A 288,358-nucleotide genomic window follows, 5' to 3' on the forward strand; every position below is an offset into this window, starting at 1 on the left:
CACCCACGGGAAAGCACCACGGCCAGGGAGGCCCGGTATGGAAGGCCTCAGGACTCCCTGTCACCCCCTTACAGCGCCTTACCCCCCGCCCCCATGCCTGTGGTGCCCAGAGTGACCCCGGACGACCGCAGTCAAGGCTGGCCAAACCTGTGTGACACACGCAAGGGGGCCTGCATCTCGGCTCCCTGCTCACCTGTGCCTCCCCCACACCGGCGTGCCAGACGACTGTGCCCACAAGTCGGAGAGAGGAAGCCCCTTCCCCCATCGCTGCGGCCTGGCATTTCCTGCCTTGTGAAACGAGAGGGCCAGATGCTCGTGAATTGACCCAAAATGTTTTTTTTTTTTTTCCCCTTCCTTTCTCAATCCGACCTTTATATCATCACGTTTTTCGCAGAGTACTAAAGAGCTGTGCTACCGGTGTGCAATCTGTCCCTGCAAGGGCACTGGGCCTGCGATGGAGGCCCAGTGGTGGGGGGTGAGGGGGTCCCTGGGATGAAACGCGCTGCCAGGGGAAGGGGCGCCCCGTCACGCCCTTGTAAGGCTGTAGGATGGGCGATCGGTGGCCCTGGCTGGAGAGAGTGAGGATGCCCAGTTGGTTCGGCCCGTAGCCCTGACTCCCATTTGGATGAGTGGCCGGGCGGCGGTCCTCTCCTGCGCCGTCCCCCGCAGCTGGAGGGGAAAAGCGGGCGGGGGGGAGGCCACGCTCCCTCGGTCCCCGGCGAGGCCACCGCTCCCCGGGGACGCCGGCCCGCTCGCCCCCCGGCGCGGGTGGGGGAGGCCGCGCGGCCCCTCGGCGCCCGCCGCCCCGCCCCGCGCCGCGCCGCCCCGCGCGAACTTGGCCGCACCCACTTCCCCCTCGGGAGGCGCCCCGCCGCGGCCGGGGCTGACGTCACAAGGCACCCAGCCGCCGGCGCCCCGCGGTGCGCGCCCCGCGCCGGGACCCGCCGCCCTCTCGGCGCGACACCCAGCGCGCCCGGCCGCGCGCGTGCCCGTGCCCGGTCCCCGCCCGCCAGCGCCGCGGAAGATGGCGATCCCGGCGCCCCCGGCGCCCGCCGAGCAGGGATGCCCGGCTCCCGCAGCCGCCGAGCCGCCGCCGCCCCGGGCTCCCCGCGAGGAGCAGGAAGGGGAAGCGCCGGAGGAAGGGGCGGCGGCGGGCGCGGGCCGGCAGGTGGAGGAGGCCGCGGGCGGGGCGGCCGCCGCGGTGACCTGGCTGCTGGGGGAGCCCGTGCTGTGGCTGGGCTGCCGCGCCGGCGAGCTCCTGAGCTGGAAGAGGCCGCTGCGCAGCCTGCTCGCCTTCCTCGGGGCCAACCTGCTGTTCTGGTGAGAGCTCGGGGCGGGTGGGGACGCCCGGTGACCTTGGGGCGCCCCGAGGGCGGGCGCACGGCGCGCCCGGGGCCCGGTGTGGGGGATGCGCGGCGGACCCCGCGGAGGACGGTGTCAGCCCTGGCCCACTTTCTCGGCCACCTTTCTCGAACAGGTAGATATACACTGCAACTTTCCTGCAGACGCACTTCCTTGTAAACAGTTGTCATCCTCCGTGTGTGGATCCAGCCTCGCGGCCGAGGTGGTAGGCTGACCCGCACGCACCTGGGCCGACAGGTGTACCCAGAGTGCGCTTGGCCTTTGTTTTCTGAAACTCGCGGGTCTTGACTTGCCCGCCCAAAGCCACATAGACTTGAACTTGTCTTTGTTCTTGCACCCAGAGCGGGCGTATCTGGACCAGCTTAGGTACACGCTCAAGACGGAGCCTCCTCCATCAGCCACCTGAGATGGGCACTGAATGGTTTGTTTTTCCGTCCCCTGGAGGGTTGAGTTTACTGTCTTTACTCCCTGATGAGTAAACAGGAGGCAAACAGGTGGATTACTGTAAATCACCCAGCCCCGCAGTTGTGCACAGTGTGGAAAACAGTCGTATTTTTAGCTGAAGAACGGAGAGAATAGACAGGAATGTTCTCTGAAAAGCCCCTGATCAACAGGTTTGTCTCTTCAAAAAGCATCCTTCACCCTTAAAGACAGGGGAGGTGTCTGGTTCCTTCACTGAAGGACGTGCCCTGTCATCTGTTACCAGTCTGATGGAGGGCGGAGAAAAACCTTCTTTGTTTGCAACAGTGTCCTCCTATCAGCCATAACGCTGGGCACAGTGCAGAATAAGCAGACCCTCAGCACGGATACTTGTTATAGGACATAGATTTCTTAAGCTGAAACTTAGGAAATAAATAAATGAACAAAACATACACAGCTTGCCACTCTCCAGGTTAGCTCCTTTAACCTGAAGGTTTTTCTGCATATCTGTGGTAGTCCTGGTTTTTCTCTTGAAACGAGCTGTTTCTTATCAGGGCCCCTGAACATGAATTAACTGCACTTTGAGTCTCTTGGCTAACAGGGTTTCTAGAGTTTATTCCATAGTTCTCTAACGTGTTGTGAAGTTACAGTGAGTGCAGACAAGGAGATTATAGCGTATGATGCTAGATTCGGAAATGGTCCAATAGTCTTAGGGCTGGGTCTCCCTCATTTTACCAGTGAGGGACATGTTTTTAAAATACTCCTTCTTAATTTTAAATTTTATTTATTAAAAAAAATAGCTAGTAGCCTCAAAGTTCAAAAGTTGAAAAGTACAAAAGGTTAAACTCTATAAATCTTTCCCATGTCTGTGTCTGGCTACCCACTTTCTTACCAGAAGCAGCCAATGTTACCAGTTTCCTTTGTATCTTTCCAGACAGTACATATTTCAACGAATACAAAACATTCTGTGCAAATTGTGGAATACTATCTGGACTATTTTTCTTCTTAGTGTAGTTTGGTGATCACTTCCTTGTTCTTTTCCAGCTGCATAGAATCCCATTGTATGGATGTCACAGATTAACCTGTCTCCTACTGATGGACTAAGATTGTTTCCAACTTTTGCTGTGACAGTTATAGCTTAATGGCCTGAACATGCATTATTTTGCATATAAACAAGTATTGCTGTAGGGTGAACTCCCAGAAGTGGAATTGTTGGGTCAGAGGGGATGTGCACTTGTAGTTTTGATGGCTGTCATTGTATTATTGCACTACTTTTGAGTTCTACCAATTGATACTCCAACCAGCAATGCACGTGACTGCCTGTTTCTTTATATACCCTTGCCAACAGCATTTTATCAAACTTTTTGGTGCAAATCTGATAGGTGAAAAAAGGCTATCACAATATGGTTTTAATTTGCATTTCTCTGAGGTTGAGCATTTTTTCTTATGTTCTAGAGCGATTATAATTATCTTTTCTTCGCATTATCTGCTTACAAATAACTTTTGTCCATATCTTTAATTGAGCCATTGGGGTTTTTCCTAATGATTTGTAGGAGCTCTTTTTATATTAAGAACTTTAGCATAATTTCTTTGACATGAGTTGCAAACATTTTTTTCTGTGTATTCCTAATAACACCTATTGAAAAGAATGGTTTTTGCATAAAATAATTGAAAGGCATATTTGGTATTGTTTGGGAGTGATGTCTTCCGATATATTTTTTAACGAGCCTAATGGTGAAGCAAACAATGGCCAGGCATTCAATCCAATTATAGCTTTCTGTTTATCTGTTTTATTTCTTCTCCTGTTTGGAGAATTTACATTCTATGTGTGTATTTTCTTGGATAGAAAGATGACAGTCCTGCTTCTTATCAAGCGATCTTAAATTATGTGACCCTCTAACATTCTGGGCCCCAAGAACTCTAAAACTTTTTTTATGTTTACTAATATTTTATTTTCAGTAATGAAAATTGAATACAACCTAAATGACAAAACATAAGACAATGGTTTCATAAACTGAAGTAGTATATCTAATGAGTAGATCATGCAGTTAGCAAATGGTTATTAAGTATACTGCATAATATAAAGCTTTGTATTCTGTATAAAAACAAAAAACAAAAAGATCAATGTTAGAAGCATGAGGAACCTACATCTTGGCACTTTCACTGATTTTTTTTTGTGGAAATGAACTTTTTTAATGCATATTTTTTGATTGTAGTACCTGGTACCAGCACTAGAGTTCAGGATTTTGAGCTTGAGTTCAAAAGCTCTAACATTTATTACCTGCCCGTTATCTGCAAGATTTTAGTGCTGTGCATTGAAAGGACAAAAACTGAGACATGGCCGTAATGAATGGGTATAGCTCAAGGCTGAATGGAGCAAGTGTGGTTGGAGAGTCAGAGAAGGTATCATTCGTTTTGATTCACTTTTTTTTTAAGGGGATGGCATCCTGGGTAGAAGAGACTCTGGGGTCTTCGCAAGAAGATCATGCTTGAGTCAGATTTTGATGGACAGGAATGATTTAGGTAGATCTAGTATATGATTGACAGCATTCCTGTCTTAAGGAATTGTACTTAATGTTTCAACCAATATATTCAACTGATGAAATACCACATGAGTTGATGGAGAAAAGTAGGGGAGATGAGACTGGCTAGGTGTTTTGGAGATGCACCTGGGGGCAGCGATTGCCTACTGTTATACTTTGTGTTTGGACCTGTTTTTCCTATAGGCAGTGGGAAATACCTTGTAAAAGTGCCCATGAATATTTTAATGGGCAAGTAAATTGTGGTACATTTATTCCTACCATAAAATAACATATAGAACAATGAAAATAAACTACAGCTACAGGCAACAACACGGATGAATTTTACAAATGTAATTTTGGGCAAAGAAAAGCACACAGTATGTACAGAATGATTTGGTTTTTTGAAAGTTTTAAAATATGCAAAACTAAACAGTATTGATCAGGGATGTATAGATAGAAGACATTCTTATCTGTAAAATCAAGGGAGCGGTTATTCCTGGGAGGAGGGAGAAGGTTTGGTCCCAGAGGGCACATGGAGGGTTTCGGGGTGTAGGCAGTATTCTGTTTTTTGACTTCGGTGGTGGTAGTTACCTGGTGTTCAAGTTATAATTATTTTAAAACCATGGGTGTGTGCATGCATTCTTTGATATATTTTTTTGAAAAAATACTAGAATACTAAGTAATGCTTAAAAAATGGCACTCACTCAGAGCTCAGAGGAGTTTGATAAAATATAGACCATATAGTGCCTGTCTCAAGAAGCAGGGTTTCCACAACCTGAAATAGATTGGGCAACAGTCCAATAGTCCTAGGGTTGGCGCTCTGTCATTTTACCAATGAGGGACATGTTTATGAATTCTTTTTCTTAATTTTACATTTTATTTATTTAAAAATGGCTAATACTGCCTCACAGTTCAAAAATTTTAAAGTATAAAATGGCAAACATTTGAAGATCTCTTTCCCACGCCCGTCCCTGGATGCCCGTTTCCTCCCAGAGGCAACCAGTGACACCAGTTTTGAGCACACCATCAAATAGAATGAACCCAATGAAACAGAAAATTCCCATTTGCTTTTGTTTTTAAATAATTAACTTCTTGTATACTGTCAATAAAACACACACACTCTTAAGTGAACAGTCAAATGTAAACACCCATGGAACCACAATCGCAATCAAGATCTAGAACATTCCATCACTTCTAAAGATTTCGGAGTCCCTTTCCTGTCTGTACTCACCCTGAGGATTGATCTGTCTTCCCTAAAGTTTCATGTACGTGATACCTGATAGTATGATGTCCTTTGTGCCTGGCGTTGCTTACCCAGCATAAAGCTTTGAGATTCATCCCTGCCGTGTGTATCAGCTGTTTGTTTCTCGTTGTTGTTGGCGAGCCAGCCTCTTCAGGGATATACCCCAATTTGTTTATCCATTTGCTAGTTGATGTTCTTGGGGTTGTTTTCACGGTTGGCTATTATGAGTAAAGCCCCTGACAAAATCCAGGCACAAATCTTTATGTGAAATGTCTGGTTTCGGTGAAAGGAGTGGCAAGCTCTGACTGTGCCTTGTACGGTCACATAGTGGTTGCCTTGGGTAGCAAGGGCTGGAGGAAGACATCCCTCTCCTTGGTCTCCTTGACGGTCATGATACTGAAATTGAATGCCGCACGGGGATGCCTAGAAAGCTGCTCTGATGCGATTTAGCCCCTGGAACCTGCATCTGGAGACCATGCCTGCAGAGAAGTTTAGGCTGGGCCTTTTTCCTCAGAGCACCTGGCACTGCCTGATGACATTCCCCTCCACTTGTAGAAATAGCTCAACTGAAAGAAAGTGATCAGCCCGAGGAGATGCCACGAGGGCGTGCGCGGCCAGAGACCTCGGGTCCTCTGACTTTTGCCATGTCTCAGGCTGGGCACCCGTGCAGTCTAGGATGCCCAGGACCCACTGGGAGTCCTTGGAGGCCCATCCTCTAGAGTTGGTTTGGAAGGTTGCAGGATCCAACTCCCACTTGATGTCAAGAGCCCCCTCGACGCCATCGCTGGTGGCCAGCATGTGTAGAGCAGTGCCCCTCAAAGAGCAGTCCCTTACCGGCATCATCGTGGCCATCACCTGGGCGCTTGCAGATCATGGGCTCCACGCCACACCTATGAACCGGAATCCCTGAAGGTGGGGCCAAAACCTCCGAATTTTCTCCAGCTCCCCAGGCGACTTAGGTTTTAGAATCACTGCATTTGAGCACTTTGTGCAGTCATGAAGTCTCTTCTCCGTAAGGCAGCATTTCCTTTGCTGGACAACTCTGACTAGCAAATATTTTCCTTATACTGAGTTAAGCGCACCTCTTGGTTATCTCTACAGCTTCCCAAGATCCGGGCTCTCTTCCCAGGACGGTCCTTTTTTCTGTTTCAAGGTTCGTTCTGTTCTCCATTTCTGCTGAGTCTTCTTTTCCCCAGATGAGAAGTCCTGGGCTCCTTCAACTCACCAGACTCTTCTGAACAGGCTTCAGCTTATCTGGATTCCTCCTCAGATGCAGCATTCTGAGATGGTCTGACCAGTGTGTACTTTTCCCCATCCTCCTGGACAGCATCCTTCTCTTCACATGGCCTGAGACAGAATTTCTTTATTCTCCTTGATAGTAACTTCTTTGACAGCCACTGCTTTTAATGATGGCTGTTCTCATCAGACTGTACCTGTGTCTATAACTCTACATGCAGGTATAGTTTGTCAAACTACAACTACTAAAATTATTAAGGATGCTCACATTTAGCACCTCATTTAAACCTTACAGCAACCAGAGAGGCAGGTATTATTTCCCTTTTACACAAGAGGAAACAGGCCCATAGAAGTTAATTGAATTATTAAAGATGACTTTAACCTGTACTATTCCATAGAATATTTGTAGTGATGGAAATAGTCTACATTTGTACTGTCTAGTATGGTAGCAAGTAGCCTGTTGTAGTTATTGAACTTATGACATGTGGCTAGTATGACTCGGGAACTGTATTTTTAATTTGCTTGAATTTAAACTTCAGTTTAAATAGCCATATGTGGTTAGTGGCTACCATATTCAATAGCACATTCCTAACCTGGGTGACCCTGGCCTGGGTCATGAAGCCACATCCTCTTTCTACAAATTCAGTCTTGCTTGCTTGCTTTTTTTAAAAACTCTATCACTCTAAAGAATAATAGAAGACAGATATGGGAACCAACAATTAGGGCTTACCTTTTTCAATATTACAGAATTTCACTTAGTGGTTTCAGCACGGGGTGAAAATAATTATGTTTCTTCTACATTGAGAGGGATCTTTTTTAGCCTGTTAGCAAGCCTAGTTCACGTCCCTCACCTTATCTCATCTCCATCTGGGCATGAGGAGCTTGGGAGAAGAGTGTCTGCCCCAGGTGCTGGGGCAGGGGGTATACCAGAAGTCCCAGGTCTGTGCTTGGCTCTGAGAGCTTACTCTCTGCTTTAGGAGACACGGCTGCTTCAGTGAATTGACGGAAACAATGTCACAGTCTCTAGGGCTTTACAGTTTAGGAATAGTGGATACCAGGGGGGTTGGGATAGTGGATGAAAGCTCTGTGTAATTTGTTGTATATATAGGCCTGGCAGAGAAGGTGTAACTGTAAAAGTAAGGTTAACAGTGAGGGCTTTCCACGTGGGACGAACCCAAGAATAAATGGGGGACACGCACTGGTTGCTCTCAGTCTGGGGAGCCTCACCTGCCTCAGGCTGAGGGTACATTCTGGGGAGAAGGGAATAGAAATTATTATTCTGGGATGCCTGGAACCAGCGTGGGATCTGAAACACTGTAGATGCTCAGAAAGGTTTAGTGAACTGGGCTGGACTAGAGGATATTCCCCTAGCCTGGATAGGGAGGGGCTGGTTTAGGAAAGGTCTCGCAAAATAGAAAGGCTTCAGGTCATGGAAGATACGTAGTTGTGGACATTTTTTATATTCAGCAAACGTTTCTTGAGTAGTGGCCCCATGTGCTTACTCTTAGATCCAGGAAATCTTTCTCGAGTTTCCGTGTAAGGCTGTTCTCTAGATCTTGGTCCTTAGCACCAGGAACTGCTGGTTGAGGACCTAAGAAACGGGGCTGTTTTTTTTTTTACCAGATTAATGCTCCTTCTAGAAACCCATCAGAGTTTCTTCCCTAGTGTAATAACCACAAAGCTCATCTTTATGGTTATGCTTATTTGACTAGTAACTTTCCCTCCACTTCTTTTTGCTCCTCTTTTTTTTCTTCTTATCCTGTTGTGCGTGAATGGTTTTAAGCTGCCTGACTGATCCCAGTGAGTACAAATAAATGAGGTGTATCATTTTCACCAGCTGCTGGGAGTACAGTGATGACTAAGACACATTCTCATCCTGGTGAGAAGCACAGATTAGTAAGCAAGTAATTCTGAGGTTATGCTGTGAGCACTAAATTATCACACATGGGCTGAGAAGAACCAGTAGGATTTCCTTAGGCAGCAAACAGTGGTAGGGAGATTGGGGGAAAGACAGGATGATTAGTGTATAAGAAGTGGAAGAGAAATAATACGTGTTGAGTAGCTATTATGTGCTAGGTGCTCAGTTAATTCATGGAAGCTTGAACAGGATACACAACAGCGCTATTTATATATATATATAAATATATATATAAAGAGAGAGGTAAGGGAAGAGGATGGGAAGGGAGGGGAGGGGTGGGGTGGCTGGTTTTATGTGCTAGAGGGAATATCCACAGGTGAGTTTGGAAAGAGAAACACAGGGGCCAGTTTCTGAAGAGTTTGGACTGTGCTAAGGAATTTGGACTTTATGAAATAAGCAGCCTTTCTCTATTACTTTTATATAAGTGCCATCATATAGCAATAGTCCCTTTGTTTCAAGACCTCCATTCAAAAAGTCAGCAAATATTTATTGTCTACTACGTGCTGACAGTGTTCCTGGTGCCAGAGATGTAACAGTGGACAAAAAAGCATGCGATCCCTTTTCTCATGGAGGTTGTAGTCTCGTGGTGGACGTGGTGGAAGAAAGACAATAAACAAATGCACAGAATGCCAGGAGAAGCTGGATGCTGTGGAGAAAACTAAAGCAGGGACAAGGGACAGGGAGGGACAAGGAGGTGCTACTTTCCTGGGGTGGTCAATGCAGGCTTCTCAGAGGAGTGATCTTGAGCTGACACCAAAGAGCAAGTTAGGGAAAGATCCAAGTGGCTACTTCTGCGGCAGGATGCTCCAGGCAGAGGGAACGGGGTGTGCAAAGGCCCTGGGGTGAGTGGGCTTGGGGTGTTTGCAGAACAGCATGGGGTCCAGTGTGTCTGGGGGTGGGAGACACCGTTAGTGTTAGCTCAGAACGTCACGCAGCTGGTGTGCTAAATTCTGCTTGTTGGCTTTCCGTTGCCCCCCTTGGATGAATTAGGGGGGTCAGGACGGCTTTGCAGGAGCACGTGATGGTGAGGAGAGGCACTGGGATGGGGAGACTCTGGAGCTAAAATTGGGAGGACTGAGTGATTTCTCGGGTGTGAGGAGAGGGGGTGGGGGAGTAACTCAGCCTCCGAGGGTGAATGAGGAGTGGCTGGTGGTAACCATTCTGAGGGTCACTGGGGTTGCAGCAGGTTGGGGTGGTGGGGGAGGGGGGTGATTGCCCAGTTTTGCAGGTGTGCTGTGCCCCTGGGCCATCCAGGGACGTTATCCAACCAGTCCCTGCAGGGTTAGATGTACGGGTGACGCCTAGCGGAAGGGTTGGGTTCAAGTATAGATTTGGGTGTGTGGGCGGGTATAGACTTGGGAATGGTGACGTTTCCCAGGGACCACCTGCTAGGTCATACGGGAAGAGAGCCTGGGAGAGTGTGAGGAACCGACGTCACCAACGTGGTGACAACGGAGCATCTTTGGCAGGAGAGTCAGAGCCTGGGGAGTCCCAGAGAGCGGAATTCCCCTGGAGCCAGGTGGGGTCTCAGCCGGGTCCGCTCGGATTCCACCAGCAAGTGCCCCTTCCTGGCCAGCATGAGGGCCTGGCCTTCCCAGTCCCAGCAGAAGGGGGACCCTCCCTTCCTCCCAGCCGCTCCCTGCCTCCTCCCACTGCAGCATCGCAGCTCCGTCTCAGTGGAGGACAGAACTCCCTACCCCGTCCTCCAGGGCCCCTCTGGGATTTGGTCCTCAGGCCAGCTCCTGACTTGCCAATGGGAATTCAGACAGTTTAGGAAATCCCTTCTCTCCCCAGGGCCTGGCTCTCATGCCTGCCAAGATAGCCGATTTTGAATGTCATAAGCATTCTGTTGTTTGTTGTTTCTGTTGATTCCGGCAGTGGAATAGCTGGAAGAAGGTCCTTGTCTTCTCCGAAGAAAGAATCCAGCAAAGAGCCATTGTGAAATAGAGACAGTGTTCATTAGAAGCAGAGTTCGTGTGGAAGAGCGCACAGGCAAACTCGAGCGGGTTGCGTGCAGTAGGGTCGGCTTAGGGTGCTTATATGGGGGCAATTTTCCGGGTCGTCTCTGGCCAGACATCCCACTTGTGCTTCCACCTAATCAGGGCCCAGTGCTCCTGCTGGTTTCTTCTCTCGAAGTATCAGCAGGAGACCAGTTGCAGCTGCTCAGCCTGGGGCCAATCTCCTGCCTCACTATGTCCAGTCGTTCTGTGGAGTCCTAAATCCACCGCACACCATTCTCCACCTGCTCTCTTGATGCGCGGCAGGGCCTATGAGGGGTGCTCAGGTTTGTGAAGGTGGGAGAACGGAGAGGGAAGGGTGGAGGACAGCAGGGGGCTCTGGGGAAGGCCATGGGGGCCGGGCTTAGAAGGACACCTCCTCCTCTGACACCTGAGGATCAGGCAGAAAGGGGGCACACCTGGAGGGCAGGTGGCCAGGGCTCACCTGCCAATGGTGGCTGATTTTTCTTTGGAGGAGGAGGGTGGGCTCCTGAGATTGAGGAGGTTGAGGGCAGATGAGACTGGCTGTCGCTTTCATGGGGAAGGATATCAGGAAATCACAAACGGTTGGTGGAAAAACACTCCATTAGATTGTTTTCTTGGCCTTATGTTTGGCCATTTCTTCAGTGAATACATTTTTATCAGGGTCATGTGTTTTCATCTTTGTCCTCATTGACCAGTTATTTTTCAAGGTGCATGTTTCATGGAACAGTACTAAATTGAGTATTGGGGTCAGCCCCATACTGTATGAGTTTAACAGTAAATATTTTGGGGGAAGTTTCCCATTTGCTGAAGAAGTGAGATCACATGCGTCCGTGGTTTCCACATGTCATTACACACATGCTTTTGGAAGCATGCAACTTGTAAGTATTTTCAGAGATTCTTTGTTCTCTGTGAATTTCAGTTTATTTGGGCAGGAAGTGTTTTTGTCTCGGGGATGAAGGCAGCACTCCCTGAGTGAAAACAGGTTGAGCGAGCTGTGACCATTTTTTAAAAATTAATTTTTATTGAAGGCTTCCCTGGTGACGAGGTGGTTAAGAATCTGCCTGCCAGTGCAGGGGACACAGGTTCGATCCCTGGGCCGGGAAGATCCCACATGCCTAGGAGCAACTAAGCCCATGCGCCACAACTAGTGAGCTTGTGCTCTAGAGCCTGTGAGTCACAACTGTTGAGCCCATGTGCCACAACTACTGAAGCCCTCGCACCTAGAGCCCGTGCTCAAGAGAAGCCTGTGCACCACAACGAAGAGTAGCCCCTGCTCTCTGCAACTAGAGAAAGGCCGTGTGCAGCAACAAAGACCTAACGCAGCCAGTAAATAATAAATTAACTAATCAATTAATTAAAAAATTTTATTGGCGTATAGTTGCTTTACAACGTTGTGTTAGTTCCTGCTATACAGCAAAGTGAATCAGCTATACATATACATATATCCCTTCTTTTTTGGATTTCCCTCCCATTTAGGGAGGTGTGACTATTTGTGCACTACAGATGACACCTTAGAACCGCATAAAGAGCAGGAGCCGTGTGTGGGGGCAGCCGGCCTCTGTCCCTGCCACGCACGGACCGAACCTTCCCCTGGAAAGATAAACGCAGATGACACAGAGAGCGCACCCACGTTGTGGCCATGCAGCCCACTGAGTTTCTAGATAAACTGCCTTGGCTGTTGCATAACAAGCCAGTTTTCTCTTGCCAGAATTTGGGGCACACTTTCTGTGGCCTTGCACGATTTCACGTTGAGATACCTGCAGGGACCGTTGTTTCAACCATGACCATTTATCGGGCTCCTACTTTGCTGGCCCGCGACGGAGTTATTATCTTATCAGAGTCTCACACCACCCAGCAAGGGATCGTTGCCCCGTTGCGCAGAGGGGGCTATTGAGGCTCAGGGCATTTGGGTCACTTGCCCCAAGATGGCAAGATGTGGCAGAGCTGAGATTCTGCGCCCCGTAGACGAGACTCTTGCAAAGGGAGGTTGCAGTATAAAATGAGAGCATGATTTTGTGAGGCTTATCCCCTCTGTCTTCTGGAGGACAAAGTTAATTTACTTCTCAAATAAAAACATCAGCTGCCTCCCACATAGCTGGATAGAGCTGCTTTATTTTATTATGTTTAATATGTAGTTTAATTATGTTTAATATAGAATAGATTCAAATAATAAAAATATTTATTATATTTTTATTTTATTATAAAAAAAGAATTTTATTTTTCCAAGTAAAATTTTGGCACCAACCATAGCTCCACTCTGCTACTCTGTGTTTTTTGTCATAGGCCTTCATCACCAAAACTGGATGTGCATGTCTCTGAGTTGTCAAGTGGTCCCACTTCATCATATTTCAGTTCCCTTTGTGTTGGCCCTTTGGACGTGGGATAGTTCTTTTTCTACAGTTAAAATGTCAGATAGAATAAGGCCATTTGCAGCAACGCAGATGGACCTAGAGCTTATCATACTAAGTGCAGTAAGTCAGACAGAGAAAGACAAATATCATATATTGCTTAGTTGTGAGATCTAAAATATGACACAAATGAACTTGCTTACAGAACAGAAACAGACTCACAGACGTATAAAAAACTTTTGGTTATCAAAGGGGAAAGCAGGGGGTAATTTAGGAGTCTGGGATTAGCAGATATAAACTACTATACAGAAAAAAGATAAGGTTCTATAGCACAGGGAACTATATTTGATATCTTGCAATAACCTATAATGAAAAAGAATATGAAAAAGAATATATATATGTATAACAGAATCACTTTGCTGTGCAGAGGAAACTAACACAACATTGTACATCAACTATACTTCAATTTAAAAAAAAAAGGAAAAAGAAAAAAGTCACACGGATGCGTGCATATTCTGATGGCTGCATCATTTGCTGGTGTAGAACAGTATGTATCTTCAACAGGTGTAGTTTGGAGGTGAGCCTGGGTGAATTTAGCACTTGGGGAGATGACATCTTGTCTGTAAGGAGCATGTCTGCCGTGCCCCAGGTGGGGTTGGGCTGCTGGGCTGGCATAGGAAGATGTCAGGAGAGCCCAGATTGTCCTGCCTTCTTCTGGCTCTTCTGCAAAGCCACCCACCTCTGTTTACAGCTCTTCCCGCGCCTCCCCCCCGCCACGGCCTGCTCCTGCCACCTGCAGGGTCTGCCCGGTCCCCTCTGCTGTCATTAGTGTCATAGTCACCTCCCCGGTGGCGCCATCCCCGCCTCCCTCTGTGGGCCTTGCCTGTTAATTTCAATTTCAGATCTGCTTGTATCTTTCATGGCACCTTATACAGATTGAAGGTATGTTATTTACTTTTCTGTGTGTCTGTTTTTCTAATTCTTAGAAACTAATTAAAACTTTGTTGCATACCAGTTGGGTCAAAGGAAAAAAATAAAGCAGAATATGTGGGAGATGATGTGGAGAATACTGTACATGAAAATAAAACACTTTTTCTTCTCTCTTCCTCTCAATCAGCCCAATGAATTCCAGATCTTTAATAAAAGCAAGAGCCGTCTCTTGCCCACCTCTCCCCGCTTTCAGGTCCTGTTTCTCAGGGCGACTATTGTTAATTTTCTGCTTTTAGCTCTATTTATGTTTTTCTCAATAATATCCTTCAACTGCTATTTTTTTTTTCATTTCTTTTACATTTACATTCTTAAAAATTTTTTGGAGGTATAATTGACATGTAACATTATATTAGTTTCAGGTATACAACATAATAATTTGATGTTTGTCTATACTGCGAAATGATCATTCCAATAAGTCTAATCAATGTCCATCACCACACATAGTAACAAAATTTTTTAAAATGCCATTTCTTGGTTTAGCAGTCATTGTTTCCTTTCACCCAATTCACATACACCCTTCCCTTCCTCCATCTACTATAATGACGTCACAGTTTTGGGTTCAGTCATGGGGTTAGCATTGTTCTTCGTACTTGAGCTGAGGAGGATGCCACATTTACAGTCCCTTTCTTTCTTTTTTTTTTAAAAATATTTATTTATTTATTTATTGGCTGTGTTGGGTCTTCGTTGCTGCACACAGGCTTTCTCTAGTTGTGGTGAGTGGGGGCTGCTGTTCCTTGCGGTGTGCCGGGTTCTCACTGTGGTACCTTCTCTTGTTGTGGAGCACGGGCTCTAGGCGTGCTGGCTTCAGTAGTTGTGGCGCACGGGCTTAGCTGTTCTGCGGCATGTGGGATCTTCCCGGCCCAGGGATCGAACCGGTGTCCCCTGCGTTGGCAGGCAGATTTTTAACCAGTGTGCCACCAGGGAAGTCCCTACAGTCCCTTTCTTGTACAACTCTGTGTTGCTGTTGCTCTTAGCATTTTGTTCTGTTTGCTATTTCTAACTCGCCAACATTTCTGGAAAACTCCTTTTGATAAAGGTCAAACCTATCAGGCCCATACTTCAGCTTCTCTCTTTCTTTCCCTGGGAGCCACCCCTCTTGGAGTCCTCGTCCCTCTGCTCTGATCTAGTTGGACTGTGCTCTGGACCTACTGTCCCCGCAGGACATCTGTGTCATCCCCCGTCCCCCCCTCCTGTGTGACAGCCTCTGTTACTGGACCCCTGCTGAGAACAGGGCGGCAGCAGTCAGCAGCCTCCGTGTGGAGCCCCACTTCTCCTTGAGATTTTTCATGATGATTTAAGCTTTTCTTGTGTTTGCTCTGAGTTCTTTGCGTCTGTCTGTTTTCTCTGCTACTGGACGTTTTCTTGGATTCTTTGGTATTGAGAGAGCGTATCCTCTAGCTCTGAGAGAGTACAGAGGAGACGCATGTTTTGAGAACTTGTGTGCAGGAAATATCTTTACTCACCCTTCTAGCTGATTGCTGGTTTGGCTTGGTTTAGGATTTTGGGTGGGGAATAATTTTCCCTTAGAATTTGGCGGGGAATAATTTTCCCTTAGAATTTGACGGGGAATAATTTTCCCTTAGAATTTGGAAGCCTCTCTCACTTGCTCTGGTGTTGCTTTTCGCAGATGGATACCTTTCCAGTGTCCGACCTATTGCTATTGGTTTAGGATTTCTGGTATTTAGGTAAGAAGTCAGTCTGACTGCTGTATTATTATAGCTTGGGCTTTAGATCTTCGGGGCAAGCGGAAAACATTTCCTTCTGCCTTTCTTACTTCCGGGACCCAATGTTTGCTTGCCGTGTAAAGGCTGCATCTGACTTTGATGGTCCGTTCTCTAGGTGGGTGGAACTGAACACAGGGCTTCTGTGTGCCTTCAAGGGTTACTCACACAGAAACCAGCCTGAGTGGCACCCTCTTCCCCAGAATCGTGCGGGGAGGCTGCCCTGGCTGGCTCCCGTGGGCTTGGCTGAGTCGTGCCCTGGGGGTGGGTGTCAGGCGGGGCACCTGGCCTGGCTTTGCGGGAACTGGCCATCCTCCGATAGGCTGGGCCTAACTGAACTAAAAGGCAGAGAGAATTCATACCTTGACCACATTAGCACAGTGCTCAAAACAAACAGTGTCCTAACTTGTCATAGACCAGGACGCATGGAGTCCAGAGTGTCACTGTTTACATTCGAGGTCTGGTGTGGAGCCGAATACCACAGAGGTGCCCCTTTCTGCGTGTCTGCTTCCAGAAAGCCTCACTGGCATTTCTGAGTGTGCGTTTTGCTGATCTGTGTAGCACTGAATGAAGCGGACATCCAGAGTTGCAGATTGCAGCCCAAGAGTCCTAGAATGAATCTATCCAAATCAGCTAGGACCCTGAGCTCCCCAGTTCTTTGAAGGTACTGACCTGCTTTCTGCATTTCAGACAACTGGGGGACGGGCTTGTTTCTATGACGAGGTTGCACTCTCTCTGACCTAGTAAACCGTGCTATTTATTCTGTTAGCAGCTAAAGGCTTTCCAAGGACAGCACCTGTATGATGAAATAAAAGGTAGGGAATCCTTGCTTCCGTTTACCCACCTCGTTTTATAGATGGAGAAACTGAGTTCCAAGGCCCGACAATGAGCTAGTGACAACTCAACCCCTTTGGAAAACTGCACGCCACCAAGTGTGGAAGCCGTGAGCACAAGGAAACTAGCAAGGCGGACTCATAACCTTCCCAGGGCAGAATCGCCCATCACGTGACTCTACAGGCCTGTGTGGAGACTTTGCTGAGTTGATCCAAGCATGTCTTTGGGGGTCTTGAGCATCTGGAGTGGGGGTATTGACTGATCTCCCTGAGACTCGCCAGGGCCCTCCAGAGCTCCTAGCTGTGAACTTCAGGCTTTTCCCCCCGGACTTCACCCTCCCTTCTTACCTGCTGTCACATGAGCCAGAGTTTGTAAAAGTCGAGACTTTCTCCTGCTCTCAGTAGCCATGGCTTGCGTTTGACCGCATCTGCTCAAAGCAAGATATTTACCATCCAGCTGATGGGGTACCACCTTCTTTCAAATGATGAGGGTAACTCCATCCTGGGGGACCCTTCCTAGGGAGAAGTCTTGTCACTTGAAAAGATATTTATTATTCAAAGGAATTATTTTTCTGTGTTCCTGAACTACACATGGATACTTATATTTGCTCAGACACCACCAAGACCTGCTAAAATCAGCGTCGACCCGGACTGTTCAGTAGTTATATCTGTTATCAAACCCAGCTTAAGGGCTTTTTTGTCGTGCATAAAATCTCTTGAAAAGAGCTGTTGCCCTCTTCTCTTCTAGCCCTCCTGTAGCTGGTACCCATCCCACGGGGTGATCATACACAAAAAACACGCCTGCACTCAGTGTTTAAAACAATTCAAGCTTTCATGTGAAATAACAACAAAATAGGAAAGCAAGGACTAAAGCTGTCCATGTGAACAGCAGGGTTTAGAGACCGTGGTGTACAAGACTGCAACTGCTGCTGAGTGACCCATCCCCGGACCTCCCAGGGGAATTTCACCAGGAGTCAGGAGGCGGCCTGGTGGCCTCTAGCCTGGGGCTCAGTGGCTCGTGGGGCGCATAAAATTCAAATCCATCTCTGTGTATGGAGGAAATGGCGTGTAAGCTGGAGGAAGGGACACTATGTGGAAATGCCTCTTGCAGCTGAGTTACTGTCCCATGAATGGCTATCTCTTGCAGGCATTGACTGTAGTTTGGAAACCTTACTTCATCTGTTAAGTCATCTTTTTAGGACTGAATATATATTTTCTTGGCATACCTTATGAATTTAACTTCCAAATACCTTTGGGATAAAATTCAGAACAACAGCTTGCATTGTTACATGGTGTAGAATATCAGAAAGTTTCAGTGAGGGACTTTAACCAGTTATTTTCATAGTTTATTAAAACAATGGTACATATGTTAAACTTAACCTTTTGCTTATAAATGATATCTAAATGTTGAAAGATATTTGCCACTAAAGTTTCACTTTTGGCTAAAGTTCTAAGTTGATTAGAATAGATTTTAAACTATAATCCAGTGAAAATGGAAAGTATGATCTAAAAGTTGCTTTTCCTGTTTTTTAATTCACTAGTATGAGCGAACAGTAGCTTTCATTTATCCAAGTAGAAATTGATAATTTCCATTAAAATATTTCACTTTTAATAATATCACTGAATAGTTTAGCTCTGATGTTGCCCCTGGAATCTCTGCTGTGTGTGGGTTTGCCTGGTGCAGAAAGTGGGTGTCTTAAGGCTTCTGAGCCCATGATTCATGACATGCTTGCCACGTGCCTATGGCATTCAAAAGCGTGGCTGTTAACAAAAGGACCATTGTTGGATATTGACTTCGGAATGTCAGTGATGATCTTTGGCTTCTAGCTAGAAATCCCAGATGTGTAGAAAGAAGCCCAGACATGTACTGTGTATGGGTGTGGCTTTCACGTAAGCAGGGCTGCTTAGACTTGAGAGAGGCATCTCTGCTACCAGTCCTCTGGTGATGAGGATGCCTGTGTCAGCCAGGGCACCATCCTCCTTGGCCTGACCAATTACATCGTTGCAACAGGGCTTTATTCAGTATGGGTGGCAAGTTAGGAGAGCCGGACTGAATTCCCTTTTTTAAATTAATTAATTAATTAATTAATTTGCTGCATTGGGTCTTTGTTGCTGTTGTGGGTTTTCTCTAGTTGTGGCGAAGGGGGCTACTCTTCATTGTGGTGCATGGGCTTCTCATTACGGTGGCTTCTCTTGTTGTGGAGCACGGGCTCTAGGTGCTCAGGCTTCAGTAGTTGTGGCACATGGGCTCAGTAGTTGTGGCTTGTGGGCTCTAGAGCACAAGCTCAGTAGTTGTGGTGCACAGGCTTAGTTGCTCTGAGGCATGTGGGATCTTCCCGGCCCAGGGCCCTAACCCATCCATGTCCCCTGCATTGACAGGTGGATTCTTAACCACTGGGCCACCAAAGAAGTCCCGTTCCCTTTAAAGAGATACAGATTAACCTAAGCCAGGGTGCCAGGGCCATATCATGTTATCAGTTGCTTCTGTCTTCAAAAACTGCAGAAGTTTCATGTTCCCCGTGCAATTTTTTTCCCCATTTTGGAAAGCTGTTATTGTTATGATAGTGTGCTTTAGGAAGTTCATGGTTAATGGTGACATTAATTACATGCATGATTATTTAATTACATTAATCGACTCATCCATTCAACAAACATGGAATGAGCCACAATGCAAAAACGCATTATTGAGCACCTGCTATCGGCCAGGTAGTGACCTCGTCCTGGTGACATTGGTGACATTGGTGATCTGGACAGAGTGGGTCCTTCCCTCACGGAGCTTACAGTTTGGTGTTGGCAAATGATAGACAAATGAACAAGCAAATGAATATACAGGTAGGAATCAAAGAGTGCGCGAAAGGAAAAAAGGTTTTTTTGGGGAAGCAATGGGGTGACAGATATGATCTCAGCTGGCCAAGGAGACGGGTTTTCAGGGCCGTGTTGCGGCTGAGTGTGACCACGGGGCAGTGTCGTGACCTTGTGCCTTTACCAAGCTTTTGAAAACGCCTTTTGCCAAAGAACTCCCGTCCTCCTTGATCAGAATAGCCAATCCCTTTTGGGTAAAGCTAGTTTGAAGTTCCGATGTAGCTGACTGCATGATTTGGGGTCATTTAAAAAAGGCATGTTAAGAACTGACCGAAGGCATCTCTCTGTCATTTATAAGCAGAGTTTTACCTCGCGTCCATTTCTCATCTGAGTGAGAGGCCCGCTTATGAGTGGGATGTGGGTCCTGTTCGGTGCCAGGCTCCTGGTGCCTGCTGTTTGCGGCTGCACTGAGGCGTTTTCTTTTCTTGTTCGTGTTTAACGTCAGATGTTATCAACACAGAGGCTGAGTCGCTCGGGTGGAGAGCTTAATGAGAAACTGCCGCCTTTGTTCATCACGTGCGCGTTTTCTCTGCTTCCCGGCATTGTTTTTCACAGGTGTCGTCTGTATGTTTGGGGAGCTGATTTGGCCCTGGGACTCTCAGGTGGCATCCTCAGAGGACGTGTGTTTTCCGTTGGAGGCTGGTTAGGGCCGGCTTTGTCTCCCTTGTTTAATTAAAGAGAGTTGTAGGGCTGTGCCCGCCGCCGCACAGGTGTGCACGGGAGGGCAGGCCTGTGGGTAGTGCTCGCACCTTCCAGCACAGCCATGGAACTTTTGAAACTGCGTGTGATGGAGGGGGTGGCTTTGTCCCCTCCTGTAACACCTCCAGTCACTATTTCTCTTGTCTGCCTCTTTTACTGCTCCTTTTTGGCAAATAGTGAAAAACGTGAAAAACAAAGAGATTCACTTTTTTTTAAACCATTTTTTAAAAAATGGAAGTATAGTTAATTTACAATGTTGTGTTAGTTTCTGGTGCACACCAAAGTGATTCACTTTATATATATATATATTTATATACACATACGTGTATGTATTTGTTCTTTTCCAGATTCTTTTCCATTATAGGTTATCGCAAGATACAGAATATAGTTCCCTATGCTATACAGTGAGACCTTGTTGTTTATCTGTTTTACATATAGTAGCATGTATATGTTAATCCCAGACTCCTAACTTATCTCTGCCTCATCGTCTTTGGTAACCATAAGTTTGTTTTCTTTGTGAGTCTATTTCTGTTTTGTCAATAAGTCCATTTGTATCATTTTTTAGATTCCACAGAGAAGTGATTTCATATGATGTTTGTCTTTCTCTGACTTACTCCACTTTTAACAAGTCAGGGTCACATTATTGTTCAGATCATTAAAGGAGCTTGGGGTGGTCGTCTGTGACCGTCCCTGCTTCACCGACACACTTGCTGTGTGTTATTGACTGATTCCTTTCATATTAAGAAGATAAGGAAATGTTAGTTTGCCGTCCTTTATTGGGGTGAAAAAGGGTTTTCTAGTGATGAAATATCAAGTTCTTTATACCAAAGAGGTCATCTCAGAAGCACATTTGTGGCTGTCATTTTGCATCTCAACTCATGGTTTGAATTCCTGTGGGCTAAGCTTAAAGCCGAGTAATCATCTTTATTTTCCCTTTGCCAGTTTCCTTATCTTTTTTTATTTATCCCATGTTATAGTAGACATTTAAGCTCTCTCAATTGCTTTTTGGACTGAGATGTAGTAGAAATAAATGCTCACGGAGGCAGGCTGGCGGGGGGGTGTGTGTATGTGAGAGAGAGAGGCTAAGGAGGAGGGGTGAACTGGAGGTGAACTAGCTTCTAGTAAGATGAGCCCAGTTAAGAGGCTTCATCTTTCTGAGATTCAGTTCCCCATTTCTGAAAAACAGTAAGGATTACGGAGCCAGACGCCTCACGTTGTGGCGGCACCCCGGCCGTGAACTCGCTCAGGCCAGAACCCTTGCCCTGTGGTTCGTTTTCAGAATCTCAATTTCCCACTTAAAAATGTTCTGTTAAATTTTATGTTTCTCCTTTTCTGTGCTATATACTGCAAGTTATTTTAAAAATCACAGATTGTAAAAGGCATTAAAATATTACTTTAAATAAAAATAACTTCTTAGGTACTGGAAGCCTGATATGTAAATGACCTTGCACTTCTGGGGCCAGGTTCTACGAACCCACCCGACAGGAGGGTCTCACACATGCCATCCATCTGAGCGGGTAAGAGAGCTCTGCTTGGTCTGCTTCTCAAACCCTGCTGAGGGGTCCTGGACGTCCCAGGACCAGGGTCTGGAGTTGGGGGACCCTGCAGACTTGACAGCCATCAAAAGAGATTCATTCTCATCCCAGGTCTACTCTTGGTTTGGAATGTTCCAGAAACACAGTCTGGGGAGCTTTGAAGAGGGGGGTCCGTGAGGCAGCTGCCAGTCCTCTCTCGTGCCTTGTGCAACGGATACACAGGCATCCTCCTCTCCCTCCTTATCTGTGTATCTGTCTCTGTCTTCTCTTTTGATTGGACCCATAGGAAAGAATCAGAAAGGGTTTTCCTACCTGAATGATGCAACACAGACTCGGGCCTTGAGGTGGCCCTGCCAATCAAAAGCCAACTGGACGGTGGCCATTGGCATGTGGTCCCAGAGTGGGCGTTCCTGGATCAGAATACTGGTGCCCAGATATTTGCTGCGATTTCTCCTGTGCTTCAGGTTTGGAGGTAGAGTTTCAAGGGGTCGTGGCTCCCCATTCACTGGGAGTGATGGCCTTGGTCCCCGCCTCCTGTGCCAGCAACTAGAAAGACATCCAGTGGACCTGCACACACCCTTTGTATTTTTACTCAAGGTTTGAAAACATTTCCCACCCTGTGTTGGTCAGGCAGTCACACCGGGTAGGACTGTAATCTCCAGCTTTGACTGACCTGTCCCAGTGTTGCCTTTTGTAGGGACAGACGCCCCCGTGTGTCATCACTGCTCTGCTTCTGAATATATCTGTGAAACCTGTGATGACGCGTTCACATCTAGTTCTGGGTATTACGTGGTTTTTTGAACCTTGTTTTCCTATTTTGGCTTTGAATAAGAAAAGTGGGTGATGTTTCCTGGGACAGCTACTGAGGATGGTGCTCCCAGTGGTCAGGGAGTGTTTGTGCGGGGAGGCTGCTTGCCCGTGTTCTTAGGGGGAGTGTGTCCATAAACAGGATGACCCTGGGTCAGCCCTGCTGCCCTGCGCAGCTTCAGTACACTGATGAAGGACATGTGATCTCAGCCTTCTGATAAGCGGCCCTCCCAGGATGGCGGAATTACTAGCTCAGTGCTCAGTCTGTTTGATGTTTTGGACACTTGAAACAAATTAGAGAGCTGCTTCTCTGTGTCGTGTGTTTGTTTGGCTCTTTAGTGGGTGAGTGTGTAACTCACTGTTTAGTCCTAAGTACGCGGGACGGGGCGTCAAGCAGGATACTGTGGTCTCTCTGATCTTAAGTCACCTGTGTGTTCTGATTCACACAGTTTCTCACAGTTTGTTCGGCTGTTTCAGCCTTGGTCTCTTTGGCACCCTGAGAGAATGTCTTGTTTTCTAGCAGGGAGTTTAGGAAGAGACCGGGTGGTCCTCAGCTCCACGAGGCTGACTGGGCTGGCTGCAGGGCTCGTTCACCATGACGTAGAAGTAGACCTTGCAGTGGGCAGTTCAGTCCAGACACTTGGCTCAAAGGGTGGAAAAGCCTCCGTCCTAGTCCTGGAACATCATGGGCTCAGACTGGGAGGGAGAGGGTCTGGGCTGTGTGGCTCTTGTTGCTGAGCCTAGGATCTTGATAGGCAATGGTCTTTCCAGGAGGCCCATCTCTATGTGACCGTGATCTTGGACAATGTGTATTAGGGTGTGATCAGGGTTTATTCACCTGGAAAGGGATTGACTGGAGCTGGGGAGGCAGAGCCCTGGCCGGGCTTCCCATGAGGAGGGCGAGGAGAGGGAGCAGGGTAGAGATGGGCTGGAGAACCACGCTGACCCCCAGGGCAGAACCGAGGTGGGGCGGGGCCACGTGGAAGCACTGGGGGCTGACGTCCAGTTCCTTGCATCCTTGAGTTTTCCGAGTGAAGGGGCTGGAGGCACAGGAAGGTCATTGACAGCTGTGACAATGCTGTCAGTCTTGGAACTGCAGAGTGGCCGAATGCCTTTCAGGGGACCCTGGACAGGGTCAGGTACATTGGAATGGGGTCTTGGATGGAATGTGAACATGAGCGGATGAGTGGCTGACCACCACTGAATGGGCGTTTAAAAGGCAGGAGCCCGTATGACAGTTGCTCTTTCGACTCTGTTGTCTAGAACATTCTGGTACTTTCGATGGGTTGGTTAAAGTGGGATGCCAAAGGGACTCTGTAAATGGTGTGTAAATAGGGCAGTGGACTTGGGAGAAGACCCAACTCTTTCAATTATAGGCTGCACGGTTTTAGACAAATTGCTCTAACCTAGTCTGTTTATGAATATAATTTCCATATATCTAACTACATTGGCTTGGGCGGGAGCATTAAATGAGATGAAGATGTAGAAAACAAACTTACGGTTCTCAAAGGGGGAAGGAAGTGGGAGGGATAAATTAGGAGTATGGGATTAACAGATACAAACTACTATACACGAGATAGATAAGCAACAAGGATTTACTGTATAACACAGGGAACTATATTCAGTATCTTGTAATAACCTATAATGGAAAATAATCTGAAAAACATATATACAACTGAATCATTTTGCTGTATACCTCAAACTAACACAATATTGTAAATCAACTATACTTCAACATAAAATGAGATAAAGATGTGGAAATATCCAGCAAATGGTAAATCCTCGTTACTCCTCAGCTTCTTTCTTTCTCGGGCGTGCCCATAATGGTTCATTGAATTCATTACTGTATGTCTGGTCCCCCTTCCCCCTACCCAAGAGCTAGTCTTCTTGGAAGCCTTTTCCTCCCTTGCTACTGTGTCTTGCACCCAGTGTATTCATTTATTTATTTATGAAGGAAGAGGCCCCGAGTTCAGCTTGGATTTGGATCAGTTGTGAGGTATAGCTTCTAGGTTTACGGTTCATGGACTCAGAGAATGTTTGGATGGGAAATGCCTGGTGAGATCATTGCAGTTCAGTGTTTGCAGACCTCGCTGTTAACACGTAGGTTCCTGTGCCTCCCCCCAAGGATTCTGCTCTCCCAGGTCCAGAGTGGAGCCCGGGAGTCAGTATTTTGAAAAAGTGTCCTGAGTAATTCTGATGGTCAGTCAGTTTGGGGAAGGACTTATCTAGCCAGTGTCCATTTTACAGATGAAAATACTGAGGCATAGAGAGGGGAATGGAGGTGTTTCTCACCAGTCATGTGATTTGGGGCCGAAACTCAGACTCTGCTGGTGCCACGGGGCAGACACACCATTTGCTATTTGCATACAAACCCATGTAAACCAGCCGGGCTGCCCTGACAACAGCTGCCTGACCGTGTATTTCTTCCCCGCTCTGTGCTTCTGGGTTTCGCTGTGGCTTTTCTGTCCCCTCCCCCGCTTCTCTCCCTCCCTCCTGTGCTCCACTGCTGTGCATGACTTCAGTCGCATCTCGTCTTTCTTCCTCTAGCTCCTTTCTGTGGCGGAATCTTGGAGTTCGTGTTTCACTTACTGGTCACTCAGCTGGAACGGGCTGTAGGGATGGACTCACCCACCCTGCTTGGAAGTCAGCTCCTGCTGAGCTGCAGCGCCCCCCTGGGACAGGTGTGCGGCAAGAGGGACGGGCGGATATTATACACGAGGTGGTGGTAAAGAGCCCACCGCACAGCCGGGGCTCCCGACTTGCTTTGCCTGTGGCTTTTCTCTTAATTCCATTGCAGAGCTGGGGTAACGCGGGCATGATTTCGCCCTGCCTTGACCTCAGATGGGCTTGGTTCTACTCCAGCTGTGCCCTTGGCTTCTTCCACTCTCTGGGCTCAAGAACGCAACCTCCCCGCTGCTCCTCCCCGCGGTCCTGTGGTTTGTGTGCCATGCCTTGCTGAGCCAGGCACATTCCCGGAATTCACTGGGTAATCACCACGTTTCTACGGGGGCCATCCCGACTCTCCCCTCCCCTGCAGGGGCCCTTTCCCATTGCGGCAGGCTGACTCTTCCCTGCCCATGGGCGGCTTCCCCGATTTCTTACCTGCCTGTGTAGAGAAGCTCACCTCTTCTTTATTTTGCTTCCTACTTTTCACCTTTCTTGCTTCTCATGCACTTTCTTGGTCATCACAACTAAAGTAGTATTGATACTTCTCTGGAAAAAAAAAAAATGCTTGTGAGTTTTAGTCTCTGATTTGCAGTTGATGGAGTCATTACTTTATCTCACTCCACTGCATGATTCTCCTCTTCTTTCTCAGTTATTTAAAACCATGTATTTTGTTGAGTCCTGAGAAATACATCCCCCCTCTCTTTGACATACCTTCATGTTTGAACAGGTTTGAAACTGGGACGCATTTTACAATGTAGTTTGTACCATGTAGCTTCACACAGCATCCTCAGACAGTATTTTTGTAAGATTTGAATAAAAGACCAGGAAAAATGAAAGCCAACTTTAATGAAGATTCAGAATTTTGCCATATTAAGGAAGATGGCTGCCATCTTGAGAAGATGACAAAATTATTTTCCGGAAAAATGTGATCTGGACTCTGGATAATGTTGGATCAATCATACGAGGCCCTTCTTTTGTGATTAGAGTCATTGTAATTTGAAATAAAGCCAGTGTACACAAAGGACTCTATCTAGACAAAGTCTGTGGTTCTATATATTTCAGTAAAGGAAAACTAAACCCCCTTTGTAGATCTCTCTTTTGAAAGAGCTGAGAGCGTACACTACAGAGTAATTCCTGCATGAGAACTGTGGAGGCTTCTAGTGCTTTTGTGCATAGACTCTCTGAAGACAAAAAATGTGTATTTTAGCTGTTGACAGCCTTCATTTCATAGTACAAAGTGGGTTATGCTTTACCCGGAAATGAGGGTTAGGTTTTTCCACACGGGATGAGCTACACATTGTCCTTTTCATCCATCACCAGAGAAGTGTTCTGTTTGTTTTCGTGAACTATCCCTTTCTTTGCTTTACAAGAAATGTATCCTGTTGAGCCACTTAATTTGGCCTTGCAAAACTCATCATGAAGTAATGGAAGACTTAGTTAGGTTTTCCTTATCAAATAGACACACAACTGGTTGAAAAAAAGTTTTTTAAAGATTTGTAGCTAGCCACCGAGTGGAGGTCCACAGAAGGTCATTTTTCTGCTTTCACCTCCTTTTCCATCATGTAAATTGTTCACATAGCCCATCCCGGGGCTCTCTGGCCAGCCTGGCCACAAGTGCTGTTCCTTCCTCCAGTCCCGAGCCAGAGCAAGCACCCCCAAAGCCCCATGCACAGCTGAGATGCTTGAAACCAGTAAAGGGACAGGAAGAAGCTGTGGCCCTAAGTGATTCACGCACAGAAAGCTGAGATGATGGGTGACCTGAGTGTGATGTAGTTCCCAGCCTGTCGTTTTCCTTGTTGAGTATCTTCGTGGAGTGGGTGTCCAGCTCTCCCGTCCGTGACTTAAAGGCAGTGAATGCAGACTAATTTGATATTAGTCGAAGCCCATAATTTGATAGGAAAATTTGCTACTTAAAATCACGGTACTTTCCAAAATGGACATCGTTTGGGGTTTCCCCAGTCTGTTTTTTTTTTTTTACCGTTAGTAAAGGTGGACACTTACAGTTGTTTAGGTTTTCTCTGGATCCCTACCTGTTTTCCTTATACCCTCCCTGTCTCTGAGCGTACGGGTGGGGTCTTACTTTGTAGCTGACCCAGGTTAGCAGAGCAGAGACTAATGCTATAAACCATCCCAACAATACCAGGTGGGCGGGGGCCGTTGGTGACATGAAAACTAGATTAAAACGCAAAAGGATGTAACCAAAGCAGAAAATGAGAGAAGAAAGCATAGAAGAAAGAAAGAAAGAAAGGAAAGAAAGAAAGAAAGAAAGAAAAGAAAGAAAGAAAGGAAAGAAAGAAAGAAAGAAAGAAAGAAAGAAAGAAAGAAAAAGAAAGAAAGAAAGAAAGAAAAACAGGAAGAAAAAAGCAAATAGGCAAATGTATCCAATATAAAAATGAGTCAGAAATGATGCTATACAAGCATGGCTGGAAACCATCTGCGGACTGTAATTATCACAAGCTAAACGTGAGTCAGCTGGGTAATGTGGTATTTTTTTCAGCAGTCATCACACTGCGATGTAGAAATTGGACACAACTTGCTAAAAGAAAGTGCGCAGAGCGAGTTGCAGAACTTTAGCCTTCCCAATAGCAGCTACACCATACAGTGTGTCTTTATAAGACACATGGGTATACTTACATACATATGATATGCTTTTATATATGTATAAAACGTATATATAATTTTATATACTTATATATACAGCATATAATTGTCATATGTAATGTTTACCTACTGTGATATGTATGTGTACGTTATAGTCGTCATATATAACACGTACCCTGTCTTGGTTTCCAAAATTCGGATTACCCCTTGTCAGATAAATGTTGTGTCTTATGTCAGCTAAAAGAACTACATGGAACGGTCTTAGTAAAGAGAAACAATATTTAAAGTGGTATTTTAATTTAATTGGTTATGAAAAAACCCATCCATCTGCAGAAAGATGTTTACAAAAGCTGGAGACTTAGTGGTTAGTTGTGCTTCTTAATGTTCTCACTGCTAGGATCTGTTGCTGTCGTCGCAGGTCCCTAGGCTAATTTGGAAAAAGGCAAGTGTCCGTGGCCTTTTTATTGAACTAAAAATGATTTTAAGGTGAAAAAAAGCCTTGATAGGGCTGGCTAAACGGGCGTGTGACCTGTGCAGTCACACAGAGCCTGGTGCTCAGAAGGCCCTGCACTTGGGGATTCATGCTCTAAGGCTGCTGTCTTGTAATTCTGTGTACTTCCGTTGTGGAATTTGTGTTTTGTCAGTGAAGTTCAACAGGACAGTGAAGCACATGCCGGAAGAGTGGGGCCTCCGCTCAGGTGTGGGGCCCCCTCCCCAGGATGGGGTTCTGGCTGCCTCCTCCCGGCCACTGGGTGCTACCCTGCCCAGCCTCCCCTCCCCACCTCACCCTGCATCACCACTCCGGCTCCTCTGCCCAGGGCAGCGGCCAGGTTGCATCAGTAGGGGCAGACTTGTGTTCCACTGTGACCACCTGCCCCTCTCTGGGGCCTGAGCACAGATGTGAGAAGGGTCCTCCTCAGGCACAGATTGCTGTCTTTGCCCCGGCCTGCAGGGTGACGAGTGGGCAGGGACGTCACCCCCACCCTGGATCCAGGTCCTGAACATGCCCTGGAGCAGGGGCTGTGGTGTCGTGGGGAGCTCCCGTTTGTTGTGGGTTGGGGCTGCCGTCTGGTGGGAAGGGGAGGTTGACTTCTCCACCCCCAATGAGGTCTCTGCATGTTTACCTTGCACTGGACCTGTTAAAATTACATAGCCCCCTTAGAGTGAGAAAGATTCCTGTCCACAGCCCCACTCCTCAAAGTCTGTACTTCATCACTGCTTCCCGTGACCTCCTGGGCCTTGTGTGATGTGACCACAACCCGTCTCTGGATAATCGTTCTGAAACTTTCAAGAATCCTCTGGCCGCCTGTGTGTGGCCATTTTTGCTTCAAAACTCCCCCCCCCCCGCCCCGGGTGAGGGGGTCACCACGTGTTTCTGTGAATGCTGTGAATGGGCAGGTCAGCAAGGTCACCCTGGAGCTCAAATCAGGCTGTGTCGTGGGAGATTCACTGGCAGGTCCTAATGGTGTTCGGTTCTTCTACTGAGAGCCATTCTATACCTCAGAGTAATTCTCAGCGTCAGCCGAGCAGGTCAGCACTTACAGACACTCCAAGCTTAGGAATGCAGCAGGTCTCAACAAGGTGTTGAAGAAAATCTCTTATTATGTCTTTAGGACAGGATGGAGTAACATGGATGGAATGTAGCGGCACACTGGATGGTCTGTCATATACATAAAATGCTGATTAAGAAATCAGGTCGCCGTGGGAGTCGCAGGGCTCCAGTGCTGATTGATCTCTGATCATCAGTGCGGATGAGGACAGATGACATGCTGATATCAAATGTGTGGGTGTCATGATCCTGGACAAGAGAACCGAAGCGATTGATGCCACCATTAAGGGCTGTAGGTTTGAATGATGGGCCGTGTCAAACAAGAACCAATGTAATAGGACATACTGAGATGCAGAAGTTACATCCGAAAAACAGAATCCTTGAGGGTTTTAGCTCCCTGTGAATTCAAAATAAGCCAGTATGCTGATAGAGCTGTTAAAAAAAAAAGTGCCCAAATGAGTTAATCAGTTGAAAACTTATGACCACACAAAGTCCTGCACACACATATTTTTAGAGCAGCTTTATTTATAATTGCACAAAATTGGAAGCAACCAAGATGTCCTTCGGGAGGTGAATGGATAAACAGTGATACATCATATGATGGGATGTTATTCAATAGTAAAAAGAAATGAGCTATCAAAACATGAAGGACACAGGAACTTAAGTAAATACTAAGTGAAAGGAGACAGTCTGAAAAGGCTACATACTGTATGATTCCAACTGTAGGACATTCTGGAAAAGGCAAACTAGTAGATACAGTAAAATGATGAGTGGTCGCCAGGGTTTATGGGGAGAGGGAGGTATGACCATGTGGAGCACAGGGATTTTGAGGGCAGTGAAAACTCTGTATGATACTATAATGATGGATACATGACATTCTGCATTTGTCAACACCCATAGAATATGCAACACAAAGGGTGAGCCTTACTGTGATCTAGGACTTGGTTCATAACATATCAATATTGGTTCATCAGTTATGACAAATATATCACACTGAAGCAAGAGGTTAATACTAGGGGACATTGTATGTGGGGTGGAAGGATGGGGGAGGAGATACATGGGAAGTCTCTGCACAATCTACCCAATTTTCCTGTAGACCTAAAACTGCTCTAAAAAATACAGCCTATGAATTTTTAAAAAACTGTATAAGTAGAGCTATGGAGTCTAGAACAAATGGGATTTAAGGCCCCTCTTGGTTCCCCTACTCTGTAGGGATCAGATACTCAGTGGAAGCATTTGGTCCAAAAAGAGTCACACCTGGAGCCTGGCCAGAGGAGGGATGGCACGCCTGGAGAAGATGTGAAGGGACCAGAGATGTTTGTCCTGAGGAGGTGTGAACATAATCCCCCCTTTCTGCAACCTTGGTGGTTGGTGTCTTTGAGGATTACTGCTGGGATCTCTTCAGTCAGTTCAGCACACCCTGAGCAGACATACTCTGGAAAATTGGTGACAGCCCTTCCAGCTATTTTCCTGTGATAACAGGTGAAGGAGGAGGCAGGAGCTTGTGTCTGGAGGTATTTAGCAGAGTGGTGAGAGCGCTGGCTTAGAGCCAAGCGGTCTGGACTCCTGGATCTTGTCTGGCTCCTGGTCCCACCTCCCCTGATCTTGGGGCCTTGGGCAAGTTTCTTAACCTCCTCTTGCTCATCTGCAAAATGGGGATAATCCCTTCCTCATGGGATTGTTGTAAGGTTTAAACGAGTGAATACATACATTGTTATAAGGATTAAATGAGTGAATACATTAAATGATGTCTAGAACCGTGTTTGCACTCACTAGACATCATTGGTTTTATTCACTGCAATGTGGTTCCAAAGGGCAAAATTAGTGCTGCCTGGTTGAGGGAGACCAATGTTAAGGGCACTTTCTCCTTCTCCTGTTCTAGCCTCTTGCACTTCTGCTGTTTCCTCTGTGTATCCTGTTCCAGACCTGAAATGTCTTTGGCACTTTCCACCTGACAAAGTCCGACTGCTCTAGGGAGTCAGAGCTTAAACTCCACCTTCTCTTGAGCTCTCTCTGCCTTCCTTATGCAGCTGTTGGCTCTCTTTCCTGTTCCTACAGCCTTGTGGAAAGTGCTTGGGTTAAACGTAGTTTTTTAGTTGTCTGCTTCCTGGCTTTGCTGGGATTTAGTCATCAGTGTGTCCCTGCAGCTAGCCCAGAGCCTGACAGTCACCGGTTATGGAATGAAAATGGAATTTCCCCTTCCCCCAGTAATAAAAGGATACTGTAAGAAACTGGATGCCTAAGACAGGCTGAGCTTCCCAATATGAGATGTTTTTCAGTAGAGGTGGGTGATTCTCACTGAGGAAATCATGGGTTGGATGAAAGTGTAGTCTTTCTCTGAGTGGTGTCACAGAGCTGCGGCATCAGAATCACGGCCAGCAGACAGGGATTGTTTTTTCTTTTTTTATGTCCTGTAAGACAGTTTTCATATAAAGAAAAGATTGCTTTGAAATAACTCTGCTCAATTACTCAAAAAAATTTTTTTTAAATTTATTTTTTGGCTGCATTTGGGTGTTCGTTGCTGTGCGCAGGCTTTCTCTAGTTGGGGCGAGCGGGGGCTACTCTTATTTGCAGTGCTTGGGCTCTAGGCACGCAGGCTTCAGTAGCTGCAGCACTCGGGCTCAGCAGTTGTGGCTTGTGGGCCTTAGAGCGCGTGGGCTTCCATAGTTGCAGTGCACAGACTTAGTTGCTCTGAGGCATGTGGGATCTTCCTAGACTAGGGATCGAACCCGTGTCCCCTGCATTGGCAGGTGGATTCTTAACCTCTGTGCCACCAGGGAAGTGCCTCAATTACTTTTTAAAAAATAAATTTTGATAAAGTAAGGTTGTAACCCTTGTGTTTCTTTGAGCTTTCAATTTTAGCTAACATAACATTATTTTGTTTATAAACCTAACAAATTTTAACAGCCATTTTCCAAGAGTCTTTGGTGAATGATTGATTTCATTTAAAGGTTTCATTATACTCCTTTCTTTTTGTTGTTGTTGTTTTTAGAGTTTTACCGCTAATCGCTACAGGGAAACAGGAAACAACAATAAGGAGGAAATTACAAAGTTTAAAAAACCTGTATAGTTCTTGCATAGTCCCTGATTCCTTTAATGAGGTGGCACCTGGAAGTACCCGATTTTTATTCTCTCTTGTTAGATTCTTTTTTTTCTTTCTATTTTTTAAGCTCTTTATTGGAGTATAATTGCTCTACACTGTTATGCCAGTTCCTGCTGTACAACAAAATGAATCAGCTGTATTTATACATATATTCCCATATATATCCCCTCCCTCTCGCGACTCCTTCCCACCCTCCCTATCCCACCCCTTTAAGTGATCACCCATCATCGAGTTGATCTCCCTGTGTTATGCAGCAGCTTCCCACTAGCTATCTATTTTACATTTGGTAGTGTGTATATGTACTGCATTTGTAAATTTTATATTTTACCTGTCCCTTTAAAGTGCTTTATTATCAAAGGTTACTAAGGTTAATACCAAAGTGACTCAGGAATCAACCTAAGTTCCTATCAGCTAAGATGGGCCACTTGAGGGTCAGTGGGGATGAGACTGCAGTCAGCTGGAGCACATCAGTCATAATAACACACACACGCACCCACAGGAATGAAGAAAACCAACTTCATTACCTTTAGAGGATATCAAGGAACTGTCTCATCTTGAAGGCTGGTAATTAAGGAGAAAGAATCAAGTGTTGATCCTGCCTTTCCCATGAAATCCATCTCTTCCGGTCATCAAACATTGATGAAGGGAAGTTTCTCGTTATAGATGTGACTCAGCTAATACCCAAAGCAAGAATGAAGGGCTCCTCCCCCCTGGGTAGCCTGTGAGGAATTAATAGCCAGGCAGTCATCACACACAGCTGCTAATGTCACAAAAATGGAGACACCAGACAATATGTGCCTCCTGATGGGAACACACATCTCCACCTATCATGTAGCTCTATGGGAGAGAAAGTTGAACCTGAATCTGGTCAAGACTCTACGTGCAACTGCCAAGTTTTACAGTCTGCAGAAGGGGTAAAGGAAAATGTTAAACTAAACCACAAGGATACAAGGAATGATTCTCAGACTCTGGAAAACTTTACTGGACAAAATGAGTCCGTTTCTTCCACAAAAATTTTAAGCAAAAAATTAAAATAAAATAGAAGGGGTGGCGGGGAGAGGGAGATGGGGGGCGGGCAGGAGACTTATAAATTACAGGAAACTTAAAACTCACATCTATCTGTTTCAAAGTATGACTTTTTTCAGATTCTGTTTCAGTCTTTGAGTGTGTGTGTGTGTGTGTGTGTGTGCACGTGTGCAAAAGATGACTGGGCGAATGTGAATGCTGACAAGTATCTGATGACATTAAGGAACTAAAGCAATTTTATCAGGTGTGATATTGTTGGTATTGTTAGCTTAAAAAGTCCTTTTTTGTTTTTGAAGATAAATGACAGCATTTGCAAGTTAAATTATGTGATGTTTGATATTTACTTCAAATCATTTAGGTGTGTATGTGATTGGGGGAGCTTAGTGGGTGGGAATATAGAAGAAACAAGATTGGCCATGAATGGAGAATTGTTGAGGCTGCGTTTATTATACTTTGGTCTCTCTTTTTGTATATGTTTGAAAGTTACCAAAATGGAAGTTTTAAAAAAAGGACTTTGTCTAACAACAAGATCTCCCAAACACTAGGCAGTTCCCATAAAATAAACTCATAGGTGTTCCTAAGATATTAATTTCAAAGTATACTACATATTTTAAATTGGAACCATGAAGTGAATCATCTTAGACAGTGTAAGTAATTAAAATACCAAATATGTGCAGATTTTTCTGAATACAAATTATTAGTATTAGGACTTCGTTTCTCAAACATTTCTATGCTTACTTGCTGGGCTGCAAAGACTCTCATCTGCCAAGGAGACATGAAATCCCATACAATTATGGCATTTCTATCCCAAGTAGTTGTTGGGTTTGCCTTCTCATCTGGCTGAGGATTCTTAATGACCAATGAGACCCTTGGACAAGATGCCAGCTAGACCCTGACCCAGGGAACATGGGGAGGGGGCATCCCCAGTGCTCTTGGGAGTTGGTATGGCAATGTCCTCTAAATGAGGTCTTCCGGCGCCAGGGTGGTGGGTCAGAGTCCTGTCATTCCCTAATTTTTCTATTCCTGGAAGATTATAGTTTCCACTGAAAGAATAACGAATGACCTTCCTTGCTTCCGCTGATTTTGCATTTCTTTGGTTTTTTAAAGATACAAAAATGGCTTCCTGGCTAGCTCCAAAGACCTTTAAAGTTGAGGGAACTTTCTCTCCTAGGGCTTTGCCTGACTCTGCAAAGCAGGCCCTTCTAATGAAACATACTAATCTAACCCTTCCAGATTCCCTCTGACAATGTGAGTCACACTGTGCGTTACAACTCATCTGTGGAGTCAATTTAGTGAGTCACAGCCAGCATTTAAAAACATAATGGAATCGAAGGAAAGTATCAGAAGGCATCATACATTGTAAGAATAAATATTATTTTTGAAACTTTGGTCTCATTTGTATGTATTTAGATGTAAATGAATTTCTAACGGTAGATCACTGTCAGAAAGTTTGAAAACTGCCACTTCAGTGTGAGGTGGGGAACACAGAGAGCCTGGCACACAGACAAGCGCAGTAATTAATCATAAATGAACAGTGACTCAAAAAGAAAATAAATAGCAAAAAAATAGCTCGGTTAAAACAAACAGAAGAGCTCAAAAACAGAGCAAGCGTTGGACCCATAGTGGAAGAACAGATTATTGTTACTGAAGATATGGATGTTGGCATTACGGGTTGTCTTTTTTTCTTCTAATTAAGTAATTATTTTTATTGGCTACGTTGGGTCTTTGTTGCTTTATTGGCTGCGTTGGGTCTTTGTTGCTGCACGTGGGCTTTCTCTAGTTGCATGGGTGAGCGGGGGCTACTCTTCGTGGCGGTGCGTGGGCTTCTCATTGCGGTAGCTTCTCTAGTTGAGGCGCTCCGGCTCTGGGCATGCAGGCTTCAGTAGTTGCAGCACGGGGGCTCAATAGTTGTGGCTCGTGGGCTCTGGAGCTCAGGCTCAGTGGTTGTGGCACACGGGCTGAGTTGCTCCTCAGCATGTGGGATCTTCCTGGAGCAGGGATCGAACCCGTGTCCCCTGCATTGGCAGGCAGGGTCTTAACCACTGCGCCACCGGGGAAGTCCCTACAGGTTGTCTTTTATGTCTGCTCCTTCCTCTGCATTTATTCCTTTTTGGTAGCACAGTGCCTGACCCAATGTAGGCCCCCATAAATAAATATTTATTGAATGGAAATACCAGGAATTAGATCACCTGTTTCAGAAGATCTGGGGAGAAGAGCCTGGGGTCTGGGAATCTGTCTTTTTTTTTTTTTTTCTTTGGCTGCGATGGATCTTAGTTTCCTCACATGGGATCTTCGTTGTGGCGTGCAGGCTCTTTGTTGCCACGTGCGGGCTTCTCTCTCGTTGTGGCACTCAGGCTCCAGAGTGCATGGGGTCTGTAGTTTGCAGCACGCGTCTCTAGTTGAGGCGTGTGCGGGCTCAGCAGTTGCGGCGTGCAGGCTTAGTTGCTCCATGGCATATGGGATCTTAATTCCCTAACCAGGGATCGAACCTGTGCCCCCTGCATTGGAAGGCAGATTCCTAACCCCTGGACTACCAGGGAAGTCCCTAGGAATCTGTATTTTAACAAGCTTTTCAGGCAGCCAACCTGCTGGCAGTTGCGGACCAATATTTAAGAAGCACTGACCTATTCTACCCACTCTGGCCCAGGTCACACACACAGTTAACATTAGAACCAGACCTGGAACCCTGGGAGAGGTTTTACCCACAGCTTCACCAGCATCTCACGTTGACCACTTCTCACCAAGCACATTGCATAACCTTCTAGTAGAGTCCTTCTAGTAGATGTCCTCCCTACCCCACCTCATCCTGTCTGCTGCTCCCAGCCGTTTTCTTAAATCACTCATCATTTCATTTTCCTCCTCTACACCTTTGCTTTCTCTCTGTTGTCAGTAGTGTTAGGACTAAACTCCCTCCACATACTTCAGGGCTGGCCACAGTCTGCCCCAGCCTGGCACCTCAATCTCTTCTCTCTGCCAGCCACCTAATTCTCTGGTTTATCCCTCTGCTTCTGCTGGGGCCACCCCAGACCACTTGCATGCCCCAGGTACACCTCACCCTTGCCTGACTCTTATCTTCTGCTCATGTATCCTCCAATTGGAATAGCTTCTGTTTTCCTCTGAATTGCATCCATCCTCCCAGACCAAGTTCAATGCCACTTTTAGAAATCTTCCCCAGTTTGGAGTTAATCATTTCTCCTCTTTTGCTTCTCTTTGCTCTTTACTCAGGTCTGGTTATAGCACCAAGACTCATTGCCTTGGACTTTGTTAGTGCAGCCTGTGTTCATCTGACGAGGAAGTAAGTTCCTCGAAGGCAGTATTCACGTGCTCTTTGCATCTCTGTACATCCCACACTGCCTCGCAACTAGGATTAAGTGACATCTTTGTTAAATTAATCTTTCTGAGTTGTAATGGCACCAAAGTCAATATTAATTGGCAGCTTACGCAACTAACTTTTGTGAAATGGCCTTCAACGTCTATATGAAGGCTCAAAGCTCCTTGCGACGTCTTTGCCATCCCATTCCTTTATAAATCCAATCAAAAACAAAACAAAAAAAAGTACTGTAGGGTTTGTGTGCTGTTTGATAAAGAATTCTTTGTTTCCCTCTGAAGAGGAGGTGGGCAGATAGACAAAAGGGCAGTGATCTTAAAGAGAAAGGGCTAGCAAATTGGTTCCCTAATAACTGCTATTTTTAAGAGGTTGGTGGGGCGCAGGGTAGGTGTTAAAGAAATGAATATGGTGTAAAAGAAAAACCATAAGACAGAGGACAGCCAGTAAAGGGCATCTACTCTAACTACTCTGTGTGCGTGAGAAAACCCTGCATCTCTGCCTCGTTTTATTTTAGCCCATCATGTTTCTGCTCCAGGTCAGTTCTATTCCATCTGTTAGCAGAGCGATATTTGGGCCATACCCAACATAGCAAATCCTTTTCCCAGACTGGAGGATAGAGCAGAAAGCCTGGCACAAAAGTACACATGGCTCGGGCTTCCTAGGTGGTGCAGTGGTTAAGAATCCGCCTGCCAATGCAGGGCACACGGGTTCGATCCCTGCTCCAGGAAGATTCCGCATGCCGTGGAGCAACTAAGCCCATGTGCCACAACTATTGAGCCTGCGCTTTAGAGCCCGTGAGCCACAACTATTGAGCCCATGTGCTGAAACTATTGAAGCCCACGTGCTTAGAGCCCGTGCTCCGCGACAAGAGAAGCCACGGCAATGAGGAGCCCGCGCACCACAGCAAAGAGTAGCCCCCACTGCCCGCAAGTAAAGGAAAGCCCGCGCACAGCAAAAAAGACCCAACACAGCCAATTAAATAAATACATAAATAAATTTATTAAAAAAAAAAAGTACACACGGCTCAAGCGCTTTTATTTCACTGACTTTGATGCCTGTTAGGTAACTTTCATGTGGTCACGTTTGGGGTGCTTTTGACAAGTGAAATTATTATTGAGTGTATTTGTTGTTTCTGTGGCAGAAAGTAAACCTAATATTTTAAAAAAGGTACCGTCCTCAAGTTGAAATAATGATTTGTCTGTTTTTGCTGTCACAGGTTCCTTGCACTGACTCCATGGAGAGTGTATCACCTGATTTCCCTCATGGTCCTTGGACGTGTTATTATGCAAATAATAAAGGATATGGTTTTGTCTAGAACGAGAGGTAAGTAAACTCAGGATTCATTTTTATGGTATTTAATTTTCTAGACCCTGAATGTCTGACCTTTGTGTAGGCCTATTAACCGAGTGATCTTTGAAAAGGAACAAAGTAACAGGTTATATAGGCATTGACTTTTCTATTTTGAATGTTTGTTAACTATTAATTTTAAATTTGTTAAATGTATTTAATATTTATTATGTATTTAACTGATGTTGTCCTTTGTCATAGCTACTGCTGCTGGGCAAAAGGTTTGTGTGTGCTGGTTTCTCTTTTGGCTCTAATCGCTATTATTTTAAATACTATTTTGATATTCAAGTAGGCTGCAGTGAGGATAACAGTCAAATATTTATTACATCCCACATGATGAAACTGGGCCATTGGAAGATGGACTAGTTTATATAAATGTTTTCTCTGCCTCTATGGAGAAAAATAATGAATTCAGGGCTTAAAAACAAGGAAGGGTTCAATGCATTGTTTTAAATGAGTTGAAAAAGAAATTCATTTTTAACACCAAATTAAAAAGGAAAATTCAGGTGAGAACTTGAATTATTTAAAAACTTTGCTTAAGGTTTTCTGGGTAACTTAACTATATTATAAATATGAGTCAAGCTTTTCTATACTCAGAGGGGCTTCTTTCTACCAGGGTTTTTGAGCTAGTTTTTGTAAATAGGCAAAAATCCCTGCTTGGAATGATGGAGCCCCGTGAAATTAAGTGGAATCAGGTTGATTTGATCAAAAATAGCTAAGAGGGGGTTACAGTGAGGCAGTTGATTCCACTAACTGTAACCCCAGATGGGGGGATAATTTTAGGTGGGGTCCATATGGATGGATGCATGTAAGAACTGTCCAGGGTCCTATTCCCTGGCGGGGACACCGAGGCTGTGTGTGGGAGGCACCCTTTCCTCCCTAATGCTGACCTTGAGACCAGGGATGTAGGCTGTTACGGATGTATCAACACCATCACCTGTTAAGGACTTACCATCATAGTGTTCTAAATAGCACTTTAAATCCGGTTTATCTTTTAAGTCTTTACAGTTCTGTAACTCATGTATAAACCATTTAGAAAGATTGTTTTACATAAGTGTGTTTCAAGATTTGAAGGTAATTCTGGGAAGGTGACCAGATTTGGTTTTGTCCAGTTATCACTTTTCTTGAATGTGTAGATTTAGATTATATTCTTGTACGCATCTTCCTTCTCTCCCTCTCCTCCTCCCCACCCTCCTCTTTTCTGTTTCACAGATCAGATACCTAACTCTCTACCTCTTAAACCCTAAGATGCACCTGTCCTGATACTTTCTCTTTACCTAGCCAGACGTATTAAGTCTGCCTAGAGGTGGGGCATCTCCACGCTGTAGGGCTTTGTACTGGGGTTGGTGGGATCAGTGCACGACAATACCCGTTTTTCTGCCTGATTCATAACTGATGGAGGAGAACCTGTTTCTCTCAAATAGAGGTAACATTTTCACCCTCTAGGAGCTCCCTCAGGGAAGTCTTAGAAGAAATAGCCACTGACCAGTTTTACCAGCAGTCCTTCTAGCTCAGTAGGGCAGGGGGCTCACAAAGCTAGCTGAGCATCTCACTGTTTTCACTGGTGTACGAAGCTGGTCCCAGTCTGGGCACAAGTTATAAGGAACAGACAAATGGGGGAGGCCAGGGATGAAGTGGAAAGACTTCGTAAGTATCCTTTTCTCACGCTCACAAGGACCATTCTCTGTGTTGTCTCACCAGCTTGATGTCCTTGCAAAGGTGGAACTCTGATATTCACCAGTTGCAGGAAAGCTCTCCATTGCAATGATTCAGTCCTTTAAAGAATTAATTTGCGGGTCTAAGAATTGTCTCTCCCTTGCCACCCAGGATCAAACATGATGATGGCTACAAACAACTCAAATAAAACCTAGAAAACAAACAAAAAAACCCAAACAAACAAAAATTCAGGTGCTCGGGTGGGAAGGATCCCGGCCTTCTAGAGCTAGTTGACTCCAGTCCTCAGCTGCAGAGAGGCCCCATCACACACTGTACTGGTTTCCTGTGGCTGCAGTGATACATTACCACGAGTTTGGAGCCTCATTACAGCAGAAGTGTCTTCTCTTACAGCCCGAAATCAGTACCACTGGGCCAAAATCAAGGCGCAGGCAGGGCCCTGCTGCCTCCAGCGGCTCTCAGGAAGGATCCCTCGCACATCCCAGCTTCCGCGGGTTCCCAGTGTCCTGGACTTGCAGGACATCCCTCCAGGCGCTGCCTTTGTGATCCCATCGCCTCCCTCTCAGGCTGCGTCAGACCTCCCTCTGCCTTCCTCTTACAAGGACACTTGCGATTCCGTTTGGGCCCTGCCTGGATCATCCAGGACGGTGTCCCCATCTCACGGCCCATGACGTCATCGCATTTGGTTAATCCCCATTTCCAGATGAAGTAACATGTTACAGGTTTCGGGGATTAAGACCTGATACGGGGGCCGTTATTCAGTCTCCTACATAATCCGAACCTCTTTATCCTGTGAAATGGGAAGTGCTCCTTATATTGTGTAAGGATCAGACAGGAGCATGAAACAGAAGCACCTTGGTCAGTAGCAGGCCCCTCTATTCAGCTCTGACCTGCAACCAGCACAGCATGGGTTTGTTCATTGGTCCGTGTTGAGCACCTTCCTCTTGCTGGGGCCCACTGTGGGTGCCTCTCTGCCCGAGTCCAGCTCTCACGCTCCAGGCTGTAGGGCTTGCATTTGTCACAGGCCAGTTTTTCTGTCCATGGTTTCACTGGGGAACGTTGCTCTGAATATAGTGTTTCTACTGCATGAGGGAAGAAGGAGAACAGGATTCATCCCTGCACTCTCTCAGTGCTCCCCGGTCTGTGGCTGAAGGAGCACTGGTGCCTGCGTCGTCCCCTCCAGTTGAGTCTTTTAGGACAAAGGCCCATTGAGTGCTGTGTGTGGTTGGCAGGAGCCTGGCTTTGCAGGCCCTTCAGCCCAGGGCCCTGTGGTGATGAATTGGTCTCCGGGAGGCACACAGTCGGCTTCAAGTTGAATCCAGACGTGAGGATGGTAGCTCCACGGCTTCATCCAGAACTGCCGGGCTTTCGTGAGCTACCCTGGCCCCACGGCAGGAGCGGGGAGGAAAGGACTCCCCAGTCATCTGTCCCCTCGCCTCTTCCCCAACTTCCCCGCCTCCCACAGCATTTTTGGCTAAAGATATGAAGCTTCTCTTGTTAAGAATGTAACTGTGTCCCTCCTCTCCCTCCATCCTATCTTTAATACCACCTTAGATATTTAACATAAAATAGGGGAGCCAAGTGTGGCGATACCTTCTGGGACTTAATCGCTGCAAAACCCGCGGGGCCGCATGTCTCTGGTTTCCGAGTCACCAGCGTGGACACCGTCGGCTGTGATGGGTTTCCTGCTCTCGCTCCCCAGCCCTGGCCCCTTCGTCTGGGCTCTGGGGGTGCTTCTGCGTGGGGGAAGCTCCTCCTGCAGCCTTCAGCTCTTCCTTGACCACATTCTCCTCTCTCTCTTTGAAAAGAACCAGTAATTTCCACCCCCCCTCCCCCACACACACACTGTCTTTGAGATGCTCTTCAACTACTGCCCTGGTCAGTGGAGGAGGGCTCCGCAGGTCCCCGTGTGCCACCTGTGGGGCACGGCAAGCACTGTCCCTTTATGCCTTTCCTCCTGCCAAATCTGCACCATCCGTTTGATGCCCAGTCTGGTCGCGGTTGAGCGCGGGCCCACCTGGAGCTGTGGCCTGTGAACTGTAGGCCTTTGTGCCCACTCCGCGCTCTGTCGTCCCAGCTTGTACTCTGATGGCGTGTGTGAAGCCCTGCATTCGGTCCCTTAGACCATCGATGCGTCTTTAACCTTAGCCTTTGGAAGTCCTGTCTCCAGCCCCTGCCAGGGCTGGAAGTCAGTCCTCAGCGCTTCCTTCTGTTCAGCAGCCCACCCATTGAACCAGCTCTGTGCCCCCAGTTCAAGTGTTCTCCTCCTGCTCAGCCTCTTACACCACACCGTCCTCAGCGCTGTGCAGCCGCAGCCTGGTCTGTGCCTGGTGATTGCGGGGCTGCTGTCCTCACCGTTCTAACTTCCTCGCTCCTTTAGCCAGCAACCAGTACTCATTTCTCCACTTTTATTTTTTGTTACAATTAACACACAATATGATACAAGTTTCAGGTGTACCACAGAGTGACTCAGTATTTTATACACTGTGAAATGGTCACTGGTGTAAGACCAATTACCATCTGTCACCACGCAAAGCTGTTACAATATTATTGATTATATTCTCTATGTGTACATTACATCCTCATGACTTATTTTATAGCTGGAAGTTTGTACCTCTTAATCCCCTTCGCCTATTTTACCTATGCCCACCACCACCTATTTTATCTATCCCCGCCACCACCCTTCTCCCCGCTGTCAACTGTCAGTTTGTTCTCTGTATCTATGAGTCTGTTTCTGTTTTTTTCTTCACCTGTTTTGTTTTTTTAGATTCCACTTATAAGTGAAATCATATAGTATTTGTTTTTCTCTGTCCGACTGATTTCACCTAGCATAATACCCTCAAGTCCATCCATGTTGCCACAGATAAGATTTCATTCGTTTTTAATGGCCAAGTAATGTTCCATTGTGTATAATACACACACATACACATACCACATCTTCTTTATTTGTTTGTCTAGGCAGAAAGGGAAACCAGATCAACTGCACAATTCTAATAATCTGATAAAAGGATGCAAGCAATTTTGAGAAAATTTTTCCTAGGGCTGAATTTTAAGAAGGCTTTATGACATAGATCTTTGATAGGGGATACTGAAGAACAAAAGGGACAACATCTTTATTTGATAGAAAAAGCGGAAAACACTTTATGGCCATTTCTTTTCTTGAACTTCATTAAAGCTGCTAGTTGGGACTATAGTATCAAGACACAGTCCAATGAAGAAAATCATTGGAGAATTAAGAAAGCAAGTGAGGTCTAGGTGTATGTGTGTGTATTAATATATACATATATATATATATAACTGTTGATTTCATTTGGGCCTAGATATAAGCTCAAAAGACCTAAAGAGTGACAAGATAAAAATCTCCTTTCTCAAATAACAGTTGTTTCTGTTCCCCTTTGTCAGTACCATTTCAGAGTTCACCTTAAATGCGACCTCTATTGTTGGTGCTGTCTTGACCAGCCACATTTTCTCTCCTCCCTGAACTCTCGTGGCTTGTGTTTCGTGTGGAGTTCCTACACCACCTCTCTTGGTTCATATTTGCTTGAGTGCCGGTTCTGTCTGCCCCACTGGACGGTACAGTCCCTGGCAGGACACGTGTTGTATGGTGTCCATCTCCCATGGTACCTGTCCAGGTTTTTTGTAGATAGTAGAATCTCTGTGGATATTTGTGGACAGTTTGCCTGAATGAGTTGTGGTACCAGAGGTATACACTGTATGATTTGATAGTTTCTAGAGTTTAAAGATCTAAGCATTCCATTTAAAACAGCTCAGCATATTTCTAAGTTGAGACGTGCCTCAAGAGGAAAATACCTCCGTTAACGTTTCACGTTTACGTCTATTACAGGTGCACAGCTGTGGAGAAGCCTCAGTGAAAGGTAGGGAACATTCTTTCCACGTGTGGCTAATGGAGGGCAGGTCGGGGAGGTGACCGGGCTGCCGAGATGCATCTCCAAAATCATGGTTTAGTGACAGGATTGACCATAGTAATCTACAAGAGTGGGAACATCAAGAAAAATACGGTCGAAGTGAGGAAGAGGATAAAATCGGGACTCGTTCTAGGAAATAGTTCATGTCTTGCTGCAATATTGGGCCACGTGCACGTGTGAGAGTCATGACGCGTGAGGATGGGGAGGGAAGCGCAGGGGTGTTTTCGCTGGGGATTTCCTCTCAGATCTCATTTTGGGGCCTGAGCAGCACTGCTGCCCTGGGAGAAGAACGCAGCAACCTCGAGGCCCGGAACTCTGCCGAACGTTCCCGAAGGTTAACCAGGCTGTCGGTTCAGAGAACTCTGGGGTGGGGGAGACAAAGAGGAAGGGTGAGAGGCTCGTAGGCGGGAGGTGCAGCGAATGTCCACTGGCTTCCAGGCTCCTTCCGCAGCCACAGCAAATGAGTTCCCTTTTCATTTGCCGTTCCCCATCCTGAAGTAAAGGTGCTCTTCCCACTTGGAAGAGAAAAGAGCTGGGGCAGGTGATGAGGGGATCAGAATTCACAGTACCAACCGTGCATATGAGAAGTGGAAAAATGAAGACAATGTAAGGGTCGATGTTCCAGTAAAATGAATTTTTGTAGTTATTTAAGTTCTGCCTTAAAAGTGTCCTTGTGAGACTGAAAAAGATGGTTGAGTGCTCGACTTACATCAAAGTGGACAGCATGCAGTGAAGGCTCAAAAAGGAAAACAAGCAATGCCTTTAAAAATCCATGAAAATAAAACCCATGACCTGGTATATAATGTACCCGTAAAAGCTGTGCTCTTGAAAATAATGCTTACTTCAGGTGTAAAGGCTAATTTTATGACCAGTTTTCTCCTGTGTGCTTGTTCTTTCATACTGGAGCCCAGATTTTCATGGGCAGGATGTAAACTTGCCAAGAGACTCAGCAGAGGGAGAGATTGGCTATAAGAAGAGAAACCTGGTCCTCCAGGTGCAGACCCACCCCTGGTCTGTCAGTCCTGCCCCTGCAGACACACTGGGCCTCCTTGGATAAGTGTCTTAAGCTTTCTCTGCAGGTGTCTCGCCATTTGTCAGGTGAAGAAATTGAACGTGCTCCCTCATTCTGGTTGCGGGAAGATTTGACCAAGTGAGTTAGTGTAATTTCAAAGAAATTTTAAAAGCTCTTCCATGCAATATTCTTTCAGATTTACTGATACTCAGTTTGACTGTCAAGGCATTGCTCCCTCCTTGCTGAAGCCCTTGCTGTTCACAGTCCTTCTGAAGTTCACAGCTACAAGTTGCCTGGGAGAATTTCCACTGTGCACTCTTTCTTTTTTTTTTTTTTTTTAAGATTTATTATATATTTATTTATTTTTGACTGTGTTGAGTCTTCATTGCTGCACGTAGGCTTTTTCTAGTCGCGGTGAGCGAGGGCTACTCTTCATTGCAGTGCGCGGGCTTCTCATTGTGGTGGCCTCTCTTGTGGTGGAGCACAGGCCCTAGGTGTGCAGGCTTCAGTAGTTGTGGCACGTGGGCTCAGTAGTTGTGGCACATGGGCTTAGTTGCTGCGCGCCATGTGGGATCTTCCCGGACCAGCAATTGAACCTGTGTCCCCTGCATTGGCAGGCGGATTCTTAACCACTGTGCCACCAGGGAAGCCCGCAGTTTCTCTTAACGTAGAAATTATTGGAGTGTTTGTTAAGGATTTGCAAAAAATATTAGATATTAGAGAGCATAACAGGACCAAGGATCTCACTTTGTCAATGTCGGGTGAGTAGCTCCTTATAATGCAGCTTTTATTTTAAGATTTATAACATTCCACTCCTTTGGGCAGCTGCCTGTGTGCCCCCAGAGAAGCCATGATCATGGAAGTAGCCTTTTCTCTAGGGAGGGTCTCATTTACTTCAGATTCATCCAGATGGATATTCAAATGCAACTAATTTTCCATCCTGGTCCCAACCCTGCAGCTAGTGATCTTGCCAAATTCACTGTCTCTTGGCCTCAGTTTTCTCATCTTCTGAATGAAGAGGTAAGAGAGAATCATCTTTTTTTTTGCTTTTTTTAAAAATCATTATTGGCATATAATTGCTTTACAGTATTGTGTCAGTTTCTGCTGTATAACAAAAAGTGAATCAGCCACATGTTTACATGTATCTCCATATCCCCTCCCTCTTGAGCCTCCCTCCCACCCTCCCCATCCCACCTCTTTAGATCTTCACAAAGCATCAAGCTGATCTCCCTGTGAATATCCCTTCCAGCCCTAAAAAGTCTGTGATGTGATTTGAGGGGGATCAGTGTTCCTTCCATATTGTTATCCTTTTACCTTTTTGTTCGGCCAGTGTCTCTTGCCAAGTGGTTTAATTCACACTAGAGAGGATACTTTCCAAAAATTTTTTCACTGCATTTTCTATTGTGTAGTTTCATTCTATTCTCTATTCACCACATTGGAAACGTGAAATTAAAATCTGTATTCCTCTAAATTTCTTTGACAATGATGTGGTTTGTTATTGACAGCGACACTTGGCATCTGATACTGGCTAGTGTTAACACTGAAAAAATTCAAAACCACCTCATTTGAAGAACAAAATACAGTGCTGAATAGGAGGATTGCTGCAAGCAGAAGGAGGTGCTGTTTTGCTCCTGTGAGGCAGGTGGGGTTAGGGTCTTTCCACTTCCGAGGTCTGAGGTGCCGAGCCTAAAACCTCACCCTCACTTAGAGGTAATTAGAAATCAACATTTCTCCCCCTCTTCTCTCCCCCGTTACAGCCTGCGTGGCTGGGATTCCCAGGTCGGTCAGCCAGGCTTCATTCTGCTTCCCAGCACCACGTTGGTAGTTTGCGCTCAGTCTCAGAATGAACCAGGCCTTTTCTCCATGGGGCTTGTTTAAGTGCCATGAAGTTCACTGTTCAAAAGGTGGATGAAGGAATGGACCATTCTACCTTCATAACGCCATTATAGAGTTTTTTCCATGAAAAAGGAGCTCCTTGAAAAGGGAACTCTTGTGCACTCTTAGTAGGAATGTAAATTGGTGCAGCCACTATGGAAAGCAGTATAGAGGTTGCTCAGAAAATTAAAAGCAAAATGTTCATGTGGTCTAGTAATTCCACTGCTGGGTCTAGAGCTGAAGAAAATGAAACCACTGTCTTAAAGAGATGTCTGCACCCTCCACGTTCATTGCAGCATTATTCACAATAGCCAAGACGTGGCAACAACTCAGCATCCACCAGCGGATAAACTGATAGGGAGAGTGGTATACAGACACAATGGAATATTCCTCAGCCATTGAAAAAGAGGAAAAGTCTGCTATTTGTGACAACATGAATGAACCTGGAGGGCATTATGCTAAGCGAAATAAGTCAGACAAAGACAAATACTGCATGATCTCACTTATAAGTGGAATTTAATTAATTTATTTAAATTAAAAAAATTTTTTTGGCTGTGTTGGGTCTTCGTTTGCTGCACGTGGGCTTTCTCTAGTTGTGGCGAGCAGGGGCTACTCTTCGTTGCGGTGCACGGGCTTCTCATTGCGGCGGCTTCTCTTATTGCAGAGCATGGGCTCTAGGCGCATGGGCTTCAGTAGTTGCGGCACGTGGGCTCAGTAGTTGTGGTGCACGGACTTAGATCCCACAGGCATGTGGGATCTTCCCGGCCCAGGGCTCGAACCCCTGTCCCCGCATTGGCGGTTGGATTCTTAACCACTGCGCCACTGGGGAAGTCCTAAGTGGGATTTTAAAAAGTTGGTCATAAAAAAACAGAGAGTAGAAGGGTGGCTGCCAGGGTCTGGGGAGTGGAAGTGAGGAGATGTTGGACGAAGGGCATAAAGCTCCAGTTATAAGATGAGTAAGTTCTGGGAAACTAATGTGCAGCGTGGTGACTCCCGTTAACAATACTGTGTCGTGTGCTTGAAAGTTGCTAAGACAGTAGACCTTAAATGTTCTCACCACCACAACGACAAAATGGCAGTGATGTGAGGTGAAGGGCATGTAAACTACCTGCTGTGGTTATCGCTTCACAACATGTACGTCTATCAGATCATCATATTGTACACCTTAAACTTACACAAGGTTATATTTCAGTTATGTCTTAATAAAACTGGAAAGAAAAGTAATTTTTTTCCTTCCTATAATCCTAACGACTTATTTCACAGACTGGGGAAATTTACTTTTGTCAGCTAAGCCTGAAGTATTTCCTCCAAAATTTAGCATGAAGATGGTGATGTCTGTGTATACGAAGGGTATTCACGAGGATAATGTTATACCTAACTAGTAAACAACAGTAATGCCAGCATCGAATTTCTGATGCCATCAACAATAAAAACTGGGTCATTTTAATCAGATTCACATATCTATTTTTGTACCTGGAAAGTTCATTTTGTGCAAATGTGATTCTCAGCAGATAAGTCCTGAAAAGGACTCATGCTTGACCTTCTTCTTTACTAAACAGTAAGCCCCATCTCTGCAATCTGAACAGGATTTATACAGAGCGGTTTGTCACCTGAACCAAATTAACATCTTCTGTGGCTCCTTCCTAGTATTGGGGTGAAACTTGACCCTTGGTATCGTGGCTCTTCATTCTCGTGTGGCTATGGCCACTGACCAAATAAAAGCCTCTGCTAATACCAAAGGAGACATCGTGCCCATTACCTTTAAAGACATAAAATTGGTTTCAGTTTGGCCTGGTTTTTCTAAGTGAGTATAAACTAGAAAGAAGTACTTTTACTTACATATATACCCATCACTCAAAATTTCTTTCCCTAGTTCTTTAATAGGTTTGTACATTATAACCCAGATGAAGGAGCTATTCTCATCATAAATCCTGTTTTACTGTTCAGTATCGATTTACAGAAAATACCATTTTTTCATCGACACTACAGATTTTGGAAATTACGGCTGAGAGCTCTGGGGTTTTCTAAGACATCCCCGAAATCCCAAAGCCTCGGCCAGGTGTCTTTCACAGGAAGTGGGGAGTGGCTTTCCAAGGATGTAATGAAGGCATCAGACCTACTTTGCCTTACCTTGAGCTGACTCTTGCAGGGCACGGCAGAGAATTAACAGACTCAAGTCTTTCTAGAGCCAGCAGGGGTTAGAAGAGATGTGGGCTTTTTGCCTCCAGCTTGGTCAAATCCCAGGACTCTTCCTCTGAGCGCGTGCGCTCTCTCGCTCTCTCTCTCTCTCTCTCACCTGCTCTCAAGAGAAGCAATTCTGTGGTCCCACTTCGTGGGTTGAGATGCCCTTTTGTCTTGTCAGCTTCCACATAATTGCCAGTCAGAGCGTTCTAGCTGCTTCTGTTTTTTTTCTGGAGAAGAGGAGCCAGGAATTGTTGGTTGTAGAGCCCCGTCCTGAGCTTGCCCCAGCTCGTAGGCCCAGAACCAACTGGAGCATTTAAGTAAGAGCTTGCTAATTAATGAAGTCCTTGAGCACAACATCCTGACTCCGATAAAAGTGAAAAGTCATCTAGCATTTGCTAAATTGTCTTCTCTGAGGACTAGAATTTAGTGTGAAAACTGCGTTTTCTGTATTTATGAATAGTCATCACTCATCAAAATTCCACAGACAGGATGAACTACCAAGTAAAAGGCATTAAATAGTCACATGGTAGCTTACAAGGTTTCCTTCCTTCCATCCTTCCCCCCTCCCTCCCTCCGTTCTTTCCTTGCTTCCTTGCTTTCTTTCCTGTAAGGCACAGCAGCAATTCCAACTCATGCATTGAAACTACTAGATTTTACGGTTTTACTATTTTCGAAAGTGTCTAAAATCATCTTGTAACTTGTGTTTTGTAACCTTTCTAATAAGCATACTATTTGGAAGCAATATTTTTTAACATCAGCTGGAACTGTAGTTATGGAGCCGCATCTCCATGAGTTTTAAAAGAAAGTCTTGCTCTGAAGGGTGCATTTAATTGGATTAAATGAAAAATTCTTTTCCTCAGAAAAAACAATATTCACTTAAACTCAGAATGTGGTGGATTTTAACACAAGCGTATCTGAGCTTGGGGAGTCTTTGTCTGGAGATGTTTGGGCCAGGCTGGAGGCAAAGCACCACTTTGGAAGCCTCTACCCTGCCAACATGAAAATCCGAATAGGCCTTTCATTCCGTTTTTCAAAAATAATAATTGAGCACAATTCTGTAGTCATATGTCGCACAATGGAGAGTCGAAGCCCTTTTATTCCTCTCTCTCCGAGAAGAACGGACCCATTCAGCGACTGAGAGGTGGTGAGCTCTTAGCCAGCGCGGCTACGATGTGGTCTGAAAGTTTCTCAGAGTTCCTCACCCAGATTCCAATCTGTTGTGTTCATTTTTAAAAGTTGTACTTTGACAATCAGACCAGTTGAAGACAAATGTGGAACAAAGGACTACAAGCTGTTTTGAAAGCTGTTTCAGGACAAGGGGGATAATTCTGCTTCTTATCCTTCACCATCAGTGGGGTCTCTATGTAAAGAGTGTTGACATCCTAAAAATGCCTCAGGCTAGATGTTTAAGACTGTTTTTTCCTCTCAAGAGCCCATGAAGCTAAAAGCCCTCCCTGAAATTGACATGTATCTTCACAGCAGCAGATGATCTATTTCTTAGGCATTAAAAATAAAATGAAACAGGAAGTGCAAACTATTATGTATAAAATAAGCTACAAGGATATATTGCATAACTTGGGGCATATAGTCAATATTTTATAATAACTATAAATGGAGTATAACTGTAAAAAATTGTGAATCACTATGTCGCACACCTGTAACATATAATATTGTACATCAACTAGACCGCAAGAAAATAAAGAAAATGAAACAGGCAGTACATTTCATAGCCCACTGGTTTCATTGACAAGGGAGATGAATTGTTAGACCTTTCCTGGCTGAATATTTCTTTATTGTGTAACATATTCTCCTTATATTCAAGCAGATTTATCAAGTCAAAACGTGGGCAGAAGACCAGAGATCAGGCTCTCAGTGAGTTTGGGAGCAGCAGCCCCTGACAATACTCAGGGCTCCTAAGAGAAAAGCACTCAATATTATATTTTACTATAGTTTATAATTTTCGGTTTTGATAATTTTGAACACTCCTTAAAGCTAATGTAATTCCATAATCTGATTCAGTAACATGAGTCCAATCAGCTTTTTTCCCCCATTATCTTAGCTCTATTTCATCTTTGCATAATTAAAAGTGTGTATACATTGCTGTTTTCTATGGCTTCGCCGTGGGTATCTTTAGCCACTTGATAAGAAACAAAAATTCCAGTTTAGATCATTTTAATCTGTTTTCAGATTCTCTTAGCCTCCTTGCTTATTGGCTTGATTAGGTACTGGATCCTGCGTTATTAAGAATTTGAGAATGTAGTTCGCTTATAAATATAACAAGTAATTAAGCTAGAATAATTAAGTGTTACCTAGTAGCATTCTTGCTTCAGTAAACTTAAATTACCAACAAGGAAGAATGGTTAGTAGTTAATATTTCTCTTAACTTGCCCTGGCCTATGTTGTGATTACATAAATTAAGACTTAACAGCTATTTGAAAGTTTCTGTCCTCTGTCCATCTGTCTTTCTGTCTCTCTCTTCCTCTGTCTTTCTCTTTGTCTCTCTCTCTCTCTTTATTGTTCCTAAACAATATTTATAGTCGTATTTGGCTAGTAGCAATTAAAACATAACTCTTTTCTTGATTTTAAAAGTAATACATGCTGATTTAGAAAACTGAAAATATAGGAAACATTATAAAAAAGAAAACTCAAACCTTATAAACCCATCACCCAGAAATTAAGCTCACTTTCAATTTTATTTTCTCCAGTCTTTTTGTAAAATTATATCTGTATTTGTTCATTCATCCTTTCAACAGATATTTATTGCATGCCTTTATTGCCAGTACATCCAGACATTTGTGGAATTAAACAGAAAACAACAATAGACAAACAACTCTGTCCTGCTGGAGGTCACATTCTAGTGAGTGAGCCAGAAAATAAATTACTGCCATATATAATGTTAGGTGGTGAACCATCTTTAAAGGAAACTGAAGCAGGAGAGGGGATCAGGGAGCGCGAGGGTGGGAGGTGAGGGTCAGGTTGTATTAAAGTGCTCAGGGAATTGGGAGACTGGGATTGCCATGCATACATTACTAATAAGAAAAAAATCAAATTGTACACTTTATATATATGCAGTTTATTGTATGTCAATTATATCTCAAAGTTCTTTAAAAAAATTAAAAAAAAATAAAGGGCTCAGGAAAGACCTTACAGAAGAAGATTTTTGAGCAAAGACTTGAAGGAGCTGAGGTTGTGAATCGTATCTGGATGAAGAGCGTCTAGGCAGAGGGAACAGCAAGTGCAAAGGCCCTGGGGCAGGAGTTGTGTATGAGGGTGATTTTGTTTTATACTAGTAAGTTTTTTTTAATGCAGCTATAGTAACTAAAATAAACGGAATATTATGTAGCTAATTAAGATCATGTTGTAAAAGAACATGAAAATGGGGTATGGGATATGGAAATGTATCATTTATTGCTAATTGTAAAAAAAGTGTAGATTTTAAAGTATTGCAGGGAGACGTAATGCACAGTACATTACAGTTATGTGTTGGTACATGTCTGGTAGCTCTGTGTGAGGGGAAGACAGGTAGTTTTTATTTTCTTGATTTTGTGTGTCCTAATTATAAATACATTTTATTTCTATAATGAACATGCATAGCCTTTAACATGAAGAGACGAGAGATACTCAGTGGAAGGGGAGAATGCCCCACCAGGCAGGGTGAGGCCTGAGACTGGATGTGGGTGGTGACACACCGCTTCAGGTATTCAGTTCACGTAAGGGCTCCTGCTCCTGAGCTGCTGTCCAGAAACGGGGCTCTGCTGATGAGGATGGCACAGCCCACACCTTGGAAACAGGTCAGGGCCACAGTCCAGAGAAGCAGCAGGGCTCAGAGGAGGGGCAGGAGCCTCAGGAATATGTCAGAGGCGTTACAAGGGGGCCCTGACCAGCCCAAGTGTCGCTTGATACTAAGCCTCATAGGATTGGGGCAAAGAAAAATGACTAGTGTATTATTAGGTAATACGTTAAAATGATGAATCTCCAAGGTCAGAGTGTTTGAGGGTGGGTTAAAGTTCTTAAATCTTTCTTTCTGAGGCTCAGCGACAGGTACAGGTGAAGGGCCTGGGCGCATGAGTTAGATACCCGCAGACAGCTTATTTAAGTAAAATTTGGAAACTCTTGGTATCATCCGAATAAGATTTGTATCTCTATCTTTATGCTCCAAACTATAGTCTTTGAACAATTCAAACAAGAATGAACCTGAGAAGACGTTGTGTTCTCTTCAAAACACCCCATCCCTGGGTTCTGCGGGTCAGTCAGTCTGTCTGTCAGCTATCAGTCTATCGTGGGTTCTGCAGGTCAGTCAGTCAGTCTGTCTGTCAGCTATCAGCGGTCCATCTGTCAGCTATCAATCTATCCCCTGGGTTCTGCAGGTCAGTCAGTCTGTCTGTCTGTCAGCTATCAGTGATCTATCTGTCAGCTATCAGTCTGTCCCCTGGGTTCTGCAGGTCAGTCAGTCTGTCTGTCTGTCAGCTATCAGCTGTCCATCTGTCAGCTATCAGTCTGTCCCCTGGGTTCTGCAGGTCAGTCAGTCTGTCTGTCAGCTATCAGCTGTCCATCTGTCAGCGATCAGTCTGTCCCCTGGGTTCTGCAGGTCAGTCTGTCTGTCTGTCAGCTATCAGCTGTCCATCTGTCAGCTATTAGTCTGTCCCCTGGGTTCTGCAGATTAGTCTGTCTGTCTGTCTATCAGCTATTAGCTGTGCATCTGTCAGCTATCAGTCTATCCAACCTACCTACCTGCACATGTTCCTTAATTATCTTTTAGATCGTATTTTATATATTGAAGAATATATGTAACATATGCAGAAGTTGTAGTCGTTATAATAAAATGAATACTCGTGAACTTTCCCCCAAACAGGATTGATGCTACTGCATCTCCCTTCCCCTCTCCTGCTGCCTCCCCGGGCCAAAAGCAAGCATGGTCCTGATGTTTGTGTTCTTTGTTTCTTTGCTTTAAAAAAATGTGTGTGTGTGTGTACACATATAAATATATGTATATGTGTAAATATACATATATATTTAAATTACATATACATGTATTCCTAAATTAAAATTTCGCTTTTGAGGTCTATTAAACATGGTTCCATGTTTATGTAGTCTTCTGGAATGAATATCTTAACACTAAACCTTTTTCAAAAAGATAAATCCGTGTGGCTGTGTGTCTCTGTGGTGCCTTCTTTTTTGCTGCTGTATAATATTCTATCAGTGATATACCGTAATTGATGTATATGCTCTGTTTTCATTGGACTTCGGGACATTTTTCACCAGGCTGTCCACTGCTTCTGTGAGTTTCTGAGTTTCCAGTATGACAGTGCTGAAAATCACAAAAAGGGAAAAGGCAAATGCCTAACACATAAAGTGAATGGATTTCTAAGCCAGAATGCTGTATGTTTGAAAGCTTGTGTAAAGTCTGCATCCATGCTTAGGCTCCCACAGCTATTTTAAAATGATTTCCCTGCGCGTTTGGCAGTGTTCTAGTGCTGGCCGCCACTAGAGGGCGCGGGAGAGCTGGGCCATCCGCGTGTTGGAGAAGCTAGACTACTGCGACTGCTGTGGAAACCGCGCTGCGCGGCGCCAGTGATTTTTAGTACGTGCACAGGTCAGCGGAAATCCAGTGAAAGGTTACATCTCTATCTGTATGCATCCGTGCCAGGTTGCACACGCATTTTAATGTAGGAGGGGTGAGCAAATGCACAAGGACGAAGAGTAGTGATGGGCTACATCGCAGGAGGATAAGACTGGTTGGGGAGGAAAGTCACAGACAAAGGGCCCAAAACAATGACTGGTGACTCTGCTTCTCAGGTTAGAACAAGCTGGTGTTCGAGGCCTCTGAGAACTCAGTAGTATTTTTTTTTCCAGCTCTTTACTGGAGTATCATTGCTTTACACTATTGTGCCAGTTTCCGTTGTACAACAAAGTGAATCAGCTGTATGTATACATATATCCCCATATCCCCTCCCTCTTGAGCCTGAAAAGGGAACCCTCCTGCACTGTTGGTGGGAATGTAAATCGGAACAGCCTCTGTGGAAAACAGTATGGAGCTTCCTTAAAAAACTAAACACAGAACTACCAGATGACCCAGCAACCCCATTACTGGGCATATACCCTGAGAACACCATAATTCAAAAAGATACATGATGAACCCAGTGACAGGGCAAGAATTAAGATGCAGACGCAGAGAACAGACTTGAGGACACGGGGAGGGGGGCGAAGGGGAAGCTGGGACGAAGTGAGAGAGTAGCATTGACATACATACACTGCTAAATGTAAAACAGATAGCTCGTGGGAAGCTGCTGCATAACACAGGGAGATCAAGGAGATGATGGGTGATGACTTAGAGGGATGGGACAGGCAGGGTGGGAGGGAGTCGCGGGAGGGAGGGGATATGGGGATATATGTGTACATACAGCTGATTCACTTTGTTGTACAGCAAAAACTGGCACATTAGTGTAAAGCAATTATATTCCAACAAAGAGCTTAAAAAAAAAGATAAAGTAAAAAAAATACTATGAATAAAATAAATAAACTACCAGGATACATTGTACAGTACAGGAGATATAGCCAATATTTTATAATGACTTTAAATGGAGTATAAGTTATAAAAGTTTTGAATTGCTATGTTGTGCACCCACATCTAGTATAATATTATAAATCAATTATACCGCAATGAAAAAGATAAGATAAAATAAAATAAAAATAATGAAAATTAGTAAAAAAAAAAAAAGGTACACGTACCACAATGTTCATGGCAGCGCTATTTACGTCGTCAGTAGCATTTTGAGTGCACCACCCTGTTACTGTGTATTTCTATCCAATGTCTTAGGAAATCTTCTGAATGTTCTTTATCAGGTGCTCTCCAAAGTCTCCTTCCCTCGCTGGTCCCTGCCCTAGTACTTTTTCCTCTCTTGGAAGTGAATGGAAATCCATGGATTTTTCCCACCACAGCACTCTAAATAACCTTGAATCAGGAAACCCAGAAAATTGCTTAATTTGCAGTTTCATGGAGAGAGGACTTCTTGTGAGTTGTTTGCCCTTAGGCCGGCGACTGACCTATGAAATATTGAGGGCAAAGGTCCCTGCTTGTTAGAAACATATACGAAAGAAAGGGCTGCCCAAGTATGTCCTAGACCAAATAATCCACCCCCCCCCACCCGCCTAAAGAGGTCCACCTCCTAATGCTCAGGACCTGTGATTATATTCCTAACATGGCAAAAGGGGCTTTGCAGATGTGATTAAGTTGAGCATCTTTACGACGGGAGGTGATCCTGCATTATCCAGGTGGGCCAGTGTAAGTATACGGGTCTTTATGAGAGGGAGGCAGGCAGGCAGAATGAGAGAAGATGCTGCTGGCTTTGAAGGTGGAGCATGGGGCCACAAGCCAAGGACAGGCAGCCTCTAGAAAGTGGAGGAGCCACGGAAGTCATCCTCCCCAGAGCCCCTGAAAGAATGCAGCCTGGCAGACCCATTTTAGATTCCGATCACCAGAACCCTAAGATGATAAATCTGTGTGCCGCTAATTTGATAATTAGCATAGCAGCAATAGGAAACTCATACTGTTCCTTATGATATGGAAGAACCAGCTTGGTTTGAAAATGGCAAGGGCGGGTTTACCAACTCACGTCTCCATCCGCTGGGGAAATGCAGTTTGATCCCAGTAGGTGGGAGAACCACGTCCTGCAACAAGGAGGATTAGGGTGATGCCAGGTGAGGTGACGAAGCACCAGGAAAGGACAGGGAGCCCAGGGTGGCTTGGGGGGATGTTCCCACTGGCACGTAGGCATAAGAGACCTTGAAAAGGAAACAAAAGGTTAAGATGGTCCAAAAGAGTTGTGAAGATGCTGTACTTGAAAGCCAGGGGCAAAGATTGTTTCAAGAAGGAGGCTGTTAACTGTGTTCCAAGAGCAAATGGTATTAAAACATTTGTAGAGACCTTTCTAAGGAGCCGTCCATATTTTCGTTCATGTGCGCAGAGAAATAGGAGGTGTTTGGGAGTGAAAATATGAATTGAGGTGCTTAGGGATGAGATGAGGGCTGAGAAAATGGAGGTAGGTCTTGTGAACCAAGTATTAGAAAATATTGGTGGTGAATGAATGGAGAGAGATTAGTCAGGGGCCAGGAAAAGCAGCAGCCTGTCTTTCATTGTTGTTGTTTGCGTTTGTTTTTTATTGTGGTTAAATACACATCACATAAAATTTACCGTGAGTGACATTTAGAACATTCACAGTGTAATGCAACTATCACCACTGTCTAGTTCCAGAACAGTTTCATCTGCCCCGAAAGGAAACCCCATAATTGTAATCCCCGTAATCACTTCCCATGCTCCCTTTCGCCCTAGCTTCCAGCAGCCACTAATCTGCTTCCTGCCTCTGTGGGCTTGCCCTGTTCTAGATATTTCATACAAATGGAACCATCCAATATGTGGCCTTGTTGTGCCTGGCTTCTTTCACTTAGCATGATGCTTTCAAGGTTCATCCATGTTGTAGCAAGTATCAGTACTTCACTCCTTTTCATGGCTAAATAATATTCCATTATTTAGATGTACTACATTTTACTTGTCATCAGTTGATGAACATTTAGATTCTTTCCACTTTTTGGCTGTTGTGAACAGTGAGCAACTTGGTGTTCTCTTGTGTGGTTTTGTTTTTGGGGTAGAGGGGTTTGACCGTGTGGGGGAAGGTGGGGAAGAGGCACATGGCAGGGCGGGACTGCTGTGGTCCGTGCTGCCCAATCACTGGGTTATTGGGTAGAACTTGCAAGGCGAGTCACTAGGGGGCAGGATGATGTCCGAGGGAGAGGTCCTGGACGGGTGATTGACTTTGCCTTTCATCCATAAATCTCTTCTGGAGAACTGAAGATAGCGTGAGATAATTCAGCAAATGCCGGAATGCCTGCTGGGGAAGCTGGATCCTAGGCAGCCTCCGTGCCTCTGGCGGCGAGAGCATTGCTTCTAAAGGAGCAATCCAAGAATGTGCCCTTCACTTGTCATTTTAGTCATGTGTCCTTTTTAATTTTTTTTTTTTAAAGAAAAGGGACTATGCAGGAAGGAGGGGAATGGCGGGGTTACGTTATGATTTAGGGGTATTTCATAAAAGAAGGAAAAGGTCCATGGTGTCTTACCCTTACTGGGGTAGATTGCGTTACTCATGTGCTGTTTTGGTTTTTTTGAAGGCTATTCTTACTTGTGCCTGTTTTTAATACCTGAACAACTGGGAGAGAGAACTTATAATCCTGCAGTCATTTGGCTTGTATTCTTAGAGAGTATTTTTAAACTCTAACTTTCAGAGCCCTCTAATGTCATTTAAAGCACAAGAAGTGGTTTCAGTATTCATTTCTCCTAAACTGCAAGTTTTAGATTTTGAATAGGATTTTTACTTCCACTGAAGACACATTTTTAAAAATCTTTTCCTTGGTGTTTGGGTTTTATTTTTGGGAGGTGGGATCAGTGGTGATTATCTTTATTAAAATGAGTGATCTTTTCAATCATGACTCAGGAGTCATCTGCTCTGGAAAGAAAACTGAACTCCAAAGCTTATCAAGCTAAACATCCCCAAGTCAGAAATGGATGTTTATTTTGAATAAATTACACATTTAAATACTTTTTTTTCCCCTGGGGCTAAGTTGAAATGAAATCATCTTCCTTTAAAGGGCTTTTAATGGATGCAGCATACTTGGAATATGTAATGAAAACTCAGTAATTGAGAGGATTTTTAAGTGAAAAAGAAATTTATATTTTTAAATTGAGAAATGGATCTGAAATTGATTTGGGGTCACAACAGGACTGTCCCAATCTAGATCCTTAGTAAACTGGACTGGGAAAGATTGCCCTTGTCCACACTTTGCCCATACGTGAGCTGTTCTGTGAATACACAGGTGATTGAGTTGGACCATTTTTGCTTCCCTAATGGAAGGGGAGAAGTGACACTGGTTTGAGTTTGTGCTCTTTGTGTGGGGTACTAGGAAAGTTAGAGATTGACTTATAAATTTGTCTGTGTTCCTTGTTCAAGGCACGAAAGTCCTCCAACAGTGAAAGAATACAAGGCTTAAACAATAAATGAATTTTCTCCTGCTGGTTAGAATATGGGATGGATAATTTAATCAATAGATAGCTAAAATCCTAGAGAAAGGTTTTCCTCTTGATACTGCCAGATGATTTCTAGAATAGAAAAAAAGCTTTCCTCTCCTAAGCAAGTGATTTCGAGAAGTAGAGGGAGGCCAGTGAGAAGTGGGTGAGGCTGGATTTTGCCTGAACTCACCACCTGGCCCCAGATTCTCTTCCTGCTCATTTCCCTTGTTTTGTCCTTTTAAATTTAATAATGAGGGCAAGAAAAGGGAATCAATTGGTTGATAAAATTCATAAAGAGTAGAGAATTAGGAACTTCCCTGGTTGTCCATTGGTTAAGAATCCTCCTTCCAATGCAGGGGACTCTGGTTCGATCCCTGGTTGGGAAACTAGGATCCCACATGCCTTGGGGCAACTAAGCCTGCATGCCATAACTACAGAGCCCTCAAGCCACAACTAGAGAGAAGCCTGAGCACTACAACGAAAGATCCCAATGCCACAACTAAGACCCAACACAGCCAAAAGTAAATAAGTTAATTAAAAAACAAAACAAACCTGAGCTTGAAAATAATAAAACTAATTTTTTTAAAAGGCAGAATTAAGGAGTAGGTTGAAGCTACAGGTAATCCAAGCCTCTGAGAAAGATTTTAATGAAACAAAATCATAAAGATAATGTGTCCAGCACTCAGAATCTTAGAGAAGGGATTATTTTCTAGTCCCTTTTGGTTAAATAGTTCCAGCATCTCATGACCCCCTGAGATACAAAGAAGAAACACTCCCTTTCATATTCTTTTTGGACACTCTTTCCTGCCTGTTACTGTTGAGCTCTGGGACTCCCGAATTACAGAGGTTATTTCAAGGGATGTTGTAGATACTGCGGTGTGGACCACAGAGGACTGAGCCATTTTCAATCACATACTGCCTTCGATCATTTATATTTTGACACCTTTGGAAATAACTTTTTATAGCCACTAGATTGGGTCTGATTTTGTGGTAGGGACTGCAGGGAGGAGTGAGTCAAGACAATATCAAGGGCAGAGCCAATGACTAACCCTGCTCACCCTCCCCTCCCCCAGCCCTGGAGTCTGATGGATCCTGGCTGCTCCTACAACATGTAGAATCGAGAATCGAGGCAAAATATGAAAATGGATCTTTATTAAATACTTTTGGTCAAAAAGGCTATAATACAGTTTTGGACCCTCTGAAATTTTTCTTAATCAGCAGTTCAGCCAAACAGAAAGAGGGTTGGTAATGAATGCATTATAATTCTCTGATTAGTTGTACTTTTTATTTTGTAAGGACTTATCATGGTCAGGTATTGCTGCATAACAAACAAGCACAGAAAATCTCAGTGGCATACAGTCAGCATTTATTTCTCACTCATGTCTGTAGGTCAGCTGGGGTTCATCTGGTTTGGGCTGGACATTACTCCAAGTTTTGGGTGCATCTAGCCTGCTCCTTAGTCTTTGAGCCTCGCTGGACCACAGGTATCGAAGGCATAGTGTTCTCATGGACAAAGGCTAGAGGAGCACAAAAGAGCCAGTTATTCAGGCACATTTCAAGCCTCTACCTGTTACTATCCAGTGGGCCAAAGAAAGTCACATGGCCAATTCCAAAGCCAAGAAGGAAAAATACATCTGGCCACCATGGGCCATGGAAAGGGTGTGAACACCCAATAGTACTACAGGGAGTGCAGAACTGGGACTCATAATTTAATCTGGCATTAACTTTTTTTATTAGGTTAGCATACTTTTCATACAGTTACATTGGTTTTTATTCTGTGTTCAAAATATTTTTTGATGCAGGTGTATTTTTTTTTCACTTATGGGATATAAGCTTAACAGTCCAGTCTCCCTATTTATTTTTTTCACTTATGGGATATAAGTGTGGAAGTCCAGTCTCCCTATTATAAGATAGCTACCTTAACTATTTTTTCCTAACCCTTAGTATTTTATAAGCGTTTCTTAAGTTTTGGGCCATAATAATTAGTTTTATTCAACACTAATTTTAAGGCATTTACTTACTACCTTCTTATTCTCCTGTCTTTGAAAACTAGAACAATTTTACCCAGTCATAATTTCAGGGTTTGAAATTGTTGGGAAATTTGACATGAGGATGCCATGTTTGTATGTATCCATAGAGTCAGAGCTACAGGGCTTTGCAAAACCTGCTGTTAACACAACTGAACGTATGGTATGCCTTTATTTTTATGGAAGGGTCTCAGGTACACACTGAAAGGGGAACTTGGAAGAAGCAGAGATTTCCTTTGGCAAAATCATCCATCTGTTTCTGTAGCCGAAATTAATGCTGCTGAAGGAAGAGTTTTCCTTTGGGATCAAAATTAAGTTCCCATTGTTGGTAACACACTCATGGTTATTATTCAAGGAAAGTTAACAGAGAGCCAGGCTCTGTGAGAGGGTGGTGGAAAGTGAGCGTGGGATGTATGAAAAATGATCCTTTTATTCTGACGAAACCCAGCTTTCCTGTTATCTGTTGAGGAGGTCATGACCCCTCTATGCTTTCCGTCCATAAAATCTCTTTCATCCTGGGCCTGACTCTGAATTTCTTCACTTGAACTTCTTATGATATATGTAACAGGATGAAACACTTTACAGATGTCAATCTTTGAGGTTGAGATTGGAGAAGGGGATGTGGCAGTGTCCGTGGTCACCCTCTAGGTCTCTAGAGAGCTGCTATTTTGGATGCCTGCTTAAACTCTGGGACCACTTGCCTTGTCCGTGTCATGAGTCAAGGGCTCTATTCTTCCAACATACATTTAGTAGATGCCTGCTGTGTATAAGGCACTCTGCTGGACGTCTAGCACAGCACCTCATCTTCTGTCAAGGTTTTATTGTATTTGCTTTGATGCTGGAACAAGGAGTAAAGTTCTCAGACATCAGAGAGGTGGTACAGATAATAAGGGAGCTGTGCATTGTCAGCCATGGTTGAAGTTGTGTCAGTTCACTTTTTAAATAGTTCTCAAGAGAGTCTGTTGCCGTTTGCTCCACCTAAAGGGAGAAAGCCAGTGGCACCAGAATGAAAATGGCTGTATTACATCATCAGGGAAAATTTTCATTGGTACATTATGCCTTGAAGGGAGGAAGTCTGCGATTATATTTAGATTGATTCTGTTTTGCTCACTGAAATGATAATTTTAAGACAAAGTAAGAAAAAGGAAAGGGAGAGATACTTGAAGAAGGTCACCAATTTATTTGGTACACATTAATATGGTATTAATTTATGTATATTGAATGAGCATCCTATTTTTTCCTGTTTTCCAATCACCTGTTTTAATTATATCTCATTTACACTATAAAAGCATCTTTGAAGTAACATGCTGCTCCTACCAATACATCTTTTCAAATGCTGAATGTTTCTTTATCAATAATATGAAATTTCAAGATTTCTGCCGTGGAAAAACAGAGGTTTCAAAGGAAATCTTTTTAGCGTCGTTTTTTTCCTCTTGGGATTTCAGTCATTTGACTCCCATAACTTTGCCTTTTATGACCTGTGAAGACCGGACTTGTTTAGATGCTCTCATTGAGAGAGAAGGGTTTCCAGCTCCCCGTTTACGACGCATTTCCTCATAACCCAGCAGTGTGTCTGGCCCAGCACTCCTCCCAGGCCCCCCCCTGGGGTAACAGTGCCCCCAGATGATCCAGAGAAGCGCGGTGGACAGCGAGAACCACGGGTCTGGAGCAGCTAATTCACCTGTCTCCCCAAGGATGCTTGTGTGGTAACAACACGCGGAAACCCCTCCATCCAGCGTTCGTGAAGGAGGGATTATTTATTTGGACTCAGTATCACATGGAAGCCGAGACCAAGAAATGTGAGGAACCCAGGAGCTGGGAAGTGGCCAGAGCAGAAGCAGCTAGAAGGCGCCCCGGGAATCAGAGGGGGCTGGCGGGAAGCTTGGAGTACAGCGCAGGGCAGTCGAAGAGGGAGGGCCCTGATGAGGATGGAAAACTGTGGAGAACTGTCATCTATTAGTGCCTCGTACTTGCCAGGCTTTGTGCTAAATGCTTTCAGCATCGCCTGATTTATCTGCATGACAGTTCACGAGGCAGGAAGTATTCGCCCTGAGACAAAGGACACCACAGCTTGGTTAACTAACTTGACCACGGTGATGGAGGGGAGATTTGGATTCACATCCGCCTCCCCTCCGAAGCGCTGGGTTTACCTCCACGTTCTGTTGCATCCCTTACCTGCTTATACTTCCTTCTCCAAGACATAGCTTCTTAAACAGTATATCGGCAAATAGAGGTAGAGTTAAGAGTTTAAAATGTGTCCATCACATGCCAACAGTGAAGAAGCAAACAGAATGTCGGTGTCATCAGTGTGCAGGGATCAGAAATTCTCAGAGCCCGTGGGGGACCTCAGCTGCGTGGAAAGGAGCCCTGACCCGGCAGTGAGGTGAGAGGGCTCTAAATGTTAGAGAGTTATGCTTTTTGTGACTGGGATGTATTTCTTTGCTCTTGCTAAAAACTTATTTTTCGTAGTTTTAAGCCTTGTTTTCATCACAAAAATGAGACTGTATTTTAGTAAAAACATGTTGATTTCTGACATATCAACTAATTTTTTTGGCATAGAATTTCTCCTTACATGTAAAAGAATTAAATCTTAGGAGACAGTGTGTCACCAATGGAAGACACTTTGGACTTTAAGCAAACAAGGTCGACCCTTGGGCCTCCGTTTCCTTACTGGCTAAACAAAGTGAACAGGCTTGTTTTAAAGCTACGCTAATCCAGGCAGAGTAGAGAGTCCAGAAATAGACTCACACATGTATGATAACATTTCCAACACAGGTTCAGAGGCAATTCAGTGGAGAAAGGATGGCTTTTTAACAAATAGTGCTGGAAACCTTGAATATCCACCGGCAAAAGCATAAACTTTGATCCATACCTTGTACCACACACAGAAATTAACTTTTAAAAGGCTTTCAAACATAGACCTAAGTATAAACCTAAGCCTATAAAACTTCCAGAAGAAAACATAGGAAAAGTCTTCCTAACCCCGGGTTAAGGAAAGACTTTTTGGATGTAATACTGTAAACGTGATGCGTGAAAGAAACGACAAGTAGGACTCTTCCTCGAGATTGAAAAACCTTCGTTCTTTAACAGGCACTGTTGAGGGAATGAAAAATTGAGGCACAGTTTGGGAGAGTTTTGTAAATCGTATATCTGACAGAAGATTTGTATCCAGGGTCTATAAAGAACTAAAACTTAATAAGTAAACCACCCAATGAAAAAAGGTTCAAGTGATTTGAACAGATACTTCAACGAAGATAAACACATGAAAAGATGCTCACCGGCACTAGTCACGAGAACTGCGATGTAAACCACAGTGAGATACCCCCACACCTATTTGAATGGCCAAAATTTTATTTTATTTTTGGCTGTGCCACGTGGCTCGTGAGATCTTAGTTCCGCGACCAGGGATTGAATGCGGGCCCTCGGCAGTGAGAGCTCAGAGTCCAAACCACTGGACCGCCAGGGAATTTCCTGAATGGTCAGAATTTTAAAAGACTGACCATACCGAGTCTTGTGGGGATTTGCCGCAGCTGTAGTTCTCATATTCTCACATTCATGTAGTCTGAGTGAATGTCAGACCGTACAACCGTTTGCTGAAATAGCTGGGCAGTTCTTAAAAAGATAAACATGCCCCTACCATATGATTCAGCCATTCCACGCCTAGGTATTTACCCAAGAAAAACGAAACGTGTCCACACAAAGCCTTGGACATAAATGTTCATAACAACATTATCTGTCAGAGCCCCAGACTGTCCATTGACAGGTGATGGATAAGTAAATGGCGTACAGCCATACAATGAACCCTGCTCTACAATGAAAGGAGTAAAGTAATGGAACAACATGGATGAATCTCAAAATAATTATGCCGAATAAAAGAAGCCAGACAAAACAGAGTACATGCTCTGTGATTCCACTTGGAGAAAATTTTTAAAATGCAAACTAATCTATAGTTACAGAAAGCAGATCAGTCCTTGCTTTGGAACGGAGTGGGTGGTACAGGGAAGGGTGAGAGGGAGGGAGTGACAAGGGTACCAGGAAATGTGGGAAGGGCTATGGAATTGTTTATTATATTGATTTTGGTGATGGTTTCACGGGCGTGTACTTGTGTCAAACGTTATCAAATAGTACTCTTTAAATATGCACGGTTTATTGTATGTCATGTATATATCCATAAAGCTGTTTAAAAGAAAACAAAGCAGATACAGCAGTCAGTACCAATGCATGAGTGAGAACACGAATAGAAGTAGGAGCTGCTCTGTTTAGATGCCAGCAGGAATTTTCTAAAACTCGCTGTGAATGATTCCTGAGCTGGTTCCGACACCCTTCCACGTGGCTGAGATATCCCTTCACATGTGCTGTGTGACATGTATTTCTTTCAGTCGAAACGATTAAGAGGCCCTTTGACTTTTGAGAATAATGTGTTACACATTTAGAAAAGAAAAAAAAGATGCTTTCTGGAGGCACAGTGCAAAGACGGACGGGGTAGACCTGAATTCTGAGCTGAGTTCGCTGGGCTGTGGCTTTCAGCCTTTTCGTTTTCATGTCGTAAAAACAGCAGCCTAAGAGGGCTGGGTGCTTAGAAGACAACAGGTTCTACTGACTCTGAGACCCCCCTCCACCCTCCCTGGGCCTATCTTCTGTCTTTCTAAAGCCATGTGACCTGCTACTGTTGTGTATAGTTGAGCAAAATAAAATATACACGTGCTTTAACACCCACCCCGCAAGTGAAAAGCCTTCAGGCAGGAGTCGGGTGGAGTGCCTGGTTTCCTAGAACTGTTACTAACCTGTAGTGACAGATAGCGGAGCAGTGGTTGCCCGGGGCAGGGTGGGGAGTTGCTTTGTAGGTGGGCTTTGGAAGTGTCCTGTATCTTGCCTCTGGTGGTGGTCCCATGGGTGTGGTCATTTTTCAAAACTCTCCGGATTTTATGCTTGAAATGCATGCAGTTTATTCTCTGATATCATATGTCTCCATTAAGTTGTTAGAGAACTCCACACCTTTCTGCCCTCAGCTCTCAGTCCTCAGCTTTAGAATACAGTGCCCCTGCACACACCCTGGTTGTGTTTTAAGAAAATAATTGCATCATTGCCTCCCTAGGTAGTTCTTGAAACACAAAACCATGGGCATGTACATTAGTTTTTATTGTGAAACTTGGATATTCTTCCTTTACATCTGTGTTTCTAAGGACAAAGTCAAGAGTGAAATTGAGGCAGTTTGTTCAGTTTGTTTTAGATAATGAAATATGAAAGAAAGTGATGATTAGTCATGTCTCTGCAAACATGTAAGCTCTGGGATGGGGCAGGGACAAAGGTGATGTTTGTCCTGGAATCTCTCAAGCAGCAGTGATGCTACATAATAAAAACATACTTGTTTACTTGTCACCTGACTGAATTGATGCTTTTTTCCCCTTTAGTTCTGAATCATTCCTGTTACACAACTGCTGTTCTCCTTGTTCCCCCCAAAACACACACAGGATGTATTATCCAACCATGAAAAATGTCTTCCCAATCACTTTGCATCCCCAGGTGTGTGCTCAGAACGGTCATTCTGTTTGGTTCCCTGGAGCCTGGGATGTGAGTGTCCAGCACCTGTGCTTGTGGAGCACAGGCCCCTGCTGTCCCTCTCCATCCCTTTCCTTGTTATATAATCATCAGTTCCAAATTATTCATTAACCAGCCTGAATCTTTCCCAGATTTGATTTTCCTACAGCGACCAAGTGAATCATTCACAGGTATGTGAATTTCCTAAAGGGATCCATATCAAAGGGTTTCAGATTCTCAGTGTTTAAGATCCTTTTGGTAATAATTAAATTCGTGGTAGACGTGAACTCATTCTTTAGCCCTGGCCTGTGTCCGCAGAGACGGGAGCAACTGTGTGACACAAACATTAATCCTGAGTCCCCAAGGCAAGCCTCATCAGACGCCATTGCTCCCCTCCTTAGGCTGGTACACTTTGTCCTCTCAAGTTTTATCAATGATTGACTTCACAAATGATTCTGCTCATCCACAGGCACGATGAGGTAATTGATTTGTTCTTAAGAAACTTACAAGTGCTTAAAAGGCGTCGATAGGATAGAAGCCAATGCCCTGGGAACTAAAACTTGTCATCGTGTTGGTCATTTTTAGTTGTGGGATCCAGTTTGCACCGAGAAAGCTGTTCACTTTGTTCTGCTAGATCTCAATCAAAAAGGGTCCCCAAGGAACTGATTTTCATAACTCTACTCACTGAATGCCTGTATTCTTGGTCAGCAGGCACACCCTTTGTCCTAACCAAAAAGCAGTCAGAAGTATAAAGAAGAGGCTCCTAAGTTTTATGTTAAAAAACAATTTTATTTAAATGTGCTCTTGCCTTGGGCGGAATTCTTATCTGTTCATTTAAAAGCGTCATTCACGTTTTCTACTCCGAGCAAACATTATTTGGACAAGAAAAGTTATGTTAACACATGTCACTCAATTCAGGCATATTTGATAAGTGGAGAATCAGGTACCAGTAATTGCTTGACATCTAAATGTCTGGTGAGTAAAATACTTATTAAAATTTCGACAGTTACCCAAAACATGTTCAAGGCAAGTCAAGGTAGCGGTGACATCTGCCTTCAGTGACAGCAACGTGACATGGCAGGACACGGTGCCGGGACAGTCAGCCCTGCTCACGGCTGTTGGGAAGGGACCTGGGGGCTCAGGGATGGGCAGCAGGCAGGGGCACTTGGTGGGGGGGTGCCGGGCAGGCAGGACAAGGAGCTGGTCTTGACCTTTCCTGTCTTGCTCGCTGAGTCCCGGCGCTAGGTTACGAAAGATGTCCTGGGGATTATTTCCAGCGGGCACACACCCCGTTGGTGACAGCTTATTTCTGGATTCCCAGTGCAAATGCCTGGGCTCTGATGACATTCAGGGGTGTGTTTTACGGCAGCTCATCATCTGATTAGTGACCGGATTCTGAGGACTCTCCCCTCTGGCGTCGGGACAGCGCATGTGAGTGAGCTCAGGACAAAATAACTTGTTTATTTCCTCCAGGCTCCTCCTAAGAGACCGTGAAGTGAAGTCAGGGACCCCCCTGCCGTGGTGTCCCCTGTATGGACGTCCCTGGCCATGTGGCAGTGAAGTGCTGGGGCCCTTCCGGGGGAAGTAGCCTCTAAACCTGAGATTTTCGAAGCTCCTTAGAGGGATATTTCGAACTTTATGTCTGAAGAGATGATTTCAGTCATCTCTGAAAAATTTTGGAATACGAAGTGAGCCTGGAACAGATTCTTGCAAACCATCCTCAGTTTTCCTTTGAAGAAGGGTGCTTTCATTCCTTTCATTGACCCTGGGGGCAGTGTGCAGGACATCTTCGGAGGTCAGAGGTTACGCCAAGAGGCAGGGTCCTGGTTATGACAGACTTGAGTTTAGACCTCTCCCTACCTCACTGTGCTCATCTTTAAAATGGGTATAATGATTGACACACACACACACCCCCACACCCACACACACACACACACACACACCAGAGCTCTGGGAAGGCTTGACGGAGAACCTGTATGTATAGCATCAAACACAGAACAGTGTGCATGCAGTTCATTGGAGCTATCACAGCTGCGGTTATTTGTGATCATTTCTGTGAGGAGTAGAGGAGCCCCTAATCTGAAGCTACTTCCCTGCTTAGAGCAAGCCTCCCCAGGGAGCCGGGAGGCGCACTTATCCCCCCACCCCGCTCACAGGTCCCTTCTTCCAAAGCAGTCTCTTCGTCTCCCCCCCCCAGGTGGGCAGCTGGGTCTTCAGCCTGGAGCCTGGGCTGCCTGCTCCCTGCTGCAGTGAAGGACGGCCAGGTGGGGGTTAAGTTTCCGGATCTTCTCCAGGGCCCGGGCTGTGCTGCAGCTCTGGATGTCTTGCTCTGATTTGGGCTCCGCTAGAACTCTGTATTTGTCCCCACAGATATCAGTAAAATGAGCTGATCCTAAGTCCTTCCCGTGAAGATCCTTGAGTGTATGTGAGAGCTGAATTGCCCTGTATTCTGTGAATATACTTGGGGGCTGAGAATTCCTGTGCTTGATCTGTCCACCGCTTGCTCCCAAAGCAGCGTCCTCTGCCTGCAGCCTGGGGCAGGGACCGCCGTCTCTCTTTAGTGGATAAAGGACCCTGAGACGTGACGTCCCCATGTGGCCACCCACATCCACGCCTCCCTCCGTCCTTTGCCCTTTGAAGAACTAAAGCCTTTGTTTGATCTGTGGTCACAGCCACACACCATGTAATAAGACCCACCCCCACGCCCCACAATTTAGCTGCTGCAGATGTTGGCAGCTGGCAGCCCGGCTGAGGCCTGGACGTCCAGGCAGAGCAGGGGAGGCGTTTACAGAGCCGGCTCCGAGGCTCTCCGCCTGGGGTTTCAGCCCAGCTCTCTTCACAGGCACCCAGCCCTGGGCAAGTTCCAAAACCTCAAAGCCTCGTTTCTTCACCTTTTTTTTTTTCTTTTTTGGCTGCGGCTCACGGCGTGCAGGGTCCTAGTTCCCTGACCAGGGATGGCATCCGTGCCCCCTGCAGTGGAAGCGCGCTGTCTTAACCACTGGGCCACCAGGGAAGTCCCTCATTGCTTCACTTTTGCAACATGGGAAATGCTACTTAATTCAGGGGTCACGATGAGCATGAGAGCACGTGGAACCTGCCAAGGGCGCGGCCCCTGGGTAGGGGCTCCGGGAACAAGAGCGGTTCTGGTTTGTGCAGCTGTCCAGGGCGGGGGTCCGGCCCCTCCGGGGGTAGGCTCTCGTCCTAAGGGCCACGACAGGCCCAGTGGGATGGTTGGGGGCCGTCAGAGGAAGAGCAGGCAGGAGTCCAGAAGGACAGCTGGCTGAGGTTGGATCTTTCACTGTCTTGGGGCTCTGGTGGCCTGAAGGCCTTTCTTGTTTTCCATGGATGTGCTCTCCCCACTCTGAGGGCTCGTCTTGGGGGGACCCTCAGGCAAGTCCATATTCGAAAGCATTCTTCAGGTCTGCCAAAACGCACCCCTGAGACAGGAGTCCGAGATGAACTTGGAAGCCCAACTCTGATTTTTGTTTTCCACCTTTATTGGAGTATAATTGCTTTACGATGTTGTGTTAGTTTCTGCTGTACAGCAAAGTGAACCAGCTATATGTATACATATATCCCCATGTCCCCTCCCTCTTGAGCCTCCCTCCCACCCTCCCCATCCCACCCCTCTAGGTCGTCACAAAGCATCAAGCTGATCTCCCTGTGCTGTGCAGCAGCTTCCCTGTAGCCATCTGTTTTACATTTGGTTGTGTGTATATGTCAATGCTACCCTCTCACTACGTCCCAGCTTCCCCTCCCCCCAATGTCCTCAAGTCTGATCTCTACGTCTGCACCTCTATTCCTGCCCTGCCACTAGGTTCATCAGTCCCACTTTCCTAGATTCCATATATACGCGTTAGTGTATGGTATTTGTTTTTCTCTTTCTGACTGACTTCTCCGACTCTAATTTTGATTGGTCAGAATCCCCACGATCTCAGGCATCCTTCTGCTTTGGTGCCGTCGGCACTGCGCCCGGATCTGCGGGCTTTTGGCCGACAGCTGTTCCACACCTGGGTGAGCCGTGGTTTTCCATCCAGCCGGCTCTGACACACCTGTGCCGCGAGTGTTGCCTATTGGGTGGGATGAGGGGGTAGATGTCAGAGTGCTGAGGAAACGAAATGGGAGGCCTGCATGTCTTGAGAGACCTGTGTTTGTCCTGAGACCTGTGCTTCTCGGGGGCATCGTGGGAGAGGAGTTAAAATGTGTCAAAGTGCTGGTACGTCGGGGCTCCCAGGGTGGACCGGTTTGGCGATGTCATGTTTTATGAGGTGATCCTCGTACGTCCACTTTTTTTTTTTAAATTTTATTTATTTGTTTATTATTTTTGGGGGGGTACACCAAGTTCAATCATCTGTTTTTATATACATATCCACATATTCCCTCCCTCCCTCGACTTCTCCCCTGCGTTCACTTATAATCCTTCCTGCTCTCATTGCCACCACGAGCAATCGGATTCTTGCTGTTTGAAGATGTAAAGGAGTGAATTTGGGTTTTGTCAACACTGTCCGGCTTCGGGGCACGTTGTGAGATCTTCTCTCTGGGAATGAACAGGAGGGCTCACGGATTTCAAAGCCGCCTCTGGGAAAAGGCAGACTTCTTCGTTGGTGAAAGCTGGTCAGAAAATTGTCATCAATCCCAGCATTTGGATGGTCCATTTCAAGCAAGAGACGTGAAATGGGTGGGCATGGGAGGTGGGCTGCAGAGGAGACGAAAGGACTCATAAAGCTCTTGGTGTTCCTGTGCGATTTTAGGTCAGGCGCTGACACACGGCAGTCAGCTCTTCTGACAAGCCCGGTGCAGCCTGCATCCCAAACCTACGGCTCCCACCATGCGGAGGGCACTCCCTGCACTTGGCACCGCTGAAATCAAGCAAGCACTCAGATCTCCTAAGGACTGATGCCCCCCTGAAGACATACCTGTGCACATTTGGGGAGAGGAGGAAAAGCGATATAGGTGGTCTGGTTTAAACTCTTCCTTGTTAGAACCCAGCTTCTCTTAGTTCTTAACCACACAGGCCTTTGTGTGCTGGTCTGTGTCTTCACTTGTTTCATATCCAGCTTCTGTACCACCCGGGGAGCTCCATAAAACAGCGATTATGCCTCCGGATCCGCCCCTGTGACCACAGGGCCTACCACGTGCCTGCCACTTAGTAAGTGCTCACTAAACAGGCTTGTGGCGTGAATGAGTGACCCGAGGCCACCATTTCCAGAAGAAAAATGGTAGCAGAAGACATTGCCTTTTGGGGAGTTTGGCAGGGATATTTTAGCGATGCAGCAGTCCCTGGTACATTGTCTAATTCTGACGGGGCTTCTACCTGAGCAAATTAGTACGGTGGGGGTTCCGAGTATCACGTGAAAAGCGGCCAGTCACCATGCAGCAGAGGAAAGTGAGAGCTGGCTGGAAACGAAGTGCGAATGTTGCTGTGAGTGCAGAATTCCCCGGGCCGCCCCTTCTGATTCATTCACACATTATCACATGATTGCCTTGGCCTTGGTAAGGTTGGCTGAAATCGCAGGGCAGCCTCTCCTCTCCACGCGCTCTATACGTCTGCGCTCTCCAGCAGGGATGGGCAGGCGTGGGGCGCTTGGCACCCTCCATGATGCCCTTGGGGAGCATCCCTTCACACGGCGTCCACCCAGCGGGGATCTCATATCTCGTGTCTTAGATTATGTGTAGACAATGCAGTTCTTACACATAATCAGTCTCAGCTACTCGGAACATTCATGCTTGGGTTTTTCGTTGTTTTTGATAAAGTGTTCATTATTGTAAATCAGGGGGTGTAGAGAAAACGTGTCATTCTTTTTGGCTGCCAGGACCTTTCTCCTGAAGGAGAATTTTCTGCCTTATAACTGCAGGCAAAGAATTCATGCCATTATCTTCATGTTCAGGTGATTTGTAAAAGTTTCATTGAAAATATGCAGATAATACAGGTACACTTGGTAAAAATGCTTAAAAAAGGCATCTAGGTAATTATTTTAGTCTTTCCCTTTATTGTCTGCATGGAGACCCAGCATGAGGAGACCAAAAGGAAAAAAACGAAAAAGAAAAACGTTTTGAACACTAATTGAGGTGAGACCTCTGGTGTCTTCAAAAACTGCATCACCACCCTGATACCCACTAGCTTGAATGACAGACAAGCTACTGATATTCAATGTCTCTGCGTCTCCATTGGATAACAGGATGCATTGGTTGATCTCAGTGTCTGCCTTCCTGTGTTTGTTTTTAAAGGAAGGTTCCTAAGGCCGAGGAGGACATGGTCCATTCCCTCCATCCCAGCAGTCGAGTACTTTAACAGGGCAGCAGAGCCCTGGAAGGGCCAACGGTTCCCTGATGCCATCCTAAGGATGCCACTTCCTCTGGTGTAAAGGAGCCTTGCGGTTGGAACCTTCCTAATCAGTTTGCTGGCTGCATGTGCTGTAGGAGAAGCCCGACTCAGGCTGTCCACTGCCTGATTTGTTGAAAGAAATCCTGTTTAATGCTTGGGGGACCTCATGCCCCCTGCAGTCCTCTCTAGCCATGCCCCCGTCTCGGTCCCCAGCCGAGCAATGCGTTGTCTTGCTTCCACCTGGAATCCTCCCACGTCTCAACCCCAACCCATCCTTTAGCATCACTGAAACATCACCTCCGGGTAGCCTTTTCTGCTTGCCGCAGACCCCACGCCCCTTCCTGTGCCCATCGTGTGCCTCTCTGTGTCACTCTGTGCTTTCCCTGTCATAGCAGCGCTCATCATGTGCTTTGTAATTGCTCGCTGATTTGTCTGTGTTCCCCACCAGCCTTAAACTTGGTGATAACAGAGGGAACATTTCTAATCTTTGCCCTCCCGATGTCTGACCTTCAAATGCGATCAATAAACAGTTATTAAGTGAATCAGTCATTTAGCCAAACTGTGTAATTAATAAGCACCTGTGATGAGTGTAGAACGGTGCTATGAGCAATGGGTGATTCAGAAGAAAACAGCCCTGGCTCAGCCTTTTCCAAGCCCTGTAGCCTTGGGCAAGATGCTTTGCTTCTCAGCCTGTCTCTTCATCTGTGAAAGGGGATTAGAACAACACCTCCCCCAAGATGTTTCAAGGATTACCTGAAATAATGAACATAAAGCACTTGGTACAGAGTAAGGAATCCTTGGTGCAAGTATAATTATCTTTCATCAAGAGGTGAGCTGGCCAGCAGTAATGAAGGATCAAAAGTGAAACAATGGGAAATCAAAAACATAGTTTCATTCATTCCTTACATTGATATTCTGCTGAAAGTTAGAGAAAGGAAACATCGTTGTGATTGGAGAGCGCAACATGGAAAACATGAGATTGAATCTCTGTCATGTGTGTGTGTGTGTGTGTGTGTGTGTGTGTGTGTGTATTTTAAGCCAATACATAAGTAGGACAGTCAAAATGCCTGCTCTGTCCTCAGCGTTTTGCATATGATAACATTCTCGTTTAATGTTGTATACTTAATCTAATCCACTTACAGTATTTACATACAGCTTAAGTCTTCACATCAGCTCTTTCGAAGTGCTGTCATGATCCCCATTTCACAGAGGAGGAAACAGGCAGAGAAGTTGCCACTTGCCTGGGCTCACCCGGCTGGTGCGTAGTAGAGCAGCATCAGAACCAGGCAGGCTGTCCGCAGGGGTCGCTCGGCAGAACTGCCCCTCGGAGCATGCAGTGTGCCCAGCGCAGTGAGAGGACGGGACGCCGGAGACGGCCCTTCCGCGGTTTACTGCTTAGGTGAGGACTAACGATCGCATTGAGAAGTGAATAACATTTGGCAACAGAGGGGAGGACGATGGCCAGGGTGGGTTTCCAGGAATGGGCTGGGGGATGGGGATGGGCTGCTGCACGTTTGTTTGGATCAACACCTGGGAAGGGGGAGAAGGAGGAGGGGCAGAGGGGGAGGGGAGCTGCTGTGTGGCCCAGCCTTCCGGGGCGGGGAGGATGGTGTCGGGTGATCGGAGACAGTGAACCTGACCATGTGCAGGATAGGCGAATGGGAGAGCCTGAGGACGGTGTCCCTGAACCACGGGACACTTATGGTTAAATTTCCCCCTTGACGCAGTTCCATGGCCGGTGGACTGAGGTGCACAGTGATGCCATGAAGGACATGAAAAAAATCAAAGTAGCTGAGACAGCTGGGACGTCCTTAGGATGTTCCGTGTTCTCTAAGGTTCTGCTTGCTATTGAAGAATGCCTCAAAGCAACCTTTCTGGCGTCTTCTGTGGGATGGTGATGCTCTCAAGTCAGATGTGGAGCCAGGAAGAGAGTGTTTCTGGTTTGTTCAGTTACCACATTAACAGCGACTGCTGCTGCTTTGATTTGCACCTGATATGATAAGGGGCTAATTATATGACAGGGTGACCCACATGGCAGGACGATTTCAGTCATAGCAACACAATATTTACCTGGACCGCAAACAGTCAAGCTGCTAATTCAAGATGCAGTCTTTTCCAGAGGCTCAGCCAATGCAGCGAAAAACAGCCTCCCCCCTTCCTCACACGGCCTCTCTCCAGTCCTAGGAAGCATGACAGGTTCTTCTCTTGTAAACTACCCATTTAGAATTTGTTTACTGATGGCCTTTTTCAAAGTATTTTTATATTAAAAAATATCTCCATTCGAAAGTATGATCAATGACAGGACACCAGAACACAGAATCCTGGCTTTGTTTTTCTTTGCAGATTTTTTTTTAAATTAAAAAAAATTTTCTTAAGCTCTTTATTGGAATATATTTGCTTTAGACTCTTGTACCAGTTTTTGAGGTACACTAAAGTGAATCAGCTATATTTATACATATATCCCCATATCCCCTCCCTCCCGCGACTCCCTCCCACCTCCCTGTCCTGGCCCTGTAAGGCATCTCCCATCATCAAGTTCAAGTCTTTGTCGATTTTTAAAGGTAGAATTTCACACTTTTTTGGGCTACATTTTATCTGATTACAACAGGAATGCATAAGTGGGGACATTTTTGAAAATACTTAAAACACAAAAGAAAATAAAAACCGTAGAGATAACTGCTGTAAATATTGGGGTACATAGTTCCTTCCCAGTGGTTTTCTTTAATCAGTTACAAGTAGCACACATTGTTTTATAATTGGTGGGGGGGGGGTGTATAAAATACAGAGGTTGGCCAACCACGGCCACATTCATTCCTTTACATATTGTCTGAGCTACAGTGGTGGGGTTGATTAGCTGTGAGGGAGACCATGCGGCCCGCAAATATGAAAATATTTAGTGTGGGGCCATTTGCAGAAAAGTTCTCCAACCTGTTGTAATATGTCATGTATCCCAGGCAATTAGCTGTTCTTCAAAAATGTGCTTTTAAGGACTTTGTGATGTTCAGGTGAGTAGACTGGAGCCGGGTGTGATTTCACCACGTCCCTATTCCCCACGTTTAGTCCATCAGTAAACCTGCTCGGCTCTGCCTCCAGAATGTGCCCTAAATCCCCAAGCCCCCACTCTGTCATCCCCTCGGACCTGGACCAGATCTTACCCCTAACTGACCCCCACGCCTTCTCTTGACCCGGAAGAGCTGGTCTCCAGATAGCAGCCAGCACTAGCTCTTGTGATGATTTCTCCTTCCACTCGGAATATGATTCATACCCCACATAAGGGAACCTCGAAAGTGTGATGTGGGCCCTCCGTCCCCATTGCCAGGACCCAGAACAAGCTTTTGCCCACCTTGAATATATCAGCTTCCTGGAATGTAAATGTGAAGGCTCCAATTTTCTACTCATACTAATTGTAACCACTGTAAAATCCCCGTTAGCTCACTATGTCGATAGATGTAAAATCACAACTTATTTGCATAGCATATGAGTTTTAAAATACTGCTTTTCCCGTTCTCCCTTCATGTCAGTTTTATTAAAGGTGGGGCCACTTTTTGACCCTAACACGTTTTCCAGAACGAGTTATTTTCATTCCTAAGTTGTGATAGAGGACTTTAGATAGTAAAGTCACTGGAAATTGATCCAAGCTGTAAACAACTATTTCAATCAATCATTTTTTCCACTTTTATCTGCCCCCCCAGTTTTACTGAGATATAATTGACATGTAACATTGTATAAGTTTGAGGTGTTTAAGGTAATGATTCAATACATGTTCATGTTGCAGAAAGATCACCACAATAGTTAATATCCATTACCAGGCAGTTATAATTTTTTTTCTTGTGATGAGAGTCTTTAAGATGTACTCTCTTAGCAACTTTCAAATATACAACACAGTATTATTAACTATAGTCCCATGCTGGAAGTTACCCTCCCAGGACTTATTTATCTTATAACTAGAAGTTTGTACCTTTTGACCACCTTCACCCAATTCCCCACCCACAACCCCCCACCTCTGGAAAACCACACGGCTCCATCTTTATCACATGACCGTTTAGTATAGTACTTTTTGAAGAAATTTTGGCAAAGTTGTTTTGCAATAACACAGCCCCTTGAGTTGTGAAGCTGTGAAACCACACACCCACACAGATAATTAAGAAATCTGATAAATGTCTCTCTCTAATTAGTATTGTTATTATTTTTTACCCATCCTATCGGGTGGCCTCTATGACATCCGAAAGCTTCCCAAGCTTGCATTGACTGGTGCTGATGTCATTTCAGCCACTCTTCCTCTCCTAGTACTTTTCTATCCAAAATTTAAAAATTGAGTGTACAGCCCTGGTCTGTGACAGATTTGGTAAAATCACAAACAAACACGTGACGACATCCTGTCTTGGAGGGATAATTTCAAACAAAATGAAGCAAAGCATGTTTTAAAGGAACATGCCCATTGTGGGCGGGGGGGGGGCCTTGGGCATGCATCCAGTGAAGCCTACTTCCCAGGGTGGCACCCCCAAGAGGAGCCTCAGTTTCGCCTTTAGGGTTTGTAATCCTATGTTATTGCAAAGACTCTGGGAATGGCTGTTTCTCGTTGTTCGGGAGACTCCCTGTGATCCTCTTCCATGAAAACAGTGGCACTTTGATGGGAAGAGAAGGGGCCCCGCTCACCCTGGAAGACACGTGTAAACACGGTGTCCCCTCTCACACACTCATCCTGAGCTGGTGTGGAAACACGTCGCGTCCTGGCCTCTGTTATAGCTCCTGACACAGCCCGTCCCTCGCTCTTCGCTGACTTGGGACTGAGGCGGTGTTTGAATCTTTACTGCCTGTGACGAACACAGAATATGTATCAGGAGGAGTCTCCATGGCCCTCTCCAGTTTTCAGTACAGCTTATGATTTCATTGTCGTGTTAAAAAAGTGTAAAGTCAAGTTTAATATAACAGTTCACGTTGGTTATAAATAAGCAGATTGAAAGCGGCGTCTGGGCAGTGTGAATCCGCTGTGAAAACTAATGAAGAACTCTGTGTATGACGTTGCCATGGTTTGATGCTAAAAGTAGGTGCAGGTGAAGTAGCCAAGTCTCATTTCCATTTTTAAACCGTGGACTTCCTCTAGGCTCAAAATAGGAAGGAAACATGAAGCGTCAGGACGCATGGCACACGTGGAAAGGAAATTTCAACTTGGTTTCAAACCTGGAAATTTTATCGGAGTAAGGAAAAAATGGCAGGTGGTCATGCTTTCATAAGAACACACGGGTGTGCAGACGGCTCACCTCCGAGGACACTGCTCATGGCATGTGGGACACCCAAACGGGGGGGCTCACACGGCGCCCCGTCTTGCCCATGTCCCTGGAGCTGGATGCATGCACGTGGAGCTCAGGCCTTTGCTCCCGGGTCAGCGCACCTCTGAATTCTGGATTCAGTCCTGATGTCACCCCGTGGCTGGTGCTGACACCGGGTGGGGAGGAAGCGAGAGAATCTTGGGGGGGTACCAGGTGCACGGTGGTTAACCCCGAGCTCGGCTGGAGAGTGGGTGTCGGGGTGGGGCCAGCCAAGTGGAGCAGAGAGGTGGCCTCCCCAGGTCTCTTAAGGGGCTGGAGGAGGAGTCGGGGAGAGGGCATGTCGGGCAGAGTTGGTGGCTGGAACAATTTGCGCAGCAAAAGCAATCATCTAGCACTGGATTGTAACCCAAACCCTAAGTCCTTATGAGTCCACGGAAGTCCTTATTGACGTAAATGATTGAATAGATAAGTCAGTGAGGGAGGGAGGAGAGACACGTCTTCCTTACAGAAGAATCCCAGGTAATAAACTTGCTACCCCTGCATTCAGGAGGTGAGCTGTGTCCCTGGGCATCCCCTCTCCCACCCCCAAATGTGGGTTGGACTTAAATTTGCTTTCCAAAACTAGAGTGTGGAAAGGGAAAACCCAATAACTTTGCAATGGAGAAACCTGGCAGACACTATGGAATCCAAGTGATCCAAGCACCAAGTGATGATTACGTGATTACACTATGTCATCCGTCATGGGGGGAGAAGTCATGTGGGTGTCAGGGAACCCCCGGTTTGATGAGAAGGGCTCTTCTCCTCCGTGGTTGTCTTCCCCCTAACCCATAACCTCGGTCTAATCACGAGAAAAACATCAGACAAATCCAAACCGAGGGCATGCTATGAAATACCTGATATCTAAAAAATATTCCTCAAGACTGTCAAGGTGGGAAACCAAGGGAAGATGGAGCAACTCTCACCGACCATGGAGACTCAGGAGGTACCACGACTGAATGCGCTGTGATGCCCCGGATGGCATCTGGGAAGAGAAAAAGGACGTTAGTGGAAGGAACTGCAAATAAAATCTGGAGTTTAGTTCATAGTAATCTACCAGTGCTGGCTTTTAGTTTTGATGGATGTGCCGTGGAAACGTAAGATGTTAACCCCAGGGAAACTAAGTGAGGGGTTTAGAGGAGCTCTGTGTACTATCTTCTGTAAATCTCAAATCACTGTCAAATTAAAAGGTTATTAAAATAAAGCAAGTTTGTTATGCTTATAGGAGAGAGGTGCTGGGTGCCAGGGAAGCCCCTCGGGAGGGATTATTGTGGAGGCAGGAGATCACAGATTAACCCTGTCTTAATGCCCAGTTTCTCGGCTAAGGCTCTTTAAGGGTCACATTTTAGATTTGTTTCACTCTGTGTTTAAAGCTCATTGCTTTTTGCTAGTCATCAAAAGGGTTTTACTCATACCTGCTGGAAACGAGCTCACGTATAGGCGCCTTTAAATTGCTATTTGTGCCTTATTTGGAACCTTGAGGTGGCCTGAAGGAGACACACCACGTTTCTGAGAGGCGGGGTTCGTTAGCAGTCAGACAGTGGTTGAGGTGCGAAGGAGATGCTGGCCCTCTAGGTTCCTGGAGGGAGCTGCCCTGCTACAAGAAGCAGTTACAGCTCTCTGAAGTGAAGACTTTCTTCCTTCCCACTGATCAAGGCCAGCAGATACCCAGCTTTTCTTGCAGCAATGCTTCTTCTTTTCAGAAATGCCTGGAGGCTGCCGGATATTAGCAAGCCCCGGAGCACATTCCCGGAAGCGTGGTTTCTTGGAGGGGAGGCTTTCAGTGTCTGAGATCCCTCACCCCTACCCTAGGCGGGGCCAGCAGGTGGTACTCCCCAGTCGAAGCCACAAAGGTGTCAGATGATACATGGTGAAACGGGACTTGAAACAGGCTTTCAGGTCACCCAACCCGTAACCTCAAAACTAATAATGATTAGCGATTCAGGGCTGTGGAGCTGGAAAGTCTGCATTTCAGTTTGGCTTCTCTGCAAAATCCTGGGTAAATGTATAGCCAAGAAGTATCTTACCAGGTGCTATTTAAGGAATGAAAAATACGTTTTAACGCTGACATAAGCAACCTGTGATATGGAAGATGAACAGATAACGAAAGTATTATGTAATCCATAGTTAAACATAGGTTGCATTTGCGCTCTGTTTTGCATTGTATTTTTTAAGTGCAAGAGGTCAGGTTTGGTTTGAGCTACGTACCACTCTTGTTTGAGTCACTCGGGTCTTTACCGGCCACAGAACCCTTTGTCTCTACCATTTCTGTCCTTAGAAAATTTCCATTTCCTTATGTTTACTAAGAGCTGTGGGATCTGCCAGAGTGCTTTCTCTCTTATGGCTATTTGTTCTAACGTTCTTGGAACCAAAGATTCTCTGTCAAGGACTTTCACCCCTGAAAAACACGTAGAAGAGACCTTTCAATGAACAAGCAAGATTACTCAGAAGTAGGATTATTATTCTTCAGGGTTTTTCTGTGGAGGGAAGCTTGAACCAATAGTGACGTTCGGCACCCTTGGGAATTTGATTTCTGCCAGTGTCTCTACTCCTGCTGGATTTTTATAGAAGACTTTTGGAGGGAGGGGTTTAGGAAGGATGAGAGAGAGAAGAGATATAAAGAAATTCCCTTGATACAGAAGAACATCAACAGTGTTCTGGGACTTCCTTGGTGGCACAGTGGTTAAGAATCCGCCTGCCAATGCAGGGGACACAAGTTCGATTCCCGGTCCGGGAAGATCCCATGTGCTGCAGCGCAACTAAGCCTGTGCGCCACACTACTGAGCCTGTGCTCTAGGGCCCACAAGCCACAGCTACTGGGCCCACCAGCCACAACTACTGAGCCCGTGACCCACAACTGCTGAAACCTGCATACCTAGAGCCCGTGCTCTGCAACAAGAGAAGCCACCACAATGAGAAGCCTGCGCACTGCAACAAAGAGTAGCCCTTGCTCGCTGCAACTAGAAAAAGCCTGCGCGCAGCAACAGAGACCCAACGCAGCCCAAAGAAACAAAATTTTTTTAAAAAAGTCATATAAATGGATTTTAAAAAAAGGAAACAAAATAATGTTCTAAGGAGAGAAGGTGTGAGGAAGTAAGTGGGAATGAAACTAGTCACCAGTGACCAACAGGTCCTCAGAGAGGGGGTCACAAACGAGAGTTTGTAGAGACCCTGCTTAGTGCAGTGAAATGGGTCTCGGTGAACGCAGGACACACACACACACACACACACACACACCCACCCACCCACCCACACACACACCAGGCCAGTGATGCAGGGCGATGTGACTCACAAGGTCCCAGGGCTGCTTTCCTGGAGTCCTTTCCTCCTCGCTTCCTTAAGCAGCTGCCAGATGGCCTCTTCTTCCTCCCCGCATTTGCCCCGAAGTCCCCGTCCCTTCCTCTGCATCCACCGTTACCCCACCGTGGACCCACTGAATGAGTCAGCAAATGGGTTTTTTGCGGTGCTTATGCTTTCCTTCATGGATTCAAATGCTCATTAACTCCCAAATATCACAGTTTAAAATTTAACAACATATAGTGAACTTTTATTAAGAAACAGGTAAGAAACAAGGACCTACTTACTGTATAGCACAGGGAGCGATATTCAGTATCTTATAATAGCCTATAAGGGAAAAGAATCTGAAAAAGAATATGTGTATATACACACACACACACACACATAAATATACTCAGTTACGTACATATAGCTGAATCACTTTGCTGTACACCTGAAACTAACACAACATTGTAAATCAACTATACTTCAATAAAAAAATTTATATATTTGATTTAAATGTTAGGACACCAGGTACACCGCATAGAGATCAGCATGACAGAGATGCAAAGACTCAGCTGGCACAGGACCCACCTCTTGGAGGCTGTTGAGTCTTTCATGGTGCTCCCTGCCGGCCTCCCTGCCCCCCAGCTTCTCTTCCCCCCTTCGCCCCCTTTCCGCTTCAGACACTTGCTGACTCTTCTCCCGTACTTCGATCCTTCCTCTCCTGGATGCTGGCTTCTCCAGCAGCCCTGGGGCAGCTGCACCCACAGGTGTCCACACCACACTTTCCAGACAGCTTCACTCCAACAGTATCTTTTTTAGGAAGGAATACATTTCAACTCATGATGATGGGTCAGACCATGGGTGTAGCATGGACCAGACTAGAAAGGTGTGAGAGGCACTCCCTGGCTGAACTGAATGGTCTGTGGCACAGATCTGGCTCCAGTTGGGGGTCCCTGCTGAGACCATAACAAATTATGTGATAATCAAAATAATAATCTAGCACACATTAGCAAAATGGAAGTTCTGACAAGTAGAGGGAAGAACATGGTAATATATTGGGTTATCCTACAATTGATGACCTAAACAGGTACACTGATGAGAGTGAAAGGGGTCTGTTATTAATTATACCAGGACAAGAGGTGAAACTGGGAGACTGTCCCAGGCTGGGAAGTAGGATGACTAGGGTGGTACCTCCAGCAAAAGGAAGGAGATGGTTGACCAGAAAGCTGGAGGGCAGGAGGCTCCATGTGTTGGCTGTAGAATACCAGCTATGTTTGGATGAAAAGAAATTTGAGGAAAACACTTCGTAACACTAAGCTTAAAAAAGGTAAAAGGATAAAGTGGGTAACTGGGTTGATTCTGTTGTACTTATTAGGAGAAGAGACTGAGAAAAAAAATTCCCACTTTCTCTTCCTGGCTGTCCAGATGACCCCGGTCAGTTTTCCATGTCGCTTGTGCGACTCTGGGTTTCCAAGGACCAGCTCGGGAGCTGCCTGTATGCAGGATGGAGGCCACGTCTCAGTGCCCTGCCTCCATTTAGCCCTGAGGAAGTCTTTCGTGTTGTTGTGTCTTTTATGTACTAGGGTTTGTTGTAACACAGCATTTAGGAAAAATAAGTTTCTACTGCTTGGAAAGCCACCGATCTGGGACAAGTCTCAGTATGACTCCACCAGCCAGAAAGCGAGAGAGAGGCACCATCTCTGTTAGTGTAGCACGTCACAATTACTCATCACATCCTCACTGCGCAATGGCATCATTCACATCAGGTACATAAATAATCACTTGACCCTTTTGCTTCTTTTTAATCTAAGGGAAAAAAGGTGTCCTTTTCCACTTCGTTCCAGAAACACACTGGCTTTGATACTGATTTATACCCTTATTCCACTTTTGCATAGTGCGTAGTATATACGCTGAATTTTCATGGGAAACAATTTCAGTATTGGTGACACTGGAATTCTTTGGTGGGATATGAAAAAGGTGGGGGGGGAATTCTTTTTTTTTTTTTTCCTTTAAGAATTTTTATTGAGATACAGTTGGCATACAATAAACTGCATATATTTAAAGCGTACAATTTGATATTTTTTTTCTTATTAATAATGTATATATGGCAATCCCAGTCTCCCAATTCATCCCCCCCCCAACCCCCTGAGAAGGGGAATTCTAATCCTTTCAAGTCAGTGGGTGGAGGGAGGGCTTGCTTCTATTTTCTTTCTCTCATTCTTTGAACCAACACATGTGTTTTTCTGAATGGTCAGCTCCTTGAAGGTGGGAACTCTTCCTGGTCTGGCTTGAGGGAAAAGTCCTGCAGACCCAAGTGAAAGAATCAGGATTGTTTTTTCCCTTTAGTGGAAACCACAGACAACTTTTTCCCCTTCCATTTGAAAGTAACCTTTTTTTTCTTTTTCATATTTTAAGAACATTGTCTTTTCTTATCGTAACAGCAATTTGTATTTGTTGCTGAAAAATTGGAAACACAGACAGGCAAAAAGAATAAAATAGAAAATATTGTTTTCTTAAGCTAGAATAGAAAACCGCAAGTAATACCTCAGTGTAGTCCTTTGAAACACTTTTCCTTTCACTCCCCTCTCCTCCCCCTCTTCCTCTCGTCCTCCTAGTTTCCCTTTCTTCGTCCATATCTTTGTTGAGATATCTTCATCAACGTATAAATGCATGTTTTTACATCAATAGGATATTATACATTTTGTTTTTTAGTCTCTCTCTTTTTAAAGTTGGCCTTATTATGGAAAGATTTTCATAATAATCTCATTCTTTTTAGCATACGATTTCATTGCACCGTAACTTTTTTTATCTTTATTGGAGTATAATTGCTTTACAGTATTGAGTGAGCTTCTGCTGTACAACAAAGTGAGTCAGCCACCTGTATGCATATATCCCCATATCCCTTCCTCTTGAGCCTCCCTCCCAACCTCCCTATCCCACCCCTCTAGGTCTTCACAAAGTATCAGGCTAATCTCCCTGTGCTCTGTAGTAGCTTCCCGTTAGTTATCTATTTTACATTTGGTCGTGTGTATATGTCAATGCTACTCTCTCACTACGTCCCAGCTGCCCCTCCCCACGGTGTCCTCAAGTTTGTTCTCTACGTCTGCATCTTTATTCCTACTCTGCCACTAGGTTCATCGGTACCATTTTTCTAGATTCCACATATATGTGTTAACATAATTTAAGTAATCCCTTTTGATAGGTCTCTAGGTTGTTTTGGGTTTTTTGCTATTATAAAGAATGCTTATATTTATTTTATCTCTACATGTTTTTCTTTTGCATGGTTTATGAAGAACGTAAAGTATTTACAAGTCATATTTGTACATTGAAAATATATACACGTATAAATGTATAAATGCACAATAGATTTGGACAGTGTGTCCTGTGATCACAAACATTTGGTGGCCCCTAGCCTAGGCAACAGGTGATGCTGGGCTGATGGAAGACAGTAAGCACTGTAGGCACAGTCTCCAGGGTGGGTACAAATATAGCTCAGCGTGTTAGGGTTGATGGCACTAGATGAGAATCTTCTCTGGCTGGTAAGCAAGAGGGAAGAATGAATGTAAGTCCCATGTTTTTGCCTCAGTTGACCATTTGGACCATTTCTTCACTTAGCGATGTAACTAATATTAACTAATAGTATCACCCTAAAGTAATATAGTGTGTGCTGTTCTAGGCTGGCTCTGCCGTGCTTGGTAGTATTGTTGGGAAACAATAATGAACAAGAGGATAAGGTCCCTGCATATTTCCTGGTGGGAGGGAGGGATTCAGGTCGCTGACATGTCAACACATGGTAAAGATGAGTTGAGATGCTGCTAAATTCATTGAAGAAAATGCTTCAGAAAAATGGGATTGAGAATGATATGGAGAATTATTTTTCTAAACAAGGAGGAAAAAGAAGAGAAGAAATAGAAAAGGATAAGGGAGAGCCGGTTACTGAGAGATGGGGGGGTCCTCTTTGGACCTATTTTTGGAGATGTTTGTGGGACTTCCAGGTATTAAACAATAACCTGAGGCATATTAAACATTTTATGAGTTTATTTGAGCAAAAATCGCTTTGTACCTGGCAGCACCAAGCCAGAAGCAGTTAGCATGCTCCACTGACAGGAACTGGGGACTAGACTTTTATAGAGAAGATAAGGAAGCAGCCCATCACCTGATGGCCTGTAGCCTACGCAGTTGCCCTTATTTGGGAAATCCTGGTGGGATGCTTGTAGTTGGTTGTCCATACGTTTCCGTTTCTGAACCTTACGGCATTTGTCGGCTCAGGTTTTGATTTGCTTGTGTTGGCTTCTAAGGCATTAGAACCACCTCCGCCTAATGGCTTCCCTATTTAATTAATTTAACACAGGTTAAGATGTCTAGTATTCAGTGTTGTGTGGGTACATTTTTTTTTAAGATTTATTTATTTATTTATTTTGGGCTTGTTATTTATTTATTTATTTATCTCATTGCAGTGGCTTCTCTTGTTGTGGAGCACTGGCTCTAGGCGTGTGGGCTTCAGTAGTTGTGGCACACGGGCTTAGTTGCTCCATGGCACATGGGATCTTCCTGGACCAGGGATCGAACCCATGTCTTCTGCATTGGCAGGTGGATTCTCAACCACACTGCGCCACCAGGGAAGTCCCTGGGTACATTTTTAACACCTGGCTTGGGGTGAGTGGGGGGTAGCAGCTGATTTGTAGCATTTGCCAATTTCCATCCTGTGGCTGGTTGCAGACTACCTCCTTCACAGCACTGAATGCGGCGTGGAAAGAGATGGTAAGAGTTTTCCTGAGCGAGTCAGAGGCAGCTCTGGTGCACCATAGCTAATGGGTGACGGAACGACAGAGCTGCCTCGACTTACAATGGGGTTATGTCCCCATAAACCCATCATAAGTTGGAAATGTCGTAAGTGAAAAATGCACTTAATACAGCTACCCTATAGCTTCGCCGAGCCAACCTTAAACGTGCTCAGAACACTTCCGTGAGCCTGCAATTGAGCAGCATCATCTATCACGAAGCCTGTTTTATAATAACGTGTTGACTCTCTCATGTAATGTATTGAACACTGCACTGAAAGTGAACAACAGGATGGCTGCCTGGGTACAGAGCGGTGGTAAGTGTGTGGGTTACTGACCCTTGTGACCACAGGGCTGACCAGGAGCTGAGGCTCACTGCCCCTGCCCGGCATCACGAGAGGGTATCACTCCACATCTCGCTGGCCCAGGAAGAGATCAAAATTCCAAGTGCGCTTTCCACTGAATGCGTTTCACTTTCACACCATCGTAAGTGTGAAAACATTGTAAGTCGGGGACCGTCTGTATAGGTTTGGAATTCTGGGGCGTGTGTGACCAGCCATATAGATTTGGGCACAGAGGTCAGAATTCAAATGCTGGGAACAGAGAGATTTCCTAGAGACATCGGATAGCACGAAAAGGAAGGCGGCCAGTGTTGGAAGGCCAGGACGGTGCTCTTGAATCCCCCCACCAGCAGCATCCTGGAAGCACATTCACGGCCCATCCCAGACCAGTGGAAGTAGAGGGTGGCTGAGGCGAGGACCCACGACTCTGTGTTGTTTCAGGAGTGGGAAGCCTGGCCCTAGGGATCACCCACATTTAAGAGTCAGTTAGAACAGGGACACTGAGATCAAGAAGAAATGTTGAGAGAAGTGGGGCTGAGCGTAGAAAGTGGAGTCTTGGTGCCCAGGATGGAGAGGGCGTCAAGATAAAGGGAAGTGGGCAGCCGTGCAGGGCCCCACGAGGTCAGGGCAGGCCAGATGGACAGTAAGCATTGCTGCATTCGAAGAGCATGGTCAGGGCCATGGTGGGGGCAGAAGTAGGCTGTAATTGATGAGAAGTGAGTTGAGCACAGACCCCTGCTTAGGACCTTGGGCTGTCAAGGGCAGACAGAGGTTTGGGACTGGAAGCTGTATGGTCAGTGGTGGGGTTTCTGGAAAAGGCCTGCATATGTGTGTGGGCTGAGGGGAAAGTCGAATTTGGGAGGGTCAGGAACAGGCTGGGATACCTGGTGGTACAAACCAGAGATGAGAGGACGGAGGGAATAGGGAACTTGGGATACAGCCTGGCCTTGGAGAAGTGACTTATGGGATCTTTTCTTTGGAAGCTGAAGGGAATTGGGAGAGGGTTCTAGGTGGAGAAAAGCAGACTCTTCTCAGTACTGTCCTGTTAATTGCCCTCTGTAATCTGCACCTCTTTCCCTTCTGATTAAAAGTGATTCCAGAAATGTTTTCTAAAACAATTGGTAAGATCGTGTTAGCCAGTCAGCTCTCAAAGGAACTTCTCTTGTATGTCTAATTTAGGCCGGTTTAGGCAGAAAAATAGAAATTAAAGCTCTAGAGCTGTACAGGCCAGTGGATGCAGAATGCAGACTACATATATAATCATGTATTTCTAGCAACTATGTTCAGAAAAAGTAAACAGAAACAAGCAGAATTACGTTTAATAATATATTTTATTTAATCCATATATCCAAAATATTATTTCAACATGTTATCAGCATAAAAATTGGTAATGAGCTATTTTACATTCTTTTTTTCCTATTCCATCCTAAAATTCTAAACTAGCCACATTCTAAGTGCTCAATAGCCAGGTGCTGCTAAGGGCTACCGTACTGGACAGTGTACCTCTGAAGGAGCCGTACAGTTTGTAGCACCGAGTACTAATAAAAAAATATTAAAATGTGCCTTGTTCTTAGGAGGTGACAAAGACTCTCTCTTTGACCAAACTAGCCAGGCTCCTCTGAGCTCATTTCCAGCTAGGCCCTGTCCTTGGGTATGTCCTCAGGAACCCAATTTTAGCAACCAACTTGTCAAGTCAGTTTATCAAGAATCCTCCACCCTTGCTATTTGAGTACTTGTAATATCTAACCAAATGCCTCATGTCTTGCCATCCCCCAGGTAATAGCTATCTCCCTGGCCTGCCTTCAGCAAGAATTCTCTTAGGTCAGTTTAACAAAAAGTTAACCTACCCCTCTTAGTAATTTTCTCTGCACCAACGACTACCCCCCCCCCGCCCCATTTCCTAGCCATTCATACTAATATTGCCCAAAACCTCCAAGAGAGGGAGGGTCTCTCCTCTTGTCTCTGAAAGTTCCAGAGCCTCAGTCAACCCTGCTGTAGGAGAGATGGAAAAAAACAAAACTCTTCAACCGATGATTGTGTGAAGGGAAAAAAGGGCATTAAGAAAATTGGACATTTAGCTTTGAAACGGCAGTTATTTTCTTAGGCCGTAATGCTGTATGATTGAACTGCAAGAGAAAATAAAAATGTTCGCTTAAAGTATGCTACTCAGATTAAATGCATACGAACTTTGAAAGAGTATGGATATGAGCGAACTTGAACCGTGTAAGTGTCTGGCCATATGTACGCGCTTTTGCCAGGATGAGTGAGCTCTGCTGTCTGTTCAGCTGCAGGAAAGGAAGAGAGCCCTCAGTTCCGGAGGCCGGGCCGTTCCTGGCTGTGCCCCCAGCAGGTCCCCTAACTTTGCTGGGCCCCTGTTTCAGTGTCTGAAAATCTTGGATGGCTTTTGTGGCCTTCAAGGTCTTTCCCACATCTGTATTCTGTGAGTCCTTAAATTCAGGATGCCCAGTAAATTTCTAATTGGCTATGACGAGGGAACCCTTGGCACCCTAATCCCCCGCAGGACCGAAAGTGTCACTGGGGTGAGGAAGCCACCCACTGTGTCCTACACCTTGGATGTTGTTATCTGTGACATCCTGCTTTCCCTCTGTGCCCTTGTGAATTTCAGAAATTAACACAAATGTATTTAAAGGGGAATTTATGGTTGAAGCAAGTAATTTTAAAATGCATGAAGGAGTGCTTAAAGGAAGTATTTTTAAAGGAAACATTTTATAGTAGTAATGGGTAATTCATCTCCCACACCAATCAGTTAATTATCCTTTAAAATTGAGAGGCAGGTTTCAGGGATATAATAGTCAGTTCTGTCGTCAGCAGCAGCTAAGTTCAACAACAGTAGTCCTCAGTTATTCAAGAAATGGTACAAGAGGAGCTTAAAAGAACAAAAAAGGTAAAATTAACGGGATAGAATTGTTAGAACTGAGAATTAGTCATAGAATTATCGTTGTTGATCAAGTGAAATAGAAGTGGTAAGATACTCTCATGAACTTTTCACTTCATCAGACCTGGAATTTCTAATAACACAGCATGTTTCCCCTGAGAAGCTTGGGCACACCCTGATCTTTGGAACTCTGCTTACAACTGTTTTCTTTCAAGGTCAACAGTATTTGAGTTATGTGTTTGAGTATCTGCAGCAACTTACTCTTAGACTTTGAAGTCTAAAACTTTAGCTCTTATGTGGAATATTAAAGAATTGTCTGGAATTGCAAAATGCATGTGCTGCAAAATAGCTAACGTGCCTCAGAGAAAGTAGATAATATTTGTTTCGCCTCTTCAATTTTTTAATGCTCTAGAAATCCCTTTAGCACATATAAGTGTGAAGTATGCATTGAATATAGAGCTATTGCTAAGATTAACTATTACTAATCCTGTGACAATGGAACTCATGCTTTAAAAAGAAGAGTATATTGTTTCTTTTTTGAATGTTTTTATTTTTTATTTTATTTTTTAATTAATTTTTTATTGGAGTATAGTTGATTTACAATGTTGTTTTAGTTTCAGGTGTAGAGCACAGTGAATCAGTTATACATATACATACATCCACTCTTTGTTGGATTCTTTTCCCATGTAGGTCATTACGGAGTATTGAGTTGAGTTCCCTGTGCTATACAATAGGTTCTTATATATGTCAATCCCAATCTCCCAGTTTATCCCTCCGCCTCTTGCCCTTTGGTAACCATAAGTTTGTTTTCTACATCTGTGACTCTATTTCTGTTTTGTAAATAAGTTCATTTGTATCATTTTTTTAGATTCCACATGTAAGCAATATCATATGATATTTGTTTTTCTCTGTCTGACATACTTCATTCAGTATGACAACCTCTAGGTCCATCTATGTTGGCATTAGTTCGTTCTTTTTCACAGCTGAGTAATATTCCATTGCATATATGTACCATATCTTCTTTATCCATTCATCTGTTGATGGACATTTAGGTTGCTTCAGTGCCTGCCTGTTGTAAATAGTGTTGCAATGAACATTGGGGTGTATGAATCTAAGAAAAGTATATTGTTTCTTAATAATTAGATCTTGCTCATGGCCTTACTTGACGTTCCCAATCAGGAAAAATAAATGGTTTCAAGTTTTTATGCAAAGCTTTCTGGTTATATTCCTGAAGGGATCTCAGTAGTGTTTCACCTAGCCCTTTTGAAAGCAAAAAGAAGTGAAGTGATTTTTGTCCTTCTCTTAGAAGTTGCAGTAAACGAGGGTACCTGGTAATTAATGACTCGTATGTGATGATGGGCCAAGCTATCAAAACATCTCAGGCCCACAGCTCGGCCACGTTCCAGTGTCAGGCTGCTTGCTGATGACGGAAGGAAGTCCCTTGGAAGAAACCGTGTTGCCCAAAGGAACACATGGACTCCCATTTGTGTGCTTACTTCTGAGTTGGGAAATCTAGATGATCCAAAGGCAGAGTTTCTTGCAAAACAATATCCCTGCAAACACAATTGTTTATTGGCGTTTTCCCCCTTTTTTGTGAGTAAGGGATCTTTTTGCTGAGTGGCTGTTTCCAGAACAAACAAGCCTCTGAGCCCTTGCGGCCTGCCCACTTTGCTCTCCGCCCTCCAGCTCCTCCTGTGAGCTGGAGACCTGATGGCCCAGGCTGAGGTTTCAAGCTCGCTGTGGCCACGCTGCCCTTCGGGGGGGGGGGGGGGGTGCCTTGTCATGCCAGGAAAAAACAGGAAAGAGAAAGGGTAGGCTGGCTTAGGTGAAGTCATCCCGGTAAAGGTTAATAGCTGGGTGGTGACACCTCCTCACAGGACTGGAGCAAAAATGCTGGGCGGCCGGGCAGCACGTGCTCCCAGCTGCCTGTCACGGTCCTGGGAGTAAGAGGTGACCTATTTATTTTTAGAAGGGGACAGTCATAATAACCCGGCTCCTAGCTTCATTCAAGGCAGGCCGGCGCTTCGGACGTTTGTAAACACCTACTTTCTGAGTAGGGGAGGAGTGCTTTTCTCCAAAAAGGGAAGAACTTGACTGCTGGGGGTTTTGCCCTCCTGATAGTCATCCTTCGCGTGGAGAAGAAGCTATTGTAGCACAAAAGTGCTGCAGCCTTCTCCACTTTGTCATTATTTTCAAAGGGCAGAAATGCCTGAAGGCGAGGACTTTGGACCAGGCAAAAGGTAATTATGATATACATTTACTTTTTCCTGAGTCTGTTTCATTTGCTGGTTATCTTTTTAAAAATATTGTGACTGATTTAAAAGGTAGTTGAAATTAAAATTTAAAAAGGAGTGCAATCCCTTAATTCCAGGAAATGGAATTTTCTTTAGCATGAAGAGAGAGAGAAAATTAACTGAATATACCCTTATAGAAACATATGCCAATAAATATTTTTCTTGAGTGAGGAAGTGATGGTCTGAAGTTATCAAAAAGTGTTTCTTCCTACACCCTGTAAAATCTACTTGAGTTTTTTGATGTTTGATTTTTAACTTTAGATGGTAGTTGTTAGGAATCTAAGCTAATAAACATTTTGTAAATTGCTTGCATTTTAAAGACTTGAACATTTCTAAAGGTTAACTATTAGACCAATATACCCATTTTGGTATTACAATACTTTTGGATTTTTTTTACATAGTTCTTACCTTTGAAAATGGGATCATTGGGCCCCCATGTGCAGTACATTAACTGTATCAATGTTATATTAAAATCTGGCTCTAAGAAAGAGGGATAGACACCAGAAAGGAAGCAGGCAGTTATTTCTATTAATATGAACATAACTTGTGTCCATAGTGAAAGTTTCCATTTCTAGCCCCATTGCTGTGTTAACAAAATTTGTATAAATTGCTGTCATTGGAATTCTAATGAGGGCCATGGAAATTCAGATATGAAGTAGAAAGAAAGTTATTTAAAAAAAAGGACAAGAGGTTATGGCCAATTTTATTGTCAAAGAAAGTGGAAACTGGTAACTCTCTAGGAACAGGAAGACCACAGTATTTTTTTGTCCGTATAAGCATCCCTTTTCAGCCATGATTGTATGATGGTGGGGGGGGGGGGGGGGGGGGGGTTGATTATAATCCGTTGTAATCATGCCTTAAAAGCTACTTTTCTCTTTAGTTTTCTAGTTTTCATTTTCTTCCAAAGTCCTTCCCAGTCCATCAAAGGGGACATTAAGTTCACATTTAATTGAATAATGGAAGAGCTTTCAATATAAAATCAGACATTAAATGAAGTGCTTGAAGATGACGTTCATACAAGTGCCTAGATTTAGGACAGGGACTAATTAAATAGTTGAGAAAACATTTTCAGAGAAGTTTAGATGTCAGTTTTGGTTTGAGATGATGGGTGCTCTACCAGTATTGTATGTATCTGCCTTATGATATTTTAACATTTCTGAAAGCAGGACTTTCTCTTTTTCACTTTTCATCATGGCATTTGCACCAACTCTCTGCATAGAATTTTGCACAGAATAAACACTTTTAATAAATACTTGTGAATGGAATGTATTTGTAAACCATTTTAACACCTGCAGTAAATATGTAGGGGGCCTGCTCATTTTAGAGACTGAAGGGAGACTTGGCAGAAATGTAATAAGGGTTGCCTTAATGAAATGGAACATTCCCACAATAAAATTAAATTGTAATTAATTGTGGATAATTATAAATTTTTTTAAAATTTATTTACTTATTTATTTATTTATTTTGGCTGTGTTAAGTCTTTGTTGCTGGATGCAGGCTTTCTCTAGTTGCAGTGAGCAGGAGCTACTCTTCCTTGCGGTGTTCAGGCTTCTCAGTGCGGTGGCTTCTCTTGCTGCAGCACACAGGCTCTAGGCATGTGGGCTTCAGTAGCAGTGGCACATAGGCTCAGTAGTTGTGGTGCACAGGCTTAGTTGCTCCACAGCATGTGGGCTTCAGTAGCAGTGGCACATAGGCTCAGTAGTTGTGGTGCACAGGCTTAGTTGCTCCACAGCATGTGGCATCTTCCCGGACCAGGGATCCAACCTGCGTCCCCTGCGTTGGCAGGTGAACTCTTAACCACTGCGTTGCCAGGGAAGTCCCCAATTATAAATATTTTGAACTAGCAGTTGATGATGTAAATGAAACAAATGTAAGTTTTTTTCTAAGAACGTTTTACTGGTTACAGGATAAACATGCAAGGAGAATATATGTATATACGATATACACATGTCTAATAATAATTATTATTACCAAAGACTACTAACTTGCTGAAAGTGGGAAATGCCCTCTCACTCCTTTAAAGTAGGCTACCCCTGCCTCTCCTTTTTTAGTCTGATGAGGTAACTCCCAGCTCTGAATAGTTGGTGGTTTTCTATAAAATATACTTTGCTATGTTCTATACATATATTTGTTTTTTCCCATATCTGTGCAGAAGGTGAGAAAGGGTACCCCAAACAGGGGGAACATTTAGAGCCAGGCTAGAAGTAAAATATTACACTTGAGAGGGAATTTTACTCTTGCTAAATTTGAGATTAAATGCCATTGGACATGTCCTTTGGTGCCACACCTAAAAGAGAAATAACTAGTATGAGTCTTGAGTCTGCTGACGATATGTGTTTTTCAAGCTTGATTGCAGCAGGTTCGGGGTGAGTGCCACATTCAGGCTTCTTCATGTTACTTTAGTCCCATTTTGGAATTTGATGAACCGAATTGCTCCATAATGGGCAGTGAGCTAAATCTGAATGTAGTCAGTGGAAAGCGGCAGGGAGGCAGAGGAGAGACCCTCCTCCTTGCTGTTCATCTCGTTGCCAGTAACAAACCCTCTTGGTAAGAACCTCCAAAGACTCTGAGCCAGTTTCAAGGTCAGGCGAGGAGCGCAGAGGGTGTGAGAGAATGCCATTCTGACGCCAGGTAAGGAAGGCAGGAAGCCAAGCAGGAAGTGTCAGGTGCCAGAGAAGAAGGAAGAAAGAAGGGGCAGAGACAGGATCAAGAAATACGAGGAAAACCATCCCCTGGCCAGGGGCCTGGCCCTACGTGCTTCCTTAGCCCGCCTCCCCCCTCATTTTGGGCCCCACCTTGGAGGTAGCTGGAGAGCCCTGGATGCCTTCAGTAGCCTGCGTGGGGGCTGGGGGGTGGTATGGACAGGTGAAGCATAGTCTATTTCAGCTGCCTTGAAGGGGGTGGACCCCAGGCTACCCAGACTGAGTTCTGAATGTGTCTTATCATAGAAGCCCTTCCACATGAGATAATTCCATCCATGCTGGGTCACTCGGTGTGTGTTTATCGAGCTGCACCGAAGCCAGTTGCTGTGCCGGGTGATAGGGTGATGGGTTGGTTGGGTCTCTTGCTGTCATGGAGCACATGGGGGTGATTGACACTTAACACGTTAAAAAATAAGTAAAGAATATTTCTGATAATAAGGGCTAAAAAAAAAAAATTGTAATGTGGGAGATTATCTGGTTGGTGTGGGGATGAAAGAGTGGTTAAGAAGGCCTCTCTGAGGAAGTGTCCTTGGAGCTGAGATGTGAAGGAGCCGGTCATGTGGGGGTGTAAGGAGAGTAGAGTTCTGGAAGGGGACCCAGCTTGAGTCAAGATCCTGAGAGGGGGGTAAACTGACGCCTGTTAGGAGCAGAAAGGCAGGAGGAGACAGTGGTGAATAGGCAAGAGGGTTGGCCAGGCCCACAGCACCTCATAGGCCGTGGCAGGAAGTTGGATGTTATTCAAGGGCGTGAGAGGTTCTGAGAGGGTTTGAGGCAGGGGGCTGGGGGCTGGGGGAGGGGAGGGCCACCTAAATACTTGAGAGATGTTATGAGCTGATACATGCTTTTGTGAATAGCATGGTTTCTAACTTTTCACGGAAATGTGGCTCCTGAGGTGTAAAGATGCTCATTTTAAGAACATAACTGAGTCAGTTAATTAACTAATTGACTATGGTTGTATTCTCCACTTTTATTTTTTTTTACTTTTTATTTTATCTTGGAGCATAGTTGATGAACAATGCTGTGTTAGTTTCAGGTGTACAGCAGAGTGAGTCAGTTACACATATACATGTATCTATTCTTTTTCAAATTATAACTGAGTTTATAAGTTGAGAATTTGCCAGATATATAATTCAGAAATCAGTATAAATGACACATCAAGAAAATCCAAGGATAAAGGCTGTTATCTTAGAGATTACAGAACAGTGTGGGATCACCCATCAGGTGACAGGCCCCTGGGCCCCCTGGTGGCGGTGCAGACCTGTCCTGGGTGCTTGGACTCAACGTCAGGGGCCTTACCTTCTGCAGAAAGAGGACAGCTTTAGGCAGAGGGTCTGTCCCAGTGGGGTGGGCTCTGAGTGTGTGACACACTCCAGTGTGGGTTTTTAGGAGAAGTATCTCAGAATTCCATAGTGAGGAAAGGTGACTTCGTGTTCTGCTACCCGTGGAAGAGGGGAAAGAGCCCCCTTGCAAATCTCAGAGGGCAGTTGTTGTCCAGATTGTTCAGAAGCATCTGTTCACAATGTACCCAGATCTAGTACTTAACCAGTAAGTAGACTATTACCCAAGGACAGTGGGCAGTTTTAGCATTTAAGAAGCAAAATGTTGGCTGCTGCTAATGCAGGGCTCTCTGAAGCTTGTTATTTGACATTTTGTATAACGTAGTAAAGACTTAAAAGTTTGAAAAAGGCCACTGAGCCTCTAAAGCTGTAACTCTGTAACAGCAGTCCCTGCTGGTCACAGACCTCATTGCTCTGCTCTTCTCTGGAGTGGAGAGGTTGCCAAATATTTGGGTTCTGGGTAGACGAAGTGCTGTTGTATTTAAGAAAACCAAAGCTTTTTAAAAGCACAGTGGCCTCTTTAGTATCTGGAAATGGCATTAGCAGTCACATTGAGTCATATTCTTGGAAGGTTTAAAAGAAATTGATTTAAATATATTCTTTAATCCAGATGTTTTAATGATTCAGGTTGGTCCGATTATCGGCGTAATTTCACCTTGTGGATGAAGCCTACGCTTTGATGATACTATTTCTTTAATATATAAAGCGAGGCTAAGAAAAGCCTAACAGAGAAGTCTGATCAACATGCCCCAGCTCAAGCTTTGTGTGCCTGGACCTTCCCAAGAGCAAGCATATTTCAGCTTTCATAGGCCTGCAGAAGTCCCTATGCTGCCATTGGTTTTGAAATAGGCACAGAGAGGTGAAGTGAATAAATAAAGGTCACACAGCCATTAAGTGAAGGAGTTGCTATTTGAAGGCAGGCAGCTGCCTCCTGAACTTGTGCAGACAGACAGGTATATTGCTATATGGTGGTGATGCATGAGGTGCGTTCATGACACCCGAAAAGGTCAGTGTGGTCAGCGCACAAGGAGAAAGGAGAGGCTGGCTGGAGGTGAGTGGGGGAGGTATATGGGAACCCCTCACTGGGCCTTGTAGGCAGTGGTGTGTTGGTAAATGTCTAACAACCAGCTCTCTGCTCTTTGACATTTGTTGATTCCGATGCTGTAAGTACAACCATTGTGGTCAGTTTCCAGCCACCCACGTGAGGTCAGTGAAAGTGAGGTTCAGAAGATATGGAAAAAACTGGTTCTTGCAAACCCGCAGGGGTTGGCCCCAGCTCACAATTAGCATCTAATTCTAACTGTGCTCTGTCTTCTTCATTTGTATATCCCCAAGGCATACTAGAGATTCAGGAAAGGTTTGTCAAAGGAATGAATGATTTATTTTTCTTCCACCCTCTAATATGGTCGTGGAAAATCTCTCTCAGGCATAGGCAATATTTACCGCTTTTGAAATCCTACTTTGACCCAGCTGGGCTAATATTTGAAATTGATTAAGAGCATGGAGAACAGTGCAATCTGTCCTTGTTGCTAGAGAGTGTGTTTAGCGTGAGATATCTTAATCAGTTAACAAGCAACGTGCTTCCCAAACCCTCACGGCTCCCCGGTAAGCTTCCGGTAATCAAGCCCTGTTAGCGCTCATTTCTATTTTATCAACACCGGATGACTAATTCTTTGCTATCTCTAAAATGTGAGGAAGGTGTCTTTGGTTTCCAAAGCCAAAGGAGGGCTGCAGCTGCTGTGTGGGGGACCACGGAGAGGTCTGTCCCAGGGCTGCCGAGAGACACTGTCCCTGACAGAGGGACAGCCCCCTTGTGCAGGCTGCCCTTACTCCCAGCCTTCGGTCCCTTCATGGGCAAATCCATGTCTGGTTCCACTTGGTGTCTGCTCGCTATGGAAACCTGAGTCCCACAAGAAGGTATGTGAGGGCACAGGCTTACCTGAGGGACAGATCTCATGCCGAATGGTGCTTTCCCACTAAAAGATGTTATGACTCTTCGTTGGGGGAAACAAAAATAGTGTAGGGAAAAATATAAAGAAGAAAGGATCAGTTGTAATCTTACTACCCTAAGAAAAGGATTATTATGTCTTGTCTTCTAGTACTTCTTTGGACACATTTTCTTGGCTATGTTATGATAATTATATATGATACATACAATTTTGTACGCTGCTTTTTCTTCTCATAAGCATTTCCCAATGACATTAAAGGTTTGGGGAGCATTTTTATTTTATTTCATTTTATTTTATTTTATTTTTTAATCTTATCTCATCTTATCCTCTCCTAGTCTATCCTGTTCTATTCTGGCTGTGCCGTGTGGCATGTGGGATCTTGGTTTCCCCACCAGGGATTGAACTTTTGCCTCTTGCATTGGAAGCAAGTAGTCCTAACCACTGGACCGCCAGGAAAGTATCCTGGGGAGCATTTTTAATGCCTAGAAAATATCCTATCCTTTGAATTTTTCCACGTATATTAATACTACTCTATTATTCCAGGTTGTTTTGCCACTATGATTTTTCTCACTAGGGGAATGAGTGCATCAAAGGGTATGACGTACGAGCTGGCAGTTTCCTAACGCCTGGGTCCAGAAACTGGCCAAGCATCATTTCCACCATGTCCTGTTGGTCAAGCAGCCTAAGAATCCAGGTTTGAGGGGAGAGGACATGAACCCAGTTTTCCTTTGGAGGAACATCAATGAATTTGGGGGCTTTATTTTAAAACTACTAGAGAGAGAAAAAAAGTTTACTATTTGTTTTTATAAAATGTTATCAGTTATCGTTTGAAAGGATATCGATGGTAAAACTTACCATCTGGCTCCTTCTCTTGATTTTAAAAAAATTGTAGACCAGTGACATCTCTTCCTAACAGGAATGCTCCAGTGTCTTGATGAATGTACTTATTTATATAGAATAGCTTTCTAGTTAGTTGACGCTCACGTCTTTAAGCATAAACACCTAACTAGTTTAACTGTTCTGTGGCATGATGGCAGGCATGGTCTGTGGGATGATGCAAAGCTGTTTCCAGTCCTGGCTGCAGATTCCAACCATATCATTGACCAGCTGGGTGGCCGCTCTGAATTTCATTTTGTTATCAGTAAAATGGGGATAGTAATACTTCCTTTATAGGTCTGTCTTATAGGTTAAATATGGTAATCCACATTAAATACTTAGCTTAGGGAATGGCTCATTGTAAGTCCTCAAAAAATAGTTAATAATAATAATACTTACACAAGTTATACACTTCCCTAAGCAGCACAGAATATATGATAATACAGAGGATTTTCAGTGTGTTGCAGTCCATCCACTCTCCAGATGGTGGACTCAGCCACGGGTGTGTACAGAGTTGGTGCATTCCTGGTTGGTTTGGTCTAGATGGTCTGTTTGGATAGGGCCACAAGGAGTGTGTGTTCGGTTCACATTGTTTTGATCCTTCCTGGGATTGATTTAACCCAAGTGGACGTGGATGTCATTCCAGTGACCTGTGTTGAGTCAAAGTGTTTATCCTTCTTAGGGGAACAAGGATATCTGCCCAGTGCATCCCACAGTGAGCTGAGTAGCCACAGGAAGGAGTTCAGGGCACATGCTGTCTCTTGTCTAGTTGGTTTGTTTTAATCTTATGGGCACCGTGAATCTTCTAAAGGATCTCGTTTCCATCTCTGACTTACCCATTTGAAGGTAAAATTACAGTTCACTTGTAGACAGTATATGAGACCCTCTGGATGCACTTCTGTATGCTCTTTTTTCCCTGGGCTTTCCTGTTTTCTCTCCCATCAGGCCTTTTAGTTCCTTTGTAGGGCCACCACCCGCATGGCGGCAGGGTTTGTGTACAAGGCGTCCAGCTGAGAGAGCCAGTGGGGGGCTGCCGTCCATCCCGGGTTCTACCCCCAAGCCCTGTGCGCTCGTGTGGGGCTGCGTCTCCTGGAGAAGGTGACCATTTTGTACAAATACATCCTGTGGACTAATAGGCTTTGCTCCTTGAGGTGTTTATTTTATCCCTTGTTCTCTGTGTACGTTTATAAGCAACCTCAAATCCTCTCTGCACCAGACTGAGATAAAGTAATTACCAAGAGAACAGCCTCGGCTGCACACAAATTCAATATATATATTCCTATGAAGAAGCAAAAAATGAAGCGCTCCACTCACCTAGTTCTAAACTTAAGACAAGGGGACAAAAAGCAGTTCACTTCTGGAGAAGGTCAGTTATGGGTTGGAGTTAAGGTGAAAGAAATTCAATGCCTCAGTGTTGTGTTTGAGAAAATAGGGCTTCAGCTTGCAGTATTTAAAGAAAGGTTGCTTTGAAAATCAGAAATTTTCTTCAGCAATCACACTTCCCTTTCAACTAAAATCAAGGGATTTCAGTTGGTTTCTGGTGCCGGTTGGCCACGTCGCAGCCTAGTAAGAATGTATAAGAACCAGCCCCAAGTCAGAGGAAAGACCTTCAGGCAGAAGGGAGTTAAAGCCCTGTTTATGTTTCTTCAGCTGTTCTTGTGAAACCACCAGTGAACTCTGAATAGGAAAATAGAAATGACCTCCTGGGGGAGTCCTGGCTCCTGGCTCTTCAGCCGGAGTGACCTCATCTCATCCAGTGTTTTGTTGAGTGAGCTGACCAGGCCCTGCGTTTCTACCTGAGCTGCTCCTCCATGTGTTTTTTCTAATTTCTCTCTCATCCTCTTCTGCATCCGTTCTCTCTCTAATCTCTTTCCTCTGGTACCCCCACACCAGGAGCTGCCTTCTCACCCACGGCACCCACCACCTCTGGATCCCAAATTGGCAGAGTCGAGGGGATAAACCCGGATGTAGCAACGTGTGGCAATACATCTAGGTCACAAAGTGTCCTGATGCAGACGTTGGGAAACAGTGGGGTAGGGTGTGTCCTGGCTGTTCCTGGGAGACACACATGAGCTCAGTGTTCAAGAGGACAGAGGACAGGTGTTATCCTTAGGGGGAGACTCCCGTGAGCCTTCCAGGCCAGAACACACTCCTTCCCCCCCCACCCCCAGCCTCACTTTTACAAGATCAGTCTGCCCTGGGCACGACTGTCACTCACTGGGACGGTGCCACCGAGGGCTATTAAAGATGTTGTTCTGTGACGTCAGCGCGTCTTGGGGAGAGATCAGCAGACGGCAGAGTCTTCGTCTTGGAGGGGGACTGCAATTGTGAGTGTCCGATATGGGAAGAGGTGAGGGAGAGGCTCGGACCCCTGCTCCGTCCTCTCCCCCGTAACTGTGGTTTATGACAGGTTGCTGTGTTTCCAGGGTGGAGGCTGGTCCTTGTGGTCGTGCTGAAGAGGTGTCACGTCGTAATTACCAGCGTGAAGCAGCTTCTTTGCTAGCTGTGAACAGAAGGAGCAGCTGCGCACAAGTATTATCCTGTGACTCAGGAAGTGACATCTCCTGCTGGTGGTTTAGTTGAACTCTAAGCAAGTGTTTTATTTTTGACAGGAAAACAAATCCATCTATCAGTGGAGTGTCTTCACATTATGTCTATAGAAGTTATACCTGTAAACTCTATCTTCAGATAAGATGAAGGGATTCCAAATGTGTTTCTGTATTTTTGGAAATTACTAACGTCTGCTACTGAGCATATTCTGTGCAGGGTTCACTAATTATGTGCCGTGTGTATGTTTAAACGCGGTGCCTCTCTTCTAAGAAATTAACTTGGTGTTTCTGGAGTAGCTTGTAATGTAAGTGGTGCATAACCTTCCTTCCAAAGTAATTAAACTGAACATGAATTCCAAATAGTCATATTTTCCCCATTTTGTAATACTTTGAAAACTTCCTTTTAGAAGTGTATTTGTTTGTGCGAAGAAAGACTTTGAGACGTAGATTTCGTTATAAAAGGCATACACACATCAATAGATTATAAACCTAGAATTAATTGAGTTGCTTGCTGAAACAAGAAGAGATTTGCTCAGTAAACTAAGATATGACAAACATTGGCAGCAACAGTAAAGGAGGTAACTGGTAATCCCTTTTTTGAGCACCGCAGAGAGGAAAATGGGAGGCGGTTTGTTCCATAAGGTAAGTGTTGACAATCTGATGGCAAATGACTTCATTCTTTCATGCCAACTCCTATAAACTGGAAATGGCGCCTGGAGCTCTCACAGGGTTGTGAGGCCTCGTCGGGGAAGGAAGGTTCTGGAAAGAGTGTTATGACGCATTAGCGTGGTCTGCCATACTTGGGGAGTGTGGAGTGGTTACGTGGGTGGAGCCCACTGCACCAGAGTGAGGAGCTGGGCGGAAGGTGGAGGGGGTGGGGCTATAATCGTTACGTAGGTAAACTGTGAAGGACCCTAAACGTTAGCAGTGATACTGATGACACCTTGACTTTCCCCCTCCATCAGATATCGATGTTCTGACGCTTGAGATGTTAGCAACTCTACCCAGGAAGAATCTGCCAGTTAGATGCCTTTTGCTAAAGCCTGGATAAACTTCTAGGGCAAGGACTATTTTAAGACCAGAGGAAGGCTTTCTCATTCTAATACTTGACAATCACATCTGGCATGCAACAGCCTCACCAGTAATAGGACCAGAAATTGTGTGCTTATGTTTCGTGTATTATCGGCAAAAGGACTGCTTTTTTTAAACCACAGGCTTGGGAGGCTGGCGGGTTGGAGCTGGAGAGACCTGGGTTTGGATCCGGGCTGCTGCAACTTCTTGGTTGTGTCTGCTTTCTCATCTGGAAAACAGGGGCATTTTATCCACCTTGTCAGATTGCTGTGAGGATTAGAGAGAATATTATTAAGCTCCTAATGCAGTTCCTGGCACTTGGTACATGCATAGCAAGTAGAAGGTGTCCTTAGACTAGAAACCCTGTGAATGGTTCCCGGTCGGCTTGCTGGGCTAATCAGTGGTCCCATCACCACTGTATAACCACATGGCTGAAACCCATGACACCCTGAACCCAGCAGGTCAGTGCAGTCCAGGGGGCCACATCTACCCCACAGCCTGTTTTTTTGATATAAATTTATTTTATTTTTATTTATTTTATTTATTGGCTACGTTGGGTCTTCGTTGCTGCTCATGGGCTTTCTCCAGTTGTGGAAAGAGGGGGCTACTCTTCGTTGCGGTGCATGCGCTTCTCATTGCGGTGGCTTCTCTTGTTGTGAAGCACGGGCTCTAGGCGTGCGGGCTTCAGTAGTTGCAGCAGGCAGGCTCAGTAGTTGTGGCTCTCGGGCTCTAGAGAGCAGGTCCAGTAGTTGTGGTGCACGCTCCGAAGCATGTGCGATCTTCCTGGACCAGGGATCGATCCCATGTCCCCTGCATTGGCAGGCGGATTCTTAACCACGGCGCCACCAGGGAAGTCCCCAGCCTGTTTTTATAAATCTGATTTTACTGGAACACACCATGCTTTTCCATTTGCAGGTTGTCTTGGCTGCCCTCACACTGTAATGGCAGAGTTGAGAACACAGAGTGTATGGCCAACAGAGCCTCAAATATTTGCCCTCTGGCCCTTTACGGAACACGTTTGTCTCCCCTGCTCTAGTATATAACCGCTTCCAGCATCTGAATTGTGTGCTTAGTGAGTCAGTGTGTTCACACTCAGATCTCTTAAGGCCCATTGTTGTTGCTACTGTAATTGCATAATTTTAATTCTAAATTATGTGAATGGGTGAAATAAGAGATCAAAAGCAGCATTATTGTGCGACAGTCTACTGGTGGTTCCCACATACTCGACTTGCTTTCCTTTCCTAACAGAATCTCAAGTTTCAGCCAGATGATGGCCACCTGCAAGTGAACTACATTTCCTAGGCTCCCTTGCAGCCAGACATGGCCATGTGACTACATTCCCGCCAGTGGGAGGTGGGTGGAAGCTTTGCATGCAACTTGCAGGCCATGACTTCAAAGGGAGAGGGAGTGCCCTCTGCTTCCCTTTTCCCCTCCTTGCTGGCTGCAGTGGTCCATGGGATGACTGTGTGATGCTGTGAATACAGAGCAACAAGATGGAAAGAGCCTGGGTCTTCAGAGATCCTGTGTCAGCCCTAGACCACTATGTTCTGCTGTCCATGAGGGAGAAATGAAGTCCTCTCTTCTTTAAACCCATCACTTTGACCTTTGTTTGCTACAGCAGGCAAACTTCTTTCTTAATACATACAGTTGTTTATCCCTAAGGAAACTGCTGTATGTTTTAGAAAGAATCAGGGCCAGTTGCGAATAAATAATGCTTTTTGAAAAAAAGTGGACAAACAACTAAAAAGGTTGGTGGGGCATAGGCATAAAAATTGAGAATGGTCCTTTATGTGGGTTGTTTGACTTGTCATGAAATTCTTGCTCCTCTTTAAGTAAATGAAACGAGGAATCATGGGTAATTCACGGGGATGTGTTTTATGCCAGAACATCAGTCCTCATTCCAAGCCCTAACTCAGCTGGCACTTTCATAAGTCCCACAGCGCGTATTCGTAAGTTAGTATTTACGGGATTGAGTTGACTGCCCCAAGAGTGTACTGCTTGGTTTGTTAGTCTCTACTCAGCATTCAAGTTCCACCCTGAGTCTGAGAATATTCATACCGATTTCTCACTCATATGGTTGATAATTAATCACCTATACTGGCCCAAAAAAAGGAATAGGAAAGTTACCTAGTATGGAAAAAGCAGCTTAAAAGTCACCATTGTTTGCAGCAGATAAAGATAAGCTATGATAGCTCTTTTAAACCCCATGAAGAAAATCTGAGAAAGGAAGTTTAATGACTCCCAGATAATTAGGCCCTGACAGTTAGGGGCACCCATTGTTTCTGGTAAATTTGCCTTTAACCTTCTAACCCCCATCTCTGCGGTCTTCTGCTCCATGTTTCCAATGAAATCACAGGTCCTTGCTTTGACCAAACACAACATTTCTACTTGTATGCTTTAGTGACTTTGCAAAAGAAAGGTAACAAATCAGTGAGGGTTTGAGCATCGAAGCTACCCTCGGGGTCCAGCTGACGGAGCCTGCAGAGGGCAGGCTAGCGGGGAGTCTGCTCTGGCCTTGCAGTCCCCAGGGCCTGGAAATCAGCAACCCATTGTAAAGCAAAGATGGACTTCCTTATATGGCTTTAAGTTTCTCCATTAAAGGACCACAGATATTGACATTTTACATCTTTAATATCCTCACAGTCTCAGAAAATGGAAGCTTATAAAGAGGTCCATTTGCTGGGACCCTCTTTCGGCCTGAGATCTGACACGTTGACATCAGTACTTGAAAGGTCACTGATAGCTACTGGCTGAGATTCTCTTTCCCGTCAGTACCACCAGGGATGTGTTAAGGGATATTGCCAGCTTTAAATATTCCTCTCTCAGGTTGACATCAATTTCTAAATCGACTCTTTATAGGAGAAAATAAATGGTTATTTCATAAAAGTGAAGGACGTATTTAGAGTTTTCCTAAATTCAGCCTTTCAGGTAAACACGTGAGTGGATTATAAAATCCTTGAGCAGAATGTGTCATCGATGATAGAATCCAGCAGTACTCAGCCGGGGGCCCCGGACCCTCTCAACTCCTGAGATATTTCGAAGGGGACCATTATCCAAAAACAGTTAACATCCGATCTTGTAATTTTATAGACTCGAGAAACCCGAATTCCTCCTGTGGACTAGTCAGAACGGCTTCCCAGGGACTTCTGTGTCCCTGATCTGTGTGTTATTATATCCATGCATCCTTCAGCATAATTCATTAAAAGAACATTCATTTCATCTCCTCTTATGATTCCAAAGAGTCAATGCATAACAGCATTCACAGAGTTGACTCATTCCTGGCCTCTCTGGCTGTCTGTTCAAAGTGAACTTCGTTTTTACGCGAACCTAATCATATTCCTAATGTCTGGGGTGTCTGGTGGCTACCACGTGCACGGGGATATCTCAGGCCACGTTGGTGCTGGATAGTTGTGTTCAAGATTACATAGATTAGATGGCACAGGCTTTTGTTCATGACAAGGGAAGCAGAGGCGTATATCTGTCTTTAAAAACAATTCACTTTTCTAGAACCCAACGTTTTGATGAGGCATTTCTTCCATTTCTTCAAAGTGCATGGTAGTATGAGCTAGAAAAAAAAAAAAGAATGTGTATAATAAATTCAGTTCTGTTCAAAATACAGTTTTGTTTTGTTTTGTTCTTATACTTTTTTTGGCCACACAGTATGGCACGTGGGATCTTAGTTCACCAACCAGGGGCTGAACCTGTGCCCCTGGCATTGGAAGTGCAGCGTCTTAACCACTGGACCGCCAGGGAAGTCCCCAAAATACAATTCTAGACATAGAATATCTTTCAAAACAACGATTAGAAGATCTCTCTCTGTCTTTCAGTGCATGATTGTTTAAAATACTCGTGGTGTTTCATTATGGTGATTTTCTTTGACCATCTGGCTCCCTTGGTTCCATTTTGGCTGTAATCAGTTCCCTGAAGACTTGTTGCCTTTGTGGCTCTCACCTAGGCTGATAAGCTCCCAAGGAACTCAGGATGAACTATTTAGCACCACTTAACCGATCTACTTAACTGGGTGGAGACAACCCTTGGAATGTCCAGGCCCTGTTAAATGCCATTTCACAGTAGTTTTGTCCTTCCTGTTCTGGATGGTTCTCACATGGGAAAAGTAGGTGATTAAGGTTGATCAAAGAGCTATTTCAGCTTACGATAGGCTCTTACCAAGCCTATTTCATGTAGTTAAGTTATAGTGTCAGAGAGGAAGAAATCTTCCTCTGACCTTCTAGGTTCTTCTGGCTGGTCTAAGAATTAAGTTGACACAAGACAGATTAACAGGAGAAAATCAGACAAAAGTTTAATAACATGTACACATGGGAGAGACACAGGGGAACTAAGTAACTTACCAGAATAGCCAAAACCCTCACCTTAACTAATCTTCAGCTAAAGACAAAAGAGGACGTTGAGGGTGGTGGTTTCGCACTTCAAAGGCTAGGAAGGCAGTTGACATGGAGATAGAAAAGCAAATGTTGGGTAAATAAAGGTTTGCAGGGCCTGCAGAGACAATGGGACACAGAGTGGGCGCTGCTTTCCAGACCCTGCTGAGAGTTTCTCCCAGCACACTTAGCCCATGTGCTCCGCAGATTTCTCTGGTGCTAGCTTCCTTCCTGGAACAGTCCCTTTTGTCTCCAATATTTTAGGCAATTGGGAGAAGGTCAAAGTTTCTTCCAGAGTCTTTTGGGTCTTGATTGTTTTCAGCTGGAAATAATCCGCAAGCCGAAGAGACAATTTGGGGTGGCCAGTTTTGTACCCCTGAGATAGAGTACAAGCAGAGCATGAGATAATAATACATTCTGTATGTGTATAAAAACAAGAAGGCATTTAACATTTTACCGACTAGCCAATCCAATGAACAGTGACCTAGAGGACGAGAAGTAAAGGGTATGGATGTAACCTTGTGCCTGAGAGAGCTGTGGGGGGTGTGAACACACCCATAGTTCCCTACGACATCCGATTCAGTGTCGGTGGCTTCCTAGAGATGGCTGGAATATTGGGCAAGCAGACCATCTCCAATATGCTGGCTTGGTGGTTTACCCACCCAGAGAGCACACGCGGCAGACATTAGATTCTCCTGAACACCACAGACAGGAACTTGCCGTCTTGGGGCAGACGTGAGTGTCTGCAACAGGTGAAAATGAAGGAGGACGAAGGAGACGACAGGCACCTCCCTCACCGGCATAATAAGGTTCAGCCTAGATCATTCCAATCTCACTTATTTGCACGGAACTACATTGCACAAGGGAATACAAAATTTTAAGAATGAGGTTTTCTGAGCAAATTAATAATGTGAATGGAAGTGAAATGTTGGAGGAACTCTTTAAATCAGTGTTTGCAGGAAAACCCTTCAGGTATAAAATGCACAATGACGGTTATCACGGTGGTGAGAGACACACTGAAGGCGACTTTTTTTTAGTTAATTATCAGCCAGATTCTTATTGCTGTTCTATGTGTATGAGGAAGAAGGGGAGATGCAATCCTGTAGAAATTCTCCCTCTAAAACAGACAGGCTCTATGAATTACTTTTTTGAATTTTGTTTCTTTAACGAAATTATCACTAGGAGAAATTTCTTTTGAAATTTGTACTCATTCCATAGCATCAACCACTGCATACCCTCCCCAGGCAAAAGAGGCCTCCTCAGTAACCTGAGCCCAGATCCACTTCTCCCTCCCCGCCACATACTCCTTTCTAGGTCGTGCCCTCCCCACCCCCAAATACATAGCCACCTTCCTGCCATGCTGCTGTTGAGTATTGCATCGTACTCTTTTACCATTAAACATGCAGTATGTGCACAATAGCTGATTGTTAAAAATGTGCTTTTGAGGGAGGCCGATGGCCAGTTTAGCAAGCAAGAAGACATAATGTGAGTCTCATTTTTTCTATGACTGGTAACAGTGATCCTCTTGGTAAGGATACCTTTCTTTAAGAGTCACCGACCTCATGGACCGGCTCTTAAATGAAGATAAATGGGAGATGCACTCTTTAAAGGACTAAGGTGGGACTGTAGCCTATTATTGAACAGTGTAGCATTTTGAAAAAATATCTCAGTGTCTGATAGTCACTGACTGCAGGTTTGCCATACTCCAAGGGACTCCCTTTAACACAAAGGCTGACAACAGCTTCTCCCTAAAATAAGAATTTTAATTGGCCTTCATAAAACAAAGCCCTTTGGAGGAACATGATCATTGTTCAGCCCATTGGGGTTGTATATACCTGTTCCAGCCCAGCGCAATGGGTAAGGTCTCTCAAAAAACAAAATGAGGAACTATATCGTTAATGAAAAATTTTGCACCACAGTAAATATATTCTTGGGGCTTCCCTGGTGGCGCAGTGGTTGAGAATCCTCCTGCCAATACAGGGGACACGGGTTCAATCCCTGGGCCAGGAGGATCCCACATGCCATGGAGCAGCTAAGCCTGTGCGCCACAACTACTGTGCCTGCGCTCTAGAACCCACACAGCTACTGAGCCCGCGCTCTAGAGCCCACACAGCTACTGAGCCCACGTGCCGCAACTGCTGAAGCCTGTGCACCTAGAGCCTGTGCTCCGCAACAAGAGAAGCCACCGGAATGAGAAACCCATGCACCCCAACGAAGAGTAGTCCCTGCTTGCTGCGACTAGAGAAAGTCCATGTGCAGCAACGAAGACCCGATGCAACCAAGAAATAAATAAGTAAATAAATAAATTAATTAAAAAAAAAGAAATACATTCTTTGGTATTGTCACAGAAGCTTAGGTTTCATGTAACTAGGACAAAGGTAAAAAACAAATAAAAAAAACCAAAAAAGCAAAACACAGGGAGGAGACATTTCCTTTTTTTTTCTTTTGACATTTCCTTTTGACTCCAACTATGGTAAACTCTGATGGTTCTTCACTGGAAATTGTGGCCCCCAAACAGAATGCAAAGAAAGGTTTATATCTGAATTAGCAAACTTGCTGCACAAGAACAATTTCTGTTTTCCTTGGGGAGTGTTATGGTTCTCAGATATTGTCTGTCCTTCAGGGATAAAGTAGAAACCTTTCTTACCTCAAGGGTAGTGATTAAAGCAAATCTGGGTGTTCACAAATGAAAGGGTGTTTAATCTCCTGCAGGTCTCAAGTAGGAGCTTGTTTGGAGCTAGTAATGGAATTTAAATTGGTCATGCCCTGGGCTTATGAAAGTCTACTTGTTGAAAAGTTAACAAAATTGAAAACGCTGGAAAATAACTGCTACTGGCATGTGTTCAAAGAAACTAGTCATATAAGAAGTAACATGACGGGCAGTGGAGGGCCAGGCTTCCAGATGATTTCGGTGGATTGGACAGTTGATAATCTCTGCACCCAGGGAAGAGGCAAAGCAGAGAGTGAGGTGAAAGGAAGAGAGGGGCAGTTTCACAGAGTAACTGATCTCTAATTCATTTGAAACTTAAAGAGAAAACGCTCCAAATAAAACACCAAGTTGCCCAGAGAGGGGTGAGGCTCAGCTTCTCAGGGCAGGAGGAGCCCACACCCAGGTGGCGCCTGCTGGTCCCTGTCCCGGGGAGAAGTGGTCCACGTGGTTCACTGGTCTGAGAAAGTGACAGTTTCACATGGAGTGCTATGTAATTTCTTAATCTTGTGTTTGCTTATTTAATCCTCCAGTTGACATATTCTTACTTGCTTTGTCATGGTTCTAATTCTGTGAGTGTTTCTGCGGGGAAACAGATCCCTGTTTTTATTTTGTTTCTCTGCCTACACACAATCACACGCAAACACGCCCGCACGCGGAGGAACACGCCATGGATCCAGAGGATTAAAAACCATTCTAACACATCGCACTAAGAAATGTTCACATCTGTAACGGGAGACCGACTGACCTTTCTAAGAAAAATTCGGCAGGACTTAACATCAACAGATGTTCACTACCAACAGAGAACATGAGACCATTAGTCACCAGCCGAGAATGACAGGGCAGTGAGGGCTCCGGGCCAAAGCATATTTATAGGTGCGATGGGTGAAGCGGCTGTTTGTACCAGTTGCTAGGGGACAGCTTAGGTTATAACAAATCCCCTTTTACGAAAGTTTGTCAGTATGGGATGTTGACGTTGTTAACTCTCTGTCAAATATGGTTTGGCTTTGATTTCCAATTCCTATGGATTAAAAATAAAATCGAATAGTGTAAAATAATGTATTTTCTCTGGAGGTACTTTGATGGTTCTTCTAAAGATCTTTGGAAATGGTTATTGCAATGTGAGTTCTTAAGGCTATGGAAAATCTAAAAAGGGACCAGAAAGAGGGTGTGTGTGTGTGTGTGTGTGTGTGTGTGTGTGTGTGAACGAGTGCACATGTGTTTGAGAGGAAACAGCAATAGCTGAAAATACTCTCCCGTGGATTGAGGTTGCCCAACAGAAACGAACAAGGGACTGACTTTCTCTATCCTGACAGAAGCGTGGATATTCATGGGGTTTCACGTTCTGGCCAGCTTCACAGGCCCCAGTCCTGTCTCCACGAGTCAGTCACACAGGTGCTTGTGGGTCATGTGAGAGTAACACCTGCAGAAGGTGCGCCTGGATCCAGGGTTCCCCATGGAGAAGTCAGGTGCTAGGATCCAAGTTTTGCCAGAGGGAATTCTACACAAAATACTAATTTCCAGTTCAGGAAACACTTGAAATAAATGAGCCCTATTTCCTAATTACCTGATTTCGAAGGCAGTTTAATTCTGCATTTCCAAGAAAAAAAAAATTAAAACTATTCCATGTAAGTGAAAGTTGGTTTCCACATTTTTTAGACTTTTTGCCTATGACGTAGTCTTACACGTATAAAGGCATACACACTAATTATTGCGATAGGTAGTGTACAGAACCATTCAGAGAAGTGAGTACAAATCATATGTGGTGTCACTAAACTATTTGTGATTTGTTTTTCTTTGTTTGATATTCGTTCATTGTTTATATCCATTCATTCGATATTTTATGTGTCTCATAGAAGTCAAGTTCTGTCAGCTGCTGAAGGCAGAGCCATATCTGTGAATCCCTTCTGGGCATTTAAGTCTCATGAGGTGTCAACATTACAAACGTGAAGTAACTACAGTTGATAAATTGCTACAAAAGGAAATGATGTACTGATGAGGGTGGGGGTGGGGGCTCAGGTGGAGAGATTCAGGGAGGAGATGCACATAGTGCTTATAACACAGCGCCTGGCCTGGGAGAGCCCAGCAGAGGATGATGGAGATCACGGGTTTCATTGGCACAGGACATGGACTTGCTTTTGAGGGTCCTGGCTTAGAAACAGCAGAAGCGGTGGTGAGAGAAAATAGGAATCTTAACTCTCTGGTCCCAAGCTTCACCTGGGAACCAAGGTGCTTCTTCAGTATCTCTATTTCTGTGGCTCAACCTTCAGGGAGTCCATAATCCGTTCACGTACTGTTCTAGTGTTCTTTCCCACTCATCTTTGGAGCGATGCCGAGTTCCACTCCAGGGAGCTCTTCCTGTGTCTCACCTCCCATTATAAGTATTCTCAGTTCCACTTATGAAGGCCCTGTTTTGTGTGTTTTTGTTCTGTGACCTCAGCAGGATAAGTTAATGTATCTGAGCCTCGATTTCCTCATCTGTAGGATGGAATAAATGATAGGACCGCATGCATAGGCTGGCTGACTGCACTCATAGGATTGACTATGATAGTAAGTTTACAGCACATGGGACAGTGCCTGGCCCCTGGGGAGTGTTAGCTGTTGCTCTTATCTCACATGGCCTGGAACCCCCTTTACTTGAATTTGTCATCAGCTGCCTTGCTGTGAATTTTTTGCACTATTTCCATCTTTCCAGTCTACTAAAACTATCACCTAAATAGAACTGTCATTCTAAAAAACACAAATTTGAAAAGATACATGCACCCCACTGTTCGTAGCAGCATTATTTACAATTGCCAAGATACAGAAGCAACCTAAGTGTCCATCAACGTGTGAATGGATAAAGAAGATGCGGTGTATACGTACAATGGAATGTTACTCAGCCATAAAAATGAAGGAAATTTTGTCATTTGCAGCAACACGGGTGGATTCGGAGAGTATTATGCTACATGAAATAAATCAGACAGAGAAAGACAAATACTGTGTGTTCTCACTTACATGTGGAATCTAAAAAATACAATAAACTGATGAATATGACAAAAAAGAAACAGACTCACAGATGTAGAGAACAAACTAATGGTTACCAGTGGGGAGAGAAGGGGGGAGGGGCAACATAGGGGTGTTGGGGTAAGAGGTACAAACTATTAGGTAGAACATAAGCTACAGGAATATATTGCAAAACACAGGGAATATAGCCAATATTTTATAGCTATAAACGGAGCATATCCTTTAAACACTGTGAATCATTATATTGTACACCTGTAACGTATAATGTTGTACATCAACTATACGTCAATAAAAATAAAAAAATACAATGAAAAAAAGTAACAGAGGAAACCATTCAGGTACTATAAACTAAAAAAGAAAAGTAAGTAAATAAATAAATTGTCATACTAATCTCTCTGTGGAATCGTATTCCATAACTCTTTGTAATAGTTGTTTCTACCTTATAATTTAAAATATATTCTACAGTTCCCTGTTACCCGCTCCCCGCCCTCCCGGAAAAATGTAGCAGTTTCTTTTCTTTTTTTTTTTTAAGAACTTTTATTGAGATACAGTTAACAGACAATAAACTGCATATATTTAGAGTGTACAATTTGGTATCCCAATCTCCCAATTCATTCCCCCGCAACCCTCCCTGGGTAGCACTTTATTTTCTATTGCAAATTCCAGAAGCCAAACTGAAAGCAGCTGAAGGCAAGAAAGAGAACGGGCTCCACAAAGAGGACGTCCCTGTTTGAATTTGTTTTGGACTCAACAGAACCCAGGAACTCAAACTCAACCATCAGGGCTCATTTGTGCCCTCTACCCCCACCTCACACTCCTCCTCCTTCTCTCTCTTTCTCTGCATCTACTTCACAATTCCTGTCTCAAATCTCCTCAATTATCTCCTCAAATCTAAAGCTCAAGAAATATGTGAAAAGATTTGAGCTTTGATATATTAAAAAATCTTTTTTTTTTTTGCTTTGAAAAATTACTTTCAGTTATGAAAATACCTTCTGACTTTTAGGTTCACTAGTGTAAACTAAAGAGATTTATTATCCTGTAAAATATATAATAGTGAAAAGGTAGTATCTTATATTCAACAGTCTCTCTTCATATATCCAATCCCCAGCTTAGTTTTTGAATGTTTTCCCCCCCAGTAGCCCTGGATTCAATGAAATGTCATTTTATAAACATGAGTTTCATATATAACATGAGCGAGAGAGAAATCATTTTGGGGTCACATCTAACCTTTCACTCGCTGGGTTGAGGCTGTGCCTTAGTCATCTTGAAATCCTTGAGGCGGAACTGGTGACAGACAGACAGCTGCACTCAGTGCATGGTGATTGAAATGAACCGAAGGGAAGTGATACTGAGACAGGTTATCCGTTCTCTGCCAGGATTCATTTATTTCAGCATTATTTTTGGTTGTGCTCAAAGACACTTGGGGTGAAAGAGATGAACCAGCCTGCTGGCACATGGTCTCTCCCCCAGAATTACTATCTATTTTTAAAGCGCACCCGGGTGTCACATTTCTTAGTCTCACAGAACCCCCTAACGGGGAGAACTGTGTGCTGCACCCTGGAAGCCAAGTGCATTTGAAGTTCATATATGCAGCCCTGTGCAAAGGCTAATTTGTCTTTTAATATAACATTTAAAGAATGTTTTTGTTAAAGAAAAAAGTACTCAGTCATGTAAAAGAAAAGTACTTTGCCATACACCTGAAACTAACACATTAACTGTACTTCAATGAAAAAAGAGGTTAAAACATTCTTTACCCACTGAACCATAGTGTCACCATTACCATGATTAGTTTGCTATTTTCTTGCATAAATACTGTGCAAGGAAATCACTGTCCACATGTTAAAAGAGTACATCATTTATGACCGCATCAAAACCCATCAGATTTCTAGGAACAAATGTCACAAAGGGATGCATAACCTTCTACACTAAAAGCTCTAAACGAAAGATAAAAGAAAAACAAAATTATAGTTATGTGTTCATACACGTGTGTGTATTCAATAGCTTTACAATAGATCTTGAAATATGGTAGCATATATCTGCAGCTTTGTTTATCTTCTTCAAGAATTCCTTGGCTGTTCTCGGCACTTTAAATTTTAGGATTAGGCGGCCAAGTGGCATTATAAAATCTTATGAGATTTTGAGTTTGTAGATCAAGTTGGGGAGAATTGATATATTTACAATATGCCAATATGTCTACTCCATGAAGGTATTCCTCCATTCACTGAGGTCTTCTTTAGTTTTCTTTAATGTTTTGTAGTTTTTAGTGTAGAGTTTTATGCATCTTTTGTAACATTTATTCCTAGGAATTTGGTGATGATGTAAATGACATTTTTAAAATTTTATTTTTGTAAATTCCTATGTTATAAATAAAACGACTTTTAAAAAACTGTAGCTATGAAAGAAGAATTTAAAAAAATCATTCCGATCCCAGTTTGACCATGTGGGTTATCTGATTCATAACAAAACTCACCTCTTTTTATTCCTGTGTATGACACAGTTAAATTACTTAACGTCAGCTGGATCCTTTTGGACATTGCTTGTAAGACGTGTTAGGACCACAGCAGCATTTAGTCCAGGACTCATTATTCTCTGCTGCTGAGGTAGGACCCTTCTGAGTGCTCTACCCGACGTGTGAATTTTGAGGATTTCCACTCTAGTCGGTGGGACCAGGCATCCTTCCCAGCCCTGCGAGCACAGGACTCTGTTCCCTCTCGTCCTTTCTGATGCCTTCGTCCTCACTTGTGCACCTCAGCTGGAGGGTCCAGGGGACCCTGAAAGTGACCCATGTTCGCTGTGCAGGCCCTACCCCCCACACTCTGTCCTGCCAGCATCAGCCTCTTTGGACTCTCACTTCTGTCTCCTCAACTCAGGTAGTCACCAGGACTCACCTGGGGGGCGACTCCCGGCTCCAGGGCCTGACACTCAAGGGCTGCCCCCCACCAAGTCAGGGATCAGTGACCCTGCATTATTTCCATACTCTTGAAAAATCATTGTTCAGATATTTTGTCTGTTTTTCCCTGTCTTTTTTCCTTTTTTTTGGTTGTTTCAGATAGGCGGGCATGTTGGGCCCTCGCTATACCATCTTGCCTGAAGCATACTCCCCTCTTGTCTCTATCTTTGAAATAGGAATTCTTTTTTTAAAATTTATTTATTTATTGGCTGTGTTGGGTCTTCGTTGCTGCTCAAGGGCTTTCTCTAGTTGCAGCGAGTGGGGGCTACTCTTCGTTGTGCTGCGTGGGCTTCTCAGTGCAGGGCCTTTTCTTGTTGTGGAGCATGGGCTCTAGGTGCGTGGGCTTCAGTAGTTGTGGCATGTGGGCTCAGTAGTTGTGGCTCACAGGCTCTAGAGCTCAGGCTCCATAGTTGTGGTGCACGGGCTTAGCTGCTCTGCAGCTTGCGGGATCTTCCCAGAGCAGGGATCGAACCCGTGTCCCCTGCATTGGCAGGCGGATTCTTAACCACTGCGCCACCAGGGAAGCCCTGAAACGGGAATTCTATGTAACTTTCTCACTGGGTGTTGCTTATTGTAACTCTTAGGATAAGCAACACCTGCCTCAGAATTACGTGGGACACTAACTCAAAGGCAGATTTCTGAGGTCACCCAAGCCTGCGCCCTCAGAGTTTCTGGAGTGAGGCCCCAACAGCTGCTGTTTAGACAGTGTCCTGGGGTTCACTGAACACACTTCCCAAGTGGGAAGTACCTAAAGAGATTACTTTGGCCGCGTCTACTGTCTATGCCTAATTGTATTCTAATAGGGGTATGGAGGTGGAAAGAAGGGATGTTGGCGTCAAATTCTGCTGGGAGGCCTGAGCTCCCTTCTGTGACAAAGTGAGGCTGCTTGTCTAAGGAGGCCGTCTCTCTGATTCTTATTCCGTTAGAATTTCTCAGACCAGAGGAACCATACTGGTTCTTCAGTAATCAGCTGCTTACCTTGACCACGCAGACTGTCCTTTGTCAAAAATCTGTCCTTTCGTTTCTCTTAAGAAGGAGAACACAACTACATGGAATCTGCCAGGGCCTCAGTTTGGTAGCTCTTTGGAACGCTCAGCACAGCTGCAGATCCTGGGGCGGAGCTTGTGTGAAAGATGCCACAGCTGTGGCAAGGCTGGGACGTGTGGCTTCTCACTGCGAACCACGTGAACTGGGTTTGCGGAGAGTCTGGGACGTTGGGGCTGATGGTCACGAGGGAGGGACTCTTCAGTGGTCCTTGTCTCCTGGCTGGAGGGAGGCAGGAGGGGGAGAGAAAGCTGGCTGGAAAGAGGCAAGCAAGCAAGCGGAGGGAGGAAGGAAGGAAGGAAAGAAAGGACAGACAGACCAACAAAAGAACCTTCCCTTTGAACCTGGAAAATGCATTTTCTCTCTAAAACTATGCAGGAAAAAAACTAACCCTGGGATATTCATGCCGAAGCCATTGGTAGCTAATTTTCTCCCTTGGATAAACTTCAGTCACAGAAGACTTACACTCTTTGGTGAAGAACTTGGTAAAGATTCACACTGTTTTTCAGCCTCCTTTTCTGTCGGTTGGGCCTTTCGTTGCACATTGATCAGCGCCAAGGATGGTGGGAAGACAGCCACACAGCATGTAAAAGATCTGTCTCCCGAGCATCGTCCAGTATTCACAGGAGATCCTTTCTCTGAAGGTTCTGTGTTTTCCAGGCAAGGCTCTCTAGGAACACCTAGAGTTTCATTATGGAGCAACTCAGAGCCTGCGTGTGCGTGAGTGTGTGTGTGTGTGTGTATGTGTAGATGTCACCTGTATTCATCGTTGACCAACCATCCAGCGTGAATCTTACGTTCTGATAAATGTTTGGATTCTGCACAGAAAGTGCTCTTTTTTTCCTGGAAGGAGTAGGTCCTAAATGATGTCGTGTTGATCATGGCCAATCACACCTCATTCCTTCTGACTCTAGAAAGGAGTGAGGAGGAACATTATATGTTGTTCCTTCTTGTTCTAAATTATAGTACATGGTCTCTTCCAAGATGTCATTGAATTTATTCTTCCCTTGAAGAGGGCACATGTTTTAAAGGGAAGAGAACTGTATTGGAAATCAGGAGCCTCTGGTCAGGCTTTGCCCTGAATTGAGAAAACGTGGGTTTCACTGTCCTCGTCTGTAAAAGAAGGGAATTTGAAAAGTTGACATCAATTGTCCCATCTCATTCTAAACTATATAACTGCATTATTGAAGTATATTATGTAACTGTATTATTTAAATTGAACTGTAGTGACATAAGTTAATGGTAGACTATATATAACAGAAGACAATAGAAATGTATGCTCTACTGGTCCTTGGAATTAGTCACTGGACAATTTAAAACTATGATGAAATTCCCAGAGATTTACTCTGATAGGTGCCTGTTTCTTTTAGAGTGTACATGTAAAGTGACAATCTCTCCTTTGCCACTGAATTCAGATTTTCTTGTTAAATCATACCTATTTCCATTAAATTTTATTCAGGACAATCTATACATTTATTTTATCTCAGACATTTTACTACTCTTTGCAAAACCCATTTGGTTAGGTAATATTTTCATGATTTATACAATGAATTTCTCATTCCTGTTGGTGATTGTAACTGTAATTCAGATGTCATTAGAACTGTTCAGTGTGATTTTTTTTTTAGTTTTGGCCGCGCCACATTGCTTGTGGGATTTCAGTTCCCTGACCAGGGCTTGAATCTGGGCCACAGCAGTGAAAGTGCTGAGTCCTAACCACTAGGCAACCAGGGAACTCCCTACGGTGCTTTTGTTAAAAATAAATATAAGTAACCGTGGAATTTATTGTCCCAAAGTGCTGTCACAGGAGGTAACATTTGTATTTTGACTATAGGATGTGACGTGGGATATACTCAGGTAAGAATGGTACTCATTAAATAAAAAGAATGATTATATATTTAAGTACCAAGGAATTTTACATCAAGGCCGTATGTGTGTACAGGTATAGCTTTAAGAGCAGTAATACATCGATTCTCGCATATCCAGCACCTACGTTAAGGTATAGAACATGACAGATACCTGAGAAGCTCCCATTGCCATCTTTAGTCTCATTCCCTACACACCCCCATCTTAGGTCACCCCTCTCTTGAATCTTGTTTGCTTTTTTATCATTTCCTTGCTTAAATAACCGTTAGCTTAGTGTGATTTTGAGCTTTATATAAATGAAATCGTGCTGTGTATATTCTTCTGTGATTTTTTTCTCTATATTGTGATTCTGAGGTTCATGTACAAACATGGAGTTTGAGTTTCTTCATTTCCATTCCGTCTTTCATTTTTGAACACAACTCTATTTATTATGGAAGTATATTTTAAATTTGTTTCAAAATACAAAATGTTCACTCATTCCATGGGAATTGTTAAAATAATAATAATCAAATAGTTCCATTTTAAGTTTTCATTGATTTTTGTTAGAATTGTATTTGCCAGTTTAACCACATCCTTAAATACTACTCGATATGCATAGAGGGCAGAAATTAACATGTGTATTTATGTCATATGCTGAGCAGTAGAGTAGCCTACCCTTGCCAATTTGTAACAAGTCTATGTTGTTCTAGAAAGGAAGCCACAGTTTAATAACTATTTCAGTTTTTACTCTCCTGTACAAATCTTTTCCCATTAAGCTGACATATTGACAAGATTTTGTTACAAATAGTGGCCTCCTAGACATATAAACTTAGTGTTTCTTTTAATAGGTCTTGGAATCATTCATAGGATATGCAAACCTAGTGCTAAATTTGGTCACCAGTGTAAACAGACTTGCTCACTGGTTTAAGAGTGGGTAGAGTTAATGAAGGCATCAACTAACAGCTAAACATCCCAAAAGTTCATTTCTTACAACATTTTGGGAAATCACTTGGCAGATGTCTACCTCGCGGAGTAGCATCACCTGTACACCTGGCAGCTCAGTGACTGGCAGTCACTGATTGAGGCTGACAGAGCAAAGAGGAAGGACAAGAAGTCCTTTTTTTTTTTTTTTTTTTTGCTTTTTTAATGCTTTTGCACTCATTTAAATATAACTTAAAATTTATATTGAAAAGAGCAATTGTATTATTTAATCTACAGTTTCCTTGGTGTTGGTTTGAAAGTTTATTAAGAGGAAACAGAATCTATATGTACACAATTTCTGGGTAGCTGAGCATCTCAGGGCCAAGAGTTTTGATTTGTCATCGGGCTACTGGAGTTGGGTGCAGAGATCAGCCTCACCCTGACACCCTTGCAATCATAGCTCAGATGACGCTTCACTAACAGTGTGTCCTCTACTAGACACATAAGTTTAAAATTATCTGTGAAAGAAATGAATTTGGGTGCCCTTAGTAGAGCTTGTTTGAACTGGTATACGTATGTGATGAGTTAGGATTGCAAGAGTGGGATTTGAACTTGATGGCACTGTAACTTTAGGAAATGCCCAGTATTTCCTGTCTTCTTCCTGGAGCGATTGTTACTCATTTTTAGCTCACTGCGGTTCCTGTGGGAAAGTGAGGGCGGGGACCCACAGCACGTGCCTGGGACACGCACCATGTGCCTGGGACACGCACCATACTCAGCACGTTCTGTGATGATGATGGGGAAAAGATACTCTAGAAACATACAGGGTATCGTGAGATCCTGTTGAATTTAACAGCTTTCTACTGAGTTGACCAACAGAATACACAGTTGACCCTTGAACAACCCGGGTTTGAACTGCATGGGTCCTCTTAGATGTTTTTCAACAGTAAATACTGCAGAGGAACCCCAGATACAAAGGGCCAACAATAACTTATACATACGTGGATTAACCGCAGCGTTGTACAAGGATCAACTGTGTACGGAAAATGCATTGTTGGTGTTGTTGAGGGGGAGGATGGTAAGATTAAAGCCAAGGTTTCTTTAAAGGTACTGGGCTTCCCTATCCTTAGAGTTTAAGACATTTCTAACAATGCCACAAGGCCCTGTGTGATCAGGCTCTTCCTACCATCCAGCTCCCTGCAGTGTTATTCTCTGGTTCTCTCTGCTGCAGCGGCACTGGGACCCGTGGTGCCTCAGCTCCTTGTCACTACAGGACCTCTTGCATATGCTGTACATTGTTCTGTCTGGAACCCTTCCAAGCCCTTGTGGTAAACAGTGCAAATCCAGGTTGTAGCATAAACGTGACATCTTCAGGGAAGGTGTCCCAAAGCCCCCACCCTATATGCTTCCTTCGTTGTGACCAGATAATGGTGGAGCTCGGTCCTTGCCTTGGCCTGTGAACTTCCTTGGACAGGTGCCTGGCTTGTTCATCTCCGCATTCACGTAGCTTTTCCAGAGAGCGTGGCCACTAGGAGGTGCTCAGTGAATATCTGCTGAAGCAATAAATGTTAAGTGAATCATCCAAAGTGCAGTTAAAAGTTTTTGTTTTCTTTTTCTCTCTTTAGCTGGGAAGTTGTCAATTCCAAACCAGATGAGAGACCTGGGCTCAGCCACTGTCTTGCAGAATCATGGATGAATTTCAGCATATTTCTTCAAGAAATGTCTCTGTTTAAACAGCAGAGCCCTGGCAAGGCAAGTTTTCCAGGAAAGGAGAATGATGTGTGTGCTTTAAAATGTGCAATAAACTTGAAAGCAAATGAATTAACCTACTTTATCAGCTTGTAAGGGTTCTCCAATTCTGAATATAATATACTAGGAACACATGCCAGAAGAGCTGATATTAGCATGGTTTGGAAATGTTCGTGTTGTCAGCACTAGAAAGTCCGCAACCTTGTATTTTGAAATTGATTTCTATTTGATCCGTATTTATGTAGCTTATTAACTAAAATGAATGATGATTTGTCTTCTTAGCTGGACCAAGGATAAAAATGTGTTATTAAGAGTGAAGTAAATCAGAAGGAGAAAAACAAATACCATATGCTAATGCACACATACAGAATCTAGAAAAATGGTACTGATGAACCTAGTGGCAGGGCAGGAATGGAGATGCAGATGTAGAGAGCGGACTTGAGGACACAGAGCTGGGGGGGGAAGGGGAAGCTGGGACATAGTGAGAGAGTAGCACTGACATATATACACTACCAAATGTAGAATAGATAGCTAGTGGGAAGCTGCTACAGAGCACAGGGAGATCAGCTCCATGCCTTGTGACGACCTAGAGGGGTGGGATAGGGAGGGTGGGAGGGAGGCTCAAGAGGGAGGGGATATGGGGATATACGTATACATATAGCTGATTCACTTTGTTGTACAGCAGAAACTAACACAATACTGTAAAACAATTATACTCCAATAAAGAAAAAAGTAAAAGACAACAACAAAAAATGTGTTATTAAGAATTTCAGTTTATATTATTTAGGCTGGTTCTCAAATCAGAGGAACACATAGCCCTTTGAGGCTGCTTTTGAAGGTAATTGAGTCTTACTTTCAGTCTAAAAAGTGGAGATTCTTGCATGATTTACTTAAGAAAGAAAATCTTGGCAGAAACATCCATAAGTGATTATATAAATGGAATGAGTATTTTTCCAACAAAGTTGAAAACCCATGAGGAGAAGAGTCGAGTGGTTTGAAAGGAGTTACAGGGGGGAATGCACACTGTAGTGTTCTGATGTGTAGAGGCAGCTCCCAGTGTATCCCGACAGCACGGTTGAGGTGTACAGCCGTCAATAGACCCCTTCCCTTCCGGTGCTATAGAAACTTGAATGTCCACCTGTAGTTGAAAGGAAAGACCTAGGAAGGTCCTCATGTAAAACCCCTCTCTTAATGGACTGGAGGACACAGGGTTGGAGGGGCTGGGGTGGGGGGTGAAGGGGAAGCTGGGACGAAGTGAGAGAGTGGCACAGACATATATACACTACCAAGTGTAAAACACATAGCTAGTGGGAAGTTGCTATATAACAAAGGGAGATCAACTCGATGATGGGTGATGCCTTGGAGGGCCAGGACAGGGAGAGCGGGAGGGAGTCGCAGGAGGGAGGGGTTATGGGGATATATGTATAAATACAGCTGATTCACTTTGGTGTACCTCAAAAGCTGGTACAAGAGTGTAAAGCAATTATATTCCAATGAAGACCTTAAAAAAATAAAAAAAAATAAAACCCCTCTTTGTAGCATGCTACAGGAAGTCTAACTTCAATGAATAATTGAACTATACGCAGACACATTTTGAGCATACTCAAGTTGCAACATTGTATATGGAGAAATTATTTTAATCACTGAAGGCAATTTTTCGAATAGATATCAATGTGGTGGCGGGAGGGCGGGGTGACTTGCGTTTTTGATGATTATTTTACGGAGATAATTAAACACATTTTTAGAAGATTCTGAACTTAAACTTCTGCATTGGGTTGCATTAGTATACCCCAAGTTAATTAGCCTAAGATGACGATACTATAAATTTGGTGGATAATATGCAATCCCTGTGCAAAACTGAATTCTGGATATAGTAATGCTTTTATTTGTTCTTTTAACTTTTATGGTCTTTCCTCTTCCATTTTACTATTAGAATTCCATATTTTTGAAGGACCCCCGATGTTTGAGAAATAGCTCTTAATTTTGTTCTGACAAGTTCGTATGTTTTCCTTTTGACTAGTAAATTTCTTAACCCTGTGCCAAGAATGAAAAATCAAAGTTAATCTGAATTTTAAACCCTCTTGCTGTTTCTCTTAATCAATTATTTATCAACGTTATGTATCCTTTCCTCGTGTGTCTTTTTGAAATTCCCTTAATGAATTTTCTTGGCTTTATCTGTGAAATTTAGTAGTGTAGTTTAAAGATAAGGCAAAGAAGTAAGATAGTTTACTTTTAAGAATAGAGTGTGGAAAAGAAGTGAAGATTTCTTGGGAGAATTTCTCTGTCTTGATGTTTAACTCTCTCAAAACAACCAAGATTCTTTTGGCCACAACTGACAGAGAGAAAGAAAATGATCAAATTCGACTGGAGGAATTTACTTTCATTTGCCATTGGTTTCTAGGTGACCTAGAGGTGGGGTCAATTTGAGGGATGGATATGGTTAGGAAGGAGGATAGTAATGGCCAGTAGAGTTATCCTGGCTACTTCTCAGCTGTGCAAGTTACTGTTATATTTATGTAAATGCCTCTGATTTCTATAACATGTTTTTGCCAGCTCTGTGAATTTCCACGGACTTATAGAAGTAGTTTGAGCTTATAGATTTCATTACCGAGCTGCATTATTTTCAGTGAGTGACCCTGAGTAAAAGAAGTTTCGGGGCACATACTTTTCTTCAGATCTCTTGTACCCGGTAATACAGCCGCAGGCATAATTAACGGGAGATGTTGTTCTCTGGGCGAGAGATTAGCTCTGGAACCTTCACAGTGATTATTATTAAATGTTAAAGTGGGCTAAGGCTGGTTGAACACAGCAGTCATTAGTCAGATCTAAGTGCAAAGAACACTGTTTGAAAACATATGCCATAACATGGTAGATGGCATATAGATGAATAACTGTGTGTGTATCCTGTGCTCTGAAATATCTTGATGTGATGTACAACTGTCACATGTTACTTCTGTTATTTCTAGTTTTGTCTCCTGGTCTGCAGTGTGTGCACCTTTTTTACGATCTTGGGAAGTTACATTCCTGGGGTTATACTCAGCTATCTACTGTGTAAGTATAGTAGAACATTTGGCTAATTGATGTGATGCATATGGTATCATTTAATGGTCTACAAGACCTTCCACAGTTGAGAAGAGGAGGGATGAGTTCTTGATTATAAAGCAAGTTGATTATTCTTTAATTGCCTGCTGTACAGAGTTTCTCCTTTTTTCTAGAGACACGTTGCTGTTTCAAAATTGTGAGAATAGCTGTCAAAAAGCAAGGTTATAAGTGATTTATTGTATTTTAAATTATGTCAGTAAAACTATCAACAAGCTATACTCTCCACCTCCCACAAACACAGTAATACTTTGCTGTTGTGCGTGATCTGCGGCTCAAAATGTAATTAAAAGCAGGAGATACCATTATTCCCCCACCAAGACGGCAAAAATCAGAAATACTGACTGTATCGAGTATTAGCCAGGATATGAAGTAGCTGGAGTTCTCACTCACTGTTGGTGGGTAGGTAGAATGGTACAGCCACTTTGGATAACACTTTGGTAGTTTTTTGAAAACTACTGTATGACCCAGCCAGGTGTTTTCCCAAGAGAAATGAAAGCATACACCTACACAAAGACTTGTCCACAAATGTTCACAGCGGCTTGATTTCGAGTAGCTTTGGAACAGAAGACAGTTCTCATGCCCATGAACAGATAGGTGGGTAAACAAACTGTGGTATATCCATGCAATGGATTGCTACTCACTACTAAAAAATTGATGTATGCAACAATCTGGATAAATCTCAGAATAATTAGGTTGAGTGGGAAAAGCCAGGTAAAAAAGGAGTACATACTGTATGATTCCATTTATATGTAATTCAAACTGATCTTTAGTGACAAAGCACATAAATGGTTGCCTGGAGATGGAGTGGATGAGGGCAGGGAAAGGCCGGAGGGAGGGATTAAGAGAAACAGGAGGAAACTTTGGGGAATGGCAGGTATATTCACTGTCTTTATCATGACGACAGTTTCTTAGTTGTATGCATATATCAAAACATCAGATTGTACACTTTAAATATGTGCAGTTTATCGTAGGTTAGTTATAGCTCAAAAGTGCTGTAAAAAAGTTTCAATTACCTGCTTCCCCTGAAAAATATAAAGATCTGGCCCTGCCATCTTTAGAGAGGACAGTCGCTCTCCGCTCAGCTAACCCTCATGTTTTCCCATTTTGCTTGCACCAGCCTTTAAAATTTACATACACCTCCTTGGCTTCTAGAAATACTTGAGTTTGCAACCCCTGTTTAAAAGGGCACGTGTCCTAACAACAGCAGAGAAGTAAACATTAGAGAATACACTGCATTCCCTGGGTGGATCTTCCTGTCTTTTTGTATTTGTAATGCCTAACACAAAGGGCAGATGGTCAGAGCTCAGATCTGTTCTCCCAAGTAGAACTCGCGTGGAATATCAGCCCTTGATCTGCCTTGCTTAGGAGGGAAAGGAGAAGAGAGCCGGGGATAGAGAGTCTAATACGGGCAAAGCATTATTCAGGTGGTCTGTATTCATCTCATTTATTCTTCACAGCAACCCCAAGAGGTGATGTTATTATCCCAGTATTACTGCTGAGAGACTAGTAGATAGTTAATAACTTTTCTATAGAAAAATGTCATTGAACAAATACGTAGAGTTGATATTCTAATCCGGGACTGTTGTCTGGAAAGCATGTAACTTTTATATAAATTTTGAGGGTGAAAGGATTGAAGGGATGGAGTTATTTAATTGCAAGACTTTGAAAGCAGTGACCATGGTGGTTGTGTGTGTGTGTGTGTGTGTGTGTGTGTGTGTGTGTGTGTGTAGGAGAAAATGTTATCATTACAGGGGGAAGAATAAAAACCGCGAACTTATTTTACAGAGGCATTTCCCTAAGAAAAAACCCCCAGTTTTTCACTAAGGAAACTGAAATAATTTTGTGTCATAGTGAGGTGTAGCCTTGGGAAAGTAAGGTCATTTTCCCTAAACTCTCTTCCTCTTTACCTTTCAGTACTATGTGCATTTTTGTGTCCACTGTTTAAGTGTAATGATATTGGACAAAAAATATACAGCAAAATCAAGTCATTTCTGCTGAAACTAGATTTTGGAATCAGAGAATATATTAACCAGAAGAAACGTGAGAGGTCTGGTACGTAACATTTGAATGTTAGATACCATGCGTGATGAGATATCGGTTGGCTGTTTATTATCAAATCAGCTTTAATACATTTCAGGGTGTTTTAGCCTTTTATTGCATATTATCACAGAATCAAATCCCCCCCACAAAGTAACATAGCTTTTTCCTATTCAGGCTTTTATTCTTTTCTCAAACGTACAATAAATTGACTTTTTAATCCAGATTGTCAGGGGAGAGAGAAAAGGCTTCAACAATTCTACATTTGATACTTACTGTTTATTTTCTATAAATTGTTTTCTTTGGGGATGGGGTCCTGCAAACGAGTGACACAGATAGGGCTGTGTGTGGGAGCCATGTAAGAGGGGGTCAATAGAACCAGGGAAGGAAAAGAAAATAGAGGGAAGACCCATGTGCTCCTTTTTCACTTTTTAACTTGGCCTTTGTCCTTATAGATTCTCAGACGAGTGAGCATCAGAGTTGTCTCCAGAGCTTATTAAAGCTTAGATTGGGGGCCCCACCCCAGAGCTTCTGAATCAGTTGGTCTGGGGGAGGGCCTGGGGAATTGCATTTCTAAAAGTTTCCCAGTGATGCTGACATCACTGGTCCAGGGGCCATGCTATGAGAACTACTGATGGGAACCATCTCCCTCGGAAACCAAACATTTGCAAATATGTGAAGCTTGTTATGTGCAAACATTTAATTGCACAGAGGCATTGAAGAATATGAGGAAGATGGGATAAGGCTATATAAAGGGTAAAATACACTCTGTCTAAGCTGGCCAGGAAACTGAAAGCTTCCAATTTTTTTCTCAACAGAAGCAGATAAAGAAAAAAGTCACAAAGATGACAGTGAATTAGACTTTTCCGCTCTTTGCCCTAAGGTATTCTTTGTTTAGTTTTCAATTTGTTCTTGTGTGGTTTGACTGTACATTTATCTACATGTATCAAAACTGGAATGATTTTCTTAATAGACTCCTCCTATGTCTCTAAGATGATTGAACAATATCAAAAGGAAAATTCTCATCTGGTTTTTATTATTCTGACAGTTTGGGTGTTAGTTGGATTTTTCAAAAGGTTTCCCACAGAAGTTTGAAATGTGTCACTGGTATTTATATCAACACAGATCAGCCTCACCGTTGCTGCCAAAGAGTTGTCTGTGTCTGACACAGATGTGTCCGAGGTCTCCTGGACCGACAATGGGACCTTCAACCTTTCAGAAGGATATACTCCACAGACAGACACTTCTGACGGTATGGCCACACTGCTAGATGCTCTGATTTTTATTATTATGAGTGCGTGCAAAAGTATTTAACTCTGTCACCTGCTGACTGGATAAACAAAGTGTGGTACATCTACACAATGGGACTCTCACTTGGCTGTAAAAATGAACTACTCACACTTGCTACAGTATGGATGAACCTTAAACACGTTATGCTAAATGCAAGAAGCTGGACACACAAGTACGCAGCTTGCGTAATTCCATTTCTATGAAACGTCCAGAACAGGCACATCCATATGAAAGGAAAATAGATTAGTGGCTGCCAGAGGCTGGGGGAAGAGGGAATGGTGCGTGACTGGTAACTAATGTGTTTCTTTTTGGATGATGAGAATGTTCTAGAATTAAATAGTGGTGATGGGGTACAGCTTTGTGAATATATTAAAAACCACTTAATCATATACTGTAAAAAGGGTAAATTTTATAGTGTGTGAATTATATCTCAAAAGCTTTTATTTTTTCAAGAGTATGAGGGAAAAAAATCGATGTCCAAATCTGCCTTTATTTTGAAAACAAATAATTGACAGGGGAAAAAACTTGACTTCTGGAATATCCGGTGGCATTGTTTATAGCAGTAGTGGGAGGGGGAGAGGAGAGAAATTAATCCCATGTGTCCAGGGCTAGTCCTCATTAAGAGGGACTGAAGCATGGGGGGCAGATTTCCCGAATCCAAAGCTGACTCCAGGGTTTCTCATATACTTTTTTTTTTAAACTAACTTGATTTTTTTCCAAGTTAGTTTAAAAAAAAAAAAGCTTTCCTCTTTTTTTATAATTAGGTTAAGTACAATTTAAAATGAAATTTGAGATAATCCTTGTGCAATAACTTCTGCTAGTATCATTGGATTATTTCAAGTCATTTTAAACACATACTGAAAATATAAGCAGGTTATAAAGGAGGATTATGAGAAAATTATTTTATGTATGTCTTTACAAGCAAGAAGACTCTTTTTGTAGAGGAAGGAAGAAGGCTGTGTAGTGTTGAAAAAATTCAGATTTGGAGATTGGGAGACCCAAGTGTGTAGCCTTGCTTCTGTCATTAGCTTTACTGTATGACCTTGAACAGGTGACATAATTTCTGTGGATCTCAGTTTCCTCATCTTTACGGTGCATTGAACAAGAGGGTCACGGAAGTCCTCTCAAGCTCTCCAAGCTGTAAATACCTGCAAGACCAGGATAACAAACCCTTTCTTCTTAAAAGCATCCCATCTCAGATTTATACAACAAAGGGAGCAACAATAATCAGATTCCTACAGAAGGCTCTCATTAATTAAATTGAAGATTTCAAATCTCTGTTGTAAAGAGTTACTGAAAGATTTTCCGTGAAAAGTGAAAAACAATAAAATCACTGTCTGCCTACTAACCTGATATTGCTTTCAAATGTCCCAAATCTGAAAATGTTCCTGTATATGTTTAGGACCTGAATTTGGCTAAAATGATATGGTTAATTTCAGCTATATTCGTGGAAAGCTAAATGTTTCCATAAGCTCTTAAATTGAGTATGGAATGGAAGGAGCCATAGCTTCTTTTAAGTCAGTGCTTTAAACAAACACAGTTGCAGATACTCAAACAGATCTCCATGAATGAAAAGGCAAAGGCTGGGTAATAGTCACCATCTGCTGGAACCTATGAAAACATGCAATTGAAATATTTTTTATTTTGGGTTATACATATCCATGTTGGCTTAAGCTAATTCCCTCCCCAGGAGCAGGATGAAATTTTGGTGAACATTTACACTCTCGTCAGAGCCCCAAGCTGACATTAAGATGGGCTGAATAGTAAGTCATTACACTCTTTCTGTGTTTAAGAGGAAAGCTGAGGCCATCGGGGGACACGTAGTGTTTGTGTACTTGTAGAGAGAGTGTCCCAGACTTGGGGGGCCTGATGGGAGGCTAGATGAATGCCAAGGTGATCCAGAGGATTCCAATTAAAAGCAGGGATCTTTTAGACAATTCTCTGATCTCACATTTATTATGGTTTATTACAGGGTCTTATAAACCTTTGATTTTCTACCTTTTGTATGTCTGAGATAGTCGTTTTATCAGATACTATTTCATGAATTAAAAGTTGAATCATAAAAAAAAATTATCATCGTGCTTAAGCATGAACTTCTGTTCTACATTGCACAGATCTTGACCGACCTAGTGAGGAAGTTTTCTCTCGAGACCTTTCAGATTTTCCGTCTCTAGAAAACGGCACGGGAACAAACGATGAAGATGAGTTGAGCCTTGGCTTGCCCTCTGAGCTCAAGAGAAGAAAGGAGCACTTGGCCAGCGGTCCCAGACGCAGCGCAGAGAGGCAGTCAGCGGCTGGTCTCACCCTTCCTCTGAGTAGTGACCAAACCTTCAACCTGATGAGCAACCTGGCGGGGGACGTCATCACCGCTGCGGTGACCGCTGCTGTCAAAGACCAGTTAGCGGGCGTGCAGCAAGCACTGTCTCAGGCTGCTCCCAGCCCAGGGGAGGACACAGACACAGAGGAAGGGGATGACTTTGAACTGCTGGACCAGTCAGAGCTCGATCAAATTGAGAGTGAATTGGGGCTTTCACAAGATCAAGAAGCAGAAGCGCAGCACAATAAGAAGTCTTCAGGCTTCCTTTCAAATCTCCTCGGAGGCCATTAGTCTGGGAATCAGCTTGTGTGACAGAGCACAGATAAACTACCAAAAAATTTCAAATAAGCAAAAAAAAAAGAAAAAAGACAAAAAAAAAAAAGAAAAAAATCTTTTCAAACTGTGAGCTTTACTGATTACTTTAGAGATTTTTGGTCTTTTCCGCCCCCCCTTTCTGCAGTGAATTAATTGGATATATATCAGCTGACACTGATAGATTGATACTTCTGATAGTTATTTTTATGTAATGAGCATGGAAATGAACTTTATATATGTATATGTATATACTTACTGCCCTGTCAGAGTTGAATATTAGAGGTTGTTTTTAAAAGCAAAATGAAAACACCCAATTATGGAGATCCTCCCATAAGTATTCCTTATTTTTTCTCCACAATTAATTTTTCAAGCATGCAAAAACACTTTATTGTAACTCACTGAAATATTAACAATTAATTGTGAATACATGCTATATCGGCTCCTTTGTTCCTAATACATGGAAACAGAAAATTTTGATAGATTTTGACATAAAAAGACCAAAATTATCAAGGTCACTTTGGTTGACAGACTTGGGAGATACTATTAAAATTAATTTCCTAGGAAAAATTTTGAAAACATATTTAACTACGTTGGGTAGGTTGATACATTTCCATGTTATTTCTGCAGTTATAGACTTTAGGCTTCCTTGTAAATGGCTTGCTCCATTGACGGCCAGCCCTAGTCTTGCAACAGGTGGTATTAACACATCAAAAGTGAGTAATTAGATACCACGGAGATGGTGGTTTTGATGTAAGCAGAGATTGGGCTGTGCTTTGTTGTTCGGTTGTCATATATTTGTGATGAGGATGTTGGGAGTGCAGATCTATTCTGCAGGCTCAGAACTAGGTTAAACCCTTATCTTTCATATTATGGAAAAAAGTCTCTTAAAACTGTGAAACTAGTTCCTGGTATGTTCTATGAGTGATGCAGTGGTCATCAGTCGTAGAGAAACAAGAACTGTTTTCATAGTCTGACTCTCCTACAGGAGGGAAACTTGCTTGGCTTTCAGGTGTATTTATTTGCCATAAATCTGTAATCTGGTTCTTCTTAGGAAGCTAGGATATATATTTTCCTTTACTTTAGACTTTTTAGGTCACTTTTAAATAACCAAATTTGACTTAGGTTTTTAACAAAAGACTAAAGAGCAGAAATCAAGCTAATTTTGTTTTTGTGATAGAAACTTTTAATAGTGCTGAGGGACCACGTCAGCAGCTACCCACCGTCTCTTCAATCTTCAGGTACAGCTGGCATTTCGACAGATGCACACAGACCCCTGAGCCCCTCGGAAAGGAAGGATAATCCAAGAATATAGGAAATCTGTGGTCCCCTCCCTTTACTTTATCCCTTCCCTTGTATGTCTATAGAGTAATGATAGGTCGACATTTTAGTGTAGCATCTCTTATTTATTTTTTCTTTCTGAGGTATTAAAATATCTAGACTGAATTTTGCCAAATGTCAAAAGGAGAGAAGTTACTGCAGACTCTGGACATTTGCTTTTCGTGACTGACGATGCTTCTATGTCATTAGTGCCTCATGACTGTGTTTGATGTCCTTTATTGACACAAAGTGAGCCTGTGCCCTCCTTGTCTTGCCCATTTCAGTACAAATGAAAACCTGGTGTTAGATCTATGAACTGTGTGGGTTTGCGAGGAATATACCTGAATTTTACTCAGTAAGAGTTTCTGGACATGAAGAAAAATACAGTCACATATTTATAAAATAGTTTGTTACCAGGTTTATTTTTTTTTTTACGTGTATGTTTCTTCATTGAAAAAGCATTCTCGGCCATGAAGTCAGGTTAAAGGTCTTTTCAATTTCTTCATTTACGGGAAAACAAGAAGTTAAATAACTCAAGTAATCAAAGAATGTGTTACAAATCCCTGGACAAGCTTACAAGGAGATAAACTCAAGATTTGATGGTATGAACAATAAAGCTAGAATCAAATGTTATAAAGTAAAAGGAGTTTGGGGAGGTTGTTAGGGTAGAAAAATGTGTTAGCAGCTCTATGGTGGAGACAGTACCAGCCCTCTGTGGATAGTAGGATTATAACCACACATGCACTTCAGTAGTATTTGTTCAAGAATATATGTGGCTATAAATGTACACAATATAATAACGTAATCTTCATACTCTCAAACATAGGGATGTCGGCGGGTTTCGTTTTCTCTGTGTGTGTGTGTGTGTGTGTGGTTTGGCGGGGGGTGGGGGGAATAAATATAGTCCTGTTTCTGGCTTTAAGATGTACTAACAATAAACCCTGTGATTGACTCCGTACAGTGGGAAACTACAGATTCCTCAGCAGGAGAATTTATGCAGTCATTACGGATATTTTTTAATTGTAGAGGAGCTATAGGAAGATGTTTTATTCACTTCCTATAGGAAGATCTGAGCAGAATCATACAATGGGAAAAGCATACACTGATCATGCATTTTGATCTGAAACAATAAATCAGGGCTCAAGTTCAAGATCGTTTCGGAAGGTCGATCCAGGCTTACAGCAGTATGTGTTCTCATTCTGCAACATCTTTATTCTTTTCTTACCCTAAAAATCTTCAGAAGTGATTTTTTAAAAACTGCCCCCTCTCCAGTTTAGTAGAATGTTAGGAAAAGACACTTTTATGAGGTTTGGCAATTGGCAAACATCCTCAACATATTTTGGCACCTCTCTCTGGTATTTGAAATAATTGCGACTTTATTCCCCTTCAAAAAGTGGCACGTGCCAGCATACTACTGATTTTAGGTCAGAAGCAAATCTACATTTAAGAAAAAAGCGATTTAAAAGTTTTTCCTTCTCTGTTTATACCTTAGGTTGATGTAGTTCTTTACGCTGCTCAGGCTATTTTATATAGTTATGAGATAGGAGATTATTTTGAAAACCTTTCTTAAACTACCATGTCATAGGCCATATGCATCACAATGAAGACAAAGTCTCTGAACTATATTTTTGTGTGTTATTTCTCCTTTTCCAGTGAAGCATGTAAGTTAGGATGGGATGTCAGAATTATGAGTTCTGATTCTGATGTTAATCTTATGGCCCTAAGACACAATGTCAAGTCACATAGCATCTCCAAACCACCATCTCAATTTCCCCAAATGTAAAATTAGGAAGCTAATTCTTGTCCTCTCACACAGGGAAAGGAATTTTAAGAATGATTGGGAAAGAATGTCCGAAGTACTTTCAGGGGGAAAAACCTGCATAAAACCAAGATAGTGATTTTTTCCTTTTTCAGCTAAGCCATCTTTTTGAACATTAAAGAAAAGTCAATCAACAAGAACCTGCTTACAAAAACACTCTAATGTTCTTTTAATGGGCCTAGCATGATACTGGCCTCATAATCCAATAAATCCTGTGGAATAAGAGGATGGACAGTGTTGCAAAATTGTCTATTATTTCATTTGACTCTGAACCATGTAAGGTTCCACATTAGTCATTTTAATGGTTCTAACACTTATTGGCTGTGGGACTTGAAGTCACCTACCATCTCTATACCTGTTTCTTTCATCTATAAAATTAAGATAAAGCACCTACCTCATAGTATACAGATTAAATGTCTAAGGCAGGGGTTGGCAAACTACTACCCACAGGCCAGATGTGGCCTGCCGCTTGTTTTTATGGAATATCAGTGAATAATGACTTTTTATATTTTTAAATAGTTCCAAAAAACCCAGAAAAATATTTTATATCATATGAGAAATATATGAAATTCAAAATTCAGCATCCATAAGGAATGTTTTATTAGAAGAGGGCAGAAGGCCACATTCATTTATGTACTGCCTATGCCTGCTTTTATGCTGTAACAGAAAAGTTGAATAGTTGTGATGAGACCATAGGCTTGCAAAGCCTAAAATACTATCTGGCCTTTTATAGGAAAAGTTTGCCAATCCTTGGTCTAATACGTAGAAAACACCCAATTACAGTTAGGGTCCTGAGTACTCCTCATGACTCTACAATTAAGTGGTATTAAGAGCTTTTTTCAGAAGGAGAGGGTCAAATAAATTGTCCAAAGCCACAGAACGACTAAGGGGAAAGCCACCCAAAGCCTATTCTCTAATATGTCACATTACCTAACATTTTTATTTAAATACATTAAGAATGATTATATTTACAATAGTTCAACAGAATTTCACTAAATATTAAAGACTGATTTTTATTTGACTTAGGTTAATTTTTTTCTTTTTTCAAAAAATCTACAAACCACCTGATCCAAACTGTTTTAAATGCTGCAATAAGCAGATTTTGCTATAAATTTCAATCCCTTGTTAAGAAAACTTTGCATATCTAGATATCCAGAAACTAAGAGATAGTAAAATGTTTTTAAATTGTTTATTAAAAATCGTAATACTTTACTTAACATTTTTATGAACACAGTTCATAGAAGTTGTAAATCATTTAATAAATGTATGTTTTATATTCTATATTTATTACCCCCATAAGCTAACCTCAAGTAACCCAATCACCTTCATACTTTTCCCTTTAAAAATCAAGCTGTCACTGCAGTGTAGGAATGTGGGAAGTAGTATCAATTGACTTGAAGGTGATCTTATTAGCTTTTAACTTAAATTTTATAATTATCAAAGATCACCATCCTAAATGTCATCCAAGCTGAAAAAGAACATCATCCTGGGTATTTGTACTTTTACAGGGTGTACAGTAACTTCAGTAACTTGGTAATTAAGTGAATTAGTTTTTAAGGGCTATGTCACAGTATCCAGAAGGAATTCCAATTTCCAGTATTTTCAAATCTAAAATTTTTATCATGGGCAGACTCAATTAATTCTTGGGAAGAATGCTTAATTTGGTAATAAAAATTCTTGATAGTATTGTCAGCAGAGTTTAAACACTTAATACCCTAGATATGCCATGGAGAAACTTAACTCAAAGTTCTCTTGGTCAGGGGGCTTGCATTTACCAAGGATCTATTGGCTATACCTCTGCTCCTTTCTGATATTTCTCCAGTCAGTTGCAGATACTGCTGCTGGATCTATTCAAGGTCCAGTTCTGTTCCTCATGCCCATAAAAATGGAAACACTCGGAGTCTCTACTGTTTACCAACTGAAAAATGAACAGCAAACTCTAGAATTCAACTCTTTACCCAATGATCCCTTAAAACCTCCTAGTCTTCTTTCCCCTTTACCGAATCTTTTGCCTCACACAAACTAGATTTGTACTCTTGCTAAATATGTCCTGTATTTTCCTCTGCCCACAGTATCTCTTCTACGTGCTCCAGCCCCCTTTTTTCCACCTGCAGATGAAGTCCTCACTGTCCCCCCTCCTTTAGGACCCATCCGAATTGTCAGCTCCTTAATGAAAACTCTTCTCATCTCCTTAATTGATGCCATTTTTCTGTTCTACATACCCAGGACCCCTTTCTTTGTATTCCATTGTACTTGACCCCATCTTTATTCTATTAGTCAGTTGTGTATTTCTTACCATCCTTAACAAGCCAGAAAAATCTGCTTGAACTCAGGGATGTTTTAACGTAGAACCAGTAGGATATTATATATGAGATATTGTGATTTCTAATAAAATACAGATATTTGGTCTTTGTCCCATTCCTAGCATGGAGCTCCTAAAACCCTTAGAAGGTCTTAAGTGATGAGAGTGATAAATGTGTTGACGATGTGACTTTTGGAAAGCCCCTAGGTAGCCTAGCTGAGAGAGTGTCACAACCAAAATTCCAGGGGGAGAGAATCTCTTGTTCGGGACCTTCCTGACCTCACCCTATGTATCTCTTCATTGGGCTGTTTGTTTACATCCTTTAATATCCTTTGTAATCAACTTGTAATCTAGTAAGTAAAGTTTCCAGATTTCTGGGAGCTGCTCTAGTAAATTACTCAAACCTGAGGAGGGTGTCATGGAAACCTCTGATTTATAGCCAAGTCAGTCAGAAGTACAGGTAAAAACCTGGACTTGGCACTGGCTTCTGACGTGGGGCCAATCTTGTGGGACTGAGCACTTAACCTGTGGGATCTGACTTCATCTCCAGGTAGAATGTGTTGGAATTGAGTTGAATTGGAGGACACCCAGCTGATGTCAGAGAATTGCTTGGTAGTCTGCAAAAAACATATACGTTCCTGGAGATAGGTAGCACGGGGGGAGAGGTGATAGTAGTTACTGAAAACCAGTCAAACGAATTGAAACTTCATCTATGGGCAACAGACAACCGTTCTTGAACAGGAGTGACACAAGAGGAAGCATGGCTGAAAGGAATAGTGAGATTATCTGTATGTGCTGTAGGGTAGACTAAGAGGAAAGAGAAAGCTCTCCAGGAGACTGCAGTAGAATTGCAGCCCATGGGAAAATTAACATGGTGGAGAAAACAATGTCCCTTGAAGAGGAAAAGGAAAGAAGCTGTGGGGAGTTCAAAGATGCTGAAATGGGTCATGGAAATGGATGGGAGGAGGCAGGGAGGAAATAATGACCTGAAGAAGGAAGAGGGGCTTGCAGAACCATATATGAATGATAATGGGAAAGAGAAAACAAGTTCTTAATATAACCATTCTCTGCTTTAATTTTACATACGTTTGAAAATATACATTATTTTGCTTATCCCTGTTGAACTAATTACATTTCTTAAAATGGGTACCTGTGCAGAGGAGTCAGCTATTTAAAAAGATTTCGATAATCTAAAAATCAAGTTTTCTGTAATAAATATCAGCACCGGACGTAACTTGTACTACAAAAGATTTGTTTAACAAATACTGAACATTCTATGTGCAGGACTGTTCTAGATTTGGGGGACACAGCAAGGAAAGGAGTCCCTGACCCATGGAGCTTGTAGTCTGGAGGTACATGACTAACTTAACCTATAATGGGACTGACTATCCTGGTTTGCAAAAGATGAGTGGTTTCCTGGGATACAGGACTTTCAGTGCTAAAACTTGGAAACTTGGGACAAACAACAAATGCTAGTGGTGGCCAATTCCCCAAATTTTCCCCAAAGACACCCCATTCATGCCCCTATAGAGTCCCTCCCACACTAATCAGAGCTGACTTTCCTAAGTAATAGCTCACTGTAGAAATGACCATGTGTGACTTCCAAGGTTAGGTCATAAAAGACATTGTGGCTTCCACTTTCCTCTCTTTGGGGGAAGCCAGTAACCATGTTAAGAGGACACTCATGCAGCCGTAGGTAGAGGTCCATTCAGTGAGGACCCCAAAGCTCTTGCTATCAGTGTGTAAATGAGCCTCTTCCAAGGGGATCCTCCAGCCAGAGTCAAATCTTCCAGCTGCTGTCAAACCTTCGCATGATCAGCCCTATCCCCCTGCAACGTCGGGAGACCTTGAGCCACTCCAACTCCTGAAAATGAAATAAGCAAAGTTTGTTGTATTCCTGCTAAATGTTAGGGTAATGTGATATGGAGTAGTAGATGACTAGTACAGTGCAATGGAGGACAGCTATGTTTAGGAAAGACTCAGGCGTTGGGGGTAGGCACTACTGTGACAAGAGGGTGTGGATAGGCTTCTCCTATAAAGGCATTTGAGCAGAAACCTTAAAAGGGAGCAAGACAGGATTTCTAAGACTTAGTACCAAGGAAAGATGCTTGCTTAACCTTGTTAGAGCAACATCAAAAGTGTCAGTGTGACTGACATGGAGTGAGCAAAGTGGGACAGGAGGTGTGGCAGGAGGTCAGGGGTAGGGGTAGGGCCTGCTAGAGTAGACAGGTAAGCCTTTTAAGTCGGCCCAGGCTGCTACAACAATACAAAGAACAACTTTCTCACAGTTCTGGAGGCTGCAAGTCCAAGATCAGGGTGCCATGGAGGTCTGGTGAGGGCCCTCTTCCTGGTCTCAGATGTCTTACAGTAGCCTTTCCTGGGTCTCTTTTAGAAGAGCACTAATCCCATCATGAGGAATTGGACCTCACACCCTAACACTTCCCAAAGGGTCCACCTTAAATGCCATCATCTTGGGCATTGTTTTCAATATATGAATTGTGGGGGAACACAGACACTCAGACCAGAGCAAGAAGGTGTTTGAATTTTATTCTGAGTCAGGGGAAGCCACTGGAAGGTTTTCAGCAAGAACAATGAGACTTGATGTGAATTTTTTTTTTTTTACAAATGTCTTTCCTTTGGTGCTCTGGGTCCCTTGAATTCAAAACATGCAAACTTTTAATTCTGAAACAGGCTGACTGGTTCAGCTAGGCTGCGCAGGTGAGTGTAAGAACTTCCTAAGCCCTTAACATTCATGCTTCCTATGCAGCTGGGCTGGTACACGTGAAATGATATAGATAACTGAGCACATGAAATGAGGCTAGTCCAAACTGAGGTGTGCCGTTAATTGTAAAATTCATACTGGAATCCCAAGATTTAATACCAACAAACCAATATAAAATGTCTCATTAAATTCTTTCTCTTGACTACATGTTGAAATGATAATATGCAGGATATACTGGGTTAAAAAAATTTTTTTTGGCCATCTTAACTCTTTTTGCTTTTCTAAAACGTGGCTACTATTAGATTGAAGATGACCTACATAACTGGGCATCTCTTTCCACTGGGCAGCGGTTGGGCAGGGCTCTGTGCTCCCAGGTGCCAACTTTTCATCCAGGAGCTTCCCCTGCGCCCTTCGCTGGAAGGGCCGCCCCAGAAAGGCCAAGGGTCTGGCCTGGAGTCTCCGGTTTGCCTGGACTACAGCCACTTAGGTGGTCCGACAGCGGGCTAACAAGCAGCCCTGGGCATCGTGACACGCACTCTCCGTGCTGCAGGGGCGCAGGACACGAACCGCAGAGAAGCGCCGACCGTCGCTCAAGAGCCCCGCGCTCCCTTTGGTCGCCTTCCCTGCATCGGCTCTCACCGCCCAACCAAAATAACCACGGTAACGCGGCGGGGGCGGGGCCCTTCGAGCAACAGCTCCTCAGGCCACGCCCACTTACGTTGACGCAATCAACGCCCACCTCAGGCCGACTGGGCGGGACCGGATGCCTCACGCGCTTCTCCCACATTCCCGGGGACTCTTCGCGGCGGGGGCGTGGCTACAGGTCGGGAGGCGGGACTTCCTGTCTGACTGGGAATAACGCGGTCCAGTCCGGAAGTTAGCTGGCAGTCAGGCTCTTCGTGGGCCTCGAGGTTTGAGGGTTGAGTGTCTGGTGGCGTCAGGGCCCTGGTCGCTCCTTATTTTCCGTCTGGCGATGGCGACCTACACCTGCAACACCTGCCAGGCGCTGCTGGACAACGCGGAGGCGCAGCGGGCCCACTACAAGACGGACTGGCACCGCTACAACCTGAGGCGCAAAGTGGCCGGCATGGCCCCGGTGAGCGCCGAGGGCTTCCAGGAGCGGGTGCGGGCGCAGCGGGCCCTGGCGGAGCCAGAGAGCAAGGGCGCGGCCACCTACTGCGCCGCCTGCAGTAAGAAGTTTGCCTCCTTCAAGGCCTACGAGAACCATCTGAGGTCCCGGCGGCACGCGGAGCTGGAGAAGCAGGCGGTGCGCCGGAAGGTGGCGATCATGAACGAGAAGAACCTGGAGAAGGGGCTGGGCGTGGGCGGCGTGGACAAGGATGCGGTGAACGCGGCCATCCAGCAGGTCGTCAGGGCCCAGCCGTCCACGTCTCCCAGGAGGGCGGCCCCAGCGCCCGAGGCGGAGTCCCGGAGCCCCGCGACCGGGGCCGCCGGAGGACGTGGGCCTCGGCCGCGAGAGCCGGGCGACAGACCTCCCCGGCTGCAGTGGTTTGAGCAGCAGGCGAAGAAGTTGGAGAAACAGCAGGGCGAGGAGGAGAGTGAGGAGGACCTGGATGAAGACGGTGAGGAGGCCTGTCTGGGGGGCGGGGCGGGGGAGGGGATTCCAGTGGATCTTGAAGGTTGGGGGGGGCGGGGTGTCCGTTTTAGGTGAAGATGCTGAATGAGGGTGGTTTCTGAAGTGACTGGTGTGGCCGGTGTCCCCACAGGGCATTTTGTCTGTTTAGTTCACTGCTGTCGATTCAGGGACTGAAACCTTAACGGGGGGAGGAGGGGGGATGGGGTTGAGGAAGTTGCTTGATAAATATTTGTAGAATGAATAAAGAGATTGTGAACATATGCAAAAGGAGTACGTATGACTCCCACACCATCTGTTGTAGAATGTTCAATTTCATTGGCTTTCTAGTTAAGATGGCTTTGCTCTGAATTTGAGGTTTCAGAATCCGCTAGCTAACCCGAAGTGTGAGGCTGCAGCCAGCAGCCTAGCCTCCTGACTTAATGAGCTATTTTTTCCCCTCATCCCACATCCCACTAGCACTGATTGCATGTGTTCCTATATGCATAGGAAAGCAGCCAAAGCCTCCTTCAAGGGGTTTACCGTGTGCTGAAAAAGAAAGACTGAGGCATTCCTTAGCCATGCAGACTGGTGTGTGGTAAACGACTAGCTAACATTGAAGATCTTCAGCTAACTTTGTTTTTCAAATCTCTGGCTTGAAGACTGGGAGGATATTGATTCTGATGAGGAATTGGAATGTGAGGATGCTGAAGCCATGGACGACGAGGAGGAGGAGCAGGAGGATGCGGAGGAGGAAGAGGCTGGAGGAAGCACCCCTCTTGGTGCCATCCCTATAACGGACTGCTTATTTTGTCCCCATCATTCAAGCTCCCTCACGAAGAATGTGGCTCATATGACTAAAGTCCACAGCTTCTTTATTCCTGATGTAGAGTATCTTTCAGATCTTAAGGGACTAATTAAATATTTGGGTAAGTTCAATGTTATTTTCTTTTTTAATGATGAAATACGACATTATTATGGGAACATTAGTTTTGGGCTTCTATTCAGCCGTGGATTGATTTTGTGGAATCCGAAACTTGATGCCTGTTTTTTGAATTGTGGAGATAAATGGTGAGATATAATCTGGCTGCAGAAGGCTGCTTTCACATTTTTTTCTCAACTTGTTTTTCCAGGAGAGAAAGTTGGTGTTGGGAAGATTTGCTTGTGGTGCAATGAGAGAGGGAAGTCCTTCTACTCCACCGAAGCTGTTCAGGCTCACATGAATGACAGGAGCCACTGTAAGCTCTTCACAGATGGGGATGCTCTTTTGGAATTTGCAGACTTCTATGACTTCAGGTAAGCCTGGTTTGTAATCTGGAGGGAAGCCTGCTCATGACATTTGCATTGGATTTGCATGTGCCCCTGCCTGATAACTGTCTGTGTCTGGTTCTGTCCAATATCATATTCCTAGTAACTCTTAGAACACTGTTTTAGGAGGTAGTCATCTCCTTTCATTTTGTAGATGAGAAACTGAATATCACAGAGTTAAACAGTATATCTGACCAAGAGAAGATCTCAGGCCCAAACTGTAAGTTTGTCTGGTTTGAAAACTTGTTTTCGTTTGTTGTGGTTTCAATGGTGAGAAGTTCAGTGTCGCCAGTTACCTTAGAAACAGAGGCAGGGAAGTTAGGTTTCACAGCTTGGTTTCCTTGAGAACCGTTGAATCACAAGCTGTCTCCTAAGGAACTTGAAATGGTGGCTGCACCAGGCCTGTCTCAGGCATTTGGTGAAATTATTCCACCTTTAACTAGAATGTTGAATATTTCATACATCATGCAACGAATCCATGGTAGGAATTCTGGAACAGTTCTTAGTGTCAGTGTGCCTATGACCAGCACAGGTGTGCTCTGCAAGCAGGTGTGTGTCATGACCATGCCAGGTGTGCAGAGTCCACCGGATACAGGTGTTCAGAAATGTCCTGGTCTTTCAAGTTGTCCTGTTGCATTTTCCTCCTGGTTTCTCATTTCTCACTTGTCCTGACGGAGAGTTTTTCATTGTCACCACTTTTGGTGGCTGTGTAGGGGTACCCACTGTGGATTTTAATTTGCATTTCCCTGATGAGGAGTAGCACAGTTAAGAGCCTTTTTATATATTAACTGGCCATTTGGACAGCACTCATGAGGTGTCTGATCTAGTCTTTCGTCTGCTCCTATTGGCTTATCTGCCTTACTGTTAACATTTTAGTGTGCATTTCTCCAGTTATTTTCCATGTGTATTTGTGAACAGTTCTAGAAACACAGAGATTCTTCTAGAACTACAGTGTCCAATTTGCTAATTCCTAGGTGTACTCATGTTGCTCTTTTGATTAATTTACTAAATTAAAAATGTAAAACTTCAGTTCTTCAGTTGCAGTACCCACATTTCAAGCCCTGTCCTTAAAAGCAGATGTACTTTAAAAGTAGCTACCACAGTGGACACACAGACTGAAAATTTGCAGCATCAGGGAGTTGTGTTGGACAGCACTGTTCTGTAACTTGTTTTTGTAATGATTAAATTGAGGAGAGCTGCGTCTCCAGCTGTACATTCTCCTCCTCTTCCTCTGTTTCCCAACCCTCCTAAAGAGAAATAAATATGGAGGTGAAAGAATTCTGTTACAGATTATCGCTCACTCTTTTTTAGAACAGTTTTAGATTCTCAGCAAAATGGAGCAGAAGGTACAGAGATTTCTCATATACTCCTTACCCAACACGTGCACAGCCTCCCTCATTATCAACATCCCCTAGTGGTACGTTTGTTACAATTGATGAACCAAAGTGACCCATCAGTTATCATTCAAAGTCCACAGTTTAGAGTTCACTCTCGATGTCGTCAGTTTGATGAGTTTGGACAAATGTGCATAAAATGACATGTATCCACCATTAGAGTATCATACAGAGTAGTTTCACTGACCTACAAATCCTCTGTGTTCTGCCTGTTCATCACTCTCCTCTACCTGACCCCTAGAAAATAGTGATATTTAATGTCTCCCTATTTTTGCCTTTTCCAGAATGTTGTATGGTTAGAGTGATAGAGTATGTAGCCTCTTCAAACTGCTTCTTTCATTTAGTAATATGCTTTTAAGGTTCCTCTATGTCTTTTCATGGCCTGCTAGCTCATTTCTTTTTGGTATAATCCAAACATATTCCCTTGAATGGATGTACCACAGTTTATTTATCTGTTCACCAATTGAAGTACATGTTGGTTTCTTCCAAGTTTTAGGAGTTTGGATAGATCTTCTGTAATCCATGTGCAAGTTTTTGTATGGCTAGAAGTTTTCGACGCCTTAGGGTAAATACCAAGCGGCAGGATTGCTGGGTCTTATGGTAAGAGTATGTTTGATTTTGCAAGAAACTGCCCGCTCTTCCAAAGTGGCTGTACCCTTTTGCATTTCCACTGAGTGAGAGTTCCTGTTGCCCCAGATCCTCGCCAGCATTTGGTCTTGTCAGTGTTCTGGATTTTGGCTGTTCTCATAGGTGTGTAGTGGTATCTCTGTGTTTTAATTTACAGTTTTCTGATGACATGTGCTGTGGAGCATCTGTTTTACATGCTTATTTGCCATGTGTGTATCTTCTTAGTGAGGAGTCTGTTAAGATCTGTGGCCCATTTTTTAATTGAGTTGTTTATTTTCTTATTGTTGAGTTTTAAGAGTTCTTTTTACCTTTGGCTAACAGTCCTTTATCAGATGTGTCTTCTGCAAATACTTTTTCCAAGTCTGAATCTTGTATTTTAATTCTCTTTACATTGTTTTTCACAAAGCAGATGTTTTTAATTTGAATGAAGTTCAGCTTATCAGTTATTTCTTTCATGAACTGTGCCTTTTGTGTAGTACCTAAAAAGTCATCACCAAACCCGAAGTCATCCAGGTTTTCTCCTATATTCTAGAATTTTTTTATAGTTTTGTATTTTACATTTAAGTCTGGGATCCATTTTGAATTCACTTTACTACAGAGAAAATGCTCGCAAGTTGTTTTCTCTCCAAGAGTTTTCCATGTAGTTGCTGCAACTGTTAACCTTCCACCCCAACCCCTTTAGTTATCTAGTAGGTTTGCAGTATTTTATTAAATTTGGGGTCTTGGTCTATGTATTAATGCCATTCCATGGTTCTAGGAGTAGCTACCCAGATCACAAGGAAGGCGAGGACCCTGATGAGACTGAGGAGTTACCCTCAGAAAAGACCTTGGAATATGATGATGAAACCATGGAGCTGATTCTCCCTTCTGGTGAGTGCATTTGTCCAAAATACTTAGCTTCATGACACTATTATCGGACAAGCTGTTTCCATCACTTCCCTTCCTCACTGAGGGGAGAGACCCTACGACTTCAAGAGTATGTTTGTGTTTCCTTGGATGAGGTAAATGCTGAAGTTTGCCTCGTAGCTCTGTCTTGGCTGTTATGTTTAAATTGCGTCAGTGTTTTCCTCACTTTTGTTGTGATTCATCATGCTTTAGTCAGTCATTTCCTTTCTTTTCAGTACATAGACCTTTTGTATTCTGTTATCTAGTTTTTTGGCCCCATCCAAGTTTTTCTTGTTAAACTCCACTTTGCTCTCATCCTTTGGACTGATTCCTGTTTCCATGGTTGCTCAGACTTGTGCATGGTAGTGTGGGGCTGGATCTGGTTGACAGTGCCCAGTTTTCCTGTCCGTATTCTGGTGTAGCAGGGAGGCTTGGAGTTTGAATTCTGCCTTCTCCTTTTGGGTACATGTGGGAATTTCTCCCAAATATGAAAAGATGAAGAAAAGCCATGAATATGAGACACATCTAATATTGTTTGTAGTGTCACAATTAGCTGAGTAGAATGGGGGCAGCTTCAGAAGACACATTTAAAAAGGACAGGGGATGGAATGATAAGATAGTAAGATCCTAATAATACCTTGTATTTACTGACTGATTAGCATGTTTGGGCAGATATATTATTTTATCTTTACATCAAGCCTGTGAGTTAGAGTCTATCATCCTTATTTGACATATGAACCAACTGAAGCTTAGACAGGTTGAATAATTTACCCAAGATCATGGACCTAGTCAGTGAAGCCCTTTCCCTTCTTACCCCTACTTCCTGGGAGATTGGCAGCAATGGTGGGGGCAGGAGCAGCCACACTGCCAGTGGAGACATCTGTCATGAAGAAGCCACCCTGAGGTGCTGCTCTCCAGCTGGAATATCACAGCTTAGGTACAGAGAGCCCTGCTTAACCCAGAGTAATAACCTTCTAAGGCGAAGGGCAGCTTTAGACAATGACAGTTGGAGGAAAGTGCAGGCAGAACCTGTCTTGAGGATATAATTCTTCTACAGTGATAAGAAAGCTGTAATGCAGCAGAATATTGTGGCCTGTACAATACACAGTAGCAAAACAGGCCTAAATATATCACACAGGACTTAATCTCATTTTCCCGTGGTGAAAATACTAGTGCAGAACCTTAGAAATAAGTTTAATAGCATCTTTTCTAAGACTGTTTGTTTAGCCCCTTGTTTCACTAGCTTCCCCTTCCTTACCCAGACACTGAGATCACAGTAGACCCTGAGAAAGTGAGTGAGGTGGTCCCGGCCAGCCGCATGTGGCCTGTAGTGGGATCACTAGGGGTGTGGGCTTCATTTTGCAGCAACTTTAGCACCGTTTATTACCAAATCTGCTGAACAGTGAGCAGATCCTATTTTAAAATAGAGTCTCTTTGAGAGACATTTTCATCTGGACTTAAAATGTCTGAAGCTTAGAGACTCCTTAGCTGTCTAGACAGCACGTCTGCTCAGAGTGATCAAGTTTCCTCAGGTTCGCCAAAGCCAACCTGGGCGTCTTCTTAGGATCCTCTCTTCCTCTCCCACATCCACATGGCGACTAATTGTAATTCCTAAATGGCTTTTGAAAGTTTTTCTTTTTTTTCTCCCTATCCATTTGTTTGTGTCACCATGAAAGCTTCCCGTCTGGCTATCTCCAATCTGGTTTCCACTTGGCCACCAAACGTTCTTTCTAAAACAAACACCAGTCTATCTTCTTTTCCCTCTGGAATTCCCAGGGGGCGCCCTTGCTTTCAGGGTCACTTGGTCCCCCAGGTGTCTTATGCTCTTCCTTTTCCGGATCACATGCAGTTTCCCTCCTCGGGGCCTTTGCCTGTCCTCTGTCCACTGTTCCCTGTACTCTGCCTCCTCTTCCTCTAAAATTCAAGTTGGGATCCCCGCTCTGGGAAGCCTTCTTGAGCTCAGCGCCTGCCCTGGGTGAGGAGGGTCTCCTCTGCTCCTGTGATGCGTGCATAGCTGTCGTGGCGTGGCTCTCGCTCTTTTCTGCTCGTTGGCTGGCTTGCCTTCTCCCCCGTTACTGTGAGGACGAAGCTGGTGGCTTTCATCTCAGCACTCTGCCTCAGACACACAGGAGCCACGTAAATGTCTGGTGACTGAGTGACTGGAAGATTAGAGGTGACTTTTAAAAGGAAAGCAAGGTGGCTTCCCCAGGACTGCCACAGTGCAGGGAAAGGAGAGCAGAAGGAGCCAGTCTGGGCTGCGACGTGGCCTCAGGGGCTGAGAATCGTGTTTGCCTGCGGTCCCGGGCAGCAGGTTACTCTGCCAGTTCATCATATAGTCAAAGAAAAAAGGGGCATGGGATTAACTTGAAGGTCCAATTTCTTGGATTTTTAAAGCATGAATTTCCTTGCTCACAGCTGCAGGTCCACGTAACAAGTCATACTGTTTTAAAGTACTGGATGATAACATCAGGGCAGCTCTTGAGGGAGACTGGGAAGTAGTGAGTAACTGGTCTGGTCCAGGAGTACTGGGTAATATTGTACCATTCGACAGACTCTGGAGCGATCAGAGCAACTGCCAGGTACTGCCTTACCTCGGGGTAACTAGGCTGTACACATTTTTTTCTTTTTCTTTTGTTCCTTCCTTCCTCCCTCCCTCTCTCTCTCTTTTCCTTCCTTCCTTCCTTCTTTATATTTATGTATTTACTTGGCTGCCCCGGGTCTTAGTTGTGACATGCAGGATCTTACTTGCGACATGTGGGATCTAGTTCCCTGACCAGGGATCGAACCCATGCCCCCTGCATTGGGAGTGTGGAGTCTTAACCACCAGGGAAGTCCCCCACATTTTTTTTTCTGAGTATTTTCCTGGGAAAGGCCATAACGTCGTACAGTCAGCCGTGTGGCCACACAGGTTTTTTGACTGTGTAGATAAGTGCATTTTTTCTGGGGAAAGGCTGTAGTTGCTGAGAAGCATCTGTGACCTGGAGAAGATTAAGAGCCTTGCAAGAACACAAATATCTAAATATACATCATTCGCTGCCTTCCTGGGTCTTTTTCACAGATGACCAGCTGCTGAGACCTCATAATAGAATTTGTTTAAAGAGCCACAAAACATAGTTTTCTTAGTGGATTAGAAACTACTAATATTCTGAAATTTCTTTCAGCTTTACAGTTACATATACTTTTACCCTCTCTTGTTAGAAATCAGTCATCCTTTAGTCAGCCTTGGTTATAATGAGACATGACAGTTTACCGTCCATTGGTTTGCTCCCGTGTCTCAATACTGGTTTGAGGATTTTGTAATGAACTGAGAAAATAGGAAATTTCTGAATAAACACTGTGTGCACTGTAGTGATATTACAGCAGTATATTCAGTCACCTGGTTCTGTCTTTGAACAAATTTACCTTTCAGAAACCTCTTTGATTATGCTCAGATGACTGGGTGAGTGTGGGTGTTAGCATGAAGCTGATTTGAGAAGGATTCTAATGTGGAGAGCCTAGTGATGGTTAATCAGCTATACTTAGTAGAGACTGCTTTAAACTGGTTTCAAAAGCAGCAGGTAGTTGTGGTTCCCTTGCTTCAGGTCTAGATGACCCCAGAGGCAGTGACTTGGAGCATCCGGTAGAGGGCGCTGTGAACATTTATTTTGAAGACTGTGCTCTGGCCAGTCCGTCTTCGCCCTGCAGCTCTGTGGAGCAAGTTGGTGTGAAGACACGTCCAGTTAGTTGCCGACGAGCCCAGTGAGTCTGTTGCTGGATCCACGAGGGATACGTAATCAATCTTCTTAGGAAAATTACGGAGATATTTTCTTTTTCACTGTCTAATGTCATCGAGTGTCAGGCTATTTGTTAAGTAGGAGTGGACAGCTTTTTTTTCTAATTAAAATATAGTTGATTTACAGTGTTGTGTTAGTCTCTGGTGTACAGCAAAGTCCATTTATTTTTTATATATATTTATTTTTAATTAATTCATTTATTTCTTTATTTGTATTGACTGTGTTGGGTCTCTTTTGCTGTGCACGGACTTTCTTTTAGTTGCGGTGAGTGGGGGCTACTCTTCGTTGTGGTGCGCGGGCTCCTCATTGCTGTGGCTTCTCTTGTTGCGGAGCACAGGCTCTAGGGCTTCAGTAGTTGCAGCACATGGGCTCAATAGTTGTGGCTAATGGGCTCTAAAGCGCAGGCTCAATAGTTGTGGCGCACGGACTTAGTTGCTCCGCGGCATGTGGGATCTTCCTGGAGCAGGGATCGAACCCGTGTGCCCTGCATTGGCAGGTGGATTCCTACCCACTGTGCCACCTAGGAAGCCCCATTTATTTTTATATATATATTCTTTTTCATATTCTTTTCCATTATGGTTTATTACATAATGGTTTATTACAGGATATTGAATATAGTTCCCTGTGCTATGCGGTAGGACCTTGTTTTTTATCTATTTTATGTATAGTAGTTTGTATCTGCTAATCCCAAACTCCTAATTTCTCCTACTCCACCCCCTTTCCCCTTTGGGAACCATAAATTTCTTCTCTATGTCCGTGAGTCTGTTTCTGTTTTGTAAAGAAGTTCGCTTGTATCATATCTTAGGTCAGGAGTGGACAATCTTGTAAACAGTCATTACTGTGGCGAAAGATAGGTGGACAGGTTGTGGCTTCACCCTGACTCAGACATCACCCGTCTGTTAGTTATGGACAGGCACACTGTGTTCTATAACGAGTTCTCCTTGATGAGGGTCTTCAAGTGGAGCTGTTCTCAGCATAGTGTACTTGGGGCTTAATGTCAGGTGCTCACTGTTATTGCCACAGGACAGGAGTAACTCTAAACACTGAATGTTTACAGTTCTCCTACCAGGTGTCAGAAACCTTGGCGTTGATTAATGAAACCTTTTCAAGCATGTTTTAAAAGCCAGCCTTCAATAATATGTATTTCTAAATGCTGCATATGAATGTAAATAAATCGATTTACTAAGTACTAATGACCAGCATTATCATTTAATGCTTTTGAGGAAACCATCATTGCAAACTTGGAGCATCCTGACCTACATTCTAAATAGAAAGTCATAGTCAGCAGTGCTGGGCTTTCCTGCTAGAACCTCCGGTTGAGTGCATCCTTCCCCATCCGCTGTATCGCACTTACTTCTTGTGGTCTAGGAGCTTTGTTACCTCTTCTGCGCCACAGCAATCAGGGCCAGGGAAGCATCTTTTCATCCTTATCAGTATCCTAAGGCCACATCATCTTGAATTGAAGGTTTCTTTTTGTCATCTCTTGAGTTTAATCACAAATCAGTCAACTGGAAGTAACAACTTCCCTGTTTCTGCGTAGAGAGCAAACTATTTCCCAGGTAGCTGGCCAGGTATAGGGACTTCAAACGAAATAACTTGATAGAATTTTTTCTTGTAAGTTAAGAATCTAGATTGCAAAAGCGATTGTAGCCATCTACAGTAGTTAGGGTATTCTGTTCATAGCCTTTCTACCCAAAAGCTTCTAAAAGAAATGATTTTATATATGTAAAACTTCCATAGCAGCTGTACACATGGCTCTACCTGGCCATGTTTCCTTTACGCATTCTCAGTGGAAATAGCTGCTCTGTGCCTTGTGTATATGCTGTTGGTGAATTTCCATGTGTTGATGTCTGTCTGGGAATGTGTTTGATTGCTTATATCCCAGTTAATATTCTTGTGAGAGTATAGCCTGGGTTTAGTAAGCTCTCAGGTGATCTCAAGCCGGTGCCCCAGGGCCACAGCTCTGATGGAGCCTGGACTGAGTCATCACTGACGCTCGCCCACTTCACTTTCACCTGCTGTGGAGCTGAGATCCAGGGGTCACCATACTTTTCCTATAAGAGAGCAGATAGTCCAAAGAATTCATTTCCCAAAGCGGGATTGACCAGCATGGTTGTATCAGATCCTTCTCAGTAAGTAAAAGCTGGAGAGAGAATTCAGCTTAGTCATTCGTTTAAAGTTATGGTTCACTAGGTGACTTCCATCATATAGAGAGCAGTAGGGCAGGGTTTTCCGACCTCAGCACTGTGGACACTTTGGGTCAGATAATTCTTTGCTGTGGGTGGCTGTCCTGTGCGTTGTACGTGTAGCCCTATCCCTGGCCTCGACCCACTAGGTGCCAGGAGCCTCCTTCTAGCTGTGACAACCAAAAATGTCTCCAGTCATTGTCACGTGTCCCATGGGGATAAAATCACCTCTGTTTGAGCACCACTGCAGTAGAGAATTTAAGCAAAGGAAACGTGGATTGGTTTCTCTTCTAGACCCAGACTGTGGCTCATACACGTGAGCATGGGGACCATTATCTGTGCTTAATCTTTTTTCTATTAAAAAAAGTTAAAATTCCTTACCTCCTAGGGCCCTATTATCTGTACTAGTTGGGGGCAACTGTATGAATTTCTCGGGAGGCATATTGTAAGTACAGATGCTGAATTTTTCTCCTGACAGTGACTTGCCGTTATCTCCCTTTTTCAGTGTCTGTACTCTTCGGTTTTCCTTCTTTCATTGTTTAACATGCGGCTTCATCTTTCTTCACCAGGTAGAGCACTGTTTCTTCTGGTATATCCATCTTCCAACTAGATAAAAGTGAAAAGTCTGATTTGGAAAGCCCTTAAATTATACTCTTCTTTGAAAAACAATCCAACTCTGTGTTTCAATATTATTCTTTTGAAAAACAGGTGCCAGGGTGGGTCATCGCTCCTTGATGAGATACTACAAGCAGCGGTTTGGCTTGTCAAGAGCAGTGGCAGTTGCTAAGAATCAGAAGGCTGTGGGCCGGGTCCTCCAGCAGTACAGAGCCCTGGGATGGACTGGCAGCACAGGTACGTCCGTGGGGACCACACGCACCAGCCCAGGACCTTGTGCTACACATAGGGGCTTGGGTGAGGTGGTTTTATTCACTCTTTCCTTATGGGTCCTCTCTGGGGGAAGCTTACCTTCTTGGCTCTGGGGGCGTCTGTGACCAGTTGAGACATTTATGGTGATAAGCCCAAAGCTTCATGACTTAAAAATTTTGTATTCCCCAGCACAGTAACTATTTTAATTTTAATTAAAAAAAAATTTTTTTTTAAATTCGAAAAAAAGTTTTTTTAATTGGAGTATAGTTGCTTTACAATGTTGTGTTAGTTTCTGCTGTACAACGAAGTGAATCAGCTGTGTGTATACATATGTTCCCTCCTGTAACTATTTTAAAACTGCATACAAACCATTAACTTTTTCAGGAGGTATAGTTACGAAAATAATTGTTTAGCAATTATCGAAGGTTGAAATTCTCCTGGAGGTTATACAGAGGAATTAAATATCCTGGTGGCGATAGTTTGAGCTGTGGAGTCAAACACGACTTACCTGATGTACTGTAGTTTCTTCTACAATGAGTACAAGTAATTTAAGTGATCAAAACCTCTGTATCCTCACTTATAAAGTGGAGGTGATATAAGTAGGACCTGCTGGTAGAGTTGGGCAGGTTGACTGTCGTAATGAGTATATCACATGGTACACGTGCGTGATAAAGGCCAGCTGGCAGTCCTTCCTTTTGTAATTTTTCCATCGAAAACGTAGTAAGACTCAGAGGGCTAGAGCAGGCCACTGAAATTGTTAAGCTTTGAAATATCATCAGTATGAAATTATTTAAATCTATTCTGATGTGTCTGCTGAGTGAAGCTCGTTATGCTTGGGTCTTCAAGGAGAACATCAATCCACTGAAGACAGTAGAAAGAGGGGGGAGAGCTGCCTTCTGATGCCTGGAAAGCTCTGACACTGGAACCCACTGTAAATGGCTCTGTGTTGATATGCACGTGGGTTCCTTCACTGTGGCTCCCTGTGAGCTGTGAGGCCACTTAAGTCTAGCGGACACTGACTTCATCTTAGTCTTGTCAGGAATTCTTGTCCGACTCAATTTACACTCTGCCTTTCTCTGTCCCTTTTGGTGAATGGGTGCTTCACATTTTGGGCTTATAGTCCTTACAGATGATGGAGACTAAAGAGGCTCATCCCAGAGGAAAGTATATAGAGAGAAGTTCTGGTACGCAATTCTGTGTGCACATAAAGCCCCGAGGCCCATTGGGTAAAGACTCCAGATAATAACTCTTGCTTAAATATAAGAACCTGCTTACCCAAGACTAACTTTCATTCTCTGCTAAGTTCGGTTTGCTCTGATCACAGGTCACAGACCTTTGCCTCATTTCTTATCCCCTTTCCGACCCCAGGAGCAGCTCTCGTGCGCCAGCGGGACATGCAGTACGTCCAAAGGATGAAGTCAAAATGGATGCTGAAGATGGGGGTGAAGAACAATGCCACCAGGCAGATGCACTTCAGGCCCCAAGTGCTGTTCTGAGTCGGCCAGGGGTTAAGTCACCATCTGTCTCCTGCACAAGCGGCCTCCTTTCCTGAGGACCCCGGAAGTCAGACTGGACAACAGACCCTTTTGCTGCTACTTCTCCCTGTACATCTCTCCTGACCTGATAATAAATGTCAGAATCATATTGGCTGTCCCGTGTCATTTTTGGACAGGGTTGAAAGGTCATGTTTTTACAAAGTGAGTAGTGTGTCTACTGGGCGCAGGCCCTGCCCTGCTCCTGAGAGTTGCTTTGTTGTCTTGGCTTGGAACTGCTTTAGGGCTGTTAGAATAGTGTGGGGCACTCAAGAGCGACTTGTCTGCTCCAAACCTGGTTTAACTTTCAGAAGAACTCCTTACCATGTCGTGGTGCTGGGACCTAGGTAAGGGCTTTGAAGCTTCTGAAGGAGCAGAGTTGAATGTCCCTCTTCAAATGTTGTGGCTCCAGAGATGGTGACCATCTCTGGGCACTTTCATAAGTCCAGGCAAAGTAGACTTCCCTGGGGGTGCAGTGGTTAAGAATCCACCTGCCAATGCAGGGGACACAGATTCAATCCCTGGTCCAGGAAGACCCACATGCCATGGAGCAGCTGAGCCTGCATGCTGCAACTACTGAAGCCCGTGCTCCTAGAGCCTGTGCTCCACAAGAGAAGCCACCTCAGTGAGAAGCCCGCACACCGCAATGAAGAGTAGCCTCTGCTCGCGCCAACTAGAGAAAGCCCATGCACAGCAACAAAGACCCAACGCAGCCAAAAAAATAAAAATCCAGGCAAAGTGAAAGTGCGTGGTCAATGGCTTGCTGTAAAGGGTCTTCATTTCTAAATGTGATCACAGGAAGAATGATAGTGCTTTACCGTGAGCCTCAGTTTCCAGTGCTGCCTTTAGAGTAGGGAGAAAATAAATGTAAAATGTTTAAATTTCGTTTTAGAAACAAAAGTGACCTCAGGATTCAACCTTTGAAGAGAGGCTCAGTTTAGGTGGTTTAAGGGAAAGGTTGTGATATATTGGAAATGAAAGTAAATGTGAAATTCAAATCCACTGAGCTCAGTTTCAGACTTTGGAGAAATGACTTGGTCTTTAAAATCTATAATCATTAGTGTTTATTACCTTGCAGGTTGTTGCGTGATTAATTTCATCAGCAATGGACCATCCCTCACTCAGTGCGCAGCACAAAGTAAGTGCTTTAAGTTCTCCCTGGTGGAGCAGATGCCCCTCTGAGGAGGGATATGTCTGGTCGGCACAGTGGTCTTTCTGATGAGTGTATTCAGGGATGCGTGGAGATCAAGTTTGCCCTTACAGTGCATTCACCAGCCCTCGCTTGCTAGAGACACGTCCTTTTTTAAAAAATTCTGGATGCAGAATGGAATTGATATTTCATTAGTGCAAGGGTTCACTACCCAATAGTGGAGGGATCCCTGGTTTAGTTTTGCTCCTTCATCCTGTTTTCTAACATTCTCTTCACACATGTACCCACCCTCTTATTTGACATCTTTGAATCCATAGCCTGGGAAAATGATATAGTGCTTGGCATGGGGAATGTTTTTCATCTATAGTTGACTGAATGTATGGGATATTGTGCTATACTTGTTGTCAGCTTTGTTTTTCTTTCAGTATTTTTTCACACAACTTGATAAGCCTAATTCATCATCTGACTGCTGGGAGGTGTCCACACCGTGTCCCCCACACAGAACTTCCCTCCCCTGCAGCTGACCCCCCCTCCTCTGTAACCCCCGGTCCCACACCAGCCCTGCACCATTTGTGTGCCTCGTTTATATACGTGCCCTTTTAATTTTGAGGCCTTTTTACCTGTGAGTGGCGATGAAGACAGTATATTTGCTGACCTAAAAATATTCCATCTATTTATCATCTACTTCTTCCACGCTTTAAGAGACTGGTTCTGAATTCAGTTTGTGAAGCAATCTACTACACCGCTATCCACATCATAACTCTTAAAAATTCTGTATGCCTTTCTGGAGTAAAATTCTACTTGGGAAAGAAGGCAAAGAAAAAAGATTTAAACAACTCCTCCTCTAGTTGAAGAAACAAAACAAGGAACATGAGAAATAAGCTTGTTTGTTGGGGAACTTTGTGGTTCAGGAGAGTAGGGAAATGTCTGATATTAAATTTCCTTGTAATTCTCTTCTGGGACGTGCGTCTGTTTGTGTTTCTTTGGGTGCTTGGCGTCCCACTCTCTGACTTCTGTAGCTGAGATTCCTGGGGCTACCTGGCCCATTCCCACACAGCAACTTGCTACCGGGTCTCCCCACTTTGATCCTTTCAAGGATACGTGTTCTTTACCTGGTGTCTTATGCCGATCATACTGGAGGAGGGGCAGAACCTGTCGGATAAACTACCAGCTTAGAGCCTAAGGGAAAGCTCGCATCCTTAACCTCACACTTGATCATTTTGTTGTGGTTTTTTAAAAATTAATTAATTAATTGGCTGCATTGGGTCTTCATTGCTGTGCACAGGCTTTCTCTAGTTGTGGCATCGTTGCTGGCTTATTGCAGTGGCTTCTCTTTTGTGGCTCTAGGCGCATAGGCTTCAGTAGTTGTGGAACGTGGGCTCAATAGTTGTGGTTCTCGGGCTCTAGAGCTCAGGCTCAGTAGTTGTGGCGCACGGGCTTAGCTGCTCCGAGGCATGTGGGATCTTCCCGGCCCAGGGCTTGAACCCGTGTCCCCCGCATTGGCAGGTGGATTCTTAACCACTGTGCCACCAGGGAAGCCCCCACACTTGCTCATTTTGAATTTCGCTACTTACAATATATTGTTAACATAGTACTTTTCTTTCTCCAATTATTTATTCACATTTTAAAATTAAATATTTATCCAAATTAACCCGAAAGTAAACTTTGATGAAATATAAACTTTTAATTTCATTCTTATCAATACTTCCTAACACCTGTTATCTATAAGATAGTTACCTAAACTGACAGTGGATACCAAAGTAATCCTATTAAAAGTTCTGCATCAGGACCAAGTTAGTGCTGGTTACTATAGCTGGCAGAGGGTGACTTGTGTGGACTCTTTCCTCCTGGGAGTAATCCCAGGATCAGGTGGCCCTTGTGAGTTGATTCGTCTGTCTTTGCTTGAGACATCAAGACTGGGATCAAAAGCAAGAGAACATAATCTCATTCCGTCTATTTAACCGAAGCCCCAGGCGACTCTACTGATTGGTTGCACTGCGCATGCAGAGACTAGATGATGAAGTATTCTTTCTGTTTTGTGGAACTTGTGTTTTACAGAGTATAAAGTGCTTTATTGTGCCATGTTTTGTTTCTCCACTGTGAGGTGTAGGTAGCATTCCTATTTCACACATGAGAAAATAGATTTAGGGAAGTTCAGTAACTTTTGTAAGGAACAAGGAAAAGAAGCCTGAGATTTCGGGTCCAGTGTTCGTAATGTTGCAACACATTCATACAGAATTTTCAGTAACATCTCATCCTAAGGTGCACACTCACTGGGGCTGCAAACATCTATTCAAGCCCCTTCTTTTTGCAGCAGGTGTGAAAGAATCTTGTTCTAAATCTAGAAACACATGGTATTTAATATGTACATTAATGTTACATACATGATGCTACATAGTTAACATAAATGTTACCACATAAAAGAAAATATCCTCCTTTCTTGCTTAGACCATGAACAAATTTTGCCCTCAACTAATTTTGGTCGTTTGTGGATTTGTAATTTTAAGTTGCTTTCCTCTGTCTATTTCAAAACTCTGTAGGATTCTACTGGACATGATTAGTTCAGAATTCACAGTAATTCATCTGTAGGAGACTAGGTAGTTGCTGTGTTTCCAACTCAATAGGTAGACATTTTTGCAAGGGAATTGCTTGTAGTCCTAGAGAAATGTCTAAGTGCATTGAAGAATACCTGTCATTGAATTTACACTCATTTGTAGTTGGAACGTTAATTATTTATGCCACTGAAATTGATGGGGATTAGGAAGATTTGATTAGCTTGTTAATGCTGCAAACATTTCAATGTTAGAATAATAATTTATTGATTATTCATGGGGCAGACTGTTCTTCTGTAGATCTGTTCTTTCTTCCTGGGCATAGAGCTTCCCAGCCATACTGTATTTCCCAGCCTCCCTTGCAGCAAGGTGAGGTCATGTGACTAAATTAGGGCCAAGGGATGTGAGCAGAGGTTGGATTCAATCTAAGTCCAGATCACCTCCAACTAGGAGACAAGCAGCATTTTTGGACTCTGCCTCTTTCCTCTGCCCACCTGGAGGTGAGGTGTTGCCACTCTCACCCATGCAGGTGAGGATGACACCTCAGAGGACAGCAGAGCAATTGCGTGAAAGGAACCAGGGTCTCTAAATGACATCACGGAGTGCAGCTGCCCTGCTGACTCAAGCTGGCTGGGCTGTTAATGTGAAGTAAGCTGAGGCCACTGTGTTTTGGAGTTTCTGTTACAGTAGCCTCGCTTATAATCTAATAGAGTAAAACCCCAGGATAATGCTAATGTGACCTGTCATAATGCAACAGTGTTTGAGATGCAATTGGCATCTGGTTCCTATCTTTCCTCTTGGTCCTCTTCTCAAACTGAAGTGGGCTAGATTCTTCTCTTTATGCAGGACTGGGGGGCAGCTAGGAAAAAAGTGCCTTATGATCGATCATATGGGACTTTCTCAGGTCAATATTTCAATATGTCTCTTTTTTATTCTTTGAGACAATAGAGGCTGAAAATTAATATTTGTTATTAACCTTGTATGGTGACTTTGCAGCATGCCTGCTAATTCTTTGACCCTGCTCCCATGGAGAGGTAGGGTCTACCTCCCCTCCCCTTGATGCTGGGCTGGCCTTAGCTGACTTGCTCATAACCAATAAAATGCAGCAGTAGTGAGCCTGCTGCCTCCGCAGACAGTGACACAGTGCAATTCAGCTCCACTTTGCTTCCTTGGCCCCTGACCATGTAAGAAGTCTGACTCCCCCAAGGAGGTCAGGCTGTTCAAAAGCCCAGGTTATGTGGAAAGGTCCCTGTAGGTGCTCTGGTTGACGGTCCCAGCTGAGGTTCCAGTCAGCGGCCACCACCAGCTGCCAGCATCTGAGGCCATCACCTTGCACGCCCAGCCCAGTTGGATCTTTGGGTGACTGCAGCGTCCGCTGACAGCTGACCACAACCATACGACAGATCCTAACCCGAAACTACTCAAATGAGATTTCCCCAAATCCCTGGCCCACAGAGGCCGTGAGCGTAATAAGACAACCGTTTTACACCACTGGGTTTACACAGCAACAGTGACTGGCACACTTTACCGTTATACCATCACGTTTTGCACAGTTGGCACTTTGGCTCCCACTTGCCAACTTTTGGTGTCGTTTTTCGGTCAATATGGCTTCAAGGTCAAGGACTTTACATACATTATGTAGGTTACTTAATTTTTACAACATTCTTGTCAGGTAGAAACAGTTACTATTCCCATCCTACAGCTCAGGAATGTCAGGCATAATTGCCCAGGTTCCTGCTGTTTTTCATCGCTAAGCTCTCTACCATCTGTGCTGTTTGAGTCACAGAATTTCAGGCTTTGGTGACACATTGAACTGACCCAGATCAGTTTCCACCTCCCACCGTTTCCCTCCCATCGGGGTTACATACAAGAACCTGGATGCTCGGGACCGTGTCACGTGACTCATCTGTGGTACACGTCAGTAACTGACAGCAAAGGAAACCAGTACCTCCTTGTTGGGCTTGATACTCACCACACGCTCGGCAAAGCCAAACTTTTCTCAACTCCTTCAGACTACCTTTTAGTATAAACTATTTTCTGAGTAAACATGATGCATTTCTTTGGAGGAAATGCATACGCCTATTTTTAGCATAGAATTACAAATACATTAAAAGTGTTTAACTGTACTAAAACATCAAATCAGTGTTTGTCAAAGAAATCTACAATTTTGATTTTATTGAATAAGATCTCTAAATCCAAGGTATTCATTAGTATGTTACTCCATGATATTTTATTATTAATGACCATATTTGGTATTGCATCAGCAAATACCATTTTCACCTCGGGTGATGTGTCTCAGGCATGTTGCCCTGACCAAGATCACCCATTTTCTAAACCCAGCATCTGCAAATGTGGAAAATAAGACTCTATTTATAAAAGTGAGGGATTTTAATTTTTCTGAAGAGATTTGTATTATGCTTAGTACCTGTCCATGGGAAGATGAAATTGACAGTAACGGAAACTCTTGTAACATTTATGCTTGAAGTATGACTCTCCTTCCAAGATGTCTTTCCTATTTCTAATTCAGTGAATGAAATCTATTTGGACAATTTGGTAGCATCTTCTTTTCATTCATCTTGAAGCATGGGGGGAGTTTTTCATGATATAAACACAAAAATATATAACATGTAAAAATTCATAACAGTAAAAGCTAAGACAAAGAGCTTATTATAAGACAGTGCTGTGTGCACTTTTAGATGTGTTAGAGCCTTGTGTTCTCACAACAACTATGTGAGGTAGGTAATATCCCCATTTATCCAAGTGGGGAAACTGAGGCACTGGCACCCCTTTACACTCATCCAAAGCAGCAAGGACTCTAAAGAACTTTCGGGTTTGTTGGGTGTCTCTATTAATATGAAAGGTATTAAGAATTAAGATCGAAAAAATTTAAATGTGAATTCTTTCAAAAATAAAATCATCACATTAACATTCATACACTTTAAGAAAATAATTATAATTTCTTTAAATACTGCAGTGATGAGTGGGTTTATTTTATCCTTTTTCAATCGTCTCACGTCCAGCTGAACAGAAGACAACGGGATTTTCCTCTCTGTCTGCATTCAGTCTACTGCACGACACATGTCACGTAGACGGTGCAAACTCCCTGTATCCTGATGGGAGAACAAGGGAAAATAACATCTTAACATTGTTATAACGATAGTTTTGACTTTGTAAACCCCCTGAAAATTTCTTGGTGACACCCAGGGGTCCCTGGATCACATTTGAGAGTCATTGCCCTACACAGTCCTGCCTCTCGGTGCACAGGGGAGATGTCTTTCCGCAAGAAATGGCGTCTCCTCACGTAAACCGGGCCTGGCGTGTAGTAGGAGCAGGGTCGGTATGGTCAGAGGCTGGGGTGCCATCCGGGTTCTGCACTTGGTGGTTCTTGACCTTCACTAAGTTACTTGTTTCTCTATGTCTCAGATTCCTCATCTGAAATAGGGCTGGTTACAGATCCCTCCTGGGGGCATTGCAGCCATTCCAGATGCTAGGTCACAATGTGCCTAACAGGTGCTGACACACAGAGGATGCCTACTCGAGGGTAGACTTTATTTCAGACTGGCCAGTGATGGCGAGGAAGGGAAGGAGAAGGGTCACACATTCCTATTTCTAGAGAGGAACGACCCCAACTCGCACCAAGCCTAGAAATAGCCTCATGTCTGTCAGGCCAGGTATTGATGCCACGTGACTTACAGAAAAATCATTCAGTGTTCAGAGCTCTGGGCATTTGGGGACTTAGGTGACAGATTGTGGGCTTTACCAAATGCTACTGCCAGCACCAAGCTAGGGACCGTGCCCGTGCAATTTCATTCAATTCTCCACTCCACGAGCAAGAAGCAGACATCTCAGGATCCAAAAAGACCTTTGCTACTTTTTGCCTTTCAATCAAATTTACAGGATCCCAGGGTCGGAGCCGTGGCCTCTGACTTTCTGTCCATGCTGGTTGCCTGCAATTTAAAGGCTAAACATTTGTTATAGTTGAGTGGGTGAGGAAGTCAGACATGTGGATTATGCATGTGTGTGTGTGTTTCAAAATGAACCCAACAGCAGTCACAGATGAGTTAATGAATGCAGAGAAAGTTTATATTTCATTTGTTGAAAATCCACGTCAGCCAGGAGCCCAATTTCCTGAGGAATAAAGATAAGGCGAGATGATCTGTTTTGCATACCAATCAAACTCTTTACCTATTACATTCACAGGGATAGAAATTAAACACATGGCCACATTTAAAAAGTCTGTAAACAAGAGCCCAAACTGATTATTTCAGGTTCATAATCTCTAATTTTACAGAATTTCAGGGAGAAATCAACCCTGAAGTTGTTTGAAGATAAAAGTTCTGGCTGTGAATTAATGTTGAACAATATGAAGGGATTACATGTACTTGGAAGAAAACCTCCGAGGAATTCATCAGAATTTGAAATTGTGGTAGTATATGACAGAGCTTGGGGATCTTGAGAAACCACTTCAACCACTGGTTTTTGTTGGATTTTATAATTTGCTGCTTCAAAGAAAAAATAATTTAAAATAATTTTTCAGCCTCTACCTATGTTGTTATTCCAAGTTTAGAGGGAAATACATTTCACTTATTTGGACATTTATACATGCCAAAAAATTAGGCACTTTGTTTCACTGATTCTTACTTAAATGCATCTATATATTTTAAAATTATATCAGACTTTGTTTGCCGCTGTCATGAATTCAGCATTATGGTCTTAAATGTCCCTCCCTCGACCATGTCAAAATGCGGCAAATGTTTGTTAAAAGCCAGGAAATAGAAAGACTAACTTTTTAAACTACAGATGTTTAGGTAGATACAGCTGCTGCCTTGAGTTGGGAGGACTTTATTTTTCTCCTTTTATTTTCCCTCCTTCCTCCCTTCCTTCTTGCTTCCTTCCTTCTTTCCTTCCTTCCTTCCCTCCTTGTTATTTTAGCCTTCAATAGTGGATTTTAATGTTTCTATGGACAGTAAACCACTGATACTTCATTGGCTTCATTATCTAAAATTCTTCTAGGAACAATAATTACAGTCACAACATTTAGCCGACCCCAGGGCTTCTCCCAAGATCCCTGGTAACTAGGGTATTGCAATAAACCTGGGCTTGTGGTTGCCTATCTAATTTCATTACTGTGGATACACAAATTCAACCACTCAAATGTGTGCTGTAGTGGATGCTGTGGTGTGATGCCTAATCTCCTCTCCAGGACTGAGGCACTCATTCCCCCAGATGCCAGGAGAGCTGCCTTTGATGTCTCACTGATGAGCCCCTCTCTGGTTATAGCCCTTTGTGGAAGAAAGCAGCCCTGCTCAAGGCCACACCCCCTCTGCCTCCAGTGGCTGGTCCTCTTGGCTAGATGAGGACAACTCTGACAGGCTTCCCAGCTCCAGAGCTCTCCATGGGACTGCTTAAGGCCTTTATTGCAATTGCATCATAGTTCAACTTATCTCAATGTGGATTCCTTTTTCTCTTACTTCCTTATAGGTACAGATCCCCAAAGCACTCACCAATGAAAAGTCCTGAATGTAAATCTCCATCTCAGAATTTGTTTTCAGGGAAGCATAACTAACATCAGGGAGCAGGAAAGGTCCAAGGAAGGATACTTTTATATGGGATCTGGAGCTGGGTCGCTTCACCTGCTGGCTGCAGTGAATGAGGTCACTGTCTCTGGGAGAGGACGGAGTACTGCCAGCCTCCAGCATGCTGTAGCCCTGCAGCTGTTAACCCTTTGACTGTGGTGAGACAGCTAAGAGGGAATGCTTAGGTGGGAGCAGGACCTGGGCCTCTGAGAGGTTCAGGGGAACTGGTAATTGTAGGTACTGTGGAATGGATGGCTGTTGCTGAGTGCTATAAAATGACTTAGAGGAAGGCAGTGAAAGGCTGGATGATTAATCGCCAATCTAAGGCTAAGTGTGAAAGCCATAGGGCTATGGACGTTTAAAAAGAGACTCTCATCTCCTGCAGCCAGAGGCAGGAAAACATGCCAGGATTCGACCTGGGACATAATTAGAAGGCCAGGAGAGCTCCAGAGAAGTTTGAATTTTCAGTCCCAGAAAGTCAGATATGCCAAGGTGAAGGCCCTAATTGGGAATAAATGAGATGCTAAGACTTGGGAGGCAGACAGCTGTGTGCACGCACTATTAAATATATTGAATCGCCACATGCCCTTGAACCCGCCAGGCCTACTCCTCCCTATGAGAGGCTAGTGCTGCTCCCTTGCCTGGAGATGAGGTGGAACTCCCTGCATCATCAACGTAAAACAGCATGCTCGCATCCCAGGGTCCACCCCTAGCTCCATCCCTCGCCACTGGACCAGTAACCAGAATGGAAATCAGCAACTACAGCCTATGGATCCAGTCCAGCCTACAGTCTGTTTTTTTGTACATACATTTTTATTGAAACACAGCTATGCCCATTCTGTTACATTTTGTCTGTGGCTGCTTTCACTCCACAATGAGAGACATGAATAATTGCAACAGAGCCTAAAACAAAAACTGCCTCTTTATAGGGAGAGCTTGCTGGCCTCTGAACTAGAGTCAAGTCATAACAAAACCCAACAGGAGACGTGCTGGTCCTGATAAGAGAGTAAAGGGAAAATACACTAAAGAAGATGAAGGTCCTAGCCAACGAATACCAGCAGGGGTGGAAGAGTACTTATGGGATTGAGTTCTGAAGGGCCTGGATGAGGAGGATGGCTAAAGGAGCGTTTCTCCACATGAAAGAACTCTCCTGACATACAGGGTTTAACACTCTCTTGGTTGGCTCTTGGAAGCTTAAGAAAGAAATGACCACACTAAGTGGAGGAGATGTGTGAGCAGTGCTTTGGCAGACACTGGAGAAAGAGATCAAAATTCTCTGAGAAGCAGGCATGCTAGCGTGGATATACACTGTATGATTGGAAAATCCACCAGTACCCTGTGTCCTACAGGGGTACCCAGAGGACACTCCATTTACCAAAGCTGTAAGGAATGAGCTGGTGAGAGGGGCATCCTCTTCCCTGACAGTCCCAGTGGGGCTGTCTTCTGCAGGAAGGGCTGATGCTATACAGAAGATGCTGATATAGAACTGGGCCCCCTGAGAACAATGATGACGATAAGATCCCAGATTGATAGAGGTCAAGTGGCAGAACTTAAATGTTGGAAGCAAAGAGGGTGCAATTATAACAATTGGCAAGGGGACCCTCACTCACAGAAAGCCACGGAGAGGACCAATTGACCCCGATGTTGTTAAGGGCGGGTAGAGGGGTAGCAGCTAACAAGTGTAATACTAACAAAGCCCTCACTGAAAAGTCGTGGCCAGTTTCCAGACCTGAGCCAGTCCTTGTACCCCTACAGTGTTGCCTAAAGGAAAGGCTGGTTTGAGGAAGGATCCGGCTATCCTGTGGCAAGTGCATATGGTAATAATTTCCCCAGGCTTTACCCAAAGGTCTACGGCCATTGCCTTGGGTAACTGTACTATGGTTTTCCAGATAGTTCAGGGACTCTCGGGCATGGCAATCTCCATGATATTCAGAGATTTTTGTGTTACATCATGGATCTTTACTAAAGTTGGGTCTTATGGGGAGTAGGTAGTAAGATATCCAGGCCCAGCCTTGTGCACAGTGGGTTCTTTGGCTCCATGGATCCACCTGGTGATCATCTGTTCAGTGTCCAAATGTATCAGCAAAGGGGCATCCTTAGTAGCTGACAGAATCTCTTCCTTATCTCTTTGGTTTGTGGAGTGAGCTACCTTAGTGGAGAAGGCCACATGGAGGACCCTAACACTTTCCCACGATGGTTGAGAGAATAGATGAAAAACAGTATCACGTCTGGGGGCAATGGGAGTGATGTCTGTCACCTTAACCCACTCAACACTGCAAGGGTAGTGACCCCCATCATGGCCCCATGTAATTCACCACTCTGCCCCACTTAAACCCAGGATCCTGAGAACTGAGAACAGACTTAGTGTATTTCTTACCACTGCTCAATATCCAACTTGCCGGCACAGAATCCAATACGGAGGCCCCCATACACCATCCTCCCCTGAAGATACCAACCAGTTACTTGTTAGCAACTTGATTGCAGGGGATCCTTTCAATCTGCAAGTGGCAATGATGTATCTAGACCAGAACTGACACATATTCCAAGGGCTTTGCCTTTCCTCTCTAAAGGGACTCAGGCAGCCCTGCCATCCATGAGTTAGTGGATAGGTTATTTGATAAACTGGCATGGGATCATACATAATGTGACCCTGGACCAAGAATCCCATTTTATAGCAACCAGATGCTACCTACACCAAACCATACCCCCCAGAAGCCTCCTGCCCAATAGAGACTTTGGAAAACACAGCTAAGGTGACAGCCTGGAGATGATGCCCTGTGAGGATAGAGTGCATTAAAGCAATGCCCGTTATATAGTGCTGTGCGCCCAGTAGGTGGAATCGATTGGTCCATAAAACAAGGATTGGAAGTAGCCCTGGGCACTTACCATTAGTCTCCGTGACCTGCTTAGGGAATCTGTGTTCCTTGTCACTGCACATTTAGTCTCTCGGGCCCTGGTTTTCAGAGAGAGAATGCTTCTATCAGGGGACGTGGCAAGAATTCCATTAAACTTGAAGCTACAGCTGCTGCCTGGTTACAACCACATCCAAGGGAGTTCCTTGGTACTCCCTTGCCAAATTTTGAAGGTAAATGAACAAGGAGTGTAGCTATGGCTTGAATTTGGCCACTTACTACTACAGCCATGTCCTCAAGGTGACAAGGGCTCAGAGCCCTCAGGGATGAGAATCTGGGTCACCCTGCCAGGTAAGCCACCCTGACCAACAGCAGTGCTGTCTGAGGGTGTGGGGAACTTAGAAAGGATAGTCGAAGAGGGAGACAGTGGTACCAGCTGTAGTGGCAGGGGCTGTAGTGCATTCCAATAGCCTTCCTCTTATAAGTTTCCCCAGAAAAAGAGACCATCCAGAATCACATGAAGCTATTCTCAGATGGGACGAAGTTATTATATGAAGGAGTTGGATTTGGAGGGCTCAAGGGGTGAACCGTAATGGATCTAGGGGTCTCCCTTCAGGACCAAAGCATCCATTGCCCAGGCAGTCAGAAGATTTGACTCTGACTTCTGCAAAGCCACTCATCAGTGAGTTCCACTCAGGTGCGACAAAGGTCGCTACCTCCATCAAGGTTACAGCCAATTTCCATTGGCATCCGGATATGGGCCTCTGTGAGGATACAAAGGCCTGGCACTCTTGCCTCCATTAGGGCCTTTGAAGGACCATGTCCATTTCCTGTCTCCCTGTGGTATTGGCTGAGGCTTCTTCTGCAACCGCATCCCAGCTCAGCTTTTCCCTGTGCCCCATCCTGCCTCCCTCACCCCTCACAAGGGGTATCTGAGTGCACTGCCCCCCAAAAGCCCCGCATGAGATTTTTCATCTCAGAAGCTAGTTCCCAAGAACCTAAGACTGGGCTCTGGTTTAGGCATCTTACAAACACATTTCCCCAGATGTTATAACTCTGCAGTTAAAACAGACCCGTGAGAGTAAATAATTTCCCCTTACAAATTGAAAATTAAAATATTTAGTAGTTTCATTCAGTATAAAACATTCTGCTGAACACAAAGGGCTCTGTTTCGATGGGAAGGCATCTCCACATAGCATCTCATCTTTCAATGAGCTTTTGGTGCTTCAATTATTTATTTTTTAATCAAGTTCTAATCCATTGTTTGGATAGATGTTTCTGAAGTATTTTTTAATGTAGTAAGTTAAAAAAATTAGATCTCCATCTGTTGTTGTATAGAATATATGGGCAGATGGTGAATGGAATTATTTTTAACCCCTGAATGCTATTAGCTTGCTTCACTGTCTCCCTGGAAGATAGGAGCTATTATGAGTGGACCTTTCCTCCCTCCACTCACAATTAATTTTGCTTCACTTTGGGATTGCCAGCATCAGATTTTGGGGAAAAAATCCAGTCATCACCTTAACCTCTTTAAAAAGAATCACAGACAACTGATCTGCAAATGTATCTTCTCTTTCCATCTGCAAATTATTTCTTTGCAAAGAGAAAGACATGTTCACTGAGCATATCATAAATCTTTTAATTCACTGAGTTTCCTTCTTAACTTGACTGTTTTGATGCTCTTTCTGTTGAATTGGTGGTCGTGTTAGGTGCCCAAAAGAACATAGAAGGTGATCAATCTTTTTTTTTTTATCAGTCTGAAAATGAATCAGATAATATTTGCAGTGATTCCATTTCAAATATAGATAAGAAATCAATATACAGCACATGGAGCAGATTTTTATGAGAGATTTCTTTCCTCAGATTGTTTATTCTATGACTTCCTAGTCCTTGGCATGTATGGGATTTCATTTGTATATGTTTTGATGCCCTTTTAAATAACATTTTTTAGTGTTTTTTTCTTTTTTGATTAAGGAATTTCCCAAACATACACAAAGGTAGAGAGAATAGTATAAGAACCCCCACGTACCCATTGCTCAGCTGCAACAATTATCCACATTTCGCAAATTTTGTTTCTTTACCCATCTTTACCTCTTCCTCCCTGCCCCACCCGCCATCCCACTTTTTTCCTGGAATATTTGAAGAAATACCAGACATTGCATCATTTTCCTCATAAGCTATTTTATATGCATTTAAGTAGTAAGACTTAAAAACTATAACCACCTGAATATTATTATACCACCCAAATAACAATAAAATCTTAAATATTCTAATACCCAGTTTATATTCAGATGTCCCCAGTTGTCTCAAATTTTTCTTTTACAGTTGGTCTATTCAGATAAGTATCAGTAATGTTCACAAACTGCATGATTGCCATATCTCAACTATTTTAGTCTACATGGTCCTCCCCATGCCATTGAATTTGAGAAATCAGATTATTCATCCTTTGTAGAACTGTACCCATTTCTAAAATTGTGTGATTGTTTTTCACTTGTTCCTCTGTTCTCTGTATTTCCTGTAACCTGGTAGTGAGACCTGAGATATGATTTGATTAAAGTTCAAATGTTTTTTATGTCACAATATTTTTCTTTTTGGAGAGGGGCATAAAATCTTCTTTTATTGTCCTTTGCCAGAATTTTGAATCAATTCAGAAGCAATACTTTATTTTTTTAATTTTTTAATTTTTATTTTATATTGGAGTATACTCAATTAACGATGTTGTGTGAGTTTCTGGTGTACAGCAAATTGATTCAGTTACACATATACATGTATCTATTCTTTTTCAATTTCTTTTCCCATTTAGCTCATAATATTTCCAAATCTGTGTACTTCCTGTGGAATTATATCAAGACCTTATGAAGTCTGGTTGCCCCACTTTCAGAAATGTCACCAATCTGTCCAGGTGATGTCAGAATGTCCTGCAAGTTTCTTAAGAACATTTCACCTATAATTTTAGGATTTACTGACAACCATTGCTTAGATCCAGAGTTTCACTAAGGATTGAAATGCAATTCTCTTATTGCCATTCCTCTGCATTAGTTAGCCATAGTCCGTCTATGAGGAATAATTTATTCTCATCAATTTTTTAAAAAATTTATTTATTTATTTTATTTATTTATTGGCTGCATTGGGTCTTCATTGCTGCATGCAGGCTTTCTCTAGTTGCTGTGAGCGGGGGCTACTCTTCATTGTGGTGCACAGGCTCCTCATTGTAGTGGCTTCCCTTGTTGTGGAGCACGGTCCCTAGGCGCATGGGCTTCAATAGTTGCAGCACATGGGCTCAGCAGTTGTGGCTCACAGGCCCTAGAGCACAAGCTCAATAGTTGTGGCACACGGGCTTAGTTACTCTGTGGCATGTGGAATCTTCCCAGGGCAGGGCCCGAACCAGTGTCCCCTGTATTGGCAGGCAGATTCTTTACCACTGTGCCACCTAGGAAGTCCTCTCATCAATTTTTTGGCTTCTCTGAAATAGAGACTGTATAGGAAAGGCAGGCCAATTCTTTATTCTTTCCGTATATTTATCAATTTCCAGAGCAATGAGTTAGTGCCCTCATAAAATCCAATGGCAACTAGTAAGTTTTTAAAAAAGTATCCTTTGGAACTCAAGAATTTTATATATACATAATATTTTAATTGAGTGTGATTATTATTCTTTCTACAGTCATACTGTGCCATTTTGGCCAATGGGATCTCTTTCAAGTTGGCCTCCTTTTGACAGGATCTATTTGGTCTTTGATAGTTTCTTGCTTTTCTGCATTTCAACATGTCCCAGGCTCATCTCGTACGTTTCACATTCCATATAGATTCTCAAAAGGTGATTTACTGGGTCAAAAGGAAAAACTGTCTTTAAGGTGGTTTGACATAGTGGAACGTGGCTTCAGAAGTGGGCAGATCAGGGTTAGGATCCAAGCTCTATTGCTTACTAGCTCTGGGGACCTAGAAAAGGCTTTATCTCACAACATGAGGATCAGAAGAGCGCCCATAAGGAAGAGGAAGTTGTAATAACATAAATAATTATTTTATTATAGTGTTAAGTGTGAAAAGCAGGATTCACAATTTTATTAAAAAACACATAAAGAAACTGTTGTGATCAAATATGCTAACACGTCAATAGTGGTGTCTTTTAATGGTGGGACTACAGGTCATGTATTCTCTTCCTTATGCTTTAAAGTATACTTTTTCACATAACCTAGAAAGAAATAAGATAACCTCATTAAAAGAAAAATAACTCTATACGATAAATCCTATAGTGCTGATGAAAATTCATTTGGGATATGATTCCTTGCATACACTTTCTGTATCTCTTATGGTCAGTTTAATTCACTTGTCCTTTAATAGAATTGAATGCAAATTCTATAACAAAGAAAAATACTGATGTACCCACCCTCTGCCATCTGCTTCCTTCCTCTCTGCCATGTCCTATTGATTTCAGACCAGGTCAAAGCTGAGTGTGTCCTGCTTTCAAGGATGACCTCTGAGGGCCTCACACTCTCTGCCTCCTTGCTCCCAGGGGACAGCCTGTAGATTCTGGGTTGACAGCTGATGGCAGAGCAGTAAAAACAGAAAGTAAAATAAAATCTCCATTTGACACACTTATAAATCAGTTTTCCTGTGGGACAGTATTGTTGGTGTTGGTGCACATTGAAAAAGGTCTTATTGATCAGAAAACTAAACCAACTGGTTCTTTATCCCCCAGAGGATTCAGATTGATTCAGAATGACTTGTAGAGGATGAATTCATTGGTAATCCTTTACAACTATGGCAAATGATAAAAACTTGGGTGGAAGATATCTGCAGAGGTTTCTAATCTGGGGTTCAATCTGCTTTTCAGGAATAATATTTTGCTCTTGGAGTTAAGGGTCATAATTTTTTCTTTTCAAATGGGTGATGAAATTCTACAGATTTGAGGTTTAAGGGAGGATGATAACATTAGGTAACATTTTTCTTTATAATTTTTTTCTGTTTAAATATATCTTATTTCAAAAGAGAATTCTTGATTTTATTTTGAATTAGTGTAGGCTAAGTCTGACATTGGGGAAACTTGACTAACGTGTTCAGATTGATAGATTCTGAACAGTGAAATGCCTTGGACAGGTCTTCTTGTGTCTACTTAAGAAGAAACATGTAAATGAAGTGTCCTGGCAATTGACAATAATTGGGAAGGGTTGTTTTTTCTCTTTTCCGTTCTTTTCTTCTCTTTTCTTTTTCCTTTTCTTGTCTTTTCTTCTCTTGTCTTTTCTTCTTTTCTTTTCCTTTTTGTTCCCCTCATCTATGAGCTGATTTAGATGCTGATCTGTAGATAAGCCAAACCCAAGTATTTAGCACCTGGACAGCTGTTGCTAAAAGTGTTACTTCCTTCAACAACACATCTTTAGTGAGCCCTCGTTCCTGATGCAGGTTCTCTGCTGAATGTTAGAAATACATTGATGAGGGAGATATGGTGCCTGCTGACAGAGACCCTACAGCCTGGATAGTTGGGTTGGACATACGTACACCTGTAAATAAGAGATTAGCACTGGCTATACCTGGTGTGATGTGTGATGTGTGATAATACACCGGACAGTGTATTAGTCAGGGTTCTCCAAAGAAACAGAACCCATGCACCTCTCTCTCTGTTTCTCTACCTCACTTTCTCATTATTTTAAGGTGCATGCAATTGTGGAAGGCCAGTGAGCCTGGCATCTTCAGAGCAAGCTGGTGGGCTGGATACCAAGGGGAGTTGGTGGTGCAGTCTCAAGTCAAATCTGAAGGCAGTCCTGAGACGGAACTCCTTCTTCCTCTGTAGGGGTAACCTCAACTTTTTTCTCTTCAGGCCTTCAATCTTATGGCACAAATTCAAGATACAAAACGGTACACAGTGAAAATGAGTATCCTTCTCACACCCGACCTCAAGCCACCCTCAGCCCTTCCCCAGAGACAGCATCTATTACCGATTGTTGATTTCCTTGTAGAGATATTCTGTGCACCTGTGAGCAAATGAGTATAGCTATTTTAAAACAATATGCCAATGATAAACCTTGCTATTTTTCTAGCTAACAAAATATCTTGGAGATTGTTCCACTTGAATTTAAACTTGCCTTTGTTGTTTATAGTTACACACTTTTCCCTTGTACAAATATACCATAATTTATTTAGTCGGTCCCTCAGCTAGATTGTTTCCAGTCCCATGCTAGTACAGATAACATGGCCATAAATATCCCTGTACATATATTCTCTTCCCTCCATACTTTTTTTTTTAAATAAATTTATTTATTTATTTATTGGCTGAGTTGGGTCTTCGTTGCTGCTCACGGGCTTTCTCTAGTTGTGGCAAGGGGGGGCTAGTCTTCATTGCGGTGCGAGGGTTTCTCATTGCAGTGGCTTCTCTTGTTGTGGAACATGGGCTCTAGGTACATGGGGTCAGTAGTTGTGGCTCACGGGCTTAGTTGCTCTGTGGCATGTTGGATCTTCCTGGATTAGGGCTTGAACCCGTGTGCCCTGCATTGGCAGGCTGATTCTTAACCACTGTGCTACAAGGAAAGTGCCCCCTGTCCCTGCATTCTTTAGGATAAGTTCCTGGAAGTAGAATTGCTAGGTCTAAGGGTATATGCATTTGAAATTCTGACATATTAGCAAGTTGTCCTCCAGAGAGGCCCTGCCAGTAACACAACTCAACTGATTCTTTTCAGCTCTAACTTACAGATGCACAGACATAATATCACAGGCATTACTTTCAAGGGTGGTGATGGATTTTGACTGATCCACTCTCTCCTTTTTCCTCATGCCCCTAGTCCACTCACCGGCATTTGGGAGTCAGCTGCCTGGGTGTAGCCTGAGGAAAGGGAACAAAGTGAAGAGAACTGGCCCATGGAGACAGCAAAACGGGAGGTTCACATGATGTCTATTTGGCTTAGATCAATTACGGAAATGTAGGTCTTCTCCTGGTGACTTGCCCAAGACCACTCAGCTCATAGGTGTCAGGAGTAGAATTTGAACTCTTGTTCAAGTTCTTGTTCTACTCTTAAATTTATGATTACCAAGGGGGGGGGGGTGGGGGGAGGGGGGTGGGATGAGTTGGGAGATTGGGACTGACATATATACACTATTATATATAAAATAGATAACTAGTGAGAACCTACTGTATAGCACAGGGAACTCTGCTCAGTGCTCTGTGATGACCTAAATGGGAAGGAAATCTAAAAAAGAGTGGATATTAGTGTATGTATAACTGATTCACTTTGCTGCACAGCAGAAACTAACACAACATTGTAAAGTAAATATACCCCAATAAAAATTAATAAAAAAATACATGGACTTTGAAAAAAAAAAGAAATGGGGAAAAAAGAATAATTGAAAGAAGGCCTATGTATTTAAACTAAAATCAAATTCATTAAAAGATTATTTAGTCTTTGTTTATATCACCTCAAGTTGTAGAGAATGAAAATATATTATTATGTTTTAAGGAGTGAACCTCATACTGGAGACCACCAACATATGTTAGGAGATTTGTAAGTTCTCTATGAGAATGTAAATATTTTATGTTTTTATTTCAAACACAATCTTTAAGGAAGAATATAAACACAGTCTTAAATTTAAAAAGTAAAGTTCTTGTTCAACTCTTGAATTCCTGACATCATAGATATGTGACCATACCTAAATGAGCTAATTCATCTGCATCATTTATGAGCAAATTTATGTCCATCCTTTAAGAGCTGGTCCATGTGTGTTGTTTATGATCTGGTCCATGTGTGTCATTTATGAGCTGATGCATGTGCATTGTTTAGGACAGTGCCTGGGACGTGGTAAGCACTCAACAAACATTACGTATTATTGTCCTTCTGGTTCCTTAGGATGTGGGTGTGGAGCTGGTGGCGGGGCGGGGTGGGGGCCACTGGAGGAGACTGGAGGAGTCTGGACGCTGATGGGGATGAGGCTGGAGCACCACAGATGCCTAGGATGCCCTCCCGCTCCTCCCAGCTGTGTAATTCAAGCAGCTCCAGCTTGGTAGCAGCATGTGAGTCATGGGGGCAGAGGAGCATTTTTCTTAATTGAGCGGGAGCTAATGAGAGCTGTATTTCTTTGAATCTGCCCATTGGATGAGAACAAATATTAATTATCGCTGGGCTGGAAAGGCCAGATACAATTTACTGAAGAGAGGACATCTTCTCCCATCAGTTATAAAGCGATGTGCAGAGGACCGGAGCGCTTTCAAACAGCGAGAGTCCATCACTGGCTGTGGCATTAAATACAGTGCAAAGGCCCCATAAATGGTACCCACGTGTGGAGCAATTAAATGTGGGCTGTCCTGGGAGCAATGCTCCAGCAGCCGCCTCTGTTGGAGCTTTCAAGGCTCAGCAACTTGTAGGATGACTGAGGAATAATAATGCTTCGGTTTTCTTTGTGGACACAGAAAGGGCGAGCTGATGTCTTTTAATTGAAGCGAGATTCGGATGACTCGGCACCTGGGTCCCCCGGGAGGGGCGGGGCGGCTGACTCTCCCCTGATGTCTCCAGCTAGCTCCCTCTGCCACAAGGGACCCCATGGTCTGCTGGTGGATGCAATTAGGCACATTTGACACACCTGATGGGAAATCCGGGCTCCAAGGAAGCAATAGTGATGTGGCTTCTTTTTAACAGTAAATGCAACCTACCGTTTCACGTTTCATAGCGCCCAATCCACCAAATGCCAGTTTCCCTACTTCAGTTTGGGAGCCCAGAGGGTAATTTGAAGTCTTGGAGGCTCAGTGAGATTGGTGGTTATCCTGTGTTTCTGAGATGCTGTAGCTGGCTCCGTTTATAATAACAGCTAAGTCCCTCCATGTTACGCCAGTAATTTGAGGCATTGAGGAGACTGCCTTAACCCAGGAAGGACGGGACAGGATAAGCTGGAGGCATGGAGGAGGGGTAAAGGAAGTGTTACGAGGTTTCTCTTTTTCCTCTTTGTGACCATTTGTAGAGAACCATAGAGGACACAGAGGACACTGACTTGGAGTAACAATCCTGAGAGCACATGACCGGCTGCATGGCTGCAGGCAGTTCTGAAAGCAGAACTCGTCTCAAGGAAAACCATTGAGATAAAGCATTCATATAGCCCATGGCTCCAGGCTTCAGCTTTGAGTTAAAGATAAACTATCTCCCCTAGTAATCATAAAAAACAAGTTGTTCTGCCTTTTCCCCTAATTGAAACATATACCCTGTGATGTCCATTATGGTGATTTATAATCTAGAATGCTAGAATGCTTTTTCTCAATAAATACACTATGGGAATCAGAGCTTGGGACTCTTGACTGGCTTGGTCTTGAGTCCCCTGACCCCATGCTTTCCTATGTGTGAATTTTCTTAATTCCACTGTGCCACTCACATTCAGGTTTGTTCTTGTGGATGAGATCTCTACAACCATTGCCTTCAAGAACTGGGAACCCAAGTCCCATGGATTCCAACACCAGAGCAGACCCACGGGGTCTGTGTTCGATCCCTGATCAGGGAACTAGATTCCACATGCATGCTGCAATGAAGAATTCAAATGCCACAGCTAAGAGTTTGCATGCCATAACTAAGGAGCACTTGAGACCCAACTAAGACCTGGTGCAACCAAATAAATAAATAAATAAAATATTTAAAAAAAAAAATACACACACACAAAAGAGTCTGTTTAAAAAAAAATAAAAAATAAAAAATAAAAAAAGAAGTTCATTGAAGGACTGAACTTAATTTAACTGAGTTCAATTTCTGCTTCAAGGAGGCAAGTCCTACAGTGATGAGGAAATTGAAACTTCCATACTTGTAATTGCTTACTCTCCTCTATCTTGCAAAGGCCTGCTCACCACTCTCAGTTAAACAGTAAAATGAATTACTAGAGTGATCAGATAGGGGAAGAATGTCTCGCTCTCAGGCACCACCCCAAGCCTTTCTTTGAAACCCTTTGCACATAGACTTATTAAGTGATCACTAACTTCAACCTGCAACCAATATGAGAATGCCAATTGTGACCTTAGTCCTGATAAGAATGGAATGTCCTGCTCCTACAAGTTCCTGTTAGGACCCCCTACCATGTGTGTAACCCATAGCAACTCCCGCGCTCTGTAACTGCCCGTGACCTATAGTGATTTGTAGCCAATCAGTTTGTACCAATTATAGCTGTATGTTTTAACCTATATAAGGAGAAGACTCCCCTGAAACGGGGCCCAGAGTTTTGGAGCGTTAGCTCGTCTGGGTCCGCCGGCTCAATAAACCTGAGTTCTCTAACTCTCCGAGTGTGGTGCTTGGTTTCTCGTGGGATCCGTTTTTCTGCAACAACAATTCGGAAACCAATGATTTGGGGGAAACCCTCCCCCCCTTCCACACACACATACTCTCTCTCTCTCTCTCTCAGTGTGTCTCTCTCACAAACACACACACACAGAGTAACTGGATGTTAATCTGTGATTGTTTTTTCCAGCTCAGTTGGGGTTCTAGGGTAGAGACAAACATACGGCCTATGGAGATCCCCATATTTGGACTGGCTGCACTCACTAGCACCATGCCCCTGGGGGATGCACTTGGTCACACGGGCTGTCTCTTAGCCTTTAAAATGAAGAAATTTGACTTATTCATCAGAAGAGCTCCAATTTATAGTGGCCATTTATCCACAAGCAACAAAGGCAAGGACTTATTTGCATACAAATAGAATGCTAATCAAGAGATGCAGATCAAGGCCCTCACAATCTGGGTGGGCTGTGAGGACACCATCCTTGTGGAGGTGCCCAGACAGGGCCAGTTCAGGCCGGAGAAACAAGCCAAGCTCGAGCCACAGTGTGCTGTCAGCTATCACAGGCCCCAGGTGCACTAAATGGTCTCTGACTCTCTGGGACTTATTGTGAGGGAGGCATTATTGCTCCAGCCCTGGTATTTGGGACCATTATCTCCCAGAGCAGAGGGATTATAAATAATGTCTGAGGCTGATGGACAGAGGTGAGCAGTCTGCCACGTGATGACCTTGATTGCTGCAGAAAGGCATCTTGGCAGAGCAGAAGTCAGGAGGCCAACGTAGGTAGTTCAGGACCTCTAGCAGATCACCAGGGGCACCCCAGGAAAGTTCCTTCGACTCCGCAACTGAGTTTTAGTCTTCATTTTATAAATAGTTATTATTTGACTTCTTATCTCACTGTGTTGTTACAAGGATAAAATAGAATAATGTGGCAATGGTGCTTTGGAAAATTAGAAATACAGTCTATATAAAGCATCAATTTTCAGGCAACCAGTATGTGCATGTGTTATATGCAGTATGCTGTGAACGGTAGTAACAGCCAACATCTGTAAAGCGCTTACTATGTGGCAGCACTGTTGTGGGTGTTTTAAATAAATCAATATTCTTCATTCTTATAACCTATGAGATAGGTACCACCATTACACCCATTTATGAGATTAAAACATGGAGGTAAGGCAATTTGCCCAAGGTCACAGCTAGTATGTGGCTGAGCTGAGGCTCCAACTCCCTCTAGAACCTGCTCTTTTAACCACAAGGTCATATACCCCTCAATAAAAGTCATGGTAATGAGCCTATGTAGAAATAAATCCAATTTTTTTATGTGACATACGTTTCACTTATTTGAGATAATATTATAATCTTGAGATATATTTCAGTTAATATTATAGAAGTATATTCCCATGTCTTTAAAAACTATTCCTAGACATAACTGAAGGGCACGTATTGAAAGGAATTACTATAATCTATTTGACCTGTGGTTCAACATTTAGTTTTTTTCCATTACAAATAATCTTAAAATAAACATCCTTGTCTATAACTTGTGTCATTTCTCAAAAGTGGAATTTTTGTGTTTAGAAAGTATATATGTGATTTTATTTAAAAATTATTTTATGCAAATTTTCAAAGTAGGGGGGATGACCCAATGAACCTTGGTTTCTCATCACAGCTTCAACAGTCATCCACAGCTGAAAACCTTGTTTTTCATCTATTCTTTCCCCATCCTGTTATTTTGAAACAAATCCCAGATGTTATTTCATATGTAGATATTTCAGTATGAATCTCTAAAGGATAAAGTCTGCCTTAAAAAAATACCTGCACTATCATTGTCTCATCTAAAATTTTTAACAATAATTCTTTAATATTGTCAAATATCCCATCAGTTCAAATTTCTTGATCGTTTTACGTATTTGATTCTGTACCCAAATTTGTTCCATATATTTGATTAAGTAATAAGTTTTTTAGATCTCTTTATAGCTTTCTACTCCCTCTTTCTCTCTCTCTCTGTGCTCTATTTTCTTTTTCATTTCTTTTCTTTTCTTTTTTTTTTTTTGGCTGCATTGGGTTTTCATTGCTGTGTTCGGGATTTCTCTAGTTGTGGCGAACGGGGGCTACTCTTTGTTGCGGTGCCCAGGCTTCTCATTGCACTGGCTTCTCTTTTTTTTTTTTAATTTTTTTTAAATTTTTAAAAAAATTTTAATCATTTATATATCAAGAGAAACTATTCTTTAGCCCAGATATTCATAGCTCATAGTTTCATAGTTCAGAACACGGGTAAGTGACAAACTTCCATGGAACTCAACCCAAAGAAATTCTTTATATTCCCAAATCACTTTGCACTCTGAAAGATACCAGCCTTCCTCATCTCCTCAAAATCTTTCATGGAATCATAATTTCTGTAGAAATCTTCATATACCTTCTTTCTTGGTTTAGCCACAGCAAACTTATACAAAGTTGCAACTCCCAGGGAGACAATGAATGCCCCAACAATATGAAATCGCAGACGCTTGGCCAGAAGACCACACGTCTGAGGTTTTGTCAAAGAACTGGAAGTCATGGTAGTTTTCTCCTTGACAGCTCAACAACGACTTCCTTCCAGACCTGCACTGGCTTCTCTTGTTGTAGATCACGGGCTCTAGGCATGCAGGCTTCAGTAGTTGCAGCATGTGGGTTCAGTAGTTGTGGCTCATGGGCTTAGTTGCTCCCTGGCATGTGGGATCTTCCCGGACCAGGGGTTGAACCCATGTCCCCTGCCTTGGCAGGCAGATTCTCAACCACTGTGCCACCTGGGAAGTCCCTCTATTTCCTTCTGTTGGGCAAACTAGGTCCTTTTACCTATAGAGTCCACAGAAATTAATATGTTCTTGTCTCCCTCACATCTCTTATAAGCTGGTAATTAGCTCTAGAAACTTGATCAGACTCCTGTCCTCCCGGGTGGAATAGTCTTCCTGGTCCACCTCTCAAGTTGGAAGATTCACTTTGACTGAGCAAACCTGAGTTAGGTACTCATACAGACCAATCAAACATGGTGGCCAAAATGACAGAATTATTCTGATGGGTTTGCAGGGGAAAGGGGCACTCGTCCAAACCACCTAGACTGCTAAATGTGTGTGTGGGGGCATCCACACACAAACCTGGGGCTTTCAAATAGAGATTATTGAACATGGTGTGATGGATGCTGTGGTGGTTGATTTTATGTGTCAACTTGACTCGGCTGAGGGATGCCCAGAGAGATGGACAAAGATTTTTTCCGGGTGTGTTGGTGAGGGTGTTTCCGAAAAAAAAGATGAGCCCGTGAGGCAGTAGGCCTAGTAAAGAAGATCTGCCCTCACCAGTGTGGGCGGGCATCATCCAATCCTCTGAGGACCAGAAAAGAACAAAAGGCTGAAAAACTGAATTTCCTCACTCTACTTGGGCTGGGACATGCAGTTTCCTGGTTCTCAGCCTCTGGCTTCAGAGCAAAATTTTCTGCCAGTTTTCCTGGTTCTCCAGTTGCAGACTGTGGGACTTCTTGCCTTCCATAACTGCGTGAGCCAATTCCTGTAATAAATCTTGTCTTATATGTATCTGTATATATCCGGTTGGTTCTGCTTCTCTGGAGAACCCTAATACAGATGCTAAAAGGCCAGAACCAACACATGCTCTCTACACTTATTCTGTAGCCCACACTGTAGATCTTGTGTCTGAGGGGTCAGCCCACGACACAGGAAGGTACTTCTTTGATACAGAGAAGGTGTGGGTCATCTGATCATGGCTCATTTGGACTAGAAGGGACTTTAAAAAATATGTGTCCAAATGTGTGCCATTAGATAACAAAGGCAACTAGAATCCCACAGAGGCTAAGTGCCCTGCCCAAATCACATTCCTGCTCAGTGGTAGCACTGGAATGTGGATTTTGATTCCTTGACTGGCGTCCTTCCTCTGAACCATTACCACTCTCCTCTTAAGATAAATAACACGGTCCTTCCAGGACTGACTAAGAATGAGGACAGTCTAGACCAGGAACTTAAAATGTTCCCCCAATGCCATTTTCCTACTAACAATGTAGTCTACTAAGTAACCCGCAGGGAAATTGTAGATGATAAAAAAAGAAAGCAAGCAAAGCATGTATATTTGTGTATGTACGTGAGCGTGGATTGTAGTTGATTTATTCAATAATTTTTAGACATCTATTCTAACAGCTCAAATATAATTTACCTCTGTAGCTTCTCTCTTTCACCTCTAAGTAATTGTCTATTGACCACCTTCATTTCAGTTCCATTTTCCTTCAAGGGGGCACACATATCTTCCAAATTATTTCATTACAAAGGAATTCACCCTGATGCTAATGTAGCCACTGGCTGTTCACTGCCTGATGGAAAAACAGGCAGCATTCATCCTGTCTGGCTTTTTGATGCAATGAGCCGCGTTAATGAAAAAAAATCCACGTGTCTTCGTCTCCTGTCATCCTTCTCCTCTTTTGTTCTTTGTCTATTCTTCTTTGGTATCTCCCAGAATTTCTCAGGGATGTGAACACAAAGCAGACAAATCTCAGTATCACTCGGGTGCCTCTGGGTGGGGAGGGCTGGGTGGCTAAGGAGAGGGAGGCGGAAAAGACCTTGTGGGGAGGATTTTTCACACGAGTGTTTATCCAGCTCATTCACAGAAGCATTTGATTGTACTGAGGAATTCTGAGTGGGGAGGTGCTGATTTAAGGATTTTCTCACAAAGTTAAAACAAGTCTTCTGAATTGAGATAAGAAAATAAAAAGCAGCCCCTGACATGTGGGAGCTGGGCTGACGCTCACAGCTAGACCCTGTGTTCTGCTCATGTAAAAATCTCACATTGAACACGGCAGTGTCAGACCAGGTCACTCTGAGACCATGAAGTGAGACCAATAAGGTCCCTGTGCACCCAGAAAACACCAAACCTCCTCTTTCTCAGCTAAGATGAGTGAGCACTGCTCCTTTCCCAGTTATAGTTTCTCTTTGCTCCAGTCTGCCCTCCCTATAGATAAGCCTTTGAATACACCCAATCATAGAATCTCCTCACTTTCTGACAGCGCCCAGTCCAAACCAAACCCTGCTTCCTTAGAACCTTCTTCCTTCCCCTTACCCACCTCCCGCTTCTGATAATCACCCCAGCAAAGCCCAAAGTCCAGAACTCCTTCCTCCTACTTCCCCCTTACAGCGGAGGTGCCCTGCGGTTCCTCCTGGTGCGCCCCCTCCCTCTCTGCTATGAATTATAAACCCAGGTTCTTCAAGGATGCTGTGTTTCTGTGGTCTTTGCTGGAGGGCGTTGACAGAGGGTCCATTTGAAAAACATACCACCATCTTTTTATTAAATCAATGACTATTGAAAGAAAGATTGAGAACATCAACTCTACTATGTTTTGTTTTGTTTTCTTTGTTTTATTATCAACCACAGAGTTCTTTATTCAGACAAAACCTTAGGTGGTGTCCTGGCATATAAAACAGATAAATGGGGGAGTGCTCTGGCCTCAGGGTGGCAGCTCCTGAGCCCCATTGGCTTGGGTCCCCTACGATGCTCCCAAAGACGCTTTAAGGCACCTCCACATGTCAGAGGGACCCATGTGGAAAGCCACTGTCTAGTCTAAACCCCTCATAGTATACATTAATAGCAAAGACCAGATATTGTAAGTTCCTGAAAGTCACACTCCTGGATAAGGATACATCTTCAACCAAGATTCTGTTCCCTGACTCCTAGGCCAAAGCCAGAATTCCATGGTGGTTCTTTTTTTGTTCATGGGAGGCCAGTGCCAGCTCACTTGTGCCAGTGACCTGTTCTGGGCTGTTCAAGTGGACATCACAGCCTGTTCATGTGGTCATCATGGTCTGACTCTTTCCCCATAGATGCTCACTGCATCAGCACCCTGGCCCCCGGCAAATGTCCAATTCCCCTGCTTTTTCCCTTTACTTCTTACTTGACCAACGACTACCATGATTATCATAGTGGTGCCATGATTATAATATACAGATTCCCTTTAATGCATACTTCCTGGGAAGAGTCCTACCCACTGGGAATGCAATTCCCAGTTAAAAGTGTTTGTTCCTTATTGCTAAAAATCTACCTGAACTCTAAATACGCAAATCCTTAAGGCAAGAACATCAGTGAGGAGAGAAAGATGGGCTTGGGGCATTAGCGAATCATGGCCTCGATGAATAGCTTGGAGCACTTCGTTAAGCATGGAGTAGATGACGTGTGAGCTTGCTTTACACAGGATCCTCACTTATAAAGTAGAGGAAACAAGGTCTCTTCTTGGCTGATGCTCTTCTTGGGGATGTTGTAGAGATAGATGGGTATTGGAAAGTGATTTAAATTCACTGAAAGAAAAAGGGTTCAGACATCCAGAGGGATCATGCAGAGAAGTAACTTTGGCAATGTTTGTTGCAATGCCCATCACATTCAGAAGTGACGTCTATCATGGTGGCTGGGATGTAGCATGAAGTGAGAATCTTTTCCGGAGGTCTCAGCTCAGACGGGGCAAGGGTCAGCCCTAATGAGGGGGGGTGGGACTCAAAAAAAGAGACCATAATGGTTTTGCTCTGTATTTATGATGAGGATTCAGATGGAGATTGATGATCTGGCCAAAACTTTTCGGCTGGTTCCATTACCTCAGGTCATACATCTTTCTGGGTCAGGTTATAGCACAACTTGTGCAATTTTCATGCCAGTCTGACCTGTTTGTTATTTATAATGTGAAGTAAGTGACCCAGAAACACCAGGAATAGGGATCTGTAAATGGATTTCCTCACCAGACCACTTAGAACATAAACCCCCCACACCAAATTTTTTTTTTTTAAATACCATTAATGAATATGTTGTTGCCTTTAAACTTCAGGAATTACAACCATCACTGAGCGTTTACCAGTTGTTCAGGGGATGTAACCAGGGCTGGGACCAGGTGAGATGAATAAGGCACTCAGCTTGGACACAAAATTTAAGGGGGCATCAACACATTCAGTAATCAAGATAAATAACATTTAGATATGATATTTAAAAAAAAAACAATTCGACAACCTCTATCCCTACTGTTACTGCCAATAAAGATTTAGCATCTGACTGGTGCCCATGAGTGCTTTCTATACATCAATGCCTTTCATTCTCTTCTGTTTCCATGCATTAACTCACTGTCTTCGTCAGCTCAGGTTGCCATAATGAAGTACCATAGAATAGGAGACTTACACAGCAGACACATTTCTCACAGTTCTGGAAGCAGAAGTTCCAGGATCAGGTGCCAGAGTGGTCAGGCTCTGCAAGGACTCTCTTCCAGGCTTGCAGGTAGTTGCCTTCTGGCTGTGTCGTCCTCACCTGGGAGAGGGAGAGAGAGGCAGAGACAAAGACAGAGACAACTCTGGTCTCACTTCCTCTTCCTATAATGGCACTAATCCCATCACTGGGGTCTCACCCTCATGACCTCATCCAAACCTAATCACCTCCCAAAGACCCCACCTCCAAATGCCATCACATTGGGGCTTGGGGTTTCAACACATGAACTGGGAGGAGAGGAGACACAGACATTCGGTCCATAGCACTCATTAAATTCTTATGTATTAACTTAAGAATTTAAATATTCTTATTTATTAAATTCCTCAATCCAATTTACAATAATCCTTTTTGCCTTTTCTGTGTCTATTTATCTCTTTCTCTATTTCTTTCTTGTGTGAAAGTATGGGCACAGAGATGTTAATTAACTTGCCAAAGTTCACAGTTAACTAGTGGTAGAACCAGAAATTGAACTCAGGTGCCTTGACCTTGGAGCTGTCACATTCATCTGCTCTGGCTATACTGCCTCTAAAACAAAAGAATGATATTTTCCCAAGAGAACTCTTGCCTGAGCTATAGACAGAACATATTAATGACTTCAGGGGCAGTAGAAGTCTTCCCATGTTTGAATTTCCCACAAGTAGACACAGGAAACACCTGTAAAGTGGAAGTACCAACTGGGAGATGGGAGATAGGAGAGGAAGTGTGGGGGGTACTTCTTGACTCTGAATCAATTAGCACCATCTTAGCTGGACAGCATTTAGATGAATTGTCAGTCTCAGAAGTCATGGTATGTGGGGAAGGTAAGTTTTCATGAAGCACAAAGATGAGAAGAGTTAGGACCTAAACTACAGTCCCAGAAGGTGAAGAGCTTCAGGGGTTTGGGGAAAAAACTTGGGCAGCCCTAACCCTATAAAAGCAGTAGAAACATGAGGGCTGAGGGGAAGGGAGAGAGGAAGACCAGGAGGGGTGTGTGAGGAGGGCTAATGTGGTGCAGGAGAACCCCTTCTCTTCTTCCTAGAAGTGGTACCACCATGGGGCTTCCCTGGTGGCACAGTGGTTAAGAATTTGCCTGCCAATGCAGGGAACATGGGCTCCATCCCTTGTCGGGGATGATCCCACATGCCACGGAGCAACTAAGCCCATGGGCCACAACTACAGAGCCCACATGCTGCAACTACTGAAGCCCACGCACCTAAAGCCTGAGCTGTGCAACAAGAGAAGCTGCTGCAATGAGAAGCCCACACACTGCAATGACGAGTAGCCCTCAATTCCCACAACTAGAGAAAGCCTGCATGCAGCAAAGATTCAACACAGCCAAAAATAAAATTAAACTAATAAATAAATAAATATTTTAAAAAAAAGAAGTAGCACCTCCATGGAAGTTTGTAGAGTTGCCAAGACTATCGTGTCTTGCTCAATAGTCACTGGTGTCAATGAGTGTTATAGTTCTAACCTATGTGCAGCCTGACTTTACCAGTGTCCTATTTGTGAATACCCCCTGTTTCCTCTCCCTGTCTACTCGGAACATGCCACATGTTGTTTAAATGATGTTCCAGCAGCCCCACACTGTCCAGAGTCCAGAGTGCCTTGTCCAAGGTCACACCATGATCCATGGCCAGAATTTGGACTCAAGCCCAGATTCTGACTTCTGAGCCCCTGCTTCAGCCATTACTTGCTGACATTCCTTGTTAATTCTCCTTATCTACAAATTTGCAGACTCCACAAGCACTAGGGTGAAATTAATTGTTGTAAAGGTGCCTTCACTCTCTTTTGGTTCAATGACCCTCAGGGGAATCCCGGGTGAGCCTCACAGATCCCTCAGTGTGCTTGGTGGACCCTGCCCACCAGTAACCAGAAGCTGAGCTGTGAGTCTGGGCACTGGCACTCACTTGTTTCACCTCTTTTCACTTTGGCCTCACTATGGACTGAATGTTGGTATCTCTCCAAAATTCACATTGAAATCGTAAGCCCCAATGTGATGGTTTTAGGAGATGGGGACTTTGGGAGGTGATTTGGTCATGAGGGTGGAGCCCTCACAAATGGGATTAGTGTCCTTATAATAAGAGATCTGAGAAAGCTTGCTCCTCCCTCTCTGCTCTCCACCATGTGAGGACTAGCAAGAAGACCGCCACCTGCAAACCTGGAAGAGGCCTCCATCAGAACCTGACCATACTGGCCCCTGATCTGGGACTTCCCAGCCACCAGAACTCTGAGAAATAAATTTGTTTCTTAAGCCGCCAGTCAAACTGTTGTACCAACCTGGAAATCACCCTTCCTCTGGTCTTCTTGCTTTATGAGATAAGTGTCCTTATTGTTCAAGCTACTTTCAGTTGAGTAAGCAGGAACCTGCATCTGAAAACATCCTGATACACTCTTTACCCCAATGTCCACTGCACACTCACGCTTCTTGCTGCTGTGCTCAAAGCAGTTCCCTTGTCACAAGCACAGACATAGTTTGTAGTTTTAGGAACATTCCTTTTGGCACCATAAACCTGGTGCCAAATAGGACTGCACAGACAGACAGGCAGACACACACACACACACAAACACACACAGTGCCTTGATGCACTACCTTTCACTTGAGTGTGTGTGTGTGTGTGTGATGTGTTTAAGTGCCCAGAGAATATTGCTGAAAGCACAGAACCCACAGATATGAAGTGACAGTGGCAAGGAGTGGCTCGGAGTCAGGTGGGTCTGGGTAATGAGTGAGGTGCTCTACAGCCGTGTGGGTGGTGTGTCCTCTTTTTTCACGGAGTTTTTGTGCCTTTCCAGAAACTCTTGCCAAGGAAACATTTGTATTCCATTGACTAGGCACTAGCAGGAAAATCCAAGATAGGCTGGATTTGCTTTTAAGGGCTAAAGATGCCTGAAGAGGGCTCCTGATGAGGCATGGAAGGCATTTCTAGTGGGGTCAGGAAAGAGAAACTGCTGTGCTGGGTTTGATGACTAATTGGAAAGATTCTTGATGCCCTGCAAAAGACAGAAGACTTGGGAAGGAGTAGCCTTAGGATCTTGGAGTAAGAGCTAAGCATGGGACCACTACACATAGTCAGATATGTACCCTGGACATTCTGAAATCAGATGTCTAAGTTCCAGAGGAAAGAATATGTAAGAGGCTAAGGTCATCTTGGCTTATGGAAGAGCTGGGCTTGGATGCAGAGAACGGGACAGTTTGAGAAAGGCAGGGCTGGGCGCAGGTGTGAGGCAGTAAAATGGGAGAAGGACTCAGTCAACTCCAGGGGGAGGAAAACCACCACAGAGGCTTCTAGAACATTACTGGTCACCAAAAAGCGTGGCCACACAGAAAGCAGGCATTTGGGCCAATGCTTCTCATGGGGGAATAGAACTTGAATGCAGCCCAAGCCTGATGACACATCAGAATTATTGGATGGAGAGCTTCTGTAAAAAATGCATGCAGACCCGCTGAGTCCGCCTGTAGGAGGAGGTTGCTGAGAGGACGTGACCGCTGGTTGACCCACGAGCTGGACTTGGGTCATCGGAGGCTCTTCACCTCCTTCCTTGTCCTTGGAATGTACGTCCTGCCCACTTTTCCCACAGTGGGAGCTGTCTTCAAGGATGCAGTCGTGAGAGAACCGTGTGTGGGTTAGACCACCTGGTTGTGCGTGTGACCGAGCTCAGTTAAGGCCTCTGTGTGAAGTTTAAGATTCTGGTGAGCATGTGAGGAGACCTACTTTGGTTGTGCAGCTGCCCAAGACAAGCGTCCTATGTGAGTTCCCCTTCTTATTAAACCTGCCACCAGCTTGTCTGGAGGGGCTGCATCTTTTCTTCTGACTCTCCTTGTCCTCTGCTTGGGGATCAGCTCATGAAAAAATACCACCCACCTTCTGCCCCCAGGATTCTTATTCAGTAGTTTCACAGATTCTAATTTCACTGGTCCCTGGAATTTCTCTTTTGAGGAAGATTTACAGGTGATTCTAATAGTCAGAGAGGCTGTGACCTTGAGGAATTCGCAGTAAGAATGTGGACTTGAGGATCTGGAGCAGGTGAGGGATCTACGGAGGGGAGGCAGGCACTCGGGACTGAGGATCAGGGTCAAGGATATGAACTCCTCCTCCCAAGAAATTACAGAATCACTCAGCCCTGGGCTGGACATCAACAATCCCAGGGAAAGCATTACATACACCTGTCCTATGAGGTATGTACTGGTGTCCCTATTTTACATCAGAGGAAACTGAGGTGCTGAGAGGATAGTAAATTTGCCTGAGATCACAAGTCCATGAAATGAGGAAACGGGAAGTGGACCCAGGATTTTCCTTTAACCAGTGCCTGTGGGAGGGAACTGGCCAAGTGCACGCAAAAGAAACAGAAACTCGACAGGAGAAAAGAAAGGAAAGAGGAAAACACTGGACTTGATTAGAATGAGAGCCAGGAAGGGGATGAGAGGAAGGTATTCCAAATGAGAGAAAAGCCTCTTATTTTCTGAAGTTGGCTTTGTTGATTCATGATTTCTTCATCACAGCTCACCTCCTTCACTCATGACAAAATGCTGAGTCCTCACTTCCCAACTGTGGGAAACCCTCCTTCTTCCCTCAAACCTGCCTGATTCCTTCTTCTCTCTCCCTTTCCCACCATCCTCCTGTCACTTGGCGGGATGTCATGTAATGTGTCAGCTCTTCAGCTTTCTTTTTACAAAAGCTTCTTTCCTACCCGATCCCCCAGGGCACAGAGAAAGTAAAGCAGACTCACCTTCTGGAAGGAGTTATGAATCATTTGTTGGGTCCTGGCTTCTATTTTGTAAATAATGCCTCTTCAACAGCCAAACATAGAAATCACCCACTTGCCTGAAACAAACACATCCAAAACTAATTAGTTTTTATGATAATTTTTGGATTTCCTAAAACTGTGTACTAAGAGCCACAGAAACACTATGGCTCTAAAAGAGTCGGATACAACATGTCAATATATACTTACAAGAGTCAATGCCCTTTTTGAAGCATTTGCCTTTCTGACCATGAGTAACTCAGACTCCAGGACAGCTGGACTCAGTAAACTTTCAAAGGAAGCAGGAAAATGCCATTTGTTATGGACAGTTCAAGGGTACCTCAGACTCCTCTGTCATTCAGCTAGAGCATAGGAAAAATAAACGCTGTGGCTGGTCTTCTTTCTAGAGTTTACCATCAACAATAAGGTCTACGTTCTTTAGGTTTCTGCAATAGACATTTTGGCCAGCAATGTATTAGGCCTTAAATTAAAGTAGTAATTAAAATATTATGCAAAGCATTCCCTTATTTATAACATACTAATTTACTGTAAAGCAGTTTACTTTCCTCTACAGCTGAGTGTAATGAGTTTCTTTCAAGAGAACCATAAAAAAGCTGCTCAGAGAAAGAGGACTGTGTTGTTTTTAAATAAGCAATGTAACTGTCAGCAGATGGTATGAGATGGATGACTAATGCATTTTTAATGCAGATAATTTATTAGATAATAGGGGTTTTCCCCCTCTACATTTCCAGTAGGAGGAAATCATTGAGTTTTTCCATTTTAAATGAAAGGCTTTCTACAATTGGTTTGTCATTAAACCTTACAATTCACGATCCAATCCAATCATGTAACAAACACACAGGATGAAGCCCACAGCTGAGGCTTCTCCCTCATCCTTTTAAGTCTGCTTGACTCCCCAGAAGCATCTTGAGAACAGTAACAAACTACAAGCCATACCCTAATTGACGCGCCTACTAGAGGGTTATCAGTATACAGTAAGTGCTCCATAAATGTTTTTTGGATGAATGAATGTGTATGCTGTTTTTATTGGAAATCTTAATTCATAGATTCCTTCTGCTGAAGACACACATCCTGAGCTTGCTTCTCGGTGTTGGATTGCTACCCAATTCATACTGCTTCCTGTTCTCCGTGTTGTCTCCAGCAGTCAGGAAGGGGGCAGGTGCAGAGCCACCTGTGGGCTCAGGTCTCTGTGCTCACAGGTATGGTTAAAATTTTGCCTACTTGGGTTAAGAATAAAAGAGTCCAACTGTGTCTCTCTTTTCTTTGCTGAATGGAGTTGACATTGTTCTAGCAATGCCAGGTGGTCAGCCTTCACTGAGACAGTTGATGGAAAATTTCCTACTCAAGGTGACCAAGAGTTTAAGAGGACCAAGGTGAAGCTCCCCAGCAATTCTTCTTAAACTTATAAAGCTAACAGCAACAAAAAATAAGTTTAAGCAGAATTGTCTCTGGCAGAGACTGGGGCACCTAGCCCAAAGGGGATTATGGAAAGGAAAACGTTTCTTTGAAGTCTCATTTTATGAGACTCATTTAAAAAGTGCATGCAAGTTCACATGGTAAAACACAATGTACCTGTTTGTTATAATAAAATAAAACCAGGTAGACAAAGCAGAAGTTTCCTACCCATCTTTGGTTATCACTGAATTGAGTATAATTTCTGGAAAAGTAGCCTGAGTTTCAACAGACATGATGCCACACTTTCAGCCACAGTTTGTGAAACCCTGAGTAAGTGTCTGTCACTGAGAGGTTAAGCCACTTGGGTCACGTGGTGGTCAATTTTCTGTGTTAAATGTGGCTAGGCCACAGTACTCAGGTTTTTGCCAAATATTATTTTAGGTGTTTCTGTGAATATATGTGTTAGAAGAGGTTAACATTTAAGTTCGTAGACTTTAAGTCAAGAAAATTACCCTCCATAAAGCGGATGGGTGGGCCTCATCCAATCAGGTGAAGGACTTCTCCCTGGAGGAAGAGGGGATTCTGCCAGCAGACTGCCTTCATGCTCAAACTGCAACTTTTCTCCGGGTCTCCAGCCTGCCTGCTGACTTTGAACTTGCCAGTCTCCACATTCAGGAAACCCAGTTTTTAAAAATAAATCCCTCTCTCTAGGTACGTATCTTACTGGTTTTGCTTCTCTGGAGAACCTGACTCATATAAGTTGTGATAGGTCATGTGTGGATAGAAAGGGTAATGATTTATTGGTCATCAGTCAAGGAAACAGGCATCAATTTTTTTTTTCTGAAAAGAAAAATGACTATGGTATTCTTTACTTACGCTGGAATTTTCAACACATGTATGAGAACTAAGTCACAGAAGCCTCATCTCCTGCCCGGTGATGAACTGCTTGTCAAACTTTCAAACCGCATTTTCACTGTGGCAGTTTCATCATAGGTGGCCCGACACAGCTTTGCCCTCGATTGGATGTTTGAGAGTAGTCATTCTAGATGATTTGCTAAGAAAACTGATGAATGAACAATGAATTCCTTTAGGAAATTCAGTTTTTTAGCTTTCGTAAAGATGCCCTATGTTTTCATTTCAAGAAAAAAAAGCTATCAGTTCAAGCCTGAGTTCCCAAATTCTGATCTACACCCCCCAGTAGGACAAGCATCCCAGTTTGCCTGGGACTGGGGTTTCCTGTGATACAGAATTTTTAGTGATAAAACCTGGAATGTCCCATGCAAACTGAAAGTATTACCAGTTTACTCGCTCAGTATTAAAGCATGCTCTCAAAAATCTCTTCCTTTTTTTTTTTTAAACATACAATAAACTGCATATATTTAAAGTGTACAATTTGGTAGTTTTTTTCTTATTAGTAACGTATACATGGCAATCCCAATCTCCCAGTTCATTCCCCCGCAACCCTCCCTGCTTTTCCCACTTGGTGTCCATATGTTTGTTCTTTACATCTGTGTCACTATTTCTGCCTAGCAAACCAGTTTCTTCCTTTTTTTTTTATTGCAAATGAGTCGGAAATAATGATTGTCCAAGTCAGCAATATTTGCCCTTTTTCTTGGTCACCCCACTGAGCATGGTGAGAAGCTGATGAGGCGGACAGTTCAGTGGTTTTGATGAAAGATGGAGTAGATGCTGGCTCTCGGGATGAAATGTGCTCACCAAATTTTGACTGCTCTGATTAGACACCATCTCTTGCACAGCCTCCCCACCCCCGCCCTTTTTCAGTTGACACATCGTTAACGGTGACTCACTTGTTTCTGTGACTGCATAATAAGAAATAAGAAGCATGAATTATTTATCAAGTGACACAAGCGTGAGCTCCAACACACTCTGAGAAATCAAACTCGTCAGATCCCGCTTCTAGGTGGACCAGCACCAACCCTCTGTTCCAGGCCCATTTGCAAAATCACTCCCTCTCCAGGATGGCTCCCAAACAGTAATCATCTCATTCCATTGCCTGGTAATGCAAAGGAACCAAATTACCCAGCCACTCTCAGCACATCATAATTTTTTAATTCCAGGTTCACAAAAATCATAGTGTACCTTTTGGAATTTCCCTGGTGGTTCAGCGGTTAAGACTCCGTGCTCCCAGTGCAGGCGGCCCGGGTTCGATCCCTGGTCAAGGAACTAGATCCTGGATGCATGCCACAACTAAAGATAGCTGTGAGCTGCAACGAAGATCCCGCATGCCTCAACTAAGACCTGGTGCAGCCAAATAAATAAATAACTATTTAAAAAAAAAAAAACCCAAAACATAGTGTACTTTTCAATATGGAAAAGTGGGATTCTTTTGGTATAACAATACCTTTTGAGGGCAAATATTTCAAAGGCTTTCCTTAACTAGTTGGTAATATCTGTGTCCCTGGAGACGTATGATAGACTTAAGGCGGTCAGGGGAAGCATCTAGAGTCATTCTCAAGGCCAGTGGCCTTCGCCGTCTGTTCAGTTATCCTCAGGGTTAGGGATGGGATAAAACAAAATGCCTTTGAACTAGGATTCAAAAATGGCGATCTCTGTGGATTTATGAAGTGGGTGTGTGTATACATTAGTGAGTCCAGTTAATTAAAGGGTTAAGGTCTAGAGAGACAACAGAGGATTAACAACTCTGTCTGTTAGTCCCCATAAACACAACAAGGATTTCAACTGGTCACCATTGCAACCAAAGGAATTGATTCTGTGGACGCTAGACCACGTGGTTCTTGTTTATATGTCTTTAGATGCCCCTCAGCCCTTCGCCCAGTGCCCTGTGCAAGGACATCATCGATAATCATGGTTGACATACTGCCAGCAGCTTTCATGCGTACAAATTACTGAAAAGAAATGTGAGGTCTATTGTCACAGTTCCTTTGTGTGTGCTGTTGGTACCGAGGGCTAGGGCCTACTGTGATTTCAACACCCTGGAAATGCGTTGAAGCAGACACAGAAGTTATCTCACTGCTCAGGCTGTTCTACAAAAATAAAACCGTAGTGAAGTTTCATTTAATTAGCAAAATGTGAATAGGAAAGATTTAGCTGGTGAAGACAGTGAAAACAGTAACCTAGGAGAGATGCTAGGAGTGAGAAATAGAGCCATGGAAAGTCCTTTGGAGGGAGGAGCATGTTTCCACCAACAAGACGAAATAGGGTGGCCAGTAGAATTTGGGAATGAAGGAGAGTAGGCATCTTAAATGACACCCAGGTTTTACACAATGATATTAGTTACTGCAGTGCAGGAGTGAGGACTGGGAGGCAATTTAGGAAATACATAGAGAGGGCTTCAAAGACATTCTATTTGTTGAGCTGAATCTTAATTGTTTATTGTAGCATTATTTTAAAAATAATAAACACGATAAATAAATTACAGCATTTATTATATATACACTCAAGGTGATGTATTTTGTAATTAGAAAATATTTTAAGATTGTCCATTGAAATATCCACTCACACATTAGTTAATTACTTTATTCACAGTATACTGTGACTACCTGTTATGTGAGGGGCCCTGGGCTTAGCGTATAGGAAATAGTCATTGTCTTGGAAGAGCTCAAAACCTAGTGACAGAATTTTTGCCACTAGGATTCTGGAGACTACTTGGGAAGACGGGGTTTCTTTAGGATGTGATGGCATCCAGATGGCTGAGTGTTGTGTCGTTCCTGGACTTGAACTTTGGCACAGATCAGACCTCTCTTTTATTCCCTGTGATCACCCACAGCGCCTGGCACTCCCTGGCCTACAGCAGGTGCTTAATGATATTTGCTGAAGGGAAAGAGGTGGGCAGGTGGCACACCCCCTGGAAATTACGGAAGTGCCTGGACCACAGTAAGATGTCCCTGTCGGCCAGTGTCCGCTGCAGCAGCCGGGTTTCCTCTGTGTCTTTCTTTGCCTTGTTTCTCCTCCCTAGTGACGGTCACAAGCAGCTCTGTGTCCCCTCACGGCTCTCTAGGGCGGCCACGTGGAGGACGTGACAGCTGCCTCCTGGGCAATCCAGAAGCCTGTGCCTCATTCGCCTTTTATCTGCTCTGCCCCCAGGCAATATTTTCTTTCCAAAATCCTCAGCTACTGTCCACACTCTAGCTCACCTAAGTTTGCTTCCTTGGGGTGTTGTAACCAACGAATGAATTGAATCGGCCAGAGAGTGCAAACATGTGGCAAATAACAGGTATGGTCTTCATTTGAACAGTTCCCTGAGTCCAAATATGAGCTTAAGCTACCAGGTTCATATTTGAAGTCATTTAATTCAAAGACTCATTTTTGAGGTTATGTGGCTGAATTAGGAAAGGGGTGTCTACTCCTTGTACAGTGACCATTAGTCGTTCGTAAAGATGACCCGGTGACTAAATCGGCATCAGATTACAGATTAGGTCACGTTTTCTTTTGAATCATCGGTGTGGAGGGGATGCGGTTCTGAGGTGAAAACATGGTTATATAAGCAGCTCCTTTGCCTCTTTTCTGTTTCATCATGCCTGTTTTCTTTAGACCTTAATCATAAAGATGAGATCATTAGGCAACATTTAATGTAGCTCTTGATTTCTGCTTTACTGAATATACACAACACCTTATCTAACCTGTTGATCCCTTTCCTGGATTAGGAGAAGTAAGAATGAAGAATTGAGTAGTTAAAGAATGACTGATCCTCTACCCCTAGCTTCCTAATTTGTAAATTTGCAGGTAGACCTCACGGGTGCAGACAGGCCACATGGGCAAGAGAACATCCAATTGCAGTTGGACCATGTGAGCAAGACAGCATCCCAAGGAAGATGGGGAGAAGCCAGTAAGTCTGCATGCAATGGAAAGATGACCAAGAATCTGACCTCCTGCCTTAGTGATTAACTGAGGTTGTTTTCCCTTTAAAAATTGTCATGGCTGAGCAGACTCTTCGGAGTTGGTCTCTGGACATAAGTCCACCATCTCCCCAGACTGCTGGCTTTTCTGAATAAAGTACTTTCTTCTCTACTAAAGTTCCCCCCACTGCCGATTTACTGGCCTTTGAGTGGTGAGTGGCCAAACCTGCATTTGGTAACAGTTAGAAGTATTGTGGATTTTCCAGCCATTTGGAAAACATGTTCACCCAGCAGGCTCTTGCATTCAGATTCTCATTAGCTTGTTTTTCCTTGCATCTGTAGTCAAGCAAGGAGTGACCTAAGCAAGAAATTCAGATGGCATGATTTCATCTCTGCAGGTCTGCACCCGGCCTTGGAAGGGGCAGTTGTAAATAACCTACATTCTCTTGACCTGCTCTAAGCGCATGGTTTATTTGAGAACACATTTTGACACTTAAAAATCCTTTCCTTTCCCCCTTTCTTGAATGGATGGCTGTTTCCTGCTCTTTTCTACTCTGTTCAAATAGTGATATTGGCCAAACATATTTGCATCAAATCCAGTTGCTCTACTGCAGGGATGTACCACTTGCTGCCCTCGAGAAAAGAAATTTCTATGATGTGTGTACCAAAAACATCACTGTTGTTCTTTCTTTTTATTTTATTTTATTTTTTTAAATTTATATATGTATTTATTTATTTATTGGCTGTGTTGGGTTTTCATTGTTGCTTTCTCTAGTTACAGTGAGCAGGGACTATTCTTGTTGTGGTGCGAGGGCTTCACATTGCAGTGGCTTCTCTTGTTGCGGAGCACAGGCTCTAGGTGTATGGGCTTTGTAGTTGTGGCACATAGGCTCAGTAGTTGTGGCATGTGGGCTCAGTAATTGTGGCTCATGGGCTTTAGAGGGCAGGCTCAGTAGTTGTGGCGCGCAGGCTTAGTTACTCCGTGGCATGTGGGATCTTCTCGGACCAGGGATCGAACCCATGTCCCCTGCATTGGCAGGTGGATTCTTAACCACTGCACCACCAGGGAAGTCCCTGTTCTTTCTCTTTAATCATTTTACTACCAAAGTTGTGTTTCCTTAAATTAATAATAAAAAACTTTTGAGTACTTACTGTGTGCCAGATACTGTACCAGGGGTTTTATGTATTTTAATTTCAATATTGGATTTGTACATTTCTATTTTAATCCTCAAAAGTATCCTGTAATGTATTATTTACCATGTTTTACAGAAGATGGAGCAGAGAGAGTTGGAGTAACAAAGTCACATTCAGTGCTCAAACTGGTACTCAAGTTCAGTCTGAATCCACAGACTCTCTTCATTCTTCACCACGCTGGTGCCAATCAATCGTTACCTCATTCACTTGGCCTAGTTCTGGTCCGATCTCAACACCCATCCATCAGTCCTCCGTCCTATGATTTAGCCACGTGAGGGAGACATAGGCTCTGACCATTTAAGGAGAACAGCTAGCGATATTTGAGCATCTATATTTACTGGGCACTGGGCCATGCAGTTACATATATACCATCACAACGGGGTGGTGTGTGTGCGGGAAGGCTGGGGAAAAAGAAAGAAAAAAAAGGATAAGTTTCCTGAATTGTGAAGACAAAGGTGTAACAGTTGGTAGATTGATAACACAATTTTTTAAACTTGTCAAGCCATTTCCTCCACGCTTCTGAACGTAGGCATTTCGGGGAGGGGCATCGTGCTAAGAATAAGGTGTTCGGGCCTGTTTAGTTGGAATCACAGCATCACCCTGAAAAATAATGTGACTCTGGTGGTCCGTGTCAGAGATCAGTAGAGAGCTTTAAGCAAGAACCAGCTGCCTCTCTGGAATCATCATTTTCTTCCTGACCACGTTCAATTAATAGAGTGAAAGTTAAAAGCATCAAAGTCATGGAAAAGCTTTTATGAAAATGTACGTATCAAACAAATGGATCTTTAAAAAAATCCGAGAGTTGATGCACACTAATAATATTAGCTTCAATTATATTTAGCCTTTCTCAAATAAAGCCCCCACCAATAGATAAGAGAGGGCTGCTTCTATTTCCGTTCCCCTCACCCCTCTCTCTCTACCAGGAATGACTCATGGCTTAGTCTGGGGCCCAAACGGCAAGTAAAGGGATCAACAAAAGAGCCAAAGGAAGATGGTGCCTTCCCTCTTTCCTCTCTAAGTGCTGACATAAAGGTCTCCCAGGAGAGGCTGGAATTGGTCAGAATGTAGAATTCTCTCTATCTGGCAAATTTCATTCTTTTATACTTAGTGGCTTCCTCTCCCAGTTGTCGTTCTCTGTGATTAAGTAAAAATAAATGTTAGCACCATTAGGAGGCTGAGATAATGCCGAAGCGTACACTAATTCACCCTGGTCTGTCTGCAACGTATTTTCAAATGCCAAGCCCAGCTCATTTCGTTTCTGGATCTTTAGAAAACACTATTTATAACAGGAGTTGTCACCCCGTTGGAGACACTTTCTATAAGTGATAATGAACCTTGCCATGTTTATACAAGAGGCTACGTCTCAGTAAATCACAGCCTTCCCTTTGCATACTTTTAACGTTATCCTGCCAGCCTGCAATACCTGCAGATTGGGTGAGAAAAGGAAAAAACAGTTTGCAGATGTCTGATAACTAACCACAGAGACTCCTTAGTTCGTTTGTTTTTATTCCCCTAGAATGAATCACTTGTCAGAGGAAATTATGTTGATAACTTTCATGCAGTTACTCTGACAACAAATTAACACTCCCCATCGCTGTGTGCTTTCATTTGTAGGGATGCCAGTCCACTTTCCTGCTGTTCCCTAATATCCATCTGGGTAATAACAATTTCCATTATGGAGCCGGAACGATAGGGAGGCATCTCTCACCCTCTGGAAACTGACACCTTTATTTCCCTATTTTCCATTTTTATTCCCACCCTGGATGGCAAGTTGCAGTGGTTCATAGCAGTTTATGACATAAGTACTGATTATAACATAATGATTCTTCATTGACTAAACGTGGTTTACCTGGGTTGTGGGAGGTGGCTCAGAAGGCAAACAAATAGAAATTGTATCTGCAGTCAGGGTTTGGGATTAGCAGATACAAGCTATTATATATAGGATGGATAAACAGCAAGGTCCTACTGTAGAGCACAGGCAACTATACTCAATATCCTGTGATAAAGTATATGGAAAAGAATATGAAAGACTATATATGTAAGTATAACTGAATCACTTTGCTGTACAGCAGAAATTAACACAGCCTTGTAAATCAACTATACTTCAATAAGTTTTTTTAAAAAAGGAAATTGTAACCTCTGACGAATGGTAGACCCACAGCTACCTTTCTTGGAAGGCAAAGGCAGGATTCAGAGCAGCAATTTAAGCCCTACACACACGGCTAACTTGTCGTTTTTCTAACATGAATTAGCAGTCAATTCAGTCAAACAACTGGTTTAATGAATTTGAAAAGTTCGAGACAGCTAATCTAATCAATCGAGTCTGCAAATCATCAAGCTTATTCTTTATGTAACCATAAACCCAAGAAAATTTTTTTCCAATGATGTCTTTATCATTTTGGTTTTAGGTATAAATCAGAAAGATGGCTACTTTGACAACAGTAAACTTAATTAACAGCTTGGCAAAGAAGCCCTGTCTTTTCAGGAGTTCTCCTCATGAAGCTGCAAAAAAGACTCAGCTAGTAATTGTATGCGTACAAAACCAAATTGTAAAGGTGGAAAGATGGCGGCGAAGTAGAGAGACGTGGAGTGCATCCCTCTCCACAGATGCATTGGGAATGCACGGAAGGACGCAGTCATTCCCACAGAGAACCAGCTGAACACCAGCAGACGGCCTCGGACACCAGAAAGGGCTGCGGGGAGCCCGACATAGCCGGTAGGGAGGCATCTACGAGGGCTCAAAGAGGGTGAAGCGGCGGAGCTGTGGCAGACGGGAGGGAGTGAGAAACATACGGAGGGTCCGCAGCGCAGCTCAGCGTTCCCGGACCGAGACATCGATCCGCGGCTGAACGGAGGGTCCAGGAGCGGGAGCGTGGGAACCGGAGAGCTGGTTCAGGGTGAGAAATATTGTTGCTGGTAGGGTGACGGACCGAGAGGACAGGAGGGAGGAGGTCCGCGGAGAGGAGTGCCCGTGCCTGAGAGCTGCCCGGCCATGATGGCGGCTGGAGGCTGCAGGCTCCCGGGCAGGGGGGAGGAGCCGCGCGCATAGCCTCTCCCTCTCTTTCGGCGCCTCTGCAACAGGCAGTGGAGAGACGCCCTGCGGGCCACCTAAGGCACTCAGGGATAACAAGCACCCTCAGGCACTCGGGCGGGGCTAGATTAAAACTCCTTGCAACGCCAGCAGCAGGGAGGCTGCCGAGAGAAAAAAAAAAAAAAAAAACAACTGCATAGAAAAGAAAAAAACCCCGAGAGAGGCCCAACTCTAAGACTTTCTGTTTACGCCTGAGCCACCAGCGCCCTCTGCAACAGGCGCCTCCAAGCCTGACTGAAACAACAGGGCGCCACTGCTCACTCACTCCCAGGAGAAGGAGCCACTATTGTACCCTCTCCCTCTCCACACACCAACGCTTACAGATGAACAATAAAGGAACCTCTGCTGGTCACAGAATAACGCAAAAAAAAAACCCAAGGCAAGGAGGACACTTACAGCTGAGACGCTAAGGAAACAGAAATAGTAGCATCAGTACCTATTGAACTGGTCCATTCTGGGATCAGTTTTGGATTTTTTTTTTTTTCTTTCTCTCTCTCTCTCTTTTTTTTTTTTTGATTTATTAAATACGATCTCAGCCCTAAGGGATCTACAAGTTTTATAACATAATTTTTTAATGATATTTTTTATTCCTTTTTTTTTTTTTTTTTGCCTTTTTATATACTTCTATATCTAGCTAAGTTTTTGGTAGTATGGACAAAATATCTCTCATACTTTCCTTTCATCCCTATCTTTTATACATTTCTATTCCTTTCTTTTTATTTGCATATTTCCAACCACATTACGCTCTTCTGTTCCCCTTTCTTCCAGCCTTTTTAAGTTTATTTTATCTTAACATACTTATAAGCAACACTATCGGTCTGCTCAGACTCCTTGCTCTATTCTCCAGATGACGCACTGCCTTGGTATTTAATATTAGGCTTTTGTCTTTATCTTAGTTCTTAGTACAGTTGTCTAATTACATTCTGAGAATCTCCATTCTCTCTGGTGGTACTCCAGCTCATTTCTATATTTGATCCTAGCTTACAAAATCTCCCTGGATTGATGTTTGTATGTGTAGGGTGTTATTTGTTGTTTGTTTGCTTTTGCTTTTGTCTCTGATTTGTTCTGTTTCAGTTGTCAATTTCTGTTGGGTTTCTCTTTGAATATCTGATAGCACACTGGGGTTCTGTCAGGTCTTTCTAGAGCCTTATGTCCTAACGGATTCAGTAATTGTGTGTCTTATATGTGTATGTGTTTCCTAGACTTAATATTCATTTAATCCAATACTTGGACATTAGTCTGAGGCTTGGACAGTCTTCTATAAACACCTCTATCACCAGGACAAGCAACCCCAAAAGTTTGGACAACCATGAGGAAACAAAGAAACACCATGCAGGCAAAGGAGCAGGAAAAACACCCACAAGACCAAATAAATGAAGAGGAAATAGGAAAAATGCCTGAAAAAGAATTTAGAGTAATGATAGTAAAAATGATACAAAATCTCGATAACAAAATAGAGAAAGTACAAGAAACAGTTCATAAGAAATCAGAAAAACAAACAGCAATGGATAACAAAATAACTGAAATTAAAAATACTCTGGATGCTATAACCAGCAGAATGACTGAGGCAGAAGAACGAATAAGTGAGTTGGAAGATAGAATGGGGGAAATAACTGCCACAGAGCAGGAAAAAGAAAAAAGAATAAAAAGATTAGAAGACAGTCTCAGAGACCTCAGTGATAACCTTAAACATACCAACATTCGAATTATAGGCATCCCAGAAGAAGAAGAAAACAAGAAAGGGTCTGAGAAAATATTTGAAGAGGTTATAGTGGAAAACTTCCCCAACATGGGAAAGGAAATAATGAACCAAGTCCAAGAAGCACAGAGAGTCCCATACAGAATAAACCCAAGGAGAAATACACCAAGACACATATTAATCAAACTAACAACAATTCAACACAAAGAAAAAATATTAAAAGCAGCAAGAGAAAAGCAACAAACAACATATAAGGGAAAACCCATCAGGATAACAGCTGACCTTTCTACAGAAACTCTGCAGGCCAGAAGGGAATGGCAGGATATACTGAAAGTCCTGAAAGAGAGAAACCTACAGCCAAGAATACTCTACCCAGCAAGAATGTCATTCAGATTTGAGGGAGAAATCAAAAGCTTTCCAGACAAGCAAAAGTTAAGAGAATTCAGCACCACCAAACCAGCCTTACAACAAGTGCTAAAGGAACTTCTCTAAGTAGGAAACACAAGAAAAGGAAAACACCTACAAATACAAACCCAAAACAATTCAGAAAATGGTCATTGGAACACACATGTCAATAATCACTTTAAATGTAAATGGATTCAATGCTCCAACCAAAAGACACAGACTGGCTGAATGGATACAAAACCAAGACCCTTCTATATGCTGCCTACAAGAAACCCACTTCAGACCAAGGGATACATATAGACTGAAAGTAAAGGGATGGAAAAAGATATTCCATGCAAATGGAAGTCAAAAGAAAGCTGGAGTAGCAATACTCATATCAGACAAATTAGACTTGAAAGTAAAGACTATTACAAGAGACAAGGAAGGACACTACATGATGATCAAGGGATCCATTCAAGAAGAACATATCACAATGGTAAATATCTATGCCCCCAATATAGGAGCACCTCAATACATAAGGCAAATGCTAAGAGCTATAAAAGGGGACATTGACAGGAACACAATAATAGTGGGAGACTTGAACACCCCACTTACATCAATGGACAGATCATCCAAACAGAAAATCAATAAAGACACACAAGCTTTAAATGACACATTAGACCATCTCGACTTAATTGATATTTATAGGACATTCCATCCAAAAACGACAGACTACACTTTCTTCTCAAGTGCACACGGAACATTTTCCAGGATAGATCACATCTTGGGTCACAAATCAAACCTCAGCAAATTCAAGAAAATTGAAATCATATCAAGCATCTTCTCAGACCACAACGCCATGAGACTAGATATCAATTACAGGAAAAAAACTGCAAAAAAGACAAACACATGGAGGCTAAACAATTCACTCTTAAACAACCAAGGAATCACTAAGGAAATCAAAGAGGAAATCAAAAAATATCTAGAAACAAATGACAACGAAAACACAACAACCCAAAACCTATGGGATGCAGCAAAAGCAGTTCTAAGAGGGAAGTTTATAGCAATACAGTCCTACCTTAAGAAACAAGAAAATGACAATAGCCAGGACATGGAAGCAACCTAAATGCCCATCAACAAATGAATGGATACAGAAGATGTGGCATATATATACAATGGAATATTACTCAGCTATAAAAAGGGATGAGATGGAGCTATATGTAATGAGGTGGATAGAACTACAATCTGTCATACATAGTGAAGTAAGTCAGAAAGAGAAGGACAAATATTGTATGCTAACTCACATATACGGAATCTAAAAATGGTACTGATGAACTCAGTGACAAGAACAAGGAAGCAGATACAGAGAATGGACTGGAGAACTCGAGGTATGGGAGGGGGCGGAGGGTGAAGGGGAAACTGAGAAGAAGCGAGAGAGTAGCACAGACATATATATACTACCAACTGTAAAATAGTCAGTGGGAAGTTGTTGTATAACAAAGGGAGTCCAACTCGAGGATGGAAGATGCCTTAGAGGACTGGGGCAGGGAGGGTGGGGGGGACTCGAGGGGGGGGGCGTCAAGGAAGGGAGGGAATATGGGGATATGTGTATAAAAACAGTTGATTGAACCTGGTGTACCCCCCCAAAAATAAAATAAAATAATAAAAAAAAAAAAAAAAAAGAAAATGATCGAATAAACAACCTAACCTTACACCTCAAACAACTTGAGAAAGAAGAACAAAGAAACCCCAAAGTGAGCAGAAGGAAAGAAATCATAAAGATCAGAGCAGAAATAAATGAAAAAGAAAGGAAAGAAACCATAAGAAAAATAAATGAAACTAAAAGCTGGTTCTTTGAGAAGATTAACAAAATTGATAAACCATTAGCCAGACTCATCAAGAAAAAAGGGAGAAGATGCAAATCAACAGAATTAGAAATGAAAAAGGAGAAGTAACAACGGACACCTCAGAAATACAAAACATCATGAGAGACTACTACAAGCAACTATATGCCAATCAATTGGATAACCTGGAAGAAATGGATACATTCTTAGAAAAATACAATCTTCCAAGACTGAACCAGGAAGAAATAGAAACCATGAACAGATCAATCACAAGTACAGAAATTGAGGCAGTGATTAAAAATCTCCCAACACACAAAAGCCCAGGACCAAATGGTTTCACAGGCAAATTCTATCAAGCATTTCGAGAAGAGTTAACACCTATCCTTCTCAAACTCTTCCAAAATATTGCAGAAGGCGGAGCACTCCCAAACTCATTCTACGAGGCCACCATCACCCTGATACCCAAACCAGGCAAAGATGTCACAAAAAAAGAAAACTACAGACCAATATCACTGATGAATATTGATGCAAAATCCTCAACAAAATACTAGCTAACAGACTGCAACAGCACATTAAAAAAATCATACACCATGATCCCTGGGATGCAAGGATTCTTCAATATATGCAAATCAATCAATGTGATACATCATATCAACAAATTGAAGGATAAAAACCATATGATCATTTCAATAGATGCAGAAAAAGCTTTTGACAAAGTTCAACATCCATTTATGATAAAAGCTCTCCAGAAAATGGGCATAGAAGGAAATTACCTCAACATAATAAAAGCCATATATGAAAAACCAAAAGCCAACATCGTTCTCAATGGGGAAAAACTGAAAGAATTCCCTCTAAGAACAGGAACAAGACAAGGGTGTCCACTCTCACCACTATTATTCAACATAGTTTTGGAAGTTTTAGCCACAGCAATCAGAGAAGAAAAAGAAATAAAAGGAATCCACATTGGAAAAGAAGAAGTAAAATTGTCACTCTTTGCAGATGACATGATATTATATATAGAAAACCCTAAAGACTCTACCAGAAAACTGCTAGCACTAATTGATGAGTTTAGTAAAGTAGCAGGATACAAAATTAATGCACAGAAATCTCTTGCATTCCTATGCACTAACAATGGAAGAGCAGAAAGAGAAATTAAGGAAACTCTCCCATTCACCATTGCAACAAAAAGAATAAAATACCTAGGAATAAATCTACCTAAGGAGGCAAAAGATCTGTATGCAGAAAACTTTAAGACATTGATGAAAGAAATCAAAGACGACACAAACAGATGGAGGGACATACCATATTCCTGGATTGGAAGAATCAACATCGTGAAAATGTCTGTACTACCCAAAGCAATTTACAGATTCAATGCAATCCCGATCAAATTACCAATGGCATTTTTCACAGAACTAGAGCAAGAAATCTTACGATTTGTATGGAAACGCAAAAGACCCCGAATAGCCAAAGCAATCTTGAGAAGGAAAAATGGAGTTGGTGGAATCAGGCTTCCTGACTTCAAACTATACTACAAGGCCATAGTAATGAAGACAGTATGGTACTGGCACAAAAATAGAAAGGACAATCAATGGAATAGAATAGAGAACTCAGAAGTAAGCCCAAACACATATGGGCACCTTATCTTTGACAAAGGAGGCACGAGTATACAATGGAAAAAAGACAGCCTCTTCAATAAGTGGAGCTGGGAAAATTGGACAGCAACATGTAAAAGAATGAAATTAGAACACTTCCTAACACCATACACAAAAATAAACTCCAAATGGATTAAAGACCTGCATGTAAGGCCAGACACTATAAAACTCCTAGAGGAAAACATAGGCAGAACACTCTTTGACATACATCAAAGCAAGATCCTTTTTGACCCACCTCCTAGAATCATGGAAATAAAATCAAGAATAAACGAATGGGACCTCATGAAACTTAAAAGCTTTTGCACAGCAAAAGAAACCATAAACAAGACTAAAAGGCAACCCTCAGAATGGGAAAAAATAATTGCCTATGAAACAACGGACAAAGGATTAACCTCCAAAATATACAAGCAGCTCATGCAGCTTCATACCAAAAAAGCAAATAACCCAATCCACAAATGGGCAGAAGACCTAAATAGACATTTCCCCAAAGAAGACATACAGATGGCCAACAAACACATGAAAAGATGCTCAACATCACTCATCATCAGAGAAATGCAAGTCAAAGCCACAATGAGGTATCACCTCACACCAATCAGAATGGCCATCATCACAAAGTCTGGAAACCACAAATGTTGGAGAGGGTGTGGAGAAAAGGGAACTCTCCTGCACTGTTGGTGGGACTGTAAGTTGGTACAGCCACTATGGAAAACAATTTGGAGGTTCCTTAAAAAACTACAAATAGAACTACCATATGATCCAGTCATCCCACTCCTGGGCATATACCCAAAGAAAACCATAATCCCAAAAGAAACTTGTACCATAATGTTTATTGCAGCACTATTTACAATAGCCAGGACATGGAAGCAACCTAAATGCCCATCAACAAATGAATGGATACAGAAGATGTGGCATATATATACAATGGAATATTACTCAGCTATAAAAAGGGATGAGATGGAGCTATATGTAATGAGGTGGATAGAACTACAATCTGTCATACATAGTAAAGTAAGTCAGAAAGAGAAAGACAAATATTGTATGCTAACTCACATATACGGAATCTAAAAATGGTACTGATGAACTCAGTGACAAGAACAAGGATGCAGATACAGAGAATGGACTGGAGAACTCGAGGTATGGGAGGGGGCGGGGGGTGAAGGGGAAACTGAGATGAAGCGAGAGAGTAGCACAGACATATATATACTACCAACTGTAAAATAGTCAGTGGGAAGTTGTTGTATAACAAAGGGAGTCCAACTCGAGGATGGAAGATGCCTTAGAGGACTGGGGTGGGGAGGGTGGGGGGGACTCGAGGAGGGGGAGTCAAGGAAGAGAGGGAATACGGGGATATGTGTATAAAAACAGATGATTGAACCTGGTGTACCCCCCCCTCCAAAAAAAAAAAAAACAAACCAAATTGTACTATCCAGAATATTCCTGGTTAACAGTTAAAGTCCAGCCCCACCCCCTCCCATCACGACTCCATACTGCAGGATGAAGGCAAGTCTATTTAACAATTTTTAAGAACTCTCAACATACTTGAAACACCTCATACCAGGAAATGTTACTTGGGGCAATTTCATATCACATTAGCTAACTTGGAGGGGAGAAATTACTTTTGTGTTTATTTTTGTGTTTTAATTTTGTGGCGCTTAGGCTTTTGTGGAAAAAATTGATCGAAGTTTGGTGTGTGCCTAATGAGTTAGACTAACTGTACCTTAAGAACATACAGAAAATAACCCACAGACTAAGTGAGGCGTTGGTTCACTTTCCGGCAGATATTTGTTGTAAATTTGTGGGCAGTCCTCTTGGGGGGTGGGGGGTGGGGTGGAGGAGGAGTGTGAGCAGGGACACACAATGAGACAAAGAATATCTAAGAATCCAATTGCCAGTTGCAGTAAGTATGAAATTTATGATCATTTGGTCAAGGGACAGGGCTGAAGTTTATCTTTATATATTAATCACAAAATATTTGACTCAAGATACTGAACAACCTGAAACTGTTCAAGTTGTTAAAATTAAAAAAAAAAAATGAAGTCACTCATTCTACATAAATACTTGCTATGTCCTTATTATATGTGATTCTTAGATAGTCATTAAAGCAACGTCAGTGGGACTTTCACTAGCCTATATGTGTTGGTCTCTTTCGAGTGACTGCATGTCCCTGAAATACAGAAACTGGACTTCTGAAGTCTTGTGGAATCCAAACTTGCCTTTCTCCCTACTTGTGTGTATTATTACATTTTATCTTAATCATTCTTCTCTGGTCCAGGATTGGAGTGGAGCAGAGCTTGGCACATCTGTTTTTGGTTGACCTCCATGGAATTCTGGGTTCCGTTGCATCTATTCTTTCTGTAGGACCAGAGGGAAAGCTGTAGAGAATCTCCTTCCAAGGCTACTTTGCCACGTGACCCCTTCACCATCACTGTAGGAAGTTCCTAGGTTTTTCTAGGAACATCTTAAAGACTACTTGCTTCTCACTTACTCCTATATATCGATGCTAAAATCCTTCTACTACACATGCTCGCTTATCACCACATCATAACCTGCATTAAACTTCGCAAGCCACGGCCAGGTCCTCAAGGTACCCATCTTCCTGTCTTCACTCCCTGCCTCCTCCACGCAAATTTACTAGCTCCTCTCCTGCATCTTTTCTGCCTCTTCCTAAAGCACTCTTTTATTCCAGCTGTCTCTCCCTCCCATCGAAACAGTAAGTCTCTTCTGACAGTGCTTAAGAATTTATATCCTATTCCCTATCGCTCCAAGCAAAGAGGTTAGGGCATCTAAAGGGCGAAGCATGGGTCAAAAACGAGCATCTCATTTAAGTCAGTGAATTACTGCCTGACACATCCTATAGCATCATTTCCCCTGGATTTAGGCTAGATTAATTATTTTCATTCCTCAAACTACAGTTTATCCAAGTGCTGATCAAAAACTACACTTGGCTGCCACTCACAATAGAGGATGAGGCTTTTTTTCCAAGTTTGGAAGCAAGGTGAGCGGTCCTTAATATTTAAAATCAAATTCAAAATTATTGTCAGAATAAAATCCTGTTCTCACTAGTAAAGCTTGATTTTTTAAAAATAGCAAAAATACACAGTAAGTACATTGACTGAGCAATTCCCAAGCTTTGGTCTTTTTCTTTTTTTTTTTTTTTTTTGCCCTGCCATGCGGCATGTGGGGTCTTCCCAACCAGGGATGGGACCCTTGACCCTTGCAGTGGAAGTGCAGACTCTTAACCACTTGACCACCAGGAAAGTTCCCCCAGGCTTTGGTCTTAGTGCTAGAGCATATAGTAAGTGGTCAGGAAATGACAGTCACTATGATTACTTTACATTTATTATTTAAATAATTAATAAAATAAATGGTTAATTTCTTTTATCCTCACAACTACCCTATGATGGGGATTCAATTCTACCCTCTTTAACAGATGTATTAGTTTTCTAGGGCTGCCATAACAAAATACTACAGCCTGGGGGGCTTAAACAATGGAAACATTTTCTCACAGTTCTGGAGGCTGCAAGTCCAAGATCAGTGAGTCAGATGGGTTGGTTTCTCCTGAGGCCTCCATCCTTGGTTTGTAGATGGCCGCCTCCTCTCTGTGTCCACACGTGGTCTTCCCTCTGGGCACACCTGTGTCTTAATCTCCTCTTCTTATAAGGACACCAAGCCATGTTGGATTGTGGCCCCGCTTCATGACTTCGTTTAACCGGTAACTTTTGAAAAGAACTTACCTCCAAATATAGTCACATGCTAAGGAACTGGGTGTAGGGACATCGACCTCTGAATTTTGGAGGGATGCAATTCAGCCCACAAGAGCAGATGGGGAAACTGAGGCCCTTACAGAGCCAAGCACAGGCGCCTGGGGCTGTGCTCCAAACCACGATACTGTCACGTGTTGGGTAAAATGCAATGCCAAGATAAGTGTTTTCAGATCTCAAATTGGAGATATCTCAGTATATTTTAATTTCTACGTAATTGGCATTAGTTAAAGTCATCAGGAAATGAGCCGTCTGAGTTTTCTTTCTGGTTCATTAAGTATTGAGCATAATTGTATTTGACTTTATACTTATTTTAAAATCGTCTAGGCTGCGTGGCTCCTTTCTTTATTATATAGATTTTGTGACAACTAAAATCTCACTTTGAGGACTTTGTTTTACAATTTGTGAACAAGGTGAATTTTCTGAGTATTACTTGAATTGTACCATGATGCTGTTGCAGAAGATGTGAAAGATTGAATCAACCCAAAGACATCACATTTTCTTCTCATTGTGTCTTTCTCGTAGAATGAATATGTCCATACAGATGCATGCATGGTTGAGGCTGTGGGTAGGTTAATCCTAATTTGAGAAATTTAGTCTTATCTGAAAGTTTAGATTTGAGTCTACAAATTATATATGCGATGACTTTTTTTTTTTGCCAACTGAAAAATTCTCATATGTCTAGGAAACGACTAATTATTCTATATCCATGGTAATAAGTAGTCACCAAAAATGGATTTTAAAACTGCTTATTAAAAAAAGAGAGAGAATTTTATATCATGGAGCCATCAGAATTAGTTTTAAAATTATTTAACCCACCCATGACTCATTCCAGTGAACATGCTTCTGAAAGCCAATTCGTCAGCACCAGCCTTTTGCTTTGGAAAATCAGCCAATAGGGACTATTGGATGTGCTCCAATAAACAGGCTTTTGAAAATGAACCCACTGACAAGTCGCACCTGGGTAACTCTGCTTCTCCTGTTGCGGTATCCCCACACCTGCTTACGAAAGCCCACTGACCCCTGAGGTCCTCGCATCCCAGATACCACCCTATGTCAGAACAGTAACCTGCTCTTCTCAGAGAGACTGTGCCCGTCCAGGTAACTCTCCTTACTTAATGAAGTAATAAATTCAACTTTGTTTCCTGCTGTTGTTGTTTGTTTGTATAAGACATCGAGCAGCCCTCTCATCCTGTGACAGTTTACTGCTTCCTAATAACACAACATTATGGACTGACTCTGGATCTTCTGAATGTCCTTTTGTGGTCGACCACGTGGAACAAATTACAAGTTGGCTTAACTCCTTTATTCCAACTGTCTTTTTTCTTCTTTTTTAAAAAGTTAATTAATTAATTACTTTTGTATTGAAGTGTAGTTGATTTACAATATTGTGTTAGTGTCAGGTGTACAGCAAAGTGATTCAGTTATAGATACATACATATATATAATATATTCTTTTCCATTTTAGGTTATATATATATATTCTTTTCCATTTTAGGTTATTATAATACATTGAATTTATTTCCCTTTGCTATATGGTAGGTCCTTGTTGTTTATCTATTTTATATATAGTAGTGTGTGTCTGTTACTCCCAAATTCCTAATTTATCCCTCCTGCTTCACCCCCTTTTTCCCTTTGGTAATCATAAGTTTGTTTTCTATGTCTGTGAGTCGACTTCTCATTTGTAAATAAGTGCATATGTATAATATTTTTTAGATTCCACATATAAGTGATATATCATATGATATTTGTCTTTGACTTCACTGAGTATGATAACTTCTAGGTCCATCCGTGTTGCTGCAAATGGAATTATTTCATTCTTTCTATGGCTGAGTAATATTCCATTGTATATATGTATCACATCTTCTTTATCCATTCATCTGTTACAGGTGTTTAGGTTACTTCTGTGTCTTGGCTACTGTAAACAGTGCTGCAATGAACACTGGGGTGCATGTATCTTTTCGAATTAGCAACTGTCTTCTTTCTTGATTGATCATCTCAAACATAAGGCATAAGTAAGTGATTGATCTTCCATGTGATGATACAAGGTTGCAGCTCTCGCTTCCAAGTTATGCAAAGTGGCAGTTTAGATGTTCAGGGAGACCTCTCCCAGGACAGCACAACTAAAAATGCTGTATAAAAACGCAACCTCTTACATTTTTTATAATGCATGGTGAACTTCAGAGAAAGTAAAAGAAAATTTCCAGGTTTCTCTAGAAACCTCATGAAAGTTCAAAACTAAAAAGAGCAAGGTAGAGCTGGAGCCAGAGTTTGTCCTGAGGAGACGGGGTAAAACTTGGAGCCTATTTCCTGGGTTTTAATGGGACAAAAGCATAGGGACAGGAGACAGACCCTGGGCCTCAAACAGGGAAAGGGGGTCTAGTCAGGGTTCCTGCATAAATGTAGCACCCCTACAGTGGACAAGTAGAAGAAACTTACCCTGCTGATGAAAATCTTGGCGACGTATTGGAAATACACCCTGTCTCAAGCTTGGCTTTCAGTGAATTGGAGTAAATTTCCACTTATAATTTCTAACTTAAAGCCTGCTGTCACTAGGGTTTGGGGACCAAATTGCCTCTGCCTGTTTGTTTGTAGAAAATTTAGAGTAGTCTTGGGTTGGTAGTGCCCCCACGAGGCTGACAGAGGCAAATGCAAATTCTCCTTAGAGAAACACAAAACAGTGGAATGAAAGAATTCCCACAGCTAAACTTCCAAGAACATGAGTTCATAATTTAAAAAAATAAACAAAAACAAGTCTTCATAAACAAAAGTCAGCAGTAAGAAACAAAGCACAGAATTAGACTTGCAAAGTGAGTAGACGTGAAGATGATCGGAAACAGAAAGTGAAGTGGGTGTGTTTGATATATTTTAATAAAAGGAAGTAGAGAAAACACGATAAAGAAACAAGGGATCGGTGGACTTCCCTGGCGGTCCAGTTGTTATGACTCTGTGCTTCTACTGCCGGGGGTTCAGGTTTGATCCCTGGTCAGGGAAGATCTTGTAAGCCTCATGGCCAAATAAATAAATAAATATAAACAAGAGATCAAAATTTACCAGGTATATCTGAAAAGAAACAGGTAACACCTGAACCCTTTCCACCCAGATACATAGGTTAGCAAACCAGGCATCCTGTAACGGAGGTGACCAAGCTCTGAAAGGTCCCATGTCTTGCCCTTGGAATACAGGTCACCAGAATGATTTTCCTTACCACACTACCTTACTATATTTTATATTACTACCAGGGAATATGCCTATCGTCTTTTGCTGGATGTCCCTAAAGTTTCCTGTGTTATTAACTGACAAATATGTCTTTTCATCCCTTCCTCTGTTGCTACTGTCCTACTGCTAGTCCTCCTCACCCTGTTTGTATCTTCAGCAAGTGCTTTTCTAACTAGTCTAACTCTCTCTAGTCCTGTTTGCTCAAATTTTTCCTATGGGAAACTGCTCGGGTGCTCTACCTAAAATGTGAATTTAGACCATACCACTCTTCTTGACAACAAAAGTCAAAGAATTCCTATCGTCTATGGTCTGAGAGACCCAACTCCCCAATGTGGCCTTTCATGTGGCCTTTCAAGAGGCCCTGCCTGCGTCTCTAGTTCCTTGTCCCACAAATTCCCACTTTATTTGTCAACTCTCCCAGCTTCATTTCTTACACATTCCATGCCATTTCTCATCTTTGCAACTTTTCTCAGGCTGTCTCCTCTGGCCCAAACCCCTGGCTAATTCTAAGTTATCATTTAGGTGAGATTAGTTCACTTTGTCAGGAAGCTCTTCCTGACATCTACCCTGGTCTCCACTGGTTTAACAGCTTGCTCTGGTCCTTCTATGTAGGAAGCACATGTACTCACCATATTATGAGTGAGCTCACTGATGTACATCAGTACATACCATCGGTGTACTCACCATATTACATTGGAGTGATGTGTTCACGTGTTTGATTTCCTCATTGCAGGGTGAGCTCCGCATTTACCTAAGAGTCTAGAGAACTATCCTTGTACCCAGCATTGATAGGAGCTCAATGAATTTTGTTTAATGAATAAATGATTACCCTTCTTCAGAGTGTCTATTACTGGAGAGCAAGGCCTCTTGCATTAATATTTCCTGTGGATCTAGTTGATTTCCAAAGCCGGGACACTCCCAGCATGGCCTATAATGCATCAGCCAGGTTCATAAAAGACAGACCCTGTCATCTGATACCTCACGGATTGCTGCCACATAGATTTGTTCCCTTTCATGAGCTTTGTTTTTCTTCATGATGAGACTAGAGAAAGAGATAGGGACTGTGGTAGCCAGTATCCAAATGGCTTCCCACGATGGGATGGGGATCCCCCTGTTCATTCCTGATGTAGTCCTCTCTTACATTAAATAGGATGACCTGTGTAACCAACAGGATATTGTGAAAATGACAGTGTGTGACTTAGGCTCCATCATAAAAGATGTCAGGGGGCTTCCCTGGTAGCCCAGTGGTTAAGAATCCACCTGCCAATGCAGGGGACACAGTTTTGAGCCCTGGTCTGGGAAGATTCCACATGCCGAGGAGCAACTAACCCCATGTGCCACAACTACTGAGCCCACATGCCACAACTATGGAAGCCCGTGCGCCTAGAATCTGTGTTCTGCAACAAGAGAAGCCACCGCAATAAGAAGCCTGCAATGAAGTGTAGCCCCCATTCTCCACAACTACAGAAAGCCTGCATGCAGCAATGAAGACCAAATGCAGCCAATAAAATTAAACAAACAAACAAACAAACAAACAAATAAGTGATGTTGTGGTTGCAGCCTCCTGCTCTTGGATCACTCACTCTGCGGGAACCCAGCTGGTATGTCATCAGGACACTTACACGGCCTCATGGAGAGGTCCATGTGATGAGCGCGCCATCTTGGAAACAGATCCTCCAGCCCAGTCAAACCTTCAGATGACTATAGCACTAGCTGCGCTCTTGACTGCCACCCAAGTCAGATTCCGGATTATGACACCCTCCTCTCCAAGTTAAGCTGCAAATTCCTTACCCACAGAAACTGTGTGAGATAATAAATATCTATCGTGGTTTTAAGCCGCTAAATTTTGGGGTAATCTATTATGCAACAATAGATAACTAATACATGAACCATGCATTATGCTTTTTGAATTTTCCCATATATCCTCTTGATATATCTTTGCACACAGGAAGTGGTTACAAACACGGTTTTTAATACACAAACATGCATGCAATGAGCCAATTGCCCATCAAGTATCTGGGGTGAAACCTTACTTTCCTTGAATTGTAGCCAAAGAAGAAAAGGATGCTACTGACCATCAGCAATGACATGGGATAGTCTGTGGACACCTGTGAGTTTTCCACTAGAGACGTTATTTCACATTTAAGTGAAGTTAATGAATCTGAGGTGAGGTGATATAGCTCTAATGGCTACTCTTGCCTTGCCTCAGCATATTATGTTATCATACCTCTCCTACATGTGCTCTTAATGGAAAGGAAGCCGCAGAGTTTGAACAAATTCCAGCATTTACTTTATAAACTAGTCATCACTTGAGATCAGAAAGAATAATTTACACAATGGGAAACAACGAGCTGGGAGAGTGTTTCATTCGTTCATTTGCTCTTGCATTCAGCGTTCACTCCACAAGTTCTTATTAGTGGAGGGGTGGTCTTGGTGCTGCGGGGAAACATGAAGCAGAGGCAGAGTAATGAAGTGGAAAGAGCACAGCCTTTGAGATCAAGGGGACCTGAGTTCAGTCTCTTGTGCTGCTTGAGGTGACCTAATAAATAAAGCTGCTTCCTTGCTTGGCTTTTGAATAACCCGAGATATGACCAAGGAAGAGGACATATGGAACCAGTACATCACCACTTTAAGTGATGAGATGATTTTGGAGAATGTGGCTTCTACCCATGAGCAAGTTGACTTCCTAATTCAGAACTTCAGAATGAGGCAGACTTTGACACTAATCCCTCAGTGGGGGCTGGGATAGATTGGAACACATGCTCCCTGGGCACTCCCAGGAGAGATGGAGTAGAAGAGGTGGCAGAATAGTTCTTTACTCCAAAACCACTAACAGATAAGTCACACCACCTCCCTGAGGCATAGTGAGTGTCAGGGTGAAAGGTGGGGTGTGTGCTAAGGACACTCCATCTGTGAGAAAGGAAACTCCAAGAGTGGAGGAGGACCATTCGGCTGTGGAGTCCATTAAATGTGTGGACCTTCTGTAATGTCAGGACCCTATGGCGTCTTCCCTGGGACAGACCCATACCCCATATTCTCTGCTGTAGCTCCTCTGTGAGGTACCTAGATAATAGTATATGATGCACATTGCCTGAGTTGTTTTTCAGTTGCTAAAACCCCCACCAAAAGGAAGAAATTAACTACTTGATGACCATGAGCACATAGCCCTCAAACCTACTGGTACCTAAGGTTGCTCATGTTAACCCTGTGACACCCCTCTGTTACCTCACCATCAAGCAATCAGAGAATTGTGCACGAGTTGATCCCATATCCTGGGATGCCCCTCCCTCACCTGGCCTATTAAAATGCTTTGCTGAAGACACACTGGTCAGAACGGCCATCATCAAAAAATCTAGAAACAATAAATGCTGGAGAGGGTGTGGAGAAAAGGGAACCCTCCTGCACTGTTGGTGGGAATGTAAGTTGGTACAGCCACTATGGAGAACAGTATGGAGGTTCCTTAAAAAACTAAAAACAGAACTACCATATGATCCAGCAATCCCACTCCTGGGCACATACCCTGAGAAAACCATAATTCCAAAAAATACATGTACCCCAATGTTCATTGAAGCACTATTAACAATAGCCAAGACATGGAAGCAACCTAAATGTCCATCAACAGATGAATGGATAAAGAAGATGTGGCACATATATACAATGGAATATTACTTAGCCATAAAAGGGAATGAAATTGATTTATTTGTAGTGAGGTGGATGGCCTAGAGTCTGTCATACAGAGTGAAGTAAGTCAGAAAGAGAAAAACAAATACTATATGCTAACGCATATACATGGAATCTAAAACAAAAAACAAAACAAACAAACAAAAAAACAACAAAAAAAACGGTACTGATGAACCTAGTGGCAGGGCAAGAATAAAGATGCAGACATAGAGAATGGACTTGAGGACCCACGGGGGAAGGGGAAGCTGGCACGAAGTGAGAGAGTAGTATTGACATATATACACTACCAAATGTAAAATAGATGGCTAGTGGGAAGCTGCTGCATAACACAGGGAGATCAGCTCGATGCTTGGTGATGACCTAGAAGGGTGGGACAGGAAGAATGGGAGGGAGGCTCAAGAGGGAGGGCATATGGGGATATATGTATAAATACAGCTGATTCACTTTGTTATACAGCGGAAACTGCACAACATGGTAAAGCAATTATACTCAAATAAAGATCTGCAGAAAAAAAAATAAAATGAAAGTTAAAGATATCTTACTATAAAAAAAAATAGCTTTGTTAAAACCCCTCAGGGCGTTTGGATGTTTTTTAGCGCTAGCTGTCCCAGACTCCTTGCTTGGCGCCCTGCAATAAACGCTGCACTTTCCTTCACCACAACCCGGGGTCAGTAGATTGGCTTTACTCCGTGTGGGCGAGAGGGTAACAATTCCCCATCCAGGAGGCCATCAGCAGGTTCTCAGAAGAGACCTACTCCCACCCTCCTGATGCTGCCCCCAGCACTAACCAGAGTCTTTTGGGTACCTCTGAGATCTCCCCAGCAGTGCAGATTTTGCTCCCAGAACCCTCTGGAATGAGTTAGCAATGCACATCAATGAGATCAAAGCCAAGGCCACTTGGACCCCAGCGTGACAATGTAACCCTTCTTCCATTTCCATTCCAAAGCATCACAGCCGCATTGTCCAGTTCAGCTCATTCTCATGTCTCCAGTCCAGAGAGTCTGAGTTGAAATGAAAGGACAACATTAGCAACAAAGTATAATAATATAGTCCAGCAACATAGATACTCTAAATTTGACTCCAGAGCTTCTACATTTCACAACAGGAAGTTAAAGTCCAATTATTAAATCCCCTTGCAGGTTAAAGTTCAAACATACACTGGAATTAATGTTTAAAAGTAAGCTCTGTTTTCTGTTTGAGTTAAAAATTCAAGGATATTGAATTCCTCTACGCCTCCATTTCTTATTCTGACTGTCTTAGCCAGAATTCTCACTGTCTGGGTCATTGATTTTCAAGCTTTTTGTCTCAGTTCACCTTTAACCTTTCAACAATAGTTGAGAACACCAAAGTGCTTTCCAAAGTTCTTATATTAGTAATTAAAATGGAGACATTTAAAAATACTTATTTTTTTCACTTTTTATTTATTTTTTATTTTCTTAATATTCCGAGTATGTTTCTTTCTTCTTTTTTTTCAAGGAACATCTGTTTTATTTTATTATTATTTTTTATTATTTTTGCCCGCACTGGGTCTTTCCTGCTGCATGCGGGCTTTCTCTAGTAGTGGCAAATGGGGGCCACTCTTCATTGCAGTGTGCAGGCTCTCATTGCTGTGGCTTCTCTTGTTGCAGAGCACAGGCTCTAGGCTTGCGGGCTTCAGTAGCTGTGGCACGTGCGCTCAATAGTTGTGGCTCGTGGGCTTAGTTGCCCCCAGGCATGTGCGATCTTCTCAGACCAGGGATTGAACCTGTGTCCCCTGCATTGGCAGGCAGATTCTTAACCATTGCACCACCAGGGAAGTCCCTAAAAATACTCATTAATTTATTTTAGCATAACAAAATAAGCCCATTAAAATTTAACGTAAATAACATATAGTTATTAAGAATAACAATATTTTCCAATTATTTCCAATTATTACTGAAAAAGAATAGCATTTTTCTCTACATATTTGCAGATCCTTTTCATGTTTGGTTTAATAGACAATGTCTGGATTCTCATATCCTCTTCTGCATTCGATCTGCTGCAATATGTTCTTTTTGGTTAAAGAATCTGAAGAAACGCCAGCCTCACACAGATATACTTTTGGAAAAGGCAGGTGTATTTTCATACCTGTTTCAGTTAATTGTGGATTTTCTTCTTTGATATTATGCTAATGCATGAAAAGTGCTGACTTCTTCCTTCCTTTCCTTCTTTCCTTCTTTCTTTCCTTCTTTCTTTCCTTCCTTCCTTCCTTCCTTCCTTCCTTCCTTCCTTCCTTCCTTCATCTTTCTCTCCTTCTTTCTCTCCTTCTTTCTTTCTTTCTTTCTTTCTTTCTTTCTTTCTTTCTTTCTTTCTTTCTTTCTTTCTTTCTTTCTTTCTTTCTTCCTTCCTTCCTTCCTTCCTTCCTTCCTTCATCTTTCTCTCCTTCTTTCTTTCTTTCTTTCTTTCCTTTCTTTCTTTCTTTCTTTCTTTCTTTCTTTCTTTCTTTCTTTCTTTCTTTTTCTTTTTCTTTCTTCCTTCCTTCCTTCCTTTCTTTCTTTCTTTCTTTCTTTCTTTCTTTCTTTCTTTCTTTCTTTCTTTCTTTCTTTCTTTCTTTCTCTTTCCTTCCTTCCTTCCTTCCTTCCTTCCTTCCTTCCTTCCTTCCTTCCTTCCTTCCTTCCTTTCTTTCTTTCTTTCTTTCTTTCTTTCTTTCTTTCTTTCTTTCTTTTTCTTTCTTTCTTTCTTTCAACAATTCACAAAGAAAAGTGCTAGCTTCCTAAAGGTTAACTTCAATGTGGAATCTGAAACCAGATCAGTGTACTATTCATACTTTGTTACATTGAAATCCATTGGCATATTTTCAATTTTGAAAGAATCTTTTATCCAAGCATAATTTTGTTAATATCGTACTTAAGTCATTTGGAAAATACTGGTTCACTGGGTTAGGCAGCTCTATGAATGTTGACATATTTTACTATACAAGATCAAAAAATCACATTTGCTAATATACCATCTATCTTATCAGAGAAGCAGGAAGCAGTCAGGCTCATGGTAGTGGATATGCATTTTTTAAAACTCCAATTTTCACTTGACAGCTTGAATTTTATTATTGATGACAATTATTGTCAGCTGTTTTCTTTGAACTGACAGGCTCTTTGTTCAATTTTGAGTAAATTGTGGCCAAACACTTACGTTTGAATAACTACAGTAGTTTCTTTATATAAAAAAGATGCCCATTTAAAAAAGAGAGCTAGGGAGTTCCCTGGCAGTCCAATGGTTAGGATTCGACACTTTCACTGCCATGGCCTGGGTTCAATCCCTGGTTGGGGAACTAAGGTCCCACAAGCCACAATGTGGCCACAGTCCCTCCTGCCATGGAGCTTCTAGTCCAGTGGGGAGAGCTGCAGCCTGAGGCTTCCTGAGAAGTGTGATATGTGAGTTGGGTTCTAAAGGTTGGAGGGATTAAAAAAAAAAAAAAGAGGGCTAGTTTAGCTCTGAATTCAAACAATTGTACAAGTGCTTGTTCTCAAGATAGGCTTTGGACTTTGGTTCATAGCCAAAGTCTTCTAAGTGGCCTTTCCATTTTGCCACATAGAATATTAAAAGAATGCCTACTCAAGGGATAAGATATAACAAAATTAATTTTTTTTACAGTTTTGTTAAGGATAGTCTTAAAGGAAAGTGGATTAACATTTTTTATTCGTGTGTGGTGGTGAAGAATGCAATGCCCGTGAGCACAGGTGGGCACCACACCTGCTGAGGGCCAGGAGCTCCTGCCCGCTTGCTTTTGTACCATTCATGCACATGCCAACAAATGAAAAAAGCAAACACCACCTTACTCTCATTAAGAAAATAGTTTTGACCTGGAAGACCCCTGACAGGGCTGTGGACCATCCTCGAGGTCTGTGGCTGGGGAGATGCCTGGGCTGTTTCTACCTGGAATGGGCATCATTGCTTGCAGGTTTCAGAAGGGGTATCCATTCACTGAAAAGCCCTCAAGTGCTTTTCTTTTTAAGGAGTTTAAAGAGTTATTAGGACACACGCAAGCATCACAGCCCTGACTCCACACCCACAAAACTGAGGAAAGCAGCCTTATCCCTAACTCCCAGGGCAGCTCTTCTTGGCAACACCAGATTTCTAGAACCCAGAAAAGCAGTTTGCCCCAGGAAACAGCAGAGAAGCAGACAAATCTGGGAGAAGGTAGCTGGGGAAAATCATCCAACTTCTGTCTTCCCCAGACTACGCTATTTGTCTGGAATCCATGAGCTTTGAACTTAAACTTGATGGGGAAAAAATTCTCTTAGCAAGGGCATTTACCACATCTAGGAGAAAAATCCACATATGCACATCTCCACTCTCAAAGAGTAGCGTTTGAAACATGGCTGCCTTCTTGCAAAGTTTAGAAATTTGCAATTATTATAAGCCTCGTCACCAGGAGATCATGTTTCTGTTTTTGGCATCCAATAGATCCATAACCTACCAATCTGCATTTCCCATTTGCTTCTGCCTGCTGTGCCTGGCACTAACAATTTAGATCTAGAACCTGTAGTGCAGATGGGATGCTCAAGCTGTAATTTAAAAACAGCAGACATGTTCTGCACTTAATGTCTAAGAGGCTCTTTTCTCAGTGGGTGAATCAATGAGTTAGCAGCATCTGCCCAGGAAAACCTGCATCGGTGGAGGTCAAGGACCAGCTGTAGCGCCTGTACAGAGGCTGCCCTCACCTGGTAATGGCCCACACCTTCGCTGAGACCTGCAGGGCCAGTGTTGGCTTGCAAAGGTCCCATGAGGCAGCATCCACTGAGGGCACCTGTGTGAAGCATGTTTGGCTGAGATGCCCTTGCCTCCACCATCGGAACCCTTGTGCTTTTTGGTGGCTGTGGTCCCCATGTGCCTTTGTTAATCCCTGCACTGCCTTGTTCCTTTGCTGAGGGCTGTGGATGTTATCAGCTTATGGCCCATGCAAGCAACCCTGCTGATCAACAGCCTGTGGATGCAGCTGGCATAAGCTGCAGTCACTTACTAAGGTCAAAATACGATGTAGCCGAAGGCATAAAGCTTTTGCCCAAACTGAAGGACTTAAAATCCAACCAACCATTGTGTTAACCATTGTGGATATGCCTCTATCTATTCTGAGGTCCAATACCTGCCCATACATTCAAATCCGAGGCTTAAAACCACTTCCTGGGCTCAGTCACCCTACTTGTATTTTACCCCTCGTCTTTTCCCTAAGATTGCTGACTTACGGTGCCAGATACTGCTACCTTTGAGGTAGTATCCCCTCAGCTACAACTCCTCATGCCTTTGGCCACAGGAGTTGGCGCTACTTCCAAAAGACTTAAGGTGTACAAAGCAGAGGAGATCAGTGTTCTCCCTACAGCAGGAAGGGAAGGGAAGGGGCAGAAAGAGGAAAGCATGTCCAGATTCTTCTTCCAAACTAAACCATCACACTGGGGTGCTCCAAGTCTCCTGAGGCTGAAGAAGTAAGCGGACAGAGAGGCCTGGAGGGTTTCATTGATAGGATTCCCTTTCCTTAAAAGAAAACACCAGCAGAGGGGCAGGAGTCTTATCTTGTGAACAATATCTTAGCTCAGGTGATGATTCACTCTTTATTGCTTTAATCTCTATAAGCTACAGTTTTTGGTCTTTAAAATGAATACAGTAATATCTACACGGAATGATCATTGTATGCTTTAGAGACAAGACATGTGAAGCTAGCACAGGTGTACACAGTTGGTCCAGAGGGGAGAGAAATATGCACAACGAGATATATTACAAGACAGAGTAGGTCATGTTACTACCATAAAGGAACACGTCAAGTGCTCTAAAAGCTTCAAGGAAGGAAAATTTAATTCTAACATGGCCTTAGGTAGGTGATTGATTTCATGAGAGGGGCAGCTCTGAAGCTGAGTTTTAAGGTTCATGAAAGTCTCTCCACCATTCAGTTCATTTGATGAGCACGTTGCCTTGATCTTCGGCTGTCTTAGAGGCCCTAGGCAAGCAGAGATGTAAAAGGTAAATAACACAATTCCTGAATCTGTAGACCCAGTTGGAGAAACATCACACACAAGCACACGCATTCACGTGCACACAAGACACAAGAGAAATCCAAAGTATGTACCTGTGAGCGAAGTGGTGCAAAGCATACGTGCTTGGGCAGAGGATGCAGGAGGGACAAGTCTGGATGCAGCAGAGGATGTAGGAGGGACAAGCCTGAATGCGCTCATCTGAGATGCTCTCCTAGAAGATGGAGGCTTTAATGATAAGACTATATAAAGGGATGGGAGAGTGGGAGAAATGTTTGGAAGCAAGGAGAGTACATCAGTGAGTGTCATCAGAATAACAAAGACTTATAGGAGGAGCTTCCTTTGGAGAGGTTTGTTTCTAGGAGATACCTGAGTTAGGTTGAATAATTCTCGTGAGCATCACAGGGCAGTAGGAAGCATGTGGTTTAGGAAGAAACCATTTCCTAGCTCTGAGTAACCATGTCCTTCCATCAGGATATTCCTTTTTCTATGCAAGATCTTTAAGACCTTTTGATCACAATCATTAAATCCATTTAGAAAGTCTGCCAACAATGCAGGACCCCTTCCACTTAAGAATAGAAAGAGATCTGATGTGATGTTCTGATAATACATTGTTTATGTTTGAGTATGAACACATTTTAAGTAGCTAAACTATAGTTGGAAAATCAATATTATTTCTTAATCTACACTTACGCCTGTTCTTTATTTCAATTCATGTAGAGAATTTCGGCGAAAGGAATAAATAATTTCCTGATCTACTTAATGGGTGGAAATCTATTTAATGGTCTCCAACATCTTGGCTTTAGTTAGAATTCCTGTCTGAAGGAAAGGAAATTGCACGGTCTCAGCTCAGCAAACCGTGGATGGTGGTCTGTGTCATCACCATAAAACTGGTGACCAGGGACGCGTACATGGAGTGGGAAAAGAATTCCAGCATGATGAGAGAGTCCCCCGTCCACGCCTGGCAGTGTCCCCAGCAGGGAGCTTGCATCGTTTAACAGCAGTGTCACTGTATTGACCATCGTAAACTGAAGTTTCACCGAATCATGAACACATAGATTAGTATCTTTAAAGTACATAACAGGAAAAGGAAGGAGAGAAGTGCTGCAGGATCAGAGTACCCTAACATGCAGTGGTTGGGGTGATGCAAGTGCTGAATCCAATCTTTCCTTTCCTGGCGTTACCCCTCAAAAGAATACGTGACCTGAGTGCAGAAACCGATTCCATGAAGTCACTAGCATTTGGGAAGCAGCTCATAGGGAGTTATTTCTGCCACTTTTTTTTAAAAATTCCCTTGTGCCATGAAAGTGGAAATTTACAGAGGATTGGCTGGGATGTGGATTACCCCCTGTGGCCTGAGAATAGAGCAAAGCCAAGAACCTCCCTCCCCACCTCTCCCACCCCTGAAGGCTGTTCCTGTAGCCTCTCGGATGGGATCATAAATCAGCTAAACCAGATTCATTGCAGTTTATCCCCCCAAAGTAGCATACGCCTGGCAGTGCTTCCATTACTCGGCCACAATTGTTGCACCTCCAGATTGGCACCGTGTATTTTTGTAAGGATGGCATTGAAGCTACGACGTTCTTTCCCTTCACACTGAGGGAGAGAGTAAGTTTCTATTCAGTGGTCTGAATGCTACCTGATTAGCTTGATAGGATTGTAGGGACCTCCCTGAGTCTTCTAGTGAAGTCCAAAATATCCTGAAAATGCACATTTTCTCTTTTCTATTAAATGGTGTCTAGCAACAAGCTCATCATAACCCTGATTTGATTGCAAATTGATCTGTTTAATTAGTTATCCTCTCTTTATCCCTACTGCCCCATTCTACCTCCTGCACCCCTCCCTCCATCAAATGGCAAACATTCTGTCCTAAGACAGAAACCAAGGAATACGGCTAATTGGGTATCTGGGGCAGTGCCATTTCTATACACAGATTTTTCTCTCACTTGAGAAGTTATATCATGAAGTGAATTGGAAATTAATGTAACCACACAGTCCTGTAGATGACACTGTGTCCAGTTATTTCTGTCCTGCAGACGTGCAACCAGCTCTCACAAGGAGACGGCCAAGGCAGCTGGTCCACTTCTTCCCCTGGTGAGGAATTCTTCCCCTGTTTGGAAATTCTTCCCACGTGGTTTTGGATAATGTAATAGCCGGGATGAACTAACAATTGGAGCTGAGCTTTCAGAGACCTTCCTCTCGCAAGGCATCAGGCTGAGGAAGAATGTGGGGGCTGCCGTCAGGAGGAAATTCTGTACCAACCCTATTGGTGCCAGGCATTCTCTCGTGCCACAGCCAGCACAGACTCTGCCACTAGGACAATTGTCAACAGGTGTGATCAGGAAGGTCTTCCAGAAAGAGGGGTGGAGTGTGGAAATGCAATGCCATCCATCCAGCAAATTCCATCTTCCTCTGCTGGATGCCGTAAACCACGGGAGCATTTCCCCCCGTGGGCAGCAGGCCAGGGTGGCAGATGGTGAGGCGGCCTGGCAGCTGCCCAGAGATGGTGTCTGGAATGTTGCACTGAGGAAGGGCAGGCTTCAGTGGACTAAACCGTCATTCAATCTGAGCTCTTCTGCAGAGATTGGAGGAAGCACAGCTCGAGTAGCCTGTCAACGCACCAAACAAGTTCATAAAGGGGCTTGAAGCATTCCAGTTTGTTTCGACTTTGCTTAATTCCAAGAGGTGGCAGGCATTGCCGTAAAATGAACCTGATCTTTCTCAGGATTCTTGCCTTCATCGGGGTGAGGGGTCCAGCCCGGGGGCCAGGCATGAATGAATAGGGTGCATGTGAGTAGAAGCATATTTTCAAACCGGCTGCACAACCTAGTGGATTAACTAGGATGGAGATTGGGCATCACTTTATGTCAGGTGCTGCTCTGGGCTAGAGGCCTGGGGAGCAAGGCTGAGTTGGTACCGTCATTGAGGCTCAGGGCTGCTCTTGCGTGTATTTGAGGCCGGGCACAGAGAACGAGATGAAAGCTGACATGTCTCTCAGAACCGGCTGCTGCTGTCAGGTTTGGTTTCTGGAACTGAGAAGTCTGCCTCAGACTTCGGAGTAGAACTCAGCATCTCTCTGTGATCTTCCCTTATGGGTCTGGTTTGGAAAAGAGTCCCAAACTTTCTTCGCTTGATTGCATCACTGTTTTGGAATGTGGGCACCCTTCGCACTTACTGTTATGTTCTTGGCCTTGGGGGTCTTGGCCACAAGTCAGAGAGAAAGTATTTTGTTCTGTAGGGGAGTAGGGTTAGGGAAATGTGCTTGAAGGCTTTACTTCACGTTAAAAGATATTTGTTAGGCACTTGCCACATACATGCAGGGATATACCGGCAGCTGACATGGGTATTAGAGATGGATATTAGTTAATCAACAATTAATTAATTAGACAAATATCTATTAGACACCCACTCTGGACCAGGCACTGCAACAAGCACTGGGGATACAGCAGTGGGGAAAAAAAAAGGCAGACACCTCCCTGGAGGTTCAGTGGTTGAGACTCCATGCTCCCAGTGCAGGGGGCATAGGTTCAATCCCTGTTCGGGGAACTGATCCTGCATGACACAGGGCACGGCCAAAACAAAACAAAACATCAAATTTTTGCCCTCATGGAGCTTACAATATAGTGGGAGGCTCAAAATAAACAAAATAAATAGGTTAAGTAATGAAAGTAAATAATAGTGGAAAAACTGTGGACCTTCTGCCAGACTGCATGGAACCCAAATCCTGGCTCCATCACGTAGGCACTGGGTGATGTTGGACAAGCTGCTTAATTTCTCTGTGCCTCAGTCCTCATCTGTGATTTGGGGTCCATAACAGACCCACCCTGCACTGCTGTTCTGAGGGTTCAAGACATAGCAGGTGTAATGTTCTTAGAACAGACCCAGAATATCGTGAGCCCTTAGAAGGGCTATTACAGTGTCGGTGCCAGATGGTGGCAGGTACTCTAGGGGAAATGAAACTGAAGGCGCAGGGAGGTGGGGTAGCATGAGGGCACCTGGGGAAGAGTTTGCAGGTAGAGGAAGCTGTGAGGGCCAAAGGCCTTGCTCAGAGAGAGTCCAGCATATTCAAAACCAAAACCAAAACCCAGCAAGACGTAAATGATGCTGGAGTGAGCAAAGGGGGAATGTGAAAACCAAGGGGGTGGAGGAGAGAACCACGTAGGGCGCCGTAGGTCACTGTAAAGGTAAATATGTGGAAAGATCTCCTGATCTCAATAGGGTGATTGTTTTCTTGGCAAAAGTGACTGCCTGCAGGCGATTATTGGTAACTACTGTGAGGGTTTTTTTTAACCGATGAGATATATTTTTTTCTTCAGATCTTTATTGGAGTATAATTTCTTTACAATATTGTGTTAGTTTCTGCTGAACGACAATGTGAATCAGTTGTATTTACACGTGTCCCCATATCCCCTCCCTCTTGGGCCTCCCTCCCACCCTCAACTGTGAGTTTTTATATTCAGATTCCTGGGGATATAATTAAACATTTGTCCTCTGTATGTTTCGTATCTGGTCTGCTTGTCCGTGAGTGAGTGGGGATAAGTCCTTGTGTATCTTATTGAGTCTGCTCTTTTTCTACAAACAAACAATGATTTAACATCAGTAAGGGGAAAAAAATGAAAGAAAAAAAATCCATGATTCTGCCACTTTAGCAAAATAAATGCTTTGATTTGACCACATTTCAGACCGGGAACTATTAAAGGCAATGGGGACAATGACATCTCCTAACGTGGCTGCTGCTGATGGAATAAATATAGAGTATGAATGGGGGGCAGATGCTGGAAACCAGCCCCCTTCTCTGAATCCACATCTACAGTGGCGGGGGTGCCTGTGTGGAAAGGTGAGGACACATCAGTCCATGGCTGGGATTCAGGAAGAGATGCGTGTGCCTGACAGGGGAGGAAGGTCCAGCTGCAGCCCAGTTGCTAGGAGGGAGGACAAGCCATCTGAGGGGAAAAAAGTCACCGTAAGGTAAAAGGAAATCAAGAATCCCCATTTTGGAGAAGAACAAAGGGAGACTGTGAGTGTGACCCCAAATGCTTACCCCTTACACCCTGTTTGGGGTCCCCTCTGCCCACATGTCACTGAGAGAGGGGGTGCTGGGTGCCGACAGGAGCTAATCAGAAAGGACAGAGGCCTGGGAAGTGTAGGTAGCCTCTGTGGTGTGCAGTCCACGTGGCTTTGATCCCCACAGGCCCCTAGAGGTCACCTCAGCAGACCTGAGAGAGGCCCGCTCGTACTGGTCCACCTCCTCTGGTGACCCCCAAATCCTCGGGTGCAGGGAATCGACTCTGCAAGGCACCAGAAGCCTGTGCAAACCAGGGAGGCTTGTTTGCTTGAGACTTGAGGATGCACATTGAACAATTATTAGAAACAATCCAGACATTATGTGCCTAACACACAGAAGATACTCAATAAACTAGAAGCCATTATTTCCATGTTCTGCTGCTTCTGTTTTTTTTTAAGTTTTTTTATTTTTTTGATGTGGACTGTTTTTTTAAAGTCTTTACTGAACTTGTTACAACATTGCTTCCGTTTTACTGTTTTGGCTTTTTGGCTAAGAGGCATGTGGGTTCTTAGCTCCCTGACCAGGGATCGAACCTGCACCCCCTGCGTTGGAAGGTGAAGACTCAACCACTGGACCACCAGGGAAGTCCCTGCTTCTTCTATTTTAAATTAAACAAAATCAGTGCCAGTGCCAAGGTACTTATTGGATATGAGGGACCATTCACAGCCACAAATATTTACTGTGCACTAGCTGAGCTCCCCTAGGGGGCAGGGATTAACGTTTCATTAGATTGATGTATAATTTGTGGGAACAATTAAACGTGTTCCTTTGTGAATATAATGAAAGGCTAGGTGACGTGACAAAAGGGAACTATGCACAGAGAGCTATGGTCCAGAAAAGGAAGAGATCACGTGATCATAGGATCACATGACAAAGATACACTTCACATGATGATATGATCACATGATCCGGATAGACTTCAGGCAGGAAGTCCCATTTACATCCTGGGAGGGAAATTTAAATGATGGGAAGGAAGAGAAGGGAGCACATTCCAGGTGAAGGATCAGTAGACCCAATGGAAGGTGTAGACTCAGGAGACTGCAGCGGTTCTGGCAGGGGACTGGACGGTGGGTGAGATGAAGGGGAGGAAATCCTGGGAGGTCCCACTGGAGAGAAGGGAGGGGTTTGAACTTAATCCAGTGGTTGACTGTGAAGCTATGAAATTTTTTTGTGGAGAGGAAGTTAGATAAATGCAGGTCGACTCCAGAAAAAACCCATCAGCCGAAATGGATGTCTGCATAGACTAGGGAGGCATGAAAGGCAGGAAAAGCTATTTAGAGGCTGCTCAGGAATGGGATGCCCACTAACACTTGTGGGGCGTCTATTCTGTGCCAGGTGCTTTTACCGGGAGTGCGTGACTTTATCCTTGTTGATAGATTGAGCAAGCTACTCGAGGTCACACAACTGGCAAAGGGCACTTCTGGGATCACACGTGGTGCCAGCCTCCCTTCTAGAGGCTGTGAGAACATTCTGTGCCGCTCTTGGTAGAAGAAATGGTGGTAGAATTCAGGGGCAACAGTGGAGATGGCAGGTGAGAAAGGATTGGAGAAACCGTGTGAGGTCAAAGCTTCATGACTTGGCCAACAATTGCCTCAAGGATACTGGGGGAAGTCCAAGAGAACTCCAAGGTTTTGGTTATGGGCAATTGGGAAATAGTTGAAATCAGTAATAAAAACACAGAAATCGGGAAAAAAACTGATTTGAGGGGAAAGATACTGAACGTGTAGAGTTTAAGGGATTGGCTTCTTAACTCTGGGGCACATCGAAATTCACTGAGTCGTGAAAAGATTTTAGACTGTTGGACCCCTGCCCAGACCTGCTAAGTTGGTCTCTGGGGGTGGAGCCCTAGTACTGATGGTTTGTAAAAGCTGAAGGTGATTCCAATGTGCAGTCAGAAGAAACCTCCACATAGGAAGAAAACCCAGGCGCTGATGTTTCCAAGAAATTTAAGAGCTAGAGAGAAATATCTGGGAGTCGACTGCATAGAGGTGAGAGTTGAAGTCAGGAGACTGAACAAGAACATTAGGGAGAGTAAACAAGAAACAAGAGGTGCCTGCATTGTCTCTAAGGAAACTGATGCAAACTGTTATTTGCACATATGATTGTGGGGGAATGGCTCAAAACCTGTTCACACAAGGAATAAAAGAAGAAGTGCTGGACTGAGATTTGGGAAAGCGGGATTTTACTCACAGTGGATACTAATCAGTGGTGTCATCTCAAACAGCCATTCATTCACAAACAATTACAGCAGCTGTTACATGGCAGGCGTTATCCTAGGGAGTGGGGATACAGCAGCGAACAAAACTAGACAAAGATCCTTGCCCTCCTTGACCTTACATTTTAGTTAAAGGGATTGGATTAGAGTAACTCTCAGATTCCTTCTTGCCAGTCAAGAGTGGGGAATACTCAGCGTGCCCAGAAATAGTGATAACATGCAGAATGGGGATGAGAGTAACTCTGTAGGTATCTGCACCTTGCTCTGAGCCGCAGAAGGTGATCTGACTGGGTGGCTTCCATGGATCTTTTGTCCTCTGGCTTCTGGGTGGCTTTGACCAAAGGGAGTGGGGTCATTGCTAGAAGCTCAGAGGGTGGGGGGAGAGGGAAGGTCAGGCACTTTTTCCTTTAGCTCTCTCCCTGCCAAGTCTCTACGGGGTTGCTGTGTCCCTCTACCGAAGGCCACCATGCCTATCTGGTGGCCCTTGTCACTTCCTCCCAGGGATCTCATCACTGCATTTTCCCCCTTGCCTATTTAGGTCTTAGAATGACACAACATCATCCCTTGTTGGTTTCCATAAATTCTGCCCACACTTTGCAAGCAGACCCTTTGCTAAACTCTACTATTGCATCAGTTTGAGTATGCCATTTGTTTCCTGTGGGACCCCTGAAAGATCTGTTTCAATAATTACTCCAAACCATAAGTCTAATTCTAAACATTTTTGAGTAGCGGTCACATCACTGGAATGAGTGAAAACACACTGAAATGCTCCAGTGTCAGCTGACGAATCAGCCTCTTTCCTTTGTGGTGTTTTGCTACATTCGGTATGGAGGGGACAGCTTGCAGACCTCCAAAGCATGAGTTTCGGGGATGCTGACTCTGAATATACTGCTCTTGGCTCTTGGGATCCTTCCAGAAGGGCTTAGGTTCTGACCACACTTCTGGGCGTAGATGTCTGTTTTGTGCCTCCGCAAAGTATCTGTTCATCATTTCCAGTTCCAGGCAACACAGAGAGTGAAAGGTCTTGATAGAGAGAGTGTCAAAGAAAGATGATCAAGGTTACACATTCCTAAAAGCGTAAGGAATGTGCACCAGTCACGCTGAAGTCAGTGGGGTGGGGGTGAGTGGGGGAGACTGCTTGCAGTGCCAGCCAGTGGGTGATCTAAGTCATCCTCTCTTCAGTTGCCTTGTCTTCAGAGATTTGAGAGGGTGACACTCAGACGACAGCCCACACAGGATTCATTTGCAACAATGTCTTGGAGACTTTGTACTGAAGTCTTGAAGTTAGTGTTGAATGACCACCAACACCAACATATGGTTCTCGATGCCATGATGTTGGCCACACCTCACAAACACCCCGAATGTGTTGGGAAATGCCGTGTGTCAGCAACTGTAGAAGGCAGCTGCCTCTAACATAGCTAGGGATAAAGCCGCTGAATAAACAGTGAGTGAGATTCCAGTTTTCTTCCTCTCCTTTTTCAAGTGCAGGGCAGGAGAAGCTGATGAAATTCGATCAATCCATCCTGGTTTGTGCAGGACTTTCTTGGTTTTAGCAGTGAAAGTCCTGCTTCCCAGGAATCCCCTCAGTCCCTGGGAAACTGGAATGGTTGTTTGATCATCCAGGAGACATGATGTCAACTGGAAGACTGTGTATTGATTACCCTTAAATATCCAAAGATTTGAACACTGATTTACTTTCTTTATGGTGGTGTATAACTAGGTGACCCACACTCTTTCTTAGTATATTTTCACAATGCAGTAGGACCCATATTTTCTAGGGGCAAATTTGAAATTAGATCTTTTAATCCTGGGTTCAGAGAGCTCCGTGACAAGAAAATAACTTTTCTTTCTATGCAAAATTTAATAAAACACTCTATAAGACGACTGGTAAAACTCACGGATGGCCAATACAACTTTTAAACCGCTATTATATAGAATTCTTTTCACCAATTGATGTTGCTCTCAGTTTTTTACTGGGTTTCATCTACATCAGTTAAAAACTTCTCCTAATACTCTCTCTTTGCTCCTAGGAATTCATTTCAATTCCAAACCATGAATTATTTAAAATCACTTATTTTCCTTCCTTGTTTTTGCTCACTTCTAGAGTTACGCTTTCAGGGGACTCTGGCTTGACCTTCCCTGTGGGGAAAAATCCAAGGAAGAAAATATATCCTGGAGCAAGGTGGTGGTGGTGAGTAAACCCTTAAGTGAGAAGTGAGGAAAGTCCCTCCCTCGTTGCAGAAAAGAGGCCCTTTTGGTCTCATCTCTGTGCATCTCAACTGTGGCCGTGCATCAGAAGCACTTGGTGCCTAAGCCCCATCCCAAGACTTTGGTGTAATTGGTCTGGGGGTCCCACTCAACAACTCCCCAGCGATAGTCCATGAGCAGTGTCTAATGAGAAGCCAAGGTTGGGAACCTCTGCTCTAGCAACGTTGAACGCTTGTAGATTCCCAATTATACCGTCTCGTTCCACTTCTTTCTGTCTTTGCCTGTTACTTCCGCCTGCATGTCAACTCAGCTTCTCCTTGGACGCCTTCCCTGACCCCCTTGGCAAGGGCCTCACCTTTGCCATTAAAGGACTGTACACTTTGTATTGAAAGGATCTAGATATGTGTCTATACAGTGCATATCTATCCTTTACAAATATTTCGCCTGGCAGCACCCGTCTCCCCTTTCTGCTTGGGGAGAATCCCCCACTGTGCATGTTTGAATAAGCCTCAGGGCCAGATACTCATTAGGTTGGAATTGGGACTTTTAATCTTGGGATACTAACAGAAAGTCATAGTGAGAGTTCAGAATTCACTCCCTGTCTGGTGGTGGTGGCAGTGGCAGTGACCACCACAGCAGGGTCCAGTAGTAGGCCATCACAACTAGTGGCCCCACCTGACTTTGGCAGTGGTAGCCTCTCTTAGTTTCAGTGAAAATGTCCAGCGAGTCTGGTGGATTTTTTGAGCTACTCAGTAACCTTCTTTTAAAATACATTTTTTGTTGTTGTTGTTGAAAATAGCCAGGGTTTCTGTTGCTGGCAACCGAGAAGACTGACCAATATCCTGCCCCCTAAAACCATCAGCTTCTCAAGGGTATGGACCTTGCCTTCTTCATCCTTTATTGCTCCAGGGCCTCCAGGGCCTTGTATGTGATATGTTCACAATAACTGTTAAACCCAAATGAACAGAGTTCATTCTCATCTTCATAACCCCTTAAGAAACCGTTTGTGAGAACTTACATATATTAGATGTAGTGTTTTCCAATGATGCAGAATACATCTTGATCTTAGCCAAAAGTCTGAGAAGTGATTACACCTTTCATTTTACAGTATGCTATTTGGTCCTGCAGGATAAGTTAACTAGACTGTCTGCATAATTTTTGTGTATATAGTTATCTTGTGGATAAAGTTATCTTTTAAAGAAAAAGATTTTTGAAGTTTGATGTCGCCTACCCCAGGCCAAGCCAAGAGCGGCCAAGTCACTCTTCCTGGGTAAGATGTACTGAGTTAGATGCACACTATCAGAACTGAATGTACATCCTCTTTCTTCTCCTTCACTTTCCTGTCTCGCTCTCTCCATCTCGCTTCTCCCTTTGCCTGTCCCTCCTCCTCCACCTGCTTTGACAGATCCACTGTGGAGTCCCAGACTTCTGGCTCCCTGAAGGCCCCACATTCTGCTAGACTGTACACTCATTACAGGATGTGCTGAGGCTAGACACCCACCATCAGCATCAGGTCTTATTTTATGCCCATCAGGCCCACAGTGCACATCATCTCAGTGAAAAACTCTTGGACCAGGAACCAGGGGAAGCAGGGAAAGAAAATGCATGACAATCACTCCCTGCTCTTAATTATATTTCTGTTTCCACCAGACACACATATTTCTGCCTCTCCCCCTCTCTCCCTCCACTGTCTTTTAGTTCCATTTCAGATTGAGAAAATAGCAACTGGTTGGTAGCACAAAAGAACAAGAAGAAAGGGTGGGGTGGAGGGGAGAGAGGAGTGATGAAGATGGAAAGTGGCAACAAGAAGATAAAGGCAAAGCATATCCATCGGGTTAAACTTTTTGGCATTAAGGGAAAGACCCAAAGTCTGCCAGATGCAATCAAAGAATCAGGGAGCAAAGGAGGAATCTTCTCTCAGAGAATTTCCTGATGAGTAGTCAAACCATAATTTCCTTTTCCCCCTTGTTTTTCTCCTTATCTTCTTCCAGTTTTGAACAAGTGCTACCAATGACTTGGATATATTATCATGCAAGTAACCAGTGGCAGCTTATCCTTCTATTCTAAGTATTGATTTTCACCTAACGCTGGGTAGAGATTTCCCAACCCTCATTCAAAGAAGCAGCTGGATTGCATTGAGAGAAAAAAAGAATGCTATTCCTAAATTTTGATATGAAAATGACAAGTTATTAAGAGCTGACAGGTCATAAAATGATTTAATTTAACTCTTCCCTTTGCAGACAAAGAAACGAGACACAAACCCTTTGAGTACTCAGCTCTTTGACAGAAGAGCCCAGAATAGAGACTTTTCTACTGAGTCATGGTAAGAGCAGTGAGGGGGATAAAGTCAAAGAGGATCAGAAGATGATTAGGTTGGGGAAGCTCATGTTAATAATTCATTCTGTATTTGTGTTGTTCAGAATTTGAGAATGTTTTTTAATAAATTATTCATGGCGGAAGAAGGTACAGAAAACATCCGTTGCCACCGTACATCTGATCTGACCTTTTTGAGAAGCACCATTTCCTGGGTCCAGCATAGTGTAATGAAATCAGTCCATCAAGGGGTTTTGAATAAATTTAGCGAGCATCTTCCATAGACATCCTGAAAAACCGTAGATGATCAAGACAGCATCCCCTCAAGGGATTATTACGATTCCACTTGCATTATAAGCCTGAAGAAATGTCTGCTTTTTGAAGTTAGGTGATGACCCATCACTGACAGGTCTGCTAAGTGAATGTGGAATACTAGGTTTCTGCAAATCACAAGGGCAAGAGGATGTGTCTCCCAGGGTGAGAGGGACATTAATACAAACAAAATAGGAGACTATTACCAATGGTGATATGTGGTATTCCAACACCTACTACACTTCCATATCAGTAGTAAATGTTTCCAAGGGGCTTGTTGAACAAAGAGTGAAAGACTGAGTGAATTAATGAGTGAAAGTTGGTGACCACCTTTGGGGTACAGAAGATAAATCACCCAGCATAGAAAGCAAGATTTTCTGAAATGCTCAGCTCACATTTCACGTTCTTTTTGCTCTAAGGCCCTTAATCTTGAAAGATTGTGGCCTGTAGTTGAGACTAAAAAAAGGTCAACCTCAAGTTCTATCAGAATAAAATCATGTCTGTAGCCCCACTGCTACTTGGGTAAGGTTAGGAGTTTATCACAGGGCTATGTCTTAGGAACATGGATTAACATCTTGAAAGGAAGTTATGTCTTTTAAAAAATAGAAATCTTTGGTAAAAGAGTAAAAGTGATTTAACTTGGGTAGCTGGATGGGGCATAATGTCTAAAATGGCTGTGAATATTTTTTCTTTCTGACTTTTATGAAATTTCCCTTTTAGGCTGCCCTGAAGAATTCCAGAAGAGCATTTGCAGATTTCTGCTTAAGTAGACGCCCAAGGTTCTGGAAAAAAAATGGAACAAAATCCTGGGGACAAATGAATGATAGAAAATATATATTTAGAAATGGACACGTCTATATATAATGATATCACTAAGCTCGCAGAGTTTCTTTCTTTAAAACGGAAAATAAGCAGCAGGGTGGTAATGCCATTTCTGAAACTGAGCTACAGTTGTGTTTTACTGGTAGGTCTGCACAGCAAATGAAAGTAGTAATTCAGCTAGGTGGCTCTGGCCTGTGTGTCCCCCATGCGTCCACCCCACCCTCGTCTTCCGCACTCATTTCCCCAACCAAATCAATGAATTTATGAATATGGAGTTGGAATTCAGCCAGGAATATCTGAAAACGCCGGCTCACGTTGCCTGAATCTATAAGGAGGAAACTATTCAGACGATTGACGCTCTTTAGGGCAGAACTTTAAATTGATCTTTTGGCAAGGAAGACCTTCTGTAACTTAACACAGCAATTCCCATAAATACCAATGTGATTGTCAACCAGAAGTAAGACTCATCTCTTTCTCAAAACCAGACAATGAGTTCTGTATACATTTTTGTGTAGTTCTGTTTAATATGTGTGTATCTTGACATGCTTAAGCCAACCATGACATAAATTATACTAGTGAAAGTGTGTTGTCAAGCACCCAATGTGCTTGATGAAATGCTGCCATTAGAAGACTCTGTTTTTGAGCACTTACCTTTCAAGTAAAATATCCTCTAGACTGAAATTTTTTTTTTTGCTTTTTCTTACCTAAGTGGAATTCTCTTTTCAACAGAAAGTTTTATTGTATTCCCTGCTGTAACATGACTATTTTTAATGGTTTAAACTTGAGGAAGGTATATTCTTTCTTTTAAAAACGTTTATTTTTATTTATTTGTTTATTTATTGGCTGCATTGGGTCTTCGTTGCTGCACACGGGCTTTCTCTAGTTGTGGCAAGTGGGGGCTACGCTTCATTGCAATGCACGGGCTGCTCATTGTGGTGGCTTCTTTCTTGTTGCGGAGCTTAGGCTCTAGACATGTGGGCTTCAATAGTTGCAGCACATGGGCTCAATAGTTGTGGCACACGGGCTTAGTTGCTCCGAGCCATGCAGGAACCTCCTGGACCGGGATCGAACCCGTGTCCCCTGCACTGGCAGGTGGATTCTTAACCACTGTGCCACCAGGGAAGTCCTGAGGAAGGTATATTCTGAATTAACGCTTTCTTATCATGAACCTAAAACACTCATAAAAGTTTTCTTTCCCCGAGATGGCAGTCCTGGCATTCGTCTGTTTATTTACTCAATAACTATTTATTAAGTGGCTGGTTTGTGTCAGATCCAGTGTTCTAGGCACTGGGTGTTTACTGGTAACCAGACACAGTCCCAGGTAAAGATAAAGAAAAATCAGTGAGAGTAGTTCAGTAGGTGAGCGAGGCATGGGGTAACGGTGACAATTTAGAGAGGGTGGTCAGAGCAGACATCGCCGGGGACATAACACCTGAACAGAGACCAGAATGAAGTAAGACGTGAGAAAGCAGCTGTCTGAGGGGAGAAGGCTCAAGTCAGACAGAAAGTGTGCAAAGACCTTGAAGAGAGACACGATGGGTGTTTCTATATAGAATGTGCCTGGTCTCTTCTTTGCCTCTTGAGAATATCTTCTTTTAAAAATACCTATCTAAGCAATTATATTCCAATAAAGATCTGAAAAAAATAATGAAAGAAAAAAAAACCTATCTGAGTTATTGGCCTTGTGGAATTCAATTGCTTCCTGATTTTGAATTGAATACCTGTTCCACCGACCATTAATTTTGGTAAATATGGCCATTTTAGGATGCTAGAAACAGATACTGCAGATTTGGAGGGAGAAGTGGCAGCTGAGAACATTGGCACCGGCTTGTCCTGGCAGAGCTGATGCCTGAAACAAAGAAATGAGTAATTAAAGGCTGTATGATAACATGAGGAGGTTTTTGAAAATGTGTCATATGAAAACAATTAAAAAAAAACTTTCCTCCAATCATTATCAATCATTGAAAGATCTGGCTGTGAACGTTTTCACTAGGTTTTGGGAAAGACAGTCCTTTCCCCCGACCCAGTGATGGTAAATGTGATAGTTGTTCATTTCACCCCACGGCTTTGAGTATGTGTTTGTGAACTAAATTGAAGGCAATACCATAGCCTGCTTTTAGCAGTCAGGATTTTACAAGCTTTTGACAGCGCTCTATGCAGATACGCCACAGGGAAAAAGGCTTGTCTGTGTGACCAGGTTCCTAAGGACGGGACAGCTGGCTGCTCCGTGGCCACATAGAGCGGTTGGGTCTGTCAGATCCCATCCACCCTAAGTCTGGTTACACATGCAGCGGCTGAACCAATTTGACCATGATCTTCTTGGGACAGTCCCAAGTGGGACTGTCCTCTTCACCATCACAACCCTTACTCCTTCTGCCTCCATAAAGATCTGAGCTGCTGACTCTCTTTCTCTACTACTACTCCAGTCTTAATTCTTGGGGATTTCAAAGCCCCTGTCACAGTTCCTTGACTTTCGCATGCTGATGATCTCATGTTCCTCCTCTGTCTCAGCTTTTCACTCTTTCTGTGTCATCCAACCCATACAAACTCTGCATCTCTCCCACATCCCGCCTTTGTAACTCTCCCTCTAGTACCCTGATTCCAACTACCCAGCAACCCTGCTACTCCCAAGGGTCCCGCCACATTGCCGCTGTCCCTTGCTTCTCTCCTGTTCTAACTTTGCTCCGTAACTGCCAGGCTCCATCCTTAAAATCATTCCCTTGCCTCTACTTTCAACTCCCGAGTCCCTCTCTTGCTTAGCAGCATTTCTTGGTCTCCTTGAGCATCGCTGGAGAAAAACACACAGCAATGTGGATTGGTGTTGCTCTAAATCCGCGTTGACCAACATCAAGTGGGCTGTGTATGTCTCTTGGCAATCATGGTGTTTCCCCAGGTCATCCACCTGGCTGTTCTCTAGGTGACAACTTCATCCTTTCTCCTCTTCTCAGACCGCTAAATCTTAGCTGAGGACCTTCTGCCTATTTTCCCTGAAAAGACAGAAGTAATCAGAAGAGAACTGGCATAAACTCCCACCCTTCCACTTACCATCCACCTGTGTCTGTGCCCACGTTAATCTTACGTCTTTCCCTTTAAGGATGAACCAACTCTTTTCTGAATATCCTGTCCACTGGTGTCTATTCAAGGACATTGCTCCAACAATTTTAAACTTTCTCTAATACATCAGCAGTTTCCCTCAACCTACTAGATCATAACCATCAGGATACAGACATGCTCCTATTTCCTTATTCCTAGAAAGAAAAAAAAAAAAACCCTTCTCTTGAACCCATTTCACCTTCCAGCTGTTCCCCTATTTCTTTCGTTCTCTTTGCAGTAAAACTTCTCCAAAGTGTTGTCTATGCTCGCCATCTCCAATTTTCTCCCTCCAACTGAATGAATTTCAGCCATGTTTTCATCCCTCTCAAGGCGTCAAAATTATTGCTACCAAGGTCATCACTGACATCAACATTGCCCAATCCAATGGGCCCTTTCCAGTAATTTTCTAACTTGACCTTCGGCATTTCACAGAGTTGACTTCTCTCCCGCCTTGAAACACTCTCTTCACTTGATGTCCTGGACAGCCCAGGACAGCCTAATTGCTTCCTTCTCAGGCTCCTTTTCCAGTTCTTCATCTCTCATTTTCAAATACTCACGTTCCCGTAAGTGCATCTCAATGTGTACAAGTGTTCCTTTGCTACGTGGGCGTAGTAGCTACTGTACTGAGCAGAAGAAGTCTAGGGAATCGGTATATGATTAGTGCCATGATTATGTAGGCTTCTGGTCAAATAGCCTGGATCTGGATTTAGATCACCCCCACCCACCCACATATATATACACATACTTACTACCTGTTTGTTTACCGTAAGTTGATTGGAAGTAATATTAGGAACTGCTTCATAGGGATGTTTTTAAAATTAAAATAATTTAAATAAAGAGGTTAGCACATGGAAAAAACTCAAAAAACATTAGCTATAATGGATATAGCTGAAATGGTGGGTTTTTCAATGTCTTAAAACACTGGAGCTTCGAATAAGACCTGGTAAATCCTATACTTTGCCTACATTTGTATGTTACAATAATAAAACGATTGCAACACAATTCTTTTATTTGACTTAAAATAATGAGTGTTGTTTTTGATATGAAGCAAGTAGATGTGATTAAATATTATAAGTGAATTGCCAATTATATGGAAAAGCCCAAATGCAAATGTAGATAAACATGACTGCTACAACAAACTCTTCTACTGACCCCAAAGATCCTCAGAGCCCTCCCTACTCTTCCTTGGATTGCAACCGGAGGAACTCAGGTTTCTTGCATAACCAGCTCCTCTGGGCTCTGGTGTGTACTTGTTTACGACTGAGCTAGCTAGAAGAACATATTCCAAGGAATATTTGGCCAAAGAGTAGTTCTGAAGTATGTTACTAGGACTTCTATAGCAACAGGAAATTCTAGATTAAGACTGCTTGTAAATGACAGAACTTCTCAAAGCCTCTTCCACTTTCACCTGAAAATGAATCTTCATGAAGAGGTCTAGTCTACAGGGTTTCCCAAACCTATCTGACTATGGGAGGCTTCAACTTTCTTCAAAGAAGTATCTTTGTGTTATGCTTCTCAGAACACTTTTTGGAAAAACCCTGGCATAGAGAATACCAATGTTTGTCATCCCATCTGTTTTGCTTTACCATTTTATCTCAGAGGGTTAACCTCGTACATGACACGTAACAAGCTTTTAATAAGTATTTGTTAAAGGGATGAAATGTAAGCAATGTTTTCTAGCCTTTGAAGCCATATGTCAAGCAAGAGATGACTCAAGAATATTCGTGAAGTGATCACTGCTCTTGGATAGTCACTGATATGAGCAACTTCTTAGGTGCCAAACCTAGGTTATTCACGCTAAATTGATCACTGCAGGACGATGCAATATTTAAAGGTGGGAAAAAGAGACTTTAGCAATCAATTTGTGTTTTAAAACAAACTTCCTGGAACTTATGCATGGATATTATCACTGTAAGTGGCTTTGAGAAAAATGTATACTTCATTCCTCAGAGAAGGTTTAGATTATACAGCCATGAGGCATATCATTCGTTCATTCAATCAATCATTCATTCAGCAACTTTGCACCTTCTCTGGGCCAGGCACTGTTGCAGGCATTGGTCATCCAGGAGTGAACCAAGCCGAGGAGTTCTGTGTTCTCTAGTGAAGGAAAGGGGAGCATGAATTAGAAAATACAGGGAAGTGAATTAACTGCAGTCTGAAATAAATACTGTTAAGGCAGCAACAAAAAATGAAGGGGAAGAGAGCCAGGAGTCAGGAATCCCTCCAGGTACCAGAGAAAATACAAGGACAAGGATAGAGCCCAGCCTGACATACCATCAGGGATGAAGTAAAAGTCTGAGTATCACAGCTCCTGTCTGGAGGCCCATAGGGAGCCAAGGGGTGATAGGATTAGAGTGGGACGTGCTTGGACTGCCACGTGGAGATGGCTAGAGCCTGGGAGGCAGCTGAGACAAGGTGTGGCCAAGCAGAAACAGCAGCTTCAGGCAGAGATAAAGAAGTGGTACTTCATAAATGAGCAAAAGATGGCCTCCATATATTAATACCTAGATGGTTCATTTCTTCATTACTGTGAAAACCTGTTTAACTCAAAAGTCTGTGCCAAACCCCATTTGCACATCCAATTGTTTTCAATATAGCCCAATAAGCAGATTTTTTGCCAGTTAGAGGCTGCCTTGTTTGCATACCTCGTGAAACTGACCAATGTCTTCTAGAGATACAGAAGATAAACTCTGCGGCTCTAAAGACCCCAGGTCGGTGCTGTAGCCCTTTGGGGACTCTGACCCAGAGGGTCCCTGCTGGGCTGCTGAGCGATGTCAGTTAAATGTGTAAGGCCCCTCTCCTATCCCCATACCGCGAGTTCGCTTGCCCTCCTCCTCTTCTGAATGGTGGTCCCTCTGCTGTAGCCTCTATAGTTTCATCCTCTGAAGGACTTCCCCGCGAGGAAACTTGTCAAAGGGATACCCAAACAAAGCTTGTGTGTGCTACTGCCACCTTGTGGCCATGTTTTTCTCTTTGGTGCGCTTGGACATCCTTCCATCATCCGGTATGGGTGGGAAAGCCAGTCACAGCAGATCTGGTCTAGGAGTAGAAGGTGAAGTCCTACTGGGAGCCACAAATTCAAGGCAGGCAGAGGGCCCTTGAACCAGAGAAATAAAGGGGCTTGTTCACACTCACACAGTGTATTTGCAGAGGGTCTGGAGGATCGCTATTTCCGAAAATCATTTTCCACTTCTAATTCTTTGGATAAACTTGGTAGCTATATAAAAATCTACAATTCAAGTGTATTTCAGAAATGGGTCTTAAGCTTTCCAATCTTGTGTAATAAACCTTTCCTATCTCATTGAGTGTTTTAATTGTTGCAATAGTTGGAAAAGGTAGTCCCTCTTCCTGTCACCAGGGTCAGACAAGCAAATGTGAAATGTGTGAATACGACTGCATTAAACTCATTATTTATTGTAAACTTTGGGTCATTCTTGTGTTTTGTATGATATACCCATTCACACTTCTAACCTAATGGCCTGAGAATAGTTAACTTTTCTGGGAGCAAGAGGTAAGCTGTCTACGTACAGTATTCCCAAATGCAAAGCAACTTCAACACATTTGATTTTTCTGGAGAGTGTCTTTGAGAAAGAGACTTGGCTATTAAGCCTAAATGCGGGACACACAGCTTTGCCCCAGTTATAAATGGGACCCCTCGTTTAGAGCCTCATAAATACACTTCAGCCATGTTGAGAGTTCACTTGTGTGGAATAATACAAAGACAGATGGAGGGCAGGGGCAGAGCAAAATGTTCTGTAGAATAAAGTAGAAATATGAAAGTCAAGTAATTAACTATTCAGCCAGCTGCCTGTGTATTTACCCTACATCTTATTGACTAGAGGACTGGATACTGACTTTTCTGAGTTCAGCCTTTGATTAAATACCATAATTCTGGAGAGTGGCACCACATCCTGATAAAACTTGAGGCTCTTATATAGAACCCAACAGTGACAGGAGATGAGAGCTAGAAAAGGAAGAGTTTGCAGGAATCTTCCTGAAAAAGAAGCAGTTGCTTGATTTTTCCTAGGTTGTGGACTGCTGCACAGGTGTATAATGATTCTTTTTGTAAGACTCCGTTTTATCAAGATGCCAATTAGTATCTCATCATGCCAGGTGCCACCTGAGCAGCAGAATTTAGTAAGAGCTTTCAGCTGAAGTCACTGATGCTTCTCAGTACCACCCGGGACAGAGTTCCCCTCTGTCCAGAAAGGGGCATTCAGAATCAATGTAATCTCTGCCCAATTGTTTGTCTCTTGCAGCCCTCACATTTATAACTCATTACTTAACCTTTACACATCTTACACGGGATGTGGGGACTCTTTGGATGCAGAAAGACTTGGGTTAAAATCCTGGGTTCCTTCAATTACCCAGCCGGGTGACCTGGAGAAATGTATGAATTTTTCTGAGTCTCAGTTTCCTCATCTGTAAAGTGTAGGTGGTAATGTCTGTCCGACGGGCATCTTGTAGGGATTGCAGGCATTAAGAATTGTTGCATCTTGCCTGTCCCGCTGGGGCTGCACGATTTCTTGAACAACAGTCTCACCAGACACTGCTTCTTTCCTTTCTCTTGAAATCAGCCTTCATGATGGAGTTTTCCACACTTAGGTCACTCTCTACACCTTCATTCATTCCTCAGCTTGTTCCAGAGCATCTGCTAACTTCATTCTCCCAAAACTGTTTTTGCCAAGGTTATTGCTATGGACTAAATGTTTGCATATCCCCAAATTTGAATATAGAAGACCTAAGACCCAATTGGATGATATTAGGAAGTGGGGTCATGAGATGAGGTCATGAGATGAGGTCATGAGGATAGAGCCCCTGTGATGGAATTAGTGCCCTTATAAGAAGAGACCAGAGAGCTAGCTCTCTCTCTCTCATTCTCTTTTTCTCTCTCCTTCTCCGTTTCTGCCCACCATGTAAGGATACAGCATCTGTAAACCTGGAAGAAGGTGTTCACCAGGAACTTGACCACATCAGAATCCTGATCTTGGATTTCCAGCTTTCAGTCCAGAACTATGAGAAATAAATATTTGTTGTTTAAGCCATCCAGCCTAATTTCATCATAGCAACATGGATGAAATGAGTCAGTTGTAGTTGACCTCATTTTCCAATTTGACGATCTGTTTTGGGCTTCATTCTATATGTCATTAGACCCTGTTCATCAACTCCTGAAACTCTCCCCTATGTATTATCCAGGACACTACTCTGCAGGCCTTTCATCCCTTGCTGATCATCCTTCCCAGTCTCTCACCAACTCCTTTTCCTTTACCTGCTCCTTAAACTGATGATGGGTTCCACCATCATCTACTCCTTTTCTTGTTCTATTCTGTTCATGAGGTGATATTATTTTCTGTCATAACTTTAGCTGTTACCCATGTGCTCATGGTTCCAGATCCGTATTTACCATCCTAACTTCTACCCCACACTTATATTTCCAAAGGGAGATATTTGTCATTTCTCCCCGGATACCCTTCAAGCATCTTATATCTACCAATAAGAATTGAACTCTTTATAGTCCCAAATCCACCAAAAGAATAAATTAAATAAATGGAACAAAATAAAGACATACTAATAAATCTACCTCCTGGTGGTCTCCTCTTGGTGTACCTCTTCAGGGCATGGTATCCCAGGCTAGGAATTTATGAGACATCTTTGGCTTCTGTCTCTTCCCATCTTCCAAATACAACCACCAACCACTCACCAAAGCCTGACTACTTGTCCTCAGATATGTCTCTGACTCTGCCCCTCTTGTCCACACTCATGCTGCCTTGTTCACCTCTTGCCCACCTCATTTGACGAGCCTTCCTACTTGGCTCTGGCTCCCCATTCCAGTTCATTGCATATATGTCCCATGATGTCTTCTTACAATGCAAGTCACATCAAAACATTTTCTTGCTTACACGACAAGCCCTAATGCCTCTTCATATTCAGGTGTCTGGACTTCATATTCAGCCTATCTACCAGGACTCTCTTCCCTTTGAATATAGGTTCCAGGCACACTGAATCTAGTAACTCCTTAGAACATAGATTTCCATTTCTTCATGCCCTTCGTTATGGACTGAACTGTCTCTCCCCAAAATTCACATGTTGAATCCCTACCCCCTAGTAGCTTTGAACGTGACTGTCTTTGGAGATAGAATCTTTAAAGAGGTAATGCAGTTAACATGAGGCTGTTAGGGTTGGGCTCTAATCCAGTAGGACTGATGTCCTTATAAAAAGAGGATGAGACACCAGGGAGTCAGGAACCGAGGAAAGGCCATGTGAGGACGCAGGAGAAGACAGCCGTCTGCAAGTCAAGGAGAGAGGCTTCAGGAGAACCAACACTGTGGGCACCTAGACCTTGGACTTCGAATCTCCAGAATTATGAGCCAACACATTTCTGTTGTTTAAGCCACCGAGTCTGTGGTGTTTTGTTACAGCAGCCCTAGCAAACGAATACAGTCTTTTTACCCGAGATATCTTTCACCTTAGCTTTACCTGTGGTATCTTTCCCTCATTTCTCTACACGAGAAAGTCCTATTTATTTTCCAAGACCCAGTTCAAAGGGTACCTCAATGATTATCTTCCTGATTCTCTCTGGAATAAATGATCCGTCTTCTCGCTCCTGAAGAGCTCTGCCACTGCATCTACCCTGAAATTTATCTTTTCACCATCTTCAGAATCCAGCTTCTTGAAGGCAGCATTTTTCCCTCTTTCAAACATGCTGATCCAGAGGGCATGGTGTGCCCTATTTAGGTGGTAGGTGTATTTAGTGCACCCTCCCTGGCATTATTTTCTTAAAAATCAAGGTAATATGTTAAAGCCAAGAAATTTCACATAAAAACTCTCTGGAAGATTAGGAGAATCTGACAGCTTCCCCATCTAGACGTTATGTTATGTACCTGGACCCACAGATGTGAGCTTGTGACCCTTCTCTGTCGTCTGTGTGTTCCCGTTTTCCATGCAGGTGCATCTCAAGAACTGCTGTGAGGACGACCTCCTCGTCATCAATGGTGTTCATCTGCTCACCTTCTGCCAAACATCAGGAATTCCTCACAGTGAAGATGGTTGAGTAAAACCGGTTTTTGTTTTGTTTTGCTTTTTTTAATGGATGAGGGATTGGGTAGGGTTCTGGAACTGAAGCAGCTCTGCCACTCTGGAATGTTGTTGAGAGGCTCAGGTCAGTCAGCCTTTTCTGGAGTTCATGAAGACAGGAAATCAGACAGGGCTCTCTCCTTACTTCCCCAAATATGCTAGCATGTCTCCAAGTCAGCAACTTTCTCCCCATTTTTTTAAATAATGATTTTTAAAATAAATTTATTTATTTATTTTTATTTACTGGCTGCATTGGGTCTTCGTTGCTGTGCGCGGGCTTTCTCCAGTTGTGGTGAGTGGGGCTACTCTTTGTTGTGGTGTGCAGGCCTCTCATTGCAGTGGCTTCTCTTGTTGTGGAGCATGGGCTTTAGGTGCATGGGCTTCAGTAGTTGTGGCACATGGGCTCAGTAGTTGTGGCTGGTGGACACCAGAGTGCAAGCTCAGTAGTTGTGGCACACAGGCTTAGTTGCTCCGCGGCACGTGGGATCTTCCCAGACCAGGGCTTGAACCCATGTCCCCTGCATTGGCAGGCGGATTCTAAACCACTGCACCACCAGGGAAGCCCCTCTCTCCATTTCTACAACTACCTACTACCTTTATCTAATGAAATGCCACCCCCGAAATAGCAAAAATGTCAGGTATACACACACACACACACACACACACACACACTACTGTGCATTATATATGTATGTTATATATATTTAATTAATCATATATATGTACATGATTTATAATACATTGTAATATAATTATATACAATACATTTTTATAATATATAACATATTTATTTGATGTATAATATTTTATGCACATAATATATGCTTTTTACATGAGTATATATATGTATATATATGTGAGTGTGTATATGCATTATATATATATACACATATATGACAGACAGACTTAAGTATTTGAATCTCTATTATTCAGCGGCAACAGTTTGTTGTTTCAGAATTACGAGATACTGGCTGATTCAATTTTTTCATGTTACTTTTAAAAACTACAAATTCATGTTTTTTTGCAAAAAACTTTGGAAACAAAATACGCTAAAAGAACAAAACTACTTATAATAGATAATCACTATTGACATTTTAATGAGAGTACCCTATTTTATATAATCTATAAAGTAATTGATTATGAGATATACCACTAAGAAAGATAAAAATCCAAGATGGAGAGTTTAATAAGATAATAGATACCCCTGAATATATCTGGGACCCAAAATGTACATACACACTATACAGAAAGGAACAGAAAGGAACTTTTATTCTTAACTTAGTGCTGTAGGAAGGAACAAAATTCTCCCTTGACAATTTGAAACACAAGTTGTTACTTCTATTCATGTTTGTGGTCTGAAGTCATAGCTCCCGTATGGTCCAAAACTCCTAAAGAAGAGAATTTTATTTAATTTAAAAACTGGCAGAAGCAATTCCAAATCCCCTCTGAAAGAAATGAGCCTCTTTATTCCAAACTGTCAGCAATTGCAAGACACAATCAATTTTAAAATGCAACCAGCTTGTAAAAAAAGAATGCATAATGGAATAGATGAAATAGTTTACTTTGACTATATATTTATGAATTTTTTTCTGAGGAAAATAAGATTGTATTGTGTATGCTTTTCTATACCGTGGTTTAGGGCATGAGTTTTAGAGTCAGACAAACCTGTGTTCAAACCACAGCCTTGCTACTTACTGGTTCTGTAAGTACCTCATCTAAATACTAAACTTAAGCAAGTAGCTTAACTTAAGTATTGAACTTAAGTAATAAAGTACTCACACAGAGTATCTACCCACCTCTAGGTTCAGTTTCCTTATATGAAATTAGATAAAAATAACACGTACACCCCAGAGGCTGGTTAGAGGGGTTAAAATGAGATAAGCATATCAACTAGTGCATACTCATGATATTTAAGAAAATCATCATTATTCTGGTTTCTTACTGGCCAGTGCTTCCCAAGCATCTTCCCACACCATACATACAGATGTGCAGTCTTGTATTTGAGAGCTACCTACTAAACTGAGAGGAATGATAGAATGTTCCTCTTGTTCAACATTAGATTGTTTGCAATTTTCTATGTACAATCAAAGCCAGAACAGAAAACCTTATACACCTATTTTGACATATTGTTACTTTTTAGAGAAATTTCTAGAAGAATGCTACTCACTTAAGAAAACACTATTTCTTTAGAGCAGTTTTAGGTTCACAGCAAAACTGAGAGAAAGGTACAGAGATATAACTCCTGTCCCCACACATGCATAGCTGCCCCCACTGTCAACATCCCCCACCAGAGTGGGACATTTGTGACAACTGATGAGTCTACATTGACACGTCACAATCACCCAGAGTCCATGATTTACATTAAAGCTCATTCTTGGTGTTGTACATTCTATGGGTTTGAACAAAGACAGAATGATAGGTATTATACTGTATAACATGTTATAGTATTGTGGTATTATACATGTATTATTATAGTGTAATTATGATACATTATAGAATCATACAGAGTAGTTTCATTGCCCTAAAATTCCTCCGTGAAGGAGTTCTTCCCTCCCTCCCTTTTCAGACTGGCTTCTTCACTTAGTAATATGCATTTAAGTTTCTTCCATGTGTTTTCATGGTTCGATAGCTCATTTATTTTTAGCAATGAATAATACCCCATTGTCTGGATGTACCACCGTTTAATTATCCATTCACCTACTGAAGGACATTTTGGTTGCTTCCAAGTTTAGACAATTATGAATGAAGCTGCTATAAACATCTGTTAGCAGGTTTTTGTGTGGACAAAGTTTTCAACTCCCTTGGGTAAATACTAAGGAGCATGATTGCTGGATCGTATGATAAGAGTAAGTTTAGTTTTGTAAGAAACCTCCAAACTGTCTTCCAATGTGGCTGGACCATTTTGTATTCTTACAAGCAACGTATGAGAGTTCGGTTTCTCCACCTCCTCATCAACATTTGGTGTTGTCAGTGTTCTGGATTTTGGCCATTCTAAGAGGTGTGTAGTGATGTCTCATTGTTTTAACTGCTCACTTTTAGAAAATGCTATTTGCAGTCATCTTTGAAGGCAGATATTTGCCTGCTCTGCTTTTACAACTGCTTCTTATTTCCTTCTGATATGACCATAGACTCCTCAATTTCGTCCTTTATTTGACTTCTTTAAAAAATAAATTTATTGATTGATTGGCTGCATTGGGTCTTCATTTCTGCACATGGACTTTCTCTAGCTGTGGTGAGTGGGTGCTAGTCTTCGTTGTAGTGCGTAGGTTTCTCATTGTGGTGGATTCTCTTGTTGCAGAGCATGGGCTCTAGGTGCATGGGCTTCAGTAGTTGTGGCACACGAGCTTAGTTGCTCTGCAGCATGTGGCATCTTCCTGGACCAGGGATTGAACCCATGTCCCCTGCATTGGCAGGCAGATTCTTAACCACTACACCATCAGGGAAGTCTCTTGACTTCTTACAGACATTCTCTCCAGCTTCTTCTAGACTCAGAGGCTACATTCACTATCTTCAAACTGTTTTAGCTATGGGACTTTGTGTTCAATACTTCCTTTCATTTGCAAATCTCTGTTTTTATCCCTCCTAGTTTTAATTTGCTAGTTCCTGGTATCCTTCTCTACTAGGTAGAAAATTGAATCTGGTCCCACCCAGTGACCTTATTTCTTGCAGCTGGCGATCCTTTAATAAAATAATCATAATGGAGTTTAGTAACCTTCAGAGGTTGTTTGGAAAGGAGAGTCAATTTTACTGAGTCCAGGTCATGAATCATAAGTGAAGTTTTGTAAGAGACCCTGACATTCATACTTTACCATAACTGAGAAGCAAGCTATGTGTTGTAGCAGCGACTACAGAATCCAATAATGATTTGTGAGGCCACCATTTTCCTTCAACTTGCTGAAGCTGCCAAATGTTGAAACAAAAGCTAATTTAACAATTAAAATAATAAGCTATGTGAAGAATAAAACTAATTCCACTGGCAGTCTAATTTGACATATTACACTTTTGTTAAAACGGCAGAACGCTAAATATAGGCAACGATTGCCAAAAGAGTGTTGGAATCAGGCTAACAAAATTTCAAGCATCCCAAGCTAATGCAACTAACAACGCACAGATGATACAGAGTGTAAAGTGACCCCGAGTAGATGTCTGCTGTTAATTAATGGATGCTGTACCAGTGCAAGGGAAAAAACAACACTGCCGCAGGAAAGACAAACAAGGTCAGGAGAATAAGAAGAGACAGCACTGTGTTTTAAATACTGTGACAGGCAGTTCAGTCGGGTGAACCCAATGGAAACAGTCCTAACAACAGAAACTGAAAACATTGCTTAGAGACATTTGCTGTGACGTAGGGTAAGTGGATGTATTCCTTTTTTTTATGCTGGCTTAACAAGTTACAGCAAACTTAGTGGTTTTAAAACAATACCCATCTGTTAATTCTCAGTTTGTTAATTCACGGAAGTCGGGGTGCTCTGTAGGCTCTAGGGGAAGAATCTACTTCCAAACTCATTCAGGTGTTGGCAGAATCAAGTTCCTTACAGGTATACGACTGAGGTCCCCATTTCCTTGCTGACTTTCCAACCCCGTTATGTGGCCTCCTCCATCTTCAGCCAGCAATGGCTTGTCAAGTCCTTCTCATGCTTCAAATCTCCCTGACTCCTCTTGTCTTTTTCTCCTGTCTCCCTTTAATGGCAGCAGCAGGAGAAAGTTCTCTGCTTCAAAGGGCTAATGCAGGGGTCACCAGTGCCCTGGTCACGGACCGATACCAGTCTGGCCTGTTAGGAACCGGCTGCACAGCAGGAGGTGAGTGGTGAGTGAGTGAGCAAAGCTTCATCTGCCGCTCCCCATCAGTCCCCATCACTCACATTACTGCCTGAACCATCACCCCCGCCCCATCCATGGAAAAATTGTCTTCCACAAAACCAGTCCCTGGTGCCAAAAAGGTTGGGGACTGCTGGGTTACTGTGATTAGATTAGGCCCATCCAGAGACTCTACCTATTTAAGGTCAATTGTGCCTTATCACTGGAGAGATAACACATTCATATGTTCTGAGAATTACAGTATGAAGTCTTGGAGTCTCTTCCCAGAAATTCTGCCTACTGCAGCGGGGTGCTGAACGCACACAGAAATCTCCAGCATTAGGGACACAGAAGTTAGAAAAGACTATAAGAACACATTTGTGTAGATATTTTGCTGTTGAGATATTTTGAGGAGTCATTCTGATTGTAAAATAGCTTCAGTTCAAACTTCTACATTATTTTAGCATTTTTAAGGTTTTTCTCCTCTTTCGTGAGTAATTAATCACTGGACTTTGTGAACAGTGTATTTTTTTTACATCAAGGTGACCATGAACTCAGAAAAATGGCTAGGCTCTTAATGAATACAAATTCTGTATGTAATAAAACCTTGGAGATAATATGCATACATGCAGTAAATTATTTTAATAACCGATGTCTTTTTTACTGTTTTTGTTTGGGGATAACATCTCCTTATGAGGTAACATGGTCTGCTAGAATTTTCTTCTATGTAGGCTTTTATAGAGGTCATAATTTGATCTGAGGAATATCTGAATCCGTGTAATGTTGTGACTAAGGCTACTTATGTAACTATGGGATTTTATTATTTACCTTTCCTAAGGTAATTTTGGAAAATGTCAAGCAGTGAAACGTGTCTTGCACCTGCCTTTATCTCTTAATAATAAATACTCTTTCCTTTATTTTTTCATATCTTCTCCCAACATATTATATATTTATTTCTTTACTGTACATCTCTCTCCTGCCCTTCAACGGGAATGTGAGGCCACAAGGGCAGAATCTCTATGTTATTGCTTTTATAATCTATGTGCCTGAACAGTTCCTGACATATAGTAGGTGCCCAACAACATCTGTTGGATGAGTGAATGAAAACATGAAAATTAGGCGGGACATCAGTTTTCCTAGAGATAGTTCAAGCATGTAGAGCTATTTATTTTTACTTTATTAGAAGCTATTGTAAGGAAAAGTGAAATGTTTCAGATGACTTACATGTCAAACATAGATGTGTGTGAAGTTAGACTCTTGGTAACATTTGGAATACTTCATGGAAAGAGGCAGACAGGTTTTCAGGGAATTGTGACTTGAGTTTACCTGTAGTGCAGACAGAGGTGGGTGCCACCTGGTTACCAGGACTCATTACTTGTGCCACTTTTAGTGACCCAGAGACACAGTTCAGCATCAAGATTAAGAGGACTCTAGAATCAGTCTAGATTTAAATCCTAATACCACTTAGAGAGGTGTACACTCAGGGAAATTTCATTACCATTTTGTGCCTTGACTTCCTCATTGATTAAATGGGATGCTGATAATATCGCCCACAAAGGGTTGTTGTGAGAATTAAATGAGTTGGCACATGTAAAGCTGTTAGACCAGTGCCTGGCATGGAGCAAGAAGTATCTGTTACCTATTTTTGATGTTATTAACTTCTGTTTTACTGGCTCTTGACCCTCTTGTTAGGATGGAGGACCAAGTTCCCTGTAGAATTGACCCAAAGTATTTCTTAGTGTTCTGAGAAATATTTAATTGTACCCAGAAGCAAGTCTTGCCAATATCTGATCATCTATGGTGTACTTTTCTCTTCTTTTGCTCTAATCCTCTCTCTGCTACACAAGGCACCTTATCTTAGCTCAGGCTACTATAACAAAATACCACAGACTAGGTGGCTTAAACAATAGACATTTATTTCTCACAGTTGTGTAGGCTGTGAAGTCCAAGATCAAGGTGCCAGTCGATTTCGTTCCTGGTGAGCATCTTCTTCCTGACTTGCAGACATTTGTCTTCTTACTGTGCCTCACATGGAAGAAAGAGAGCATGATTTCTCTCCTCCTCTTCTTATGATATCACTAATGTAGTTGAAGAGCCCCCCCATGAACTCATCTAAACCTAATTAACTTCCAAAGGCCGAATCTCCAAATATATTCACATCGAGGGCTAGGATTTCAACATATACATTTAAAGGAAGACATAATTCAGTCCACAGCACACCCCGATTTCAGTGGGATGTAGTGCTGCTTCCGCTGTTACCTGGGCTCCTCCTGTTAGGGCTGGTACTTGAGTACTGCTGTCATCTCTGCTGAGAACTGTCAAATCTGCCTGGCCCTGTTGTTCAGCCGAGAACCACAGTATAAAGTCTGTGTCTAGATTCATTTTTTTGCATGTGAATGTCTAGTTGTTCCAGCACCGCTTGTTGAAAAGCTCATCTTTGCTCCATTGTATTGCCTTTTCTCCTTTGTCTAAGATCAGTTGGGTTTATTTGTGTGAATATATTTATGTGAGTCATTTTCTGGACTATTTTGTTTCATTGATCTACTTGTCGATTCTTTAAGAAATATCACACGCTCTTGACTACTGTAGCTTTATAAATATGTCTTGAAGTCAGGTAGTGTCAGCCTTCCAACTTGCTTCTTCAATGTTGAGTTGGCTATTCTGGATCTTTTTCCTCCTCATATAAATTTTAGAATCAACTTTTCAATATCTACATAATAACTTGCTAGGATTTTGACTGAAATTGCAATGAGTCTATAGATCAAGTTAGGAAGAACTGGTATCAATAATATTGAGTCTTCTGATTCATGAACATAGACTATTTCTCCATTTATTTAGTCCTTTTTGGATCTTTCATCAGAGATTTGTAGTTCTCTTAGTATGTATCTTGTACCTATTTGTTAGATTTATACCTATTTCATATTGGGGGGTACTAATGTAAATGGGAAATTAAAATTTCAAACTCTACTTGTTCATTTCTGATATATACGAAAGCAATTGACTTTTGTATATTAACCTTGTATCTTGCAACCTTGTTATAATTGTTTTTCAATGCCAGGACATTTTTTTTGGGTCAATTCTTTCAGATTTTCTACATAGATGATCATGTCATTTGCAAGCAAAGCCAGTTTTTTTCCTTCCTTCCAAGTCTTCTGTATACATTTTATTTCATTTTCTTTTCTCACTGCATAGCTAGTACTTCAGTATGATGTTGAAAAGCAGTGGTAAGAGAGGACATCCTTGCCTTATTCCTAATCTTAGGAGGAAAGCTTCACATTCTCACCGTTAAGAACGAGCTTAGCTGTAGGTTTTTGTAGACGATTTTTACCAAATTGAGGAAGTTCCCTTCCATTCCTAGTTTGCTGAGAGTTTTTATCATGAATGGGTATTGGGTTTTGTCAATACGCTTTAGTTGTGTGGTGTAAGGTTGTTCTGTAGTCCTATGGCTGGGTCTGAGTCTTTTGGTGAACCTGTGTCCCTGGACTGTGAACTTCATAAGTCCTTCTAGTTTTTTTCTCCCCATTAGGTGGAAAAGGATGGCTAAAGGTAGCTGGAGCTGGGTATTTCCCTTTCTCTAGGTGGAAGGCTAGAGCTGGCTCTAATTGGGAATTTCCCTTCCCTTGGGAAGTTCTGGTTAACTAGTTTCTCCTAAGGGAAGGTCTTGTTAACAAGAACAGAATGCTCTGGAGTATTTAAAACTGGTGACTTTTCCCCTCTCCCTGCCAGAAGCACAAGGGGATTTTTCTCCAATATTCATGGTGAGGACCTGGTAGGTCTCCCAGAGGTAAAACTCACAGAAGTGTTCCCACCAGACTGTATCCCCCTGGAGGTTTTCATGCTTAGGCTTGTCTAAACTGAGCCTCCAGCAATTCATCAATTACAGTTGGGGTCTTCCTACCCTATCACAGGTCCCAGAAGTGGCTTCTGCTCATGGGTTTCTGTTCCAGTAAACTACCATTCTCTCTTTCTGCCTGTCTGTCTCTCCAGTTTGGGCTGGGGCGGGGGGTGGGGGTGGGGGGGGGAGTAGTTTGCCCTGTGACCTCACTCCCCTGACACATCTAAGAAGAGCTGTTGATTTTTCAGTTCAGCTTTTTACTTGTTAAAAGTACATAGTGACAACTTATTTCTTTATTTTTGGCTGCGTTGGGTCTTCGTCGGGGCTTTCTCTAGTTGTGGTGAGTGGGGGCTACTCTTCATTGTGGTGTGCGGGCTTCTCATTGCTGTGGCTTCTCTTTGCACAGAATGGGTTCTAGGCACGCGGGCTTCAGTAGTTGTGGCACATGGGCTCAGTAGTTTTGGCTCACAGACTCTAGAGCGCAGGCTCAGTAGTTGTGGCACACTGGCTTAGTTGCTCCACAGCATGTGGGATCTTCCCAGACCAGGGATTGAACCCCTGTCCCCTTCATTGGCAGGTGGATTCTTAACCACTGCACCAACAGGCACATCCCTGGAGTGGCAACTTCTAAGCTCCTTACATTGTGGATCAGAAACCCAATGTCCTCTAAATTTATATTTAGATATTTTGATAATGGTATTTCAATTATTACTGGTTTCCACTATAATATTATCTGTTCTATTTTATGATTTAAAAAAAAACCATTACTCTGAGTGTATAGATTTCATGAAAATGCCAAAGGGATCCAAGTCACAAAAATGTTTAAAAATCCCCAATCTAAATGAATAGGGAATGAAAAAATTTCTGCTTGGTTTCATTTGCCTGTGCAGTGGGGTCTTCAAGCTTGCTGGAGATTTTACGGAATTTTAGGACAATGGGTGATGATGACTTAAAGCAGCTTCTCAAAATAAATTGGTCCTTGGTTACAGACACTTACTAAGTCCTCTTGTGCATAGAACTCATCCTGCACCTGTGCTTGGGTCCACCTAGGAGCTGCGGTAGCCTCGCCATGGCTCCTCTCGGATAATAATTGGAACATTAGTGAGAAAGGGAAGGGAAATCAGGGGATGAATCAAAATATGCTAAAATCTATTAAAGAAAATAGTCTACTCTTGAGGCCCGATAGCTTCTAATAGAGAAGAGAACACTGGATCTTCCTGCAGAAGCCACCATGATTATAATGCAGACGCTCACTTGATATTGTCTCAGATCCAGCGTGTTGTTTCAAGCAGTTTAAAAAGACTCATTGCCAGAGAGGCTTTTGGTTATGTTTCTGGCCAGCCTTTCTTTCCCAACAGCCGCTCCCGGCTAACAAAGAAATGAGTATCTCAGTGCTGACTGGGATCTAGAGAGAGGCATGAGGTGGAGAACTCCAGACAGGCAGGCTTGTTGTCTGAAAGGCAAGGATTCTCTGTGTTTTCTGCGATGCCTCCTACTCCTCTTGGCAAACCTGGCGGTACACTACGGGGCATTACTCCATTCAGGCTGCTGGCAGATCCCAGGGACGACGATGCTTTCCAGAAAGACCAGAACAAATTAAGCATCCAACAGAGAAGAAAGTGGCCTAAGCCCATTTTTCAAAGTCAAAATTGAAGCTGTACTTTTGGAGGATATAGACACGGATCACTAGAAGATTTAGTTTAAAGGGGAAAAAAAGTAATAAAAAGGCACAGTTCGTTTTTTGTCTTGCTTCAGTTCTTATATTTCTCAAAAAACTAATACAAGAATACAACGTAAGGAAATGTCTTAGTGCTTACTCACTTCCAACTAATAAGTTATATAACAGTGAGGCTTTTATCCTTTGTCAAAAACAAGTCACTAAAGAATTGATTTCTTAATACCGGAGTAGAGTCCAGAGACCCCTCTTCCCCTGGGCTTCAGTTGTTGGTAAGGATGCAAAGAAGAATCTGAGGTCTCACCCACTGCAAGAGAGTTTATTGAAGATAAAGAGAAAACAGAGAGAACACCTCAAGAGAGAGGTGGGCCAGGCCAAGGGAGGCAATGGCCCCGTGGGCCGAGGTGTAGAGTTTTCAAAGGCGAGGTCATTGATTGACAGTCTTGATTGACAGCTGCAGGTTACATAACAAGAGGATGCTCATGTCCTTCCCATAATTCAGTCTGTTATAATCAGATGTATATATTCATAGGATATTTATGAATGTTTAATGAGCCTAATGGCTGCCAAAAGTTATCTTTGGACATGATGCAAGAGGTGTGCGCATGTGCCCGCGTGGGGACAGTCCCTCTAGTTGTCCAGTGGGGGTTTTTCAGGTCCCCTGACCATTTTGAAGCACTGATGGGGGCGTGCTTGTGGCGGGCTTGGCAAATAGCTTGACGAGATTAGGTGGCTCTTGGACGTTCAGCTGGTGGGTCCGCTTCTCATTGCTCATGGCTAAATTCATGCCTAACATTTCTTCATTCAAATTATTTTCTCGTTAAAATAGTTGGGGGAAGAAGAATTTGAGAGATTCTTTTTTTTTTTTTTAATGGACAGTGTAAATAATCCTCAATGATCTTTCAGCTCTTCCTTCCCATTTACCAAAGAGCAATTACTCATCTCAGAGTTCATGGCAAACAGAATCAAAAATTTCCAAATTGTTCTCAGATCTTCTAGTGAATTCTCACTCTATGGTAAAAAGAATGTACCCTAGAGGAACCTACATATGCCAAAGAGAGAGAAGAGGAAACCTGAGGCAGGGATGTGTGTGTCATTAAAACTCTGTGCTTGGGGTTCAGGTTCGTGTTTCAGGTGTGTGGCTGTAGCAGCTGTGTTAAGGCGGGAAAGGCCAGGCACTTGCTATAAACACAGGGAAACACTTTGGTGCATGGTTCTCCTCCCCAAGGCAAAAAGTGTGGCTGATAAAAAAGAATGAAAGAATGCCATTTGTAGCAACATAGATGGACCTAGAGATTATTATACTAAGTGAAGTAAGTCAGAGAGAGAAAAATACCATATGATATCACTCATATGTGGAATCTAAAATATGATGCAAATGAACTTATCTATGAAACAGAAATAGACTCACAGACACAGAGAGCAGACTTGTGGTTGCCAAGGGGGAGGGGGATGGAGGAGGGATGGACTGTGAGTTTGGGATTAGCAGATGTAAACAATTATATATAGAATGAATAAACTACAAGCTCCTACTGTATAGCACAGGGAACTATATTCCATATCCTGTGATAAGCCATAATGGACAAGAATATGAAAAAGAGTGTATACATACATGAAACTGAATCTCTATGCTGTACAGCAGAAATTCAGGCAACATTGTAAATCAACTATATTTCCATAAAATAAAATTTTTAAAAAGTGTGGCTGATTAGGAGACAATGAAGAGAAAGATAGGGAAGTTTGGGGGTCATTAGCTTTGCTTTCATCTCACCGGCACAGGGGTATACTAGCTGGTGATATCAGTTTAGGGAAAAGACCATTTAAGATTAGTTATTCAGGGAGGACATTTATTTTCAAAATGTTGGGAGCAGTAGGAGGGTTATATGCAATACAGAATATATACAATAAATCTGGCAGATTGTTTTTACAAATGGAGCCAGCATAAAGAGAGTATTGCCTACACTGTGGACATAACACGTATTTCACATTGATTTCATCAGGACTTTTTTACCTGGTGTCCACATGCCGTAGCATTCAGGGAGGCTGTAGTCATGAGTGGGAAAAATTACCTTTCTGATGTTTCTAAACTCTAACTGAAATTGAGCTTTTACTTTAATCACAAACATAGATGTCATTAGACAAAGGGATTCATGGCACAAAAAAAGGTGAAAACTTCTGGAATGGTAGTATCTTTACCAAAAATGGGAAAATAAGAATTTCTCATGTTTGAACCAAAATATCAGTGTGTGTGTATATATATATTTAGTAAGAAATAGTTCAGATCAAAGGATACTGATAATATTACTCACCCTAAATAGTTTTCATCTTAGTCTCTACAACTGATGTTTTCAATTTGATTCTATTTGTTTATTGAGTATCTACTATGCAGCAGATATTCTGCAAGCCTCTGGGGACTACAGTTGATTGCAAAAGCTTCCAGGATTTTGGAGGACTCTGGGAGGGAATGATGACTATGATATAAAACAATGGTGTGGTACTTTTCTAAAATGGAAAGATAAAAAGCAATGATTCAATAACTTACTTAGACTCTGTGTGTATTGGCAGGGAGGTTAGGTCCTCCTCGCATTCACGCATGCTTTCTTCCATTCCTTTGTGGACCCAGGTTTTGAGCATCCACCTTGTACAAGGCATGAGGGTGGGTAGCATTTTAATAGGCAATTGGAGACACCCAAACCCACTCACCCACACAAAACTAACACACTCTTCCTGATGATCTGGTGCAACCTTAACCAGGTAAGTTATTTCTACCTCCTTCACTTCCTCATCCAATTCTCCAGGTCACCTGAACCTATGGACCAGAAGACTGTACATAACATGTTCATTCTTTTAAACCACAAATAAAAGCTTGTTCCCTAACAATGGCGGTCAAGAAGTATCATCTGTGTTTCAGCATATGCTGCTTTAGAATAATCAAGACTTTATCAGGTTTGGGTAAAGTCGACTCATTTGATTTGTGCTTCTTATTCAAGAAGAGAGAATTAATGGCAAGATATTGGACATTTCAGTTGAAATGCTGAGTCTCCTAATTTGTTGCTGAAACAGCTACTTTAATTTTCAAAAGAGATTGTAAAAGTTGACTCTTTTAAATGCCAATTCAACTGTAACCATTTTTTAAGAATAATCAGCTTAGAGACTAGAACACTAAGATTACATACCACCTAAAGCTTATGTAAACCAAGAAAATTTCATGCTTTGCTTGTTAGTAAGAGGAATATATTAGAAAAATACTTAAGGTATTTGTCATTCAGCATCCTTTGCCTGGGTGAGGATGTACATCTCTGCCCAGTACTATGAGGAAGGTCTCCAAGACCTGGTCCTCACATTCTCTCTGACACTAAGAGATGGAACCGGTGAAACTAGGGCTCTCATTGCCATAGAGTTTCAGTGCTGTGCTGATTGTTAGGCTAGGAGCTCTGTACTAGCCACGTGATCTTGGGCAAGCTGATCTTGCCCAAACCCCGGTTTCCTCATCTGCAAAACAGACAAATAATAGTAGAATCTACTTCACAGGGTTATTAAAGGGATCAAATGAGATAATTCAGGTAAAATGCTTAGCAAAATGTCTTACACACCAAATGCTTTAAATCACTTTTATTATTGTTATCATGCCCTCCAAAAATTATTGACATGTACTTTACTATCTTTCCAGTCTCTTGCCCAGTTATAAATTTATTTTCTCCATCCTGTCTTCGCATTAGTCATTCAATCCAAGAATGAGGGGTACTTCCTCCTAACAAGGCTCTATTTTTCCACCTGGATACTTGACCTTATTCTCTTGCATCTCTCCTTCCTTGATCTTCAATCTCTTATTCCCTTTGTCTTTTCTTCCTCAGCCTATAAACATGGGCCAACCCATTTGTTGTGTGCTGGTTTCATTGATAACCAGCATTGTGGCTGGACCGTCCTTGTGATTCTTGCTATGATTGCAAAATACTCTTAGCAATAACCATCAGGGAACTTTGAAAAAGAAAAGTGTATTACTTACAGGTCCTAGAAATCACATAGCACACTTGGGACCACCCTATACTGGAGGACTAACCTTCCTGATATCTTTTCTAGGATGTTAGATCAAGTAAACAATGAAGTAAATGAATAGGTAAAAATGCTCTCTTTCCTCTCCCAGAGAAAGTAGTCACAGTTAAACATGAAAATCTTTAGCTTAGAAATATGAACACACGTACATGTCATTAGTTTACTTATCATTAATGAGCTTTAGTTATTACATTTGTCAATAGATGAGTTGATAAATGGGTGGATATAGTAGAGAGATAAGTGGTCTGGGAAGCAAGAGCCCTGAGTTCTAGTCAACTGTGTGAATCAGCTCTGCGTTCTTAGAGAATGCATTCTCTTAATTTGTTAATTAATTTTAATTAATTTCTTAATTTCTCCTTACTAATTCCTCTTTCTTAATATCACCATCTGTAAATATGAAGATAATAGCATTTGCTTTGTCTATATGATGGAGTTGTTAAGAGGTTTGTATGAGACAATATAATCAGACCTATTTAATGTCATTGTCCATAATTGTACAGTGTTGTTGTTAATACAGACACAACTGTTATTCCCAAATAATTTATACTCTAACAATTTACAGTTAATTGGGTAGTTATTTCTATCACTATGATAAAATCATACCAAGACCTGCCACTATCTCTGTGATTATATTTACCTATTAATTACTACTAATATTTCCAACATAATTTAAATCCATTCTTTGCACGACAGAGATAACTAGGGATATAGATTTATTTCTAGGCTGAAATCTTTGTTATTCTTAATTAACTATAAATAAATACCTTGAACACCCTATTAAGTTTTTCAATTAAAATTAAAATTAAATTTAAGCTTAATTTGCTGTTTTAAATGGCTATTTCTCATCTTGCTGTTCCCTCAAATTTCAGTGGAAGTTCACTTGGGGAGTGTGGTAGATGTGGCTGGTTCCTAGCCAGAAGCCAATTTCCCTACTTTCTTCTTCCTTGCTAACAGAATACCAATTTTGTTCAGGAAACTGCCAGTGATGGTTTATTGGCCCCTCCCTCTGGCGATGACTCATGATTGTTCTAAGCCTATCACAGACCCCCATTCTTCTCTGTCACTGACTGGTTTAGGGGTTGGCATGTGACCCAAATCTGATTCATGAAACCTGAGAAGTCTGTTGTTGAAGGAATGAAGGGTGTTCTGGGAAGGGTTTTCTTCCCAGATAAAGAGAAGTAGACATGTAAGAAGAAACCTCCTGTCTCCTTCCTTCTCGCTTTTGCAAAAATACTGTTATGAGAGGATGTGGCACTGTGGAAGCTGTCTTGAAACCACGGAAGAAAAGTCAAGAGACCTACAGAAAAGCCAATATTTGTAAGCTACTGAATTAACCAACTCTGGAACTACTTACCATTAAGAAAGTAAAATGGCAGGCCACATAATGGGAGAAGCCGTTTCCAACAAAATATTCTCTATAGAATTCTTAAAAGTCAATAAGCAAAAAGGTGAAAAATAGAAGACTTGAATAGGCATTTTGCAAATGACGTATGCAAATTGCCTATAAATATATGAAATGGTGAGACATTATTGTTCAGAAAAATGCAAATTAAAACTGCAAGATGCCACTGCGTAACCACAAGAATGGATACAATGAAATAGACAGACAGGACTTCCTAGGTGGCGCAGTGGGTAAGAATCCGCCTGCCAATGCAGGAGACAGGGGTTCCATCCCTGCCCCAGGAAGATACCACATGCCGTGGAGCAACTAAGCCCATGCGCCACAACTATTGAGCCTGTGCTCTAGAGTCCGTGAGCCACAACTATTGAGCCTACATGCCACAACTACTGAAGCCCACGCGCCTGGAGCCTGTGCTCTGCAACAAGAGAGGCCACCGCAATGAGAAGCCCGTGCACCACAAGGAAGAATAGCCCCCACTTGCCGCAACTAGAGAAAGCCCGTGTGCAGCAATGAAAACACAACACAGCCAATAAAATAAATAAATAAATTAATTAATTAAAAAAAAAAGAAATAGACGGACAAACCCAAGATATGGAGACACTAGAATTCTCATAGACTGCTGATGGAAGGGTAAATTGGTACAACCACTCTGGAAAACTCTTTCACAATATCTACCAAAACTGAACTTATGCATACCACTTGAACCAGCTGTCCCACTCCTGAGTATTACCCAACAGAAATGTGGACATGTGTTTACCAAATATTACCAAGAATATTTAGAGCAGCCTGTTTGTAATAACCCCAAATTGGAAACAGCCCAAATGCTCATCAGCAGTAGAATGGACACACAAATTGTGGTATATTCATGGAATAGGATGCTAAAGAACAATGCGAGTATATAAGCTACTGCTACACACAACAACATGGGTAAATTTCATAAACACAATTTTGAACAAAGGAAGCCAAAGCATGTTGTATGATTCCATTTATATAAAGTTCAAAACCCAGTAAAACTAATCTCTGTTCTTAGAAGTCACGGCAGGGACTAGAAGGGGGCACTGTAGGGTTTTTCTGCTACTGGCAGTGCTTTGTTTATGATATCTGTTTGACTCCATGTTGTATTGACTTTGGGTATGAAAACTGAGTTACAGGTTAATATCTGTACACTTTTCCCTGAGTGTAGGTTTACATCAATAAAAAGACTATTTAAAAATAATTAAAAGAGCCACTATGGAAAACAATTTGGAGGTTCCTTAAAAAACTACAAATAGAACTTCCATATGATCCAGTAATCCCACTACTGGGCATATACCCAAAGAAAACCATAATCCCAAAAGAAACTTGTACCATAATGTTTATTGCAGCACAATAGCCAGGACATGGAAGCAACCTAAATGCCCATCAACAAATGAATGGATAAAGAAGATGTGGCATATATACACAATGGAATATTACTCAGCTATAAAAGGGGATGAGATGGAGCTCTATGTAATGAGGTGGATAGAACTACAATCTGTCATACAGAGTGAAGTAAGTCAGAAAGAGAAGGACAAATATTGTATGCTAACTCACATATACGGAATCTAAAAATGGTACTGATGAACTCAGTGACAAGAACAGGGACGCAGATACAGAGAATGGACTGGAGAACCCGAGGTATGGGAGGAGGCAGGGGGTGAAGGGGAAACTGAGATGAAGCGACAGAGTAGCACAGACATATATATACTACCAACTGTAAAATAGATAGTCAGTGGGAAGTTATTGTATAACAAAGGGAGTCCAACTCGAGGATGGAAGAAGCCTTAGAGGACTGGGGCAGGGAGGGTGGGGGGGACTCGAGGCGGGGGGGAGTCAAGGAAGGGAGGGAATACAGGGATATGTGTATAAAAACAGATGATTGAACTTGGTGTACCCCAAAAAAAATAATAAAAAAAAATTAAAAAAAATAATTAAAAGAGAAGGAAAACAAGATAAGAAGAAATATTAACATTGAAAAAGGAATGGAAAATAGAGGAGGAGTATAAAGGGAAACCAGTCCACAAGGGCAGTGCTTGCCGAGGGCACCTGCAGTCCTCAGCAAGGCCGTGCGAAGGCTCTGTAGGTTAAAGGCTTCCAGGGTCTTCCATCTGCCCTTGGCTCTGTCTCTTGCTGTTGAAGGTAAAAAGTAACTTGATTTGCTCTAAAAAGTTAGAATTCACTATCTGGAGTTATTCATCTACCGAAAGTAGTCAAATCTTGCTATTTTGGTTCTTGGATGATTTCATAGTTATGAGTCCATTTGCATCTCTTGATTAGTACCTATTGATACTTTTAGATGCATAACTTTAATTTGTAATACATAGACTAATTTGCTAACAAAGTCAATATATTCTCCTGTTATAGAAGAATGCTGCTTCAGATATAGTGTATATAATCAATTTGGAATTTAGGTAAAGACTTTATTAGCTAAGTTTTTGGGGTTTTGTTTTGTTTTTTAATGTTGCAAGATCTTCGCTGATGATTTGCTCCTCCTTGGAACTTTGCCAACTCTAGCCCCTGGTCCACACTGTTGATCAGTGAGGTACAAATTCTACCTTGGATTGTTGGCAGGTTTTGGTTTTTCTTCCACGTGTGCTAGTCTTGGTTCCCTCCCTCAACCACAAGCCATGTGAAGGTAGGATCCATGTCTTATAATCTTTTAAAAATTCCTCTAACCTTGGGCTTTCTTCATAGTAAGTGCTGAGTTTTCATTGGATAATTGCTGGTCACTCTCATGCTTAGGTCATTTCAGATAAGGAAGGAGCACGCTCAGGGGCGATTGGCAGGGGATTTTTCCTTGGCAACATTGAAAGATAGAATAGGCATTCTTCTGCTTATAGTCTTACAGAAACTCAAGGAAATGAACTAGGAAAGTCACGACAGTCTCTATCAGTTCTGTGGTCTGTGTATATGGCAAAAATAACAGGCAAATTATTGTTTGGCATACCCAATACCAAACAACCCATTTGACTTCTTTTTCTTTTTAAACAGAATTACTAAATTACCCAATTGTTTTGTCTTTGTGTGGACAGAGCCTGGGATTCTATTGATGAAACCATATTTCATGCTTATGGGCTGAAACAGCTGTAGTTCACTGATTTGAAATAACTTAATGAGGTATTGATTTTTCTGCTGAACAGGCTCTAAAATAACTAGCAAAATTGTGAAGTCGACATCATAAGGGAAGGGGGAGAAAGAAAGGTGAATTTCTAATGAATGCCCCAGATGAGTTCCTGTCTATTTATTATTTGAATTGGGTGCTTTAGAATTAGAGACATGAATTATTTAATTGGAGATGGAAAATATGAGTTCATTTTGCTCATTTGGAATTTGGAACTGAATCACATGCACTTCAGGAAACATAAAAGTTAAAAAAAAAAACTAGCTCAGAGATGAATTATAGAGGTAAGTTAATTTTCAAGCCAATTTTTAGTTCAAACTAGAAGAACTAGAGAAAATCTTAGCGTGGAAATAAGACTCTAGGGAGGGGACATATAGGAACTGTTCCTTTTGCATGTTTCCTAAATACTCCCCGGTGACTCTGAATGAGCTGCCTGGTTGCGTTCTAGCTCTGGAGTTGGATGGAATTCTATCACAAGTTAGCAAGCTGGAGGGAATTTGAATGAGGGTCCTGCACAGGCAGGTATACTGGGAATCTCTTCCCTATATTCCATTTGGCTAGATTCTGATTCCAGGGATATACGGTGGGCATCCTGAGGGCTGTTTTAAAAATACCCAACTTTGCAGAGTACTTTCTAGAATCAGTGGGTCAGACTCTATGCTCATAAGGTAAATTTACCTTGACCAGGCACGTTTCCCTAAGCCACTTCCCCACCCTCTTCCCAGTTGCGCCATCTCCTTTCACTAAGAAAACCCAGCATCGATTATTTGTCTGAATGAAATAAATCTGGTGTTCCCACAAACATAGAGTGCTTCTATTACAGGACAGTTTAGAACAGGCAAGGAAGGCACAGTATATACCATGAGAGGAGAGAGTCCTGAAGCAGAGGTGGCTAGAGGGTCATAAGGAAGAACTTCCACTGAATTCCATACAGAGAAGCCTCCTGGGTGAAGAAAATTGGTGCGAAGAAAACAGGCAGCCTTCTACCACGTGGGAGGAGTCCTCTTAGGGCCCTTCAACTCTGGGCTCTTTCCCAAATTTGAATTTGACTTGCCTTCTTGATTTCAAGCGGATCCCTTTAAAGCAGTGGTTCTCAACTTGGGATGAGGGTGATTTTGCCTCTCAGGGAACATCAGGTGATATCTGGAGATATTTTGGTTATGACAGCTGCAGGAGGGGGAGGTGCTACTAGCATCTAGGGAGAAGAGGACAGGGATACTTCTGGATATGCTTGAATGCACAGGACTGCTCCCCACCCCCAACAAAGATGGATTCTGCCCCAGATGTCAAGAGTGACAAAATTGAGAAACCCTGGAAGGAAGCACTGATTTCTATGGTCATGGAAGAAGGAAGAACTAATAAAAAAATCAGAAGGACCTTAAGCTGTGCTGACTAAAGTAGGGAAAGACATGACAAGCTGATGTAATGCTCTTGCAGGTGTACGGAATTCCATGACAGAGGTGTCCGGACTGTGTGGCTTAGAATCACTTTGGCTACTTGCCCAGAGCCTAAGAGCTGTCACAGATTTTCTTTCATATAATGATATGTTTATATAAAATATGTAGTGAGCATTACATAAAACAACAGTGGGTATTGGTTTTTAATGTATCGATATCTCTTCTGTTGCCAGATAATGATCATTTATTGAGCTTCTATTGGGGCCTTGGAACTGTGTTCAATATATTTTTTCAAGCTTTTCGCATTTGGTTTCTTTTTGTTTGAAAACAGCAACCTATATCAGCTATCCTCATGAGGTTAGTTTAATTGTTCCAGAACCAGAAGAAAGTTCTTTTGGGTCCTTTTGTTTTCCACATGTAGAGTAAGTTAGTACAGAGGAAATACAGTTTGGGGATGGAAAGATTTTCAGGGATTCTGCACAAGGGAAAATAGACCTCATGCACTTGAAATATTAACAGTCCTAAGGAGCTTAAAGGGATTTGCAGGTCACAACCTAAAACAGCCTCATTCTTGGTCTGTTTCCCAGACTCTAAAATGAGAAGTTGGCTCTGATGAGCCCCAAAGTCGCTTTGTACCTGAGAGTCTAGGATGCTGTCCCCTGCCAGCCAGTTAGAAGTGAGGCAGTTGGATCAAGCGCTCGCCTGAATAGGCTGCAGGATTGGTACCCATTTATTTCAGGGGCTTCGGGAAGCTGGTGAAATTGGATGCCAAATTTTTTGAATATGCGCATTGTCCTAGGGTGACATTTCATACCTACAAGATAATAGTCTATGCTTTTAAAGAAGTTAAGATCTACTGAAGGAGGGTGTGATGCCAAAGGTTTCAGGATGACAAGCTTCTACTCTCTATGACTGTTAATAGAGGAGACTCTATCCTATAACCCTACATCTCACAACTGACCCTGGGGAATTATACGGAAATGTGTGCTGTTAGTCACAGGGGTAGAAGGCAAACAGCGTATATGGGCCAGCACCCCCATTGTCTCTACTCAACATGGTGGTCACGGATAAAAAAGAGTTGCTATGAAACCTCATCAGTCACAGGTACATATGGGATTTTGGAAGACCAATAAATGACACTTGTCTTTCTCTCCAGATTTTACAGCCAGGAGAGAGACAGGCCAGAAAACACAGACAGATGGGGAGTAAAAAGAAAGTTGGCTTTGTTATTGATTAACTTGGTGGGGAAACATGGCTTTAAATGTGGGCCAAAGAGACTTCATAATACTCCTGCTGAATTTCAACCACTTACTCCAGCTGTCTCTGGCCCAGCTCAGACAACAGGTGAACTCCTTTGCTTTAGCTGAACAGAATGTCTGATTTGAAGAAGGCCAAGTCTCTCTAAAGGGACTGAATCTGGCCCTGCTCAGCTCTGTTTCCTGAACTCACCAGTCTGGTACGTCTCTCCTGCCAACAGGAGCAATGAATGAAAGGAGGGGAAGAGTCTTCCCCAATAATTTTCACCTCTGGAGTATTGGATGCACATTATCTGCTCTCTTTAGAACATCACAAGTTAGCAATAATTATTTCCCCCCCCCAGTTTAAGGGCATCTCTCCATCAACTGCAGATTGAAATACAATATTGGTGGGGAGATATCTTGAGTGACTTATTTCCAAAAATGAAAATAAGAGTCCTTCCAGGCCATGTAAAGCAGGAAAAGAATTGATCAGAGGTTTCTGAGATCCTGCCCGTAGTAAGGTGGATCTCTTTTGCCAATACCTCTGCAGGCCAGTTCATGAGAGTTAAACACTGTTGAACGGAGCTAAAATGTGCTGGGAGGGTGTTTGGAAGTGAGAAGTATAAGAGTGGACATCAGAGAGGTGATCCCTCAGGGAAAACTCTGAACTGAAGCCGCGTTGTGTTCTGGGAGGGAGTTTCACTTCTGTTTTCCTTATCTCACTTTAGCTCTCTTGGTTCTACAAAAACTTCTCTGACTTTCTAGCAAACATTTTATAAACTTTAAACACTTTCAGATTGTCACTCTTCTCAAATAGTAGCAGTAGTTACCTTTGGGGAAAGTGGAAGATACAGCCTTTTAGGGGGAAGACCCAGCAGGAACTTCTCAAGTTGCTTTAATTAGGGTTCTTATTTGTGTGGTGACTCAATGTCCTGATTTGTCTGATGCATCTCAGTTTATACCTGATGTCCCGGTATAACAATGCAATGCACTTCCATTCCATCTCAAGAGTGTCTTAGTTCAGATAATAAATTATACGGTCACTCAAATATTTCTTTGATGTTTAGTATTTTTCTATTTTATAAAAGGACTGGATTTATTGTTACTTGTGTAATTAAAATTAGTTTTACAGAAGGCTATGATATGATTTCTGCTTCAAGGAGAACCAACTGATTATTATAATATTAAAGCAAGCATTGATATGATGCTTTGCAACTCACAGAACACTTTAACAAGTCTATTTAAAGGGTTGAATGGTCAAGTTTCTGAAGCTATGGCAAAAAAAATAAGAGTTGAATGGGAAGGGTTCAATATATTTCAAGTAGGTGAATGAATAGGTGAAGCTGGAGTGATAGGTATGGCAGGCATCGATATATTAGTTACACATAAATTGTCAGCATCATCTCATGCTTGTGTACTTTTGTTCCTACCCAACCTAATGACTTTCTTGTGTGAAATTTCTTTCTTGCCTTTTTCTAGGTGGCCAATGATACTTGAAATTGTGCTGGTCTTTCAAAAAAGTAGGCATTTCCGCACAACTCCTAATTCACACTTTCCTTAACTTCTGTTTAGATCTCTTTATTTTTTTCCAGCTGCCATCAAGATGCTCATTACCATAGGCATTGTTGTATAAAGTGAAATAAAACTCTACGTGGGTGAACGTCACTGGTCCCAAAACAAATCATGTGAGGCATTGTTTCCGGGTTTCTCCTGCCTGATGTGGAGTCATTGAAATCCTCCTTGTATTTGATTCCCCAGCCGGAACTTCCCTTGTATGCTGTGAAGCCCAGCCAGTCTCTTCCCCATTTATTAATGGCTGTGCCACACAGAAGGGAAGGAAGAGCCTAGGTAAGTCAAGATGGGTTGCCTCTCTCTTTTCCTTCCCTCGGGCTTCTCTGTCAAGGAGGAGGGTGGGTGTGGTGGGTTTGGCAGTATCTGGATGTTTGTTCCAGGACAGATAGCCAATCCGTAGGCCCCTACTATGTTGGTTCTGCTTGTTAAAATAGGAAGATATTTCTAAACCAGCTGTTAAATAGCCACTGTTTCAAAGGTCCCCTTTAAGTTGTCCTGACCCCATTTTCCCCAGCTCTTCCCTCAGGTACCCCTGGATGTCTCCAGACCCAGTAAAGAAGGGTGAACACCTGGCATAGCAAGGGGCTACTGGGACCTTGCTCCAACCTATTCTAATTACCTGGTGCCTATGCTATATAGGTTGATGGATATGACCCTTGGTTGTTTTCTTGTTTCTCCCTTTTAAGGTGTTAAAACATGAATTTGGCATAACTTCTCACAATTTAAAAAATAGAAATCAAACTAGTACTTTGGAATTAAGTTTAATTCTTTCCTGAGTGCGTGTGCGTGTGTGTGCGTGTGTGTGTGTGTGTGTGTGTGTGTGTGTGTGCATGCATGCATAGCAATCCCCTGACTCATTTTCCATCTCTCGGGGTGTCTACAATTAACACTGCTATGCAACAATTTGGCCAACTGTTCTGTTTTCATAGAAGACACACTTTAGAGGGCTTCTCTTCAGCAATATATGGGACTTTCTTCTAGTACCTGCCAGATGGTCATCAGTTTTGGGGTAACTTTGGTAATGGGGAGATTACTACCCATTTTTCCCTCTGAAGTAATTTACACGGGACCTCCTGCCCTCATTTCTCAGAAACGTCCCAATCGCAAAGAGCCGAGTCTGATGGTCAACAACGGGCTTATTCTCTCTCTGTGTAAAAGTGTTTCTCCAGATCATCTTCTCTTAGCCATTCTCTCCATGTGCATCACAGCATTTGAGAAATATCACAGACCTAAAGAGACCACATGGTCCTGAGTCCTGCCTTTTGAATAAGAATTATGCTTTGTGCATGCTTAGTTAATCAGTCATTGGTTAATTGATCATTGTTTGCAAAAGGAATGAACAAATGAAGGACCCCAGGTGGAAAAACTTTTTTTAGCCTTTATAAAAAGTTGCCCAAGGATACAAACTTCATGGCTTCTGATTGGCCTATTTCAGTATTTTATTGTAGCAAAGATCAAGAGTCTCCCCTTATACCCCACCAAAATCGCTCTACCTCTCATTTAAGCTAATTTCTTCTTCTTTCTGCTCAGGGTGGATGTCCTGCCTCTGGGTCCATTCCCAGTTCATTGTTGGTGTTGACAGGGCAGCTGCAGAAGAAAGATCAGATGTGTATCATAGGAGACTGGTGTTATAGAGAACTCTATTTATTACCAAATTTATCTCCCCACATCGTAATGGAGAGCATTTTCCTTTATCATTCTAGTTATCTGATTATATTAAAAAGTTTGAAAAGGGCTATTCATTTTGTTACAGCAAGTGAGGGCAACTCTTTTTGCAAACCAGGTCATATTTCAGCTTTGGGTATTCAGAGAGATGAAAACAACTGACCCTGTAAACAAGTACGGGAAAGTGTTTTTTTTTTTTCCTTCAAATTTTATAGAAAAACTGTTATAATCTATGCTCAAATGTAAAAGTTAGAATTATGTATTTTGTCTTTTGAGCTTGGTCTTCTAACTCTTCATTAGACCAATTAAGATACCCTCACTGACCCTCCCAGAGTCTAATCAGGAAAGCACAGAAAGAAGTTTTATTCTAGTTCTGGGGCTTTTAGTTATGGTTATGTATTAATGGATTCTCTAATGACAAAACACATGATTTTTCTTGACTTTTAGTCTCTACGATTTTTGTTTGTTTTTGGTGGGGGTGTTTTTTAGCCACGCTGTGTTGCATGTGGGATCTTTGTTCTGTGACCAGGGATCGAACCTGTGTCTCCTGCAGTGTAAGTGTGAAGTCTTAACCCCTGGACCACCAAGGAAGTCCTAGTTTCTATGATTTTGAAAGGACGCTAAGTCTGAAAGGGACTATAGAGATTCGATAGCTTAACCCCCTATTTTGCAGAAGGGGACACTCTTGGTCATGCATTGACCATAAACAAAGGACTGAGTATTGAGGAACAGTATTGATCAATATTGAATAGTGGTATTGACCTCTTCAGATATATCTGGATCAGATCTACCTCCTGTAACCCCACAGCCATGGCCTCCATCAGTTAGAAATAACGTCCTATACTGTTGGTGGGAATGTAAGTTGGTGCAACCACTGTGGAAAACAGTACGGCGATTCCTCAGAAAACTGAAAATAGAACTGCCATATGATCCAGCAATCCCAGTCCTGGGCATATATCCAGACAGAACTATAATTCAAAACGGTGTTCATAGCAGCGCTATTTACAATAGACAAGACCTGGAAACAATGTAAATGTCCATCAACAAATGAATGGTAAAGACATGTGGTACATATATACAATGGGATACTACTCAGCCATAAAAAAGAATGAAATAATGCCATTTTGCAGCAACGTGGATGCAACTAGAGATTATCATACTAAGTGAAGTAAGTCAGAAAGAGAAAGACAAATGCCATATGATATCACTTATATGTGGAATCTAAAATATGATACAAATGAACATATCTATGAAACAGAAACAGAATCAGGGACATAAAACAGACTGGTGCTTGCCAAGGGGGTGAGGGGTAGGAGAGGGTTGGATTAGGAATTTGGGATTAGCAGATGCAAACTAGAATGTCCTATTGTATAGCACAGGGAACTAAATTCAATATCCTGTGATAAACCATAATGGAAAAGATTACAAAAAAGAATGTGTATATGTGTATAACTAAGTCACTTGCCTGTACAGCAGTAATTAACACAACATTGTAATTCAACTGTACTTCAATAAAAAATAAATTAAAAAAATAAAAAATAAATTAAAAAAAAAAAAGGAATACAATGCATCTGATGTCCCTGGCTTGGTGGAGGTGTCCTCTAGGACCACTAACCCTTTTTTTTTTTTAAATGGTTACAACAATTGTTTACTTGCAAAGACCATTGAAATAGGCAATTCTAAAGTGGGTAAAAATGACAAGAAAGAAAAAACACAAATATGCAACATCTAGAATTAGAATATAGAATATAGATGAGAATGTGACAACTACAAGTGGATACCGTCTGTAACTCTTTAAAACTAAATTTGAAGATGCAGATAAAATGAATAATTTTCTAGGAAAGTGTAAATTAACAAAATCTAACTGAGGAAGAGGAAGAAAATTTGAATATATTAATAATCATGGACAAAATTGAAAATATGTTTCAAAACTTACTTAACCCAGATGGTTTTAGAGGCAGGAGTGTAATGCCTATAAAAAAATACACAAATTTTATATAATTCCAGGGCATAGCAAGAGATGGAAATTTCTCAAATGATGTTAGTAAGTTAGCAAAACCTTGATACTTAAAACACAGTTTTAAAACAGAGTTCTACAAAACTGAAGGCAAGTATCACTTGCCAATGTAGATACTAAATAAAATGTTAAAAAATATGAGTATATACGCCGTGGCCAAGAAATAATTCCTAAGCCAGAAACTTAGGAATGATTTAACATTTCGAAATTAATGTAATCTGTGGTATTAATAGACAAACAAGAAAAAGCATATAATCATCTTGGAAATGCTGAAAATATGCAATCTTATTTTAAAAAGAAAAAATAACATCAAATAAATCCATAAGTAAATGAGATAAAAGAGAACACTTTCCACACATGCCGGGATCAACTCGGCAACTCGAGGTGAGTGACGGGTGCCGCAAGCTTGAAGAAGACACAGACACAGACTGAAGAGCCACTAACCCTTTTAAAATTAATTCTCTGATCATCAAGTTAACCTCTTGATCTCTGAGCACTCTTGCTTAGTAGGAGGGAGTGCTCTGAGCAAAGAATAGATGTAGATCATTCTCCTGATATAAAATAATAAATCAATCATCACCATTCCGATCTTTAAATGTTTCCTGAGTTTGATTGTTTTAAGGTCCTTTTTTAAAGAAGCTCTCTGTGGACTTGAGTTTCCTTCATGGATTATTTTTCTTTTTCAAAAAATATATAAACAATAGAAATGTATTGCTCACAGTCTGGAAGCTGGGAAGTCCAAGATCAAGGCACCAGCATGGTTGCATCCTGGTGAAGGCCCCCTTCCTAATTTACGCTCAGCACCTTCTCACTGTGGGCTCATATGGTAGAAGGATCATGGCTTCTTTTTTAACAAACATGTATTGAGGGTCTACTGTCAAAGAACTTATTTCATGTCTGCTATTATCGGGACTGCTCTAGGTGACAGAGATATGGATGAAATAAAAGAAATTCCTGCACTCATGGAGCTTTTGTTCTCATTACAGACACAGGTAGGCAAGATACACCCTGCTCTTGCCTCCCTGAGCTTGGAGCCTAGCAGGAAAGAAAAAATTTTAATTGATTGCTACAATTAGTATGATGAATATTCATTACAAGTGTACCAAGGGGCATAAACTATTAAGGGAGCAGAAAACAAGCTGTTGGAATCAAGTCGTGGGGTCCAGGGAGTCTCTTCGAGAAAGGGAGAGAGAGACATTTACGTGGATGTCTAAAGGGTGGGTGGGAGCTGGGTGGACTGGAGGGTTGGGAGAGAGATGCTTCATCAAAGGGGAAAACATGGGAAGTTTGAGAATTGAGGGGGAAAATGGCACATTGGGATCCTGGAACAAGGTTGGTACAGAGAATGTGTGATGGGAAGAGGTTTGAAATGAGGACCCATTGTTGAGGGCTTTGCAAACCATCTTAAGGAGACTGTCTTATATTTGAAGGGCAATAGTGAGCCACTGAGGGTTTTAAGACATATTTGCATTTATTCTAAGGATCACTCTTGCAGCAATATTGCTAAGAGAATGGGAGGGAACAAAACTAGACTAGAGGAGATGAGTGACATAATCCAGGTAGGGGAGGGTGGTGATCAGAACCAGAATGGTGGCAGAGCGGATGGAGTGAAAGGGATGGATTTGAGTAACATTAGGAAGTAGAATAAGAAGAACAGTTTAAATGAATGATCACATACACATGAGAGGGACAACTCAAGGGTGACTTCTAGAATTGCGGATTCTGGATTCAGTCAGCTACAAATCTAAAGGCCAGACCCTGGACCTGTGTAATTTCCCATCCCTCTGTTTCTCTTCCTTTATTTACACCTACTGTATATTCAATTAGTCATCTAGCCAAACATCTCTTGCAGGTCTTCACGACAAGGAGATCCCCCACATCATAGGTGGGACTGCATTCCAGTGAGACCTATTGTTAATAACGCCTACATAGTTTTAAAAAAATTTTTATTGGAGTATAGTTGATTTACAACGTTGTGTTCATTTCAGGTGTACAGCAAAGTGAGTCAGTTATATAAAGCTTACATAGTTTTTAAGGTGAGCTGACTATCTTCTGAGTTCTACTCAACAGTGAATAGTGCTGAACCAAACATCTGAGAATGATTATGTCAGAAGTATCCATGGCTCTGTCTACATCACGCTACCAATTGATCATTAACTCAATCAACTGTTCTACACAAAGAGCAGGCTTGAAATGCTGTTTTCCTTTTCTGAATAGCTTGTTGTTGGAGGTTGAATTGCACATCACCCATTGCTTTCATATTGTGAAAACTCAGTATATCTGCTCCCCCACTGAGTCAGAAGGGGTCAATTGAGATTAATATTTTATTATTTTAAAATGCCTCCAAGATACTATCTGATTCATTCTCATAACAATTTTGGGAGACAGGAAGGAAGCAGGTAAATGTGCACTTCACATAGTTTTTACTTAATGGCAAATTTAGTGCTGTTTGGTCAAAGATGAAAAATGAAGAAATTATTCATGTGGAACCTAATTTAAGATCATCATTCTTGGTGACAGTTATGACTTGCTTCTGGCAGGAATTTTGTTTGTTGTATTAATATGAAGAATGTTCTACTCATTGTATTTGAAGGTGACACCTCTCTCCCTCCATTAGTTGCACATGTGCTTTGAGATGTTTTTCTAATAGAAAGGACAGATTTTCATTAAGCCATTGGCACTGTCTCTTGCCATTGTGACGATTGACACACATTTCTGATGCCTGACTTGGGACAGGTATTATAGCCATCACCACATGCAGAGAAAAACAAATTGCCTGCCTGGGGATTTGAACCATTGCCACTGGCCTCATTAGTATGGTGTGCTAACCAACGAGGGTAGACCCGGGCATACAATTATAAAACAGCATGAATCGAGCCTCATGTAGGGTCCTGCAATGTAACCTTTGAATATATCCATTAGCCTTGACACATCTCCATGGAAGAGTGTGACCTTTCCCTAGAGGCATATACCACAGAATGTTTTGCAGTTCTCTTTCACTGAAATTTAGTTTTCAGATTTAATGAAGATAGAAACATTGTTGAATCTTGAAATAAAATTTAGTGTTTCTATAACACTAGGTATTTATTTTTGAATGATGTTTATAAATATGTCATTCATCTGTGACAATTGCTTTCAATAACTTCTTTTTAATAGCAAGGACATGCTTCAACCACATCTGAATTTATGTTTATTCACATGTGGGAGGGAATAACATTTTAGAATTCGATCACAAATATCAGAAAGCTACTCAAAGCGTGAGCTTCACAGAAATGTCAGAGAGTGGAATGAGATCCATGAAGGCATTATTTTTTTAAAAAAGCAAATTATTTGCAGTCAACATATTCTTGCAAACTATTTTGAAAATGAAACACTCAATTACATTGTAATATTAATGATTTAAAGCCAGTGGAGATTGTATGGATAAAAAAGCCATTCAAGGAAGTGAAGATGCTATGGAAATGGATGTTATACTCTAAACTGTGTTAGTTTGCTTGGGCTGATATAACAAAATACTATAGAATGGTTGATTAAACAACAAACATATTTCTCACACTTTTGGAGGCTGGGGATTCCAAGATCAAGTTTGGACCTGTAGATTCAATTCCCAGAGAGAATTTCTTCCTAGCTTGCAGGTGGCTGTCTTCTTGCTGTGTCTTCACATGGTGGAGAGAGAAAGTGCTCTGGTCTCTCTCTCTTATGAGGACACTAATCCCAGCATGGGAGCCCCACCCTTATGACTTTATCTAAACCTAATTACTATCCTAAGGCCCCACACCCAAATACCATTACACTGGGGGTTAGGGCTTCAACATATGGATTTGGGGAGGACATAAACATTCAGTCCCTAACATAAGCTGAAAGTAGCTTGACTATTTTGATTGGCAAACCATTTTTCTGTCTCCCTTATGTCCCCAGTTCAGTCAAACATCAGATCCTGCTGATTCTACCATCCAAATATTTCTCTGATTCAGACCTCATGGTAGAACAACTGTGCTAGTCCAGACCACTCCCTTTTCACAGCAACAGCTCCCAATTGTCTCCTGTCTCCAATCCTGCTTGCCTTTAATCCATTTCCCAAAATTGATAACATTGCAAATGAATTGTCACTCCTCTGCTTCAATTGTTTTCAAGATTGCCATTGCTTTTATGATCAAATTCCCAGTCCCTATCATTCCTTACAAAGATGACTTCTTAAGTAGGTGTTGTGTGGGCACTGTGTGTTTGTGTGCATGTGTGTGCGTGTGCGTGTGTGTGTGCACACAAATGTTTTGGGAGAGGCAGCCTCACACTAATGTAAAGACCACAAATTTACATTTCTTGTTTTATCTCCAAATGAGATTACTTACATACTAATTGATGCTTATATATTTGTGTTGAAGCATTAAAGTGCAAAGATTTAAAGTAGCTAATTTTTATAACCCCCTTTTTGATGTTATTTTCTGATACACTGGTAAACTAAGGAAAAGCAAATTGAACTGGCCTTGATTTCTCTCCACTTAGAGGCTCTGCCCACAAAGAACTGCCTTGTTCAAATATTATTCCTCCAGGCTTACTGCTGAATGCCCTCCACACACCACTGCACACCCTAAGCTCTACCTTTATGAATGTTTTTCACTTACTTAACTGCATGATGCTCTCTTTCCTACATAGTTTAGCAGAGAATGAAGCATCCTTGTTCCATAGAAGCTCCATGGGACCAGGGACGTTGGTTCTTTTGTTTAGTTCATGGTGATATTCCCAAGCACCTGTGACAATGCCTGGCATGTAGTAAGTGCTGTATATATACTAAATGGGTTTTTTTAAAGACTATTTTTTAAAGAGCAGTTTTAGGTTCAGCAAAATTAAGAGGAAAGTATAGAGAGATTTCCCATCTAACCCCTGCCCCCGCACTTGTATATCCTGCCCCATTATCAGCACTCCCACCAGAGTGGTAGAGTTGTTACTGATGAATCTACATTGACATATCATAATGGCCCAAAGTCCATAGTTAGTATTCAGGTTCGCTTTTGGTACTGTATGTTCTGTGGGTTTAGACAAAAGTATAATAATGTATATCATTATGGTATCAGAATATTTTCACTACTCTAAAAATCTTCTGTGCTTCACCCATTCATCCTTCCCCAAATACCACCCTCACCCCACCCCACCAACCCTTGGCAACCGCTGACCTTTTTACTGTCTCCATAGTTTTGCCTTTTCCAGAACCTCATATGGTTAGAATCATACAGTATGTAGCCTTTTCAAACTGGCTTTTTCAAACACAGTAATATGCATTCAAGTTTCATCCATGTCTTTTCATGGCTTGCCAGCTGATTTCTTTTTAGCCCTGAACAATATTCCACTGTCTGGATGTACCACCACTTATGAATCCATTCACCTGTTGAAAGGCGTCTTGGTTGCTTCCAAATTTGTCAATTGTAAAGAAAGCTGCAACAAACACATGTGCAGGTTTTTGTGTGGATGAAAGTTTTCAGCTCCTTTGGGTAAATACCAATAAACATGATTACTGGATCTTACAGTTAGGGTATGTTTGTTTTGCAAGCCAAAAACTGTCTTCCAAAGTGGCTGTACCACTTTGCATTCCTGCCAGCAAGGAATGAGAGTTCTTGTTGCTCCACATTCTTGCCAGCATTGCATGTTGTCAGTGTTCTGAATTGTGGACATTCTAACAGAGCAATAAACCTAGTAGATCCTATAGGTCAATAAATATTTATGGGTGAATCTCCCCTAGGTAATAGGGCTGGTATGACAACACTGAAGGGGCTGAGAGCTTTGTTAAGTGCTGTAAGTGTGCATCATTCACATCAGGAGTCAGAATACAGATGCCATCCTGTCGTCATCCTATTGTCCACATGGACACATCAAGGAACAGCCCATCATTTCTCTGTTCTACCCCTATGGCTCATGAGTGGTTTATCCTCAGAGAGCAGGAACCCATGCTTGTATGTCATCAATTTTTTTTAACAAATTTTTTTCCCTTTGTAATGAATTCACAGTAACTCGCTTCAGTGGGAAGGAAATAACTGATGACAATTATTTTAAAAAGTGGATTGTCTTTAAATCCGCCTAATGAATACTTAGCTGTATTTTTTTTGCCGAGATAACAAAAGGCTCAAATTATCGAAAAGACTGCTGACTCTAATTAGCTAAGAATACCAGTACAGCTTCGTGCTGAAATTTTCCTACCATAACTCTGAGTTCATAAATATGAAAAGTGGAAAGGCTAACCACATGGTTTTTAATGCATCAAAAATTCAGGTAATCGTTAAACGTTTAAAATATTTTCTGAGATTCAATTTTCTAAGATCTATGGCTATGATCTATGATTAGGAGATAAATCTAAATGGTTATCTCTAAAAGAGCATAAAATAGGCTTTAAATGAAGGTCAGCCAAATTCTTAGATAAGAGCCTTCTATTATTGGGTAAATGCTTAATGGGAATAACAATTTATAATAACTACTAATAATTGCATCTCTGTTTTCAGTTTACTGTTACTTTTACATACACAAATATAGTTTAATCCTCACACTATTTCTGTAAGCCAAGTATAATTATTCCAGTTTTGTACAAAAGGGGACTAAGGATCAGAATGGTTAAGTGCTTTTCCAGAAGGCACACAGGATGAGGTAGTTGTGGAGTACAATGTCCCTTGCCTAGTTCAGCCCCTTCCTCTGAGTGTGTCTTGGACTCCAGTTAATGACTCTCCAAAGAGCTGTCTAAATTCTTGTTGTTTTAATATTATTTTGCTGCATCTGATATTCCTGGAAATACGTGGGCTGTCAGGCAAGAGTTATTAAAGAGTGGTTTATACTCAACTATTTCCATTTTCTCTTATTTCCACTACTCAGCTTCCATTCAACCTTCTCACTAGTCTTCTGATTGACCTCCACATTAGCAAATTTGATCATGTCTTTGTCTTTCCCTCAAGTATCTGAAATTACCAACTCATCTTCATTTGAAAAACTTTCCCTTCTCACTGGCACAATCCAACCACACTTCTGTGGTTAGTTTCAGAGCTTGTTCAGTGGTTCCACAGGCATTTCCAACTCCACGTGTCTGAAACCAAACACATTTTTCTGCTCTAACATTTTCCATCCTATATTAGTGAACTTAATGATCAGTGCTACCATCTCACTGGTTGCCTGTGATGGTTAGTTTTACATTAATTTTGGCTGTACTGTTGTGCCCAGCTGTTTGGTCAAACACTAGTCATGATGTTGCTGAAGGTATTTTGTAGATGTGATTAACATTTATAATCACTTGACTTTAAGTAAAGCAGATCATCCTTTATAATGCAGGTGGGTCTCATCTAATCAGTTGAAGATCTTAAGGGTTAAAAACTGGTGTTTCCCAGGGAAGAAGGAATTCTTTTAATTTAATTTAATTTTTTTTATTATTTTTTTGGGGGTACACCAGGTTCAATCATCTGTTTTTATACACATATCCCCGTATTCCCTCCCTTCCTTGACTCCCCCCACCTCGAGTCCCCCCCACCCTCCCCACCCCAGTCCTCTAAGGCATCTTCCATCCTCGAGTTGGACTCCCTTTGTTATACAACAACTTCCCACTGACTATTTTACAGTTGGTAGTATATATATGTCTGTGCTACTCTCTCGCTTCATCTCAGTTTCCCCTTCACCCCCCGCCCCCCAGGGAAGAAGGAATTCTGACAAAGACCAACAGAAGGTAAGTTTCTTACCACACCTGCCTTCCAGATCTCTACCTATGAGGTCTGGTGGAAGGGAAAGTGGAAAGAGTCCTTTTCTCTCTCTCTAAATTTAGGTTAGGAGGAGAATATATTTGTAGAGCTAGTTTCTTGCAATATAGCAACTCTGGCGTTTGTAAATGAATACTTTCCATTTTTACTGATTCTTTTCTCCCAGAGATGTTTTTGTCTATTGTGTCATTTGCCATAAGGAGGAAGACCCATTGGGCTGAATGCCAGGCATAGGCTCTGTAAGCCTGCTCTTTGAGCCAGCTGGTGAGTTAATGGTTCTCCCCAGACCAAGATCTATATAGACAAACCTTGCCATGGGTCCTATTTGCAAGAAACCAGATGTGGTTTTCATTCCATCTTATTCTATGTCTTGAGAGCTTGGCTTTGTGTCTATTGAGAATATTTTCACTGGTCTCTGCCATCTGGAAGGTGCATTTACCAGGGTGCATCTGGTGGCCAAATAGACTGGAATTCTAAGACACGAAGTCACAAACAACACTCTCTTTGCCTGGCTGTGCCAGCTTTCAGGAGAATTTGTCAAAAGGTGTTCCAGTCCATAAGAGACCTTTGTTGTCTCAATCTTTGTTTCCTTGTTAGTGCTGGAAAAGTCCCATTCCAGTAGTGCCTACCTGGTGTCACAGATTAGTGGGTCTCTGACTAAAGGCATCCCATGTTTTCACTGGAAACTGGAGACACCATTTTCACTGCACCATTCTTATTGCCTGTAGCAATGAAGGGCTTTCACTTTCATAGACTAACTCTGGGAATAAACTTTCTAGATCTCGTGAGAGCTACATATTCTCTTGTGAGATGCCTCTTGTGTCTTTGTCTAAGCCATAAAAAAGGCGTATTGGTTTGAGTCACTATTTAATTTGATTTGTTTGTTTGTTTGCCACACAGCTTGTGAGATCTTAGTTCCCCCACTAGGGATCGAACCCACACCCTCAGCAGTGAAAATGCAGAGTCCTAACCACTGGACCGCCAGGGAATTCCCTGAGTCACTATTTGAGATTAATATGAGATCTTACTTGTCAATGACCAGATGATGGATCCTTTAATTTGGCTATATTAGAAAGAAAATTTTTGAGAGCTCTCATAATTAATAAACAGCTGTCATGTTGGTACTTATGAGAGAATCAAACTGAAAGGAAAAAAAAGTGGAGCAGTTAGCCTTAGGGAATCCCCTGTTCAGATGAAAGAACAGAAATTAGACTAAAAACAAAGATCCAACATAAATTCCCCTTTTAAAAGAAATTGCCCCATTTCCTCAGCAATTCTCCAGGACCTCCTACAAATAATCAGGAAATTGTTTGGCTGGAAGCCAATATTTAAGGGATAATAGAAGCAACTGTCTTTGTTTCACTAATCTCTGCAAAATCAGAACTATACCTTTAGAAACAAGTCAATTACCATTTATCTTTACTAATCCCAAAGTGTCCCCTATTCCTCTCAAATGCTTGTAGATACTATAAAAAAATCAGGATATTGGAGCAAAAGTGTTCTGTACATAAGAAGAAAAAAAGTTAAAAGATAATCACCCTAAAACTTATGACAGTAGAAAAATACACTCCAAAACTCCTAGGAGAAAAGTTTTCTTTCTCTGTACCTTAAAGTTATGAATGTTATCATGCCTTTGAAATGTAAACACAGCCCACAATCACCTGAGACTGAGCCCGGATTAACTCAGTCACCAGAATCTGAAACTAAAAAAAGAGGGGAAAAGGGCTTTTAACATACAAACATCTAGAAGAACTTTCTTGCTTATACTCCAAATTGCAGTCTCCTTAAAAATCGCTTGTCAAGGGCAAATATAGATCTTCAATGTCTTCTCCACAAATAATAAGAGACTTTAGCCATTTGAGAGAGTAAACAATTTATTCCAACTATTATTTATAAACTGGTGAGTTTTGTGTTGAACCTGATTCATGAATAAAGTTTTAAAATGAAAACTATGAGATCTCTGGTTGTGTCTATCTATATTGTGTACATTATAGATATGGTATTTTTTACCTTTGAATGGCATTGCCAAAATTAATTCATAAAAGAGCTCTGTTTAATTGGCTTAAATGCTCATACAAAAATTCTCAAAACTATAATATTTTAGGTTCATGTGATTTAGGATAATCTTTGGTAAATAAAAGCTAATTTTAAGCTTGTTGGTTTAATTAATACAGACATGTCTTCAGAGTTATTAGCATTAAATATAATGCAGATAAACAACTTGCTCTACCTGGGCTTTCTAGTCAGATGGGCTCATGTCTCTGTTGCAAAACTTGCCAGCAAAAAACAAGCAAAACCCACAAAACTTAAGATAATAACTAACTGCTTTAATGTCTCATGAAATTTTCATGAATAACCTAAATATGATTATTAAGAACAAATGTATGGAATCGATGTAAATAAGAGTTTTTAGGTGAACTTTCAAACAATAATTGTTTTATGATATGTCTACTTAAATAGTTTCCTCTCTTTGGTAATTTACACCATAATTGTTTTATGATATGTCTACTTAAATAGTTTCCTAAATCTCTTTGGTAATTTACACCTAAATTAAATTAAATAATAGGAATTCATTGAATGTCTAGATCATTTCCAAATGACATAAAATACTGAAACATTAATTGCTAAACTAAGTTTACCTACCTTTGACCTTTTGCTACAGAGAGAACAAATATTTTGGAGTCTATTAGTAAATATGTATATCTTGTGCATTATTGAAAGAGTGTACTATGACGTAGCATATGTTTCTAGAAATTATGAAATGTATTCATAAACTTGCCAACCCTCAAAATGCTAACACAGTTTGCAATTTTCTTTATTTTTCCAAAAAAATTAAGGTTTCAAAGTATTAAGAAATCTAATTAGTATGTGTGGTTAAAGCTACTAGAAATAATAAGAAAAGGAAGCTATGTTTTAGGGTTTGAAAAAAATGAATAAGGAATGGACATGTTTTCGTTAAGGAAAAAGAAAGTGATTTTGTCCTAAAGCTCTTTATTTCTAAATGGGAAAGAGAACAAGGGACAAAGTAAAATAGACATAGAGAGTTGTAGAAAATTTGTGAAAAAGGAAATATTTGGAAAGGAATTTCATTGGAATAAATTTAATTATGTAAATGAGTTTTAATATCAAAAATAAGCTGAAACGAAATTAAAATTTTTTTCTTTCCATTAAAAGGACAAAGATTTGAATTTAAAAAATTATTACTTATTTTTAATGAGTGCAATTAAATTTATTTATTTGTTCTTTGTTATGTTTTATATTTTATTGAAGTATAGTTGATTTATAGTATTTTTATGCAACATAGAGATTCAAAATACTTGCAAGTTGTACCCCATTTAAAGTGATTATAAAGTATTAGCTATATTCCCTGTGCTGTATGTCCTTCTAGCCCATTTACCTTATACATATTATTTTGTACCTTTTAATCCCTTACAGCTATCTTGCCCCTCTGTCTTTACCCCTTCCCAATGGTAATCACGAGTTTGTTCTCCATATCTGTGAGTTTGTTTTCCATATCTGTGAGTTTGTTTCTATTTTGTTACATTCATTTGTTTTGTTTTTTAGATTCCACATGTAAATGATGAGACAGTATTTGTCTTTCTCTATTTGACTTATTTGACTAAGTATAACACCTTCCAGGCCCATCCACGTTGTTGCACGTGGCACGATTTCATTCTTTTTTATGGTTGAGCAGTATCCCAGTCTCTGTGTGTATATATGCCACATCTTCATTATCCATTCACCTGTTGATGAATGCTTAGGTATGCTCTTAACTAGAAATTATAAACAAAGATTTTTTTTTTTTACCTTTAATGTACTCTGTCTAAAAAAACAAAGATTTTATATTTTGTCTTTATCAGGTCTTTAATTACACAGAAGAAAAAAAAAACCTTGCCTCTTTTCAATTTTAAAAGATGTAAGACTTTCAACAACTATTTCATTTTCTGCATTTTCCTGGGAAATCTTTGATTAAATGGGCCACTAAGTATTGTTTCACAATGACCTATGATCCTATGTGACCACGTGTTTTAAAACCTTTTTGATATTTTTGACAAACTTAACCAAATTCAAATTCTAAATGAAATCTTATTGACCTAGAAATAACACCAAATTTTTCAGAAGGCCCCTGCAGCACCTCAAAAGATTTGTTTTCTCTGCTTATAAAAGAGAGCTATTTAATGAATTAAACTTACTTGGCATATTAAATTACATGGGAAGCATTGTCAAATTATGATAAACCTTCTTAGGTTATATTGTATGAATAAATATTATTAATATAAGTATTCTAGAAATTATATGAAATTCCTAAATCTTGGATGTGTCTTAGTTGTTAGTCATAATTCTATTTATTATCTTAAAATGTGTGTCACAGAGATAACCAAATTTTCTTGTCAAGTACATTATAATGAATCAGATCTTTAATAATGCATATTTTAACTCTTTTATCATTTACAGACTGTTGTTATTTTCTCAGATACTTTTACAAAAGCTTCCTGGAAATGTGTTTTATCTTCAGAGGAATTTACGGAAAGGAATCTGACAAGTACTCCAGGGTACAAGTGTCTGATAACTTTCAAATCATACCACTGAACTGGGTAAGAATTTACAGAACTGTAAATAAATGTAAATTGATATAGCCACTATGGAGAACAATATGGAGGTTCCTTAAAAAACTAAAAATAGCACTACCATATGATCCAGCAATCCCACTACTGGGCATATACCCTGAGAAAACCATAATTCAAAAAGATATATATACCACAATGTTCAGTGCAGCACTATTTGCAATAGCCAGGACATGTAAGCAACCCAAATGTCCATCAACAGATGAAAGGATAAAGAAGATGTGACACATATGTGCAATGGAATATTAGCCAAAAAAGGAATGAAATTGAGTTATTTGTAGTGAGGTAGATGGACCTAGAGTCTGTCATACAGAGTGAAGTAAGTCAGAAAGAGAAAAACAAATGCCAACACATATATATTGAATCTTAAAACAAACAAACAAACAAACAAACAAAAAATGGTACTGATGAACCTAGCTGCAGGACAAGAATAAAGACACAGATATAGAGAATGGTCTTGAGGACATGGGGGGAAGGGAAAGCTGGGATGAAGTGAGAGAGCAGCATATACATATATACACTACCAAATGTAAAATAGATAGCTAGTGGGAAGAAGCTGCATAGGGAGATCAACTCGGTGCTTGGTGATGACCTAGAGGGATGGGATAGGGAGGAGGGAAGGGAGGCTCAAGACGGCTGGGATATGGCGATATATGTATAAATACAGCTGATTCACTTTGTTGTACAGTGGAAACTGTACAACATTGTAAAACAATTATACTTCAATAAAGATCCTAGGGGAAAAAAATTGCTAAGGGGACTTTGCTATAAAAAAAGAGAAAATTGATAGCTTCATAAAAATTCTAACAAAAGATGAAGCAGAACAAGAATTTATTATATGAGACTAAATGAACTGAGGAAGATGACTATAACGTTTTGAAAAACAGTGCTGATTTTTTAAAATGTTTTGTTTCTCAAGATTTAGGGGATTTTTTTCTTCTTTTCTCTTAAGCTAAGTATGCCTTAGAGCAATTTGGTAAATTACAGCTTTGTAATCAGAATTAAAAGATTTATCTTTTTCTCCTTGCCTGATCCCTTCAGAATTCAGAAACTCTCAATGAGTGTTCTTGTTTTCTTGGTAATATAGTTATTTTCATAAGTTCAATAAGAATCTATTCTCCTTATAACAGGACACAATTGGAAACATTGATTATATTACCAAAGCTTTGACTGGAATGTCACATTTGAGAGACAGACAGATTTGACCAGAGAGCTTTAAGGAACTAAAAATATTTCTGTACAGAGTTGACTGTACAGAGCTAATAAAATCCCTAGGGAAAACAGTCTGGTGCCTTGCTTACAGGGTCCCTAGAAGCCTTACCAGGTAAGTAAGGAAGGTCACTTCCTGGTGGGCACAGGAACCTCAGGATGTTTTTAGAGACTGCGAGAAGAAAAGAATTCAACCAGATCTATAGGTACTTCAGGCAAAGTCTGATGGCAAAAATTTGGCTTGGCTTCTTAGCCTCAAGAAGCTATTAAAAATTCAGTCTGGAGATTCCTTATGACAAGTTCCAGCAAAACAGACTTAAAAGAGCCTATATGATGAAGCGCTATTCTTGTTAAATCTATGTGAATAATCGGGCCAAGTTTATTGAAACTAGACTTATTTCACAAACAAATTATTCTTAATTTGGCTATCTTTGGTAGAAATGAGGGTGATTTTAGATAGAAAAATTATGTTTCAGTAGAAACTATAACACACACTTGTGGATATTAGATTTTAATATTATTAGTTTTCCTTGAGGTTTAGTTATTTACCTAAAAACTAAACTGGATCATGAATTTTTCTAGTTTCCTCCAATCTCTGGCCACAACTCTCCAAATTAATATTTTCAATTTTCTCCCACCCTTTTGACCTGGAATCACTGAGAACTAAAACTACCCTTTTTCCTGAAGCCCTACAAACTGAAACTGGATGACTTGACATAAACTTCAGAGATAGTGCCACAACAGTTCATATTTAAACAAGCTTCATGCTTATTGCTGTTTGAGCTATTCAGGAAGTTTACCTGAACATCTATTGACATCATCAGAAACATTTCAAACTGCAAAAGATGCTTCAACCCTGACATCTAGAAATCATCTTGACTGACTGCCCTTGGGCTCAGAAAGTGGTTTATAATCTGCTCCAATCATTAACCTCTGTTTTCCCTTATGTTTCCACAGATATGCCTCTTATTAAATACCTGATTGCTTGCATAATGTAGGCCTTACTTTGGGAGCTGACCTGCATCACTGACCCCTGAAATGAGTTTAAATGAACTGACCTATTGTCAAGACTAAGAGACTGGTTCAGTGAAATGAAACCATCTACCAGCTCAACTTTTAATATGCAAAACTTGCAGAGAAGTTTCAGAGGAGTTAACTGTTGGGGCCCAGGGCAGGCTGTCCCCAAATATGCCTCAATGGCATATTGATTATTCTGAATTAAAATTACTTAAGAAAGGACCGAGACAAGAGAGGCACTCTGACCCTTCTCTCTGTCTCTCTGAAAGCGGGAAATAAATCTCCCATGTGAAAGGTATACTCCCTGCATCTAGAGGTCGAAGGACACCCTTATAGCCAGAGACAGGGAATTTGGGGCCAAGAAGGCTATATAAACAAACCTTGTCATTTCTCTAATCTACTACCCCAAGCCCAAACTATTTAGATTCTTCACTAATTAAGCACCCAAAGCCCAATTTTCTTTGTCCTGTCAATTCCTCATACATTTATTGTTTCTTTGTCTAAAAAGTATAAAAGCTGCCTGCTTTGGCTGCTTTGTAGGTCCCATTTCTTTGAGACCTCTGTGTGCACAAATAGAAATTTGTTTCTTTTTCTTCTCTTAATCTGTCTTGGGTCAATTTTATTGTCAGTCCGGTCACAAGAACTCAAGAGGCGTAGAGGGAGAAATTTCTCCCTCCTGGGCAATGCTTACAGGAGGAAGCCCCCAAAAAATCCCACTAGTACTAGAATCAGAAAGCTTCCAGGTTGATGAGCACATCCACGTACTGGGAAGGTGATGCACCTGACCTCCACCGGGACAGAAGCTCTTTTGCTGAGGTCCCTCCTAGAACGTGCCCTGTGCATCTCTTCATCTGGCTGCTCATCTGTTACCTTTATCATATCCTTAATAAACTAGTATATGTAAGTAAGTGTTTCCCTAAGTTCTGCGAGTTGTTTGAGCAAACAACCTAATCCAAGGGGGTGGAGATCATGGGAACCTATGATTTTTAGCCAAGTCAGACAGAAGTTGTAGGTAACCTGGGGACCTACTGCTTGTGATTGGCATTTGAAGTGGGGGATGGTCATGTGTGACTGAGCCCTTAACCTGTGGGATTTGGTAAATATTGTCAGAATTGAGTTAAATTGTAGGACACTCAGCTAATGTCACAGAATTGTTTGATGGGGGAAAAATCCCCACACATTTGGTGCCCAGAAGTATCAGAAGTGAAGTGTTCTGTATGCATAGTCAAAGAGACACCCAGGAGGGAGGCCTGGGGTTTCCTCACCCAGGTGGAAGACTACTGAGTTTTTCCCCTAATACAGCACATATACATATATTAAGAGATAATCTATAGTACTGTTTTATACTTTTAAAGTTATATGAGTAGCTACACATCCAAACATTTGTGATGTATTTGAAATTCATCCTTGATGATGGACATAGAACTATGTGATTCTTTGTACCATTTTCCAGATTCTTCAGTCTAATGTGGACCAGGGAATATTCCCAGGTGGTTGAAATATAGATTCCACAAGATCGTATCTATGTTGTTCACTACTGTGTCCCCAGTGCAGAGCTTTTCCATCATAGGTGCTGAGTTAATGTCTGCTGGGAGGACTGAAGAGAGTGCCAGGACTAAGGGAATCTTCCAGACCAGCCCCAGAGCACTTTCCATACCTGGTTCTATCAACACCAAGAGAACTCACTGATCTCCAGAACTGTGACACTAGCTCCTGGGTCAGAAAATTCTAACGCATGAAATCTCATTGTTCTGGAAGTTTTCCTAAAAAATTGTTTTTGAATTTACTTTAAGAGAGCGGAACGGGTAATGGAGATTAATATTAGCTGTTGGATATACACACTTCCTTACTGTCATAAGAGAACATTATTAGTGTTTGAGAACAGCAAGTCTCCATATATTGCTGCTACTAAAACTTCAGCACAAAGCTCTTTCAGGATATTTAAATGATGGGTGAATGACTTAATGAATGTTGAGCTGCAGGCTATTAACCCTGACTCTGACCTCTATTAGCTGTGAATTAGGGCAGAGATGCAGACTTCTAGGAAGGCAACAGAGTAAATATGGAGAGTAATTAAGCTCCAGTGTGTCCTGAGATTTTTGCATTTCCCATTGTAGTAACCTGTGTAATTGCCACAGAGAATTGATCACTCTGAACCTTAAAAGCGAAAAGATTTTTTATTCTTTGATTCTGGATTTTCATGCAGATTAAGTGGCGTGCATTCTTCTTTCTCACTTTGGAGATGGTAGGTGGGAAAAGAAAGAGCCTTCATTAGAAGTAAAATAGACGATGGAGGAATAACTGCCAAGTTTTGGACCATATAGTAAACTGTCTGGGGGAAATGGCTTAGTATTCATGTTTTCACCCAAATAGATGTCTGTAATTGGCCAAGTGCAAACACAGAGGCTTCGAAGCCCATTTCTTCTAATCAACAGGATATCAGATTAGGTAGTGTATTTTTCAACTCCATTATAGCAAATGCAATGTATTTTTGAATATCTATGAATCATCAGGAATTCTATCGTCAACATATTTACCTTGCAAAATTTTACATTTGTTTTTGATTTGTAACTTTTGAACAAAAGAAAAATCATATCTAAAGGTTATGATTTAAAGGCAAATTTTCCTGTTTTATGAACCACATTGGGTCAAAATATTTTTTTTTAAATCAGGTTTTTCAGTATTGGGCTTTAAAATTCTTGAGACTTTTAATCTTATTTATGATTAGAAAGAGAGAAAAAGAAGGAAGAAAGAAAGGCAGGCAGGAAGGAAGGGAAGAAATAGTTCTTTTTATAAAATTAACTTCTTTTAAAGGGCAACATAGAGGCATGGTGGATACTCTAGGTCTCTCTGAACTACTGATGTGAAAACTCATGTGAGCGGTTGATTGTTAGTGATCACAGGTGTCCCTAACTAGGAAAAGGAGACCTTGCAACCTGCTGGGCAGTGCACAGAACTTATGACAATACCTAACTCTTGGATTTAAGTTCCAATGCGCATCCCTTATAAAATTGAACCGTAAGGGATCACAAGAGAGGCACAGTTCTTTGATAGAAATGTTTGGGGACTCTGCCTCCTCTCTACTTCTACCAGGAAGTTGAAGGGTTTGCCCCCAAATTTGTATCATCTGAGAATGGCCCTTGAAGAAGCAAACATGAAAAGAAACTGAATATTAGGTGTCTGTATTGTACGCATATGTGTATACACACACACACACACATATTTTAAAACTTGGGATGGAGGCTGCGTTAATAATGCTAATTCCAACCTTTACAAAGACTGAAAATGTTTATTTTTCTTGAGGAAGTTGGACCATTCCACTATCTTCAGCCCCATGAAGTCAGGCAGGGTAGTGGCGCCCTGAAGATGTCCACATCCTAATCTCTGGAATCTGTGAATATGTTACCTTATAGGGAAGAAGGGATTTTGCAGATGAAATTAAGGTAAGCATCTTAGGGCAGGTTATCCTTGATTATCAGGGTGGGCTGTGTCACCACAGGTTTCTTAAAAGATGGAAGAAGGAAGCAGAAGAGAAAGAGGAGATGTGACAACAGAAGCAGGGACCAGAGTCCATCGATTGAAGAATCTGTGCTGATGGCTTTGAAGGTGGAGGAATGTGCTATAAGCCAAGGAATGTAGGCAGCGTCTAGAAACTAAAAAAGGTGTGGATTTTTCCTTACAGCCTCCAGAAGGAACGTAGTCCTGCCAACCCCTTGATTTTAGCCCAATAAGATCTTCCAGAACTATAAGATAATACATTTGTGCTGTTCAAAGCCACTGAGTTTGTGGTAATTTGTTATAGCAGCAGCAGGAAATTAATACATGAAGCATTTTATTTCCAGGTGAGCATCTTTCATGCTCCATTGCCCTGCAGCATCGACCACAGAGGCCATGCATTCCAGATGCTGCAACTACAGGATGGGGAGCTTCTGTATGCCTGGGTCTCAGAGTCTCCACGTGGAATGCAGTTGTCACTCAGACTGGCATCAGACTCTGCTGGAGTGAGAATAAACCTCCGTTCTGATAATTCCTTGAGATCTTAGGGCTGTTTGTTTCCACAGGCTAACCTAGTCTCTCTCCATTAGTCTCTCTCTCCCAAGCTCTGCCTGGTCCACTCAGGTCTTCACAGATGAGGTTGTATTAGTGATGTGTTGATAAATGGTAAAAACAAGCTCTCAGAAAAAAGAAACACACACCCTGATTTGTAGAGTTGCTCATTGCTGTGGTATAAATATTCTCACCAGAGCTGATGTTAGGCTACTAACATGACGTCACTGACCGTGCAGCCACAGAGTGATGTGCACAGTCAGCTCTGTGAGGCTGTGTGGGTCACGCCTCTGCGTGACATCTTGACTGGATCTAAAAGATGGGGCAGAGTTTGCCACTTTTATAACCTTGACAGTAGTATCTCTATAGAGGGAGCCTGACGGTGAGAAAGGACACAGCCTGTCTGTGGCAACAATAAATTAGAAAGGTTGTATTTGATAATATTTTGTATTAAGAATTTCAAACCAACAATTGGAAGGTTGCAACTGTCCATGATAAAATAAATGTTGGCACTTAAATTTTAAGATTCACTTAATATACCCACTCAAGGCAAATCATTTGACAAATTATGTTGTAAGTTTTAAATGATGGCTATATGTCTGATTTTTGTGATAGTGTAAGTTACTGCCATATTAAAATCAATAAAAATAAAAACAGAAATTTGGGGATATATTTTTGTACAAAGACTAAATTCAATGAAC

The 288,358-nt window shown here is 42.7% G+C and overlaps 2 protein-coding genes across 3 annotated transcripts; both read left to right on the forward strand.

The window, feature by feature from the left end:
- The first annotated feature begins 854 nt into the window (after nt 1-854).
- RETREG1 (reticulophagy regulator 1) lies at nt 855-130,927 on the forward strand. Of its 2 annotated transcripts, XM_057708519.1 has the most exons (9): nt 855-1,320; nt 37,969-38,075; nt 43,618-43,648; nt 120,576-120,702; nt 123,666-123,750; nt 125,716-125,853; nt 126,657-126,721; nt 126,964-127,090; nt 129,243-130,927. In XM_057708519.1, exons 1-9 carry the CDS (start codon nt 1,025-1,027, stop codon nt 129,734-129,736), a joined length of 1,470 nt encoding a protein of 489 aa, XP_057564502.1. In that variant the 5' UTR covers nt 855-1,024; the 3' UTR covers nt 129,737-130,927. The 2 variants fall into 2 exon arrangements, with proteins under 2 accessions (XP_057564502.1, XP_057564503.1); XM_057708520.1 differs by lacking the exons at nt 855-1,320; nt 37,969-38,075; nt 43,618-43,648 and adding an exon at nt 90,961-91,563.
- A 7,660-nt stretch (nt 130,928-138,587) lies between these two features.
- Nucleotides 138,588-152,170, forward strand: ZNF622 (zinc finger protein 622). Its single transcript, XM_057708521.1, has 6 exons — nt 138,588-139,503; nt 140,156-140,422; nt 140,627-140,789; nt 143,580-143,692; nt 150,375-150,518; nt 151,902-152,170. The coding sequence occupies exons 1-6, from the start codon at nt 138,894-138,896 to the stop codon at nt 152,027-152,029; spliced, it is 1,425 nt and encodes a 474-aa protein (XP_057564504.1). The 5' UTR covers nt 138,588-138,893; the 3' UTR covers nt 152,030-152,170.
- Nucleotides 152,171-288,358: the final 136,188 nt, after the last annotated feature.

This window comes from Hippopotamus amphibius, chromosome 15 (assembly GCF_030028045.1).
Source record: "Hippopotamus amphibius kiboko isolate mHipAmp2 chromosome 15, mHipAmp2.hap2, whole genome shotgun sequence".
In the NCBI taxonomy this organism is placed as follows: domain Eukaryota; kingdom Metazoa; phylum Chordata; class Mammalia; order Artiodactyla; family Hippopotamidae; genus Hippopotamus; species Hippopotamus amphibius.

Excerpts from the sequence above, each read along its gene's own strand:
- RETREG1 (XM_057708519.1), top strand. The coding sequence starts at position 1,025 with ATGGCGATCCCGGCGCCCCCGGCGCCCGCCGAGCAGGGATGCCCGGCT. Across the intron at positions 43,649-120,575 it reads TGGAGAAGCCTCAGTGAAAG|CTGGGAAGTTGTCAATTCCA; the intron begins GTAGGGAACATT and ends TTCTCTCTTTAG. Across the intron at positions 126,722-126,963 it reads TTTCCGCTCTTTGCCCTAAG|ATCAGCCTCACCGTTGCTGC; the intron begins GTATTCTTTGTT and ends ATATCAACACAG.
- ZNF622 (XM_057708521.1), top strand. The coding sequence starts at position 138,894 with ATGGCGACCTACACCTGCAACACCTGCCAGGCGCTGCTGGACAACGCG. Across the intron at positions 139,504-140,155 it reads GGAGGACCTGGATGAAGACG|ACTGGGAGGATATTGATTCT; the intron begins GTGAGGAGGCCT and ends TCTGGCTTGAAG. Across the intron at positions 140,423-140,626 it reads GGGACTAATTAAATATTTGG|GAGAGAAAGTTGGTGTTGGG; the intron begins GTAAGTTCAATG and ends TTGTTTTTCCAG.